Here is a 285697-nt window from a genome sequence, read left to right as displayed (position 1 = left end):
TGACCATCCTACACAAACTTATCTGTCTATTTAGTGCCATACCCATTGAACTACCAAAAAACTATTTTACTGAATTAGAGAAAACCATAACAAAGATCATTTGGAAGAATAAAGGGACAAGGATATCCAGAGAAATAATGAAAAAAAAATACCAAGGAAGGTGGCCTTGCAGTCCCAGATCTCAAACTATATTACAAAGCAGTGGTCATGAAAACAATTTGGTACTGGCTAAGAGACAGAAAGGAGGATCAGTGCAATAGACTTGGGGTAAATGATCTCAGCAAGACAGTCTATGACAAACCCAAAGACCCCAGCTTTTGGGACAAAAATCCACTATTTGATAAAAACTGCTGGGAAAATTGGAAGACAGTGTGGGAGAGATTAGGTTTGGATCAACACCTCACACCCTACACCAAGATAAACTCAGAACGGGTGAATGACTTGAATATAAAGAAGGAAACTATAAGTAAATTAGGTGAACACAGAATAGTATACATGTCAGACCTTTGGGAAGGAAAAGATCTTAAAACGAAGGAAGACTTAGAAAGTCGCAAAATGCAAAATAAATAATTTTGACTACATCAAATTAAAAAGGTTTTGTACAAACAAAACCAATGTAACTAAAATTAGAAGGAAATCAAATTGGGAAACAATCTTCATTACAAAAACTTCTGACAAAGGTCTAATTACTTAAATTTATGAAGAGCTAAACCAGTTGTACAAAAAATCAAGCCATTCCCCAATTGAAAAATGGGCAAGGGACATGAATAGGCAATTTTCAGTTAACGAAATCAAAACTATTAATAAGCACATGAAAAAGTGCTCTACATCTCTTATAATCAGAGAGATGCAAATCAAAACAATTCTGAGGTATCACCTCACACCTAGCAGATTGGTCAACATGACAGTAAAGGAAAGTAATGAATGCTGGAGGGGATGTGGCAAAGTAGGGACATTAATTCATTGCTGGTGGAGTTGTGAATTGATCCAACCATTCTGGAGGGCAATTTGAACTATGCCCAAAGGGCAATAAAAGACTGTCTGCCCTTTGATCCAGCCATAGCACTGCTGGGTTTGTATCCCAAAGAGATAACAAGGAAAAAGACTTGTACAAGAATATTCATAGCTACACTCATTGTGGTGGCCAAAAATTGGAAAATGAGGGGATGCCCTTCAATTGGGGAATGGCTGAACAAATTGTGGTATATGTTGGTGATGGAATACAAATGTACTAAAAGGAGTAATAAAGTGGAGGAATTCCATGGAGACTGGAACAACCTCCAGGAAGTTATGCAGAGTGAGAAGAGCAGAACCGGGAGAACATTGTACACAGAGACTGACACACTGTGGTACAAGAGAACATAATGGACTTCTCCATCAATGGCTTTACAGTGTTCCTGAACAATTTGCAGGGATCTACGAGAAAAAAAAACAAACTATCCTCAAGTAGAGGACAAACTGAGGGAGTAAAAACACCGAGAAAAAGCAACTGCTTGACTACAGGGGTTGAGAGGACATGATCAAGGAGAGATGCTAAATGAGCACCCTAATGCAAATACCAACAGCAAGGAAATGGGTTCAGAGCAAGAACACATGTGATACCCAGACGAATCGCGCATAGGCTAGGGAAGGGGTGGCTGAGGGGGTGGGGGGAGGGTAAGGAAAAGAAAATGATCTGTTTCCAATGAATAATGTATGAAAATGACCAAATAAAATAATGTTTTAAAAACTTAAAAAAAGTAATACTCCAAAACTTATCTTAAAAACAAAAAAGAGATTTATTAATTTAGAAAGTAATGTTGAGAATGGCCAGGAAGATAGCAAGGTAGAACAGCAAGATGGGGAGCAGTTCCTTGGGAGGACAGCATGAAAGGAAAGACTGTTCCCCCATGAGGACAGCATGGATGGAAAGGCTGTCCCTCAGATGACATCAGTTTTGGGGTTTATATACTCTTTAGATGATATGTCCTGGTGTGGATGTGACCTAGAATATTAGTCCCTCAGGCATTTGGTTGGGTGAGGTGGTCATCTGACTGTGGTCTGCCTGGAGGCATAAAGATTCATCTCTTTGTCCCCCTTAAATCTAGAGGACAAAAGAGGATAAACATCTCAGGACCCTAGGTGGGGTCATTGAGTGTTTCTAGGTTAAGAGTCACAAGGATGCAAAGGCAAGGGGGTTTCCCTGGTAATAGTTGGCCTGGGTTTCTGGGGTACAGTGCCCATGTCATCTCCCCCCTTGCCTAATATGTAAGGGAAAAAGGGACGGTGGTCTATCTTTTGTAACTTCTTTCCAGCTGAGAATGGGTGTAGAGATGTCCCTGCCTAACATTAAGAGAGAGAGGTATTGACTGTAAGCCATGTCCAAAGCATTATGCTGGAATGGTTGCCGAGGTTATGGTGGCATCTGGCATCTGGGTGACTCCCATGAGTGCTTTTACCCTAGAAGCAACTAGAGAGATGACAAGGTTACAAATACAAGGTCCACATATCCCACAGGGGAGTAGCAAAAACTGGAGTGGTTGCTAATCTCCTTAAGGCCTCAGGTCTTGGGTACAGCTCAGAGGCACTGAGACCTTGGGCTAGAGGCCTGGGGTTCTCTCCACTTTGGGGGTGCTTCATACAGACACAACAGTTAGAGGGACCCACTTTGTCTACTGCTTCCCCAAGCTGAACCAGAGAATAATATGTCCAGCTGGCTGGGTATGCATGACTGAAAACATAGAAGAAGACCCAAAATTTAAGGAAAGAAATAGTTATGGCCAGGTAGTTAAGAGCTAAAGTAAAGGGGTTAAGATAGCAGGGAAGGAAAGGCTGTGGGCACAGGGTCTTAGGGACATGTCCTCAGTGAATGCCTGGGTCCTAGGTAGCTGGGAATCTGCTTGGAGATGTGAAGGATGTCCAGCGACTGCTTCCCCTGATGGGCAGACAGGTCACAAGGGGAGAGTCAGCCCCTAAGATAGAAGTTTAGAAACCAGGACTAGGGGGATAGAAACATAGAAAATTAGTACAATAGCTATTGGCATTACAAATTTGCATATGGGTATCTTAGCCAACAGACTTCTTCAGAAATCATCTTCTGATAGGAAGATTTCCTTTAGGAAATAGGATTCCTGAGTTGTTTGCAGAGTTGGTATATGATGTTTCTGTTAAAGAATATCCTTTTGCAAAGTACACATTAACTATAACATCTATAAACACTTGAGTAATGATATTTTATAGATGAATTTCTTTTACCCATGATTCTGGAGGAAATTCAGGAAAGCTTTGAGCTATATTTCCAAGCTCAAGATCCAAACTTCAACTATGGTAAATTAAGGCTACAAATACAAGTCATCTATTAATAAACTTCACCTACTTCTCAAAGTATGTTCCTAACAATTTGATAATGTTCAATTACTAACTTAATAGGTTGTTTGGGGAAATGGAAACTTTAATTTTCCAATTTGTATTATGTGCTGATTATGGGGATGTCACGAAGGAAGAAGGCCCAGAAGGGAAAATATCTCATGTCACAAAGGACACATTGAGTGGCTTCATGTACCAAGCAAGGCTGTCACTGCCATTATTGTTTCACTTGTATCAGCAGCCTAGATGGTAAGGAAAATTCAGTCCAAAGTGATCCTTGGGCTGCCTTCTCTATAACCATCCTAGGACTTTCTCTCTCCTTAGAGCACTTGCCATTGGGTCCCAGAAGCCTTCTCTTTTCCTTAAAGGACAAGTCTCACCCATTACAGCTCAGAGAAATTCTGCTTATCAGCAGTCCAAAAACAAATTTCCATACCCTCAAACAAGCTTTTCTGACCATTTGCCCTCTCTAAGAATTCCTTAATGCCTATGAGTCTACATTATAGCAATTATTCTTACATATTTTGGCAATAATTAATTTGTCACAATTTAGTCATAAAACCTGAAAAGGAATGTTGAATTCATTAGCTCTATAGTAATGTACAAATCAAGGCTAGATCATATCCTGGCCTTAGTCCATCAGAAGGAGCTAAGACAAGACCAGTCAGGAATCTCTCTAAGGAATTTTGAGAGAAATTCCAGAATTATTTGTGATTTTCCAAAACTACATACATCAATTCTAGAAATTATCCCTAAGTTAAAGATCGAATTAAGAGAGCAGAACATCTATCTGTTTTCTTTCACCTTTTCTCTCTCTCTTTTCCTTCAAAACCCTCTGCTTAAAAAGCAGAACACAACTTTCATTCTTCCTTCACAAATCTGCATACTCAAGCTTCATGGACTTTAGAGCAAAGTCCCTCTTTCTTCTGAATTCAAACCCAACATACCTCTTCACCTTCTCTGACTTGCTTTTACCATCATAAGTCAAACAAACTTTCTATTGATTTCACTTCAATTGCTAATCGGTAACCCAAAGAATTCTGATTTAAAGGATCATTGAAATACTGTATCTTTAGCATAGTACTCATCAGTTATAAATTTCAGTTCATAGAACAAATTGGTAAACTGAGGTAACCACAGAGTATTGAACAAAATCTATAGGTTTGCAATGAGCTTTTTGTTTACATCCAAATGATATTTAAAATACATATTTCAACAGCAACTCACATAACATTTAAAAAATTCATAAAGCATTTAATATTACAGGATCTATTTTAAATTTAGAAATTTGTAACCTTTTAAGGACTGTAAACCTTAAAGTAAGCCTTTTGACAAGCAGGCTGATTATTTTCAAGATCAAGAAGTTAAATGTAATAATAAAGTTAGTCCTACTTTAATATGCTGGGATGAAAACCATTAAGAAAACCATTTGATAATTTTAAACAAAAACCCATTTTTGGTAAATTTAAACACTTTAAGGCATTTTCCCTTTAAACCTCTTATGATGGAAAGGTAGATAAGGATGGAATGCAGTCTTTTTGAGGCTATACTGCTAAAAACCTATTTTACAAAACCAATCTGTGGCTTTTCTATACAAACAAATTTCACTTTCTGACAAAATTAAACTTAGGATGTTATTTTTTTAACCCATATAAATGCATGATCACAATTTTGAAATAAAATACCAATAAATACCTCTGATAGACAGATTTAAAGCATTACTTCCTTCTGGCTAGCAGACAGGGAAAGGAGATTTATCAGGTCTTCTTATCTCTCCCTGTTTATCTCAAAACAGAAGATAATTAATAGGTTGTTCTACAATTTGAAAAAAACCTTAGTTTTAAAAATGTAAGACATTTAAAAATCCCCAAAATAGGGCTTTCTCACCAGTTTTTCTGTTCAGAATCAATCCTTCTTCCTCTCTGCAGTAGAGGAGGAAGGCAGATTTGATCAGTGAACTGAAAATCTTCCCCATTTCCTTCCCCCATCTCTACTTGGGTTTCTTGGTGGGCCCTTGCCTTAAAATCCAAGTGAAGAGTAGAGTTTAGTGAACTTGGAGCCTGGTGAGAGAATAAATCTAAAAGGTAAGGAGCTTCTGTCCATAAAATATGTCCAATTGCCACCTGGTGTTAGAATTTAGGGTAACAAAAAGCCAATTTCCTCATCATTTTTTTGGGTTGTTGTTGTTGTTCAGCTATTTAACATGAGAGAAAACAAACAAAAAATCCAACTGAATTTTCTCTCAGGATGCTTAAACTTGTTCTCTTCCCAATAGGAGAGGCCTGCAAGCATGCTTCTCCCTTTGTCTTAATTTGGTTGGCTAGTCCTTATCTGACTTGACCTCAGACTGAAAAAAAAATTGCCATGGATAGGCCATGCCTCTTGCTTTCCAAGGATGTAACGTGGCCAATGCTTTTTTTTAGAGCCAATTTTTTCCAATTTTTAAGTATACTCCCCAAAGGGGAATCTTGGGGTACTCTCTGTCTCTGTCCCATTTAGATGCAGAATGGCCAATTCCACACCGAGGATCAACAACTGTGTGTCCACAGATGTTGCCCGATCAAGAGCACTTAGTTCTAACACTGAGGTGAGCACTCAGTTGAAAACTGAGGTGGCAAGGCTTCCCACACATCTGAGAACCATCTTCCAGTATAAGGGGGAGCCGACAGATAGACCCCAAACTCCAGCGGCCAGACTGATCTGGGGCTGATGGGAGAGAGAGCACAAAAGAGTTCCCACAAAGATATCACCCCAAACCTGGGGGTTTCAGGAGTCAAAGAAAAGGCTCCTTCCTACCTGTGTCCTTGTGGATGACCCAGAGTATCTTTCACATGTTGCTCATCAAAATGTTATGGGCTGGAAGGATACCTTTGGGGTTCGGGAAGGATACCTTTTGCAAGAATGCAAGACTCCAAAACTTAGCTTAAAAACAAAAAAAGAGATTTATTAATTTAGAAAGTAATGTTGAGAATGGCTAGGAGGATAGCATGTGGGACAGCAAGATGGGGAGCAGTTCCTTGGGAGGACAGCATGAAAGGAAAGACTGTTCCTCCATGGGGACAGCATGGATGGAAAGGCTGTCCCCCAGAAGACATCAGTTCTGGAGTTTGTATACTCTTTAGATGATATGTCCTGGTGTGGATGTGACCTAGAATATTAGTCCCTCAGGCATTTGGTTGGGTGAGGTGGTCATCTGACTGTGGTCTGCCTGGAGGCATAAAGATTCATCTCTTTGTCCCCCTTAAATCTAGAGGACAAAAGAGGATAAACATCTCAGGACCCTAGGTGGGGTCATTGAGTGTTTCTAGGTTAAGAGTCACAAGGATGCAAAGGCAAGGGGGTTTCCCTGGTAATAGTTGGCCTGGGTTTCTGGGGTACAGTGCCCATGTCAGGTTCAACAATTTCAGAATATTTAAATATAAGGAGTTTGTTTGGAATTGTCTCTTATTATTTCATATGGATTGGAACTGAGATTGCACATCAAAAAGTTGTCTCAGGAGAACTCTGCACATTTCTGCAACAAGAGAATAAATGAACTTATTTAATGTTTTCTTTAGTCTTTTCTCTTGGTCATAGAGGCAATGTCACAGGGGTTAGTGAGTCTGTCCAGGCTGCATCATTATCTAGTTTTCTCCAATTCCACAACACATGTTCTGTCCAGCCATATCGCCTTAACTATGTATAATTTGAATCTGTTACCCTAAAAGCTACTATCCCCAGCAAAACTCTGTTTCTAAGCAAAAGTAAGATTCCCAGCACCCTACTCTTTTCCTGTCCCTACATCCTAATGAAGAGAGGAGATAAATTTGGTGGAATTCCTTCTCTCTGTCTCCTTTTCCTTCCTGTGGTGGCTTTGGTGGAGCAGGCTTTTTTTGAGCAGGCAGAAAACTTAGTCAGGTGGCTCTATTTTGTCAGATAATAAACTTTATAAAAATAATACTGGAAGCTTTGGACATTAATTTAAATCCTACAACTTTCAGTTCTCATGCTCACTTTTATGAATTTAGTTTTGAATATAGAGCTCCAGGTGTCTTTTAATATGCTTGCCAAGGTAGCTAAAATGCTATAGAGGAACCCGAAGCATTATTTTGCCTTCCTTCAGAAATAAAGTACCTCTTTTATCTAAAGATTTTGCTTAACCAGAAGAGAAAAATAAATAAGAAATCAAGAGTCTAGGGGACTGGACTAGAGAGAACTGATCTATTCTTCATGACTTTTCACTGCAGAATTGAAGTTGGTTTGGGAGCCAAGGTTTTCAGTGTGCTTTTAATATTCACACTGAAAATTGGACTCAAAATTTTACTTTCAAATCACAGATGAGAGCAGATCTGAACATACCCTTAGGATGTGTTACCAAGTGACTTGGCTGTCATCACCTGGAGACCTGGGATGATACACAGGCATATGGACTTTGAGACCAGAGGAATAGCATTAATGCAGTCCATCCTCTTTAAGAGGAAACACATGTCAGGGCTTGTGCCTGCCAACACTTTGCTAGCAGCCAGTTTTTAGCTCTGGCTCCTTATAGAGTCATCCAGCTGTATAAACACACTTTAATCCACAAGTTGATTATGTGAGCAGCCAACTGATCTTCTTTGCTCTTAGAAGGGACTGTGCAACCTCTGAGGCTTTACTCATTGGAATAACAATTGTCCAAGTTGGATATTTTTTCCTCTTTCCTTTTCCTTCCCTGCCACCCCTTCCCCCCATTACCTAAATGCCTTGAGGTAACATCAGCTTACTGTTGGGATGCCATCCTTTGATCCATTAACAGAAGGAAAAAAGAAAAGGCCAGTTTGGGATTGGAATACCTTGAACTGAAACAGAAAAGCAGGATCATGGTAGTGAAATGGGCACTAGATTGGAAATGAAGAAGTCTGGATTCCACTTCCAGTTCTGTCACTAGCCAGCTATGTGATCTAGGACAAATTGCTTAACCTATCTGGAGCTCAATTTCTTCATCTCTAAAATCAGAAGGATACATTAGATGACCTTCAGGTTTCTTCCAGCCCCAATATTCTATGAATAAATAATATAAGTGAGAAAGACCCACATTCCTTTATTCATCAAGTACAATATTGCATAACACTATAAATGAAAGTCTAAATCTGTTGGGAAGTGTCTTTACGTAGTCTTCATATTTTCCTTCCTAAGGAGTCAGATGCATAATTTTTTTTCTATATAGAATCTTTCCTTTAAGAATTCTAAAACTTTTGATTTTTCTGAGCTTCAGATTTCTCAATTATCATATATAGTTTTATAAGTGAAATTGATATGGGGGTACCAGTTTCCCCTAGACACTCTAAAACTCCAGAAAGAGTCCCAGGTCAGAGAGTATATAAAAGACTCATTTTTCATTGCATGCCTGCAGTGCTAAGGGAAGGTGACTTTGAGCTGAGAGCAGTATCCCCTCTGGACTCTTCCCCTCATTCTTGATGAGCATAGATAGGCACCTTCCAGCTTGCTCTTGATCCCCATATATTTTATATCCCAGATATCTGATTATTCTTTAAGCTGAACAGTTTACTTACTCCCTTTTGATTTTGAGGCATAGGACATAACCACATGACTCATTTTGGGTTCCAGAGACCCAGTTACATGCCATCATCATCCCATCTCTAGTCATGTAGGCCCTGTTGTCAAAAGGGTAAAGCCCAGAACACATCTCCTCTAGGAGGCAGCATTCCACCCATTCTGCCTCCCTCAGCCATTCCATTTGATTTAACCATTTGACTTACATTCAAATTAATAAATCTCTTTTATTTTTAAGCTAGCTATTGGAGTTGTCATTCTTAACAAGGGCAACCAACCTGTCCGGATCCTGGGTTTTATCTTAAATCTCTACCACAACAAAATAAGATGAAATAATATATATAAAATGCTTAGCATATAATAGATGCTTAATAAATCTTTGTTCCCTTTTCCCCCTCTCCCAAAGAACTTTATATACATTATCTCTATTTTGACATAAAAAATAGCTCAGTGTAATTTTTGGTATACAGCAAGGTCAGAAAGACCTGGGTTTGAATTCTGCTTCTGATACTTGCTAACTATGTGACCTTGGAAGAGTCCCTTAAATTTTCTTTCCTCAGTATGGATAATAACATATGTAGAGCTTTCTAGAAATTTATGAGGCTTAAATGAGATAATATATGCAATATTTTTGGAACCTAAGTCATTTGACCCTTTGGATTACAGCTCATCTAAAAAGTGAATGAAGACTAGATGTCTAAGTTAGGTATTTTCCTGCTCTAAATCTATGAAGCTATGATTTTATGATCTTGAGATGTCAGTCATTGCTGTTGGTTGAGTAGAATCTGCATGATCATTGCTTTTTACTGAGATTAATATTGCTACAAGAAAGTCTGACAAGACAGAAGCATCATCGGTTCAATGAAATAAGCCTGTCATAGTTCAGAACATGTTTGTCTTGCACAATTTTTCTGGTTTCAAAAACAGACTCGGGTTACATCTAAAACCATTTTTATTTTTCATTGGATTATATGTTGTTCCTTTAATATTAGAGTTGGCAGAATATTGGTGAACAAATTGTTATTTTTTCTTTTGTAAGTCATCTGAATGTGAATTTTAGCATTAAAATGATCCCAAACCAATACCTTTTCCTCCTTTCAAGTGCCGTTTTGACCTGCTCTCAGTAAACGTGGATTAATTTTAAGCTTAATAAATGACAAATCTTGATCTTCTAAGGAATATTCCTTTTTGAATATGTTCTTAACTTGTACCTAGTTTCACTATGAGAATGGATTCGGGTCATACCATTTTTTTTTCAAAAAGAATTTTTTTTAACTGGCTGAATTATTTGTTCAAAAATTGGCTAGAACATATGTACTTCATTTGATTTTTATTATATTTTTAAACTTGCCATGAATAATGTCCAAAATATTAATATTAAACCAAATTAATACCATAGCTGATCCACAAGACATTTGGATCAACTTTGTAGTCAACTGAATTTTTAACTGCCAATTCTAAAACCATAATAAGAACACAGCAGAGAACCAATAGAGAAAATGAAATGGTGTTTTGGACATGGGCATTTTTTCATGCCATCTAAATAAGGAGCCAATTTGCCAGGGCAGACAAATATAGAGATGCCTCAGTTGAATAAAAACCAGATGTGTGGATGATATATTACCTTACATTTGCATAAGTTAATGGTTTAAATAGCAGCCTGCTATAGTAGAAAGAGGGCTAGCCTAAGAGCCAGTCAAACCCAAGTTCTAAGCTCTATCTTGCCCATAGTCACACATCTAGTAAATTACAGGTGTATTATTAAGAGTGCTGTCCCTGGTGTTAGGAATGACCTGTGTTCAAATTCAACATCTGGTACTTAAGTAATTTGTGGTCATGGCCAAGTTACTTAAACTCTTTAAGCCTCAATTTCTTCACTCATAAAATGGGAATAATGATAATGGTAAAACCTTTCTTGAGATTTGTGTATTAAGGTAATATGAGGATCTGCCATACTCCACTTGTTAGGCTGCTACTTCTCTTATTCCCTGATTTACTTTTACCCTCCCTTGCTCTAGTCTGATACAGGTATATGTTTGGAAATTGTAATTTATTTCTCATTAATTAATTAAATCATCTCAAGCCTTCATCCCAGTTTTTTCAGCATTAACTACTGAATAGCTTGTAGCAAACTTTTCCATAGATTACTTTCATTTCCCTACAATTAAATAAATACGAACTTTATACACATATATGTCTAATTTATTAACAAATGAAAGCAGTGCTAAAACAAAGACATACCTAATAATTTACAATATTTTACATATGATAAACATAGCCTCAGTCACCTTGAACCTTCAATATGAAGTAGTAAGTAGATATTCTTTTTACTTGACTGGAAAATGGGTCTCACACCATTCAGTTTTGAGTAGAGTGGAATTTTGGGGGAGCTAGCACCCCAGAAATCACTCTAATGAGCAGACAGGATATTTAGATAAGATGTTGGCAGAAAAAATGCTGCTTTATTTGGAGAAAACAGTGGACAGTGGGGAAGGATGGGGGGGGGGGGGGAAGGGGAAGGAGAAGGGAGGGAAAATGGATTTTGCCCACACAAACTGCTTGCTCCAGGCAAAAACGTCCTCTCTCCTTCTATGAACAATCACAGACTTTTATAAGAATCCTGACACAAGATTCTCCTCTTTCTCTCTAATGGGTGTGTGTGTGTGTATGTGTATGTGACATTTCAAATCTTAAGCATGTGATTTTGTGATTTTCAACATTATGAACCCTAAAGATCTCGATGATCAAAAAAACAAAAACAAAAAAACAAACAATCATGCAGTAAAGATATCTTTGAAATAAATTCCCTGTTCTTTTCTTCTTCAGCTTATCTTGCCCCTCTTCCTAGAGCTGGTATGTTTCCCAGGATATAGATAAACTCTTCTCAAGGTTTTAAAAAAGTAGGTCAGGAGAACTAAAAATTTTATGGGGTTGGGGGGGTAGTTTTATTCTAAGGAATAGTAATACTAAGGGGTCTTGAAAATTGGGGCTACAAGCCAAATACTACTCTGAGAATTGCATACTGAATCTCATCCCAGAGTTTTATTCAAGATATTGATTACAGTTTCATAAGAATCTTCTTCATTTTTCTTCTGAAGATAAAAATTAAGTACAGTTTCAAGAAATAATCTTGATTAATATTTTCTTTTTTTCTCTTAGCAAACAGTCCAATATTCACTCGACTTGCCAGTTTCTCATAAACCTTCTATAGAAGTTTACTTATAAGGCTTTTAAAATAATATTTCTTATGACAGTTCTGAAAATAATTTTCATGCTATTTCTTCTCTCTATTCTATACATATTCCTTCTAGATCCTCATAGATCACATAGCATAATCATCTTCTCCCTAATTGCATAGAGAGAAGCAATTTATAGTAACTTCTCAATTATCTTTCAAACCACCAGTCCAAAGTGCTCTTTTTTTCAACATTCTATTTGGTTGTTAAAGCTATAGTAACAATTTATATTATCTCTGAGAGAGATATTAAAAATATCCATTTATTTTTTTAAAATATATTTTTGTCTTTTATTTTTTACCACCTAAATATCCTCTTGTATTTACCTCTATTTCTCCTCTCCAAGAGTGATCCTATATAACAAAAAATATTTTTAAGGGAAAAAAGAAGAGAAAAACCTTTCAGTGGAACTAATTAACATTTTAAAAGTCTGGAAATGTATGCAATATTGCACACACATGGAACAAAGGAATGTTTGTTTAGAGGTACCTTCTCATGTCTCTTATGTAGAGCCATGCTTGTTCTTTGTAATATTATACATTCACTTTTATATTGTTTTATAGTTGCGTTGCTTTGCTTTTCCTTTACATGGTTGTAGTCTTTGTTTATGGTGTTTATTTGTTTCTGCTTACTTCACTTTGCGTCAATTAATGAATCATCCATTTATTATTTGAACAATGAATATTTCATAGTATGCTCTCTGATGCACCTGCAAACAAAGTTTATGTGGGTCCTACGCGTACAGATCTTTCCATTTCTAAAAACAAAAGAAAATAAGACCAAACATTGTTTCTATCACTTGTTGCTATGAATGTAAAAGCTGTAAATGTCAAAACTGTAAGGATAAATTTAGTGTTTTGCTTTCAAATTTAAAATAAATGGTCGCCATGGGAAATTCCCAAATATGAAATACCCAAGTCATCTGGGATTTTATGGAGATTTTAATGAATATAAATGAAGGAATTAAGGGAAGGAGAGAGAGAGAGAGAGAGAGAGAGAGAGAGAGAGAGAGAGAGAGAGAGAGAGAGAGAGAGAGAGAGAGAAAGAGAGAGAGAGAAAGAGAGAGAGAGAGAGAGAGAGAGAGAGAGAGAGAGAGAGAGAGAGAGAGAGAAAGAGAGAGAGAGAGAGAGAGAGAGAGAGAGAGAGAGAGAGAGAGAGAGAGAGAGAGAGAGAGAGAGAGAATTAATTTAAATTGTCCTGGCTCAGGCTGAGCCAAACAGTAGAAAAAGGGGCCTAGACCAAAATGGCCTAGGCTTGAGCCTAAGGGAGAGTGAGTCAGTCTTTATCACTCACACCACAAGATCGTCTCCAAGCAAGCTGTCTGAGGGGGAATCCTCCAGCCTGAGTTCCAGTTCTCCACTGAACTCAATCTCCTGAACTGAGTTCAGAAATCTCACTCAATTCAACTGACCTCCTTTTAAAGAGAATTTTCTCTTATGTCACCTCCCCTAAATTTTCATGTCTACAAATGACAGTAGATGCTTTCCCTCAGGACTTCCCATTCTTAGTTCTCACCTTCTCTGGGTAGATTATATCTTCTGAGTACTTCACACTTCTTTGTTAAGCTTGCCTTTTGTAAGTTACATGACCTTTTTAGGTACTAATTTAACCTTTACAGGTACTTAGCACCTTTTTGTATTAGATCTAAAAATAGACCACCTAGCTTAAGGTTGTGAGTTGGGGACTTTCATTGTTCATTCAGGAGTTTTCAACTTTATCTTCCCCTAAGGTACTGTCTGAATAGGGTGGAGTAATTTTAAAAGTTCCCAATACATTCCTAATCAAGTATCTCCATTGTTACAATAGGGGAAGTTGCTTAACCAAATCTTCTAAAGTAGAGTCTGAGTAGTTTAAGATTCACATTGCTTAAAGACTCTATTCTACCATCTCTAGGAAGTAATGCTCTACTTTTCTTACTGTTCTTCCCATTATAAATACACTAAACTATAATGAAGATTTGTTAGTGTTACACTTCCGCAATGTTATTCATATAATGTTTTGGTCTTTCTGAACCTTTCTGGGATTACTTCCCCACTTCTAGTCACATGTTGGTAGAACATATCTTCAGGAGGGTGCTGTCTACTCCCTTCAGAGTTCTAGTGCTAACTGATGAATTGAGTCCTAGCATGGTTGCTTTCAGAAGCCCCAGCCCATGTGCCTCCCAGTTTCATTTAACCAGTTGATTTCTTCCCAGCCAAGACTCACTTCATTATATGAGCCCAGGTTTTCCTGACTTCAAGACTGGTCTTATATTTACTCTGCTGGTTTGATTCTCTAGCAATACTATCATGAGGAATGAATAACAAACATCAATCTGTAGACAATGGACCGAGAAAAGAAGCAGCAATTGAAGGCAGTTAGTGTGCATGCTTAGAGATGTGATTTGGGTATAAAGCAAGAATTCCTCCTCCAAGGAGGTAGTAAGGACTTTAGGAAGTAAGGAGTCAAATCGGCAAGCTCATTACACACATCCTATTCCTTTCCCTTCCCACTAGTTAGACTGTTGTTCTTATATCCAGCCAAGTAAAAACACTTTGTCCAGATAATCACCCTCTTTACATGACCAAAAACTCTACAGTGTCCTTTCTTGGATCTGTCTAACTAGCATTCTTTTTAGTCCCAATTGCTTTACACCCACATATTATTTTTTTCCAACACATGTTCCATAACAAGTCAAAAGAGACTAACTCAATGTGACTGTGTTATTTTGAAGGCCAGAATTCAGAGTCATGATTAGAAGCAGGCCAAACCAAAGCCTCAAGAAGCCTGAACTTGGTATTTTTGTTCTTGTTGGGATATTCATCTATTGCCAGGAAATGGCCACTGGTAATAAATCTTTTCATAAGATTTCCCCCCCCCCCAAAAGATACCAGAACTGCAACAAACCCAAGACTTGGGTGCTCTAATTTTGTCCCACATACCAATCAGAATAGCTTCTTCCATCCTAGCTACCCTCACTCCATATCTGCTTTGGCCTAATGATATAAATATTGACATCACCTGCTGGAATGGGGATCACCCACTCTTGAAGTATACTTTACCTTTCATTTATCTTAGCAGGTAATATTATAAGGTAATAGAGTTCTTGCTCTATTAATTTAGTGCCTTATTCAATTTGTTGATTTATTGATTAAAAGGTTGGGTTTTGTCTAGAGATTTTTGTTTGTTTAGGTTTTTTTAAATGGTCTTGTAATTTTTTTTTCCCTATAAATCTTCAGATTTCCTTCCCAAGTCCAGATTATTCTCTAGGGACCATTAAGCAAATTGAACTGGGCTCCATGTAATATGAATTAGCTATTTTAAGGCACCAGAATATACAAGTTAGTATTTGCCATTTGTTAATCCATAAACTAGGGGATCATTATTAGGATGAATTATTAAGAATTGCTTCCAGAGGTCAATTTGCTCATGCAGGTTTTGCTAAATAACCAAGGGCTTTAAGTAGTACTAATCAAGGTTCCTTTCATGACCAGCTCTTTCTAGAAACAGATAATAAAGTCACATTAGGCTCTCTATCTAAAGCTAGGAGGAACAAAATAGAATGATGCCAAGAGGATTAGGTTAACTTTTGGTTTATTTGCCAGTTTCTTCAAAATGTTAACAAAGAGATTTCAAATATAACAAATGACCTCCCTTTGGCTCTAAAAACAAAAAAACTGCAGAACTAGTAGAAGATCATAAAGAGACCAGAGAAGCAGAAGAATGGTGTCAAACTCAAATAGAAAGAAAACCATATATTGAAATTATCCATGTTTTTGTTGTATTTTTATTTATTTTGCTAAATATTTCCCCAATTAAAATTTAATCTAGTTCAGGTAGCACTCCAGGGCAGTCTGGAATGCTTGACACCTCTGGTGAAGAAGATAATAAATAGGGCTTGGAGTCAGGAGAATTGATTCAAATCTTTCCTCTGACACTTGTGACTTCTGTGAATCTGAACACCAATTTCTTTATCAATAAAATGGAGATGATAATAGCACTTACTTCACAGGGTGGTTGAGAGAATCAAATGAGGCACTTTGCAAACCTCCAAATGTTATGTAAATCTGAGCTAAACTATGTGCTTCAACCCCATCAAATGGGGTTCTTAGATTCTCTAGCCTCCTTAAAGATTTATTTTTTCCTTTGGGAAACTTTTCCAGGTTCCCCTCCCCGTCTCCCATTAGTGTCTTCTCCCTTCTCAAGTTATCATATATAAACTTATCTATAAGTTCCCTGAATGCAGGGGCTGTATTTTACTTTTTTTTTGTCTTTGTATCGCCAAGGCCTACCACAGTGCTTTACATACAGAAAGGGTTTATTTAATAAATGCTTATTGTATTATATCAGATTTTTTTAGGACTAAAGTAAGCTTATTGTATTATATCAGATTTTTTTAGGACTAAAGTAAACTGGATTTTACGTAAGCTCTTAAAAGACCTGAAAAATATTGTTAATTGCTGGGTGTTTTTCAGAGTGGGAATGCTTGCATGTGTCTTTTGGCATTACTATCATAGGACATTAGGGTTTGAAGATCTGGTTCTGGTCACTTCACTTTGCATCAGTTCATCATACAAATTTCTCTGAAACAATCTCTTTTATCATTTCTTATGGCAAAATTGTTTTCCATTACAATCACATATCATAATTTGTTTAGTCATTCTCACAATAATGGGCACCCCTTTAGTCATCAGTTCTTTACCACTAAAAATAGCTCAATGCTCAATTTTCATTGAAAAAATAGACAAAATTGGAGTAAGGGAAGGAAATAGGAAAAAGAGAGAGAAGGGAAAGGAAAAAGTTGTAGGGAGTTCATTAGAGAAGTTACATGATCACCTTGATAAGGCTAAAGAGAGGCAAGCCTTTGTTTGGTACTCTGATTATAGATTCCTGTGGAGACTGTGAGCATTCCCATTGATCCTGGAAATTCATTTCACCGAAGATGAGTGAGTGCATCTTGGTGATTGGGAGTGATTGCAGATGATATGATTTGATTAGGCTTTTGTGGATCAGAGTCACTGCTTTGTGCTAGGCTTGTTCATTTTTGCCATTTTCCCTTTTTCAAATGGACCCCGAGAGAACTATTCACTAATCAGAAATTAGATACACAAAGGAAAACCTGGATTATAATAGATCTTAGATTGCATTGCAAAGCAATGATCATCAAAACATTTTGGCACTTATTAAAAAATGAAAAATTTGATAAAGGGAACAGTCACTTTCAGAAGCAACTGAACACAGTACCATAGTGTTTGACAAACCCAAGGATACAAACTACTGAGATAAGGGGTCACATTTTGGAGGGGAAAAAACTGCATGGAAAATAGGAAAGCATTCTGGGGAAAATTAGGTTTAGATTGTCATTCACATAACATAGCATTATAAGACCAAATGGATATATTACCTAGGTATTAAAAGAACAAACAAACAAAATGTATCATGAACAAATTAGGAGAGAATTGAAGAAGATGCCTTTTATGACTATAGATTGGGAAGAGTTCTTGACCAAAACAAGGAAGCTTGTTTTGAACCAAAACAGTGAGTTTCCATGTTGGTGGAACAAAACAGAGATCCTCAAAGGAGAAAAAATGGACAGTTTTGATTACATTTTTGAAATTGCAAAGCTTTCTTTTTTACACAAAAGACAACAATAAATTTAGAATTAGAAGGGAAATAGTTAATGGGTAAAATAAATCTTTGCAGCAAATTTCTCTGTAAAAAATAATATATTCAAAGTATATGGGGAATTGACACATATAAGAACAAAAGCCATGTCCCAGTAAAGTCAAAGTATTATGGGCAGAAAATTCTCAACAGTCATATGAAAAAATGTTCCAGATCACTAATAAGAAATTTATATCTGAATAATTTTGAGGTTATGCTTCATACCCTTCAGATTTTCAAGGATGATAAATGAGGAAAATGACAATTGTTGGAGGGGCAGAAGAAGCATTTTATATGCCTCCTGCTATGTGCTGAACATTGAGCTAAAAAGCACTTTTACAAATACTATTTCATTTGATCCTCACATCAACCCATTGAGGTAGGGACTTTTAATATCCTAATTTATGGTTGAAGAAACGTAGGTAAACTGTGCCCAAAGTCACCCAGCTAGTAAGTGTTGGAAGTCAGATTGGAGCTCAGGTCTTTCTGATGCTATCATCTGGAGAGGCTGTGGGAGAAGTACAGGGCTAGTGGAATTGTGAACTGGTCTAGCAATTATGGAGTTGCCAAACAATGTTGGGTTCCTAGAGAATTTGGAGACCCTGTATTCTAAGTACTGAATAGAATGAGAATCCTTGACCCTTTTAAATAAGACCCCAAATGTTAAAACTAATCAGTATTTAGCCAAAGGAAGTGATTAATCTGGGATAGTGATTAGTGATCAATAGAATTATAACAAATATATTGTATAAGATATTAAATAAGATTTATATATATTAAACAGAATATATTTAATTACTTTAAAAATATATAGCTTTCTGTAAGGCAGCATTTTGTAGTAGGATGTAGCTCACAAGACCTGTGCCTTCTTAGTGGAAGGTTCACAGGTTGTACTCTCTGAACAGAAGGTTTGACCATGCATGGCACACAGAGATAGCCAAGGTAGGAAGATTCTTAGGTGAGAAAGGTGCCTAGTTGGCATAGCTCTTGCTTTCAACTGTTCTAGGATTGGTGGTTGACTATTGGGGTGGGATCTTGTATGATGCAATGTTAAAATATAAAAAAGAGAAGAAAACTCATTCAAGGGTTTTGGGTGTGAGAAAGCCCCATGATCCAGCTTTGCTGAGAGATGCCAGTTTCTCTCAAAAAATCTGTGATTGGCTTGGAGTTTACCATTCTGTTTTCTTTTCAGATTGACTGAAAAATATTCATCACAGTCCCCATTTAATATATGTATACTTGTTTTAAAATTATACAATATGGTATTATGCTACTATAATTATGCACATTATACAACTTATGCAAAAAATAGAAATTTAAAAAGAGAAAGATAATGGATGAAATAATATTTGATGCTAGAGGTAATAAGGAGACTCTAGAGTAGGGGAGAGACATAGTCAGATCTGCACTACTGGAAAATCACTTTGGCAACTGTAAGGGGGCTGGATTATAGAGGGGAGAGGCTTAAGGTATAGAGATAAAATCAGAAATTTAGGTAACAATCCAGGGAAGAGATGATGAAAAACTTTGTAAATGAGGGCAGAGATGAAAGAGATGTAAAGATAGAAGCAAGGCTTGGTAATTGATTGAAAGTGAAAAGTCAGAAGATTATAATAGAGCTGAGAAGCTGGGGACCGGAAGAATGGTGTTACCTTTTAAAGAAATTGTGAAATTCAGAAGAAAGGTGGGTTTGGGGAAAATATAATTATATCTGAGATATTAATCACAACCCATTTATGCTTACTCATTCAGTGAAATTAACTCCAACCTACCCAAAATAAAAAAGATGGAGGCAGGACTCTTACTTATTAGTCTTTACCCTTTTATGAAAGTCTTTGAGTCAAAAATAGAAGAAGACACTAATATTTGTACTTCCAGAGTTGTGAATTCCCCAGAGCTTATGGATCATTTTTCACTCATTGGCCTCCTTGGCATACTTCTCTAGGAACGTAACCCACTCACCCTAATAGATATTGAGTGCATTGTTGAGAAAGCGTGGCCCAGGCTTATACATGAACTGTGAGGTATCTATTATTTTCACATTTGGCATAATAGATAAGTGCCTGTGATAGTATTAGTTCTTTTGTCTTATTGCTAAATAAATGTTATGTCTAAGATTTAAATAATAATGCCTAGTATTCATACAAAGTTTGTAAAATGCTTCACAAATATTATTTCATTGGATAACATCCCTGGGAGGTAGGTTCTCTTATTATTCCCATTTTGTATATGAAGAAACTGAAGCTGACAGCGGTAAAATGACTTGTCCAAGGTTGCACAGTAAGTATCATAGGATCGATTTGAACTCAGATCTGATCTAGCCACTGCATCATCCAATTGCCTCTGAATGTATTATCATTATGAGTAGCTAGCTGGCTTTATATATAAATAGGAGCACATGGGTGGGGGATTGATAATTAAAGTGGTGATAAGAAGAGTAAAATGTAGTTCTCCACAACAGAGTTATCCCTGCAACTCCCAGCACTTTGAGAGAATTTGAATGTGTGTGGTAATCTCTAACCTGCCAGGGTGAGGGCAGGAGGGAGAAAGTAAGCCAGTACAGATAGTGAAGGTGTTCATATACCCCTCAAGAAAACTGTGAGCCTCTACAGTGTGATGGCCCCATTTCCCACTAATCAAGGATAGGATTGCCACCAGTCAGGCTTCAGAATTGAGATTAGAATTTGAGTTCACTTCCCAGAATATCATTCTTGCTTTTCTTTTTCAACTATAGGATGTGAATCAGAGTTAACAGGTGGAAGAAAAAAGCTAAGTGGTGTCTTTGTCCTTGAGGACAGGGTAAAATGATCTGTACCACACTTTTCTGGAAAATTTTAGACCTTTGGTCCTGTTAAATGAAGAGAGCAAGTAATGATATTCCCTTCAAGGGATTATCTCCCAAATCTCTGTCTCTCTCCCTTCCTCTATTCTTCTTTCTTTTTCTCTTTCTCTGTGTCTCTCTGACTCTCACTCTCTGGCTCTTTGTTTGTCTCTTACAAGAACCTACACACACACACAATAACAAGAAAAAATGATTCACAGGCTGGGAATTACAATAAATGTTTTGATTTTGGGAAAGATTTTATACTGAATTCACTCCTAAAGGACTTCTAAAGCAAGAGTGTTTCATGCTTATTTTACATTTGATAATAAAAACTTTCCTATCAGCACTATTATCACTATTATAAGTGATATAAGTGAATGAATTCTTTCTCCCATTCAATAAAATATATATTTTTTTCCAGTTTCAAATCCTTTTGAATTCTGGCACAAAATCCCTTTTGCAGCTTCCAAAACAGTCCCCACAGATGAGTCTTTCTCTGTCACATGCTTTTGGACTACATTTTCAGACTGAGTATTTCAGGACTGTCTTAGTGTCAGACCAAAACATATTTTACATTCTTCTCTGGCCTAGTCAGATCCTCCTTTTAAGGCAACATGAAGGGAAGAAAGAAAGAAAGAAAGAAAGAAAGAAAGAAAGAAAGAAAGAAAGAAAGAAAGAAAGAAAGAAAGAAAGAAAGAAAGAAAGAAAGAAAGAAAGAAAGAAAGAAAGAAAGAAAGAAAGAAAGAAAGAAAGAAAGAAAGAAAGAAAGAAAGAAAGAAAGAAAGAAAGAAAGAAAGAAAGAAAGATTTCCATTCATCTTGGTAACTTTATGGAAAGCCTACTAAGAATTCTTGGTTTTTCCAAGGGAGCTATTATTGCAAGTAAAAGCTCTAGGGATCTGTGACCCATCTGTTTTCAAGAAATATTTTACCATTTTTATAAAGGTCCTAACCTAGATGAAGGCAATATAAAGCCATATAATTGGGTAGTCCCCAAATTATACCACAAATCTTCCTATCCAGAAGTCTCTAACAGAAGGCATTGATATATATATAACATAACTTGTCTGTGTTGGACAAGGAAAAAAAAATAGCCAGTGATAGGATAACTAAATGACTAACCAGTGAATAAACTGGAAACTTGAGATTATCCATAATAGGGCAACCTCAATGTTGAAGATTCAGGAGTTCATGCCATATGAGGAATAGACGAGGGAATGGTGACTTTTTAGCCTAGAGGAAATTAGGGATAGAATATTATATCACTCTTCAAGTATTTCTTGTGTTAGAGAAATTAGACTTGTTCTGATGGGTCCCAGAGGGAAGATTCAGGAGCAATGGGAAGAAATGACTAAGAAGCAAAGTCAGGCTTGCTGTCAGGAAAAACTTAATAACAATGAAAGCTATCCAAAATCAGAATGGTCTTCCTTAGGAGGAAGTAGATCCCCCCTCATTAGACATCTTCAAGAAAATAATGTATGATGACATGCTTCTTTGTGAAATCTTCCTTTTATGTCCCAACTAGAATCCCATCTACAGGAAACCTTTCACAACACCCCTCCCCGCCTTTTAATTCTAGTGCCTCTCATCTATTACTTATTATCTGTTTATCTGGTCTATGTTGTTATTTAGTCATGTCCAATTGCAATCCCATGGACCATAGGTATCCATGGCTATCCATGAGGTTTTCTTGGCAAGAATAGTGGAATGATTTATATTAATCTCCAGTGGTTCCAATGGATCCTTTTTGTCAGACAAATTGAGTTTAAGTGATTTGCCCAGGGTCACACAACTAATAAGTGTCTGGATTTGAACTCGGGTTTTCCTGACTCCAGACCTAGAACTTTATTAAATAACCTAGCTGCCTCCTAGGCAAATAGAAGTTATTGGTATGGCACTGAATAAGTTAATTATAATTAAGTATATAATATATTATTATATTTTATATATAACTATAAATAAATATAATTATAATAAATTAACTTAGGATTGTCATTTTTATTATGTTAGCTCAACTTACCCATGAGTAATTAATGTTTTTCTAAATGTTTAGATTTAATTTTATTTGTATGAAAAGTATTTTGTAATTCTGTTCATATAATCCCTATGTTTGTATTGGTAGATTCCTAAGTATTTTATAGTGAGAGTGATTTTAAAAGCAATTTCTCTCTTTTTTTTAACTCTTGCTGTCAAGATTTCTTAGAAATATATAGAAATGTTGATGATTTATCTACATAAATCCACATAGAAAGGGTTTATTTTGTATCCTGCAACTTTGTTAAAGTTATTATTAATTATTTCAACTAGTTTTCAGTTGATTTTCTAGTATTCTTTAAGTAGACCATCATATCATCCTCAAAGAGTGATAGTTTAGTTTATCATATAGAAGTTAAGTGATTTGTCCAAGGTCACACTAAGAAATATCTAAGGTTGCATTTGAACTCCGTCTTCCTGACTCCAGGCACAGCCCTCTATAATTAAATCACAGCTGCCTCTATCCTGTTTATAGCTTACTTTGCATATATTGATTTGCATATTGTGTCCCACATTTTATTGTAAGCCACTTGAAGACACAGATTGTTTTTTGCCTCTTTTTGTATCCCTTGGAGCTTAGCACGGTGCCTAGCAATAGGCACTTAATAAAATTTTATTCTATTATTAGCTTCTACAACAGCACAATTCATATGTGACCTCATCTATGAGACCCCTCTCTAACCCCTCATATGTCAGTGTTCTCTCATTATTGGAAACTACTAATAGACTTTGATTTACCTTGTCTGTGTGCATATTTTCTTCTCTTAGTAGAATGTCATATCCTTGAGGGTAGGAACTATTTCAATTTTATCTTTGTGTTTCTAGCCTAGTCCCATGTACATTGTAGGTGCTTAATAAATGCTTCTTGGATTGAGGTATGAATTGGTCTTGATGTGTCTAGCTGACCACTAAGGTCTCCTCCAATTCTGAAATTCAGTGATCCTGTGGAAGAGTAATTGAAAGCAGAGGGGGCAAAGTAATGCACCAATAATGAGAGATAGTTGTGAACTGCTGGGAAAACTGCAGACACACCAGTTTAGGGAGCAAAAATCATGAGTGTAATGGTTCTTACTGAACCCTGCAGTCCTTGGGTTTAAGAGGCAGAGTGATCAGAGGCTCTTCAAATGGCAGCTGGAATCAACAAACCAGAGAGCAAACTTTTTAGGTGCTCATTGATTTTGTCAGCTGTCCCTGTAAATCCCTAGATTGCAGTCATCACCAGTAGGATCATCTTAAAAAATAAGACAGAAGAAGGAACTATCTAGGTGGACAGGTGGTTGTGATCTGGACGAGGGCTATAATTTCCCTCTTCTCTTTGTCTTCATTTCTTAGTTTCATAGTTTTCAGAGTGATTTTAGCTGCCTCTGAAACTCTGGCTCCCTTTCTGTCCTGCGCTTTCGGTGCCATGACCTATTCTCAGCACTAAATGAGCGGTGCCAATGCCACTCTCAGAGAATATGACTCTAATCCTCCCATTCTTATCAAATGAGGTAAACGAGGGTCTGAAAGGTGAAGTCTTCTGAGGTCCAGGGCCAAGATCAGAAACTAGGGCTCCTTCTGTCAAGTTCAATGGTCTTTCATAGGTCAACTAGGAAGCTACCTACATGGTCCAAGGTGAGAAGAAATTAAAGGCAAGTCTGTGACTTTTATGACTTCTATCTTAGTGAAATAATGGATAAAGTGCTGGGCTTAACATACAGAACATACAGAAAGATGTATGTTCAAAACCTGCCATAGGCACTAGCTGTAAACTCTTCAGTAAGTGACTGAGCATCCGTTTTTCTCTTCTGTTAGATAAAGGGACTGGACTAGATATTCTCCTGGATCAAAGTGACAGCTAGGTAGCACATTGAAGGTATAAATCAAAATATGATCTCAGACTCTGACTGGGCAAGTAAGTCATTTAACCTCTGTTTGCCTCAGTTTCCTCAATTGTAAAATGGGGATAACAACTGCACCTATCTTGCAGGGTTGTTGTGAGGATCAAATGAAATGTTTGTAAAGCACATAGCAAGTGCTTGTTCCTTCCATTTTCTATTCTAAGGTCCCTTTCAGTTCTAAATGTCTGATGCTGTGATTCTAGTTCTGTGATCTAGGGCAAGACACGTGATCTCTCTCAGGATCAGTTTCCTTATCTGTAAAATGAGAATAATATAACAACACTTTCCTCATGGAGTGGTTATAAGAATCAAATGAGATAACATTTGTAAAGCAGTTTGCAAACTTTAAAATGCTATATGCATGCCAAATATTATTATCATTATTTTGCCTAATATTCCCACCATTAGACATACTCCTTAGGTTTAGGCCTTGTCTAGCATAGATTCCTTAAGGGGATGAGATGTGGGACTGGTTTATTTTTATGCTAGAAATGGGATGTTTGGACTTTTATATCCTGTGGCAAGCCCTAGGGAAATGAGAGGAAAAGGGGAGAAAGATTGGTCACTGCAGATTATTTTATAATTTTTACCAAGGGTTAGACCTCTTCTTCCATTATATACCATTATAGATGAAGATATAAAGAGCCCAGTTTAAGCCATTTTGCTTAATCAGTTTTCATGGGAGAAATCTGATCATAACAGCTACGTTCACCAGGCAGGACTATGCTTGCAAAAGATGCATAGCCAAATTTAATCCTTAGATCTATGGAAAATACCTCCTCAAATAACTAGAAAAATAAATGTTACTGAAACAAAGCCAAATAAAATTTAGCATGGAACAAAGCTAGAAACTATTTTGTGAAGCTTAAAATCTTTTCTTTCCCTCAGGAAAAGAAATCTTGAACAGGAATCTTAAACATTTCTGAATTAGAGGAATGATCTCAGCTAAGTATACAGCATTCCTCAATGGTGTCTGCCTACCACAGTGGGATTATCAGAACACATAGTGTTGAACAAGAAGCTTATTCTTGCCAGGTTCTAAGGAAACAATAGCATTTTAATTGCATAAGAATAGTTATTTTAAAACACAAATCTTTCCAAAACCAAAGGGGCAGTTATTTTTTAGCAGCTCATCTGAACAGAAGTCCCAAGGCACTATATAATGCTTTTTTTTGGGCCATTTACTTCCTGCCATCCATCTTTCATTGGGGACTGGAGGAATTTAAACAGTTTTTTTTTTTCCAAAGGAAGGCTTCTAGGAATTGCCTTTGGTCTTGCTTAGTGAAATGTTACTAAGTGAGCTTTTTCAAAAGAAAAAGGACATTTCATCCAACCTTTTCCAAATCCCCGTTGGAGAATAACCAAGGAATGAGAAAGTTAATCCTTTGACAACTTTTCTTTCTTCTTTAAAAAAATAAAATAAAACCAGCACAATTTCTTATTGACTTCATTTTAGCCCTTGCCACTAAAGTAGTAGACACTATTCATATTACATACAAGGACATAATTCTCTAGTATATGTCCCTTTGATCCTGAGTCCCATTAAAGAACTGTGGAAATTTAGTGTAATAAGAACCCTCAGAATTCAACCTGCCTGTTCAACAGATAAGAAAATCAAGTCTGGGAAAGGTAAAGTGACTTCCTCACTTAATAGACTGATTAGTCACAGAGCTAGAAACAGATCTTGTGTATTTCAACTCAGAGCCCAGTCCTTTTTTATTTATGTTTTTATTTCTTGACACATTTCAGAATTATGATGGCTTCTCTGCTTCCTAAGATCATAGACGTAGGATGAGAAAATTCCACTAGATCATCTGGACCAACCCTCTCATTTCACAGTTGAGGAAACTTAGACTCCAAGAAGTTAAATGATTCCCCTGAAGAAACAAACATAGATGATAAGTAACAGAATCAGGATTTGGATGGTGGTCCTGCTGATTCCAAATCTAGAACATTCCACTGCCCCATCTTGGTTAGCACCTGTCATATGGGGCACAAAAGAAAAGCTAGAAGTGGCCAGGTCTCTGGAAGAAAATTAAAGAAGGATGATAGAGATAGGAAACAAAAACCTACTTAATCACTTCCTTGGTCAAGTAAACAAATGAAAGGGATGAGAAATGCTTGCATGTGTTTACATTACCAACTTGAAGGCTTTAATTAAATTAGTCAACTATAAAGTCTAGTTATTAATTTCCTGTTACAGTGTCCTTCCTGGAGATTTAGAACTGGAAGAGATCTTAGAGATTACCTAGTTTATCCCCCCCTTTTTTTAAATAGATGAGGTTGAGAACCCAAGAGATTAGATTGTATGAGAGTAGATATCAGAGGCAAGATTTGTACTCAAGCCCTTTGACTCTAAATCTGAAGTCTTTCCATTTGTTGAATAGTTAAAATAGTTGTTCAAATATTGTCCTACCAATGAACATTACTTTAATATGGCCTTCCAGAATGACATTCCTACATTTTTGTTGTAGTATAGCATAATATTTCCGAGATTTTAATCATAGCCCCATAGATTATTATTGGAAAGATATTAATTAGTTAGTTGATTTTGAGGAGCACATTGATGGAGAGTCAAAAGGGATAGTATTAAAAACCATAATCCTTAAGAGTTATTCCCAGCATTCTGAATGAAGTCATATACCACCCTCTCTGGAACCCAATCTGCCAGTGAGAGTGGAGGTTGGGATAATGAGCCAGAGCAACTGACCACAGGCAAATAAGCACTCTGAATCTCAATTTTGTCATCAAGTGAAACAGGGAACAGGCTAATTCTTTATTCTTTAAAGTACACACAGCTATGCTAATCTTAATGGATTATTTCTAGCATGTTCAATAGTCCATTATGGTCTTCATCCAATTTATGAAGGCTTGGTGAGTCTTTTCCCAGACATGAATGAGGGAAGGACTAGTGCTATGTGGTGAAATATTTTTAATTGACTTCAGACTTGGAAAGACTAATGTCAGAATTGGTATTGAATTTTCATGCAAAACTATTAACATACTATTCTCCTATCCCACCCCTTTTGCTATGTTCCTTCCTGGTGAAAATTGAAACAATAGCTACTAAGTGAGGAGAGAAGCAGTAGCTTTGGCCACTCCATCTGCTCAGTTGTCCTCCACGTCCTCTGAGTACATGGCACCTGGGTCTGTTGTGTTATTTTTTTAACCTTGATCTTGGGTGATTGAATATCCTGCAATGGAATAGACCAGGCTACAACTTTGTAAATTCTGAAAAGCTCTAAGAGCCATTCACGATTCCCTCAGCAAATAGCTAAGCTGGAGGGATGATTGGTTTAGTATGATGAGGTGCCAACCTTGAGAAGCAACTTGCACAGCTCAGCAGTACTTGTACATATCAGCCAAGGAGCCAGCTGATCTGAGTAAGGGAGTACCTTTCCTCAAAGAAGACTTGGTAAAGACCCCTTAAAGATAAAAAAGTACTCTTAAGAATAGAAGTTGAGGGAGGGGAAAGGCTTTAAAACCAAACAAGACATAGAAAGAATGACAAAATGTAAAATAAATAATTTTGACTACATCAAACTAAAAAGCTTTTGTACAAACAAAACCAATGTAACTAAAATCAGAAGGGAAACAACAAATTGGGAAAAAATCTTCATAGAAACCTCTGACAAAGGTTTAATTACTCATATTTATAAAGAGCTAAATCAATTGTACAAAAAATCAAGCCATTCTCCAATTGATAAATGGGCAAGGGACATGGATAGGCAGTTCTCAGATAAAGAAATCAGAACTATTAATAAGCACATGAAGAAGTGTTCTAAATCTCTTCTAATCAGAGAGATGCAAATCAAAATAACTCTGAGGTATCACCTCACACCTAGCAGATTGGCTAACATAACAGCAAAGGAAAGTAATGAATGCTGGAGGGGATGTGGCAAAGTAGGGACATTAATTCATTGCTGGTAGAGTTGTGAACTGATCCAGCCATTCTGGAGGGCAATTTGGAACTATGCCCAAAGAGCGACAAAAGAATATCTACCCTTTGATCCAGCCATAGCACTGCTGGGTCTGTACCCCAAAGAGATAATGGACAAAAAGACTTGTACAAAAATATTCATAGCTGTGCTCTTTGTGGTGGCCAAAAACTGGAAAACGAGGGGATGCCCATCAGTTGGGGAATGGCTGAACAAACTGTGGTATATGTTGGTGATGGAATACTATTGTGCTAAAAGGAATAATAAAGTGGAGGAGTTCCATGGAGACTGGAACAACCTCCAGGAAGTGATGCAGAGCGAGAGGAGCAGAACCAGGAGAACATTGTACACAGAGACTAATACACTGTGGTATAATCGAACGTAATGGACGTCTCCATTAATGGCGGTGTAATGTCCCTGAACAATTTGCAGGGATCCAGGAGAAAAAAACACCATTCATAAGCAAAGGATAAACTATGGGAGTGGAAACACCGAGGAAAAGCAACTGCCTGAACACAGCAGTTGAGGGGACATGACAGAGGAGAGACTCTAAATGAACACTCTAATGCAAATATTATCAACAAAGCAATGGGTTCAAATCAAGAAAACATGTAATGCCCAGTGGATTTACGCGTCAGCTATGGGGGGTGGGGGGGAGGAAAAGAAAATGATCTATGTCTTTAACGAATAATGCTTGGAAATGATCAAATAAAATATATTTAAAAAAAAAAGGAATAGAAGTTGAGATGTACCTCTCCATTAAACGTTCCTTACATGTATGTGTTATGTACTTCATGCTTGAGTTAACTCTCTCAAGGGGCCAAGTTTATACTGAGGAGAGAGTGTGACTCACAGACTGGAGGAATTCTTTTCTCTTTTCTTTAGTATACCTTCTTAGCAAATATCCCTCTGTGAAAGTTAATTGATGTCAATTGGTTGATTATTATTAGAAAGCTATTAAATGGTTAATTGAATTTGAGGAGTGCTTGATGAAGGTTCAAAAGTGGTAGTATCAGGACCCATAACCCTTCAGCATTATTCCCAGAATTCTGAAGGAAGTAGTCTGTCACTCTCTCTGGAACCCAATCTGCCAATGAGAGTGGAGGTTGGGACAACAAGCCAGAGAGAGTGCTACACCCTTTGAGACTCATGTTTCTTATCTTATCCCTGTACATCAAAATTTCAGGCATCCATGATTCATCATTGAAACACCATAACAGATCAGATACAATAACTTAGTGGATAAGTCAATCTATCAAAAAGATTTGTCTGCTATATTTTAGACAATGAGAATACAAAACATTAATTAAATAATTCTGTCCACAAGGAGCTTACATTCTAGAATGCCACAGGTACACACACACACACACACACACACACACACACACACATACAAAATAATGTAATTTTTTTGGAGTGGGGGTAGGGTTTAAAGCCCCCCCCCCCCATATATATACAAAATAAATATAACGTAATTTTTTTGGAGTGGGGTAGGGTTTAAAGCCCCTGAGGGTTTACAAGGATTTTATAACACCCTCACCATTACTTGCATTTATATGGCACTTTAAGACTTGAAAGTACTTTCTATATATTTTCTCATTTGATACTCACAATAACCCTGTGAAGGAAGTGCTATTATTCCCCATCTATTGTTTATCCTTCATTTGGAAGAGGACCCATGACATCATAGGGGATTTTTCTACTTTCCAGTGAATTGTATTTAAGTGAGACAGGGTTGCATAAAATCAACAGCTTTACTCTCTCTTCCAGAGTTATCAAAATCCAGTGGCAAGACAGATATCAAGAAGACTGGCAAAGGCCTAGAATGCAGTAGATGACCGTGGTGTCTTCAATGTCAAACCAAGCTCTAAGTGCTCCACAGTGCCTGCTTCAGTTGCCTTCAAGGCCATTGGAACAAATTGTTCTCATCCAACCTTTCCAACTGGGGGAAATCTTTACATATCTAGGGTAGACCTCCCTTAATTCAATGGCTGGCTTGAGGCCTGTTTCTTGGTCACCCTCAAACTAGTTTAGCCAGCCTTCCCGTAATCATTTTACGAGAATTTAGCCAGTGAACATTCTATAGCTTTTTGGAGCTCTTACAGCAGAGTGCTCCCTGCACACTCCAAATACCCCACTCCCATTTATAGATGACATAACTGAGCTTAAGTGCTATGTCTATGGTGACTAAGAAATTTCTGAGACAGATTTCAAACTTAGGGCTTCCTGATTCCAAATCCAGCACTTTATTTATTTGTTACACCACTTAGTTGCCTCATCAGGAAAGACCTCATATAGGAGTGGTGTTTGAGTTGATCTTTAAAGAACATAGGATTTTAAAAATATAACTTTTATTATTTTATTTTACTTCCCCCTCCCACTGACAAATATTTATTTTCTCTCCTTCCCATCTGTTTGTCTAATTTAAAACAACAACAACTTTGTAACAAATAGAAGTCAAAAGAAGTTCTCACAGTGGCCATGTCCATAAATGAATGTTTCATTCTGTTTCTTTAGTCCATCAATCCTCACTGAGTAAGGAAGTGGGAAGCATCCTTCATTTTCAGTTATTTGGTCATGACTGGTCTTTGCATTAATCAGAGCTGTGCAATTGGTTTTCCTTATAATGTCATCATTGTGTAAATTTATCTCTTAGAACTGCTTATTCACTTGGGATTACTTCATAAAGACGTGAAGATTGGATTTTACTCTCCCCTGGTTGTAACAATGAAGGTACTTAGCTCTTCCTTGATAGTGAAGATAAAATTATAATCCCCAGTCTATTTTAGATTTTAATCCCCAAAAGTGTTAACTGAGTATTTAAAGTAGATTTACCCATTTTAACTATAAAAAGGTGTAAACTAACTACAAAAAGGTGCAAACTAACCACAAAAAGGTGTGAACACCCATTTCATACATTAAGTGGGCAGTCCTGGAGAGGAGTGTCTGCTGTGATTGGTAGATGTAAAATTTAAGGGAGGTGACACAAGAGAAAAAGGTCTTTAAATAGAGGAAACAGAGGCACACAAAGAGGAAATCAAGATTCAGTTGCTCGGAGTTGGACTGGAATCAAAATCAGTCACTTGGGCTTGGAGTGAAGAAGAGTCACTTGGAGGAGAGACTGGAAGAGTCACTCAGAGTTGGAGTGAAGAGAGACATTTGAAGAGAGACTGGAAGACAGACATTCAGACTTGGAGTGAAGACACTTGGCTGTGGAACTGGACCCCTGGAGATCATGCAGGAGACCTCAGACTGCTTTCCTTTTAGATGAGATCACCATGGTGAGCATAAAAGCTGACTTAGTTTCCTTGCCCTTTCTGGAAGTGTGAACCTCTGGGAAAGACCCATCATCTTGAGACTCCTTTCTCCTGGCTGGGGCTTAGAATTTCTACCTGGCTCAGAGGGAAGCTGGAGAAGCTGGAGATCTCTCTCTCTCTCTCTCTTTCTCTCTCTCTCTCTCTCTGTGTGTCTCTGTCTCTGTCTCTCTTCCTTTTTCTCTCTTCCTTAATATCTTCCCTTTATTGTAAAATAAACTACCATAAATTCCATTTTACTTTAGTAATTCATTTTGGGATTTAGAAATTAAATCCCTGGTGACCACCTATTAATTATTCAGTCCAAACCAAAAAAATCTAACAGAGATCTCCCCAATTTTCATGGAAACTTATCATTCCATTATTTCTTATCAAAATAATGTTCCATTATATGCATATACCATAATTCATTCAGTCATTTCCCAATAGGCAAGAACTACTCTAGTTAATAATTTGGGGATACTACAAAAAAGCTACTATATTATGTTATATATAGATATATGCATATATATATATATATATAGAAAAACTACTATACATACTATATAAAAGATACTATATACATATGTATCCTTTTTCTCTTTCATATCTTTGGGTTACAGACCTAGAAGTAATATTATTGGGTTATAGATTTAGAAGTAGTATCAAATTATATAGATATAGTTTGTTGTTCTGTGTATAATTCCAAATTACTTTCTAGAATGTCTCAATTAATTCACAACTTTACTAACAATACAATAGTATGCCTATATTCCCATTGCCCCTTCAAACATTTGTCATTTTCCTTTTTTGTTAACTTTGCTAATCTGATGGCCACGAAAGTTGTCATGGGTTAAAGCATTTCAAATTATTTTTGCAATGTTTATAACTGCTTTAGAACATCAAGATTCTGGAATGGTGATGACTTTGCAATGTTCTGGCCCCAAAAGTTGAGCATGCCCTGAAGAGTGCCCTTACTTTCCCTTTATCTTATCTGAGTCCTATTCTGATGTCCCTTCCAAAAATATATATATTTCTTGTTCTAGGTAGAAATTTTTCCACATCACCTAATCCTAAAAGACTACTCCTCCCCTTTGTCTTAAAACATTATATAAGCCTACTGTACCTTCCTCAGTTTCTTTGGGGGACTTTGGGTTTATCCACCTCCATACATGTGTGTTTTTTAATTCTCTCAATGGAAATAAACATCTTTGCCACAGAGTTGTATGCTTGTTTGGCTTTAAATTTGACAATAGTGGAGGCAGCTTGTGATCCCAATATTTTTTAAAAATGTGTTTTTGTGTCTGTTCTATGTGTCTGTCTGGGTCTTTGTGCTATTTCTTTGTATGTTTATTTCATCCCGTGGAAACAGTCAGTGAAACTTTTTCTAAGAGATTAGTATAAATCAGGCAAGTGGGACTTGGGAGAGTATTAACTGTTGCATGTCTGTTTTATAAATCTGCAATTTTGTTTGTGCATACAACTAGGATTTTAGAAAAGAAAACTCTGTGATTTATGTATCAGAACTTTTTTTTTGTCTTTCCCTCCTGGCATTCATGAATACTGACGATGTTTGGAGGATAAGAGAGTGAGATAAGGGGTTAAAAGAGCTTATATATGAAGTACAAATCCTTAAAGTGACCTTTAAATGGTTTTCATAAAATTGGAGATATTATGTAGTGAATTTTGAGTTGATATTCCTTAAACCTTAAATTGAGAGAAATCAATTTAGTAGGAGAAATAAAGACTACCACTCAGAATTCTGGATTGTTGTTTTTACAGCTGAGAAAGCAAGGTCATTCCTCTGATTAAGCAGAGCAAACTTGGCAGAAATATTTAAGAAAAGCTGCCATACATTAAGGATTAAAATTAAAGGTAAATAAGTTATTAGGATACTTAATTGAATGTTTCCTAAAATTTGAAATGAAGTAGAAATTGCTCCTATATCAGTCAGGAAATTTTACTGAATATTTTTTGGCAATTATGTATTTAAATTCTTAAGAATTATTTTTGTTTCCTTCCCTTAAGGAGAAGTTTGTTTAAGTAAGCAAGTGGAATTTTATGTGATCCTTACTTAGGGAAATTCGTTCTGTAATTCCTGTTGATAAATTTCCAGGACTTAATTATTTTTTAAGGGATTTTTATATTTGCTAAAAAAGGCATCTTAAAAAAATTTTGGATGCTTTCATCTTGTAGTGAATAGTGGAATTGGTAATAATTCAAAAGCTAATAATTGTATTCCAGTATTATAAAAAAAAGAAATGAGTAAACTAAAGATGGGAAATCTATCAGTTTGAAATGCTATTGGAAGAAATATTATTGAAAGGAGAATATCTGATAGAAATGTTAACTTTGGGAATGTAGATTTTAAGTATATTACTGGGAACAATAATACTTAAAATTACAGTTTGATTTGAAAGTAAAATAAAGTAGAAATTATAATGAGTTAAGACTGACGTGAAAGCAATGAGTTCCTTATTATGAAAATCAAATTTGAACTTAATTTAATTATGTGATCTTAAAAGTGGGCTAATTGGGATAGATTAAAACTCAATATATGACTGATACCTTGGCAACTGTGAATTGTTAACACAGAACCTGGAATAGAATATTTATTTTATATTTGCTTTGTTATTGATTTTATGTAAAAATCTTATACTGGATAATTCTGTATGAAGTTTTTAATATGACCAGTAAAAATATATATAAGTGGAATTTTGTTAATTATATGATTTTATGAAAAGTTATTTCTTATTTCCAAATGGTACTTTGGATAAAATGAATTCCTGACATGAATTTGATAAGACTCTGTGTTGGAACTAGTGTTAAATGGTAAATTCAGACTCCTTTGGATCATTGATTACTGTAAGATTAAAATTAATATTCAATAACCTCAAGTATTATATTTTATGAAGTTTATTAATAATCACTTGAAGTAGAAGAAATAAAAAGAACAAAAGTAAAACCTGAGTAAAAAACACTTGAGTAAAATTCTCCTGCCTCTCACCTCATCCCACCTCCCCAGTCACATTTCTAGGAGAAGTGAGCAAGGGTGGAGTTACACAAAACTTACATCTTCCCTATATTAGTACATTACATAGATATGTAACTGGGGATGCTGGGAGAGGGAGTTCTTGGGAGTAAAATTCTAATTATTACACTGTTACAACTTAAAATGTCGAAGGAATGATGTAAATTGTTTGAAACTGTCCATTTGGAAATATAAAGGATAATACTGTTTTTACTGTGATTGCTTGAGTTCCTAGAGATCTTTGACCCCAAAAAACTTTGGAAGTGTTTAATTGGGCATAATTCAAAAGTAAAAATAAGACTTAGTGGAGTGATGTTTCTTGAATTATGATGTTGAAAGCTTGTAGAAGTAGGTGAGAGAAGCACTGGCTTAGAATATGAAATAAATAGGTCATTAAGGAACTTTAATAAAATTCATTTGAAAGTTAAGTAAAGTCCATTGGGGAAAATGTAATATGTAAGTTCTAAGTAAGTAGGAATATGAGAAGGTGGAAAGTTTTGATTGTGCTTTGAGCAGTGGGTTTGAGTATAAAATGTTTGAATTTTTAAAAATGCTAACATAAGTTTTGAGCTATGGTTAATTTGTAAATTCCAACCTATCTTGTGATTTGTTCAACTGAGTTTTAAGAACTGTCTTGTTTCTCCACTACAAAAAAGAAACTTCTTAAGGGTAAAAAGGGCAAAGTTTTAGCCCTTCTAAGAATTCCCAGGGAGGTGAATTGTAATAATTGCTTCCCAATTCTGTTTCACATAGTATGGGAAAATTCTATCAGTTAGGTTCATAATTGAGTGGTGAGATTCATCAAGCATTAGAAAAAAAACTACAGAAAGGGAGAAGAAATGAAAATTTGATCATTGTGTGGAAAAGCTCAAAGGAAAAAGATCTTGCAAATTTCCTTTACCTGTAAGCTTGAAGTCATTTGTTGTGAAAGGCAATGTTATCAGCCTTGAGCAAAAAGGTTTGCTTGAGTTATGGAATTTCTAAACATGAAGTTGAATACTGAGAATTGTGAACTTTAAAACTACTCCACCTTACTCAGACCATACTTTAGAAGATCTGATTTAGCTATTTCCTGATTAGTAACAATGGAGATACTTGGTTTAACAGAATCAGGTCTAGGGAACTCTACATTGCTCCACCCTACTTAGTTTAACAAAGTCAAGAATGCCTGCACCATACTCAAAGATTAAGTATCTGAGGAAATGGCCTTCAACAGACATGTGCAGAAACAGTGGACAGACCCCTGGGCTATCCTAAGTCAAGCTAAGCTCACATTGGTACAGATGAGACGCAGGAAGGTGACGTAAAACCGTCTATGTAGGGCATATCACTTCCTCTCGTTGGCCTCTTTTCCCAGAGAGGCATCTCTGGCTGGCAGCGTGCTAAGCATTCCGACATCTTGGCGTGGTGGCAGCTATTTGTCTGGGTCTTGAGCTAATTCAGGTTCAAGCATCTTGGTTGATCACTCTTGGAGTTCAGGCTGATTCCTTCCTCTTTTACTCTCCAAAACCTTACTCTGTGAGAAGGGCTTTTAAGTAAAGTCCTGTGGCTTTACTTAACTCTGTGAGAATAAGCTTAACTGTATTTCAAAATAAGATGTGGTTACTAAATCTTGCCTTTGGAGGTCAAAGCTCTCAGGACTGCAACGAATATTGTTTTGAGACTTGAATTCAAGGACAGTTGTCAAAAGGATCATTAAGTCAATAATCTACCACAAATTACTCAGGAATATGATCCTGAATCGTTGCAAGTGTAGGTCCTTATCTGGGAAAAGTTGAGAAGACAATCTCAGATGGGATCTCATCCAACTTACGTTAAAAGGAATGTTCCCACCTGATCATTCCTGAGTCTGACTGTGGGGTAGATTTGCTACTGCATGATTGATTGTCAACTATGACTTGTACCTGAACTCAAACAAAATTAAAGACATATGATGAATTCCTCCATGCCTTTAAGGCTCCTTTTTCACAAATTTCTATAATCAGAATAAGTGGTTAATGCAAGATATGAACACAACACAAACATATAAGCTGTTTTCAATATGAATGTGTATTCAATCCATCTTCTAAACAATTGAAGTAAATTAGTGTTTGGACTTGTCATCTATCTATTGTCACATATAAGATTATGTCCATCTGAATGTGTCTAACAACTGAAAATATGTTTTACTAGAGGCAACCCATTTGGTATACACTGTTCTCTGTATATAATTGGGAAGTATATCTGTACTCCACCCCAAGTTTTTGTTTCAATTTGAGTAAAATAATTATGTCTCTTGTAAGTTAATTCATTTGTGCAATCATTGAAACTGAGGGTGGAGAAATGTATTCCCTTTTTTTCATGCAAAAAAGTATTGTTGCTTATATTTTTATATATGGGATTAGATACCTATTAGCATCTGGTCCTCCTAAAGGAATTAGAATGGAAAGTTTCAAGAAAGCAAGATTTGATAATCCTGAACATTAGATGTAAATGATTCTAATGTAATTATTCTAATTTTAATTCTAAAAACCTAAAACCTCTGAGTTTTAACTGATTTGTTCTATTGTATATAAGATCAGAACCATAAGGTTTTGGATGGTTTTTACCACTTCAACTAGTTATTGAAGAAGTAAAATTTTATAAACTGTACTAATTGGTATTAATATCTGTTTTGTAAAAGATTTTAGCAGGAATATCTCAAGAATCTCTACAAATAACTTGGAACCAAAGATGCAAATCTACTAGAAAGGAAACCTATCCTGGGATGTCCAAGAGAAGATGGTTTTGAAGGTGAAATAACCACACAGAACATCTGAGATCAGAAATGAAATCTGTTGATATTGGAGATGGACTATGGTAATGCAAAAAGATTTAATGTTAGTTAATGTTGCATTATTGTTTTGCTCTGGTCTTTTGTTTTACTGAATCTATGTTTTGAATTCTTCAGTTTTCTAATGTTTTAATGGCGACTGTACAAGATACTCACAATAGATTATGACTAAAAATTATGACCCATCAAGTTTTTCCTCTTTTGGCCATCAGAGGTAAATTGCCCCTCAGCCAAAATGGCAGTTTCGTAGCCTGGGAGAGAGATAATTTTGTAGTTTTAAAAATCAAACTGTTCTTGGGAACCGAAGGAAAAACCATTTCTCAAAAAAATATCCCAATTCAGTGTTAAGTTCCTACAATTGTGAGGTTCACTCCAAATAATATATGTGAGAATGTTTTGGGAAGTAAAAAGGAATATCCAAATGAAAGGGCTTCTTGTCTTTCCTATGCTTCTCCAATTCTCCTCTCCCATCTTCGTAAACCAAGTTCCATGGAGATCCTAGAAGACATTAGAGTTCATTGTTAGATTACTATCCATCATCCCTTCAGCAATTTTTGAGCAGAACTTGGATACACAAGGGGTGATGATCTAGGTTTGTCCAGGAAGAAAGTTCAAAGTCATTTACAACAAAATCATTTAGGAGAAAAAACAAGCTCAAAATCTTTTTTTTTTTAACCCTCTCTCTGTGTTTTTTTTAGGTTGACAGCCTAATTTTTTTTGGCTGAGTTCAGGCAAGTTCATACTAGTTTTATTCTTGGCTAGAATGGTCAATGTCTCCACAGTAAAGGAGAAAGTGGATCTAGAGACATTTGGTGAACAGTTTATCCTGCCTAATATACTCTTGGATGCTAAAATTATGACCAAATGCAAAAATACAATCCAGGGCTCAGCAAAAGGTTCTCCAGAGCCCTATAGCAATCCTAATGGAGATGAGGTTTCAACTCTTGGGTTTCCCTTGATATTAACAATACACAGCATATGATCCCTGAGCCCAGAAAACTCAGGTTAAGTACAGTTTATGAAAAATCAACTCTTTTTTCAGAATAGACCCTAATGATAAATCAAACAATGCAACAGACACTGGAAACCCGAAGTTTGTCTATGTTTTCCAAGTAGAGAAACTAAATCCAGCCAACTCTCCTTATAGTGATGTGGAGTGAGAGGCCAAAGTGCTTCTAATACCCTGAATATGCAGAACTTAGTTCTGAGACTTGACTTCTGGTAAAGCTTTTTTAAGATGAAAAGAGTACAGTCGCTTTCTTAGGCAGAGCTAAATCCTATTCCAAAGTATCTTTGTGTAAATTCCAGGAAGCAGGCATGCTCTTATTTCGTGTTCTACTCTTTCATGAACACTATAATCATTATAATCAGAATGGTCTGCTAGCTATTCCTCATTCATAATATTGCACCTCCCATCTCTCTATCTGCACCTGTATATCATACCCTGTCTAGTGTGGGCTCTCCTTACTGCTGCCGTGCAGAATCTCTAATCTCCTTCAAAACATAGTTCTGGTGGGGGCCACTGGGTAGTGCAGCGGATGGAGAGTCAGGTCTAGAGACAGGAGGTCCTGGGTTCAAATCAGGTCTCAGACACTTCCTAGCTGTGTGACCCTAGGCAAGTTGTTTAATCCCCATTGCCTAGCCCTTACTGCTCTTCTACTTTGGAACCAATACACAGTATTGGTTCTAAGACAAAAAATAAGGGTTTAGAGGAAAAAAATTAGTTCTGCTGTCCTGTCCTACGTGTACCTTTCCTGAACTGTCTATTGCTTGAAGTTCCTTTGAATATAATTTGCATTTACTTATTTGTGTATTTGTTGAGTAGGTATTCTTTCTGAGGGCAGGGACCATGCTGTCCTGTGTCATGTACAAAGTACAAGTTTGATTCCGCTTGTGTACTATTGTGGTTGAATTGAACTATAGGAACTCCAGGCTGATCTATGGCCATTGTCCCTTCTCGATCAAAATATAACCTTTCAAACTGTATCTCTGATAGCAAACAGAAGCCTTTCAAAGCCAGGCTTCCTTCAGGCTATTTTTAAGAACATACCAAACCTGAACTGATTCATGGAGGAAATTTTCTATGGAGATAATGTGAAAAGGACTTGTCAAAGGCATCATATTGGAAAGAACACTATGTGTGCAGAAGACCTGGGTTCAAGTTCTAGCTGTCCCACTTTCTTGATGTATGACTCTGGGCAAGTCAGTTAATCATTAAATAAACATTTATTAAGCACATATTATTCTTGGCATGGCACCAGGCATGACTCTTCTAAACCCTCAATCCCTCACAAAGGTATAGGGCTAATCTCTTCATTATGCAGAGTGGGGTATTTTAGGTCATTTGTTAATCCCAGTCACATCTCTTTATCTTCTGGGACAGGGACCACACTTGTTTTCTTGGTAGTCCCTTTGCCTTATCACGAAGCACTCTAAGGCACAACAACCAATTGTTCATTGAAATAATGTTTTTGGTTGCTTTTTAGTAGAGGAAATTAATTCAAGCAACTTTTATTTGCCTAAGGAGAATCATTTAGTTGCAACTACCTTATATCTTCTAGTTTAATTTTTAATGAGAATGTAAATATTGATATGCTTCAGTTTCTCTAGTAGTATATCAGCTCTATTATTAAAAATGTCTCCCCTTTAGAGTATTAAGTTAAATTAATATTTTTTATTTAAAAAATTGATATAATTAATTTAGAATATTTTTCTTTGGTTACATGATTCATGTTCTTTCCCCCTACCCCCATAGCCAATGTGCAATTCCACTGGGTTTTACATGTGTCATTGATCAAGACCTATTTCCATATTATTGATATTTAGAGTCTACATCCCCAATCCTGTCCCCATTGGACCAAGTGATCAAGCAGTTATTTTTCTTCTGCATTTCTGTTCCCACAGTTCTTTCTCTGTATGTAGATAGCGTTCTTTCTCATAAGTCCCTCAGAATTGTTCTGGATCATTGCATTGCTGCTAGTAGAGAAGTCCATTACATTCAATTGTGCCACAGTGTATTAGTCTCTGTGTATAATATTCTCCTGGTTCTGCTCCTCTCACTCTGCATCAATTCCTGGAGGTCTTTCCAGTTCACGTGGAATTCCTCCAGTTTATTATTCCTTTGAGCACAATAGTATTCCATCACCAACATATACCACAGTTTGTTCAGTCATTCCCCAATTGAAGGGCATCCCCTCATTTTCCAATTTCTTGCTACCACAAAGAGCACAGTTATGAATATTCTTGTACAAGTCTTTCCCCTTATTATCTCTTTGGGGCACAAACCCAGCAGTGCTATGGCTGGATCAAAGGGCGGACAGTCTTTTATTGCCCTTTGGGCATAGTTCCAAATTGCCCTCCAGAATGGTTGGATCAATTCACAACACCACCAGCAATGCATTAATTAAAAAATTAATGTTTTTTAGATGTTCTAAACATGGATTGATTTTTAGCATCTACTGACCCATTTCTCCACTTTCCCATTATCACTGAAGACATGGAAATGGGCCACACATGATGGAGGACAATTTTAGATTTTTCTTTGTTTCATGGCATATCATTTCCATTAAAAATACATCAGTCAATGATCAACCACCTGGTACTGAGTCCTCTCTCTGTATTTCACTAGTGAGGGATAGGAAACAGAGCTAATATGGTAGATAGTTTATTATTTCCAGGCATTTCAAAAGAATTTAAATAAATGTTAATTGTTTTAATTGCTTAATTGTGATTACTACTTATTACTTTTTTTTTTACTACTTATGACATTTTATTGGCATATGACAATTTACAAGGGTCCCTATTCCATTATACATCACACTGAATGGAGTCATCTGACCATCTATATAGCCATCCTTACTGGGGAAGACTTTTCTCAAATTAATGCCCAACACTGATTTAAACTGTGACAAAAAGGAATGACTCCTAAAGCAGTCTGATATTGTAACAAATATATTTTGGATTTAATAATAAAACTCCTAGGATGTTGGAAGTTATATACACCTAAGAACTGAGTCATGGCCTTCTTGTGATTAAGCAGCTTTCTTAATCCTTCCTGGAAACATCCTTTGGTTCATTTTGTTTCCCTTCTCTGGGCAAAAGGAAGTCTGTCAATGCAGGTACCAAAGGGTTAATATTTCCTGCTACTGTAAACATTAGACAATATCTTAACAAGAGCAATTTAGCTTTGGTGTACATGTCAGTAAGTATGAAGCTAAATTGTGGACTGCAAAAAAAAATTGCACACCATGCTTTACCCTGGGCTCTGAAAAGACATGCAGTTTTATTTCATCTAGGATTCTTCCCTCTTAATTATTAGGGAAATAACTTCACAAAAATTTGTTGTACATATAAGTTAAAGCAGTGTTATCATATCTGCTTTAAAAACCTCGATGTTCTCTCTCAGGATAGCCTTTAATTACCAGTTCCTATCTAATTTCCTACTACAGAAAAGCACTCATTTTCTTCAGTGAAAGACAAAAACATACAGCAATGAATGGTGAGTTTCTCTTCTAAAGTAGCAAATGTGTTCAAATAAATTATCTACCTAGCTGAATGCTAAGCATCCAAGAATATGTGTTATTTGCTTGGTAATGGGTCAACTCAGTTGATAAGATGGTCCCCCACTATTGAATTACTCTTCCTAAGTAATGGTAATGATATGCATTTTTGCTTTGACATGTATTTGTTTTAATAAGCAATTTCAGGGTGTCAAATTAGTACATGCGAAACTGAAGTTTTCTTGTGCTTTTCTAATTGTGTTTGCCTTTTCTTTACCTACCTCAAACCCAATTAAAAAAAAATAAGCTTTTAGCAAATGCTAAAACCAGGGCTTTGCTCACCCAGCATGTGAAGACTGCTTCGGTGAAACAGGCAGAAGAAACCAACAAGAAGGTTCAACGGCTGAGATGGCGACGCAGCAAAGCACTGTGGAGTGCTTAGGGAATGTTGGAGCACAAAAGATAACACGGCCATCCAATGTAGCTGAGGAAGTCTCCAGGTGTAACGACTTTTCATGCCAATGGACCCAGGCTTCCAATGCTGAGAGAGTGGGACTGTCTCTGTGCATTGACTTTTCCACTTAAATCTCCCTCACCCACAAGTGTCTTTGTGCACACTCATCTATCATAGATGAAAACGCACAAAGACAATCGTCATCCTTGGTTACCAAGAGACTACTACTGCAACCACCAAGGTGCTAGAAACTCATAAAATGATCATAAATAAGAACTGACTAAAAATAAGGATTTCACTTAAAAATGTTTAGAGCCCCAACAGAAATAGCAAGCACTTGTACTTATGCCTGTGCATAGCTATTTTGTCTTATTTTCAAATCAGAAAGGGAGGAATTTCTTTCAATTATGATAAAGGGTTTTAATTAAATTACTTCAGATTATTTATTCCTTTTAAAGCTGAAAATACTAATGTAGAAGACAATTCACAGACTGTCTGCCTGAAGAAAAACCCCAGAAATAAAATAACACCATTTTACAAACTGGAACTAAAACAGAAACAAATGCAAGCTGGGTCAATGCTATAACAAACTTCCTGACAAAAACTTTTTATTGGTGACATTTGAAAAACAAATTTTTAAAAACACTTCTGGTGAATAGTTTGTCCTTGTTGCCTAACGTATATGTAGCTGATCTTATGTAACCTAAAACATTCCACTTTTTTAAATCGTGTAAAATACAAATATTTTCTATTATAGACTTCAGCTTTCCAAGTATCTGCATTAAAAATTTTCCATAGGGTCTTCCCCACCCTAGCCATCATCCATGTCACAAGAGCTTAAAGAGTTTTTTAATAGTACAAATTAGGTGGAGTTTTATCGATAATGCTTTTAATTAGAGACCAGTTTTGTTCCTCAAAGAGTAGTTGATTGTCCAAGACCATGAATCAATCCTCCAAGAGTATCAACAGTGAATTTTGAAGCAAAAGAGGAATGACTAAAGCTTTCCTATATCTGTACTTAATGTTTACTCTTAGTAGAAAAACCATTTCATCAAGCTATCTAATCTGATTTTTATATTCTGTATACAATTTTAAATGCTTACCTTTTCTACTTCTCAGCTGTTAGGCTGAACAAAAATGGCACTTTCCCCCTTTAGAATATTCACTGTACTGCTGAACTTGCTTATTATTAGTTCACCAAAGCAACACAACTTGTTCTGTGGTATAGGTCAAAGATTGGTCACCCTACAGTGTATGTGTTCTACTTAAGGAAGATGCTAACAACAGCTGTGTACTGTTAAAATAATTAACGGCTTCTATAAACAATTTCTGTTCAGGGATTTGTATATAGTGCTAAAGTTTACTTCGGAATAAAACACTGACAAACAGGGGGAGGGAAAAACCAGAACTTTCACATAGTTGTACTTGACCATATCTTATAGATAAAGCAGAATTATAATGCATATAACAAAAACAGTAAAAGGTTTTTTTAAGCTGATAGTTACAAATATGGTATGTAGCAACTTTCTACTTTGCTTTAGTACAATCCTCAACATAACACTCTACTATTATTGAGATATTTAAGGACTTAAACAAAAATTCTACAGACTACTTGCAAACAGTAAAATTTAGGGAAAATGCTTACATTCGATTTTGAAAACAAAAAAATCACGTAAAAAATGGTGGGTGCAAGTTCTGCTCTCAGTTGCAATCTTACTTCAGCTTTGCTATTCCTATAATAAAAAACACAGAAAATGAAGATTAGCAGAGCAGGGGGGAACTACATATAATTTATAAACCATAGCAAGCTCTGTTTATAAAATTAGATTTACTAGTTTTAGCAAATCGTCACCCTCCTAGCCCATACTGAAGGAAATCTGCTCTTCAATTCACTGACAAGTTGGAATTTTCTACCTTTTCTTCTTTGCATCTGTCCTTCTTTTCTTCATTATTTTCCATGGTCTCTTCTTCATCTTCAACAATCCCATCCCCTTGGTATTTGTCATGTGTCCATTTTGGACTGCTACCTGATTTTTTGAAGTTAAACCGTCCTCTGCCACGTTGGAAAGTGCCACGGCCTCTTCCTCTTTTGGCCCAATAATCCACACCATTATCCCTGTCGTCATGAAAAGTTCCTCTGGGCCAGCTGACTCCTGTAAAACCTGAATATTCTTTTGGTTCATGATGGGTTTTAAACTCTTCTTCTCTTTCCTTCTTACTGTCCTTTTCTTCTTGAGAACTGGCTGAGGAAGAGGATGATGAAGAGGTTGAAGATCAAGAACGGTCCTGCTCTCTGCTTTTGTTTACTGTCATCTTTGTAAGATTTGTATTCTTTGTAATCTTTAGTTTTTTCTTGCTTTCTGGATCCACTGGATTCCCTGGAGCCCTTGGAATCTCCCCGTTCTTTACTTCTTTCTTTTCTGCGATGATCAATGTCATGTCAAAGATCAGCAGAATCACACCTTAATTTTTTTATCTCCCATTTGATTTTCTTCTTTAAAAACTCTCTCTTCTCCTGATAAGTGGGTATGCTTCCTCAGGGCACTCAGAGAGATGTCAATTCTCTTGTGTATCTCTGGGCTTTTTTGCCGGGTGCTATGTTCTTCAGTGGCCTTCTGATATGAGGTGAATCTTTCATTTAGGGTCATTGCAGCTGATTTGAAGTATTGCTCTTTAACATGATGAACCAAGGACACAATGTACTGAATAAATGACTCTGAAGTGCTTTTGCTGGCCTGTGGCAACTTAATGTGGTCAAAGATGGATGGGGATTCTTGTTCCTTCTTGACAGAATGGACAAGTGTACTAGCAAGCAGCCTGTCTTTAATCAAGGAAGCAGGTCTGTTGGAATCATCAAGAGATACGGGTGCCATTTTGAGTTTGACTTCAGGGTGATGAGAATCACTGGCTATCATTTTGATCCTAAGTGTACTCTCCTCTCTGAAAGTAGACTTTTCTCTCGGCTCTTGTGTAGAGGGGGACTGTAATCAAAGAGTTCTTTGAGCTTTTCAGACTTTACCTGATCCGGTGACTGAGTTTCTTTCTTCACCATTATTCTCTCAGAACTTTTGTCGTTTTCCTTGTGCTTATCTTTTGTAGCTAGGCCTTTCCACTACATATCCAGTCTCTTTAAGTTTATAATTTTTATCTTCTCTAAATCCACCACTTTCTCTATTGCCCTTCAGCGAAACTTTAGATTTGTAAATGGCTCCTTCCTCCTCAGCATTCTGGTGAGATGCAGTAGCAAAATTTTTACCCTGATCTGCCAGGACAGACTTCCTGAACTGTCTATAATCCTCAGTCTCCTCTGTGTCATCTCCTTCTGAATCATTAAACTTTCGTTTTCCAGCCTCTTTTTCACTGAAATAATCTAAAGTTTCCTGATCCTCCCATTCTCCCTCTGCCCTCCCTTTTTCTGTTCCATTCTCCTTCTGGGCCTCTTTCTCCCTATTATTACCCCTATCAAGCAGGTATACTCTAGACTCTTCATCTGTGTACCTTTTTAAAAACTTTCCAGTCTTTGCAGTTTCCTGATCTCCACCATCAGGATAAAATGAACGAATTCTAGTTTCTTCACTTGGAACATTCTGTGGTGGGATTGTCTTTGCAGGGCATCTTCGTGAAGGTAGGTGATGGATTGGGCTATTCTGAGAGGAACTGTAGCAACTCAAACCATTTCCAAGGAAACCAGATCCAGACCTCTCGGGGCTATGTTGAATAGAATGTGAATGCTGAGAAGGAGTATTTTTTGCAGAGTGGGCTGTGCTGAGCATGGGAGCATCAGAACAAGATGAACTCTGACTAGGTGGTGTAGCAACAGGAGAAGGGCTGTGAGGTGATCTTGGACTATTATCATATGCTGAAAGATAGGGCCAAATGTCACCAGATGCCACTGATGATTTATTAAAATCATCAATGGGTTCAGAGGGGTCATGTTCAAATGTATCTTTCTGTTCATCCTGTGATTTCTTTTTCAAAGGACCGTCTTTTGGGGGAGCCCCTTCAGGTTTTTTGGTCTGCTTTTCAAGAGACCCTCGCCTTTTTGAGGAGACTGGTGACTTGCCATATGGGGATGATGAGAGAGATGAAGATGACCTTGGAGACCTGGAAGATCTGTAAGACGGGCGAGATCGGCTTCTAGATCTCTGAGAAGACACAGATCTTCGTTTTGGACTCCTGGAACGTGAACGACCACGTCTAGGGCTCCATGAGTGTCTTCTATTCCAGACAGGTCTATGGCCACCTCGATGATATCTACCACCACCTCCTTGATAATACCCTCTACCCCTTCCTCTGTACCCATAAGGCCTCCTCATTCCTCTATTATTTCTGTAATCTTGGTGATAATCTCTAGAATAAACACGATCTCTACTCCGAGATTGTGAATACGTCCTGGAACGTGACCTAGAACTGTATCTCTTCTTTCTAGAATGTGATTTGGACCTTGACCTGGAACTAGACTGTGATCTGGACTTCGATCTTGAAAAGTGTGATCTAGAGTTGGAACGACCCATTTCTTCCAGTGGATTATTCCTACTTAGGTTCTGATAAATGGCAAGTAGTCAAGTGATGTCTTTGAAACACTGTAAAACTCTTCCTGGGATAACGTTCTCAGAAATTTAAATTCTAAATCCCAATTCCTGACCGGCCAAACGCGGATTTCAGCACTTATCTCCGCAGTAGCTGCACAGCAGCCATTTCCCCCTCTCACAAACAGGAGAAGAACCATAGAGGTCCACTTTTTTTTCCCTTAAAGCAGCAAATCTGTTATGATAGAATTAAAGGAATTCAGCTTAAACTCAGTCCTACAAGTTTCCACAGTTTTTTGAAATGATTAAATGATATTTTAGTGTTTCCATCAGTTTTTTTTTTTTCATTTTATATTAGTTTTTAAAAAACAGCCTGGCAATTAGAGTAATATGGACAGAGGTATCAGCTAGTTGATACAGTGGATAGAACTCTGTCTGAAGCCAGGAGGACCTGCCCAAGTTCAAATACATCCTCAGACTCATATTAACTGTATGACCCTGAACAAGTCATTTAACCTTTGTCTGTTTCAGTTTTCTTAATTGTAAAATGGAGATGATAATAGTACATATCTCACAGGATTGTTGTGAGGATCAAATGAGATAAAATTTGTAAAGTGCTATGTAAGTACCAGTCACATAGTAGATACTTTAATCAATATTCCTTTCCTTCTATATCATAAAAATGTGATTGGGTGAGGAAGGGGGCATTTTATAGGTTGAAATTGCTCATTCTGAGCAATGACTGTAATACAGTATAGAGTCAATTTTATCTTTTCTGTAGGGACTCCACAAATTGACCTACAATAAAATATAGGTAACAGAAATTACATTAGTACATATGCTTTAACTTTATTAGCACATTCATTTTGTTCAGTGTTATTTAACTGTCAAATTGAGCTTGAGACCACACCGATGTTCCCTTTTTTTAAACTCCTTCACTTAATCAGAACCACATGGGTTAGTACTTAATTTCATATTGTCTTCTGTTGTTCTCTAATTGGTTCATCATTTCCTATTTGAAAGTCTTATCATTCAGTTTAGGCTATAAAATCTTTGAAGGTAGAGACCCAAGTTTTTAAAATTTTGCTTTCCTCGCTGTCTAGAACAGGGCTGAGCATACAGTTTTTAAATGCTCAGAAAAGGAATCCAGATCGCTTGGCAATGACAGCAACTAGCAAAAATTAAAGTGATAATTTCAGAAAACAATATGCTTAATGGACATCTTAATAAGATTTGCTTGTATAAAGAATTGGATGCTTTAATACATTAATGAATCTGGATTTACACACATGCTTTTGATGCAGTGGTATGCTGTCCTATATATACCCTACCATGTGTGATTCTTTTCATGGTCCCCCCATAAGTCCTCCAAAGATCATCTCTCTATTCAGTGCTCTGAAGGCCCTCCAGTAAGTATTTTAATATTTCATGGATCACAGTATCATGAAGATAGAGCTAGAAAAGGTAGCAGAGGCTACCTAGTCCAATCCCCTCATTTTATCAATGAGGAAATTGAGGCCCAGAAAGGCTAGAAGACATGCTCGACATCAGAGCAGAATCAGAATTTGGACCAAGGGCTTTAAAAAAATGCAAGAAAATGGATTCTTCTTTATTTCTTACTGCTTTTATGCCTAGGTTAAAGTCGCTCAATATAGTTGTCTATGCAAGGTCAAGGATGTGCCTTTGGTGCTTTAGGCACAACTGAGTCATAACCATTCCATCTGTAGCCACCTTGAATGCTTGCTCTTTCCAATTTTTGAAGCTTGAGAACACAAGGGCTGATTGAGCAAGAACTCATAGTCTGTTGAAGAAATGAATGAAAAACTGTTCAAGTGTTTCTGTGTGCTAAGTACTAGAGGTCTAAATGGAAAAGCAAGATAGTTTCTCTTCTTAGGGAGTTCACTTTCTGCTTGGAAGACAACACTTAAAGGTTTGGCTGCAAGTCAGAAGGAAAGTTCTCAAGGTCTTTAATGTGCAGTGAAAAAGAAGATGGCCATGATTTTTTAAAATGTTACTTCTATTGATAATTATATCCGTTTTTGCTGTTGAACTATTTCATGGTGCCAAGGAGTTTGGTACAAGAATTTGTTTTTCAGGTCTTCAGGAACTGAGGTTAGAGCTGCAGCACCCCCAGAGATAGCTGCCAGTTTGAGTCTCCACAGGGAAACTTATTGGGATGCTGGCATGGTTAGAGGCAGGACTACCCAAGGATCCTGGGCTTAATTGTCCATTGTTCAACAATAGATATAATTCATTGCAAGAAAGGTGGGTTACTTCCCTGAAGGTTACTCATCTCATGGCTCTGCTGTCTGGCCTGAAAGCAGGACCCGTGGTGTTGAGGATTACTATTTCCATGGTTCTTTGGTTCCCTGCTGTTCTCTTCCCTCTAGCACTCCCCCTCTTCCAATTTACCCAAAGTAGACCCTCCATACCTACTCCTTGCCTTTTTTCATTAATTCTCACAGTGTGATTTCCATGTTATTCTGGAGGTAATATTATCAAAACAGTTATGGACAGTAAGTGAAGCAGGAGATTTGGATTAAAATCCTGGCTCTTGCATTAATAAACTGTATCTTCCCCTGGCAAATCATTTAATCTCTCTGGCCCTTATTTTTCTTATCTGTTAAAAAAATGGAGTTGGAGTAGATTATGCATATGACTTTTATATTTCTACAGTCATGTGATTCTAAGGCTTTCCTTGATGCTCTGTACTTAAAGAATATTATGAATAAGAACTGATATCCTAAATAATTCTATAGAAAATTTCCTATCCAATATAATACTTTTATTGGAAATGTTTCCTGTATCTCATCTGAACATTTTTGCCAATGATTGACACTGATAATCAACATAATAGTTGCCTAGAGAATGGAAAAGCTAAGTAATTTTGAGTTGCACAAGTCCATTTATGTAAGAATTAGAATCTAAATTCAGGACTTCCTGGCTTTGAGGCTAGCTTTCTATATCACTCTACCTTCTACTTTGCTTTTAATTAATACAATTAACCCAAATGAATTAAACAAAAATTATTGTACATGTGCCACCCACTGGAGGAGTGATTGATTATGTATAAAGGTAAATACTTATTAACCCTGCCTTCAGGGAGTTTTTAAGACCAGTAAATAATGGTAGAAATGTCATGATTAAAGTTATCTTGAAAGATTGATTTTTGGATGAGAATATAAGTTCATTGATAATATCAGATTTATTGCTTAGGCCAGCATCGTAACTGATAAAGTGGTATAGGTCTCCATAGCTCTCTCAGGACCGTGGATGATCAGAGTTGCATCAGGCACTAATAAAGATTTTTAGGAGTCCATTATTCAGCCTCTCCCTTGATCATCCCAAGACATCTTTATTTGGTGCTTGAGCTAAGAGGTGGTTCATCAAACTATCCAACCCTCTTCATCTCCACAAGTGAACAGGTCATGTATGCTTATCTATTCTCCCCTTTATCTGTTAATAGAATTCTGTTAAAAAGTAAGATGTTTCTTGGGATTCCCAACAGCAAAGAAAACACAAAAAGCATGTATCTCTGACCCAGATTCCAGGAATATATAATAATTCTCCCTAACATGTAGGAATCAATATAGTATATGAAAAATAAATTCTCACAGAAGGTTTAATTCTACTAAAAAGAATCAAACAAAGTGCTATGGGAATTCAAATTCAAAAGAACACTCTCTGGTATTATGATTGGGAAGGGGATTTGAGCAGAATCTTAAAGAATAGATTGGGTTTCAACCAGCAAAAAAAAGTTGGGTTAGTGAAGCATTTAACTTTGGGTACGAAATAATATGAACAAAGCCAGGGAAGCAGAAAAACAGAACATGTTAGGAAATGGCAAATAGAATGGCTTGGCTGGAGAAAATAGTATATGATGGAGAGAAAATAATGGCTCACATTCATATGCAACTTCATGGTTTTCAAAGCATTTTCCTAACAACAACCCGGTATAATAAATTATTTGTATAATAAGTAATATAAATATGATTTCCCTCATTTTTGAAATGGGAAACTGAAGCTCAGATAAAGTCATGTGGCTAATACATGCCAGAGTAAGGATATAAATTCAAACCAAAGTCTTCTTTCTTCAAGACTAATCTTTGTTTTCATGGCATAGCTGCCAGATGGCAAAGAAGACAGCTGTAGCTGCAGAGGTATGTGAGCCACATGTGGCACTCATCAATCAGGACATCATGGGACCAGGATTGGAGTTCCAGAGCAGAAGGGTTAACTTTTCAAGAAGACCTGTTGAAAGAGAAAACAAATGTCAGGAATTTGGTTGGTTGTTTTTCGTCATCACCTTTTTACTTACTTAAATAGCAGGGTAAGAAGAGCAAAAGAAAGGCTGATCTAAGTTTTTGGGGGGCCTCATTTTACTCAACTTTAAAATGAGGGGAAAATTGGGCTAAATGATCTTTCTATATCTAAGTTTATGATTTCAAAATCCATTTTAGTTCTATTTCATTCTTTTCTCCCCTCCATGACCACCTGGTCTAATTAAAAGAGCATTTGTAGGAAAAAGGAATTTTTGGGATTCAGGCCTTCTTCTACCATTAACTACTTACTTGGTAGGCAACAGAAGGAAGTTTTTGGGTAGAGGCGATAAGGAGCTATGTAAAGATCAAGAACACTTTTTTTTTGAAAGAGGTTTTTATCTGAATTGTCTTATATTTTGCTCCTGCTCATTTCCTTATAACACTACTCAAAATCTGTGTTGGCACACTGCTGCTTTGTTAGTTTGTCCCTTAAGATGTTCACAGCCTTGCTTTCCCACCATCCTCCTACCCGAACACTCTAGCCAACTTAGTCTACTCACTGATACCCTGATCATGTAATTTCCTTCTACATCTGTCTTCATTCAAGCTGTCCCATAACATTTGGGTTGATCCTTTATTGCCTATGAAATTCTACTCATCTCTTATAACCCAGATCACACACCACTTCCTCCGAAAAACCTTTCCTGACCTCAGCAAAAAGGGATCCCTCCCTCCTCTGCACTCCTAGAACACAATGTTCTTACCTCTCCTTTTAATCATTGACATCATTATTTTTTTGTTTGAAGTGTACATCATTCCCAAACCATATTGTAAAGGCATAATTAATATCTGATCTATCTCACAGAATGAAGCATAACTCAATCCCATTGTTGAGTGGTAGATAATAAAATTTTTATTTCTACAAACGGGATGTGGAAAGGCAATTCTATTGGAATGGGAAAGCCTATACTTGCAAGACTGAAATAAAGCAGTTAATTATTTTCCTTAATCTAATACTGTATGTATAAGTATCTAATACTGTATGTATGTATAAGATAGTCTTACTGGATCTCTGATCATCAATGTGGGTAGTGAATCAAAGCAATCAACAAATATTTAGTAAATGCTTATTATATGCCACGTACTTTATGTGTGTGTGTGTGTGTGTGTGTGTGTATACTAATGTGATACATCCTTCCAGTAATGCAGATTGCAAGTAATCCAGTAATCCAAGTAAACATGCATCAGGCCACTTTCCCCCCATGTTTTCCTATAAGACTTCCACAGAAATTCTACCCAACAAGCTTATTCTTGTTTCATTGCATGGATACCAAAGGAGTATGCAGATGATCATTTATCCTTCATTCGTAAGAGTAGCTCATTTCTTGTGGTCCTAGCTTTCTTGTAGGGCATCTTTTATGTCATTGCCACCACATAATTCTCCTTTAACATATTACAGCTTGCTTACACCTACCAGGTATCTCTGTTGTTCTTTGGAAGATGCTTAACTTTAATCCATCAGAGATGGTAGTATTCCATAGCTCAAAACCATTTAGTTCCCAAGACAGATTAAGGGAGAGAGAAAACAATTCCCCTGGGCAAATGGTTTTCCAGAAAGAACATAGAAAACATTAGATTTTTTTGCAAATCTACAAGAATAATATAAATTTCCCAAACCAGCATATTCTTGTGCCCTAGAAAAAGCTTATACTTTTATATGCCCAAAGATTTCAATTTCTTAATTTACTTACAATATTAAAGATAAATAAAAAATCCCTCACTTCTAAGAGTCGTACTTAAGGTGCCTCTTTTAACTAATCTTGTCACAAATAAAGATCGAATTGATTAAGTATAGTACATAACTATATACTTATTTAATAATGAAGGTGCCTTGAGGCTTTTGATAGATTAGAGACAGCTATAGGGAGAGAAAATTTATAATGGGGTTATATGTATCAAAGATAATTACCAGGTAAAGGAGCATCATGAGTTAGGATCTCAGTCTACTGCTTTTGCAAAGCTGTAAGCCCTGGCTAGACTTTATCAGGCTATTCTAAAGGAGGTCAGTGCTCTGGCTTGTCATTTGGTTCTTTAGCAACACTGGCTCTTTAAAGTATGTGTCAATATGACTTAGAGATGTTGTTTTTGGATGCCATAGAAATTTAAAAGGGGAACAAAAGCCAGCTGTCTCTATTAATTGGAAGCAATAAATTTAATTTTGGAAGGCAGAAGTAATAGGAATCACGTGGGGCTGTTCATCTCTGCCTGTCTGATCTCCTTTAGCTATGACATAAATCAAAACCTCTTGTGGTTTCAACCTGTAATCTTAGATCACTGAATCTCTGACTTACACTTTTAGTAATCACTCCTAATAATGTGCCTAAATTTGTAGGAAAGCAGTGGGGCACCTAAAGCATCTCAAAACTGCAAAAACCGAATGATCTGTTTCCCTCAACAGTCTTAGGGGCTTATTCAAATCTTCTCCAGTTGTAATGTCATGTCACTGACCCTGCTTTTCCATCTACACCTCTCACAGCTCTACCAAATCAAGATGATTTAATGGTAGGCACAACGGAGCAGTATTGTCTTGCCTCATCAGGAGAGGGCTGGGATAGGAATCCAAACAATTCTGGCTTAAATACTGACACTATCTCAGAGCTGCAAGCTATTTAAAAAGCTTAACTATCAATATAGAAGCTTGATGTGAGGAATCTTGTTTGCCACTCTGCCTAGGGGACCAAGAACAGGGCAGCTCTTGCTCAGGCTACATGCCACTGAGGAATCTTCCATGTGCCTGTGGCGTCACTGAGAGAGAAGAGTTATTCACTAGGTGCCACATGGTCATGATCACTCCCATCCCACTATTATGCTTTCAGATAGGCAGAAAGACCTAATTGGGAAGTTTTAGACTAGAGAAAGGAAAGCAAAGTGGGGGTCATGGTAACTATCTTCAAGGATTATCCGGTAAGGCTATTATGTGGAAAGGGAATTAAATTTGTTCTGCTTAGCCGTAGAGGACAGAACCAGGAATACTGAACAGCAATTATAAGATTCCAGGTTGATTTCAGGAGAATCAAACAAAAGGGATTGGGCTGCTTCAGGAGGCAGTAGCTGTCTTCTCAGTGGAGGTCTTCAAGCAAAGTCTGGATGACTACTTAGCAATGTTGTTGAGGGAATTTTTCTCAAGACCATAGATCTAGAATCTCTGAGAGCTCTTCTGACTGAGAGTTTGATTACAGCTTGTCTATAGTTATTGTTTGGCCAATTAAGTTAAGGTCATCAAAATGTACTAATTAGTTTCCATCTAGTCCATGGCCACATCCTAACTTTAGAACTTGGCTCTGAAGGAGATCAAGTGAGGGTATAAATTCATTATTATTGCTGGAAAAGAATTCCAAGCACATGATGATGAATCAACAACATTATTAGATTCTACTACCAATTTACTGAGTGTAGCAAAAGCACATAAAGTGCTAGAGACTCCTTTTAAAAAAGTCACCATGATTATATTTGAAAAGACTTTTCAATATGTACTTGAACTCTACCATATATGTGTGTAAGTATGTATGTATGTATATTTATCTCAACATATGTATATATATATATATATATATATGAAGTTATAAATAACTATGGATATATGCGATGATTTAAAATGTTTTAAAGATAAAAATAGCAAGAGATTGTTTCCCCACCTGTCACAAACCTCATTTAAAAAACAAATATGGGTCAATGTATGCCATATAGCTTTATTCATCCTAAATGAAATTTTGGTCCAGACATGATTTCATTGGTATAGAGAATTCCTAGGATTGAAACTTCTTCCAATCATGCAGATCAATGACTTGTCTGCAAATTCTAATCCTTTAAATAAATTTAAATTCTTTTATCTAGAACTTAAAATAAAGCCTTTAAATAGTAGCCATATTGTTTTGATTGTGCCCAACTTGGAACATAATTTTAAGTATACTTATGGCCTCTTTGTTAATAAAACTCTGAAATGTTATATGTTTGGGCTAGGTGTAGCCTAGGGGGAATATATATATATATGTGTGTGTGTGTGTGTGTGTGTGTATATATATATGTACACATAATATCATTGTCTTAACAATAATCAGAATTGGACTCACACCTGGAGAATTGGAAACATTAATGTCAAACTATAGCCCAACACACCACAAGAGATTTCTTGATGCCAGTTTATGTAGGAAGATTTGAAGTCCCTTTTGTGACAAAAAACATGTTAACCAAATTAGTCATTGCTAAATGTCATTATTTTTGCCACTGAAAATATATAAACAACACTGTGTGTATGATTAGATTAGGAAAACTGAAATTTTCTCAATTTAGGAAATTTTTTTGAAGAAACTCAGATGGTAAACTTCTGAAATTTTCTCCAGAGGAACCTTGAAATTGGGCCAATGAAGCAAGTCTGGATAAGATTCCAAATGGAAAAATATATTTGGACCAAGGATTCCTTTGGAATTCTCTTTGTAGTCAAATAAAGAGATTCATCTTTCAACCTTCTTTTACGCAAAATAGAACTGTTTCATTCAACCTTGAAAGGGTGGAGGTGGAATAAAGTTTCTAGATAATTGTTTATGTTCAAGAATTTTGTTAAAAATAAAATATAAATTTTAAGTGATTTTAGTTACTATTTCATGTTCACGTTTAAGTTGAACTTTCTGAAATATTAGAACAGATCTTCACTTGGCCTTTTTGAGACAGTGCTAATTAAATTCAGAACTCATTAAGAGGTTCAAACAACTCAAGATAGGGTAGTCAATATAAAAGTTTGTGTGGTGATGTGGGAAAATGTTTCTATCTTAATCTTGATTTAAAAAAAAAAACCCAAACAACAAATAACCCACAATCTAAAAGTTGGCACAACCCACAACATACCATAAACACAACGTAAATTACTGCTATATTTATTTTGGCACAGTTAGTGCTATGAAGTTTCCATCACCAACCCCTGGTAGAATTTGGACGTCAAACACATACTTAGTCAGGGCACCATTTTTGACACACATATGATTCTTTTTGCCCAGCTGGTGGCAGCCGCTTTATGAACTCCTGAGAATTGTTGGAGGAAGCCCATCTCCACCAAGGATACTGAATAGAGTGCAAAATAAGTTGCCTTAAAAAGGTAAAAGTGCCAAATAAAAGAACTACTTAGATCAAATCAATATTATAAAATCAGAGGCCTGAAATTATATATATATTTTTATCCCTAAAAAAAAAAAACCCTTATCTTCTGCCTTCTAAGGCAGAAGAGTGGTAAGGGCTAGACAATGGGGGCTAGATGACTTGCTCCGGGTCACACAGCTAGGAAGGGATGGGCCTAGACTTCAGATGGGCTTTGGGGCAGTCAAGTGACACAGTGAATAGTGCTGGGCCTTGGAGTCAGGAAGATGAGTTCAGATCCAGCCTCGGATACTTTTTAGCTGTGTGATCCTAGGAAATTAACTTAATCCCAATTGTCCGAGTTTCCTAATTTGTAAAATAAGTTGGTAGAGTTGGATATGCCTGAAAATGACTAAGCAAAAGTGCACAGAGCTGACACTAGCAAAGGGATATTAGTGTCAATTATAGATTAAAAATAAAACAAAGATCTTATTCAACCTGAGTGCCAAATGGAAAAGCTCATCATTATCGTACCAGGTACATAGTAAAGGACTCCTTAATAGATTTATGTGCCCAATTTTAATTACTGAAAAGTCTGGTTATCAGGTGTGATAACTGTCATTGCTGTCTTTTCTTTCTAGATCAAAAAGCTATAGCCAGCCCAGTCTCCAAGCAGGTGTACTGATGGAGTGCCTGTCCTCTTCCTGCCTTTCTCAGACTTGTGACATTAGTGAGTCCCGGGGCTCCATTTCCGGGGCCAGTAGCCTAATGTGATGATTCACACAGTGATGTGACTGGAGTCTTAATTACCATTTATGGAAAATACCATTATTGTGAGCCTCGCAGGTCACGAGGCAGCAAGAGGTTCAGTGGATAGAATGCTCCCTAGTCCTAGAGTCAGGAAGACTCAAGTTCAAACAAATCAAGCCTCGGAAACTTACAAGCTGTGTGACTGGCAACAAACTTAACCTCTGTAAAATCTTAAAAGTTTCCTCAACTATAAAATAGGGATAATTTATAGCCCCTATGTACCAGGGCTGTGGTGAGAATGAAATGAAATATTTAACATTGTTATATAAATGTTACTATTATTAAACTAAAAAAGAAATCTGAATTCTTGGAATAGTTTCAGATTGCATGTAGAATACACAAGAGGCACGGCATACACATGAGCGATCTTAAAGAAGTGAGTTATAAGCTGGAAATCAAGACACATGAGGCCTGATTCAAGATTTTTTAATGAATTCATTTAACTTAAATATAAGTTATGGATCTCCAGTTGTAAAATGACTTGCTCTAACAGTCATTAAGTACTTAGATGCTTACTCTGCTCAAGGCACACACAATATTTGGTCCTGGAGACAAGGATAAGATGAGAAAGTTGCTCCCATATCTTTTATTAAAAGGTAGGAAAGGTGGGTAGAGGGAGAACAATGTCACACTGCATCGAAAAGAAAGAGGCACCATCATTCTTTTTTTTTTTAAACCCTTACCTTCTATCTTGGAATCAAGTGATAAGGGCTAGGCAATGCGGGTAAAGTGATTTGCCCAGGGTCACAGAGCTGGGAAGTGTCTGAGGTCACATTTGAACCCAGGACCTCTCATTTCTAGACCTGGCTCTCAATCCACTGAGCTATTCAGCTGTCTTCCCAATTCCCCCCCCCCCCCAACCTCTTCTTGCTATAGTTTAGAGGCTGATTTATATAAGGCCAGTCCAGGAGGATCTTATTTCTTCAGCATCGTCTGGGTCTGTCTGGTGTGTGTGTGTGTGTGTGTGTTTTTTTTTGAGGGGGGCAGGCCAGTCACTACACAGGTGTAGGTAGTAAATGCTTATTACATTTTTTAAAGGTAAAAAATGTTCTTTAAAAGTTGTTTGTAAATGGAATTCTAAACGTGCTGGGGAGAACTAAATAGACTTCTGGGGATGCTTATGGGAAGAAGGGAAGTAGTAAAATCAGAAATCTTCATCAAAGAGGTTGATTTTTGAGTTGAGCTTTCAAGGATGGGCAGAAATTCAACAGGCAGAGAAAGGGAGGTCAGGAGAACATTTCAGGCCTGGGGACCAACATAACGAAAGGGAAAGACGCTGAGAGCAGGACTGTTTAGTCAGAATACAGAAAACATGAAGGGAAGTAGTGCGAGTCTAACAAGGGAGAATGTGGAGGGTGCTCAAAGGAGGACCAGAACTTTGGATAAAGATTAGCCTAGAAATGGTATGAAGGATGGATCAGTGGGCGAAAGCCTGCTAGAAGTCTAGCGGGGGTGGGAGATAATAAAATCATAAACAATGGCTGAAATGGTAGCAGACAAAAACATGGTTATGAGACATTATATGAGTATCAACAGGTCCTGGAAACTGATTGGAAATGAGATGAGGCAGAGTAGCAAAGGCATTGCTAAGGTCCAATATAGAAGACTAAGCAGTTCCTCTGAGGGAGAGTGAAGTCAGAAAGAGAAAAAGATAAATTTTGCTTTGGGCACGGTGAGTTTGTAGCAGGTAAACTTTATTCAGTTAGATATGGGTCTGGAAGAGAGGTTAGATTGAGGGATATAGATGTGGGCATCATCTTAAAGGAGGCAATTTTGTCCTGGGAGTGCTAAGATGTCCAAGGGAGAGGGCGGGAAGGGGTGAATGATGAATAACTTGGTAGGGGAGGGGAAGATAATACCCACATTGTTACTTGGAAGAGACTTACAGAGAGCAAATGCGTGCTGGAAGGCAAGGGAGAGAGTAACCTGCTTGAGTGTGCCTCAATCTTAAACACCACAGAGAAGAGGTCAAGGATGATGAGTACTGAAGAAAAAGGCACTGAATTGGCAATTAGGTCAATTTAAAAGGTGCAGTTTCCATACCTAGACAGAATGGGAGCTAGATTGCAATGGGCAAAGGAGCATGTTGGTGGTGAGGAAGTGAAGGTATCTCAATGTCTCACAAGGAAAGGGAGGGGATGCATGGGACAGGAGCTGGACTGCAGTAGAAAAGGAGTCCTCTTGCCAAATGGTTTCAATATTCTCAATGAAGCAGAAAGCTAAGTCATCTCTGTAAGTTTGGGTATGGAAAGGTGGTTGGTGTCTCAAGTAGGAAGAAAAGGTCCTGGGTTAGAATAGTAACTTGAGAAAACAGGCAGTTAGAAGACTAGGGAGTTGGGCTGTAAAGGAGGGTCTAGCTGAGATTAAGCAATGTGTGTACATGTGTATAGACTGGATGAACTACTGTGAATTGTTAATAAATTTAAAATAATTAAAATACATCAAAGTCCATGCCCTGTCAGTGATGTACATTTAAGCAAGTGTTAGGACATTATATAGATAAATGAAAAGGAAAGCCAAAATGGGCAAAGCCAAACTGAGAAAGCCAACTGGTAAGTACAGTTGGTTAATTTAAATGTGCTTTATAATAAAAACAACTCCCTTTTCAGGCATTTCAAAGTTCTGGCAGCTAGCTCTAAACAATTCAAATGTTCCATCTTTTTTCCTGCTCAAAGGCCTTTTGAATTCCTTTTTTTTCCTCTCTGATACTACACTAATGAGTTTTGCATCCCACTGCAAATTATACTACATTTGCAAGGCTGAAATTTACTACTAAGTACACCACATTTATTATTAATACACAAACCCAGCCAAACTCCTCTTGCATGTCTGAAATAGTATACCATACTTAGTACTTGCTCTTAGAGACCATTCCAATTTTATTTGTTCATATACTGTTGAATTGCAATACTGACTCTTATAAGTGATCACTTATTAGTTGATAAAAACCAAAAACAGATGAGAACAAAAAAATCTAAATTTTAAAAACTGAAGACTTTCTTAAGCTTTATAGCAGCATTTCCACCTTTAAAAATGCTGCATGGCACTGAAGGTTAGACAAAAGAATTCTCCATTATTGCAAAAAGAAAAATCACTGGAGAAGATTTCGCAAACATTTCAAATACAGTAATTAGAAATATGAACTTGCTTTTCACTGCCAATATATTTTTGTCTGAATTCATTTTCCAGATTTTTTCCTCTAAGTTATAAGTTTTTTATAAAACACAAAGGAGGAAAGGTGAGAAACATCCTTTGATCCTTTTGTTCAATCTAGTTCCTTTCTCATGTGATTCTTCCTTTCTTGTGCCAAGCTTCTTAAAAAAGTCATCTATAATCACTGACTTGCTTTCTTAAAGAATGAACAAAAGATGTTAAGAAAGATAAACAAAATAAAAAACGAACAAAAGAACTTAAAATGTTTATTGACAAATTTATATTCATAAAAATATACAAGAACGATATGTAGTTTTCAAAGAAAGGCCTTAGGTTTACTACCCTAAAAGTTGCCAATAGTCCAAACTATCAGACTATTAACCCACACTGGGAACTTGCTCCATCATTACAGATTGCTACTTGTCTAGAATGCACTGGATAAGTATAAGAGAGTTGTCTAAAGCTCAGAAAGGTTATCAGACTTAATCATGGGTCACAAAGAGAATAAATTTCCAGAGGCAGGATTTGAATCCAAGTCTTTTTGTCTGAAAGGCCAGTATTCTATCTATTAGGCCACACAATGTTTTCTTGACCACCCTTTAAGACTAGATTAATAAATTAAGAGACTTCCAGATTACTATAATAAAAATGATCTGACAATTTGCTACAGTAAATAATAGGAAATTAATTCTATCCAGCTTAAATATAAAAGATTCTATAGAATTCCAATTCTCCACAAACTAAACTTATAAATATATATTAAAATCTATTTTTAATGATTCTCAGTTAGTATCTGACTTGATTTTACAAAAAAATTATAAAATTTCAAGTCCATATGTATTTGAATAAGGAATTTGGTGTAAAAAGATACAAAACCTATAGGTAAATGATATACTGGAAAGTATACTGGATTTAGAGAGAAAGGGTTCAACTCCTGGCTCTGCCACTTACTGAGCAAGATACATCTCTAAGCTTCAATTTCCTTATCTGTAAAATGAAGAAGTTGGCCTCTATGACTCATTCCAGCTCTAAATCTATACTCCTCTGATTTATTCATGAAGAAAAATATCAAAATAATCAGCAGTTTAATTTCTATGCCAGAAGAAGCTTTAGTCATCAGATAATTTATTCTTTCAATTTGGAAGAATGCATTTAAGATACCAAAGTAAAACAAGTTATTTAATTTTCTGTTTTTTCCTTGCTTGATACTCCTGTGTTTTGTTTTTGACAGATTTAATTAGCATTGACAAAGCAGGATCTATGGATTTTTTTGCTTTTTCCTTTTGCAGGTCATTTTCTTTTCTCTTTATTGCCTTCGCAAGTTCTTGTTCCTTTTGTTCTCTTTGCCGAGCCTTCTCCTCTAGGATTTTTTCTACAGCTTTTGTTTTCTTGAAATTAGGATCAGAAGGATCTAAATTGAATAAGTGGGAAGTATACATTGCTTGGAACCGAGTATCTGAAACATCAACCTACAAATTTGAGCAGAAAGAATAAAGTCAATCCAAACAATCCAGCAATAGCAAATGTCATGGATCAAATCGTAATAGACTGAAAGCTCTCTGCAAGGAGATTATCATCATTTTGTACTCCTCTACAATGCCTAGCAGAGTGTCAAGAATAAAGAAAACATATTCAAATAATTTATCTTTCTTTCCCTAACATATATAATCCTAAAAAATTTTTTCTTCCATTGGGGTTTGATTCTAAAGACTGGAAGTAAGCATATTAAAGGTCTGATCAATCTTGATGTCAATAAAAAGTAAAGCATTTAAAAGGTAAGAACCACTACATATGTTATATTATTGAGATCAAGGTAATAAATTCCCTAAATAGATCATTAATCTTGTCAATAGAAATTCACTCTTCCACATCCATAGATTTTTCTCTAACACCAGTAAACTATTTTGAAAATATATGTTCTAGGCTATGTGTATGCATGTGCACATATGCATGCATGTGCACACACACACACACAGGAAGTATGGATAGCTTATAGCAACATTACTTCTAAAAGAAAAATATAAATCAAAGTGTCTACTAATAATGGGCCTGTGGTACTGCCTTTTTATTTTTTTAATATGGAAGGCAATAAAAGTTAACAGCAAACATTATAGACAATTGAATTTGATGAGATATTTTAGATATGATTATTAACCTATCAAGGAAGCTCTACTACTGATGATTTTGACTACAAACCCACTCTTAAAATTTTTTCTTAGAAAAACAAGGTATTCCTAAATATAACTGTGCTATCTTACTGAAGAATGCTTTAACTTATATGTCCCCTAGTTACCTCAAAGTCATCCTCCAATAGTTCCTTCTTTTTCATGAGTTTTTTCTTCTTCTTTTTACTCAGGTTCTGTTGCTCTACAATCTTGTTGTAATTGAAGTGTTTCCTGCCATCCTCTTCATCATCCATCATAAGCAAAGTCATTTCAGCCTGTTGCAAGAAGAAATAGTTCACATAGAGGTTTCTTTCCAATGGAGTATGGGACACAGATGTCCCCTCTCTAATGAGAACTGAATCATTAAAGTTCCAGGGTAACATTTGTCATCTGTAAACTGATTACAGACCATCATAAAGAAAACCAGAAGTCTTCAAACTTCAACAATGCAAAGAGTCTTTTGAAGCTACTGTGGCATTGAGAACAGGTGAGGGAGGAAGTTTGTACTTTAAAACAAAAGAACATTTCATTATTCCCTCAACCCCCTACATCCATACACACACTCACACCTTTTAAAACAAAGAGAGTTTAGCGTAGTAAATTGTGGTAGATAAGACTGTGTGTAGTGAACCAGTAAATGTGTGTGACCTGACACAACAAAGTATTTTATTGTGGCTTTTAACCTCTCCAAATACTCCTGATTTTTCTGGAAAACAAACAAACAAAATCCTAGGAAATCAAAATTTGTTTTCTCCAATACAATAGTTATTATTTACTATTTATTACTTATTTATATTATTTAATGTGTTTACTTCTTAACTTCAATTTTGTGTTTTACTAATTAAATGTTATATCCCAAGTAATTAAATATTTCATCTTTACAAACATGTGTGATCTTCAAATTTACATAAGAGTTGGAAAATGCAGAAAAATATCTTTATTCTTTCGGTGTATTTAATGTTGGGTAATGTTGGGTAAATAAAAGAATATATTAAAATACCTTACAACATTTGAAACAAATAACAGAAAAAAAATTGAGAATATAGTGATCTTTAAATCTTCATTTTCTCTTGGTAATTTTAAGAGTCAAAACAGCTTTTCAAAAAGTTTCAGAATAGAATTCTTAGAATAGAATTCTGTATAATAATATCTTAAGATATTTTGTGTATCACTTACAGCATAATCTCTCTCTCTACTCATAAAAGGGCTGATTCTCAAATTGTTGGAGTGTCTAATGTATGGCAAAACTAACATTAAAAATTTTTATTTCCCCTAGAAATGTTTATCAGTTTGTTTTTGGCAATTAGAACTCATTTTATGTGATTGATAACTTGATACTATTAACAAGGTTACTAATTTATTTTTTACATACTGATGCCTAAGTCACAGAATCTCAGCATTTAAAAGTAAAAGTATTTTAGAGATTGTATATTCCCCCATCTTTATTTGCAAATGAGGAAAATGGGGCATTGAGAGTTTTGTGATTTGCCTAAGGCCACAAAGTGTCTAACAGAGCCCAAACTAAAGCATTAGTCTCCTCTCTTTTAGGCTAAATACACTGCCTGAATGTATATCATCTATTTAACTGAGTGTTTGACAATATTTTCTTTATTAATTATTTTTCTGGAAAGATGCCAGAATCTCAATGAGAAAGACTATAAAATTCAGTACTGATTATACTGTTAAGTTTCAAGTTTTAATTATCCTAACTAAATGAAGTACACCTTATATATATGTATAGCATAAATATACCAGATAATTGATTAAACAAAACTGTATAATAAAGACATTAGACATACACTGCTAATGGAGCTGTGAATTGGTACAAATATTCTAGAAAGCATTTTGGAATTAAGCTAAGAAAGTGACTCACATATCCACACTTTTTGACCAGAGATTCCAGAGTTGTAAGGCACATACCCCCAAGGAGTTCATGTCACCATATGTTAAAATATTTATCTCAGCACTTTTTTATAATAGCAAAATACTGTAAATAAAGTTGACACCTATCACATTGAGAGTGGAAAAAATCAAGGGCAGCTGGGTAGCTCAGTGGATTGAGAACCAGGTTCAGAGACAGGAAGTCCTGGGTTCAAATATGACCTCAGACACTTTCTAGCTATGTGACCCTGGGCAAATCACTTAATCCCCATTGCACTCCTCTGCCTTTGAACAATACACAAGGTAAGGATTTAAAAGAGAGAGAATGGAAAAATATCATACTAGGGCATTTCAAATGTTATTGTGCTATAAGAAATGATAATGAAGAAAAATGTAGAGTTATATGAACTGATGCAAAGTGAAATAAGCACAAGCAGGAAAATGATATACAGAATGAAATTAATGGAAAGAACAAAGAACCAAAATTGATTGCTGTGAAACTCTAATGACTAAGCATGATTCTGAAGAAGGGATACATACAGTAAAATATGCACCTTTCTCCTCTTCCCCCATATTTCTCTGCAGATGTGAGAGATTTGAATGTAGAACACTATTAGTTTTGCTAAATTATTCTTCCCCTACTATCTTTTTTAAAAATTATTTATTACAAGTGATACTTTACAGGTTGGATAATGGGGGAAGTATATATTGGGAAATGAAAATAATATAAAATAAAAATATATCAATTAAAAAAAAAAGCACATCATGCACCAGAAAAATTATAAACCTTTCACTTAAAACTTATTGGCCATAAAAATGTGTGTTGTTTCACTAGTCCATATTCAGTCAGTCAAGAAGCATTTTTAAATCGCTTATTATATACCAGGGATTGTGGGAAGTCAGAAATTCAAAGAGCTCACATTCTAATAATAAAGACAACAGGCAAAAAAATTAAAGATAAAAGATACATACAGAGTAAATGAGGGCAGTCTCAGGGGAAGGTAGGATAAGGATGATCATAAGGAAGGACCTTCTACAGAAGGTGGGATCTGAACTAAGTCTTAAAGGAACACAGGAAGAAGAGTAGAGTTGGGAGGACATCTCCTGGCCATGGAGGACAACTTGTGAAGAGCCACAGAGTTGGGAGATTGAGTAGTGTGTGCAGAAAAAAAAAAGATGGCTAATAACCTATGAAACTACCCAATAATTAAAAAGTGGATAAGGATATATTGCTATATGTGACTAAGAATCAAATCTTCCCTTTGTAGCAGATAAAGCTAAATATGTATTTTTATGAATGTTTATATTTAGAAGCTGTGACAAGGAAATCACTTTAAAAGACTGATATATATATTAATTTAAGGTCGCCAAGGAATTCAGCTATGTAATTCCTAAATGAAAACTCAAATCAGCCGTCAGCCTTTTATAGAGTTTAATTACAAACAGGAGGAAGAAAGGAATTAGAGATAGAGATAGAGAGAGAGAGAGAGAGCGAAAGGGGAGAGAAGGGAATAGGGCTTAAATACCCCCTCTGTTTAGGCTGGGCCAAAAGGCCCAAGCCCTTAGATAGCTGGGGCAAAGAAAAGAGATCAGTCCCTATTACTCACGTGACCAAAATGGAGAAACAGTCTCAGAGGCCCCCACCTTCAGCTTCCTTCAGAGCAAGCTTCTCAGAGCACACTCCAACCACTCAGACAAACTCCTCAACCACCACCCTGAGTCTTCAGACCCCTCTATCTTTAAGGAAACCATCCAAGTTCCCTCCCCTCAGTTCTCACATCTACCAATCACTCTCCATCAATTTCCCTGTGCCAATGGAGGCTCTAGCTTAACCCAGGACCGCCCAGAGGTCTCTGGCTTTGCACATGTCTGTTGAAGGTCATATTTTCAAATAATTAAATCTTTGATCCTTTGCTACAGCCCTTCCTAAATCCTGTTAACCTGAGTAGGGTAGAGATTGGAATAATTAAATTTTGATCTAGGCTGCAGCCCTTCCTCAATCCTGTTAGGACTGAGTAGGGTGGAGATTGATTCCAAGTATCTCCATTGTATCAATTCTAAAACCAATCATGACTCAAAGAAATTCCTGTTCTATGCTTAAGCATAGGTCAAAGTCCTTTCCATTGTTCAGCAAAAGGTTTCTGTCCTAAAGTAATCTTAAGAAGGGAGGAGGAGGAACCTCCCATGCCAATGGGGTTCACATTCCAATAGACTATCAGTAAGAAATTTTCCAAGTATGAAATTTCCCAATGGTGAAATTTCCAACATTTATAAGTCTAAGGAATTTTAAGGTTTACAAAGCACAGCTGAAATATGCAGACACACGAAATGTTTTATTGAAACATCTTGACTAACCATTGGGTGTATAATAACTCTGAACGCTTACATTTTGTCTTTCCACCTCGGCTTCTTCTGGAGCCTTTTCATCCTTGGAGATTTTTTTGGATTTTTTCTTTGTACCTGAAACAATAAGACATTTTTGAATTTATTTTAAACCAAACCAAAATCATTTTTTAAAAAGTATTAAATTTATTTTATCCTCTGTTCCTCCCAATTACACGTAAAAACAGTTTCCATCATTTTTTTTATACCTTTACCTTCCACCTTAGAATCAATAATATGTATTGGTTCCAAGGCAGAAGAATGGTAAGGGCTAGGCAATGGGGGTTAAGTGACTTGCCCAGGGTCACATAGGTGGGAAGTGTCTGAGGCCAGATTTGAAACTAGGACCTCCTGTCTCTAAGGTCTGGTTTTCAATTCATTGAGCTACTCAGTTGCCCCCTCCAACATTTTTCAAAGAATATTGAATTTTGAATTGACTCTTCCTTCCCTTCCCCCAAACCTGTGGATGATAAGCAATCTTATATGGATTTTACATGTGTAATAATATAAACATTTTCCCATATTAATTATTTTTGGAAGGAAATTCAAATAGAAAAACATTTTTTTATGAAAAGTTTGCTTTAGTCTGGAATCAGACTCAGCTCGTTTTCTCTGAAAGTAGATGACTTTTTTTTTTTAAATCATGAATCCTTTGGGATAGTTTTGGATCATTTTATTGAAGAGAACAGCTATTATTCATAGTTGTTCATTGTAAAATATTTCTGCACTATACAATATTCTCCTGGTTCTACTTACTTCACTCTGCTTGAGTTCATATAAGTCTTTCCAGGCTTTTCTGAGCTCCTTCTGCCTGTCGTTTCTTACAGGACAATAGTATTCCATTATAATAATATACTATAACTTAATCAGCCATTCTCCAAGACATCCTCTTACTTTTCAAATCTTTGTCCCCCTAAAAAACCTGTTTGAAATATTTTTTTATATATAGGACCTTCCCCCTTTTGCTTTTTTATCCCTTTGGGATATAAACCTAGTAACAGCATTGCTGGGTCTAAGCTCTTTGAGCACAGGTACAAATTGCTCTCCTGAATTATTTTATTTAATTTAAATTTTTTTTAATTTAGAAAAATTTTCCATGGTTACATGATTCATGATTTTTCCTAGCCCTCTTCCTGGAGCTGACAAGCAATGCCACTGGGTTATACATGTATCATTGTCCAAAATCTATTTCCATGTTATTTATATTTGTAGTAGAGTGATCTTATAATGCCAAAACCCCAATCATATGCCCATCAAACTACATGATTATTCATATGTTTTTCTTCTGTGTTTCTGCTCCAAGAGTTCTTTCTCTGGATGTGGATAGTGTTCTTTCTCATAAGTCCCTTGGAATTGTCCTGGTTCATTGCATTGCTGCTAGTAGAAAAGTCTATTACATTTCATAGTACTATAATATATCAGTCTCTATGTACAGTGTTCTCCTGGTTCTGCTCCTTTAGCTCTGCATCAATTCCTGGAGGTCTTTCTAATTCACATGGAATTCCCCTCAGCACAATAGTATTTCATCACCATCAGATGCCACAATTCATTCAGCCATTCCCCAATTGATGGACAACCCTTCATTTTTCAAATTTTTTTTTTTTGCCACCACAAAGACTACCGCTATAAATATTTTTGTACAAATCTTTTCCCTTATTATCTCTTTTGGGTATAAACCCAGCAGTGGTATGGCTGGGTCAAAGGGCAGGCAGTCTTTTAAAGCCCCTTGTGTATAATTCCAAATTGCCTTCCAGAATGGTTGGACCAATTCACAATTCCACCAGCAGTGTATTAGTGTTCCAATTCTGCCACATCCCCTCCAACATTTATCACTTTCTTTTGTTGTCATATTGGCCAGTCAGCTAGGTGTAAGGTGGTATACTTCTGAGTTGTTTTGATTTGCATTTCTTTAATCAGGAGGGATTTAGAACACTTTTTCATGTGCTTACTGATAATTTTGATTTCTTCATGTGAAAACTGCCTATTCATGTCCCTTGATCATTTGTTGATTGGGGAATGGCTTGTTTTTTTGTAAATTTGACTTAGTTTCTTATATATTTGGGAAATTCAAACTTTGCCAGAGTTTTTTTATAAAAATATTTTCCCAGTTTTTTGCTTTCCTTTTAATTTTGATTGCATTGGTTTTGTTTGTACAAAAACTTTTTTTGATACACTTAATATATATTTATGTTAATTTAAGTTTTTGTACAAACAAAACCAATGCTCTCCTGAATTGCTGAATCAGTTCACAATGTCCTCAACTGTGCATCTGTGTCTCAGCTTTCCCATATCCCCTCCAAGTTTTGTCATTTTCCATTTCTGAATATAAGAGACAATCTGATAGGTATGGAGAGGTATCTCAGAGTTATTTTAATTACAATCTCTAAATAATAGTAATTTAGAACATTTTTGCATGACTATAAAGAGCTTTAATTATTTTTTCTGAGAACTGCCTATTCATATCCTTTGACCATTTATCAATTGGTAATGACGTGTATTCTTATATATTCAGCTCATTTCTCTTTGTGTATTGAGTCTTGAAAAATATTTTTGTACCATTATGATTACTGTTTATTATTCTCCATTCTATTTAACACTATTTGGGTTTTGACCTCCACCTTCCCCAATTTGCCCTCTCTTCTATCACCCCACCTCACCTTCTCTTATTCACTTAATCTCCTACTTTCCTGTGGGGTAAGATAGTCTCCTATACTCAATTGATTGTGTATATTCTTCCCTCACTGAGCCAATTGTGATGAGAGTAAGGCTCATTTGCTCCTCTCCATCTCCCCCAACTTCCTATCCACTGGAATGCTTTTTCATTCATCTTTTATATGCAATAATTTATCCCATTCTATTTTCCCTTTCCCCTTCCCCCAAATGCATTCATCTTTTTCACGCCTTAATTTTATTTTTATGTCATCTTGTCATCTTATACCTTTGCCCCATCTATGTATATTCCTTCTAACAGCCCTAATAATGACAAATTTCTCAGAAGCTACAAGAATCATCTCCTCATGCTGGGATGTAGATGGTTTCATCTTATTAAACATCTTTTCTCTTTCTAGTTTACCTTTTTATGCTTCTCCTGAGTCTTGTATTTGAGTCATATTTTCCATTTAGCTCTGGTTTTTTGATCAGGACTGTTTGAAAGTCCTCTATTTCACTGAATACCCATTATTTCCTCTTAAGATTTATGCTCAATTTTGCTGGGTAAATTGATTCTTGGTTGAAATCCTTTACCTTTACCTTCTGTCATATTAGATTCCATGCCCTCCAAACTTTTATTGTAGAAGCTGCTAATAAATCTTGTGTTACCCTGATAAAATATTTAAATTGAAATTTAATATAATATTAAATTAAATTATTTTAATTTGAATTGTTCTCTTTGGCTCCTTGACCCAGGAGTTCTGGAATTTGGCTATAATATTCTTAAAGTTTTCCTTTTGAGATCTCTTTCAGGAGATGATCAGTGGATTCTTTGAATTTCTATTTTCCCCTCTTATTCTAGAATAGCAAAGAAGTTTTCCTTGATAATTTTTTCAAAGATGTTATCTAGGCTCCTTTTTTTCTCCTCTTTAAAAAAAATTTTCTTTATTTTAATAATGAATTTCCACACAAGTTTTCTGAAGTTATATAATCCAAATTGTTTCCCTCTCCTCTTCCCACTCCACTCTCAGAGTTGGCAAGCAATTCAATCTGGGCCATACATGTAGTATCATGCAAAACAGGTTTTTATATTATTCATTTTTAAGTGAATAATCTTGTAAAGGCCAAACCCTAAAACATATAGGCAAATAAACAAGTGATAAATCATATGTTTAAATTCTTTTTTTTTTTTTTTGATTATGGCTTTCAGGTAGTCCAACAATTATTAGATTATCTCTCCTGGATTTATTTTCCAGTTCAGTTGTTTTTTGAATGAGATAACTCAAATTTTCTTCTATTTTTTTCATTCTTTATTGATGTCTCATGGAATCATTAGCTTCCACTTGCCCAATTCTAACTTTTAAGATATGGTTTTCTTGAGTGAGCTTTCATACCTCCTTTTCCATTTGGCCAATTCTATTTTGTAAAGAATTCTTTTCCTCAGTGAGTGGCTGTACCTCTTTTCCCAATGGGCCAATTAGGTCTTTCAAAAAAGTTCTACTCCAGTGCATTTTTATATATCTTTTTCCTTTTGGCCAATTCTGCTTTTTAAATGTCCTTCTCTTCTTTGGATTTTTGTGCCTCTTTTACTAGTTGGCCTATTCTATTTTTTAAGATATTAAGTTCTTTAGTATTTTTTTGTGACTTCTTTACCAAACTATTGACTCTTTTTGCATGATTCACTATCATTTCTTTTCCCAATTGTTTTTCTACTTCTCTTATTTGATTTTTAAATTCTTTAAAGCTCCTCCATTAATTCTTTTTGGGATAAGAGCAATTAATATTTTTCTTGGAGGTTTTGAATGCAGCAGTATTGACTCTTGTCTTCTTTGAGTTTGAGTCTACCCTGTCAACAAGATAATTTTCTATGTTGTTTCCTTTTTTGTTATTTGCTTATTTTCCTGCCTTTTTCTTTCCTTCTAGTTTAAAAAACTGTTGGTTAAAAAAACTGTTAGCTGGGCATTTTTAACTATGGTGAAAAGAACAATATTCCAAGCTTGTGGCTGTAAGTGCTTGTGTATGTTGATGGTCCCTCTTGTGACAGAAGGGACATCTTTTTTTTAGTGCCAGCCTCTGTCACACCCTCACCCTATAACTGTGTCCCAGGGCTGTGACCTAGTTCTGTATATGGGCAGTGAGACAAAGAGACCAGCATCCAGAGCCAGCAAAGAGATTCCTGTAATCTCTTTTGTGGCTGAGTTTCAGAAACCTTTTCTGTTAATCTAGCTCCACCCAACACCTGTTGCTAAAAGTAGGCCCTGCCCTGGTATGCTGTGCTCCACTTCCAGCCTACTGTACTAGATTACTCCTGCCAGCCTTCTAAGTTGTTTTAAGCTGAAAAATTATTTTACCTTGTCTTTTCATGGGTTATGTTATTTCAGAATTCATTTTGAGATATTATATCACAACTTTTTGGAGGGTAATTTGATAGAAATCAGATGGGTTCCTGGTTCCTGTACCTTCTTCACCAACCTGGATATTTAAAGTTTTTTTAATAAGAATATCAAAGCTTTGCTGTCAGGAAAATAAAAATGAATTTCAAAGGCATTTTACCACTTTTGCTCAAAGTCTTCACTTTTTATTTCTTGCTGCAATGTCTTTTGAAGCTAGTATGCCCATTTATGTATTGAATTTTCATGAAATTACTGGAAAAGAACCAAATTTTATTTAAGTCAGACACTGAGTATTTTCAGTAAATAACTGTTTTCTAGATAATCACTATTGGTTGTATTTGATTCAAAATGGTATTCCTAGGATCTTTCCAGCTGAAGCTAGTAATATTAATGGGGATTCCAAAAGGCATCTAGCAGAAAGTAGGATTTTGGCTTTTTTAGGAAGTTCATATATATATATATATTTATAGTGCATACCATTCAGAGAAATATAAACCATACTCTAATAATAAGTAATAATAACATATTACCAAACATTTCTAAGGTTCAAAATATGGAATATAGGAACTTAAATTAATATTTAATAATAATATCCAAAATAGGAACTTAATATTTGCTGATTGATACCTCTCCAATAAGTGACTACAGTTGAAACTTCATTTTATCAAGCTCTGATGTCCAACCTCTTAACATTGCTGCCTATTTTTTCAAGTCAACAATTTCTTTTGAAGTCAGTGACAATGCTAAATGTGCAGGAGATAATTTTGTGGCAAAAATGAAAATCAGGCTATATGTGATTAATAATAATAATAATAATAATAAAAAGATAAAGATCTTCATATACAGTGGTGGGAAATGATTTCAAAGAGCCCTTAATGAGCTTTTCCTTAATGACCTACAACTTGCTGAAATGTCATAAAAATAAAGCCTATAGAATGGGCAAGGGGGAAAAGATTTCTAGGGCTAAAGATTACATTCAATTTTAATATAATCAATATTGGGGGTTTAAGAATGGGGACCAAATAAAGAATTAATATATGCTATGATAGTCAGTGTCAGAAAACACAACACAAATTCCAAAATCTAACAGCTTTCCCCCCTCTTTTGGAAATTATTCAGACTTAGGTTAGGCAGGAGTATGAAAGGAAATTAATCTAAATTCCTTACTCTGAAACTCTCTCTATTCTTTAATGATTCCATTGCCATGTAATAAACTACATCTACTAAGACTGCTGAAAAGAAATATATCTGGACTGATTCCATGAGGTTGAAAATATGAAGAAAATATAAAGTTGAAAATGTAAAGTCAATTACATTATTATTTAATAAATTAGATATAGGAATGAGTAATTTTTACCGAAATAGGTATTGCTTCTTTGGAAAAAATTAAAAACAATAAAGGAGGCATAGATTTATTAATATTGGGTATCTCCTCCTCACCGAGTAGATTTTCTTCAGAATCTTGTGTGCAAACTGGATTTTTATGATCGAAATACCTGTAGTCAGTCCTGCCTTTGACTTTCATCATGAAAACCAGAGAATTTTTCCCATAGGAAAAAAATGAATTAAATTAGAAACTTCATTTGAAAAAGGGGAGACAAATAGTAATGATGACTTTTACAAAGAGTTTTTAAGTTTGCAAAGCACTTTACACATATATGGGTAAGAGTTCCTCTCTAGCTTTTATCTAGTATTTCATTTTTTCTATTCCAAGATTTCTGTCACAAGACCTTCTCTGAAATATTTAAAAAAAAAAGGAAAAATTTTACCAAATATCCTATGATCATACATTTTTTTAGCTCCTACAATTCCCCTTTGTTATTTTTTATTCTGAATATTTAGAGTACAGAAATGCAAATGGTCTTCAATGTAGTACATACATGACCAATAAAAGTCAGAAACATTATATTTGCTACTGTGAAAGAGATGACAATCTAATGTCCTTATAGATCTATTTGGAATACTACCTGGTATTCATCTATGGCAATGTCTATCCCTTTACATTTCCTATCCCTCTGTTTCCTATCTCTTCACTGTATACTCTGGAATCTATTTTTTATTTTTAGACTAATTATGAGACCTGTGCCCTCTCCCCCTGAAATTTGTATTTATTTATAATTGTACATTCTGTTTTCCCCATGGGGATGAGATTTCCTTGAGCTTCCCCCCCGACCCCCCCGCTTTGTCTCCCTAGTGCTTGGCCTATAACAAATGCCTCATAAATTCTTTTTGAATTACAACTAATACATGATGTAGTTCATTCTCAACTAGTTGAAATGGAAAACCCAACTGTCTCAATCCAATTTAGGTATATAAAATGGTCAAGACAATTAAGCACATTAAAATTAGGCTGAAAACTTAGTTCCCTTTGTGAAAAAATATTATACCAAAGCCACTGGAGTTTCTGAAACCACATAAAACATATTTTTAAAAAATTCCATAAGGTATGAATTTTATAGGAAATCACAAAGCTCATCATTGAAGAAAAACTGTAACAAATCTAGAGTATTAACATTAAATTCTAACTTAGTGAGGGTTAAATACCAAATGTGGTATCAATGACTTTAATTTTCCAATGCTTTGGAGGTTATAGGTCTATCTACATGACTTTAAGAAACAGCTTTGGGCAAAGGTATAGTATATTCAAATGGTATATGATTCTTTGTCCCACATAATGAAGGGCCTTGAAATAGATACCCATCTAAGTGACACTGAGGAATTAAAAGCTCATTAGTAAAAAATAAAAGTATTTTTGAAATACTTCATTTTCTAATTGTACTTCTATACACATATACTATACATATAGTGATATAGTTCACCTAACTTCCAAATACTTTCAAGAAAAATGTTATCAATTAACTAACTGCCCTACATAAGTTTGACTTTCTTCAACTCCTGACCATGGAAGATTTTAAGCAATGAAGTGGTCAAAGAGAAAAGAACAAAAAGGAGAAATAATAGAAGAAAATGCCAAAATAATCTACAAGCTGTACTACTGGTTTTAGTAACTGAGAATTGGCTCAACATCTTTTATTCTGTAAGTATTAAAAAAGCAAAATGTATCTTTGCAAGAAACTATTTACAATAAACACTAAAAATTAATGTACTAGTATAGCCCACCTGGGTCACTTTATTTCAACATCACAAATATAATTCTGTGCTACAAAATGGTGAAATAGATCCAAATTCCAACTCTTCATAACTTTGCCTACTAGGGTGCCCTAAAAGCAGTGGGTATACAACAATTTTTTTAAACTCAGTTCCTTTCTAAGCATAACTGACCTGGTTCAATAACTAGAAAAAATTGCTCTAATTTTCCATTTATTCTTCCTTATGTCTTATGGATAATCATAAATAAAAATTTATATTTTCTTTCTGGGGATTCCATAGACATACAAGATTACTGAGGGTCATCTTCAACTAAATCTATATGACTATCAGCAATCTTTATCATGCTCCATGTTGTAGACCTTTCAGGTAATCATTGAAAAATATAGTATGGGGGGCAGATGGGTAGCTCAGTGGATTGAGAGACAGGAGGTCCTAGGTTCAAATTGGGCCTCAGACATTCCCTAGCTGTGTGACCCTAAGCAAGTCACTTGACCCCCATTGCCTAGCCCACTCAGTTGATTCTAAGATGGAAGGTAAGGGTTTTTAAAAATTTTGTATGAAGGGAGATATAAATTTATCTGCTATTTCATTGATTTGAATCCTGAGAGGAAAAATTTGGAGTTATGAAAAAAGAGGCAGAGGGGATTTTAGAATTTTGGAACTATATAGTTTTAAGAATAATGTTTGAAAGAAAAGGCCTTAATATAATACTTTATTAAAGATATTTAAATGTAGCATAAAGTGGATCTTGACAAGGTAGAAAATATTTTTAGGAAATTCCCTCTTGGAAAAAAAAAAAGTCCAAGTGTAAAGATCTATTTTCAGGAAGCATTTTAGAACAATAATAATGATGATAATTAAAAAGTCATTTTAAAAGCTATGATAATTTTATATTCATTTTCCCAGGAAACTTTTGCCAATTCATCTCTAAAATCTTGTTCACAATTTAGAGACATTAGTTCTAAGAATCCTGATATATAAGATGGTATAAGATCATTAAATTTATCCCACTAACTTTATCCTAAACTTTACAACCTAACCAGGATGCCAATGAAGAAAATCTTTGGAATTAGAACAAGGAAACTACAACCTTTTATATATCTCCAATGCAAACCTGGTTCCCTGAAATTGGCTCAAATCCATCAACTTCTGGAAATAACTGTTCAGGTATGATAAAAAACAGAGTATGCTAAGTTTCCATTTTCCTTTCCAGTTCACAGGAATCTTACATATTATACTGCCTTTCTTTATACATCTTAATCTTGTTTTGATCAATATGATGTCAGTACTTAAAGATATAACCACCAGGAAATAATTTAAAGTAATTTAGATTTCCTTGTTAAGAGTCACTCTGTCCCACCAGTCACCAGAGTCAAAAAGTAGAGAAAATTCATAAAATGAGTCTCTTTCCTTTGCCAGTTTGGCTCTGTCCCAGAATCATGGCTTTTTGGGAATGTCTGTGATAAGTATGCAATTTTATGGATGGACAAGAGAAGTAGGGGAGAATGGAAAGGAAATGTACAAAGGATGAGATTTATGTAGTTCTCCAAAATGATTTATTGAAGTGTTTTTCTGTTCATTTCAAGTAACTAAAGCATGTATTTCAGTAAAGTGTAAGAATTGAGGACTATTAAGTGGCATATAAACAGGTTAGTAGTTTATAAATTCGTGGATTCAGAAGAGAGTGTGACTGAATCACATTATAGACTTGGAGATAGGAGGACATGGTTATCACTTTCAATACTTTAGAACAGCTCTGTTACCACCAGAATGTCACAAACTTGTAGTCTTAGTTTCTTCATCTGAAGGTAATGAGAGGCTAATGAGATCCATAGTACCTACATCATGAGATTTTCAGGCTAAACCAAGATAATACTTTGGCATTATATAAAGATCAGTTATTGTTATAATTACTATACTTTATGTCCTGTGAACCTTAAAGACATTATCACATGTTTAAGCTGCCCTCTCACCTTACAATGTCCTTCTGTCATGACAGACTCTGTATTCCACCTGTGAGTTCCTTTTGGGGCCTTTATTCTGGGGAATGGGCATAGAGAGCAATGCTTCATTCCACTCTCTCTTCTGACTTTAAGGACTCTGCCACCATATCTCACCCAAGTATCTGTTATCCCACCCTACCCTCCAAATTCTCTTAATATGTTGTCTTCCTCCATTAGGAAGTGAGCACCTTAAGGGCAAGAACTGCCTTTCTTCTTTTTGTATCCCCCAGAATGTAGCAGATTCCCTGGCATATACTAAGCACTTAATAAATGTTTGTTACCCACCTAGTGTTGGCAGGGAACCTCAATCATCAAATCTTACTCCTTCATTTCACATAAAAGGTTAACAAACCTAGAGAGGCTGAATGACTTTCTCAATCACTTATGGTAACAAAGTAGTAGGGATAAAATGAATATTTAGGTCTCCTGCTTTTCACTATTCTAGACATATGGGGAAAAACTATTGGGGACTATTACACAAGACTGAGCCATCTCTACAAATACAGTTCATTTTAATAACTATCGTTTTTAAAACATATTCTAAAACATTTCCAATTCTTTAGTTATCTGTCAGGCTACATAAACAACACATCTAAGAATTGCAGAAGAATTACAGTGGCCAACGAGTTCAATCCATCCCTAAAAGAATAACCTTACACAAACACACTTGGCAAGCAGTTATCAGTCTGCTAAAAGACTGACAAGAAGAGAATCCTTTATACCTCCTGAGATAGTTAATTTTACTTTTGGATAAATCAAATTATTAGAAAGTTCTTCCTGATATTTAATCTATATTTGCTCCCTTACAACTTACCTAGTGCTCCAAAATCCATGATCTAGACCAAGGACAAGTCTAATCCTTCCATATAAAAGTCATTCAATACTAGAAGACAGCTTTTATAATTCTTGCAAGTCTTTTCAAGGATAAACATCCCCATTTTCTCCAAGTGATTCTTATATAATATAGACTCAAGTTCTTTCACCACTATGGCTGTCTTTTTCTGAAGAGATTCCCTAGTTTATCAATGTCCTCCCCTAAAATATGGTGCCCAGAATTCAATGATAGCACTCCAGATGTGCTCTGAAGCATTTTGGAGTACATCAAATAACCAAGATAAAAACTAAGTTGACCATCTGCCCTGCAGCTGAACTTTTTCATGTGTTATTTTATTTAATTGAAATGCGAGCTTCTAGAAAACAGGGATTGTCTAACTTTATATTTGTTTCTCCAGGGCTTAGCAGAGTGCCTGGCACATAATAAGTCTTTAATAAATGTTTTTTCATTCACTAGTTCTACCACAAATTTCTGATAGGTAATTATTCAACAAGTATCATTAAGGGCTATGTGTCAAGCACTTCACTAAGTTCTGGGGATACAAATAAAAGAAAAAATACAGTCCTTGCCCTTAAAGAGCTCACATTCTAATGGAAAAGACAATATGCCAAAAATATATAAAAGATATATACAGTATGATTTGAGCACTCTTGAGGGAAGCTGGAAAGCAAAGGTGAGCAGTAAGACTATTCTAGGCATAAGTGACAAGAAATTGAGTGCTGTTATGTGTCGGGAATAGCAAGAAGGCTAGGGTCACTGGATAACATAATTCACAGAGAAGAGGAGAGTCTAACACTGAAAAGGTAGGAAGGGGCCAGGTTGTTAAGGACTTAAAAACCAAACAACTGAGTGCTCACTATAGCAAGGCAATCTTCCTACCTAAAATGATTCTCTAACCCTGTTTCAAAGAACTCTTCCAAACCCCCTTCCCTCAAGATTCCCCCATTGCCCTTATTCTGTCAGCCTCATATTTTACTGGGGGGGAGGGGGGGGGAAGGAACCTTTTTTGCCTCTCTTCACCAACTCAAAATTCCTTTTCAACATCTCCTTATAGCATGGTTTTTGGCACATAGTAAATGTTTAATAAGTATTTGTTTCCAATTAAAACAACTCTGAGGTATCACTATTCACCTATCAGATTGGCCAATATAACAGAAAAGGAAAATGATAAATGTTGGAAGGGATTTGGGAAAACAGAATACTAATGTACTACTGGTGCAGTTGAGATCTGTTCCAACCATTTGGAAAGCAATTGGGAACTATGCCCAAAGGGCTTTAAAACTATGCATATACTTTGATACAGCAATACGATTATTAGGTATCTATCCAAGAGATAAAAATAAAAGTGGGGCTTGTTTGGGAATGGCTGAACAAGTTGTAGTAAGTGTGATAGAATACTATTGTACTATAAGAAATGATACAATGTAATATCCAAGCCATTTCTAGTTCAGAGAGAGATGTCTACCTGACAGTCTATCCTTGTTCTCATACATCTCTTCCCATGATTTGAGGTGATATAAGAATCTTAGAACAAAGAAAATATTACAACATATTAAAATACATTTTGGTTGACATTGAAAAAGAGACTCCTCATCCCATATCCTAATATTTTCTTTCTTCCTTTTTTAAAATTTAATTTTCCCCTATTATGTATAAAAAGAATTTCCAATTTTCTTCAAAGAATTGAATTAAGTTTTGCAGATGACATGATGGTCTACTTAAAGAATCCTAGAGATTCAACCAAAAAGCTAATCAAAATAATCAACAACTTTAACAAAGTTGCAGGATACAAAATAAACCCACATAAGTCATCAGCATTTCTATATAATTCCAACACAGCTCAGCAGCAAGAACTAGAAAGAGAAATCCCATTCAAAATTACCTTAGACAAAATAAAATACTTAGGAATCTATCTCCCGAGACAAACACAGGATCTATATGAACACAACTACAAAACACTTTCCACACAACTAAAACTAGACTTGAACAATTGGAAGAACATTAACTGCTCATGGGTAGGACGAGCCAATATAATAAAAATGACCATCCTACCCAAACTCATCTATCTATTTAGTGCCATACCCATGGAACTTCCAAAAATTTTTTTTACTGATTTAGAAAAAACCACAACAAAGCTCATTTGGAAGAACAAAAGATCAAGGATATCCAGGGAAATAATGAAAAAAAAAAAAGGAAGGGGGCCTTGAAGTCCCACATCTCAGACTATATTATAAAGCAGCTGTCATCAAAACAATTTGGTACTGGCTAAGAGACAGAAAGGAGGATCAGTGGAATAGACTGGGGGCAAGCAACCTCAGCAAGACAGTATATGACAAACCCAAAGATCCCAGCTTTTGGGACAAAAATCCACTATTTCATAAAAACTGCTGGGAAAATTGGAGGACAGTGTGGGAAAGATTAGGTTTAGATCAACACCTCACAGCCTACACCAAGATAAATTCAAAATGGGTGAATGACTTGAACATAAAGAAGGAAACTATAAGAAAATCAGGCGAACACAGAATAGTATACATGTCAGACCTTTGGGAAGGGAAAGACTTCAAAAACAAGCAAGTATTAGAAAGAGTTACAAAATGCAAAATAAATAATCTGGATTACATCAAATTAAAAAGTTTTTGTACAAACAAAACCAATGTAATCAAAATCAGAAGGGTAGCAACAAATTGGGAAACAATCTTCATAAAAACCTCTGACAAAGGTTTAATTACTCAAATTTATAAAGAACTAAATCAACTGTACAAAAAATCAAGCCATTCTCTAATTGACAAATGGGCAAAGGACATGAACAGGCAGTTCACAGCCAAAGAAATCAAAACTATTAATAAGCACATGAAAAAGTGCTCTACATCTCTTATAATCAGAGAGATGCAAATCAAAACAACTCTGAGGTATCACCTCATACCTAGCAGATTGGCTAACATGACAGCTATGGAAAGTAATGAATGCTGGAGGGGATGTGGTAAAGTGGGGACACTAATTCATTGCTGGTGGAGTTGTGAATTGATCCAACCATTCTGGAGGGCAATTTGGAACTATGCCCAAAGGGTGGTAAAAGACTGTCTGCCCTTTGATCCAGCTATAGCACTGCTGGGTTTGTACCCCAATGAGATAATAAGGAAAAAGACTTGTACAAGAATATTCATAGCTGCACTCTTTGTGGTGGCCAAAAATTGGAAAACGAGGGGATGCCCATCAATTGGGGGATGGCTGAACAAATTGTGGTATATGTTGGTGATGGAATACTATTGTGCTAAAAGGAATAATAAAGTGGAGGAATTCCATGGAGACTGGAACAACCTCCAGGAAGTGATGCAGAGCGAAAGGAGCAGAACCAAAAAAACACTGTACACAGAGACTGATACGTTGTGGTACAATCGAAGGTGATGGACTTCTCCATTAGTGTCAATGCAATGTCCCTGAACAATCTGCAGGGATCTAAAAAATACTATCCACAAGCAGAGGATAAACTGTGGGAGTAAAAACACCGATGAAAAGCAACTGCTTGACTACAGGGTTGGAGGGGATAAGACTGAGGAGACTCTAAATGAACACTATAATGAAAATTCCAACAACAGGGAAATGGGTTCGAGTCAAGAACACATGTGATAACAAGTGGAATCGTGTGTCGGCTATGGGAGAGGGAAAGGTGGTGGGAGGGGGGGAGGGGAGTAAAAGAAAATGATTTTTGTTTCCAGTGAATAATGTATGGAAATGACCAAATAAAATAATGTTTAAAATTTAAAAAAAAAAAAAAGAATTGAATTAAGTCTTGAATTCTCTCCCTCCTTCCCTCTCTCCCACTCTTTACTCCTAAGCAATCTGATATAGATTTTATGTAGCAATCATGTAAAACATTTCTCCATATTAATCTTTTTGTGGAGAGAAACACAAACAAAAAAATTAAGAAAAAGTAAAAAAGTTCTTTGGTCTGGATTCAGATTCTATTGGTTCTTTTTCTGGAAGAATATGGCATTCTTACCCCCCCCCCCCATCCCCCAAGTCCTTTGGGATAGTTTTAGATCATTGTATTGTTGAGAATAGCTACATTATTCACAGTTGTTCACTGTACGATATTCCTGCCACTGTGTATAATATTCTACCAGTTCTGCTTATTTTACTCTGCTATAGTTTGTATAAGTCTTTCCAGGTTTTTCTGCGTTCCTCCCACCTGTCATTTCTTATAGGACAATAGTATTCCATTATAATTCTATATTATAACTTATTCAGCCTTTCTCCAATTTATAGGTATCTCTTCACTTTCCAATTCGTTAACACCACAAAAAGAGCTGCTTTAAATATTTTTGTACATATAGGTCCTTTACCTTTTTGTTTTTTATCTCTTCTGGACAAAAATCTCATAATGATAGTTATTGGTGGGTCAAAGGATATGTACTGGAGACTTCTGGGCTAAGGTGGCCGCAGAGTAGAAGCAAAAGACTTCCTCTCCTCACCACCTACTGATAGAAAGTGCCTCAAAAGGACAAAAACCAAAATCAGACAAATGAAGGGGCACTTCCATAGAGCATAGCCTTGAAGGTAGGCAGGGATTGGGCATTTCCACACTATAAGGGGGTAAAATTACTCCTATCAAAGCACCAGCTGATCATCTCTCCTCTACTCCACCTATGGCATCAGAATCAGAGTGAGCGTGGGACAATCGCTGGCTGAGGACCCTACAGATTTATCCCAGAAAAAAGTGAGACCTGGGACCCCAGGAGGCTGAAGAATGCAGAGATTGGGCACAGAGATAGAGCAGAGAGGGGCTATACACAGCAGAAGCAGGGGAGACTGAAAAATAGCCTCAGGGCAAAAACTGCTCTGTGGCTCTATACAAAGACCTGCCTACCTTCTTCACTCACACTTCTGAATAGGAAGGGAAGAAAAAACTAACAGCAATGGCTGCTAACACCCAAGGACTATAATCTACAACTATAAAAAAATAAAAACAATAAAAAACCTTGACCCTCAATAATCTATTATGAAAAACTCCACACTACAGAGGAGACAGCAGAGAATGATAAACAAGCAAACACATCCAAACCTTCCAAAAAAAAAAAAAGGAAATTAGTCATAAGTTCTTGAGGAGATCAGATTTGAGATGATGAACCAAGTGAGAAAGATAGAAGAAGCCTCAAGAAGATGTGGGAAATAATTCAAAAAGAAAATAATAGTTTAAAAGACAATATCTCCCATTTGGAAAAAGAAGTCCAGAAATCAAATGGAATGATAAGCAAACTGGAGACTAGAATTCACCTGCTGGAAGCCATGAAAAGCAGGATAGACCAAATCAAAAAGGAAAATCATAGCTGAAAACTATTCTTTAAAGATTAAAATTGGGCAGGCAGAAGCTAATGATCTCACAAGATAGCAAGAATTAATAAAGCAAAGTCAAAAGAATGACAAAAAAGAAGGAAACATGAAATATCTCATTGAGAAGATGATTTACTTGGAAAACAGGTCCAGGAGAGACAATTTGAGAGTCATAGGCCTACTTGAAAACCTGGAAATCAACAGAAACCTTGACATCATACTATAAGAAATTATCCAAGAAAACTGCCCTGATATTCTTGAACAAAAGAGCAAAAAAGACATTGAAAGAGTCCATAGATCACCCTCTACATTAAATCCTCAAAAGCCAACCCCCAGAATGTAATTGACAAATTCAAGAGCTTCCAAGCTAAAGAGAAAATATTGTAAGAAGCCAGAAAGAGACAATTTAGGTTTTGGGGCAGATTGTCCCCCATTCCTTTAAATCCCTCAGTCCTTAACCTTTCCTTCTTAAGTTCTCTAATATACTTCTCTAAGCTCAGTTCAAGACCAGTTTTTTCATGAAGCTTTTCTAAATTCTGACTGGATAGTATCTCCTCCCCCAATTATTTATGCATATTTTTGAATATACCTATGGTAGTATTTAAACTCTGACACAAGGTAAAATAATGAAATTTAATAAAAAATGCAAAAATCTTAAGACTTTCTTACAGGTAGGTGAAAACTAATATGCAATGTGTCCTCTGCTGCAATCAACTGTTTTATCCCACATGGTACTGAGGTCAAATTATTATTTATTTATTATTTATTATATTGCAGAAAAAGACAAAAAGCCTATGTGTAGCATTCATTATTAGCCCAAAGGTTTTCAACAGTGTTAAAAATCAAAGTTCCTCAGCCATTAAAGCACACATCTGCGATTCTTAGAAACTTTTTAACCTTTCACAACTCATAGTAAGGAGCAAGTTCATTTTATAATACTCCATCTCCATTAAGAAATTTTTGTAATTCCAAAACAATTCTGCCTCTCAGTATATCAATACATTTATCATACCCAAAATAAGAACAATCTGGCACACTGAAAACTTGGGTACAAACATACACTAGATACAATGTGTACTTCCAGATGTCCTGGAAGCTAAAAAAAAAAAATCTTTAAAATATCATTTTGGGTCTGAAGAATACTAATTTGTTTCCTTCAGTTTTCTCAATTATAAAATGGGGATAATAATAGCACCCACCAACCAGGGCAGATGATCTAATGGGAAAATTATTGCAAAGTACTTAGCACACTCTCTTACATATAGTAAATGTTTAATAACCGTTCATTCTTTTTACCTTCCCCTGGACTTCTTCCTCTGAATAGTTTTGCTATACTAAGAATGAAAAAGTGAGTTTTCTCAAAAACCCAAAACAACTCCCAAACCAATAAAATCCCCGCTACTTAGGCACCATTCCTGACTTTCTGAACTTGTCTCATTATGACAAAGAAATTTTTTCACCCTGGAGCCTAAAGCCCTGCTATAGCCTCTTTCTCTGATTGGCTATTTCATTCCTGAATCTCCATTTAAAAAGGATGCTGAAGCCATCCATCCCTTCATTCCTCTCCATGCTGTGAATCTTAAAACTGCTCAGACTCTACTTTAGAAGCTTTGATTAAGCTATTTCCCATCTGTAACAATGGAGGTACTTGGTCAGGAATGTATTGAGAATTTTTAAAATTACTCCACCCTGCTCAAACAGTGCCTTAGGGGAAGATAAAGTTGAAAAACTCCTGATTGAACAATGAAAAAGTCCCTAACTCATACTTATAGTGAAGCTAAAACCTTAAGCTAGGTCTATTTTTATATATAATACAAAGAGGTTCTAAGTACCTATAAAGGTTAAATTAGTCACTAAAAGGTCAAGCAACTTACAAAAGGCAAGCTTAAAAAGAGGTGTGAAATACTCAGATTTTTTTTTCCTAACCAGAGAAGGTGAGAACAAAAGAAGATGAGAACTAAGAATGGGCAGTCCTGGGAAAAAGCATCTATTGTGATTGGTAGACGTGAAAATTTGGGGGAGGTGACATAAGAGAAAAATCTCTTTAAAAGGAAGTGAAAGAACAAGTTCAGGGCAATTGAATTCAGTTACAATTTGAATTCAATTTGGAGGCTAATTTCTGTTCGGAGTGGAAGAACCCAGCTTGAAGACGATCTTGTGGTGAGTGATAAAGTCTAACTTGCTCTCCCTTAGGCACAGGCCTAGGCCATTTGGCCGAGGCCCTTTCTACTATTTTCTCTTTCTCTCTATCTCCTTCCCTTAATTCCTTCATTTATATTAAGTAAAATCTCCAAAAAAACCCAGCTGACTTGGGTATTTTAATATTTGGGAATTTTCCCATGGCGACCACTTATTTTTGATTTAAATCAAGACACTAAAAGTTATCTTTACAGTTTGGCCAAAACCTTTACAGTTTTGGGAAATCACAGTCTTAGAAACCATGTTTTCATGGTTACAGTGCTGTATTACTGACTCTGGATTTTTTTTTTTTTAAACAAGGCACTAGGTAAGGATGTTTGCCTGCTATAGTAATGAGATTATAGAATTGAATTTTGAGAAGAGTAAGGTTGAAAGGATTGGAAATTATCTCCAAAGTGCTGGGCTTAAGATTTGACTTTAAGGAACTCTGGAGAGTGTTCTGGAATTCAGTGGGCTGAGGAGGAAGGAGTTTGAAGGAACAACTGCCACTTCCTATCCTAAGCTAGGAGAGGAGCTGCATCTGGGACTTTCCTACCTCAAGCCTTCTGTGGATGAAGGGAAACCTTCAAACCATTTTTCTGAGGTTCTCTTCAACTGAAGAACAATTTGAAGATCTAGTTATCCCTGTTGTGTTTACAAACTTGCCTGGAGGTTTTACTTTAAGATCCTATCTGTTGGACTCTAAGGGTCTACCGCAGGGTCAGATCCAGATTGGGTGGACACAGCCATCTTGGGTCCACTCTTAGCAGATTTTGGAGACAATTTTTGGGAGAAATAACTGAACCAGAGTCTGAGGATTATAGCCAGGTAGCTTAGTAAGTTGTCGGGGAACATCTAGTTAGAAACAGGGAAGTGGTAGTATAGCTTGGAAGAACAGAAACCAGTCTCAGCATTCTTTTTGTTTAATCCTTACATCCTAACCTTGATTTCTAATAAATAGAGATACTGTTTTCCCTATAACATAGTCTCCAAGGCTTTTGTGCGTAATGGCCCAGTGAGGGAAAGTCAACCTGCCCTGCCTTCCCTTCACAAAAGGGAAGCTGAGATACCCATAGACAACCACTGGGTATCTAGACAGTTCCCTACTGTGGATAACATCATCTAACTACATTATTCCTTTAATTATGAACCTTATTTCTTCATTGTTCCACCCACTTTTTGTGTGTCATTTTCTTTCATTAGGATGAAAGCTTCTTTTTAGGTATTGTTTTCCTCCATTAGAATGTAAGCTCCTGGAGGGCAGGCACTACATAGTTCTTTAAAAAAAAAAAAACCATTTTATTTTTTAACTCAATTACATGCAAAAACAATGTTTTAATATTCATTTTTTGGAGTGTTTAGTTTCAAATTAGTTCACTCATTCTTACCCTTTCTTCATCTCCTTCTTTCCCCTGTCCCAACACCCTAGACAGTTAACAATTTGATATAGATTTTACATATGAAACACATAAAATAGTTTTTCATATTAGTAATTTTGTGGAAAAGATCTCAAACTAAAAATTGAAATATTGTGTTTTGGAAGTTCAATGTGGGAAGATGAAGAACCAGGGTGTGATGTTTCCTCCCCCTTCTAATACCCACCACAAACAACCAAAAATAACTCCACAGAATCAATGCTAAAAGCAGCAAAATTGGGAGTGAACCTGAAGAGACAAGGAAAAATAGGTAGGAAGGTATCTGACTTCCCTGGCTTCAGTGCAAACACCACAAGCCCTAGAAGTAGGAATAGAAGAAACAGTAAGGAGGGTAGCCCTTTAATCTCACCTTGTTTGCTGAGCCCAGGCATTTCTATCCACTGGAATAGGCAGGTAGAGAGTCCTGGGAATAGCTGTGTCCTAATGTGGTCTTGGTTCAGGAGCCCTTCACTAGCCTGTAGCTAGGGGCTTAAAGAATAGATATCCCAGAGTTCAGGGGCATCAGACACTAAGAACAGAACCTCAAGCCTTGCTGCTGACAGGTGAGAGACTTAGGAGAACTGAGGTACAGGGATGGGACACCTGCTCTATCTTGGGCCATGGCAAGGGAAGAGGAAGAGTGAACATGTACTGGTGAATGCATTTGCTGAGAGGTTGGAGATCCATCCACTGTGACTTCTCCTAGGAGAGTGGGGTCTTTGTTTGCCACAACGGGGGCATGTCTGTTTTGAGATACTGTGGCAAAACTCCTCACTAGCTTTGGTTGGAACATCTGAGATCAATGATGGAGTGGGGCTTGAGTGATGCCCGAAGAGATTACAATAGACCCACAGACTATAAAAAACTGGAATAACTAAATAGGAACCAGGTTAAAACAAATACAAAAATATCCTGAAACCTGAGGTAACAAACCACAACAACAGGAACCCTGGGACTTTAGGAAAAAAGCCAATAATTAAGTCTATTGACCTGGCTGAAAAAATTATTAAAAAAAAAAATAAAAGAGCAACCAAAGGAGAAAGAACCTAACTACTGACAGCTACTATAAAGACAGAGAAGACCTTGGTTCAAACTCAAGGGATACTAAAGTTAAGTCACCCACTTCAAAACTGCAAAGAAATATAATAAGTAGCTACAAGTTCAAAAAGAGCTTTTGGAAGAATTTTTAAAAAGACCTTAAAAGCCAAATGAGAGCAAGGTTGAGGAAAAACCAGAAAAAATAAAAAAGCACTGCAAAAAAACAAACAAAAAACCCCAGAAACTTAGAGAAAAAAATAACTAATTAAGAACAAGCACTGGTCAGGGGGAAGCTAATGATTTCCTAAGACAATTAGAAATAATTAAATAAAATCAAAAGAAAGAAAAAATAAGAGAATACAAAACATCTTATTACAAAAACAACTGACCTCGAAAACAGATCAAGGAGAGACAATATAAGACAATAAGGCTCCTGGAAAGTTATAATTGTCAAGAAAAATTGCTCAGAAATTCTAGGGTAATTCATGGGTAAAATAAGAAATTGAAATAACCCACTGGATCACTACCTCCTCAAAGAGATCCAGAGATGGAAATGAACATCATTGTTAAATTTCATAATTACCAGGTTAAAGAAAAAATAATATAAGCATTGAGACAAAAAAAATAATTTAAATACTGTGGAGGTACATTCGGGATAAAATAAGACTCAGCAGTCATAACATAAAAAGAACTTAGGCCACTAAACACAGCATTTCATAGAGCAAAAGAACTGGGCTTGTTACCATGAATAACATGTCCAGCAAAACTGAACTTAATTATATTTTCTTCTATTTTTTCATTCCTTTGGTTTTGTTTTATTGCTTCTTGATGTCTCATTAAGTCATTAGCTTCTAGTTGCACAATTCTAATTTTTAAAGAATGACTTTCTTCCATGACCTTTTTATCCTCTTGATCTATTCTATATTTTACAGAATTTTTTTCTTCATTGGAGTTCTGTGCTGCTCTTTCCAGCTGACCAATCTTGCTTTTTAAGCTATTATTTTCTTTTTTGCAAATCTTTCATTTCCTCCCATTTTCCCTTGGCCTGTATTATTTGATTTTTGAATTCCTTTTTAAATTCTTCAAGAGGTTGAGACCAATTTATGTTTTTCTTTTAAGTTTTGCATGTGGTTGCTTTGATTTCACTATCCTCTGTTGGTTCTATGCTTCGTTCCCATAGAAATCTTTGAGGGTTATTTTTATTATTATTATTTTTTTGCTGTTTGCTCATTTTCCCAGACTTTTTTGCTTATAGACTGGGAGTTCTGAAACCTGTTGATTCTGTCTCCTCTGCTGCTGGTTTCAGGTCTCAACCCTTGGAGCTATTTTGCCTTTGGGGTAGGTCCTCACCACAGTAGTGCTGGTTATGGATTTCTGGGCCTCACTGTGGGCTGGTGCCAGTGTCTAGGACTTTAAGGGATGGGTCTGGGGTCTTCTGTTGCTGGTACTGTAAGCAGTGTCTCAGGATCTCATATTTGGCCTATACCCTAGCTAGGAACCTGATCCAGTAGGTGAGGTGCAGTGGAGTGGTGTGGTGTGGTCGTGGTGGTGGTCTGCTAGCATTCTTTTGTGTGTAGTTTTGCTTCTGGTTCCCCCTTATTCTGTGAAAAATAGATACTTTCCCTACCTCTCAAGTCATGCCCAATGTCTTTCTGAGGTGCTTTTAAAAGTTTGGTTTGGAAGAATTATCAGTGATTTCAGCTTTTGCTGCTACCAAGCCATCTTTGAGTATAATGATAAAAGGTACAAAAAATGGACATTTAAAAATTTTCAACTCTTCCTGAGGAAAAACCCAGGACTAAGTAGAAAATCTGATCAATAAGAAATATATAAAGGTAAGATAAAAGGCTAATAGTAAGTGACCTCAGAGGTCAATGTGTTTGATTCCTGTGTGGGAAAATCTATCCAGGATTCCTGGGAATGGCATTGTTACCTAGATATTTCGAAGGGAGGTGAAACCTGAGGCCAAGGTAAAAGTAATGGAATGAGTTAACATGGTAGTGGAATATATCTAAAGGCTGTAGTATGGAATGTTCATATGAAGAAGGAATGAGTAGAGGAACTATTAAGGAAAAGGGAGGAGGAGTTGAAGGAGTGGTAGTACTAGAACCCTATTTTCATCAGATTGGAGAAAAATGAGGAAAATATGCATAATTAGAAAGCTAAATATCTTCATAAAGTATAGAGGAATGAAAGGGAAAGAGACAAAGGAGGGACTGGAATAGTAAAAGGGAGGGAACCAAACAAAGGAAAGCCCTTTAAGGGGCTGAGGAGCTAAGAGAAAAAAAAAAGAGTAGATTAAGAGAAAGGAGGGGAAGGGTAAGAAGAGGGAGATAAATGGAGAAGAGACTACATATCAAGAAATAGAGGGGTAAGTTGAGGTGAAAAGGGAGGTATGCTTAGGATTAAGTGAAGGGAGAATTTTTTAGAACCCAATTAAAGAAAAAGAAGGGCAACATGGGGGAGAAGGAAGAGGCTTTTGGAAAGGCAGAATAGGAAGTAATAGAAAGGGAGAAAAAACAAGAGAGATGCTTAGAAAAGCAGGCCAATTTTCAACAAGGAAAACTAAAGGAGATAAGGTAAGAGTTCTAAAAAGTTGTGAAAATTAAAGATAAGAAATTGAAAATCTGAGGAGGGATACAGCAAAAAGAGGACAAACAGTGAAGAAAAACAGAATGGAAGGAAATACACAACTAGTAATTACGACATTGAATGGAAATGGGATGTATTCACTCATAAAATGAAAATGAATAGCAGAACAGATCAAAAAACCATATTGTGGAAGATATGGATCAAAATCTGATGATACGTTGTTTACAAGAAACATACTTAAAAATGAGAGACACTTTTTTGAGTAAAAATAAAAAGTCGGAGTAGAATATAATATGTTTTAGCTGATACAAAGAAAGCAGAAGTAGCAATTATGACCTTTGACAAACTTAAAGCTAAAATAGATAAAAAGAGATAAAACAGGGAAACTATATTATAGTAAAAAATACCATATACAACAAAGCATTAATAATTTTAAATTTATATGCACCAAATGTTATAACATCTAAATTTTTAAAGGAAAAATTGAATGAGTTACAGATGGAGATAACAAAACAGTAAGCATGGGGTACTTACATTTCCCCATTTCAGAATCACATAAATCTAACAAAAAAATAAGAAAGAATTCAAGTAGATGAGTAGGCTCTCACATAAGTTAAATATGACAGATATTCAGAGAGAATGGAATAGAAACAGAAAAGAATATACCTTCTCAGTGGTGACACCTTAAAAATATGACCAAATATTGGGACATAAATATTATGATTAAATATCATTAAAACACATAAAAAAGCAGAAATATAATTTTCCCACAATGACAGAATAAAAACTGTATATAACAAAGGTTCATTGAAATAAAAATTAAAAACTACTTGGATACTAACTTAATATTAAGAACTGAGTGTGTTAAAAAACAAAATCTTGAAATAATAAAAAATTTCACTGAAGAGAATGATAATAATGAGACAATACCAGAAACCTATGGGATACAACAAAGCAGTAATAAGAAGAAAATTTCTACACCTAAATGCTTATGTTAATAAAAGAGAAAGATCAAAGTTTTGGGAATGCAATTTTAAAAAATTATAAAAAAGATCAAATAAAAATCCTCAACCAAACACCAAATGAGAACTCCTAAAAGTTATAGATATCAATAAATTAGATTATAAGATAACTACTGTCTTAATAAGTAAATCTAGGAGTTGGTTTTATTAAAAAACTAACAAAATTGATAAACCATTGGTTACTTAAGAAAAAGAAAACCAAGATTAAAAAAATAAGATGAAAAGGGTAAATATACCACCCATGAAGATGAAATTAAAGCAATTATTAGGAGTTATTTTGTTTAATTATGTAAGATCAAATTGAAGAATGAAATATAAATAGAAAGATATCTAAAAAAACCAAAACCTGTAGACTAGTGCTGGTGAACCTTTTAGAGATTGTGTGCCCAAATTGCATCTTCAAGCTGCCTATAAGCACCCTCCATTACCCCAGACTGTGGATGGGAGGGAGGAAATGCTCACAATGGGCTACTGGGCAGAGGGATGGGATATGTGAAAATTGTTCCTACATGCAGTGGAGAGGGGTAACAGAGCAGTTCCATCCAGCATGCTGGAGTATGATCCTTCCCAATAAGATAAAAAGTGTAGCAAGAATGCCCATTAACACCACTGTTATTTATTATTGTACTAGAAACACTAGCAGTAGCAATTAGAGAAGAAAAAGAAATTGAAGGGCTTAAAATAGGCAACGAGGAGACTAAATTATCACTCTTCTATCACTATCACTAAGAATTTAAAATGATATGATGGTATACTTAAAGAATCCAAAAAATCAACTAAAAAGCTAGTGGAAATAATTAACATTTAGCAAAGCTGTAGGATACAAAATAAACCCATGTAAACTATCAAAATTTCTATATATTGAAGTCTGGGGTTGAAGCCAAGATGGGGGAATAAAGCAGAGAAGTTCAAGGTCACCATGAGAATCTCCTCCAACCAATATTAAAATAACACCACAAAACAAATACAGGAGTGAATGAACCAATAAGGAGATAAGAAAGACCTAAAAGGTAGGTAGAGAACATCTGTGGCATTGGGGTAAGAGGGGAGCACATTCAGCAAGACTAAATAAAACAAGGAGTGAAGAGCAAGTCAAGAACAAGCCACACACGCACACACCACATTTGCTGTGCCAGGTTTGGACTCTATGTCCAAGCTAACATTCAGATACTGAGAGACCTTTCCCATTAGACTGCTGACTCACAATGGACTTTGTAAGAATTTGAATTTAATGTTAGATTCAGTTCATTGTTTCAACCTGCAAGATCTTTCTCAGTCCTGACTGTAGTCTAGGATCATAGAATCAGACATTTAGTCTGGAAGGGACCTTGGAGATTATCTAATTCAATTCCTTTATTTTACAATTAAGGAAAGTAAGGCCATAGGTCATGGACATTCCCAGACACCAAATTACACACTCTATGTGACCACAGTGCTTCTTTGTAAATAATTAAATTAACCTTGTGAATAGTAGCCTTTACTTAGGAAGGATATTGATTAATCTACAGCATATGTAATAATAATATACATTTAAGTAGCAATGTAATTTTTGTGCAGTATTTTCCAAACAACTCCTCGAAGTAGAAAGGGCAAATATTCCCTTTCTAAAGGTGTGGAAATGGAAGCTCAGTGAGTTTTAAGTGACTTGCCCACAGTAAAATGTGTTACAGTGGAGACTTGAGATCCAACATTTGGATTCCATTTTTGGAATCCTTTCCATCATGCTTGCCATGCTAGTTCTGATATGTGTGCAAAGTAACAAACTACAGTATACCAATAAGGTTAATTTATATCTCAAAAATGATAGAAATCTCTTTGAGATAATTAAGGTGCTACTAGAAATATACTACTCTTCTTTTTTGTCTTCTTTTTAAAACCCTTACCTTTCATCTTAGAATCAATATTGTATATTGGTTCTAAGGCAGAAGAGTCGTAAGGGCTAGGCAATGGGGGTTAAGTGATTTGCCTAGGGTCACACAGCTAGGAAATGTCTGAGGTCAAATGTGAACCCAGGACCTTCTATCTCTGATCCTGGCTCTCAATTCATCAAGCCACCTATCTTCCCCCTCTACTACTCTTCTTAAAACTAACTGTTCCCATTTTCCCCCCCATTTTGACCAAATTCTTAATTCAGTGGAAAAATATAAACACCGACTTACCTATTTTTCCAACTTCTTCAGCAAAATAAGGATCATTCAAGTCAACATCAGATGGAAGCTCATCTTCACTGGTCTCTTCTTCAGTAACAGATTGAAGCTGAACATGAACACAGTGCATGAGATGTCATAATGACAAGCACAGTAGCAAAAATGCATAGAAAAATAGTGATCCTGCTTGTTACTATTGACACAAAGCAAAGGAACTCAATTTTCCACTGTTTTCTTATTTAAAATAAACCATGAATTTAAGTTTTAACATTAACTAGACAGATTTTAAAAAGTGAAATTCTTTTAGATGAAAATATGTAAAAGCAGTATATGTATTAAAAAAGTAAAATGGGGAGGCCAGAAAAGTGAATAACATCTTTGGCTAACTTAAAGTGGATGTAGTTTCCAAGAAAACCAGCCATGGGAAGACATGAACAAGTCACACTGGATGATTGTTAGAGATAACATGCAAATTTAGAAGACCATAAACGCATTTGAATTTGCTGTACTTTCCTGTGATAATAAGAGACAATTCATAAAATGCTTTTAAGTACATTTTGTACTAGATGCTAATGACTGAAGAACATAAATGAAAAACAGCCCCTACCCTCAAGTAGCTTATCATCTTCTGAAAGACATAGGTATGTAGAATGGCATGCAAATGATTAAGAGTAATCAATTATTTTTACATTATTGATATCCTTATGTTTGTGCTTCTGGTGATACTAGGCTGACTTGGAATGGCTTTTTATGCATTTATTCATCATTCCTTGTCAGAAATGAGAAACTCTGTGTGATTCAGACAGGCACTTGCTGAGATGTGACTGTTTTCCATCAAGTACATGATTGGTATGCTCTTAAAAAATGTACTGATTGATGCTGAATACGATATATTTGTTTCTGGGAGAGTTAGATTTGCAATTTACCTCTAAATATATTCTGATTTAAAATTTGGCTTTGTTAGGAAAATTTTCTTGAGTGATTTCCTGAAATATATTCTGCTGATGCTATTTCTTCCTATTTTTCTGGGAGATCAATAATTTTTAGATTCCTGTATTAAACTTTTGACTTTTAGGAATTTAAATTGAATCTACTTGTGTTTAATTTTTTTCATTTTCTCACCCCTGGAGTTTTTGTCTTCTCTATAGTTCTCTTTCAGGAAACCACCATATTATTAAACATTTATAGCTAAAGTTCCCAAAACATGTTTAATCAGAAGTTCATCTTTGTTCTTTATTGATTTTACTCCATCTTTATTTAGTGCATCTTTATTTCTATAATTTTATTAATAACTTTGAAGATTTTATAGATCTAGTCTTGATGGGAAGAGAGTATTAAACTATTACATCATTCTTTCCCTCCAATGATTACTTTTCCTTAACTCTATTAAATTTCCAACAAAGGAATAGATTGGTTTGGAAATAGTACTAGGTGGCTCAGTGGATAGAGCCAGGCTTCAAAACAAAAGGTTAGGGCAAGTTACTTAACTCCAGCTTGTAAACCTCAAAATTTCTTAGACTTATAAATGTTGGAAATTGAAATTTCCAACATTTATAAGTCTAAGAAATTTTGAGGTTTACAATATAAGTCTAAGAAATTTTGAGGTTTACAAGCTGCCTAGCCTATATAGCTCTTACACCTAGAAACTAATAGTTTTGAATCTAAAATGGAGTGTAAAGGTTTAAAAAGCAATACTATTAGGATTCCTGTCACTGTATGCTTTTCAACAAAGTCAGGTTGGCAATAATGTTAAATTCACAAAGAACATTTTGATAACTTCAAGGACACAGCTAGGCTTCTTATCTTATGTGAATGGTGAGGGGACGAAAATTTTGTTAGGGCTTTCATAATTCTTTTGTATAATTGAAACCTAAACTACATGCTCAAAGACTGTAATGCTTTAGTCCCTCTCTTAATAAGAAGGGGTGGATGAGAAGGGGAGAGGAAATCTTGTGGCAGGATTACTATATAAATTCTGTCCTTACATCCAGGCCTTGTATTTTGTTATTAGAGCAACTTGCCATGCATTTGCCATTTAGGGCACTTGTCACACCAGCAGACTATCACTAGAAAAAATTTCCATCTTTTCTAGACTGAGAATAAATATGCCTTCTCTCTCTAATCCAATTTGTTGATGATGGCAGATTTTTGAGCCATGTTTAATCTCATCCCACTCACACTGAAGTCATAAATGGGGTATACTGTTTTACAATAATGGTTTACAAAGATTTAGAACATAGCTCTGTTTTTTTCCATACAAAATGAGATTTTAAAGCAAGATTGGTTTCTTCTTTCCCCATCCACATACACTTGAATTTCTAAATCAAAATGGATATTATAATTCAAAGTAATTGCTTTTTGGGGAAAAATACTTATCTAAAGGTATGACTAGCATTAAAATTATCTTTGCAATTATTCTTTTATAATGGTCCATAGTGTCAATATGTTAATAACTAGCAAAGTTAGGCTTATTACTTTTAGTCAGAGAATATTCCACTCTCCACCCCCTGCTTTGTTATTTTTGCCCCTATCCTTTTATGGTTGTGCCAGTGGCTTGGGCCAATAATAGAAGACTCTCTGGACAAGCAACTGTGCAAACTAAGGAGATGAGTTGTAGGGTCAGAATGAAGCTGGGCACCGAGGAGGAGACATTTTATGCTGAATGCTGCTATTGCCATTCTGCCACTGCTGCTGCTATGATGAGGTATAACTAGTTGAACACAGCAAGTAAAACATTGAAAGTTGAACTATTCTATGTTGAAGGCTGCTTTTATTTGGTAAACTACACATTTAAAGTAATGTTTACTTTGTTGACTCTAAACACCAGTATACCTAGAGTGAGTACTGTATTACTGGCTAGCTTTATTTTGTCTATTTTTACTTGTGAAAAAGGCATTTAGGCATTATGCTTAAATCATAAAGTGCTTTATAATTTTGCAAAGCATTCAGTGTTCAAAATCTTTTGCATTAAAAGAAATGTTTTTAAACATGGAATCAAGTTATATTATATATACTACCTTCTGTTTTTTTTTCAACTTTTTTTTTTCTTTCTTCTTCTCTAAAAATTGTTCCCAAGGAGTTAATTTATCTTTTCCTTCCAATTTGTTTTTGACCATCTCTTCAGCACTTTCTTTAAGACCTGTAGAAAAAATACAAAGAGTAAAATAATTTATATTTGTGTTACCATCTCGCTGTAAAAAACCTTCAAATTTTTGACAGTCTGTCACATGGAAGGTGCGGAAAGGAAACAAGAACAAGTTCTCAATTTTCTGCCACTGTGTTGGAATAAGCAACAGTGGGAATATCCATAGAGGAGAAATTGACAAGACTACCAGTTGGTGGGGGAAGGGGCAACTGGGAGTGGCAGTGATTCTGAAATTAAGAAAACTAGCACAGATATAGCATAGGCAGGAACTGGAGAAACCTTCCACCTGTCTGTGAGGCCTGGCCTCAGCTCCATAGCTGAGAAAGACTCCAACCTTATTTAAGGACCTCCCTCTTCCCTTTTCCCTGATACCCCTCCAATCCAAACTGGTTATTAAAATTTCTCTTATTAGAATATTGCAGTCAGATAAGTGGGCTATCTTTTCTGGGGCATAGAGGGAGTTGAACCTCAGTTCAGTCATCAAACTACAAATGTTCCTTATCGGACCCCGCTGGGTGACCAAAGTTGGGGCAAAGGCTTGTCCCTCAGTAGGGTCCGTGTTTAGCCTGCTCTGGGGCAACTTCGGCAGCAATCCAGCGAGAAGACATCCCTGTAGGCTATCATAAGTGGCACCCCATTTGGTCAAAAACAGCCTCTCGGCAGGGGGCATCTCTCTCCTTTGCCTCACCGACAGCCATATTTCCTCTCTCCCCAAACCTTCCTTATCCCCTATTTTTTTCAATCCCCCCCCCCCCATCTTTCCCTATAAATATTACAAAAGGGAATTAAGTTTAAGTGAAAAGGGTCAAATGGGCAGAATTTTGACAATATTTTGCCTTACAGGTTTTTCCTCCAAGGTATCCTATCCATCTCAGACAAATCAGAACAAGTGAGAAGTATATTAGTTAAAGTTATTCACTACTATGATGCAGAACCAGTATTCTCTATGGACGTCGAGGTCTAGTTGCTCCTATTTGCAGATATTTGTGTTGACTGCATCAAAATAAAATATCATAGAGCCTCCTCAAAGATATATATATATAATCATTCAAAGGAATCTGGCTTGTCTATTCACACAGCAAGGACCAAATGGATGAAAATATCTATTATTCAGATTTTAATATGGATTTGGATATTAAATCCTATATAGCTTGTCTAACAACAGGTATATCTGGGGAAGATGGAAGATGGAAGAGGAGGACAACGTGCTAGGCCCAGGGTTGAAAAATGGAAAGGTGGGCTGGATTGGTTTTGGGAAAATGCAAAGCTCTTTTGTGGGCCCGAAGCTTCCTATGAGCAGAACTTCACCTTTCCAATGCCAACATTTTACTGATATTGCTGTGTGGCAGTGACCTGTGGAATTTTGTTAGCTTTGACTTTATTAAGGAATCTGTAATTTCATTTTTCATTAGCATCTTATTTTCAAGGAATATGAGGTGAGACGGGAGTGCCAAAAACACAATGAGAGTAGCTTGAAGAAGTAGTATTGTAAGATTCAATAGATAACAAAAAAAAAAGTATGACACAGGCATAGTAATAATCAAACAAAAACAAAGTGAACCAAATCAGTGGTTGACAAACATAACAAGTTTTGTACTAAAATAATAAATGGTAATTCTGTTTTCTATATACTATCAGCTATTGAAATGTGGAAAAGGACAGGAAAGGAAGAAAATAAGTATTTATGTAGCATCTATTTATATGCCAGGCATTTGCATTTTACAAATACTACAAAATTATTTGATCTTTACAACAACAAATGTACTATATGTCCCACCCAAAGTGCTAAAAGGCCTTTGCTTTCTTCTTGCATCATGAGGATACCAGTGGATGCTTCTATATTCCATATACTCTGTGCTTAGCCCATCTTACCTGCCTATCATACATCTTTTTGATGAAGTCTTTTACTTCAGTTTTTCTTTCAAACTCCGCATTATATACTGCACCCTACTCATACCCATCATGTACCTCTCCAATTGTATTTGGGATATGAATTTTTAATTCTTCAGAAATTATTTCATTTCAGGTCTACACTATCATAAAGCAACACAAGTGGATTATTGACATTAAAAAATAAAAAGACAGAACTCTGTTCTTAAGGGAAGCTTGGGGTTATTAAAGAAGTTTCAATTATCTAAGGAAATGTTCTCTCTCTCTTAAAAGGTGAGCCCAACTAATTATTGGTCCAATTAGAGTTATCAAATATAGATGATAAGGCAAAAAGTAGAAATGATTATGGATCTTTTCAGTAGCTGATGACATGTTCTGCATGGTTCAGGGAGAAAAGTGATAGCCTTGGAATTAGAAAACCTGAGTCCAAACCTTGCCTTTTTTTATTGCAAGTATGACCCTAGGTAAGATGCTTCACCTTCCTTAGGCCTCAGTTCTTCACCTATAAAATGAGAGTGTTAGAATAGATGACATCTAAGGTCCTTTCTAGGTTAACTCTATGATCCTACAACCCTAAACACAATACTATCTACAAACAGAAATCCCTGTACAACCTGGACTCTGCTGAAATTTCTCCATCAAAGGAAGCATCTTGGGTGACCATACATTTCCCTATTCTATGCCTCTCCTGGTCTTTATGATCAGAATCACTGAATAGGTTTATTTTTGTTATTTTGGCTTTTAAGGAATCTTGAATGATTTTGATGTATGGATAATGTTACAATTAAAAAAAATATGAGACTGGTTTCTGGTTAAGAATGTCAATTTATTGATTAGGCTAGCATTTAACCAATAAATTGGTGGTCTCTGATCCTCTTGATAATCAAAGACCAAGAAGTTCCTTCATTTAGATCTATAAATAAAACTTGGGAGTTCATTATTCAGCCTTTATTATCCATCCAGACTCACCCCTCCTTACTCCCTTGGAGATAGTAGCCACATTTTAAGCTGGAACAGCCTTATTTGTTAATCAGATTTTATTAGGGCAAACATTCCTTGGAGATCCTAAGAACAAATGAATGTGTTCAAAGGCCAAAGAACTGACTGGTGCTTCTAACTTAAAACTTAGACACAGGAATAATTCAGTATATATTAAAAAATAAATATTCTCAGCAAGAAACTATTTATTGAAAATGAGCTTTACTGAATCAAATGCTCAGCAAACAATAAAGATAGTGAGATTTCATATCCTCTACAACTTACAATTAATTGTGAAATGGCTAAGAAGTGGTTGGCCATTGTTGAATATCACTTCTAGCAGTGTTCATTCACTATACAAAGCCAGTCAGTTGTCAAGTCTTGTTAATTCTACATCCACAATATTTCTTGCATGTGACCTCTTCTTTCTAAACATGTGGTTGCCACACTTTCCCTGGGGTTATTGCAAAAAAAAAAAAATGTTCTACACGCTTGTAGTTTTTTCCCTCTTATTTATGAAATAGATATATTCTGAAATGGTCAGGGATTTGTAGTAGCTCTTTCTTGCCTGTAGCTCCAGCCTACTTTCCAAAGCTATTTCATATCATTCCTATTCATGCACTTTATAGTTGAGCCCAAATGGTCTATTTGATATTCTACCTACCCAACATTCCATCTTCTATCTCTATGATTTTGCACAGGCTAGAAGTGCACTCACTCTCAGATCCTTCAAATTTCTTAAAAGGCCATTTCCTACAAAAAGCCTATCTCAATCATCTAGTGTTTAGATACATTAGTTCCTCACCATCCACCTCCTCCTCCTCAACTATTTAGATATAATATAAAAACCTTATCTCCAGGCTCTGCTTCTGAATCTTCATATTTTTCCACTTTGTCCTCTCAAAGATGCCTCCCTATTTCTACATCCTTTATCTATCTATCTATCTATCTATCTATCTATCTATCTATCTATCTATCTATCTATCTATCTATCTATCTGGAAAAAGGTAAAGACTCAAAACACATAAAACATGAAATAGAAATGAAATTTTCCATTAAAAGTTCATATTAAACTCAACTAAATAAGATAATCCAAAGTATATTTCCAGATGAATTGGAAAATAACAGATGAAAAATTAAAAGATCACTTAACAATGTTATAGTGGCAGCAACAATTTTTAAAAAATGTTATCTTCTGCCTTAGAATCAATACTATATATTGGTTCCAAGGCAGAGTGCTAAGGGCAATGCAATGGAGAATAAGTGACTTGCCCAGGGTCACATAGCTAGGAAGGGTCTGAAGTCAGATCTGAACCTAAGACCTCCTGTGTTTAGGCCTCGTTTTCAATCCACTGAGCTACCCAACTGCCATGGCACAGTGATGTCTAAAGATGGCAGAGTGGGCCTAAAGTGAAGAAAACATCTTCTGGAGCTCAAATCTAGCCTTAGATACTTACTACCTTAAGCAATTCCCTGTTTGCCTCAGTTCTATCTTTAAAATGAACTGGAGAAGAAAAAGGCAAATCACTCCAGCATCCTTGCCAAGAAAACCTCAAATGGGGTTATGAAGAGCTGGACATGGCTGTAACAACAACAAAGTGAACAAAACATTGTGGTTGGTCATTGTCCTGATTAGAATTCCTTAGTCTTTCAAAGCTGTGTTTACAATATCATTATTAATGTAAAAGTTCTCTTCTGAACTCCATTTTTAGCATTAACATTCTTCATATGATTCAACAATAATGTGAATCATCCAATGCCACAACCTTTGAGGGATCAAAGTGGTTTCCTGGTTAACTACAATTCAATTAGCCATGCATTCTGATCAATCAAGATTTTATTATTTATTTTTACATTAGTGGGCATATTTAACTTGAAGTGTATATTGCATAATAAATTCCCTTCTTTCACTCAGTGAAATAAAAAACATTTGAAAACTACTGAGAATTCTACTATGCTCTTGGATCTCTTACTCTCTGAAGAGTTTCAAATGAACACAATGGTGATTTAAATGAGCTTATCCTTGGGTCAACTTCCATTCCTATCATTTCTCTGGGGAAATAAATGTGTCCAAGCAATTAAAATTCAACCTTCAACTATAGTACTTATTAGGATGTACAATTCTTATGTGAAGAAGTGACATTTATTGTTCTTACTACATAATACATTATAGCCTGTCTTACTGGTGTAAAAGGTCTGTTCTGAATTATTTTGTACTGATAGAAAAGTATTTTTTACTGGCTTCATGCATCATGTTTTTTCTTTCCAACTAGAGAGGGTTTCTGAACTTTTCTGTGTCATAGTTGCCTTGGGTAGTCTAGTGAAGTTATGGGGTTCGTGGATTGATATTTTTGAATGGATAGGAATTAAAAGGAAAGCAATTAGAACTAAAATAGTTATCAAAATATTTAAAATCAAATTCATGGAATTTATGTAGAAATCTCTGAAGTGCATTAAGCTCATTGGGGAGCAGGAATTCATACTTCTATTACATAGTACTTACCATAGTATTAGGTATGTAAAAAAAAAAGTCACTTGATTATCTACCATAAAAAACTTAACTGTATCAAATTCTCTTTAATCTCTTGTGTCTATTACATATCTGATGCAAAATGGATCCAAAATTGAGAACCAAAATATACCTTATGCTAAGGGATTATAAAATAATTATTTTATTAACTTCAATAAGTTGACGACAAAGATAATGTCTCCTTAAAATATAGAATATTTGCTCGCCTCAAATTCATAAAATAAAATAAAAAAAATCATAAAATAAAAGCCATGTGAAATAGTCAAATGAAAAATGAATTAGAAATTAGGCAATTACATAGCACTATGGTTACTTTAAAATGCTATGTTCTCATTGCCACCATGAAATCATTTAAGGAACACAACTCTTTATATTCAAAGTACTTAAAAAGTCTCTTGGCATATATTCAGGAACATTTTTTATAAGCTCATCTGAATTTAAGAACTATTTTGACTGTTTGAAAAAGAATTATCATCACTTTTCAGTTATACAAATATTAGATTTTTAGAAGTTAAAAATTATTTTTACTTCTCAGGACCACTTGACTTCACAAAAGTAACATCAATACTCTGAACTGAAAATCTTTAACCTAATTTTCCCCATATTATTTTCCAATTTTTCCAGCAATTTTTGTCAAATAGTGAGTTCTCATTCTAAAAGCTAGGATCTTTGGGTTTATCGAACACTAGGTTGCTGAGGTCATTTACCCCAAGTCTATTCCATTGGGCGTCCCCTTCTGTCTCTTAGCCAGTACCATGTTTTTTTGGTGATCACTGCTTTGTAGTACAGTTTAAGATCTGGTACTGCTAGGCCTCCATCCTTCACGTATTTTTTCATTACTTCTCTTGATAGTCTTGATCTTTTCTTCTTCCCGATGAATTTTTTAATAATTTTTTCTAATTCTATAAAAAAGTTCTTTGGTGTTTGATACATATGGTACTGAATAAGTAAATTACTTTAGGTAGGACTCCAATTTTTATTACATTAGCTTGTCCTACTCATGAGAGATTAATGTTTTCCCAATTGTTTAGACCTAGTTTTATTTGTGTGAAAAGTGTTTTGTAGTTGTGTTTATATAATTCCTGAGTTTGTCTTGGCAGATAAATTCCCAAATATTTTATATTGTCTAGAGCAGGGGTCTCCAAACTTTTTACATAGGGGGCCAGTTCACTGTCCCTCAGACTGTTAGAGCGCTGAACTATAAAAAAAAAACTATGAACAAATCTGTATACTGCTGTCTGGGATAGCAGAGGCTGCAGAGCTGGCGGTGATGGGCCTGTCACGCCTTGCACAGGCCCTCACTGCCACCACTATACTGGGCAGCAGTATACATAGTGTGGAATCCCCTCCACCAGATCGCCGTTCACCATGCTGACGTTTTCCATTGTGCAGCCACATAAACCTTTGCATGGCACCTCAGTCTCCTTCAGTTACTCTCAGAACAAGGCGCCACACAAAGAATTATGTCACCAGAAGTAGTACTGTATGTGAGCAACCCCACGCTTTGCAGCGCCACCACTCTCACTGACCACCAATGAAAGAGGTGCCCCTTCCGGAAGTGAGGTGGTGGCTGGATAAATGACCTCAGGGGGCCACATGTGGCCCATGGGTTGTAGTTTGGAGACCCCTGGACTGGAGTGATTTTAAATGACAGTTTCTCTTTCAAACTCTTGCTGCTGAGTTTTGTTGGAAATATATAGAAACGCTGATGATTTATGTGAGTTTATTTTGTATTCTGCAACTTTGCTAAAGTTATTTATTATTTCCACTAGCTAGTTGGTTTTCTAGGATTCTCTAAGTCTACTATCATGTCAAACAAACAGCAGTTGCAATGTTAGAGAGAAGATATTGATAAGAATGAAAGCTGGTGGAAGGAGGGGCAACTTGGAGTGATGGTTGGTTTCATGGCTCTCTTTCCTGACCCTTGGACTGGAAGGAGCCTCTCTCCCTGTCTTTGGATAGAAATATCTCTATTCCTGGACTTTTCCCAACTGTGTGCTCTACCTGGATTCCAGTGATCATGTCATCAAACAAAAGGATTTAAGGGGAACAGTTTGAACTATAAGGCCGGTCTTTAGGGGTATCAGCTCAAAGAGACAGGCCTGACTTGAAGGTCAGAACCATTTCTTCCTCTTGCTGTCTACTGCTAAAGACTTGAACTTAAGAAAACTAGCATAGATATAGCACAGACAGGAATAAAAGAAACCCTCCACCAGCCTATGAGGCCTGACCTCAGCTCAAAAGCTGAGAGAGTCTCAAACCCAATCTAGGGAAATCCCAATTCCCTCTTCCCTGATACCTCCCCAATCCAAACTTGTTATTAAATTCACCTTAAGTTAAATAACCACAGTCAGATAAGAGAACTCTCATTTTAGGGGAACATAGAGCTGAACCTAAGGATAGCCATTCCACCATAGATAGTCCTTATTGGACCCCTACTGGGCAACCTTTGTCTGAGGGGAGACTTTTCCCTCAGGAGGGTCCCTGCTTACCTGCTCTGGGGTATCCTCAACATCAATCAATAGAGAAGATGTCCTCTCAGGCTATTATAGGTGGCCCATAACACAAAGTTGACACTTTGTAGTTAGTAAAGCTTAAAACCACTTAGACTTTTTGGAAAACGCCCTACAAAATGATTCTGACCTACTCCATAGCTTCTTTATCTGTTCTCTTGGGCTATGACTAACTATTATGATTAGTTTGCTTCATATTATTTTTATTTGCATTATTGTCATTATAGTATATATAATGGTTCTGATTCTCTTCACTCTGTATCTGTTCACGTTCATTTCCCCATTTTTTGGAATTTCTTGTTTTGTGATTCCTCAATATACAACATCCCATCATACCATATACTAGTTTGTTTATAACCACCTCAATAATTGATGGACATTTGTTATGCTTTGTGGGGTTAAAGAGGTGGAAGTAAACCCAGAGACCATCTACTTCAAATCTCTTCTTTAAAATATGAAGAAACTGATGCTCAGAGAGTTTAAGAGGCTTTCCTGTGGTCACAGGGGTGATACCTGGGAGTTAGAATTCAAACCTAGATAATCTAACTACAAATTCGATCCTCTTTCCTCTGGACCACATCCTTTCCTACATAATTCCAGGTGGTTTCCTGAGTAGATGGATTAACAGTTCCATACTTTTGGGGTTATCTTTGTTAATTTACTAGGATTAAGGTGAAGTTATAGACTTTTAAAAATGAATGTTCATTATTAATGATGTGGAGTATATGATTCAATTGGGTCACTAATATTTATTTATTTTTCTTTTGAAAACTGGTATCCTTTTGACTATTTGTGATTTTTCTCTTGATAAAATTATTCATAATAAAAGGTATGAGGCTTCTGTGTAGTTTGCTAAAAACATGTTCTGCTGTTTTTAAAGACCATTTGGGAATCAAAGATTCCCCTCTAACCTGCACTTTCAGGGCTATATTTTTCTAATTTACCACAAAATTGTTTTATACTGTCTTTTTTCTCCCTATCTTTAATTTGAATTCATTTCAGTTTTGTTCCAATTCTATCCTCACTGTGGTTTCTTTCAACATCCCTTAAAATTATTTCTTCACTTTTCAGGTCTTCTGCTATATAGTGAAATCAAGCTGCTTCTCTGAAGTTAACTTCTTGAGAAAAGTCGGTTTCTAACTTCAAACATGAAACAACATTAGGGGCTCATTAGTGAACTATTCTATTATATATTTTCCTGAATTTTTTATTGATTTTCTTTTTTGCCTTTCATGAAGTCTGCTCATCACAACTGTCAGATTAAACTGTCTTAGAATTCATAAGATTTAAAATTGTGGCAGTATTTTGAAGGCAAGCCTAGTCTGACATAGAAAACCAAGGAAGAATGTGAACATGATGTTCAATATCTCAAATGAGATCTATTCATGTGTATCTATTAATATTATTGTAAAGAAAATTGCTTGAGTACTATCTTTTATTTATAAAATAGCTATATGTTTGTCCTAATTTTAGAAACACATTCGCATATATGCTCACACATGGAATATGGCAAGCCTTTCATACTAACCCAAATTATAGGGTAGGCAATTCCCAATTTAAGACAAGTTGTGTGCCAAAAGTTCGTTTATAAGAATGTTATTTGGAACACTAAGAACACATTTTCTCCAAAGAAACACTGTTATAAAAAGTTGTTAGGGTTCTAGCTGGCCTATTTTAACTTAAAATACAGTTGCACTATAATGTGAAAATTTCTAAGAGGGAACAAATGTCCCATGGGTACTACCTATGTATCTCTGGAGGCTTATTAGAGTCTCCTAGGAAAACTTTATAAGTTTCCTGCTCCTTACCACTTTGGGAGCAAGGTGGAAGTGAGAATGAAAAGGATCATATGAAAGTAAGTTGGGAGACTGCTTATATTACATTTCTTAGTCAATTTTCAGGAAGTTAAACTTTTCCAAGGAAAGAAAAAGTTCTGCTTCTTTAAGTACATAAAACAAGACTAAAAGGATAGCAGATTTCAACAGACTAGTTTCACTTCAAAAATACTGGAAAAGGATTCATTTTAAAGGAAGAAAAGGGAACAGAGGTGATCCCCCTGTTCTTTTCTGTCTTCCAAGACAAAACACAATGGGTTACACCAGAACAGTTCAACCCTGCTCACTTTCTTGATGGGGCTGGACATTTTGTCAAGAAAGAGTGCTTCATTCCTTTTGGCTTAGGTGCACCTTGACTCTTTTTGACCCCATTTGAAGTTTTCTTGGCAAAGATATGGCCTGTCATTTCCTTCTCTGGCTCATTTAACAGATAAGAAACCAAGGCATACAGGGTTAAATGACTTGCCCAGGGTCACACAGCTAGGAAGTGTCTATAGTCAAATTTTAATCCAGGAGGACAAGTCTCCCTGATTCCAAGCCTGGCACTCTGTCCATTGTACCACCTAGCTGTCCATCTTCAACGTCAGTAAAAGGGCGCCGGGCCTGTATTGGAGAAGCCCTAGCTAAGATGGAGCTCTTCTTGATCATTGGAGGCTTACTCTAGAAGTTTATGTTTAAGCCTGCTCCAGGGATACAGCCAGCAGACCTTGACCTCACACCTGAAGTTGGTTTCACCTTGACTCCAATGCCTCACCAGGTGTGCGCTATCCCCAGGGTGGAAGACCCTAGCTTTTAATGTGGGAGAGTAGCTCTTTGGCTCTACTTAGACCTCAGCTTTTGACTCCTCACACACATTTCCTGTCTGGTGAAGATCGAGCTTGTCTGCGGGGAACACAGCTATAAAGATTACTGAAGATTATTAAGCATTGCTAACACGTTACATGCTTGGCCAAATAGAGAATCTGTTTTCTGACCTTGAAAGATGTGTTTTATTATGCAAATGTATATTTAGCTTGTATAGTAAACAGCTGTTTTAGATCTATGTTTGGCAGAGAAGAGCTCACCTATATTTTGTCTTATTCTAATATTATCCTTAACACCTATTTGAGGACCCAGGCCACCCCGTGTATGACAGGATTAGCGTTTCTTTCATGTGTCTTCTTTATTTGAAACATCTTTCCCTTCTTAGAATTGATGTGAAGTATCGGTTCCAGGCAGAAGAGCAGTCAGGGCTAAGCAATGGGGTTAAGTGACTTGCCCAGGGTCACTCAGCTTGGAAGTATCTGAGGTCAGAATGACCTCTTGTCTCTGGTCCTGGTACTCTAGCTGCCTCTGAATCCTTCTTTTCTCCCATCAACAGCATGAGAAAGTACCTGATTGTCCTCATCTTCCCTGATGCAGCTTCCTTCTCTACCCTTCTCTCCCCTCCCAGCAAGGTGGGGTAAGCCTAGGCCAGTGCTGCCCCAGGACCCACTTGGTTCTCTGGTCATCTAGAGGCATCAAAGTCCCAGTTCCATAGAGTCTGGGCCTCTCAGATTGGTAGGTGAATTCGATCCCATTAGTAATCATACACAAATAATTTACTAAGCAGATGTATTTCAGCTGGAGATGAGGGGGCGGGCAATGTCTAGAAAACTTAAATGTTGCTGGTCCCCATTGCTGGCTTGGGCCAAAGTATATTTTCATTTGTTCATCCTCAGTGCCTTGTTTCATCCATCCTGAAATCAAACTGAAATTGAGGGAACAGCATCTTTGGGGAGAAGATAGACCCCAAAACAACCCTGCAAGGGAGGTCCTTACTACATTCATTGTATTAATATTAATTAAGCAATATTGTTCATTAATAATAATTAAATTCCCAGCCCTTAGAGCAGTGCATGTCACACAGAAAGCACTGAATAAATGTTTTTGGACTGGATTGGATAAGGTCACCACTGAGAGGATTAGTCCAAGAAAGGACTTGCCCTGGTGGGTCTGGGACGAAGGGAGTAGAAAACTGGCCATCTGGTAGCTTCCTGCCTTAATTAGCTATCCTTACTAATCAGGAGTTGAGTTTAATGGTTTCTAGCAGATTGAAGGAAGGAATATGTGTTGTCAGAGCCCTCTAGATTTCAGCGCTCTGGCAAAAGCCCGTCTCTCCCTTAGTTACAGCTCTTCAAAATTCATCTGTTATCAATCACTAGCAATATCCAAATTCTGCTTTTGAAATACATTTTTAAATAGACCTTTCCTGCTGTCTTAGAATCAATACTGTGTATTGGTTCCAAAGTGGTATGGGTTGGGCAATGGGGGGGGGTTCAGTGAATTGTCTTAAAACCCAGGTCTCCTGATTCTTTGACTAGTACTCTTATGACATGCTGTCTTTTTATCTTTAATCACTTATTTAAAGTGAAGTCTTAGAGACATGGATAGGCAGTTCTCAGATAAAGAAATCAAAACTATTAACAAGCACATGAAGAAGTGTTCTAAATCTCTTGTAATCAGAGAGATGCAAATAAAAACAACTCTGAGGTATCACCTCACACCTAGCAGATTGGCTAACATAACAGCAAAGGAAAGTAATGAATGCTGGAGGGGATGTGGCAAAGTAGGGACATTAATTCATTGCTGGTGGAGTTGTGAACTGATCCAACCATTCTGGAGGGCAATTTGGAACTATGCCCAAAGGGCGACAAAAGAATATCTACCCTTTGACCCAGCCATAGCATTGCTGGGTCTGTACCCCAAAGAGATAATGGACCAAAAGACTTGTACAAGAATATTCATAGCTGCACTCTTTGTGGTGGCCAAAAACTGGAAAACGAGGGGATGCCCATCAATTGGGGGATGGCTGAACAAACTGTGGTATATGTTGGTGATGGAATACTATTGTGCTAAAAGGAATAATAAAGTGGAGGAATTCCATGGAGACTGGAACAACCTCCAGGAAGTGATGCAGAGCGAGAGGAGCAGAACCAGGAGAACATTGTACACAGAGACTCTAATACACTGTGGTATAATCGAACGTAATGGACTTCTCCATAAATGGTGGTGTAATGTCCCTGAACAATTTGCAGGGATCCAGGAGAAAAAAACACTATTCATAAGCAAAGGATAAACTATGGGAGTGGAAACACCGAGGAAAAGCAACTGCCTGAATACAGAGGTTGAGGGGACATGACAGAGGAGAGACTCTAAATGAACACTCTAATGCAAATACTATCAACAAAGCAATGGGTTCAAATCAAGAAAACATCTAATGCCCAGTGGACTTACATGTCGGCTATGGGGGGTGGGGGGGAGGAAAAGAAAATGATCTATGTCTTTAACGAATAATGCTTGGAAATGATCAAATAAAATATATTAAAAAAAAATAAAGTGAAGTCTTTTGCGTGACAGTGTTTGCTTCTTTCCTTACTAAGCGTTTATTAGAGCCTGCTGGTGAATAAAAATCTATTTGTATTCTCACAATTATGTTTGAAATTTTCAAAATAAAGACAGGAGATTGACCATAAAAACAAAACAAAAAAAAAGACTAAAAGGAATTTAAGAAGTTATTGAAACTATTCCCCAGCTCTAGTAATATCTATTCTCTTGAAAATTCCTCAAAAGAAAAATCAATTTTCAAATCTTAGAATTAGAATTCCAATGTCTTATAAACTTTAAATTAAAAAGTTCCTGGAATCACAGAATTTAGGGTTAAAAGTGTTTTTTGTAGTTTTAGTAGCATTTCAAATCAGCTCTCCAGAAACCAAGTTCAGTCATCTTTCCAGTACACCATTCTACTTCTCTTTGATTTTCTCTAAGTATTAAACAATTATATCATCTTCCAAAAAAAGGTTAATTTTGTTTAATATTTGCTGATATTTATGCCTCAGTTTGTCTTTTCTTATTGCTATAACTAGTTTTTCTCACCCTTTATTGAATAGTAATGCTGATAATGGGCATTCCTGATGATTTTGGAAAGACCTCCAGTTTATTATACTATTAAGAAAGAATGCTGGTCCTGGGCTTTAGAAAACTGGTTCTTATACTTTAGAAAACTGGTTCTTATATTGAGGAAAGCTCCAATTATTCCTGTTTTCTAATGTTTTTAATAGGAAAGGGTGTTTGCCATAGCTTGTCAAAACCTTTTTCTGCATTTATTGAAATTATCCTATAATTTTTGTTGATTTTGCTAGTAAGGTCAATTTTATGAAGTTTTCCTAATATTGAACTAGCCATTAAGTTTTGGTATAAATTCAGTCTGGTTATAGTATAAATGTACAGTGCCTGTAATGTTGCTGTGGTCTCACTGATAATATTTTAATTAAAAATTTTATGGCAAATTTACTAAGGATATTGGTGTATAGTTATCTTTCTGTTCTAACTCTTCCTGGTTTGGGGTTTTAGGTATCAAGGTCATATTTGTTTCATATTATAATATAGATATATCATAGTATAAATATTTTAAAGCCCTTACCATCTATCTTAGAATTAATATTAAGTATCGGTTCCAAGGGCTAGACATTGGGGATTAAGTGATAGAGTCCCATAGCTAGAAAGTGTCTGAGACCAGATTTAAACCCAGAATCTCCCATATTCAGGTTGGGCTCTCTATCCACTGAGCTACTTAGTTGCCCCCCTTAGCATTGATCCTAGGACAGAAGGCAAGGGTTTAAAAGAAAGAGAAAGAGAGAGAAAACTTGGAAAAGGTGGGAAAGAATAAAAAGGTTGCCATGTAGTAGTGAGAGACCTGGACAAATTAGATAATATTAATTTATAGTGGAACTCAACAGAATAGTTCATGGCATTTGAATAGTGCTGAAGTAATAGTACAAAAGCTAGATGGTAGGGTAAACTGGTATTGGGTCTGCAAAGTTGGAAGAGGTAATACTAGAAGAGATTCAAGGCTAGAAGACAGTGTGTACAGTTGAGTTGGTCAACCAAACAGTTAAAATTACAGGAAGAAAGTGAAACCATAGTAGGAGTGATAAACTAGGAGGGCACAGAAAGAAAAAATGGTCATAGTAAGGAAGAAGAGATTTAGGAGGAATGAGGCAGAGTTGAAGAAAGGAGGATATGAAGTTGTCAAAGAGTAAAATTTTAGAGTTGAAGATCATAGTTTCAGCAATATTTAAGAAGCTAAGATGGGCGGGGCAGCTGGGTATCTCAGTGGATTGAGAGCCAGGCCTAGAGACATGGGGTCCTAGGTTCAAATCTGACCTCAGACACTTTCCAGCTGTGTAACCCTGGGCAATGCAGTTGACCCCCATTGCCTAGCCCTTATCGCTCTTCTGCCATGGAGCCAATACACAGTAAGGTAAGGGTTTAAAAAAAAAAAAGAAGCTAAGATGGAATGGGAAAAGTGGGTAGATGGAGCTGAAGTTAATACTTGAGGGAACATCAACAAGTTTGCTGTAGTCCCCATGTAGGGCAGAAGGCATTGTACTGCAGTTTAAGAAGCCTGGTTCTAAAGCTCCTTGGAAAAAAAAAAAAGAAAGAATCCTTTTGTTCCTCCAAAATCTAACTAATCCACTGTGTTATGAAGCCTTTCCCAATGCCTCTAGTTTCTAATGTTTTCCTTACCATCTCCACCAATTACCTTTTATTTACTTTATTTAAGCTTATGATGTATATTTCTTCTCTCAAAAGAATGTAACTTCCTTCAGGTCAGGGAATTTGATATTTTGTTGGTATCCCCAACACTTTGATAATTATCTGGCAAAGAGGAGGGTTTTAAATTCTTCTCAAAGGAAGGAAATGGGCTGGTAAGTAAAGATGGAAAAGAGTGAAGAGAGGTTTCTGGATGATGGTGGCATTTGAATGGGTTTGAAGTCATAATAAAGAGGAATATACCTTTTTCTTCTCTTGAGTATATGTGCTAAACTTGGGTTCAGTACACTTGGGGAAATAAATCAATCTCACTAGGCCCCACTTTTATCATCTTGAAAATGAAAGGGCTGAGTGAAAGAGTTCTAAAGTCCTTTCCAATTCCAAATGACTAGAACTAGTAAGGGGCCATGAGCTCTTACCCTTTTATCTGGGTATGACAAATCACATCATCATCATTTAAAAGCCAAAATTAACATTTAAAGAGACAATGATGATCTTGGTATACTCTATTCAGTACTAAAATGATACTTGTCAGGTTAATGCTCTACTATGTGAAATATGTGGACAGAATGGTAGTTCAAATAGCTAATGCATGGAGATGAAATGAGGCAACCACAAACAGGATGAACAGAAAGATATGCTTTAAAGACAAAATGAAACATAACTTCAAAGAATTCAACATAGTTGTGGGCTGCTGGAAAACAAGAGTTGTGCCAAAAACCAGCTGAGAATGCAACAAAGATAGGAAAGTCACTTCTTGAGGAAAGATGCAAAGTCTGAAATTCAAAGTAAAAAACATAAAGAACACCAGGCTCTAGAAATAGTGCCTGCAAATAAATAAATACAAACCACACAGGAGACACTATACATGTACAGAGTGAATGGAATGAGATGAACAGGGTCATTTTTAATAAGAATTTCTATTACAATAATTTACAATAAAGTGAAACCCTTCTATGCCCTCTGATATGGTTAACTTGGCTTTTGTAGGAAAAACAATAGAATTATTTAAGCTGAAATTCCATACAATCTGGGATTTTATCAGTTGCTATAATCCTTTGCTTTTTATAAAATGAGCTTTCACTTTTCTAATTCAAGCCGATAATTTTTAATCTAGTTTTAAATTCATGGAAAGTGTTTTGTGGTTTGTTCACACAACTACTGTGTTTGTCTTGGCAAATAGATTCCTAAATATTTATATTGTCTAGGGCGATTTTAAATGGAATTTATCTTTCTAACTCTTACTGCTGAGTTGTGTTGGAAATATATAGAGAGGGCCTATAATTTAAAAAAAAAAATACAAACTCAATAATTACTGAAGACACATAAAAATGCACATTCCCAATTATAAGAATCACCCCCCCCCCCATTTTTTGCTATAAGTATGCACACTTCCAGAGTTTTTCAGGTGAACCCAGATGTTTTTCATTGTGATTATCTATCCTACAGATGTCATTTTTGCAGCCTGATTTCCCAATGAAGCCTGAAGCCATTACAGTCAGTGGATTATCAGTATTTTGATTCACAGCCTTCAATCATGAATCAAGAGAAAGAATAATATAAGAGATCTTAAAACTATCTGAGCATAGTCAGTAAAATAAGGGGGTTGAACTAAAATGGACCTTTAAAATCTCTTCCAAATATATGACATTCTGAGACAATGATACATTAGGCCTTTTTTTCAACCTTTAATCCTTCTACTTTTTTTAAATGCAGAATTTCCATATTAGTCCCTATGCAAAAGTTCACATGAATTAAGTGAAAAATATATGTACAAATTCATTTGATTCTCACTGTCTTAAAACCTTTACCTACCTCATTCATAAATAAAGTCAAGATTATATTATTTTTGAGCAACAGGCCCTTTAGACATATGCTACTGTTATGCATAAGAGAATTATGTAAGATTTTTAGACTGTTTTTATTAAAACCACCTGCTGGTATCTGTCCAAAGTTCCTATAATGTTATTTTCTACAGAATTTTAAAAAATGTCAGATATACAACCAAGCACAAAAGGTAACCAATTTCACATCAACAATACAAAATGCATAAGTCATCTGTTCAAAAATCAAAACTAGTTTCTTTGGGAATTATAGATTTGTATTTACAAGTCTATTTGTAATATTTTGTTAATATAAGACTTAAAAATGGACTAAATCCTCATCTGGTCACAGAGAACAATTTCCAAGTCATTCCTTGCCAGATTTCAACCTAGGTTACTCTTATATAAGCATCTTCTTTCCTACTCATGGGCCAATGACTCTTCTACAAAAAAATCATACAACTCTGCCAAATGGGTTTACTACTACTTTGATACCTACTCTCAATTGCGGCATTCTCGCTTTCTTTTCTTTAAAAACAAAACAAAAACCAAACCAAACCCTTATTTTTTGTCTTAGAATCAATATTAATTATTGATTCTAAAGCAAAAGAGAAGTAAGAGCTAGGCAATGGGGATTAAGTGACGTGCCTAGGTCACACAGCTAGAGAGTATTTGGGGCCAGAGTTGAGTCCAGGACTCCAGTCTCCAGACCTGGTTCTCCATCCATTCAGCCACCAAGAAGCTCCTTAGAAGCATTTTTTCAATTTCAATTATTCTTTTTTGACAAATTCTATCACACTCCTCAGAGTAGTTATTCCAAACATTCTCCTCAATTTCATACTAACCCTCCTCATTTTTCCTTCTCTCATGAGAGGGCCTAATCTCCTTCTTTCCTGAAAAAGACAGAAGGTAGTGGCAGCAGCAATAACTATCTTTATTCTCCTATTCACTTCATCTTTTGTTCTTTCCTCCTTTGCTCTAGGGCTGGAGAAAAAGGCTGGCCTTTTCCTTGTTAAGGCTGATCCCTCTACTTGTACTCCTGATCCCTTCACTCATTGTTTCCATCTCTCCTCCATCCTCCTCTCCTCTTTAAAATCTTTTCCTCCCCTGGCTCCTTTCAATCACCTACAGACATACTCTATCCAGTTAAAAAACAAACACTTCATGTAATCTTCTCCTGCCATACTAGATAGGGAGCTGGATTTGTTCAACCAGGAGGAAATCGATTCAAATTTTTCCTCATGAAATTAGAGGTTGTGCAACTCGAAGCAAGTAATTTCCCCTCTCTGGGCCTCAGTTTCCTCACCTGTAAAATGAGTTCCTTATGACTATAAGTCCATGATCTTAGAAAGGTATCTATATTCATATTGCTTCCTTTATCTCTTCTACTATTTATTGCTTGGTCTCTGTCAACCTGGCTTCAGATAACATTCTTTTCTAGAATTACTGATATCTTAAACCTGCTGAAACAAATGGCATTTTCTCAGTTTTTCACTTGACCTCTGCAGCTTTTGACAATAAATAAATAATCCTACCTCCTTAAAAACCCTCCTTTCCTTGGCTCCTGCAGCACTAGTCTTTCTGATTTTCTCCTACTTGAACAATTCTTGCTTGCCATTGAATAATTTCCTATCTGGAATACATTCCCTTAATCCATTTTTGCCTTGTAAAATTCCTACATGCCTTCAAAGGAAGGTAATGGTGCCATCTCCTACATGAACAATCTCCAGATTCTCAAAATTATTAGTGCTTTTTTTTCCCTGCTGAAAGTACTTTGTATTATTTTGTAGGTGCTTTTATTTATTTTCTTATAAATCTATTGAATCTTGTCCTTCCCCACCACCCTTTGAAGGACATGGCCTTTTTTTTTTCTGCGTATACATATCAGGCTCTAAATATATATTTGTTAACTTAAGTAAAATTCTCTTTTTAATCAAAGAATTAATTAGATGTGAATTTTAGATTTACTCCACCCTGTTTAGTCTAACAAAACAGGAATGTCTACTCCCCTACTTAAGGATTAAGTATTGAGAAGGATGGCCTATGACAAACATGTGCTAGCAAATGACAAATCAGAAACAACTGACAGACTCCTAGGCTGTCCTAAGTCAAGCTTAAGCTACCATTAGTACATGTGAGACACAGGAAAGTGATGTAAAAATGGTCTATATATTTGGCATCACTTCCTCTCTCCACTCTCTTTGTGTGGAGAGGTGGCTGGCGGCAGCATGCTGAGTGTCTTGGCATCTTGGTGTCGTCGCGGCTGTTGTCCAGGTTTGGTGGTGAGTGTCCTTGATACACTACTGGGGGAAGCTTAGTAATCTATTTCAGGTGAGGTGTCTTCCCTGAGCTCTCTCAGAGTTTAGGCTGATTCCTTTCTCCTTTACTTTCCAAAACACTATCCTCTTAGGAAGCCTCTAATCTTCTGAAAAGACCTCATGGCAGAGGTCTTTGAACCTCCCCTTGGCACAGGCTAGGCCGGAGAAATTCTATGCCCTTTCTCTCTTTATTCTTCTTAATTCCTTCACTCTGTATTAATTAAACCACCATAAAAATTTCCAAATTGACTTGGGTATTTTATTGTGATTTTCCCTGGTGACCAATTAAATTCAGATTAAGTCACAACCCTGAAATTTCCCCTTACACATATTAAAATTTCTATTTCTAAGGTACTTATATTACAACATGGGAAATAAGAGAATAAAATGTATAAATAAAATAAATATAAAGAGAAAAACTGCAAAGTAGTTGATTAGATCAGGAAAGACTTCTCACAAAAGATGTGTGTGCATGAGTTTAAATTTTGAAGGAAGAAAAGTATTCAGTGAAACAGAAATGAGGAGGAAATGCTTTTCTGGCATGAGAGATGGTCAATGCAATGGTCCAGAGATGTCTTTATGGGAGGGAAAATAATGTACACTGAAGCTGGAATAATACGTTTTATAGCATGGTTGTGATAGCTTTGAAAGCTAAATATTAAGAGCAATTCTGTTATAATTGTCAAATTGCGAAATAGATGTATGGATCAAATAATTTGGTTTCCTCCTTTTTGTATAAGCAATAAAGCAAATGTTATCCAAACTAAAAATTTAACAAAATACGTTTTCTTCATATTACTGAATCTTGGTAATTAAAATGACTATACACTAAATTGCTGGAAAAACAGCCACACAACCAGTGTGTGGAATAAGGACTGGAGACCAGGTATCAGGAATTAGGTTAATAAGAATTTTAATTTAGAAGAAAAGTATTCTTTAGGTTACTGATATTCATAGACACTGGGGTTACAATCTCTAGGATATTGTTGAGGGCAAGCTGACAGAAGATTTTGGAAGAAAAAAATGTTTTCTATAGTAAACCTATCATGGCAACAAAAACGAATAAAGCTTTAGTTCAGCAAAGTATTCAGGAATAAGATCTCAAATATTTTAAATATGAAAAAACTATCTTCATTTGAGAGAATCTCTAAGTCCAGTAATCATCAACAGTGGTCTCCTCCATTTTCCAAATATTAATGTCCTCTGTCTCAGAAGTCCAAAATATGGCTAATATATTGCTAAACTATCTTGCTAGATTGACTCCATAAACAACCAATGAGTAAATTATTCTTAGGATGCCATTAAATCACCTGGAAAGCCATTCTTTAGAACAGATTAAGTATAAAATTATGGCTACACTTTCTATGTTCTTCTAATATATCATTAAAATACTAGAGAGGGTGTTTATTTTCATAGGCAAAAAATTTCATTTTTCATTCCTATATTTAACAGTTTGAAAAGATTTAAGAAATTCCTAGGACTTATTTCCTAATACCTATCAATTCCCTAAATGGCCTGAAACAAAATAAATTCTAAAAAACACATTTAATGTGATGTTACTCAAGATGAAAAATGAAAAATTCATTCTGTAACTATTTTTATCTATTAACTATTCAACATTTTGTTTACAGCACCTAAGGGATGTAAGTTTCAAGCTAAAATAACTGTGAGGTACTTAGACAAAAAAATGCCACTAAGAAGATTAATGATGGTGATCACTCACATGTATAAAAAATAATGTATACATGATTCTTCTCTGAAACACCATGTAAAACATCAAAAGAAATAGTCAAGGCTGCCCAAGGAAATTACTGTTTTAAACAAAGATGAGGATTTTTTTTTGTGTGTAGTTAGCCAAACCAAAAGTATGCTTATTATCTTTAAACACCAAAACCCCCCAAAGTTGAAAACAAAATGGTCTTTCAAATTGCTTTATCTGAAATGATTATGATTTTTATGGAAACAAAAACCATGAAATTAAGTTTTTTGTGATTCAGTGTTTAAAACCTAATCTAAACTATATGCTCTTTAAACTTATTTTAAATTTGGATTTTCAACTTAAAAAGTGCTATGAGATAGGAAATATAATACTTCAAACAGGTCATTATTAGAAATAACTTGGGGGCAGCTAGGTGGCTCAGTGGATTGAGAGTCAGGCCTAGAGATGGGAGGTCCTAGGTTAAAATCTGGCCTCAGACACTTCCCAGTTGGGTGTACCTGGGCAAGTCACTTAACCCCCATTGCCTAGCCCTTACCATTCTTCTGCCTTGGAGTCAGTATTGACACTAAGATAGAAGGTAAGGGTTTAAAAAAAAAAGAAATATCTTCATCAAAAATTGTTTTCCTCTAAAATATGGTTGAGAAAATGGTTACTTTGGCATTCAGGAAAAATACAAAAATAATAAAAGTTGGAATAATGAATAGTGTGGGGACATGTAAAAATTAAAATTCTTGAGGATTGAAGTTGATTGAATTCTCCAAAGACACACAAACATTTGACTGGCATAATTTCTAGTGAAATTATGGATCTTAAAAGAATAACTCACATTCTTCTTCCTAGAAGATACCGAAGATTTCAAGTATTTTAAGGCATTTGTGGATTTTTTCCCCTCATAAAGGTAATACAAGAAGTGGAGCAAAGCAAAAATTTAAATTAGAGAAGCACTGGAAACAAGAACCTTTTGTTCTTGTCCTGGCTGGTCTATAAAATGGCTATGTGATCAAGTTCTTAAGTATTGCTAACTGTAAAATAAAAAGGTTTCACTAGCTAGACTCTAGAATTATTAACATCTTGGAGGGATTTAGAGAAGGTTCAAGGAATAAAGAGGTGATATTTTCACTGTATTTCACCTTCTTTAAGTTTCCCTAGGTATCATGGTTTAAAGACACTGATAAAGCAGAAAGTGTTTAGAAGAGTGCCTTGAGTCTATATATTTTGAGGTTTATGTGAAGGAATTGTATGTTTATGTTAGAAAATACTCAAGGGAATTATACATTAACTGTTTTCAATTATTTGAAGAACTGTTATACAGAAGGCCTTCTTTACTATTTTATTTGGCTCCAGAGAACAGAACCACAAGGAATAAGCTGAAGTTGCAAAAGGGCCAATTTAGGCCTAATGTCAAGAAGTTTCCTAACAGAACAGTTCTAGAGTGGAATGGGCTGACTTGTCCCTGGATGAGGTGGGTGCCTCCTCCTGAGGGTCTTCGTGAAGAGTTTGGAAACTCCATGTCAAGTATGTTATAATGTGGATCCCTTTTGTTTAAATGTTGTTTAAAGGCTGAATTGGATGGCTGCTGAAATCCTTTCCAAATCTCACATTCTTTCATGTTAAAAATAAACAATATTTACGGGAAAGAAAATATGGACTACATTACCAGTTAATCTCATTCATACTTCAGTGACAAGTTTATTATGAAATAAAATTAAATTGTCTTTTTTTCTTTAAAAGTTTTCTAAGTCTTGACTATCCTATCTCTGAATTGTCCTTTGCCTTCATTTTCTTTTCTATTTTCCTTTATCCTGGTTTTGAGATGGACCAAATTTCAAATCAGCAATTCTTCTCATCTAGCATCACTATCTATAATCTCTTTCCCTTTAGAGACATTTAAGTACTAAGCAACCCTCAACAGATATGTCTCTGTTTTAGAAGACTTTTTTGATACCTTCTATTATCTATAAAAAAAAAAATCTAAAATTTATCTTAGCATTCAGGGCTATAATATGGTCCCAAGTACCCTTCCAAGTTTTATTTCCCAGTATTTTATTGATATCTACAATGTGGCCACGCTGTACTACTTGTCATTATTGAACTTTTCCAATGTTGTACCTTTGCTCATACCAAATTCTTTGACTGTATATGAAAATCCTACACTACCTATAAAGCCCTGCTGAAAAAGTGTTAACTTTTCAAGAAGCTTTCTCTTATTTCTATAATGGCACAATGCTTTGTCATAGTACCTGATAGACCAGGCATTTTTGATTATCAAAGATGATTACACTATGCCTTATATTTTATTTGTGTATCATTTCCTCTATTGGCCTCTCAAATATTTGAGGGTTAGGACCATATTTTTAATGCCCCGAGCACCTTGCAGGATGCTCTGTACATACTATATGTTCAAGATCGGTTGAACTGAGGGCTTATAGATCTCTATTTGATGATCTTTATTATTTTATAATAAAATTTAACAAGCACTCATTAAGCATCTACTATGCTTGCACTGAGTGAGGCACTGAAGAAACAAGTACAAAAATGTCTAAAGAACACCTAACATCTGAGGAGCTTAATATTTTACCAGTTACAGTGGACTTGTTTTATAGGTGCACATTTTAAAATAGCATATTTTTCAAAAATCTTATAATTCTGTTTATTAATAACTAAGAGCCGACTTCATACTTCTGAATTAGTTTGAATCAATGAAACTGTGCAGTGATTTTTCATATGAAATTTCAAATATAATTCACTATTTGTTTATACAAAATGATATGCTAGTTCAGGAGTTACTTTTTCATGAGTTTCTATTGTAATTTTAGTTATCTGTCCTTCCTAATAATACTTTGAATTTATAGATAAATTTCGATCACATGCAATTTATAATCTGATTTTAAAGCTTGAAAACTGTTAAAAACTGTTGTTTTTTTTTTTAAATAACAGAAAGCCATGTCTCAGTATTAAACTTTATTTAGGATACTTGATGCATTCTTATACTGACACTCTGTGGGTAACTGAAGTATAGCATCATTAACTGTCACCTAAAGGCAGAAAAAATTCTAAGTTGGGTTAAATAATTTTTGTTGCAGAGGTGACGACTTACTTTAGTCAAGTGAACTTCCTCACCAACCCAGGAGTTTTTATATGACAAGTCTAGTAAACTGAAATCTATCTCCTTTTAATGTCCATTTATTTGTTTTAAAACAATCCACAAATTTCTTTCCTCTTTTAACATGACAATACTCAAATATTTTAAAAGTATCATGTCTTTCTTTACTCTTCTTTTTTTCAGACTTCAGTTGAGCCTTATAAAACATAGTGCTATATTTCATTTTCTTAGCCTTGCATTTATTTCTCAAAAGTTTGGAACATTAATTTCTTCTAATATCCTAAGACTTTAATAATATACAGAATAACAATTTTGGTACAATAGCATAATTGATATTTTCTAACTAATATGTACATGCTAAAATAAATACTACTCTACTTATTTCTAGACTAGAAACTAAGCATGTTTTGTTTTTATTGTAAAAATATTATGGTTATATGATACAATCTAAAAATACACAATTATCTTTCTATTAACTAAGCAGTCTTGAGGAATTGAGCACTTATTTTAAAAAGTATAAATTTACTATAATAGGACTACTAGTGAAAAAAATTATGCTTACTAATTTGCCTGTGCTTAGAAAACTGTGTAACATAAATCAAGAATATACTAATGGGTTTAATTTCTACCTCACTCCGTTTATATAGCTTAAACAGTCTTCTTTGTACTTAGAATATACATTTTACATAATTATAGTTTTATAGCTGGCAGGTCTCCTAGGTTTTCCAATTCAATCATTTCATTTTATAGATGAGGAAATCTGGGTGACAGCACTTTCTGTGTAACCATGATGAGTCAATTCACCCACATGAATTTCAAAGCCAGCTCCTCTAATTCCAAATCTACTGTTTTTTCTGATCATCCATTTTGTTATTGTTCAGTAATTTTTCACTCATGTCGGACTCTTCATGATTCCATTTGTGTGTGTGTGTGTGTGTGTGTGTGTGTGTTTTAAATAAAGATACTGGAATAGTTGGCAATTTCTTTCTCAAGCTAATTTTATAGATAAGGAAATGCAAACAAACAGAGTTAAGTGACTTGCCTATAGTTCATAGCTAATAAGTATCTGACACTAGATTTGAACTAACAAAGATAAGTCTTCCTAAGTAGAGGCTTTGCCTTCTATCCACTGAATTGCACCCCGTAGAGGCTCAAGATATGGTATCACTTAGGACAGGGCAAAAGGTCAGTCTAAAATAGTAAAATAGTTTCAAATAAAGAATTTTTAAAATAAAGTCCTATTACTTTTAAGAATACAGCAACTAGAAAAATCATTAACAGATAGAAATGACTTCTAATATATCATCAAATAAAAAGAGTCCAAAAAGAACCAAAAGAGATATCAGTTGTATACTAGGTCAAGAGAAACAAAGATTCACAGATTTGAGCTAGAAGGTATCTTGTCACTTTATTTAACCTCATTTTCACAGGAGGCTAGTGAATACACTGCAATTGGAGTCAGTGAGATCTGAATTGAAATCTGGAATCTGACACTGACTAGTTGTGTGCCACAACTGGGGAATACAATTATCTGAGCCAGACTGACATTCATAATGTAAAGTTGTAAATTATAAAACATCAGGCTCCAGGTCTGTCTTTGTTCAGCTAAAGACCCAGTTCTTATGCACCAACCCGTATTATATAGAATCCAATTACAGACGTTCCCCTCTCCCCTCCTCTGAAAAGGGGAGTAGTTTTCTGAACATCTCTTTTCAGAGCTGGTAAAGAGATTTTTTTAAAAAAAGAAAGTATATTCTATGAAGTAATGATAAATTACATATATGGCAAAAGCCAACGCCATCCCTGTAGCTTCAAAGCCAACTGAAACATATTATATGGACACTTTCCAGGATGCTGGATGCATGTGCACGGCACCTCTAGGCAAGGATATTCTTACCAAGGCATTACAGAGGATTTTCTTTGTGATTTTTACTCACAATATGATTATTGGGCACTCATTCTCATACAGAATTATTCAATTAATTAATATTTGGAGTTATTCCTTATCATTAATTATATTATAATTTATTATAATATTGGTCATCTCAGAGGATTATCTGCATAAATTATTGTCAGAGTTTTCTTTATCTCTCCCTTTTTCTCTTTAAGAGGCAAGGGAGCAAAAAGATTTCTGAGTAAGAGCCCCCCTACTGACAGATTGTCATTTGATGACAGTTAGGAGGGTGTGGCTGACAGATGGTAGGTGAGTTGTAGACAGTTTGAAAGGGGCTTTTGTCTCTGGGTCCCCTGGGGAGAGGAGTAGCAGTTTCTGGCTCTCTCTGAGACTGGCAATTTTTTGTCTCATAGTTGTGGATAGAGAAAACGGATTTAACGCCTTAACAGCCGTACTGATTATTGATCAGCTCAGGTAGGTAGTTAGAGAGTGGGTAAATTCTTAGATAGTCAGAGTAGGAGAGTAGGTCAGGCTTGGCCTGGCAGAAGACACTGCCCTCGAAGGCAGATAGATTTAGGGTTTTTTAGAAATTTTAGTCAGGATTGGGATCTTAGGCATAGGTATAAGAGTTCTTTCACTTCCCGCCTTTCGTTTCCCTATCTGAACATTTATAAAAATGAACTAAGTGTTCTGTGTTTTACCAAATTGCTCTCCTGACTTTTGTTCAAACTCCTACCCCAAAATTTAACTCTTCAGCCTGGTGAATCAGGTAGGAGTTTGATTAATCTATTAATCTTCTGTTCATTATCAATAATAAAAATCAACAACTAGAGGTTTAACCATGGTGCTAGATATCAAGGTATGGGTGGTAAAGGAGGTGATACCAATTTATCTCAGACAACTCCCACTACTTGAGACCTTCAATGAGATTTTACATCTCATAGTTTTGGATCGTCTCTGGTTAATACTGCTTATGGGAGTATTTGTGTTGTTTGCATTGTTTTCAGGGTACCAAATGCATCAAGTATTTAGTTTAATCTTTACTTAGAAAAGGAAACAACTAAAAGAGAAATTAATGAAGACGAGTTGTGTATCTCGAGGACTGCATCTCTCAGTTGACTAAAATTATTGCCCACTAAAATGAAACTATCTCTAAAGTTGCTCAACTTGAAGACAGTATCTCTCAAATGGCTAAAACTATTGGTTAAAAAAAACGAAACCATCACTTGCATAATCCAACCTGCCTCTCCTATTGTATCTAATTCTTCCACCAAGGCAGCTGAAACTAAATGGCAAAAGAAATAAGATACAATCCCTAAGCTACTCCCTTTAAGAGAAGTACCAATTTTTAATCCAAATCAAAAGAAAAATGTGTTAGTAACTATCAGGCACCACAGACCATTTACCCCTCAGGATATGGAGGGATTTAAGTGCAGCATTCTTTCTTTTGAGGAGGAGCCCATAGCTGTGATAAAAAAGCTAGAAACTATATGTTGTCAATTTGATCCAACCTAGATTGATTCTGAATATCTTCTGGATGAGTTACTAACAAAAAAGGAAAGGATAAAGTTATCAGGCTTACCAATGAGGAGTGGGGCACAGTTCACTGGCCTGAGAATGACCCTCATTAGGACTTTAATGATGAAAGGGACTATGCAAGATTGTGCCAAGCTAGGGAGGCAGTTCTTAATACAATGAGATTGTGTTCAGACAGACGTGGTACCTGGACAAAATTTGAAAAGCTAAAGCAGGAGATAGGAGGAAATCTTTCACAGTTTATGGACAAACTTCCAGAACTGGGAGGAAGATATATAGACACAGATTTGACAAGAGAAAGAGATATTAGACAAGTGAGAAGGCAATTTGTAAAAAATTGTTGCAAAGCAGTCAAGGACTATTTCAAAACCAGTTGTCCTAACTGGATAACTATGGGCCTTGATGAATTAAGGAGAGTGGCAGTTTATGTTTATAATGGGCATGAAAATGAAAGATGCTTATGATAGTGATTTAGTGGATGCATTAAAAAAGTAGATAAAAGCACTTAAGGGAAAAAACTGAAAGTCTTGAAAAAGGAGATGCAAAATTTGGGTTAGCTATGGCTCTGATGCAAGAATATACAAACCAGAGACCAACTTGTTACTTATGTGGAAAAAGGGAGAGATTAAGAAAACTCTCCCCTGAGATCCATTGGGGAGACCAGTCTCCCTAATGGATCTTTCAAACAAAACTATCTTACACTCTATATTAGAAACAGGAAGAAGTGAAGAGAGAAAGAAAGAATGCAAAGCAATTCTTGTATCATGAAAGTCTCAAATAACATACAATTACAAATATTTACAGTTACAGAATCAGAAAATTCTTACTATACAAAAAAAAACCCTATTTTTATATTGTACAGAAATAACAACCTAAAGATATTAGTCCAAATAAACCTTATAGTTACTATGCACCAAAAATACAAGAACCCTATCTACACATCATATACATGTAATAACTTTATATACACATTATATACATCTACAAGAACCTTATATACATCTAATATCCCCCCTGAGGTTGAGTTATACATGCAAAACATTAATAAAACAATGAAAATATCCTATTTAAAACACTTTAAGTTAATCTTTTATAAAACCTAGGTACTATATAAATGCTAGTCATTTTTATTCTGATTATAGTTGATGATCTAGAGAGATTAAGCACCCAGTCTCATAGTTTCTTTCACTATTAAATTTGAGATTTCATCAGTGAATCCAACTCCACATATGGGAAGATGTCTTACTAACATAAAGTTGGCCTCTGCCTTAATAAAGAAACCCTAGGGAATTGTATGAGGCATAGAGAAATAAAATGAATTGTAAAGGGTCACAAAGATAATATGTGTCAGAGGAGGAAACTGAATTCATGTCTTCCTTAAAAAACCAGGTTTAGCATACTATCCACAAATACCATGATTTTTTTTTAATGCCACATTAGAAATTAATACTATTATTTCAAATATGTACATATAAACACATATATTGTTTATCTCTAAATCTAAAATCTACTCAGGTTTGTGAAATTTAGCATTAAAAAAAAGGAAATTTTTATTTAGCTATCTATTATTTCCCTGGCTATGCTTTCCAGCACTGGTTGTATTTTCTCTGGTTTGGTGGGGGAGTTAGAATACTTCTTACTCCCTAATGCCACTTCTAGGCCCACCATCACTCAGAAACTTTTCCTTCTTTGAGGTTCATTCAATCTATATTACCCAATCAAGAATCTGGTAGATTTTGCTCCAGGACGCTCTTGATTCCATTTCAGTGAGTTCAGTGTCTGGTTCATGGTCTATCTTCTGTAACTCCAGCTCCCAAATTAGGTGTCATCTGTGACTTGTTAACTCTTGAACTCTCACATCCAGACAATGGTAAAGTCCTGTTTTTTCTACCCTTACAACATCTCGTGTCAATCTTCTTTACTGACACTGTCACTTTCCTGGTAGAAGCCCTCATCACTTCATGCCTGGTCTATAATAATAGCTTATTGTTTTGTTTTGATTGCTTCAAGTCTTTCCCCACTGCAATCTATCCTCCATTCAGTTGCCTAACGATTTTTCTCAAGTTCAAATCTGATCATATTACCTATAAACTAGAGGGAGTCTCTATTACCTCCAGAATCAAATAAAATATAAAATCCTCTGTGTGGCTTTTAAAGACTTCACAACTCAGCCCCTTTCTACCTTTCCAGTCTTCTTACATGTTATTCAACCACAAGTACTCTTAGCTCCAGTGACACTGACTGCTTTCTTGCATGTGACATTATATGTCTTGACTTTTGAGCTTTTTTTATTGGTGGGCCTCCTTACCCAGAACTCTCTCCTTTCTCATCTACACTGTTCCTTCAAATTTCAGCTAAGTTTTCACCTTCTGCAAAAAGCTTTTCCTAGTCATGCTTTACTGTAGAGCTTTCCCTCAGTTGTACATAGTTGTTTATATGCTGTCTCCCTCATAACACTGTGAGGTCCTTGAGATAGGGGCTATTTTTTTGTGTTTCTTTGTATACCTAGGATTAAGCACAAATGCCAAGCATATAGCTGGGGCTAAATAAATGCTGGCTGGCTTTGCTTACCTGGAACCCATTTAATTTCCATTTCCATGTCATTGTCTTTGCATTTCTTTTCTTTTTCTTGAACAAGCTGCAGAAGTTGCCTATATTTGGTAATTTGCTCATCATCATCCTTTTGACTCTTTTTAGATTTGACATCTTCTGCCACATTGATTCCATTATCACCTATAAAGAAACAATTTCATTTAATACATTGATTAAAAATAACAACGATAATCCCTTAACTGGAGCCATGAGTTAAAATTAATGTTGATCATTAACCCAGCTCCTTAAAGAGACATGTAACTATTGTTTTCTCTGTATGCAAAGTACAGAATTTTTCAACCAGAATTTGCTACCAGAAATTCTCAATAAGAGGAACTAATCAATTTACTTTAGCAGCTATGATTAAATTGAAGACTATTTATATTTTTTCATGCCATAGATTTCATAATTTCTAACTTTTCATTAAATAATATTATAGCTGTGTAAATACAAGCTGTGAAATAATATAGCTGTTTATAATCTATAACCAAAATAATTCATACATACCTCTTTATTCCCAAATCTACAAACTGTGTGCCATTATTTTTAAAATAAAGTTTTAAAACTGTTTTTGGAAAAGTGACTAAGCCTGATATTATGAATTATGAATTAAAATTAGGACTATGCTCTATTGAAAGTATCCCTAAATTAGTTTTACTTGTAATAAGACCATGGAATTAGTCTTAAATTTGTGGTACATTTTTCACCAGTAAAATAAAGGGGTTAGCCTAAATCATACTCCCTTTGTGTAACTGAAATTTTTGACATTCTGGTGAAGCCCATGTGGACCCTTTTTCAGATTAAAAAAATAATAACATAATATTATAAGAGAAATCAATTATATGAACTACAATCATCAAAATATTTTTGGAACAAACCACAGATTCAGATCCACAGAATTAGATGATTTCTAAGGTTCAAAATTATATAATTCTTTGTGATGTTTATAAATATTAGATTACATTAAGTTTTTGGTTAGAAAGTGGGGAGAATTCTTAATCATATACCAATAGTTATGCAAACACACATATTTTTTGGAAGTCAGAGTCGTTAAAAGTTTCTTCAAATTTGCTAAGGAATGGGGGGAAAAACAGAAGCATGAAAAAGTCAGAAAAGAATATTACTGATCTACTACTGTTTATTACAAAAGGCAAGCTAGACCTTAGAAATTGTTATAACAACATAATCCATCAAAATTCACTTTTCAATGATTAAATATCAGAGTAACATTCTGTCAATCAGTCATTTAGAATTTATTACATGACTTCTATTTATCAGGCACTGTGCTAAGCACTGGAAATACCAAAAAAGTCAAAAGACAACCCCTGCTCTCAAAGAGCTCAGTGTCTACAGAGAGGAAACAACATATAAACAGCTATGTACAGACAGGGTATTATAGGGTAAATTGGGGGTTAGTCTAAGAGGGAAGTCTCTAGCATCAGGGAAAGATTCTTGCAGGTGGGCTTTAACTGGGCCTTGAAGGAAGCCATGGAAGCGAGGAGGAAGAGAAGTCTGGGCATGGAGTACATCAAGGAAAAATGCCCTGAGCAAGGAGATGGAGTATCCTGAGAAAAAGCAAAGAGGCTAGTGTCACTGTATCAGAAAGTATATGAGAGTGGGGTATAAGATGTAAGAAAATAGAAGATGAAAGTAATAAGATGTTTGAAATATTTGATATAATTAACTTGTATCTCCTTCTGGCCCGGGGCCTTTTTCTTTGGTAAGTAATTAATATTTTGCTAAATGTTGTTCTGAGATTAGGCTAAGATTTCTAATTCATCTTTTATTAGTTTGATATTTTAAATTTTTACAGATGCTAATCAACTCTTCAATTCTCAGTTTTGCTGGCAAAAAGTAGTACATAGTCCTTTATGATAATTTATTTTCTTATTTTGCGAATTCACATGGATCAGCTTATATTTTGCCAATCTGATTTTGGAAACTTATTTTTCAGTTTTTCAAGAAACCAATCTTGTAAGACCTATTTTCACATTTCTCAGGTTTTCAAATTTTCTTGTTTTCCTTATTTATATTCATTTCAGGGCTGCTAATTTGTGCATGCTCATTGCTCTTCCCTTTTTCTATTCTGTTAATAAAGGTTTTAGAAATGTAAACTTCTTAGTTTTAATTGAACTTTTACTCATGAATTTGGTATGGTATCTCATTGTTATCATTCTTTTCAATATAATTAAGGATTGTTTCTATAATTTATTCATTGATCTACTCATTAATGAGGATGAGACCTTGTCCTGGATCAAGGAAATTCCTACTCAATATGCTATTTAATTCAGATGTCCAACTTCTACTATATGTAGCTTTGCAAATATGCATCCCTCTCAACATGGGTAGCAGAGTGAATAGAGCCTGAATTTCATCTGGAGAGAGACTTGAGTTTTAATTCTGTCTCAAATTACAATTGTGTGTCATTCTTATCAGCTTCAGTTTATTTATCTAAAAAAAATTGAGTAATAATCGGAACAATCTCACAGGATTGTTATAAGGATCAAATGAGAGTTTTACACATATATATATTATATATATATTACATATATATATTATATATATATATAATGTTTAAAGTGCTTTATCAATGTTATTCTTATTAGTAGTAGTATGTTTTTTGTGATGTTCAGAAAAAAGATGGGTAGCCATTGGGGAGAGTAAAGATGCAGGCAGATCAATTCTCAGCCTCAAAGTTTCATTGTAGAAGGAAGCTAAAATGGTATCTTCTTACTTTGGTAAATGAGAATTAGGGACCAAGGCAGAGAGCTAAAAGAAGTTACTCTTAATTGTGGAGATACTGGCTGGGAAGAAATCTGATAGTGAATTTTTCTATCTAGTAGTCAGCAAATGGGCTCTCTGTTCTATAATGAAAATATAGTGCACAGATAAGTATCTCAGTTAATTTGCATAAATTGGCAAGATTTCCTCTTCCCAAACCCATAAAATAATGTGCTGCCAGATCCCAAAAAAATATTACAAAAAAAAATGAGGGCAACAACCATTAGAAAAAAGATAGTACATATAAAAGTTGTGTTCCTAAACTCCCACTGTGATTCCTCAGGTCGAAAACATAAATTAAAGACTTGGATTTTTTTGACCTGAGTATCCCCAGTAAGAGGAAATTCAGAAGCAGTTTAAAGGAGACCCATCATCCTATGATCTCAGACCAAAATATTCCTAAAAAATATCTGATGTTATGAAGTATTATGTTGCATAACCCTAATGGTAGCAAATTTTTCTTCTTAAAATCTTAAAAATGTAACATTTTTATAAAATGGGTAAAAGAAAATGCTTATAAATATTTTTATAGATTAAAAAAAAAGAATAAAAAATGGTCCAGGACATTCTTTCCATCCTATCATACTTTTACATTTCCATTCAAACAGCTGAAATTCATTTTTTTTCTGTTTGTGCTTAGTGCCACAATAATAACATTGGATGGAATCCTGTCATGTATTCCATAACTTGATGGATAAAACATCAGGAACACATTAACAAAATGGCAACGTATTTCTTTCCATTAAAAGCTCATTTCTGAAAACATAATTAGAAGCAAGATCCTTCCAGGCTGAAATTTTAGTGGCAAATCTCTTATGGCCTACTTTAAATTGATTTTTTCCAGTAATAAAACTTTACTTTCTGAACCTCTAAAGTATGGGGTAACTCATATAAAGGTATGTTTTCCTCTAGTACAAGGTTTAGTACATGTGAAGAGTACTTCATTTTTACAATCAAGTAAGTTAAAAATTCTACTAATAGTATCATTAAAAGCACCAACTTTAACTTCTAGATGCTCAAAGACATTAAGCAAGTTTCTAATTAACCTGATATTTAAGATAAAGTAAGTTAATGAAAATTTCAAATATTGCATATTTGTATGACATAATCTCTGACTGATATGAGTACTTTTTTTACTAGTATAGACTGAAATCGCTCCCTACTTTTTTATTCTATGCAATTCTCATATATAGTATTTTGTAAATACTTCAAAGGATCTGATATTCTGAGACCCTTCCTCTATGGTTCTTTTAATTTTTTTATGAGTACTTGCAAAATACCAAAGTTGTTCATCTGTCGTCTCTGTATCTAAATTTTGGAAAATCTCACTTAACTTTTCAGGTGATATATGCACATGATGATGTATTTTATACCATTCTTTTTAAAAAACTAACAATTCCTTTGGAAATTGAGGGGATATCCATCAACTGGGGAATGGCTGAACAAATTGTGGCATATAATAGTGATGGTATATTATTATGTTTTAAGAAATGATGAATACTATGATTTCAGAAAAAGCTAGAAAAGCCTACATAAACTGATATGGAATGAAATAAGCAGAACCAGGAAAACATTGTACAAAGTAACAGCAATATTATGGAATGATCAATTGTGAAAGATTTAGTTAGATACTTTCAATAATATAATCTTGGATAATTCTGAGGGACTTATAACAATGAATGCTATCTGCCTCTAGGAAAAAAAAAAACTGTTGCGAGTCAGAATGCAGATCAAAGCAAAGATCTTTCACATTAGGTTATTTATGTTTTTATTTGGGGGTTTTAATTTTATGTGAGGATTTCCTTACAAAAATGAACAACATAGAAGTATGTTTTGCATGATAATATGTGCATAACTCAGATAAAACTGCTTATCAACTCTGGGAAGACAGGGAAGAAGAAGACAATTTAGATCGTATAATTTCAGAAAATATATGCAGAAAATTGGTAATATATCTTTACAAAAAAACCCCAAACATTAACTGTTCTTGAAAATATGTTGTATCAAAGAATTGGAAGCTGAAGGGAAGTCCATAAATTGTGGGGAATGGCTGAACAAATTCTGGTATGATTGTGATGGACTACTATTGTGCTATGAGAAATGACAAGTAGAATGATCTCAGAAAAACCTAAAACAATACAAAATGAAGTGAGCAGAACCCGCAGAATACTCTACACTGTTACAGCAATAATGTATAATGATCAACTGTGAATGACTTGGCCATTCTCCTGCAATACAATGATCTAAGACAATTCTAAAGGACTAATCATGAAAAATACTCTCCACCCAGAGAAAGATCTGATGGAGTCCTAAAACAGATCAAAGCATACTTTTTCCTAACTTTCTCTTTTCTTTTATTTTCAGTGTTTTTTCTTTTACAATATGGTTAATGTGAAAATGTTTTGTATGATTGCATATATATAATATATATCAAACTGCTTAAATTTTCAAGGAGGAAGGAGAGAATGGAATGAATTTAGAACTCAAAAATATATTTTTAAATTTTAAAAATTATTTTTACTTGTCATTGGAAAAAATATAAAAATTTTACATTAAGAAAATACATCAAATTTTTAAACTCACCACATATTTCTAATGTTTTTTATGTTTTGCAATCCTGACTCTAAAGAAACTATGGCACTTGGTGGTTTGTATCATGTATTATCAGCAGGACAATACTGATATTTAAAAACAGGAAAAATCTCAGCTACATTACCACAAATAGTGACCAAACAAATAAGTTACCTGTCTAAGTACCCGTTGTAATTAAAGCCATATGAATCCTTTTCTGTATAAGGCTTATGTTAATTGCAGTTCATAAGAGTCCTTACCCCTTAGAAATTATTATGCATATTTTTAACATTTACTTATGCCCATGTGTGCTTTCCCTAGGAGAGAATATAAGCAATTTGAAGGTGAAATTTTATTTTTGTCTTTGCATCTCCAGTCACTAGCAGTGTTCAGCATGTAGTAAAGCTCTTATTAGCTACATGATGAATGAATGAATGAATGTATTCTATTTACTCACCTCATTCCCAAATAAAGACTTAATATTGGTTAGACTAATTTCTTTAAAAAGATTGTAGGTCTCACTTAGGCTCTTCTATTATTAGGTCAGATAGAGCTGATATACTACCATCCATAAATAGTATCACCTGGAGAGTAACACCACTAAAAGGGAGTTCTTTTTATTTTCAAACTGTACAGAATATCCTCCATGGCAGTGATAAATAGCTTTAGTAAGCATATGTTTTCGTGGTTCATTTGCTATATTAGATAATCAGTGGATCATTGCACAATTTTTTCCCCCAAACATGACATACATTAAAAAAAATTATTTAAACAAATTTGCATTAGATAACTTGTTTAAATTAGTCTGTTAAGGCTGTCTTTGCTCTATTCCAAGTTAAGTATTTTTTTTAGGGGGGAAATTAACAAACCAACATAGAGTGATCTTGTAACAATATCTAAGCTGAACAGCTATGAAAATGTGGTATTTTGCGGAAACCAGTAAATTACTTATTCTTTTCATGTCTAAGTATCTTTGTTGTATGTGTAGATTATGCTCAGAGTTTTATAGAAATGGGAAAGTGGGATTGTGACACTAGTTGTTTCCTCTTGAAACTTTTTTCCTGGCAAAACTGCCATGTGTGGGTGACAATACTCAAAAATTGAATGATTCTGCACAGAGCTGATCTGGCATCTTGCCACAGAAATGTCAGTAGAGCTGTTCCAATTCAGATTTATTTGTTGCCCTCTTTCCAATTTCAATTATAAATCACTCTCTGTATGATTTAGTCCAGTTAAGGTGCACTTCAAGGTTCCTGCAGGCTTCTTTTTCCCTCAGTTGCTTTTTACTATTTTGTGATGCAATACTGCTTGTAACTGTCTTTTGACTAGATGATGGTTTCTAAATGGGGTTCTATTCTAAACTAAGTGTTGCCTTTGGCTTTTGTGTCTCTCCTCTTGGCAAAGAGACTGAATGTTTGTTAGCTGAGGTAGTTTCCCTTTCAGTGTCACTGGAGCTTTTGTGGACAGTTAAAATTCTCTAGGAATTAGAGATAGACTCACTGTCTTCTCATTTTTCAGAATTAACAACCTGCTTAAATATAAAGGAATTAAGAGCTGCTGCATGCTTAGAATAATACTAAAAGATTTATCTTCTAATTTGGTATTAATTTGCTATTTCATGTTCTATTTTGGTATAGATTTTGAATTTTGCTTTAATCAGTAATCTGATCCACTGAACAAAGAATGCAATTTCTGAAATGACTTCTAAGTTAGTTGGAAACAAGTCATTTTCTGTTAAGATAGTTAATATAGTTTTTTTTTTGAGTGATGATGGGTAGTGGTGGTGGTGGTAGTATTTTTTGGTTCTTCAACACTGTCAGAATGTCCCGATTCTATCCAAAGAAGTGAGTAGTCAGCCTTTTGTCTTTTAAAAATTTCTCAATCCTGAACCAATTTTTCCAGTTTTTTTTGCCATCCTTTCCTGTGCTCACTTTCCAACTAAAGCCACCAAGTATCAAGTTATGCTAACATTCTGGAATATCTTACAAAGTTCTTTGAGGAATATCTCTATTTTCTTATTCTGTGCAACAGATATTGATTCCAATGCTACATTTGTCTTCATGGCAGTTTGTGTACTTATAACTAAGATGGTCAAATAGTTCACAAAATGTCTTGTACTTCTTATAGGTTTATTATGAAACCAACTCTTCCAACTCCTCTATTCACCTTTCTCGAAGCAATCTGTTAACCTATTCATCCATTTCAATTGAAACATTTTCATGTCTTCTGGTTTCCTTTATATCAGATAAACCCACTGGTCCACTTAAATTCCTATTATCTGATAATATAGGCATCTTTGATGTCTATTAGTGATGTATAAACTCTGGTGGGTTCTACTAAAGCGAAAAGGTTCTGAGTTTGGACTAAGTGATAGACTGTCTGCTGTCAGGATGCAAAGGCTAATCTCTAGAAGGAAGACCATAAAGTGATAACTTTTTTGATGCACAATAGCCTATACAGCATAAAAAGATAAAAAGTCTCTTAAATCTGATGTGACAGTCTTTTGCTTCTGCAGTAATGGTGATAGAACGAAAATAAAGGGAAGAGGGTATTAGACATATATCATTCTTTTTTTTAAAACCCTTACCTTGGAATCAATACCATGTATTGGTTCCAAGGTAGAAGAGTAGTAAGGGCTAGGCAATGGGGGTTAAATGAAATGCTCAGGGTCATGTATCTAGGAAGTGTCTGAGGCCAGATATGAACCCAGGACCTCCTGTCTCTGGGCCTGGCTCTCAATCCACTGAACCACCTAGCTGCCCCCAGGAATATAACATTCTTAAACACTATACATATATTAAACTGTTGTTATTTTGTACAATATTTGTCCAATGTTCAACACGGGGATTTATTATTAGGATAATGGAATCACATATAAAGCAAAAGTATACATAAAACTGTGTCTTTTGTGTTTCTATTTTTCAGGTCATTCTCTAGAGGTGAACATTCATATGTTCATTCATAAATATCCTTCAAATATTAATTGTATAGCTGTATGTAACGTTCTCTTGGATCTACTCATTTCACGTTCCATTCACATTCCATTACTTCATTCAGATCCTTCCATGTTTTAAAAAAAGTTAGCTTACTCATTGTTTAAAAAAGTGTAGTAGTATTCCATCACAATCAGGTACCACAATTTGTATAGCCACTCCCCAACTGAAGATATCCCCTCAATTTCTAGTTCTTTGCCAGTACAAAGAGAGCTGCTATAAATATCTTGGGACATAGAGATTCTTTTCCTTTTACCCCCATCTCCTTAGAAAACAGATCCAGCAATGGTATTATAGAATTTTATAAGTATCTATGCAGTTTTATTACATTATGGTCATAATTACAAATTGCTTTCCAAAATAGTGGAATAGTTTGCAGTTCCACCAACATTGTATTGCTGTCCCTATTTTTCCCTACCTCCACATTTCTTTTCTTTCTCTTTCTTTAAAAAAAATTCCTTATCTTCTGTCTTAGAATCAATAGTATATATTGGTTATAAGGCAAAAGAGCAGTAAGAGTGAGGCAATAAAGGTTAAGTGACTTGCCACAGAGTTAGGAAGTATCTGAGACCAGATTTGAACCCAGGACCTTTTGTCTCTAGGTCTGGCTCTCAAACCACTGAGCCACCTAGCTGCTTCTATCATTTATTTTCAATGTTGCCACCTGTCTTTCATGTTTTAAGAATTTTAATGCTACAAACTGTTATTCTGCTGTAATTATATAATCTTATTTGGCTCTTACCATTTTTGCTGTCAGATAAAATAATGAATAGAGGATTAGATTAGAAGGTATGCTAGGAAGATCAGTAGCTCAGACAGGAAAATATAGCTTGAAATTAGAGTAAAGTTGTATGACAGGGGGCAAGGCACTTAACCCTAACTGCCTTGCCCATATCACTCAACTGCCTTGGAACCAATATGAAGTATTGATTCTAAGATGGAAAGTAAAGGTTTAAAAAAAACAAATCATGGAAGTTAGAGAGAAGTGATCAAAACTGTTGACAAAGACTTATCAAGTATAGAAAGAAAAGCGGAAAAATGTCTACCAAGGAACTGATAGCATTTAACACAAAATAGGGCTAGATTAATTAGTATAGATAAATCATTCCATAAATGATATATAGTTTTATGCTCTTTTCAAAACAAAATTTTTACCATGTTTTTTATGTTGTTTTTTTTTGCATAGTGTATCAAAAGTGAAAACTGGGAAAATAAATCGTTATATTTTATAGAAGAAAAGTTGTGGAAGAAAGTTTAGTTTCAATATAAGGTGTAAATAAATGATGGTTCTTTCCTTTGTCAACAGCAATATTATAAGTAGTGATAGAACTAATATATTAAGGCTTTTATTATAGAAGGTATCTGATGAACAATACTTGAAAAATTTTACATAAGAATGAGCTACATCAGACCATAGAGTTTGAAAGAAAACTAGATTGAGCCTTAAATTGAAAAATCAAGATGACTGAATAAAACGTTTACAACTATATGTATGTCAAACACTGTACAGTACAAATAGTATTATACATTTTTCATTCATCTAGTAAATACAAAAACAAACAAATAAACACTGAAATGTTTCTTCAAATTTTTGGTAACTTCTCTAACCTCAGCAAACACCAGATTTCAGTGGAATGTGAAGTTGTAGGCTGCATGATGAAGTTTTTTGGCAGACGAAGTGAGGTGGTAGTGAAAAGGAAGAATAAAAATTATTCCAAAGAAATTAGTTTGTTGTCCCCCTTTAATCTAGGGATATGTTATATCTAAAAAGCCACTCTTACATTCTTTGCAATAGAGTAGTGATTCTCAGAGTATGGTTAGGGGACCTCCAAGGGTAAAATTATTTTCTCAATAATACTACAGAATTTAAATTTCAAATATGGTAAGTATTAATTGATCATATAAACAAAAGGTTTTTGGGGGGCCTCAATTTTTAAGACTAGACAAAAAGTTTGAAAACTTCTGCACAGAAAAAAGTCAAAACTGCTGAGAGCTAAAAAACTAGAAAGCAAACAAATTAAAAATTCTCAGATGAAGATAAACTAGAGATCCTAAAAATAAAAGGAGAAATTAATAAAATAGAAAATCAAAGAACTGTTGATTTAATAAATAAGACTAGAAGCTGGTACTTTGAAAAAACAAATAAAATAGACAAAGTACTAGTCAGTCTAATTAAAAAAAGGAAAGAAAAAAACCAAATTGACAGTATCCAAGACAAAAACGGAGACCTCACTTCTAATGAAGAGGAAGTTGAGGCGATCATTAAACACTACTATGCTCAATTATATGGCAACAAATATGGCAATCTAAGTGAAATGGATGAATTCTTACCAAAATATAAATTGCCTAGACTAATAGAGGAAGAAATAAATTACCTAAACAACCCCATATCAGAAAATGAAATTGAACAAGCCATCAAAGAACTCCCTGAGAAAAAAATCCCCAGGTCCAGACGGATTCACAAATGAATTCTATCAAACATTCAAAGAACAACTAATCCCAATACTACACAAACTATTTGACAGAATAAGCCAAGAAGGAGTTCTACCAAATTCATTCTACGACACAAACATGGTACTAATCCTAAAGCCAGGCAGGTCAAAAACAGAGAAAGAAAACTTTAGACCAATCTCCCTAATGAATATAGATGCAAAAATCTTAAATAGGATACTAGCAAAGACTCCAGCAAGTCATCACAAGGGTCATCCACTATGACCAGGCAGGATTCATACCAGGAATGGAAGGATGGTTCAATATTAGGAAAACCATCCACATAATTGACCATATTAACAAGCAAACTGACAAAAATCACATGATTATCTCAATAGATGCAGAAAAAGCCTTTGATAAAATACAACACCCATTCCTATTGAAAACACTAGGAAGTATAGGAATAGAAGTGCCTTTCATAAAAATAATAAACAGTATATATCTAAAACCATCAGCAAACATCACCTGCAATGGGGATAAACTAGAAGCCTTCCCAATAAGATCAGGAGTGAAACAAAGATGCCCATTATTACCTCTATTATTTAACATTGTACTAGAAATACCAGGAGTAACAATTAGAGAAGAAAAAGAAATTGAAGCTATTAAAATTGGCAATGAGGAGACCAAGCTATCACTCTTTGCGGATGATATGATGGTATACTTAAGGAATCCTAGAGAATCAACCAAAAAAGCTAGTCGAAATAATCAACAACTTTAGCAAAGTTTCAGGATACAAAATAAACCCACATAAGTCATCAGCATTTCTATATATCTCCAATCCATCTCAGCAGCAAGAATTAGAAAGAGAAATTCCATTTAAAATCACCCTAGGCAACATAAAATACTTAGGGATCTATCTGCTGAAACAAACACAGGAACTATATGAACAAAACTACAAAACACTCTCCACACAATTAAAACTAAATCTAAACAATTGGAAAAACATTGATTACTCATGGGTGGGACAAGCTAACATAATAAAAATGACAATCCTACCCAAATTAAGTTACTAATTTAGTGCCATACCCATTGAACTACCAAAAAACTTTATGGAATTAGAAAAAAACATAACAAAGTTCATTTGGAAGAACAAAAGATCAAGGATATCCAGAGAAATCATGAAAAAAATGCAAAGGAAGGAGGACTTGCAGTCCCAGATCTCAAACTATACTATAAAGCAGTGGTTATCAAATCAATTTGGTACTGGCTAAGAGACAGAAATGAGGATCAGTGGAACAGACTTGGGATAAATGACTTCAGCAGGACAGTCTATGATAAACCCAAAGATCCCAGTTTTGGGGACCAAAACCCACTTTTTGATAAAAATTGCTGGGAAAATTGGAAGACAGTATGGGAGACATTAGGTTTGGATCAGCATCTCACACCCTACACCAAGATAAACTTAGAATGGGTGAATGACCTGAATATAAAGAAGGAAACTATAAGCAAATTAGGCGAACACAGAATAGTATACTTGTCAGATCTTTGGGAAAGGAAAGACTTTAAAACGAAGCAAGAGCTAGAAAAAAAAATCACAAAATGTAAAATCAATACTTTTGATTACATCAAATTAAAAAGTTTTTGTACAAATAAAACTAATGCATCTAAAATTAGAAGGGAAGCAACAAATTGGGAAACAATCTTCATTACAAAAACATCTGACAAAGGTCTAATTACTCAAATTTATAAAGAACTAAACCAGTTATACAAAAAATCAAGCCATTCTCCAATTGAAAATTGGGCAAGGGACATGAATAGGCAATTTTTAGTTAAAGAAATCAAAACTATTAATAAGCACACGAAAAAGTGCTCTAAATCTCTTATAATCAGAGAAATGCAAATCAAAACAACTCTGAGGTATCATCTCACACCTAGCAGATTGGCTAACATGATAGCAAAGGAAAGTAATGAATGCTGGAGGGGATGTGGCAAAGTTGGGACATCAATGCATTGCTGGTGGAGTTGTGAATTGATCCAACCATTCTGGAGGGCAATTTGGAACTATGCCCAAAGGGCGATAAAAGACGGTCTGTCCTTTGATCCAGCCATCGCACTGCTGGGTTTGTACCAGTAGCAGTTAAAATTAGTTTCTATATTTTTATGAGGTTTATTAAAGATTAAGAATTAAAGAAAATACAAAATAAGAAAGCACGTGTCTAGGCCCAGAGAGCCCATTCACAACCACTCACATCTTGCCTGCTAGGTAGAGAGCCACGTGTGCTCAGAAGCGGAAGTAGGAAGAGAGAGACAGTAGGCTTTACAGCCAGTTTAAATAAAATTTTTGATCTCGCCCAGGTGAGGACTTCCGGTAAGATTAGAGAGCATCTTGGGAACTAGAGCAAGGACTTCTGGGGATTGAAGTCCAGGGTTTAAATCTTCATTTTTACATTACAACCAGTTTAAAAAAATTTTTTGATCTTGCCCAGGTGAGGACTTCCGGTGAGATTAGAAAGCATCTTGGGAACTAGAAGGAGGACTTCTGGGGATTGAAGTCCAGGGTTTAAATCTCCATTTTTACATACCCCAAAGAGATAATAAGGAAAAAGACATGTACAAAAATATTCATAGCTGTGCTCTTTGTAGTGGCAAAAAATTGGAAAATGAGGGGATGCCCTTCAATTGGGGAATGGGCTAAACAAATTGTGGTATATGTTGGTGATGGAATACTATTGTGCTCAAAGGAATGATAAAGTGGAGGAATTCCATGGGGACTGGAACAACCTCCAGGAAGTGATGCAGAGTGAAAGGAGCAGAACCAGGAAAACATTGTACACAGAAACTGATACATTGTGGTACAATCAAATGTAATGGGCTTCTCCATTAGTGGTAATGTAATGACCCTGAACAACTTGGAGGAACCTATGAGAAAAACTACTATCCACATCCAGAGGAAACACAGTGGGAGTAAAAACACCGAAGAAAAACAACTGCTTGAATACAAGGGTCGAAGGCATATTGTTGGGGATCTAGACTCTAAATGAACATCCTAATGTAAACAACAACATGGAAATGGATTCTGATCAAGGACACATGTAATACCCAATGAAACTGCGTGTTGGTTGCAGGAAGAGTGGATGGAGGGGAAGGAGGGAAATGATGCGATTATTGTAATCAAGGACTAATGTTCTAAATTGACTAAATTCAAACGGGGGGGAAGTACAGAGGAGTTAAAAAAAAACAACTGCCGAGAGCTATCATATATATAAAGAAGTTTTTAGAAGAATCAAAAATCAATAGGTACCTTTTTGTTCTTCTTCTGGTTCCTCTTCATCATCACTGGAGGATGCTAAATAGGCTTGAAAATCCATGTCAAGAAGTTCATCTTTTTTAAAATTTCTGTTCAATGTTTTAATTCTTTCGTGATCAGTCTCATCCCAGGTGATTTCTACCTTTAAAAAAAATATATACCAAATGGATGGAAATCTGGAAAATATGGGAAAAGTATAAGCCTGAATTTTGTAGTACATGCACAAGTATCTCAGTGTCTAAGCTCATATAAGGCATGATAAAACCCAATTTCGGAATGTTCCTTCCCAAATTACATGACACTTGTGGCAAAGAAAAGTGTTACTAATCCTTCCAATCCACATTAAACTTTTTTATTTCCCCTTAGTTTTGAGAATCTTCTTTTTGCCATTTTGCTAAGGGATATATATATAGAGATGACAGTACAAAGGAAATGTGAAATAAAGAAGAAAAATTCAAGAGCAAACAACTGGATTTAAGAATAATAAAATGCATTAATTTGAAAATTGCTTTCCCTCTCATGTGATTTAGCCATATTCAAATAATACTTGGGGCTCTTTTACATCATAAATCTCATGTGGCTCCTAGAAAAAATATATTCGATTACCACCGTATAACAGCTGTATATTTTGAATTGATTCTATTTTCCAAAATGCTATGGATGTGTCATGGAAAAAAAACAATTTATCTTGAAGTGTTTATAATTAACACATTTTCTTAACTAAAAATTAGAGAGTTTAAAGAACATTTGGTTCTGGTACCGTTGATGTTCCCATTGCTGCAGATGTGAAATATTTGGGTTTATATGTTGTTAAATCCACTTCTAAGGCTGAGTCTTTTGGCTCCTCATCAAATGTAATATCATCTGGAATAAACCTAAAGTACAAAAAAAATGCATTAAAAATATTTTAGCAATAAATAAAAAATTTAGATTCTTTAAATTAGCTACAGTTTAGACATTTATTCTACATGTAATTTAAAGGCAACATTTTCAAAAGTGTAACAAACCATTGAATGTATGTTGGTTGACTGTCATCTTTTGTACTTGAAGAGGACTAGAACACTACCACTATTTTGGGCTCAATATACAGTGTATCCAACTGTAGCTGATTTTCTGCTTGTGTCTCCCATGTCTCATAACTGATACTAAAGTTCTTCAGAGAAACCTTGAGAGTGTCCTTGTATCACTTCTTCTGACCTCTATATGTGTGCTTACACATATATGTATGTATACAACAGCTAGATAGTATAATGGATAGAGTACTGGACCTGGAGGCAGGAAAACCTGAGTTCAAATCTACGCTCCAACACCTTCTAGTTGTGACTGAGCAGCTCGCTGAACTTGTTTGCCTCAGTTTCCTCATCTGTAAAATAGGAACAATAACACTTCCCTCCCAGAGTTGTTGTGAGGATCAAATGAGATAATCATTTTAATGTGTTTAGCCCAGTGCTTGGTATATATTATATAATTAGAATCTGTTACCCTAAAAACTATGATTTACAGCACCTCATCTGCCTTCTCACATTAAGTGCCGAAGTAGGGAGGTTATAAATTTTGTGTAGCCCCTCCTCTTGCTCTCTTGATCTGATCATTTTGTGGTGGTGGCGTGAGGTGAGTGCCAGAACTTAGCCATGTGGTTTTAATGTTGTTAGATAATTAAGGTTTTTACTTCTATTTCCCTTTTATTACTTCTACTTCAAGTGATTATTAATAAACTTTATGAAATATAATTCTTAAAGTGTTAGATATTAATTTAAATCCTATAATAGTAAGCATAATATGTTAGCTATTATTATTATTACACAAAGATATGTCTTGATAATTCAAAAGATACATAATCTCATTGAGATAGGTATTCCCTTCAATATATAGTTGTAATTTTGAGGGTCTCACACTCCTTAAATGGAGAAATGAGGGTGGAAGGCAGTGAGGAAAGGGTTGATAAAAATGGCTTCCCTCACTACTCCCTCCTGGAGTCCCTGAATTACTTGATGGATACAAAATGGAGATCTCCCCTCTGAGAAGACTTGCCCCTTTATGGCTATGTTGGCCCTCAAGGGTGGCAGGGAAATCTTCTCTCCAAGGAGAGGTATATGGGATCTCAGTCCGGATATGTGCTGCTTTGGAGGTGCTCACAAGCCTCCCCCTCGTGTCTTCTTGAAAACTGGCAACAAGATGGGAGTCTGCCAATGAGCTTACTCTCTAGATGTAAATAAATGAGATTGAAATCACTATCTGATTGCTTATTTGATTTAATTGTTGATTGGGACAAAAGGTAGAGGTTAGAGGGGTTGTGGGTCACCCTAAATCTCTTTCTAAATAAAACTGATTATTGAAGTACAAGGCTTTCTTGTGGGCAGGGGAGAGGTAGAAAAAAATGGAAGAGAGCACTCACTGTTCACCGATTTGAGTCCAGTATCTCAATAGTTCATGGAATGGAAGTCTTTGAAGAAATTAGGTTTCTTGATAGGAACCAGCGGCTGTGTTAAGATTTCTGTCAGTGTCAGAAATCCCTAAAGGTGTCTTGAATGGCCCCAAGAAACAGCTCCTCCTGCCACTCCCTTCTGTGTCTCAGCCTCTAAGACCCTCTCCTCAGGAGAATTTCCCAGAAGTCCTTGTCTAGTTTCTGTCATTCCTGCCTCATGCAACTGTAGAGCTCTCAACATTTTCATTTCCCCCAACAATTCTTTTGTCCTACTCCACATCATTACAATATCCCACTTTTGTTTTTCATGAGTCTTTTGCTAAAAACTCATGCTGCGTATGCACTCTCTTTTCCTATTCTTATCCTATTTCTATCCAACCCAAATAATAAATTCCTATCTTACTATTTTACTCTATCCAGCATTCTATCTACTGATGCAAAGATTAGACTAGGGATGTAGAGAAGAGTTATAATAAGTAGGGAATAGATTAGGAGTTAAGTTTAGTCATAGGATAGATAATTATACTTAGAAATAACACAAGCTGCATTGGCAAATAGTAAACTTTTAATTGGTTATGGTAAAGTTGATGCTGAAATTGTGTTTAATGGAAATATATATATATACACATACATATATAGATAAATAGTGTGCAAATAATTATAAATAAAATAGGAAAAATGTTTGTATTAGTTTAACTTAGCAAGAGTAAGTAGTATTAGCATTAAGATTCTAATTTTTTTGGTAATGGTTTTGTTCAAACAATTATTGTACTGAATTTATTGTGAAACCAGAAAACTACCCTTACCCAAAACTTTCCTGCATAAAATTCCTTAGATAAGATTAGCATTGAATAGATAGAATAATTGAGGGAAGTTTATACATTTTTGGGGGGTAGTTAGAAAGTAGATTTAGTAGCTTGGTAAGTATAATAAATATGTGACCTTGGGAAGGTCACAACAAAAAAAGGGGACAATTGTGGAAAGGAAATCTGAATCAAGCTTTGGGCATTTTCTGCCACTGAGGTGGAGCAAACAGCAGTTGGAATGTTAGGGTCAAGATTGATGGAAAGTGATGACAATTGGTGGGGAAGTGGGGACTTGGAGAGTGACAGTTTCTCTTGAATAGTTTCACTCTTTCCTGGCCCTCAGACTGGAAGGAGTGCTCTGTTCTTGTCTCTGGATAGAAGTACCTCTATTCCTGGATATTTTCCAACTGTGTGCTCTACCTGGATTCCTGTAATTGTGTCATTGAACAAAAGGATTTAAGGGGAGCAGTTTGAACTGTAAGGCTGGTCTTTAGGGCCTTAGTCCAAAAAGGCAGGCCAAACCAGCTCTAAAGGTCAGAACCTTTTCTTCTTCTTGCTGTCTACTACTAAAGACTTTGAACTTAAGAAAGCTAGCATAGATTAGCATAGCCGGGAATAAAAGAAACCCTCCACCAGCTTGTAAGGCCTTGCCATAGCTCAAAAGCAGAGAGAGACTCAAACCCAACCTGTGAAAAGTATAGAACAATCCCTATTCCCTCTACACTGATACCTTTCCAGTTTGAACTTGTTATTAATGAAATAGTTATCAAAATATTGGAGAAAAAAATGGATCCATCTTCACTTTCATCGTTAAATTCTTTGAAAAGAAAAAAGTTCCAAGACACTTCTCTTCCCTCATCCCACCTTAAGAAACTCTAAACTGGACAAATAAGAAAGATTTTTTAGAGGTGTCCTTTGAAGAAAAGGCAAATTTGTATGAATTTTTCTTGTAGGAATGGTATTTGTTTCAAAAGCAACAGTTTCTATTTACATTTGTATAAATAAGATATGGAGATGAGGAAGTTGTATATTATAGGATTAGAGGCCAGTCAGCAAAAAGGAGTAGAGATAGTAGATTATTATGTGTAAAGAATAGAAGGAATGAACAAATGAAAAAGTATTTCATTTTATTATTTGCCAAATACTATGCTAAGCATTGGGATACAAAAGTCTGGTAGTCCCTGTGCTCAAGAAGCTTTATTCTAATGGGTAGACATAGTCATGGAAGTGGGGACCAGAAGAGGTAATTTGTTTGAGAAGTTACAAGGCAGGCTGGTGGTTGCTTTCCTTTGTACTCAAAGAAAACCAAAATAACATCATTGGTGATGTCTTTTGATATGTAATAAATTGGATTTAAGTGAAAGAGAATCATACAAAGTTGTCAGTCTCACTTTCTCTTCCAGTCATCCAAGCCCAATAACAAGATAAAAGTCAAGATGATTGGTCATGGCTGAGGATATAGTGAATGACCCTGACATCTTCCGTGCCTTCCCAAGTTCTAACAGCTTTACATTGCCTGCTTCCTTTGCCTTCATGGCCTTTAGAACAAATTGTTCTCACCCATCTCTTCCCCAGGGTTGATGCCTTCATAATCCCTTAGTGTGGCTCCTGTGCATGTTACATCTTTCTGGAGCCACGTGTGAGAATTGGGAGAGAAGTGGATACCAAAGGAGAATAAGCAATCCTGAAAAAGGATCAGCAAGGCCTCACACCGGAGGTTCTAGTCTTCCCTGAAGACTTGAAAGCAAGTAGAGACATAAGGAATTAGAATGACATACCTTTCCAAGTAGCAATGGCAATATAGAATTGATTATGTTTTCACAACTGGAAAGAGATGGGTGGAGTAGAGTGTATGGCAGCTGGTGAGATGGTTGAGAAATAAAGCATGGCTAGAGCTGGCCTAATATAATGGGCCATATGAGACATTCATTAATTAGGCCTTCAGAGTTCTTAAGATAAGAGTTCTAGGAATGAAAGGATTTTATTTTTGAAGGCATAATCTGCCACAAGATCAGGTGAAGTTAAGATAAAAAATGTTCCTTATCCTCGTAAAAAGAGTTTGTAATAAACATTTTCATGAATCTTTTTTGACTTGCATTGGTGGATTTTCTTCTACTAGTTTTATCATTAAATAATCATGGGATGACTACTCTGATGGGCATCTCACCCAGCAGTTTTTAATAAGTTTTTCTGTCTATTGGTTCTTGAAATGAATATTCTGTTCATAATCATCCACTACCATCTTTTTGTGACAAATTTTCTAAATGAGTTAGTTTATATTCTAAACTATCCCCCCCCCCCCGCTGTCATTTCTTTTCTGATAGGCTCTCTAAAGAAGGTATTTTTTACTTTTATTTTAAAATCCTTATCTTTTGTCTTAGAAGAGGTTTGAGTATTAGTTCCAAGACAGAATAGCAGTAAGGATTAACCTATTGGGGTTCCTTAGGGTCACACAGCTAGGAAGTGTGTGAGTCCAGATTTGAACCCAGGATCTTCCCAGCTCCAGGACTGGCTCTCTTATCTACTGAGCTCTCCCTGCTTTTTTACTTTTTAAAAATTTTTCTTAAATATGAAAACTGATTCACCTCTTAAATAGGTGTTAGAGCCCCCTTTGCATGTTATTTCTTATTATTTGGGATCAAATTGCTTAAATTTATTAGGTTAGAGTTGTTTTAAGTATACATTTTATTTTTCCATTTGTGTGTGTGTGTGGGTTTGTTTTAATTTTGATCTTTAAACTGGTGTTTTCTTGCTCACAAAATAGATGAATTAAAAATTACCTCTATAGCAAGAATAAGTAGTTTTTGTTTGGTTATAAATCTCTTTTAAAAATATTAGTCTTTGATAACCACATATAGGCAAGTATGTTAGAATATATGGTTTAGGAGTAAGGAATGAACAAGGTCAAAGACTATAGTCTACACAGAAGCCTCATGCCTATAAATCATGAATAATTTATTCCAGACAAGAATCTGACGATCTCTTTCATGCTTACTAATTTTGTTTTGAATTCACTGGGTTATCCAAGTATATGCTGGTTTAATTTGGAGGATCTTACCAAGTTTTAACAGATCCTCATTATGCTCTTTAAACACAAACTATCATGAATACTGCAATAAGAGATGTCCACAATGAAATGTCTCTTGCCATCTACATACACACAGTAAAATAACCCTCTCTACTCCTTTATTAGCTTTTCCAAGGAGATCTTGTAAACTGTTCCATCCACTTTGCTCTAACTTGCCCCTGTCTTCTGACTTTGTTTATAGTGAAAATGTCAAGACTGGTGCCAATTCAGTTTCTTTAGAAACATGTCTACTCAGTGGTTTCTGATTTTGAAATACCAATAGCTAAGATAAAGTTTATCAATGGTTCCAAAATTATGTGATTTTCAGCATCCTCTACCTCCTTTTCCACCAATCTGCCACATTCTGCCAAATGGTCACTACAGACCCAGAAGGGGTTACATAGGACAAAAGGCCATTTAAAATTTTTTGTTTAATGGGTTTCTGTGGCTAACAAAGTCATCACCAAATAACCAAACTATTGTTAAGTCTTTCCTAGGTAGTCTTTCATAAGACACTATCAATTTTTAGTAGAGTTTTACCCCAGTATAATAGAATCTGTGCTATATTGACATAGCTTTTGAAAATCTGGTATCCCCTCTATAGCACAATGAGGGCCTGGAGCAGAACTTGATGAATATGTATGTGTGTATTTAAAAATAAGGTTCCTAGCTGTGGGACCTTGTGAAAGTCACAACCCCTATTGCCTAGCTCTTACCATTCTTCTGCCTTGGAACCAATACACAGCAATGATTTTAAGTCTTAAGGCAAGAGTTATTTAAAAAAAAAAGGTTTCAAATAACCTTATTACCCAAATTACTCAAGTTAGTGAAGCACTGAAAATTGGCAAGCACAGTTTCATTAATAATGAACCTTGTAGTATGTATCAAAAAAATAAATTCAAGATTACTAGTACAATCCTGGAAAACTTAAAATCTTGCAGTGCATTAATTTCTTGCATAATAAAGGATTTAAAAAAATCTTCCTTTCCTATCTTAAAGTTTGTTGCAGGAATCAGATGATCTCATAGATGTGATGGCATTTTAAAAACAATATGATGGTCTATACAAGGGGTCCCCAAACTATGGCCAACAGGCCAAATGTGGCCCCCTGAGGCCACTTATCAGGCCCCCACTGCACTTCTGGAAGGGGCACCTCTTTCACTGGTGGTCAGTGAGAGGTGCACTTGTATGTGGCATTGCTCATGCACAGTACTACTTCCGGTGACATAATCCTTTATGAGGTGCCTTGTTCTGAGAGTAACTGACGGAGAACAAGGCACAGCGCAAAGGATTATGTGGCCACACAATGGAAGATGTGTGAATTTTAAAACTAATCCACCCTACTCAAGACTGTACTTTAGAAGATCTGATTTAGTTATTTCCTGATTAGTAACAATGGAGATACTTGGTTTAACAGAATTAAGTCTTGGGAACTCTACATTTTTCCACCCTACATAGTTTAGCAAGGCTAGGAATGCCTGTACCATACTCATTTAATTATCTGAGAAAATGGCCTTCAACAGACATGTGCAGAAACAGCGGACAGACCCCTGGGCTGTCCTAAGTCAAGTTAAGCTATCATTAGAACAGATGAGATGCAGGAAAGTGACGTAAAACTGTCTATATAAGGCATGTCACTTGCTCTCTTTGCCCTCTTTTTCCGGAGAGGCGTGTTTAGCTCGCAGCGTGCTAAGCATTCTGACATCTTGGTGTGGTGGCAGCTATTTGTCTGCCTTTTGGCAGTGAATTTGCCCTTGAGCTAATTCAGGTTCAGGCATCTTGGCTGAGCCCTCTTGGAGTTCAGGCTGATTTCCTTCCTCTTTTATACTCCAAACCCTTACTTTCTAGATCCCCTAATCTTCCCACCTGGTACAAGCCAGGTGGGAGAAAATCCTACACCCTTTCCTTCTCCCTTCTTAATTTCTTTCCACTATATTAATTAAATCACCATAAAATTTCAGACTGACTTGGGTATTTTTATTTTATTATTTGGGATATCCATGGCAACCAATAATTAATATAACTTAGGCCACAATGCTAAAATTATCCTTTACAGATGTCAGCATGGAGAGCGGCAATCTGGGGGAGGGGATTCTGCACTGTGTATGCTGCTGCCCAGTAAAGTGGTGGCTGTGAAGGGCCTGTGCAAGGTGTGACAGGCTCATCACAGCCAGCGCTGTAGCCTCTGCGATTCCAGACAGAAGTATACAGATTTATTTATAGGGTTTTTTTTTTTAATAGTCTGGCCCTTTGATGGTCTGAGGGACAGTGAACTGGCCCCCTGTGTAAAATGTTTGGAGACCCCCCTGGTCTATACATAAACAAGGTATTATTGTGAAAATAACATTCATACATTTCTTGAGCATTAATGTTGAAGCATGCTATTTGTTTCTTGATAGAAGGGTGGTGAACTCAAGATAGAGAATAAAACATACATTTTTTGACACAGCTAATGGAAGAATTTGTTTAGCTTGAATATATGTATCTACAGCAATTGCTCTTTTTCTTTCAATAGGGTAGGTAGGTGGAAAGTTGAAGAGGAAATATGGTAATCCTCAATTTCCTCAAAAAAAAAGAAAAGAAAAAAAAGCAAGAGGTCATCCTGAGGTATCTTTTTTTTAATGCAGAGAAGACAACAGAAAGAAATCCAAAAAGAAGCACAAACAGGACATGTTTCAAATCAATATGTTGAACTAATGATATACTTTAAAAATTAACCTATAATAGAGATTATGTGTAATATTCTGCTTTGTATATTGATATGCCTGTTTTATTTAGTGTTTGCTAAATTCAGAATAAATATTAATTTAGAAATAACATTTGAAACCAATGCATAAAAATTTGGGAAAAACCAAGTGTTTTCTTATGGATTAGAGTACAACTACTAGAAATAATTTCATTCTACATATTTATCCACTTCAATGACTTTGAAAATGTTATGCCTTGTAAAGGAAAAAAGGGGCAGTTACAAAAGGAAATCATCCTATGTTTTGACTATATTTAAATCTTATGTTTTTCTTTTTTAGGTACAGTAATACTATGATGCTTCCAAAAAAGCATATTGTTTATTATCCATTAAAAAAAATTTTCCTTAGAATAGTTTATTAGTATTTAAGCTTTAAAATTATGGTAGAAAAGAAATTTTCTTACCAGATGGGCTGTTATATGGATTCAATATGAGTAAATGAGGATACTTGGTAAAATATATTTAAGATGTCCAATATGAATGATCCCAACGGTTATTAAGATATATTTGCATTTTGGGGCAAATGGCACTGAACTCTCCACCAGAACTGTTTAAATCCTTTATGGTACTCTTTCAATAAACAAATAAAATAATTCTGAAAAGACCAAGCTAACTATCATTAATTCATGCCATTTGAAATGAATGAAACCTTAAATTTTTGAAAGCCATTAAAGGAACCCCATAACCCCCCACCTTTTGAAATTAAGTAGAAAGGGAAGGAAATACATTTATTTGTTCAATGAGAAAATGCCTTTCCAGTCAATACCCAAGCATGTTAAAAGTGTCCAAGTTAAGAAAAGCCATCGCTTTTTCCCCACTAAATCTTTGAAACATAATAAAAAGTCAAGTGTCTTAGAAACAGTACATCTTACTCTTTCTTGAAATATTACATTTTGAGTACAAAGCTTTCAAACAAAACTAGTGGAAGACATAAAATAGTGGAAGTCATAAACTGTGGCAGATAATAGAGTGGTTGCCTTAAATTGTGACCGCAGAAAATATGGGTGCAAGACAGTGTCTTGTTTTTAAATCAAATATAAGGTGGTCGCCAGGGAAAAATTCCCAATTATTAAATATACCCAAGTCAGTTGGGTTTTATAGAGATTTTAATCAATACAAATGAGGAATTAAAGAAAGGGAGAGAGAGAGAAAAAGGAAATAATGAGAAAAAGATAGGCCGGCCCAGGCCCAAGCCCTAAGAGAAAGATCAGTCAGTCTTTTATCCACTCACCACAAGATTTGTCCAAGCAAGGATTCTAGTGTTCAGAGAGACACCAGTTCAGGTTAGGCCAGCTGCCATCTTCCAGAGAGAGTTCCTCTTGAGACTGTCAGAGTCTCCTCAGAGGGAGTTCCAGCGAGAGTCCCTTGCTCTCAGTTTCTCATCTCCTTTTAAAGGGAATTTTCTCCCATGTCACCTCCCCTAAGTTCTCACATTTACCAATCACAGTAGACGTTTTCCAAAGGACAGATCATTCTTAATTCATACCTAAGAAGGCTTGAACTTTTGATTAAGTTCACATCTGAAAAACCTCTGAGTAAGTTTCTCACCTCTTTGCTCCTTGTAAATTCAGAAGTTGCTTGACCGTTATAGGTACTTAGCACTCTTTTGTATTAGATCTAAAAATAGGCACAGCTTAAAAACTTTTGCCTTACTATAAGTATGGGTTTAAGTATTTTTCATTGTTCAGCAAGGAGTTTCTTCCCCTAAAGCAGGCTTAAGTAGGGGTGGAGTAGAGGTCTCACATTCCTGATCTAAGTTCCTTCATTGTTTAAAATGGGGAATGGTCTTAACCAAATCTTATGAAGTAGGGTCTGAGAATTTTTAAGGTTCACACTGTAAAGAGTTGATTTCTATCAACAGTGTTATAGTAGACTGGTTTACTGGGAAACAAAAGGAATAGTCTAAAGATAAAATGGTACAGTAGTTCTGCTTCCTGTTTCCTTAAGAGTTGAGATTCAAAATTATCTGAAGTTTTTCAGTTCTGAGTAAGTGAAGCCTAGTAATTTGTGAAAATACTGCCAGACCTCAAAGACAGTGCCAATACACCATTCACTCACCAGAGCAGCCACTTCAATCCCTCTTTTTTCCCAATTAGAAAAAAAGTAATTGAGTTACCACACCTAGCCACCAAGCTAAATGACAGTTATCATCTCAACAAGAAAAATAACAATGTGACAAAATATGAATAAACATGACTGAAAAAGTATGGAATGAACATAATGGAGTTTCAATTATTGTGAAGTATGACAAGATAAATATGAAAAGTGTGAGATTTGTATGAACTAATGCAAGCAAAATAAATAAAATCAAGAAAATGATACATACTAAAAGAATGCAAATTAAAAAACCCTGAATCAATGAAAAACCAATGAAGGTCCTGGAAAATAGAGACAAACAAAATTTCTCTCCCCCACCATGGGAGAGAAGTAGAGAATTATTGTTCTAAGTTTGTGTACAATGTCAGATACTGTCACTGCATTAGATTAGTTATCTTTATCAGAAAGGCAGATTTGATGAGGAAGAAAAGAAGGCCTATAGTATACAGTAAAAAAGCATCAATAAAATGCCTATGAATGTGTGTGTATGTACACACACACACACACACACACACACACACACACACACACACACACACGAAGACATAAATATTAAGAGTCAGCAGGATGAGGCATCTAAGTGGTTCAGTGAATTGAAAGCCAGGCCTGGAGATGGGAGGCCCTAGGCTCAAATCTGTCTTCAGGCACTTCCTAGCTGTGTGACCCTGGGAAAGTTACATAACCCCCTCTCCCTAGCTCTTACTGTTTTTCTGTCTTGGAATCTAAGTATAGATTCCAAGACAGAAGGTAAGGGTTAAAAAAAAATGCCAGTAGGAATATGTGACTCATCTATATCATCATCAAATTTTGCACTATCAGTTTTCTTTTTTATGGGTGACATTCCTTCGTGATTAAAAATCTAGCTTTGGAGGATATGATATACCAGTGAAAGCAAATTTAATATAAAGATCTTCATCTTAGTCCAAAATAGAAACATTGCATTCTAAGGTGCAAAACAAACTAATGATGCATTACTGGAGTTACCTCAGATCTACAAAGGAACAGCTACTTTCAAATTCTAGTCCATCGCAGTCTTCGTAAATTTTACTGGCTGTTTCTGGAGAATCACAGTCTACTACTGCATAAAAATATTTTAGTCTCTTGAATTGATAATCTCTTAACTTTTCTCTAGAGGTCCTATAGAAGGAAAAAAAACCATTAAGTACATTTGTGCATGCATGCACACATACATATACACATACACACACATGCACACACACACGAGTAGAAATCTTTGCTTTTAAAACATACAGATTCTCCAAGAAAAATATATAAATTAGCCATCTCTTTAAACCATGTTTTTCATGTTCTGGTTTTTATCTATCCCAAATTCTTCTGTATAATCAACTTATTGTTCTTAAGTCACAAACTTTCCAAGGAATATTGTGAATGAAATTTGGCAACTAGTAAGTCAACTTGAGAACATTATCTAGAAATTTAATTATACTTTGGGAATGGTATTTTTGTCACCACATAAAGCTTTCTAGAGTGAAGTCCCTGGAAGAAATCATAGTATTAACAAAATATGTCTAGATCGTATTAGACATAATTAAAAAAGCTATTGATTTGGCAAAATATTTGCACTAAATTCATATTTTCCATCATTTCTAAAATGTGTTACTATTATGAGTTTTAATTTAATTTTCATTAATGATTATGAATGTTTTACTTTTAATGATATCAAATATTTTTGAGATTTCTTTCAGATCCTTACTGTTAAGCTTTACTAACTAGTACTAATGGCTCCACCTAGTGTTCAAAGCAAATTACTATTGTACTGGATCATTACTGTATACTACAGATTGCAACCATTTACTATTTAAAATCCTAAACTGGAAAGTGGTTTTGGTTAATGTTAGAAAGCAGAGTTTTAATAAAATTATGCAAAACATCAAAATCTCTCTGTGTTCAAGACCAATAAAGATGAATTTGAAATACAGACTTTGTGGAAGGAGATGAATTATGGCTTTTAATCACAGTAATATGAACTAGATGAACCAAATGCCATTTAAGCATTATCCTTTGTGATCTGGTTCATCATGACTAATTTAGTTAACCAATCCCCACCCTCCCTTTTTAACAGAGATAAGCTTTAGCTTAGAACTATAAAAATGATTAGAAATTTTAAATTATGGAATCTGGGTTATTATTTTTTTAATTGAATTTTAGTACCAGTCTTTTTCAGTAGCATTCTCAGGAATACTTTGTAATTCTTTAGGACCTTGAACACATTCTTCCTTCATTCTCTCCTTCCCAAATTCTGAAGGATAGATCTGAAAGAAATGCAGAGAACAAGTTATAAAATAATTTGTTTGAAGGACACAAGCTACTTAATTATGTTAGAATATATGACCACACAATTCTGTTTACTCTGGAACCCTTTATATTTAATCCTTAGGAGTGCATTAAGATGTATAGTTGGGTGCAGCTAAGAGGCTCAGTGGATTGAGAGCCAAGCTTAGAGACGGAAGGTCTTGTGTTCAAACCTGACCTCACCATACTTCTTAATCATGTGATCCTGGGCAAGTCACTTAACTCCCATTACCTAGCCCTTACCACTCTTCTCTGTCAGGGAACCAATACAGTGAATTGATTCTAAGACAGAAGGTACAATTATTAAAAAATTATATAATCTAAGATATATAAATGCCACAAACCAAATGATCTGGGGGCAAACATCTAATTTGTGATGTCGTGCTCATGATACTTATCTCTATCATTGTAAACTCAGAGCTGCAGGGGTTAAAACTTTCATTTTACAGGTAAAGAAACTGAGAATGAGAGAAATTAAGTGATTTGTCTAAGGTCACATAGGCAAATTAAATGGCAGAGCCTATGATTCCAAACCTGGCATTTTTTAGCATTTTCACCATGCTATTTCTAAGAATACCATTAGCTTTTGTAAAAAAAACAACAACAACAACAACACACACAAAAAACTGCTGAAATCAAAATGTCAACTCTTAGTATCAAAAAACTTATTACAATAACCCATATATTACATATGCACAAATACTATCTATATTCTGATATTTCAATTTGGTTTCATAAAGTTGATAACCAAAAGAAGTGTGCTTAATTTAATTTTTTTTAATTTCTAAATTCCCTCCCTCTACCTCTGACTCAGTGAGGAGGCAAGAAATATTATACCCACTATACATATGAAGTCATGCAAGATATATTTTAGCATTAGCTATGTTCCAAAAAGGCAAGGAAAAAAGGGAAAAAATATGCCCCAATTTGTACTGAGTCTATTAGTTCTCTATCTAGAGGTGGCTAGTATTATATGTCATGAGTCCCATAGTATTATATGTCATGAGTAATGGATCATTGCAGTGATGATGTTACTTAAGTCTTTCACAGTTGATTATCTTTACAATATGCTGATACTGCGTAGATTGTTCTCTTGACTTATTCCTTTCACTTTGTAGCACCTCACATCAGTCTTCCCAGATTTAGCCATTTCTCAATTGATGGACATCTCCCTTGAAGTTTCTAATTCTTTGCCATCACAAAAATATCTGCTATAAGTTTTTTAGTGTATACAAATTCAAATCATATTGCCTTTTCTTTATCCTCCTTAGGGTATAGACCTATTAGTGGTATTGTTAGATCACAAGATATGCAGAGTTTTATAAACCCTTTTGGCCAAGTTCTAAATTGTTCTTCAGAATGTATGGATTCATTCACAGTCCCACCAACGGTGTATCGATGCACTCATTTTTCCACATCTCTGATATATAATTTTTAATTTCTGTGATGGGTGGGAGGTGGTACTTTTAGAGTTTTAATAGGCAGTTATTTAATTATTAATGTGTTAGAGCCATAGGTTTGCCAATATGGGTATATAATATGAGATATTGGTCTATACTTTGTTTCTGCCAAATAATCATTTTTCACAATAGTTTCTGTTAAATAGTGAGTACTTGTTCCAGAAGTTGGATCTTCAACTTTTTGATGATTCTAACTTCGTACTATAGTTCGAGAATTAGTACCACTAGAATCTCTTCCTTCACATTATTTTTTCACTAATACTCTTGATAATTCTTAATCTTGTATCCCGTCAGATGAATTCTGTTATTTTTTTTTATAGCTTTATAAAGTACATCTTTGGCAGTTTAGTATGGCACTAAATAAATTAATTTAGGTAACTGTCATTTTTATTATAGTGGCTTGCCCTACTCATAAGCAATTAGTATGTTCCCAATTATTTAGATGTTTTTTTATATGAAAAGTGTTTTGGTGGCAGCTGGGTGCTTCAGTGGATTGAAGGTCAGGTCTAGAGACAGGAGGTCCAAGGTTTTAATATGGTCTCAGACACTTCCTAGCTGTGTGACCCTAGGCAAGTCATTCAACCCCCATTGCCTAGCCTTTACCACTTTTCTGCCTTGGAACTAATAATACACTGTATTGATTCCAAGACAGAAGGTAAGGATTTTAAAAAAAAAGGGAAAAAAGTGTTTTGTAATTGTGTTTACTTTTAAAAAACATAATACTGGAATTATTCTCTAAGTGTTTAGAATTCTCTTGAAAATCCACCTGATCCTTGTTTTTCACCTCCCCTTTATGGCTTATTCAATTTATTTTTCTTTTTTTCCCTTCAATTTATTATTCTAAGACAGGGTCATTTAAGTATTCTATTTCCTCTTCTGTTGATTTGGGCAATTTATATTTTTATAAATAATTATCCATTTTACTTAAGAGTGTCAGTTTTATTGGTATATAGCTAGACAAATTAGCTCATAAAATTGTTTTAATTTCATTTTCTGGGATTGTACATTTATCTTTTTCATTTTTGATAACAGTAATTTGATTTTCTTCTTTATTTTTAAAAATTAAATCATACAATGGCCTACTTCTTTTAATTTTCCTCTTAAAAGTAGCTCCTAATCTTATCTATTAGTTTGTAATTTTTTTACTTTAAATTTTAATAACCTCTTTTTGCCAGATTTCTATTTTGGTGTTTTAATGAGGATCATCAATTTGTTGTTTTTCTAGTTTTTTTTTTAGTTGTATGCCCAATTTACTGATCTGCTAATTTTTTCTTTTATTGATATGTGTTTAGAAATATAAAATTTCCCATAAGTACTGCTTGGGTTACATCTGATAAATTCTGGTATATTGTCTCATTGTCATTATTGTTAATAAATTTATTGAGATTTCTGTGATTTGTTCCTTGAACCATTCATTCTTTATGATTATTTAGTTTCTAATTAATTTTAAATCTATGCTTACAAGGCTCTTTATTGAATGTTATTTTTATTGCAATTTGGTCACATACCATATCTTCTAGCCAAACTGGCCTACTTACTTAAGACACAATTCCTCAGACACAATATTCCACTTCCCATTCCTAAGCTTTTATACCTAGAATTCAATCCTTCCTTGCTTAAAATTCCCAGCTCCCTTCAACATTCTGTTCAAATAGCAATTCTATGAATTTTTTCCCGGGCACTTTAGCTACAAGAGGGCTGCCCCTGTTGACTTAATTTGCTTTGTATTTAATTCATGTATATGTGAGGTTTCCCTTGAAAGAATGCAAGTTCCTTGAGGTCAGAGACTTATTTTTGTAGGTCTTGTCCAATGTCTTGCTGTGAACTTTAGATTACTCTACCTTACTTAGTCTAACAAAATCAGGAATGTCTACACCCATACTTAAGGATTAAGTATTTAGGAGGATGGCCTATGACAGACAGGTGCTAGCAAATGACAAATCAGAAACAACTGACAGATCCCTGGGCTGTCCTAAGTCAAGCCTAAGATATCACTGGTACATGTGAGATGCAGGAAAATGATGTAAAACTGTCAATATATTTCGTGTCACTTCCTCTCTCGGGCCTCTTTGATGGCGGAGAGGTGGCTGGTGGCAGCTTGCTGAGCGAGTTGGCAACTTGGCATGGTGGCTGCTATCGTCCGGGTTTAGCAGTGAGTTTTCCTTGATACCATTCTGGAGGAAGCCTAGTAACCTAGTTCGGTTAGGCTCTTCTCTGAGATCTCTCGAAGTTTAGGCTAATTTTTCTCTCCTTTACCTTCCAAACACTATCCTCTTAGAGAAAGCCTCTAATCTTCAAGGACCTCATGGCTCACCTGGCAGAGGCCGGGCAGGAGAAATCCTATGCCTCTTTCCCTCTTTCTTCTCCTTGATTTCTTCCCTATATGTTGATTAAACCACCATATATTCCAAAATGACTTGGGTATTTTATTTGGGATGTCCCCTGGCGACCAAAAATCAAATTTAAATTAGGTCACAACCCTTAATTATCCTTACATTGCACAATGTGGGTGCTTAAGAAATTAACTGGCCCATTCATTCTAGTAAAGAATTCAGAATTATAAACAAGCATTTAGTAATGTGTTCATATCTTTTAACCTGGAGGTCCTCCTACTAGGAAGATATATGGAGATTATTGATAGTAAGAAAAATCTGTATGAACTGATCCATCCATTTTGGAAAGCAATCTGGAATTATGTTCAAAGAGTTATAAAATTGGGTAATTTGATCCAGAAACACCAGTATTAGGTTTGTTTTCTAAGGTAATCAGGGAAAAAGGAAAAAACCCAAATTTTCCAAAATATTTATAGCAGTTCTCTTGGTGGCAATGAAAAACTGGAAATTGAGGGATGGTTAACAAAGCTGTGGCATATGATTTGATGGAATACTACTGAACCATAAGAAATGACAAGCAGGTTAATTAAAAAAGTGGAAAGACCTGTACGAAATTATGAAGAGTGAAAGGAGCTTAACCAAGAGAACATTATATATAGCAATGAAGAATAGCATTTATATTTGAAGAATAATAGTAAGCCAGAGAAAGAACAGATAAACAGAAATGAGCAAGACAGAGTTTTATATAAATATCTTTTTTGTCAAATGATCCCTTCTCTAGTGTGGAGAGGTGAGGTGAGAGAAAAAGAACTTTACTGTAACAAACAAATTTATAAATTAGAAAAAAGAAAAAGAAAAATATGTACGAACAAAAATTTTTGGTGAAATAACCAGCCATAAAAATCAAGGACACATATTTAAATACAAGGTAGGCTAGTTGAGCAGCAAGAATAAGAAGAAAAAAAAAAGACAAGACAGCCCTCGTGAATGTACTGGTACTATTGAGAGGTCAAGGAAACAAGAAGAAAGATGGCAGCACAGTGAGTAGAGAGTTGTATATTAATGAGATCATAGATTCATGTCTTCCCCAGAAAACTTTTAAAGTAATTAGGAATTTTTCAGTTATCCTTTTTAAAAATCGATACTGTCTTTCCTCCCCTTTTTCTTATTTTTATTTTTTTTTTAATTACAGACGGTTTTCTGGGAGGAACTAAGGGAAAGTATTAAGGGGAAAGTTTAGGCGATTAAAAACTAAAGATATCAATAAAAATTCATTTGGAAAAATTGATCCAAAACAAAAGTTGTGAAAAGACATCTTCCTCTCCCCCACAGTAGGGGGTGATTGAACACTACTATGTGATATTTTTGGTGTGTTTTTCAGCTTGGTTGGATTTTTTTCTCCCTTTAAGTTCTTTGTTTTGAGAGATGGTTCTCTGGGAAGAGAAGGAGACAGGATCCTGGGTCATAAGCACAACAATGTATGTTTAAAAAATGGAGTGGATGTCAATCAATTTTAGCATAGTCTTTGTTCAAGTTAGAGGCTTCAATAAAAAATGTTTTTCATGTCTTCTTCTAGTTTCATGATTGATGTTTCATCTTTATTAAGAATAATAGATGACTTAAAAAAAGAGAAGCGATATTGAAATTTCAGGACAATCAATTTCAAAGTGAAATCAGGCTCTTACCTTCACAGAAAATATCACACCACCTTTAGGTTTAAATGAATTGAAAAGAGCCAGCAAGTCTTTTGCCTTCAATCTATCCCAGTCCATGTTGCAAACTGCTAATCGATGTGTAATCTGCATAAATTAAGAGAAAAATAAATGTCATAATTTATAGTATTCTCATATGCATATCTAGAAAACAAAATTCCTGAACATATTTATTTTTATAGTTGCTTTAATATAAAAATAAAAAAAAGAAACTTTAAGTGAGTTAAGAATCAGCATATATGTACAGAATAGTATTTATATTAAATTTCTCAGTTCCCAAAGAGGAATGATTATGAGCCATTTTAGTCAACTCTAAAGGAAGTAAAATATACCCAGTTTTTAAAATTCTTCTAGTTGTTTATTCATTTCAGTCTTAAACTTAACAAAAACTCCTTAGGTTACTAAGGTAAAATGTTGATGGGTTTAGAAAGGTAAACTAATGGCTAAAGCAAGTAAATTATTAGCTAATCAAAGATTTATAATATAATTATTTTCCACCAGCAAAAATTTTATTTAAGCTCATAACAATAACTGGTTCTATTAAAAAAACTTACCTCATCTGCCCGAGGGGCATCTTTATCTAATTCTCTCCATGCATGCTCAAAACTAGGTTCCTTTGGAAAAAATTCGGTCATATCATCTTCTTCATCTTCTGAACTAGTTTCAATATTTCCTTTTCCTCTAGCTAAATCAGGGCCACTGTCACTTTCGTCATCCTCATCTTCGTATTCTGAGGTTTCCTCATCATCTCCTTCACTTCTATCTTCTGATTTTTCATCATCTCCTATTTTACTATCATCTTCAGTATCTTCCTCTAATTCATCTTCATCAAATTCATTGGTATCTAAGTAAGCATCACTGTTGTCTGCAATTATTAAAAGGGAAAAACTTCAAGCAAGTATAAACACCAAATCAACTGCAGTAAAAACATATTGAAACACAACTAAAAATGTACTAATCTAGGAAAAAAGAGGAAAAGTACAAATCGTATCTTAAAATTACCCAACACAATCCTTCAAAAGGAGTAAAAAGATAGATTGATGGATAGAGTAGTGGAACCAAAATTATGGAAACACACCGAGAGTTTTCTCCCCACCCCAAATCAAATTTCTTCCCAACAGATCTAGAAAACGGGCCACACTGAATGCTAATTCGTAAGTCCAAGAAAAATCACATTTTTGTTCAGCCTAAGTCAGCAAGGAGAAGCAAAGAGGTCTGCATACATTGAAGACAGGGGTACACTACAGTACAGGGAAAAAAAAAGCTGTGCATCAGAGAAGGAAGTGGTTGTAAATCTGGAATGGAAGGTCCATAAACCCCTGGAAAATTTCTCCTTTCCTGGTTTTTCTCTTATTTGTGTTAACACTCATTCTCAGTCTCCTTTCCTATATAGTATCATACTCCAAGGCTCTATCCTAGCCCGTTTTATTTGTTCTCTCTATGCTTTTCCCTCGATGATCTCAGTTTCCATGGGTCTCTATCCAGGTGAATTTCAAATGTCATATCCAGCTCCAATCTTTCAGCTACATTCAATTATCAACTAACAGCTGAAAATAGCCAAAACAGGAAACTCATAAGGGAACTCAGTGATATTTTAGAAGGATTTTCTAATGCTAGGGTTCAGGGCCAGGCTTTTTGACACCATTGTTAGAGAGCTCTTCATGGAATACTTTACTACAACAAATCTTCCCCTAGATTCACATTCATTTGAAGCTCTTCTTTTGATAGCTTCATCATTTATCTAGCTCTTTCCATATAGGTTTCTTAAAGCACCTTGATCCTGTCACTCTGGGTCTCCAACTATTTTTCAAAACCAGCCCTTACAATTTATGCACAATGTTGGGGTGTACCTAACAAAACTTCCTTTGAAACTCAAGTTCCCTTTATCTCTCAGTGGTTATATCTTCTTTTCATTAACTTTTACAAAGGTTTCTTTCTCTTCTATTGCAACAGCAGGACTCTCTTCACAAGATTAATTAGTAATCAGTCACTGGAATATTGGACAAACAGTCTTCATAACTTCCTTTAAGCACCAAGTTTGGAAACAAGATTTCATATCCCTGTACCTAAGTTACTTCTTGTCTGTTTTATACCTCTTTCTCCCCTCATGTCTATTTAACATTAGTATTCTCCTAAAGAATTGATAGAAATGAAAGAAAAATGTCTACTAGATGCTATTCATGAATGGGTAAGTATTGCAACAATTTCAAATTTTCTTTGAAAAATTTATTTAACATAATTTATTTCCAGGTATCATGGCCCCTTGTTCTCATCCCCACACCATAAAAGGTAATACACCTGAATAGATAGTGACATTCACGTTTCTAGTTTTCAGTTCATTCTCTGGAGGTAGACAGTCACAAGTTATTCTTTAAATATTAATCTTAAGTATATCTTGTGTATAATGTTCTCTTGGTTCTACTTATTTCACTCTTCATTACTTCATGTAGATCTTTCCAAGTTAAAAAAAATTAATCTGTTCATCATTTTTTATGGCAGTAATATGACATCAAAATCATCTATCACAATTTGTCCAGTCATTCCCCAAATGATGGACATCTCTTCAGTTTCCAGTTCTTTACTACCACAAAGAAAGCTACTATAAATATGATGGAACATATATATTCTTCTCTTTTTTACCTGATTTTCTTGGGAAATAGATCTAGCAATGATACTGTTGGGTCTAAGAGTATACTTAGTTTTATAGTTCTCTGAGTATGATTTTAAAATTGCTCTCCAAGATGGTTGGATCAGTTTGCAGTTCCACTAAGAGTATATCAGTGTCTCCATTTTTCTGCATCCCCTCCAACATTTGTCATTTTTCCTTTTTATCATTTTAACACCAATCTGATAGGTAAGATGATATCTCAGAATTGTTTTGATTTGCATTTCTTTGATTTAGTGTGATTTAGAGCATTTTTTTCATATAGCTATATACATGGCTTTGATTTCGTCATCCAAAAACTGTTTGTTCAAATATTTTGCCCACTTATCAATTAGAAAATGGCTCTTATTCTTATAAATTTGTTGAAATTTCTCTATTTAGATATGAGATCTCTATCCAAGAAATTATTTCTGCTTTCTTTCTAATCTTGGCTTTATTGGTTTTATTTGTACAGAAACTTTTTAGTTTAATAGAATCAAAGTTGTCCATTTTACACCTCACTGTGCTTTCTATCTCTTGTTTACTCACAAATTCTCCACCTACACATAAATCTTGTAGGTCCAATTTTTCTTAAATTAGGGAAGTGATTTGTTTAACTTAAAATAAAAGAAAGTTTTTGATTGAGCCTGAATTTTACATTTCTATTATGACTAGATTATTATAAGGTACTAAAATATCCTGTTTATATTATTAATAGTAATCTACTTTTTTCTGTGAAAAACATAATTTACATGTTATTACACATGATTTTTCTATGTAGTTTATCCATATGTCTGCAAAATACAGATATTTATTCATAATTGTTTCACAAATTTATTCAATGCTACTTGCATTGTTTTGACAATTTATGTTTCACATAGCAAATAGAAGCCAGAGAAAATGAACTATAGGGGCTTAATAACCATGATTAAGTAATATGATGCACAGAATAAGTCTTCAGAACTTCTACCTTAGATATTACTATAATATCCAAATTTATTAGCAGAGAGGATTTCAAAAATAAATTCTAATAGTACGACACATTTACATTCATTACTTTAAAGTTCATTAAGTTCTATATATAAACATATAACATATAAAAACATAAATACATATAAAACATAAAAACATATAACATAAACATATATATATATAAACATAAAACATAAAATATAACAGAACTATAATTCTGCAGGAATTAGAAGTATCATCCTCACTTTACAGAAGAGGAAGTTCTGTTTGCTATGTGAAACATTAATAGTCAAGCTAATGTCCCCATCTTTAGCTTTAGCCACTAGCCCAGGACATAGGCCTGCTGTAGAAAAACTAGGGCAAGGAATTGCAGACCAGAGGGGACCAGTAATTCGGTCATTCCAAAACTGCAGAGCCTCTCAGAAGGATAACGATTAAGTCTAGAAGCTGTCTACTGAAACTCAACCACCCAAAAGTCAACAGACCCAAATTTTGGTCAAGAATTTACAGAACTTGACCAAGAGGGCAATGCACAGATCCCACTGTGGACCACATCGCTTTGAGAGCAGAGCTGTGAAATCAACAGAAGGAGGTAAAAAGAAAGAAGTTCAGATCAGATATCTCCTTCTGAAGAGTGCAAAAGCCCAGAATTAACATAAAGTTCAACATCAAGAAGTAGACTGGAAGAATGAGCAAATGAAATAAATAACCTGCATCCAAAGAGCTATTAGAGTGACAGGGAAATACAAGATACAAACACAGAAGAAGAAAATGGCATGGAAAAATCTGTAAGCAAAAAAGAAAAATGCAATTTGGACAGAAGCCCAACAAAAATTATTAAAAACCAAATGAGAGCTTTGGAAGAAAGATATGAAAAAAGGGACAGCTAGGTGGATCAGTGAATAGAAAGCCAGTCCTGGAGATAGGAGATCCTGGGTTCAAATCTTTCTAGTTGTGTGGTCCTGGGAAAATTACTTATCTTCAATTGCCTAGCCCTTAATGCTCTTATTCCTGGGAAGTGATACTTGGTATTGATTCAAAGACAGAAGGTAAGGGGAAAGGAAAATTTACAACTTAATAAAAGAGAATGACAAGCCTTACTATGGAAAATTACATCTGGAACATTAGAACCGACCAAATGGTTGGTATCAAAAAATAATAAAATAAAATCAAAAGATTGAAAATACAAAAAATGTGAAATGTACCACTGGAAAAACTGGCCTGGGAAACAGAACAAAGAGGGAAAAAAATCTAAGAATCACGGACCTACCTTAAATTTACAAGCAAAAAAAAATATAGATATATTTTAGGAAATCACAAAAGAAAGCTCAGATATCTTAGAACTGAAGGACAAAATATAAATTGAAAGATTCCACTGGTCATTTTCTGAAACTCTAAAATGAAAATTTCCAGGAATTTTAGGGACAAAACCAAGGAAAAAACATTACAATACAAAGCCACAATTAGATCACACAAGATTTACCAGTCACAACTGTAAAGAAGATGTGGAGAGCTTAGAACATGATACTGTAGAAGATGGATCTAGGATTATCATCAAGAATAACCTACTCAAGAAAATGGAGAATAATCCTAGAGAGGAGGAAAATGGATTTTTAATGAAAGATATGACTTTTAAGCATTCCTAATGAAAAGCCTAGAGCTGAGTAGAAAACTTTAAGTACAAACATAGGAAAAAGTTAAAAGTTGAGAAAGGGGCTGAAAAATGAACAAACAAAAAAGAACCTGATTATAACAAGTTACTATAGGGTCAGGGAATATCAAGACACAAACCAGAAGAAGACAAGAATGTCAAAACGGCTACAAAGCCTCAAAGAAAAATGTGAACTGGAAATAAAGAAGATTGCTTGAAAGAGTTCAAAAAAGATTTTAAAAGTCAAATAAAAGTATAGGGAAAATGGGAAAAGAAATGAGAGTAATATAAGAAAATTATGAAAAGTGTCAATGATTTGGCAAAAGAACAAAAATCTACTAAAGAGACCATCTTAAAAAAAAAAAAAGCAGAATTCGACAAATAGAAAAAGAAAAAATCTCACCAAAGAAAATAATTTCCCTTAAAAACTGGACAAGTACAAGCTAATGATTATATAAGAGGTCAAGAAACAATAAGACCAAAAGAAAGAAACAATGGAAGAAAAAGTGAAATGTTTCATTGGAAAAACAACTGACTTGGAAAACATATTGAGAAGAGATATTTTAAGAATTATTGTACTGCCCAAAAACCCTGATCAAAAAAAGTCTAAATATCATATTTCAAGAAATTATCAAGGAAAACTGTTCTGATGTTCCAGAACCAGAGGGCAAAATAGAAATTAAAAGAATCCACTGATCACCTCCTAAAAGAGATCCCTAAATGGAATATTATACCCAAATTCCCACACTCTGAGGTAAAGAAGAGGAAATATTTTCAAAGTATCCAGAAAGAAAAAATTCAAATATTATTATGTTATAGTCAAGAGAACACAAGAAATTCTACACTAAAAGATTGGAGGACTTGAAATATGAAATTCTGGAAAGCAAAAGAGGTATGATTACAACCAAGAACAACATATCGAGCAAAATTTAGTATAATCCTTCAGGTAATATGAAATAGAGGAGATTGAAACATTCCTGACACAAAAACCAGAGTTGAATAGACAATGTGGCTTTCAAATATGAAACTCAAGAGAAACATAAAAAGAGAAACATTAAAGAGAAATCACAAGGAAATCAATAAGATTAAAATGCCTACATCCTATAAGGGAAGATGATAATTGCAACTCTTAAGAATTTTATCATTATTAGGGGAATAGGAAGCAGTTAACATAGAAAGAGGGAATGAGTGTGAGATTACTATAATGGAATGACTTAAAAAAATAAAATTTTAAGAGGTAAAAAAGAGGGATGTACTGGAAGAATGGAAAAAGAGGAAAAATGAGAAAAGATTATCTCACAAAAGAAAGGGCAAAGGAAGAGCTTTCACATTGGAGGGGAAGATAGGGAATGGTGGTGGTGACAGGCTATGCTTGAATCTTATTCTCATTAGAATTGGATCAAAAAGGGAATAGCATACATACTGGGTTAGGTATAGAAATCTTTCTTACCTTACAGGGGAGTAGAAGGGAAGTGGGCTGGGTAGAAGGGAGGGCAGGTTAAAAGAGGCAAAACAGACTTGGATAGACAGAGACAATAAGGGAAAAAATAGCTAAAGCTATTGAACTGTGTATGTCCTTTGACCCAGCCATACTGTTTTTAATCTATAACCAAAAGATATCACAGAAAGTAGATGACCCTTAGGTACCAAAAGATTATTTAGCAACTATTTTTTTGTAGTAGCAAAGAAATGAAAACTGAACAGATATCCATTAATTGGGGAATTGCTGAACAAGTTATGATGTATGCATGTGAATGATAATATTGTGCTTCTAAGAAATGATGAAGGGGACTATTTCAGGAAAAAAAAAAAAACTTAGGGGGGCAGCTGGGTAGCTCAGTGGATTGAGAGCCAGGCCTAGAGATGGGAAGTCCTAGGTTCAAATCTAGCCTCAGACACTTCCTAGCTGTGCTGACCCTGGGCAAGTCTCTTAACTCCCATTGCCTAGCCCTTACCACTCTTCTGCCTTGGAACCAATACACAGTATTGATTCCAAGATGGAAGGTAAGGGTTTTAAAAAAAAAAAGAAACAAAGAAAAACAACTTAGGAAGACTTGTATAAATTGATGAAAAGTGAAGGGAGGAGAACCAGAACAATTTATGCAATGACAACAATATTATAATCAATCAACTTTGATAGGCAGTAACTCATCAACCCAATGACCAACCAGAATTCCAAAGGTCTTATGATGAAACATGCTACCCATCTCCAGATAGAGTTGATGGACTCAAACTGCAGAACAAATCACATTTTCCTCTGTCTTTTTTTTTTTTGTGGACATGGCTAATATAAAAATTTGTTTTGCATGATTATATGTATTTATAATGGATTTTTTATTCATTCTCAGTTTGGGGAGGTAAGGGAAATAATTTGTAAGTGAAAATGAAGTAAAATAATATTGAATTTAATTTTTAAAAATCAGTAAAACAAAATTGAAAAAAACAAACAAAAAAACAGCCTTCCATTCTTTCCCCTCTGTATTTACCCCTAATTCAGCCAAACTGAATTAAGGTCAAGAATGTCTTCATCCTTAAAAATTTTGGTATATACATTATATATGTATAATTTTTTTTTGGTAATGACCATAAATATGTCAAAGTCAATGATTAGCCAAAAGATTCTAACTTTCAACATGATTTGTATTTTTCAAAATTTTCACATTAACTTAAACTAAGTTAATAAACTGTTTTTTTCTAGTTATACTACTAAAATAGGAAGATGTTTACCATACTATCAAACACTTTAAAAAAATCTTTGAAATATTAGCTTAAAAAAATTAAATATACAAAAGCATACTATAGCCAGTAAAATTTGAGACTTATTTTTGAACTAACCTGAATCATATTTCTCTTCCTCTTTAGGAGACTTCATCTTGGAAGAACTTACAATTTCATTAGTATCCAATGCTGTTATCTTTAGTTTTCCTCTGGATGATGGATCTGTACTAAATAGGAAGGCATCTTTTTGATTCTTTATGTCTTTATTTGTAGATTCTTTTTCAACTTTTTGCAAATTATTTTTTGTATTGATTTTCTTAGTTCTATTGGAACATTGTGTTTTCCAAGTATTTTCATAATCATCTGGCTCTTTAACATTTCCAAAACCTTTCTTTTGCTCAACAGTTTTGCCTTTTTCCTTACCATCGACCAATAATTCTTTTGAATTTCCTTTTTTAGCTTTCTGAGTCCTTTTCTTTGTTTTTTTTGTGTGTGATGCTTCACCATCTTTATCTGAGAGATCAGTGTCTGAATCTGATAAGTCATAGTAACGTTTTAAATCCTCTGTACTGCTATGATTTATGGGACGTCCTCTTTTATCCACAGAATATTTCAACTTGAACTTTTTTTCATGAAACATTGCTTGAAATCTTTTATCAATCTTAATTTTTCGGTCCTTTTCGGGCATTTCCCAAAATCTAGGGTCCACTGTAACTCTTCGAAACCTCTCATCATTCATAATTTCTTCTTTTGAAGCCATTTTAAAGTTTCTTTGTTGACTCCAAATCTAAATAACCTAAAAATAGAAAAATATGATTGTGAGGTTTTAAGCTTAGTAAACAAAAATCATTTTCAAGAAAACTTCATTGAATCTTTTATATTTCATATAAAATAAAATTAAGGCATAACAAAACTACGCTAGAACAATGATTTTCTACAAAGATATAGGTTACATCTACATCCATAAATGCATCCTGAGTTCAATTTTGAAAAACTAGTATTTTTAAGAAGGCTTTTCAGGGGGCAGCTGGGTATCTCAGTGGACTGAGAGCCAGGCCTAGAGGTTCAAATATGACCTCAGACACTTCCCAGCTATCCCTGGGCAAGTCACTTGACTCCCCACTGCCTAGTCCTTACCACTCTTCTGCCTTGGAACCAATACACAGAACTGACTCCAGTAAGGCTTTAAAAAAAAAAAAGGCTTTTCAAAAACCACCCTAGAGGTCAGACCAGGTTTCTCACTTTTTTGGCTTAGAAAATTGTAACCTGAAATAGACACCCTGAATGTAAGGAAACTTCCAAAGGGATGGAAATGCCATTCCTTTCCAAGGAAATCTTAAACAATAAAGTTGTCGCTTTAAAAAGTTAGGTTTTAACGCAACCTCCAATACACCAAATATCAATACAAATACAAGGATTTCCATTCCACCTTCAAATTTCAAAACTGAAATGTATCTAACAACCAGCTTTCTTTTTCTAACCTCAGGCTCCTGGTTTCACCGATTTACTGGTGATATGTGTGGAAAATTGCTGGGCACTATTCCCAAAAGGGCGAGAGAGGGTGTGTGGCTTCCTACTCAGTAGTCTTCCAATTCAGTGAGGAGAAATGAGGGAAATAAAAAGCTCACTGGTGTGAGATTTAGGAAACTTAAAATTGTATCACAACTTGTGAGACGCCTTATATTACATCTCACTTAAAGGGGAGACAATTAAATCTCTGAAAAGTTAAATATTTACATAGCATTTCCTATGAGTCAGGTACTATGCTAAGCGCTTTACAATCATTAACTCATTTGATCCTCACAACAACTCTGAAGGATCGGTGTTGTTGCAATTCCCATTTTACAGACGAGGAAACGGAGGCAAATGGGTTAATTGCCTGGACCAGGATCACACAAGCAAAGACATGTCTGAGATCGGATTTGAACTCGTCTTCTTGACTCGAGGCCCAGAAGCCAAATCCACTCCGCCAACTTCTTGTCAATAGTTATACAGCTTTTAAAGTAGCAGAGCTAGAACACGAGGCGTTCACTGTACCTCACGCAGTGTGAGAAAGAAAGTCCAAGGAACTGAAAGGGACCAGCCGCAATGACGATGTCTACTATTTCCGGAAAGAAGAGGAAGATCGAAGAAGGGGACAACTATCACTTTCCGACCAGATCAGGTGAATACCATCCACCACGGGAAGCAACTTTCTTTGAATCACTTACAACTCCGTCACCCAGATTCAGCAGCCCAAGCCCACAACTCACCTCTCAAAAATCTCTTCACAGTCTCACGTGTAGAAACTCAGTTCCAGAACCCTTAGCGCCAAGCTCTGGATCTACGGTAAGTGAAGTGGGTCAGACCTGCAGCTCCGCCAATTGAAATTCATGGCCGCTACTAGCATGGAGGCGCATACGTATCGACGCGAGGGCGCTGGCGTATCGGCGCATAGGCGCATGCGTATTCGCGCTTTGCGACGGTGGGCGAGGAGGTCGCGCGGAGGTTGAGAGTTGTGGGCCAACATGCTGCGGGCTGTCAGGCACTGGTGGTGGCTGCATCTCCCCGCGTCGGCGTCTCCTCAAGTTGGGTTGGGCTGTGGGTGCGTCCGTGGCCGGCAAAGTGGATCCCGGGGAACCTCCTCTTACCCTTCCCTGTTTGGCGGTGCCGTTCCGGGGGTCTTGAATGTTTTCGACCGGGTGTTGAAGAGGAAACAGAAGAACTGGGCGGCCCAGCAGCCCGAGCCCCTGAAGTACGACTATCTGAAGGAAGAGGTGAGTGTCGTCTCGGGAGGGCAGATCGCAACTAGGTACAATGAAGCCGACCCGATTCAGGAAATGGGCTGCCTTCGTGGGTGAAAGCCTTGAACAGCCCCGGGAAAAGGTTGGGGGTGGTGGTGGTAATCTAGTGGCTAGAGTTCTGCGACTCAGTCAGATGGACATGTGAGTTGTTAGTTCTACAGCCAGTCAACAGGCATTTTAGTGTTGTTGACAAAACAAGCCAAAAAAGGGGGAAAAAAGTAGATTACAGCATTTATTCTACAGGAACTCAACCGACATTTATTAATGTTTGATATGTCCTAGGTACTACTGTGTTAAGCCCTGGGAATAGAAAGCCAAAAACAGCCCTTGAAGAGCTTATTTACATTTTTATGTAACAAAATTCAAATCCGGCCTTAATCACTATTACTACAATTATCTAGCATTTATATTCCTCTTTAAGACTTTGTGAAAAAATTTACATGTGTTAACTCACAAGAACACCAAGAAATAGTTTCTATTAATATACAAGTTTTACAGATGAGGAAACTGAGACTGGGAAAGACTGTTAGGAAGTGTCTATGGAGAAATGTGTATTCAAGTCTTCCTAACTTCAAGTCTCAACACTATTCTCTTTAAATCTCTTTAAACCTCATACCTAAAAAAGATAATATAGGAACCACCTACTCTCTCTTCCAGGGTTGTTTTGAGAACAGAAAGAGATATTTGTAGAATGTAACAAACTTTAGCTGTTACCAGCCATTAATTTACTCCTCCAGACCTGCTTTATTGGATCAAATATATGAAATTACCTTTTTAAAATTTTATTTTCAGTTCTAATCTCTCCTTTTTCTCAACTCCCTCCCCTACCTATTTTTTTTTAAGCCCTTACCTTCTGTCTTGCAATTAATACTGTGTATTGGTTCCAAGGCAGAAGATTGGTAAGGGCTAGGTAGTGGGGGTAAAGTGACTTGCCCAGGGTCACACAATTGAGAAGTGTCTGAGGCCAGATTTGAACCTAGGACTTCCCATCTCTAGGCCAGGCTCTCAATCCACTGAGCTACCCAGCAGCCCCCTCCCTCACCTATTGAGAAGGCAACAAAACCCTTTTCAAATATGAAGTAGGCAAAATTTTTAAATAACTGTATACATTAGAAATCAAAACAGTGTCTTATAAATTGTTCTCCTCTAAAAGTAAACAAACCTCTACCATAAAAATAAAGGGAATCCAGCAACAGGGAAAGATTTGGAATGCCAAAAAACCCCTAGTAGGATGTAAAAATATGAACAAAATGTTTAAGTAATTTAAAACAAGCTTATAGTCTTTTCCACTTAAATCTCTTTCATGCACAAGTATTTATAGTAAAATAGAACATGCTGACTTTAAATGTATCTGATACTTAATGGAATGTACAACAGTTGTCAGCTTAAATTATCATGAGAGTTAAAGGTGGAAGAGACCTTTGAGGTCATTCAGCTTTCCCTTTTTGTAGATGAGGAAAATGAAACCTGGTGGAGTGAAATGACTTGCCCAAAGATACAGGCAATTAACAGCTAAGGACAGCTAAGTAGTGCAAAGTCGATAAGAGTGCAGAACCTGGAGACAGGAAGACCTGAATTCAAATTCTCCCTCAGTAACAGTGAGTAATCCTGTTTTCCTTAGTTTCCTCATCTATAAAATGTGCTAGAGAAAGAAATAGCAAACTTACCCCAGTATCTTTCCCAATAAAACCCCAAAAGAATGATTGAAACTAAACAGCAATAAAAGCAGCAGAACTGTGATTTCAATGAAGATCTTCCTTTGTGTTTTAGATTAGAGCTTTGATTACTAGCAAACATAAGATTTTGGGTTTCCCAAATTCTGTCACCTTTGTTTGTACTAGGCTAGTACCCAGTTATCAACAAACATGATTATATGCCTTCTCTATTCTGAGCACTGTTCTGAATCCTGGGGGATGCAGAGATAAAGGTCCCTACCCTCTTGGAGTTTACATTCTATTTAGGAAGACAGCATAAGTACATATAAGCATATGCAAAATAAAAGTGATTTAATGTGCAGCCACTACAAGCTGTCATAAAAACAGAAGTTTTAGGGAAAAAGAGAAACTAGTCTCTCTTCTCTCCCCTTCAGCCCTAGAAATTTTATAGATAACTGATTTAATTTCAGGTGTATAAAGATGGAGACCTCTATACTATCTCTCTGATCTTACTGACTTCCTTAGGTTCTGCTATATATGACTCCAAAATCTCTATTGTAAGGGTTAAATTAAGGAGTTTGACAAAGTGAGGAGAGCAGTTTAACAGAAACTTTGTTTAATTTAAGAAAGAAGTACAGAAAGATAGCGATTATTAAACTTATACCCTATAAATATACCTTAAATTTCCTATCTAACTGTCTTCTGAGGACAATGTCTTCTGCCTTGCACACCGGGCCTATCTTAACCTACTCTATAAATTATTCACTAATTACCTAACACTGTAAAATAATAGATAGCCACCACTCCTTCAAGCAGTTTTCTATAGCAGCCCAACTGTCAGTAGCCAACTGCTAGTATCCCCCTGCCTCCGGAGACAGATCTGCTCTCTTGAGATCTCAGAGGCGAAAGACTCTCAACTGTCATTGGCTGCTTCCTTTCTCCTTACTGACCCCCTGTCTCTCCTAACTTCCTGTCAGAGGGCCTGCTATTTCCTCCCCTCAGTCCTGGTCTCCCTGGTAACGGAATCTTCAGCTCTGGTTCACTGACTCCTGTCAGTTCTGATCTACTTAGAAATACTGCTCTCTAGCCTCTTAAGGAGACCAAGGGAGAGGTTAAGAAAATCCCTTTAACAGTATCTAGCCCTGGCCTTTCTTCTGAGCTTCAGACCCACTTTGCAATTGCATGTAGGAACCCTCCCCCCCCCCCCCCCACACACACACTCTCCCTTGGTTCTATAAGTATCTCAAACTTAATATTCCCATAACAGAACTCATTATTTTCCCTTATCTACTTCGCTTTTTCTTTATCTTTTCACTTTGATTCCTCCTACTGGTCCCCACCTCCCTTAATTTGATCAATTCCCAAATAGTGGCTAGTTTGCTTCCTAAAAAAGCATTTATGTAATGCTTTGAGATCTGCAAAGTACTTAAGTTATCTCATTTATTCCTCTCTATAACCTTCTAAGGTAGATACTATCATTATCTCTTTTTTGCAGATGAGGAAACTGAGACTGAAAGAGTTTAAATGACTTGCTCAGTGTCACAGCTAGTAAGTATCTGAGGCAGGATTTGAACTCAGATTTTCTTGACTCTCAAATTCAGCACACTCTTCTCTACACTTCTACATTTGAAGTCTTTTGTCTTCTCATATTATAGCTACCCCAGTCAAGGTTTTCAGGGCTCTTCTTGCCTGCACTATTTAAGAAGCCTCCCATTTGAACTCCCTGCCTCTGGCCTCTTCCTTTTTCATCTTTCCTGCATATAGCTGCCAGATTAATATTCTTGAAGCACAGGCCTTACATGACTTCTCTCCTTCAAAGCTCAGTGGGTCCATTTTTCTTCCAAGATAGAATACACATTCCTTTGCTTGACATTGGAAGCCCTTATGAACATTTGGAGTTCATTGCTCTGCCCTTTAATCAGAGGTGCTGAGGGTAGTGAGGAGATATAGCACTGGAATTTGATAGAATTTTATAGGATGATATTTCCTTGATAATTACTCCCCTTCATACACATTATTTCCAACCAAACTGGCTGCCTTCTTACCTAAAGTAAGAAAGGAAAGAAATGAGCATTAATTAAGTGTCTTCTATGTACTGTTCTGTGTTTTACAGATAACTAATTTGGTTATCACCTCAACCCTATGTGTGGTGGGTGCTATCATTATCATTATTGAATTCAGGTCTTTCTGACTCCCAAGTCTAACGTACTGTCCACTGTGGTCATCTACATGCTACCATTTCATTCCTCTGCACTTTTTTCACAATCTATCCATAGTGCCTGAAATGCTCTTCTGCCTCACCTGTCTGTCATAATCCCCAGCTCTATTCAAAGTTTCTTTTAAGTGCCACCTCCCATAGAAAATCTTTCCTGATTCCTCCCCATTCATATTCATTCCTTCCCCCCACCCCCAATACCTAGGTTCTGGAATACACTCCTTCCTTACCTCTACCTTATAGACTCCTTCTTTTTCTTTAAGGTACATCTCAGGCATGTTCTTTATGAAACCTTTCCTTATCACTCCTAATTTATCACTTCAAAACAACCATCTATTTAATTCCTTTGTATATATTTATTCATTTTATAGTTATGCTGAATATATATACATATGTACACATAAATATGTAATGTATGATGATCACCTGTGAATGAATTAACTGTTATTTTATCCGCTATGCAAGGATCAAGGATTACTCCAAGGGACTCATGAAGAAAAAGGCTATCTGCTGTCATAAAAGGAGCTGATGGCTTCTGAATGCAGACTGAAGCATGCCATTCTTCACTTTATTTCCCCTGTGAATTTTTTCTTTGGTGTAAGCCATATATTCTTTTACAACATGATGAACATGGAAATATGTATTGTATGATGACACATGTACAACATAAATCATTATCTGCTTTCTTGGGGAGGGGGAAGAATTTGGAAGGGGGAATGAAAGGGAAAACATTGATCACAAAATGTTAGAAAATGATTATTAAAAATTGTTAAACATATTAAAAAATAAAAATATGAAGCAAAAAATATATAAATATGCACACTTACATATGTATTTACTGTCTCCTTTGTAATAAAAGTTCCTTGCAAGTAGAGATCATTTCATTCATTGTACTTGTGTTCCCCAACTCCCTGCTGGCACAAAGTAGGTACTTTATATTTGTTTATTTTGTAATGCTTTTTGTATTTACTTATCTTTATACATGTTGTTTCTCTGTAGTAGACTGTAAGCTCCTAAAAGACAAAGACTTTATTTTTTATCTTCTATCCCTAGTATCACCTAATGGTGGGCATGGCACGTAATAGGCACTTAAACTCTTGAATTGAATTTTTATCAGGGAAGTTTGATCAACTTGTGATTGCTTTTTATTTCAGGTTGGTGGTCGTGTTGCTGACCGTGTATATGATATAGCCAGGTAAGGTAATGGTCAACTTAAAAAAGTATCTTCAGCTCTGAGCCAGAGATTTTACTTTTGATGGCTCTGTTTCCTTTTGTGAGTTCTTTCTCTACCGAAGAAGACCACATCTTATCCACACCTAATTTTGTGTACTTTTTCCTATGTCATATATAATTCCTCCCAACATACTTGCATAATTAGTATTGTGTAGATACTAGTGGTATATGCTATCTCTCCATCATTTATCATTTGTATTACATGACAATCATAGGATTTTAAAGTATCTTTACTGTAATTTATTACTAAAAGAGGGTACAGGTGGTAAAAGTGCTTCAGTTGTAAGGCAATCTACAACCTCCAGAGGCAGCCTAGTCGACTTTTAATATCTCAAATTATTATTATTATCATCATCATCATCATTATTTTAAAAATTAATTTAGAATATTTTTCCATGGTTACATGATTATGCATGTTCTTTTTTACCCCTCTTCCCTCCCCTCTCCTGGAGCTGACAAGCAATTCCATAGGATTATACATGTATCATTGTTCAAAACCTATTTCCATATTATTCATATTTGTAGTAGAGTGATCTTTTAAAGCCAAAACCCCAGTCATATACCCATTGAACCACATGATCAATCAAATTTTTCTTCTGCATTTATGCTCCTATAGTTCTCTTTCACTGTGGATAGAGTTCTGTCTCACAAGTCCCTCAGAATTGTACTGGATGATTGATTGCATTGCTACTAGTAGTTACATTTGATTGTGCCAGAGTGTTTCATTTTCTGTGTACAATGTTCTGGTTCTGCTCATTTCACTCTGTATCAATTCCTGGAGGTCTTTCCAATTTATATAGAAATCCTCCAGTTCATCATTCTTACAGCACAGTAGTATTCCATCACCATCAGATACCACAATTTGTTCAGCCATTCCCCAATCAGTGGACATCCCCTCATTTTCCAATTTGTTGTCACCTCAAAGAGCATGGAATAACTCAAATTATGAAGTATGAACTTATTTCCAGTGTAAACTTTAGCTCTTTGCCACTTCTACCTATTGCTTCTAGGTCTGCCCCCAGAACCACAAAGAACAAGTCTAATTTTTTTTTTCCCCCAAATTCCAGTCCTTCAAAATCTTGAAAGCATCTATTATGTTCTCTGCCAAGTTTTCTCTTTCTCTGGCCTAAACATTCTGAATTCCTTTAACCAATGTTCACATGATGTGTCTTCCATCCTGAAAAAAGCCCTCGGTTGATCCATCCAATCCCACTATCTTATATCTCTCTTCAGCCCTTTGTAGCTAAACTTGAAAAGACCATCTGTGATAGATGCCTTCACTTTCTTCTCTCGCTTTGTTCTTAACACCTTAAAATCTGGTTTTCAATCATATCATTCCATTAAATAGCTCTTTCTAACATTACCATTTATCTCTTATTTGACAAATCTAGTGACCTTTTCTTAACCCTTGCTCTTGGCCTCTCTGCAGTCTTTGACAACGATTTTCTATTTTTTAAATACTGTAGTATTTTTCTGTAGTTTTTGGGACATTATTCTCACCTGATTTTTCTCCTATCTATCTGACTACTTACCCTGTTTCCTTTACTGGATCCTCCTTCAGATCACACTTTTTAATATAGGTGTTCCTCAGGGTTTTGTCCTGGTTCTTTTCTTCTCCCTCTCACTATTTCTCTTGATTATCTCATTAGCTCCCATGGATTTATGGGCTCTGCTGATGATCCTCAAATCTACCTTTCTTGCCCCAAACCCTTCTTCTGACCTCTAGTCTTGAATATCCTTTTAGGTAGCTCAAATTATATGCTCAGTAGGCATCTTAAAACAGAACTCATCTTTTCCCCCTAAAACCTTTACCTCCAACTTCACCATCACAGTAGAGAGTAACACTGTCTTTCTAGTCTCTCAGGTTTCCTTGCTATCTCTAATCCCCAATCCAAGCTGATGCTAAGACTTGTTGATTTCACCTTTGAAACATTATTCAAATATTCCCCTTTTTTTTCTCTGACACTGCAGCCACACTAGTGCAGGTCCTCATCACCTCATGCCTTGATTATTGCAATAACTTACTGGTGGGTCAACCTGACACAAGTATCTCTTCACTTCATTGAGTTACTAATGTGATTTTCCTAAAATATAGAATGCATCATATACCCACCCTTACTCAGTTAACCCCAATGGCTTCCTTAAGTCATTAGGAGCAAATAAAAATTGCTCTCTCATTCAAAGCATTTCATAACCTGGCCTTTCCTTCTCTAGTTTTATATCTTACTCCCTGATATGGTACTTTTTTATCTAGAGACACTGAATCTTGGTTATTCTTAATAGTCCTTTATGGAAATAATTGTGAGGGAGGTCTGGGTTCAACTGCTTCTTATTCTGCTGTCTTTACTGGCTTCTCATTTCACACTTTCTTTACAGGCTTGTTCTGTGTGCTTTGATATTCTCTGCCTGGATTAATTCCCCAATAATTAATTAGTAGCTTTCCATCTCCATTTTCCTCTCCTAACCCAGTGATATCCAACCCCTAGATACTGAAGTACAAATCTTCTTCTTCAACTTTATCTACTCCCTTATTCCCATGTATCTTCAGTCTTACTCTCCCAGTATCCACTCTAATTCTGCCTGCCTCCTTCCATTATGCTCTGGAAAACCATTCCATAATTTACAAATTTATCTCATCTGAGACCTCTTTCTCTTTTTCTCCTTCTACTGTCATTTATAGTTACTTGGTTTCTTCCTGATGCTGTTTATGCCATTATTGAACTTTCTAGTAATGGATTTAGTTTCATACCTTTCAGTCACTGGGAGGGTGAACAGGTGGATAGAAAGAGAAACACTAACTCAAGCACTAAACTCATTGAAGAAGAAGGGAGAATGTCCAGGCGATTAGTAGATAATGGACACCATGATCTCAAAAGTGAGTGATAAATTTGGATAGTGTAGACTCCAAAGGAGCAGTTGTTGAGTCTTGTCAGTAGAGGTAAGCCTGGCATTGGCAGTGGGGAGCAAAGAATATTCTACCACCTCTACAGAACTCAAAGCAAGCAAACTTTTCTAGTTTCACTCTTGGCATTCTGCTTCATCTAATTTCAATCTCTTGTCTCTTTAGATAAACAGCAAAACCTAACTTTTCCATTTATACTTTTCTCTCTGATCAGAGGAGGAGAATTTACCTAACTAATAAGTGGAGATGAAAAGCAGTAGCTGAAATTAAAGTTCTTGTCAGTTTGTCTTCATTTACAAAATTAGGAACTAGCAGCTGAAACCTTGCCAACTGATTGCTTCTGCTGCTGTTACTTTAAAAAGCTCCTATAGAATTGTTTTTGGTCTGTTTGTTGAATCATCCTCACTTTTCATTTCGTTAGCTTTTGAACTGTCCCACCCTTTTTATGTCTTAAAATGGATCCTTCTGGTACTATGACTCACCTTGCACTTATAGGGTAATTTTTCAATAAATTTCACCTAAAAATATAAGCAATTTTTACTTAATTGTCCCTCTCTCCAAATATGTAAGTAGGTTCTTTTTTAACCCTTTACTTTTTGTCTTAGAATCAATATTGGGTATTGGTTCCAAGGCAAAAGAGTGGTAATAGCTAAGGCAGTGGGGTTAAGTGACTTGCTCAGGGTTATACAGCTAGGAAGTGTCTTGAGATCAAATTTGAACCCAGGACCTCCCATCTCTGGGCCTGGGCCTTAATCCACTCAGCCACCTACCTGCTCCCATAATAATTTCTTATGTTTTGAGTTTTAGTCTCTTAAATCTTAGAAGTTATATTCAGATTAACTTAGAGGTTATAAAGCCCTGCAGCTCCTGAGTTTTAAAAAAATCTTCAACTATATTCTTGAAATGTAGCAACAGGACCATAACTTTTTTAAAATTTATTTTTTATTGTATACTTCATCACCATCACAAAACACTTAACTAACATGCATAAGAAAAATTGTGTACAAAACCAGAAACTTCACATCGTTTACAGTTTGTTTTAAAATAATGTAATTTATATTTGTATGCTAATATGAACACCCTTTGCTTTTGAGTTCCCTTGGGATTTGTTGATACTTTTTTCTCTTGATTTTGTGGCTGTTTTTTAAAAAAACATAATAATGGTATGTTTTATTCTCTTTTAATCTCTATACATATTTCCCTTATTTTCTTTATATTTCTAATATTTCTTATTCCTAATATAATCCATTATATTCAAATATCATAATATGTTGAGCCATTTATCCCAATCATTGGATTTGTTATTCTCATGATTTTGTCATAATAAAGCTTCCATGAATATTTTCATACATACACAACTTTTTACTCTCAATAATGCCTGTAGTATCAAACTTGTTCAATAAAATCTTAGGTTGAAATTCTTATAAGCATACTTCAGCCATTTTTATTAAACTTGAAAAGGCTCCTACTCTTTTTACGAATCTAAGTGCTCTTATATGGAAAAGGCAAACTCATATCATTTACTATTTAGTTTGACTTTCTCATTACATAACTAAACATGTTCTGTCCTTTTCATTTTTAGCACTAAACTGCCCAAAAAGGACAGTATCTTGCACATAATATATACTTTTAAAGCCAAATATTAGTATTTTCTTAGTGTAATGGTATCCTTAGGAGCCACATATTTATTTTAATAAAGATTAAAATTAATACACAATAACTAAATATCATATTTTATAACATTTTATTGATAACTAAAGCAAAAGAACTGCCTGAATTCAGCCTGGTCACAGGTCAAAAAAGAGCATGGGAGGAGCATACATCCCCTTAAATACCAATAATATGATCTTGCCAATGTGGAGACACAGGAGAGAGTATAGGGAATTTTGGGAAATACTAAGGACTTCTGGGAAATGAAGTCAAAGGTTCAAAATCTCCATTTATACATTACCACCCCCACTCCCCCGTGATCCTTTTGGGGAAACCAGTTTCCCCAAAAAGATCATGGAAACATAACTTAAAAATTGCAATAATTTGTGGACAAAAGGAAAAGAGAACAAAACTAATGATTACTAGATTGACAAAAAGCCAATTTGGAGTCAGTCCCCTTTGGCATAAGAGTATACATTCAAAACAAAGGCATTTCAACTCCCCACAGTTCAATTCACATCCCAAAGGTCACTCAAGATCTTCTGGTGCAGCATGTGGTTTCTGCAGGCATCTATCTTCATGGTGCATTCTGGATTCTGGGAGGTAGCAAGTTTCTTATCCTAAAATTGTTCAAATTTAAATAAAAGTTCACAGCAATAACTTGGCCCCCCTGAAGTGAATAATGACAAACATAGGGATCACTCAGGAATGCATGGTTGAGTTATGAGATATATGAATCAATTTGCAAAAGAAAATTAAAAACACGAAAAAAATCCAAATAAAAGAGAAAAATAACTTGTGGATGAAATACAAAATGTAAAAGTCTTTTTTTTTTTTAAATGTAAGGGAAAAGCAAATCTTTAATAAGTTCTTGAATCAGGGCCTAATTAAAATGATTTAAGCAATTATGCATTTACTCAATCAGTAGTTAGGACTACAGAAAGTTTGCCACACCATGAAAGACAGAAAAGGGTCTAGATTTCAGCAGCAAATGGGAGCTAGGATGGCAGTGAAAAGAAGGTGCTTGATAGAATGTGGCTTAAGGAAGTCCTGCATTTAACACATGTTAAATAGCCACAACTTCGAACCCCAAACAAGTTCAAGTCCTCTTGGCTCAGAATTACATAAATCCCACTGGGATCTGGCCTTGCTTATCTTGTGCTCCATAGGCACTATGCAGGTGCTTTGTGCTTCTGTATCACTATACAGTGACTCTTTTGTATATTCTCTTCTTCTGGAATCAGAAACAATCATTAAGCAAAGTTCCATAATTTTTAAACAATCAATGGCATCATTTTTATAGTCTAAAGCTTTTTAGGTATGCATTAATATTAGAACAAATGTATTTTAAACTTATATTACTGCAAAATCAAAAAAGTTAAAAGAAAAATCTCAATACTGTTGACATGTGCTTCAAATACAAAAAGGAGAGAAAAAATAAAACTCAGATGCTATATTGTATATGCAAGGAAAAACAATAAAGAGTTTTTAAAAATAAAAAAAATATATAGCTTACAATCAGTGACGCACTGTGTCAGCCGGGGAGAGATAGAATACAAAGGTTTCTCATCAAAAAGTGAGATCCATTTCCTTTAACTTGGCCATGAACCACTGTGTGAGTACAAATGATTTTCAGAATAAAACAGTAATGCAGTAGATAATGCACATTCAAAGTACCAAAGTCCCCCAAATTCACAATAGCCCAGTTAATTTCAATAGCAAACAAAGCCACTATCATATTTCACATAAGAGCTGTATGACATAAAACCTATAAACTGATGGATATTTGTCACAATTTTTATAGATGTAGCAAATTTTTCAGCCTAGGCAAAGATATTTTTAAACAAAGTGAAACTTTTATTTGGGTCTAGAACATTACCAAGAAATCTAGATTGTTCTGGTAGAAGTAAACTAAACTGAAGAGTTAAATTATTATGCATGCATAGAAGCTCTTTTTGATTTACTGCTTTATTTGAAATCTTGGTAGGAACATCTCTTTGTTTCTCTACTTTTAATACAACATTCTTTATAATATATATACATAGAAAATAATCATCCATTCAGAAACCACTACTTATCTAAAATTATTTCTGAAGACCTGTTAAAATTATAATTTAAATTCTTAGCTTGTTAAATTCTCCAAAGGTTGCATACAATTTAACCAATTTTGTTGAAATCCATCCATTATCATCTATATGACAATTAACAAAAGCAAAACAAAACAAAACCAGAACAGCCTTTTTAAGGCAGCATGTGGCACTTTTTGTTCTTCAGAAGAGATAAAGGTACAAATTAAAGATCAATATAGACAAAACATAGTATCTTAAAATGATTCGGTATTACAGAAAGATAATTGATTAGATTAATACAGATAAACTTAAAAAATTAAACTTTAAAGCAGTCAATAAATACAATAATATAAATAAGTGAAAAGGTGCAGGCAGGCAGTGCAATCAAAAATCCTTTTCGCCAATCTCAATAGAATAGACTTGTTATTATAGGAGAAGAATAAATTCAAAATAGTTAGCAATAAACTTCCAGATCTCTTAAAGTTTCCCTCCCCTCCTCAAGTATTTATCATCCATTTGCATTTCTTTTGTCAGAGCTCTGAACTTGATCATAGTGAGGGAGAATTCTGTACTGAATATGGTATGGAGGGATCTCAAATTGGAGGTATTGTAGAGGTTGGGCAGGCCCAAATACCAAAAGTGTGTAGGAAGATGAATCTCCCCATTGAATCTCAGGATTATTCAAGCTACACACAAGTATCCTTGTTACCAGGAATAATAGTGAGAAAAGACACTCCAAAACTTTGAACTGCTGGAGAGAGGTGAGCCATGCTTTGTAACACGTTTACTTCTTAAATAAAAGTTAAACAAAAGGAGACCATGACTGAAGGCAAATAGACATTTTTTTAAGGTTTTTTAAGAGCTATTCTGTGCTCTCTTCCCTAAAGGCAAAACTGAGGGACCACAATAGCGTATTTGCATATGAAGGAATGGCATTTTGGGTCAAAAGAGAGAAGGAAAAAATCAGCTTATTTCCCAAAACTGACTAAATACATGGATTTGGACTCCCCTCCCTGTGGAAAACCTTGAATAACAACCTTCTAAACTAGGAATCCACGATCAGCTTTAAAAAAAGTCTGCTTGAAAATTAGATGGTGTGCGGTTCTTTTCTCCCTACTGAAAAATGGCAATGGCAGGCTAGAAACACACACGGAGAGTGTGGAAAGGGATTAGGGTGGAAAGATATTTTGTAAGTCACCCTCTGTGGGAAACAAACAAACAAATGGCCCCGAATGACAGCTGGGTCTGTTCATGGGTGGGTACAGCTCAGGCTGAATCAGGAGTAGGCAGAGGGAAGTGACCTTGATGGCAGGAAAACAGGTGGGCTGGCAGGGGCGCAATCCTGAAAAAATATATCTATTCTATAAAAATTTGAGAATTCCATCCTTTTGTGGTCTCCAAAAATGTAATGATCAAAATTAATATACAATAATTAAATATTATATTTTATAAAGTTTTATTAATAATAACTTAGGCAAAGGAACTGCCTGAATTCAGCCCAGTCGAAGTTCAAAAAGAGCATGGGATGAACATACACCAACCTAAATACCAATAACGTGATCTTGCCAACATGGAGAGACAGGAGGGATTATAGGGAAATACTAAGGACTTCTGGGGAAATGAATTCAAAGGTTCAAAATCTCCATTTATACACTTTGGAGACTGTAATAATTGACTTGTTAAATTTAGCAATTTAATAATTAAATCCCCATCTGTAAACATGAGGACAAACCATCTTGCATGGAATTTCTACTGAGTAACAAATAATGGTTTATTGCTCATCTTAAAGATGGAAATGACTGGTTACTAAAAAGTAACAAAAATAATAAACTTATAAACTGCTTTACATACTGTGGTATTATAAAAAATGCCATTTTTTTCTTTTTCTTTTTTTTAAAGAGATTTTCCCCTTGCTTTGGATGTTGGCTGTGGAAGAGGTTATATAGCACATCATTTAAATAAGGTATACTTACGTGATAATTTTTCTTTCAGGAATGATAAAATTTTTTACATTTTAAAGTAAAATTTTCATCATCCAAGGCCATATAAAAGAATAAAAATGTGTATGACATTTAGACTTATATGTCAAAATATATGTAGCATAAAAATGCTAGTCTATTTTCCATTTTCCCCTCACTGACTCTTAATGTATTTTTAATTTATTTTACGTTCTTTTTCCAAAAGCTAATAATGATTATTGTTCACTTTCTTTATTGTCATAAGTACAAATGTGTTTCTACAATCATTTTTCTTGAATGGTTACATTTGTAATGTGATGTGTTTGGATTATATTTATTTATATTTATTTTTTAAAATACCTTATAGTTTTCTTTCATTTTCATCAATTTCATACTTTATCATAATTCCCAATAAGAAACAGTCAAATTGAAAAAAGTGCTTAATAAATGGTATTTGATTGATTAATTAATCACCTAATTATAACCTAGGACAGTGATGACAAACCTTTTAGAGAAAGAATGTGACCCCACCACCACCCCCCAGGTGCTGAGCATACCCTTCCCACCCCTTACTGCACCTAAGAGAGAAAACACTCCCATTGGGTTGCTAGGCAGAGGGACAGGTGATGTGAAAAAATGTGGTCAGACATGTAGAAGGCGAAGGTTGCAGTTCTACCTCGAGGTCTTCTAGTAATGAATTGGTGGGTAGGGAGGGCAACTGCATGCCCATAGAGAACTTTGTATGCTGTCTTTTGCACTTGTGCCATAGATGTGCCATCCCTGGCCTAGGATATTTATTGATCGGAGATATTCTTTATTTTTATATTTGTTCTATCTTTTGTTAGACACTGAAGAATAGACATGAATTATAAATTGAATTGAATCATCACTCAATCTATAATTATTGACCTATGCACACATACTCAATAAGGTACTGTGCTGAGCATTCTGGATTCTTCAGTGGATCTCAGACCTTATTTCGTTTAACAGATGTTACTTTTTGCATATGTGTTAGATGCTAGAGGTTCACACAGTAAATAAAATGTGTGTGCATATGTGTATGTATGTCTGTGTAACAGTTAAATTAGTTTCTCTACTAAAAGTATTATATTTTATGAGGTTTATTAAAGATTATTAGATTTCAAGATAAAAAAATGCAAAATAAGAAAAGCACATGCCTAGGGCACATTAGCCCATTTACAATTCACTTACATCTTGTTGCTATCTCTGAGTAGAGGAAGAGCGCTCTTGAGAGACAGAGAGCCCTTTAAATAATAATTTGTGATCTTGCCCAGGTGGAAATCTCCGGCGAGATTATAGGGAATTCTGGGAAGTACCAAGGACTTCTGGGGATTGAAGTCTGAGGTTCAAATCTCCATTTTTACATTCCCCTCTTTGATCATTATTAGGAAACATGTTTCCCCCAAAGGATCATGAAAACGTAATCAACTTAAAGATTACAATAATTTGAGGATAAGAGTAAAAAAGAACAAAACCAATCATTGCTAGACTCGTTGACAAAAAAACAGTTAGGGGGAAGTCCCCTTTGGCATGAAAGTATACATACAAATAAATGTTCAATTAACCACACTCAACGTTCATTCTTGATCTTCTCACGCAGCTTGTGGTCTGGAGGCATCTTCATGGTGTCTTCTCCAAACAGTTCAGTTTCTGGATTTGGGGAGGTAGCATGTTTCTTAACCTAAAGTTCTTCTCAAAAGGAATTTAAACTTTGCAATTTAAAATAATAATTTTTTTCAGTGTAGTTATAGGGGAAAAGAAACAGAATATAACAGTAGTTAAAACCCAGTACATTAAAATGATTCAGTGTAACAGAATAGTATTGAACGCATTAATATATGAACTTAAAACCAACAAATAGCACGTGCCTAGGGCACATTAACCCATTCACAATTCACTTACATCTTGTTGCTATCTCTGAGTAGAGGAAGAGTGCTCTTGAGAGACAGAGAGCCCTTTAAATAATAATATGTGATCTCACCTAGGTGGGAATCACTGGTGAGATTATAGGGGATTCTGGGAAGTACCAAGGACTTCTGGGGATTGAAGTCTGAGGTTCAAATCTGCATTTTTACATCTGTCTACTTTTCTCTCTAAGCCTGGTTCAGATCACCTGTGCATAGATCTGATTTCGGTTATGGATTATTCATAACAATGTTCTTCATCTTGTTAGTTAAGATTTTCTGTATACTTTTTAAAAAACTCTTATCTTCTGTCTTAGAATCAATACTATGTATTAGTTCCAAACCATAAGAGCAGTAAGGGATAGGCAATAGGGATTAAGGGACTTGCCCAGGGTCACATAGCTAGGAAGTGTCTGAGGCAAGATTTGAACCCAGGACTTTCCAGACTGGATATTTTAAAATTTTTATCTCACTTATCTAAATGAATTTACCTTAGTTTTTACTTGCTTTATGTAGAAAATTCTACTTCCTAGAGTTTTATTGTCAAAATAATCATCACTATTTCTAGTTTTATTCTCTTTAACAATTTCAATGACAAAAATATTTTTATTATACTTTAACCACATTTATGTTACTTTTTTTGGTAGGAAGTTGTTGGAAAATTTTTCCAAGCAGATATTGCCGAAAATGCATTGGTATGTAGTTCATCATACTATATTGATATCAGTTTCATAATGATGATTAAGTTAGCAATTGGCATTCTGTGAAAATGATTTCAATTTCTTTTTATTATAGAAAAATGCTTTAGAAACAGAAATACCTACTGTTAGTGTTTTAGCTGATGAAGAATTTCTTCCCTTCAAAGAAAATACATTTGATCTGGTTGTTAGCAGTTTAAGGTTGGTATTTCTTTTTATTAATTCTTTCTCTAAGGGTTTAATTTTAAGAGATGAACAAATAGTTCACTGTATCAATTCATTTTAGCATTTGAACTATTAATAAAGTTCCTGATTTTACAATTTTTGGGGCTATAAGAGAGCCTCTGCTTTTTAAACTGTGTTAGTGGTGGTAGTACTGAGAATTAATTTTTTTTACCTTAGCTAATTTAAGAACACAGAGTATACTAAGTCACTAGTCTTTTTAAGTATAGAACAATGATTTTAATTTTGGATATGGAAAGGACCTTTGAGATACTCATTAGACAAATGAGCCTTCTGATTCCACGTTCATCACTAATTCCCTGGTACCATATTGTTTCCCATTTAGTAAAGCTAGAAGATGGAATTCCTTCCTGCATACTGATGTTGTATAGAATAGAACTGTATAGTTAGAAGGAACTCTAGAAATCATCTTCTCCAGCTCTCTCATATTAAAAATGAAGAAATGAAATCTTGCTGTTTAGTCATTCAGTTGTGTCTAACTTTTTGTTACTCTATGGATTACAGATTACCAGGCCTCTCTATTCTCTAGTATCTTTTGAAGTCCATCCAAGTTCATATTTATAGTTTCTATGATTATCTATTATATACTCTGCTGCCTTCTTTTCCATTTGCCTTCAATTTTTTCCTAACACCAGGATCTTTTGCAATGAGTCCTGTCTTCTCATGTAGCTAAAGTATTTAAGCTTCAGTTTCAGTATTTGACCTTCTAGTAAATAATCTGATTTAATTAAATGAAGTCTTCAGAGTTGAAATTGCTTGCCTAAGGAAACCTTAGCTGGTCACTAGCAGTAATGGGACTAGAATAGGTTTCTTTTCCCAAAAAAATGGTGAACATTATTAAGAAATTGAAAATTTGCAGGTTATCCAGTTAGGCCCCTTACTTATATCACTCTTGTTGTAGGGTACTATACTTCAAAATTCAAAACATTTACTTCAAACATTTTTTTTTATTAAACTGTAAGAAATATGTTTTTATATTTCAGTTTGCATTGGGTGAATGATCTTCCTAGAGCATTTAAACAGGTGAGAAAAATACTGATATATTTCATTGTTTATTATATAAGCATATAGTCTATTATAACTTAATAACACTGTTATGGACCCCTCATTAAATATGCTACAGTCACTCCAAGTTTTAAAAAGTCAATATAGCCACACAAACTAAAATAATTTAGTTAGATAGTTTGAAATTTGCTTGTACATCAATCCTTTGGAGTGTTTTCTAAAAATTAAATCAGTAGGTATTGAGCTAACTTATATGCATGTCATTTTAGTAGATGGTCTGAGAGATACAGAGAAGTATTAGAAATAGTTGTTAAGATTAAAAACTTAAAGCATAAATATGCAATAAATTATGACAGAGGTACAAGAAAATTATAGATTAGTTAAATGATTACTTGCCAAACTAGTAGTAGAGGTCTGTATTCTCCCGTTTTTTGATTAACACATTCCTGTTAGTAAAATATATATATGTAAACACACACACATCTCCAATGCATATATGTACATATATATATATATATATTTGCTTATCTACAAATGACAAATATGAAATGTTTTATTGCCCATTATAATTATACAATCAACTCCACAACTACCAATGAGTTTTTATTAAACCCTAAGTGCTATTGTATAAGGATTAAATGGGGAGGACATGGTTACATAGAAAATATTCTTTCTTTTCTTTTTAAACCTTTACCTTCCATTTTAGAATCAATACTGTGTATTGGTTCCAAGGCAGAAGAGTGGTAAGGGTAGGCAATGGTAGTTAAGTGATTTGCCCTGATAGGCCTAAGAGGGCAGATTAAGGAACAATGAATAGAAGTCACAAAGCAAATTTAAACAATGCATGAGAAAAATTTCTAAATGGGGCTGTCCCACAATGGAATGAACTTTTTTGGGAGATAATAAGTCCCCCCTTTTTGGAGGACTTAAGACAAAAATTGAATAATCACATGTTCAGTATATTTTAGTGGGGATTCTTCTTGGTCATATATTTGAACTATCAGAGATTTCTGACTCCAAAATTCTTTGATTCTGTTAATTATATACATTATGAACTTTAAAAAGTAGAAATCAAAAAAGGATAAGACAAAAATGAAATGTTTTATCCTATAATCTATAGTGAACCAGTGGCATCTACTGAGCAGAAGGCTCACATGATCTGACTTGCAGTTGAAGAAAATCACTTTATAGGCTTTGAAAGATGGATTAAAGATGGGAGAAATTTGAGTATGAAAGGTTATTTAAGAGGCTATTGTAGTAGTCTAAGAGGTAATGAGGTTTTATGGGTGATGTTTATTTGAATAGACAGAAGAGGATATGCAACGGATATTTTGTAGAAAGAAATGAAAATGGTTAATGATTACTAGGATGGTGGTGCTACCCAGTATTAACAAGGAAGTGGAAAGATGTCGGTTTGGGTCGAAAGCTAATTTAAACAGATCTGTAGAGCATAACTAATTTTTACCCACTTCTACATTGTAAATTGTACTGTTCCACTAAAAGTGAAAAATGGGTTATTATTCACTGGCCATTAGAGAGCACAGATCTTACCCTGTGAGGAGTTTCCTGTTACAGTCACAAGGTAGGTGATGGTGGTACTGTTTCCAGTGATGCCTGATTCCAGCCTCTGTGGGTGACTAGTTAACAATTAGATTATAACATTTCTAAGAGTTCAACAGTAGATTTAAAACTGAGGTGTTAAGAACTTTTGGGTTTTGCTATCATATTCCTAGGACTTTATCTTTTAAAGTTCCTTTAAGAAAATGATCAGTAGATTTTGTCTTTATTTTGTCCCTAGGTTGTTTTTTTATTTTTTTTTTCAACTCTTACCTTCTGTCCTAGACTGGATACTAAATAATGATTCCAACCTAAAAGAGCAGTAAAGGATAGGCAGAGGTGTTTAAGTGATTTGCCTAAGGTCACACATGTAGTAAGTGTATGAGGCCAGATTTGAACTTTATGTCTTCAGGCATGGCTCTAGTTTCTTGTCCCTTGGTTCTAAAAGCCTTGGACATTTTTCTCTTTAAGATTTCTTGATAAATAATATATAGACGTTTTTAAAAAGTCATTGTTTTTAGGGAATCAATAGAATTTATTAAAACAGCTACTAGATTTTAGTCATTCTGCGTGGTGTAAAGGTAGAAAAACAAAGATAAAATGGTTCTTCCCCTCAAAAAGTTTCCATTCACTTTGGCAAGAAAGCTTGCTGCATACATAAAAGTATACACAGAATCAATATTTTCTGGGAGAAAGCATTGGTAGCTGTAAAGAAGTGTAAGATTAAAAATTAATATCCAAATACTCCAAGCATTATTTTTATAAGATTTAATAATAATAACTTGAAGCAAAGGAAAGACTAGCTTCAGTAAAGAGAAAGCTTCTCAGACTGGACACCCAGGAGAAAGTGCAGAGCCGCCAGGCCAAGGCCCAAGGGCGGTGTTTCCAACAAACTTATTTTCTAAACATAAAGACACAAAGTCAGGACATAAAGGAAAGGGATGCTGGGTTATGTAGTTCAGGGGTATACAATTTCTGTTTTCACAGAAGGTAGCACTTAAGCTGAGCTTTGAAGGAAGTTGGGACCTCTAAAAAATGGAGGTGAAGAGGTTTGGCTCCCAGTGCCAAGCAGAGGAGAAGGGATATTCCTGAGTAAAGAACTGCAAGAAGGTAGGTATGGCTGAATCCTGAAGGGAATCAAAGCTGGAAAAGGAGGTTAAAACTAGATCATGAAAGACAACAACAAATAGTGAAGCTTTTATTTGAACATAGGGGTAATAGGGAGCAACTGGAGTTTATTTTAAGTAGGAGAATTAAAACATTTAAAATATAGAAAAAGCATTTCAGCAACCACAAAGGGTAAATTGGAATAGGAAATAAGAGTAAGCCACTTAATTCTATCTCACTCTGTAATAATAGAGCTGGGATTTGAAACCAGGTCTTCTGACTCCATAGTTCTTTCTCCTATGTGATGGTAATTGACTGGAAAGAGAAAAATGGCAGTTAACAGAAATAGAGAAGCCAAGACAGGGAAATGGCTTTGGGGAATGAGGATGAGGTTTTTTTTTTTTTTCCAGGAGCTCAGTTTTTAAAGTGACTTGATATTGCCCTCTTGTGGAAGCCATATAGAATTAGAATTATACAGCCACACCACCTTCTGAACTCTTGCATTTGAACAAGACACAGTAGGAAACCATGGATATTATAACGGAAGCCTATTTACAGCAGATGAAAGCTCCTCAAATCCTAGTCTATTCTCATATACTATGATTTTTATCACTGAGCCAAGGAGCGACATTCTTTTTTTTTAGTTTTTAAAACATTATTTTATTTGGTCATTTTCATACATTGTTCATTGGAAACAGATCATTTTCTTTTCCTTCCCCCCAACCCCCCGCCACCCTTTCCTTAGACGCATGATTCTTCTGGGTATCACATGTGTCCTCCTTGCTCTGAACCCATTTCCTTGTTGTTGGTATTTTCATTAGGGTGCTCATTTAGCGTCTCTCCTCTATCATGTCCCCTCAACTTCTGTAGTCAAGCAGTTGCTTTTCCTCGGTGTTTTTACTCCCTCAGTTTGTCCTCTGCTTGAGGATTTTTTTTTCTTGTAGATTGCTGCAGGTTGTTCAGGGACATTGTAAAGCCACTGGAGAAATCCATTACGTTCTCTTGTACCACAATGTGTCAGTCTCTGTGTACAATGTTCTCCTGGTTCTGCTCCTCTCACTTTGCATCACTTCCTGGAGGTTGTTCCAGTCTCCATGGAATTCCAAGGAGTGACATTCTTTTGGAAAATGGATACAAGGGTTTGGGAAGGGCAGTAGGGGACTAGAACCTCTTGTCCCTTTAGAGTTTGGGCAGAGTATCTACTTATGCCAAGATATAAAAGATACAGAAAAATTCCAGAAGGAGGTTGAGGTTGGCAGACTTCTTCAGCAATTTGTTGAAGGTCTAACTTCTCAATTGTCTCACGTAAAAAAGTCATGGGAATGATGAACCAGAGCACTGACTTCCTGTTATATAACATGTGGCCAGGATGTTGAAGATTAGGTAGGACAGAAAGAACAAATACCCTGAGTTGAATCCTAATATCTCCAGACTGCAAATGCAGATCCAAAAGTGGATCTCTCCTGAATCCAAAGTCCTAATTAGGTAACTCGAATCCAAAGAACCAGCCTCTTTTTCCAACAACTTCATCTCCCTTTTGTTGTTGAAAGTTGACCTTGGAGCTGAGAGCTAAATAGATCAGGTAGACCAATGGCAGAATGGCAGGGAGCTCTACCTGGATGGCATAGAAAAGTGTAATAGCCAATAGGACAAAGATGATGAGAGTGGACAGGTTTCTCAAAGTCACATATTTGAATCCAGAACTTACGTAGAGAGAAGCTGGACTGGACACCAAAGAAGAAGAGGGCTAAGTATTTTTGAGCATAGATGAGTAGTAAAGGCAGGCAGTTGCAGATACAGCCCACTATGTAGAGGATGAAACCATTTTGGAGCTACTGGATGTCATCCATCCAACATTGTTCTTTTGTCAGTGCTCTTGGAGAAATTGTTGAGAGTATTGATGAGGTACTCCCATGTAAGAATTTAAAATTAGGTTTTGTGCTAAATATGAGAATTCTAAAGTAATATTGTGGTCACTGATTTTAAAATATTACAGCTTAAGTCAAAATGACTTTTAGTAGCTTTATTTAAAAAGAGGTGGAAAGAGTGAAAGTGGAAAAATGTAGATAAAGAGATAGAAAGTACTGCCTCGCTACAAATACCCTGAGTTGAATCTCTAGACTGCAAATGCAGATTCAAAGGTGGGTCTCTCCTGAATCCAAAGTCCTAATTAGGAAACTCAAATCCAAAGAACCAGGAGAGGCTGAAGAATCCGCTGAGAGCCTTTAGTGCACATGCGGCTAAGACTGCCTAGAATATTACCAGAATTCCCATCGAAGGGAATGTCCCACTGAAGCACCAATGAACAGAGAGGGTCTCCTCACTGAAGAACCAAGGAAGGAATCACTCCACTCACACCGCAGGATCCAAGGAGTCTCCTCCTCCAGTTTGCCTCACCAACCAGAGTCCAAAACTGAATCCTCCAGCTGGCCTTTTTAAAGCAGTTTTCCTGAGGTCACTTCCTGTTGCTCCCCCACTTTATGGGAACCAATAGCAGTCTTTTAATTTGCTTATCACTGCCCAAGGGGGTGGGGCATTGGCCTTTGAAGTTGTCACTCACTCTAGCAAGTGACTTGTGAACTCTCATACTTAGTGATTGGTAAGGTACTAGGTAAGGGTACTTAAGTTTTTGATTGATTAACCTAAAGATTGATTAAATTAAAAGTTGCTGCTTGAGAGACAAAGAGGGTTTGATTCACTCTTCACACCCACTAGGTTGAGACTGAGCTGAAGGGGGCCCTGGGGCCAGTATACTGTTCAGGGGCCATGAGGGTGAACAACATGCTAAATCTCTACTGGTCCTGTAGCATTCTCCTGCTTGATCATAGTCAGCTCCATAGTTGGAGATCTCCCTGGCTCAGTGTTTTTTTCTTTTTTTTGTTGTTTTGTTTTTTAAACCCTTACCTTCCATCTTGGAATGCTCCAAGGCAGAAGAGTGGTAAGGACTAGGCCATGGGGGTCAAGTGACTTGCCCAGGGTCACACAGCTGGGAAGTGTCTGAGGCCAGATTTGAACCTAGGACCTCCTGTCTCTAGGCCTGGCTCTCAATCCACAGAGTTACCCAGCTACCCACATACACACCCCCCGCTCAGTGTTTGAGGGGATAGTTGATGAAAACACCTAGTGGGCAGTTAAAGCTATGGACCTAGATCTTGGAAGAAAGATGTCGGCTAACAAAATGGATTCAGGAGCCATGTATAGCATTATGTAGTAGGAGTGCACTAGATTTGGAGTTAGAAAATTTCACCTTTTCAGTCTCTCACTTATTAGGTCTTTGGCAGTGGACAGGTTGCTTATATTAACCTTTCAGGGTTCTGTAGGAAGTTCACTGTTTTGTAAAGCACTGTATAATGTAAAATTACTGTTATGTTCTGAATATGACTAAAGTGTCAAAATATGCAGGAATTAAAAAAGCAGATCATAATTTGGGAGTAACCTCATTTACTGGCAGAAAGAGGCAGACAAAAAGGCAGTTGTCAGGAACCAGTGGAGTATATATTTGCTGTGCTCTCTGTAAAATTGAGATTTGAATTCTGGACTCCATTCCCCAGGAGTCCTTGCTAGCTCCCAGAATGCCCTCTAATCTCACTGAATTCTCAAATGGGCCTAGAGCAAAATGATTATTTAGAGGGTCTCCACCCATGGCGGGCTCTCTTTACTTTCTGTCTCCGCTGGCAAACAGACGCATCTCATGATGTGAGTGAAAGTTGGGTGGGCCTCATGGCCCACCTAGCATGTCCTTTTCTTACTTGTATATTCTTAAATTCTCAACCTTTAATAAACCTCTAAAATATACTCCTTGCCGAGAGAAACTAATTTCTACCTGCCTCAGTCTCCCCCTGATTTTTAACTGTTACATCTAAATATTGCTTTTTAGTATTTTAAAATGTTAAACTTAAGTTGTTTTTTGTGACTAGGAAGTTGATTTAATGAACCTTGTCTTAAAGTTGGATCTCCCTCTCTTATCAAGATCAAAGTATTGCCAAATACTTTACTATTCCAGAACATAACTATTAAGGGCTGAAAATTTTGTGTAAGAGTATGGATATACAATATCACTTCTGATATAAATATGCTAGAAATATTAGTTGGAAATTAGTTTTAAAGGCAGGCAAATAATCAGTGAGTATTTTTCAATGAAAAGATAGGGACTTTCTCACTTATGTTGTAGATTATGTGGTGTTTAAATGTACAAATCACTACTGTTGGCCATATGATGGTTGACTGAATGAATTGCATGGCAACAGTTTATGTAGAAGTTTTTTAAATTAGATATCAGATCATTTGAGGAAGTTTCTAGTATTCCATATAGGAGTGGTAATTATGAGATATTAAATTGTCAACATACATTAATAAATTTACTTTATTTGCCCTCTAAATTTATCCAGAGAGGTAAAGAAGACCAATGTTGAGATTAGAATTTATTCTGAACAGTTTTTTTTGTTTGTCTTACAGATTCATCATGTTTTAAAACCAGATGGAGTATTTATTGGCGCAATGTTTGGAGGAGATACACTCTTTGAACTCCGATGTTCTTTACAATTAGCAGAACTGGAAAGAGAAGGAGGATTTTCTCCACACATTTCTCCTTTCACTGCAGTTAGTGATCTGGGCCATTTGCTGGGAAGAGCTGGTTTTAACACACTGACTGTGGTAACTATTAAGAAAGAAAATCTAATAACCTATTAGTTGTACAATTCAGAAACAGTTAAAATTCTTTTTGGTCTTGAGGGATATCAGAATTACTGATGTCAAAATCCAAGTAATGTAGTTTTCAGTAAAAAACTCTTCTTATCACTTAATTGTGTTCTAAGGATTTAATTTACAATCTATACCTAGGTAATTCACTTTTAAAAACAATGTAAATGTAATTGCACCTCTGTCAGAAAAGATGATGAGTTCCAGAAATAGGGGGAAAAGTGCCTTTAGGCAGAGACACTGAGAGAGTGTGTAAAATGTTTTGGAAGTTAAAGGCTAAACCAGTTTGGTTAGAGAATTGATTATGTGGAGAAGAGTTAGAGATAAGACTGTAAATGTACAGTTATACCAGATTGTGGAAGGTGTTAAATGCCAAGTAAAATTTGAACTTTATCAGTAAAGACCTGCTGAAATTTTTGTGTACAGACAGTAATGTGACTAGATATGAATAATAATTAATAGTAATAGAATAATAATTAATAGTAAAATTTTGCAGGGTCTACTTTATACCAGGCACTTTGCTAAGCACTGGTGATATGAAAAGAGGCAAAAGATAGTCCCATCCTCAAGGCGCTTACAATCTAATGATAGCTACAACAAAGAAACAAATATGTACAAATATGCTATATGCAGATATTAAAATATACTGTGTATAAGCTATATAAATAGTATATGTTATTTTCCTGTTTGTGGTAATAATTAGCAGGGAAGATACTAGAACTGAGAGGGAGTCAAAAAGGTTTGCTGTGGAAGATGGGATTTTAGTTAGGGCTTAAAGGAAGTTAGGGAAATTAGTAGGTAGAGTTGAATGATAATATTCCCATTGTACAGAACATCCAGGGAAAATGCCCAGAGCCAAGAAATGAAGGGTCTTGTTCATGGAATAGCCAGGAGGCCAGTGTCACAGGATCAAAATGTGTGTGGAGCAGTAAAATATAAGAAGAGCAGAAGGGAGACCTAGACCATAAGAGCCTTTCAAGACTAAACAGAGAATTTTGCATTTGATCCTGGTATTGATTGGAGGCCACTGGAATTTAGTAAAGAGGAGTGACATGGTCAGAACGATTTTATAGAAAAATCACTTTTATGGCTGAAGAATGAATTGGAGTAGGGAGAGACTTTAGCTATGTTGACCCACCAGTAGGCTGTTGCCTGAGGTGATGAGGGCCTGCCATGGAGTGGTGGCAAAGTTAAAGAAGAGAAGGGAACATATTTGGGAGATGTCACAGAGGTAAAATTGACAGGTCTTGCCAAAAGATTGGAAATGGGTGAGAGATAATGAAGAGTTGAAGATGACACCTAGGTTATTAAAGAATCTAAGGGCATTGGGAGTATGATATTGTCCTTTACAAAAATAGGGAAGGTGCTTATGGGAGGGTTTAAAAGGAAAAATAATTTGATTTTGGACATGTTTAAAGTGTCTACTAGACAATTTGATATGTCTGAAAGGTAGTTGGAAATGTGAGACTGAAAGTTAGAAAAAAGGAAGATTCTCTATGTTGTAGTAATCTTTATTTTCAATATATAGAATAGTGCTTTGCATATAAATAGTACTTAATGTTTTCAGAAATCAATTTCCGACATTTGTATGATAAATTTGAAAGGTGAATTGAAATGTGTAGACTTGTTAGGTGGTCATAGTAATGAGACAGAAGAAATTTTAATTCAGATGCCATTATAGTTTAGGGCTCTTTGTTATTTATATCTTTTTTAGGCTGGAGTATTGGAGGAACCTACTATTATAGTACAATACAAGAATCAACATTTATCATGAATCTCCAAGAGTCAGGGGTTCCCAACTAGCTGGTTTTAATTAGCTTGATCTCTAAACTTAATTCAGTGACTCCCAAAATTTTTTCCCCCCTTTCTTCCACTTTTTTCTCTCATTCCTTCCCTCTTCTTTCTTCTTCTACTCCCCTGAACTGAGTTGTACAAATGTTGTCACTTGATACACATTTCCATATTATTCACTTTTGCTATCGAGCGATTTTTTAAAAGCCCAAACCCCAAATCACATGCCCATATATACATGTGATAAGTGATGTCATATGTTTTGCTTTTTGCTTTTCTACTCACATAGTTCTTTCTCTCAATGTAGATAGCATTCTTTTACTTAAGTCCTTCAGGAATGTCCTGGCTTGTTGCATTGCTACTAGTAGCAAGGTCCATTACCTTTGTTAAAAGAAATTTTCTTAACAGCTTTCTCTGTCCCTTTAAGAGGCAGAGGAGAAGAGAGATTTGTCAGTCAGTTACAGCTGACAGTTGGGAGGAGCAGCAGTTTCTGGCTCTCTCTGTGAGACTGGCAGTTTTTTCTAACTGACAGTTGGAAATAGAGAAAAAATGGATTTAAGGCCTTAACAGCCTTAATGGTTATTGATTAGCTTAGGTAGGTAGATAGTGGGTAAATTCTTAGATAGACAGTATAGAAAAGTTAGGCTGGATCCTGGCTCTGGCAGAAGACACTGCCCTCAAAGGCAGAGAGATTTAGGGTTTTTTGGAAATTTTTAGTTAGAATTGGGATCTTAGGTATAGTTATAAGATATTAGGAGATTACTCTCTTTCCTCCTTTCTATTTCCTATTTGAACTTTCCTAAAAAGAAACTAAGTGTTTTGTGTTTATCAAATTGCCCTCCTGACCTCTATTTAAGCTCCTACTGAAAAATTTTAACCCTTCACACACTGAATTTTTCCACTGTTTTACTTTCTGTGTACAATGTTCTTCTGGTTCTGCTCATTTTTATCTGCATCACTTCACTGTGGTTCTCCAAATTCATATGAAAAGCCTCCTGATCATCAATCCTTACAGCAAAATAGTATTCTGTCATCATCATATACCACAATTTGTTCAGCCATTCCCCAATCCAGGAATACCCTCTCATTTTCCAATTTTTTGCCACCACAAAGAGTGTAGTTATGAATATTTTTGTACAAGTATTTTTCCTTATTATCTCTTTGGGGTACAAACCTGGCAGTGGTATTACTGGCTTAAAGGCTATGCATTCGTTTAAAGTCCTTTGGGCATAATTCCAAATTGCCTTCCAGAATGGCTGGATTAATTCACAACTCCACCAGTGATAAAAGTGGGTAATGAAATCTACCCAGCTCTTATTGATACAAGGGCAACTAAATCTGTTTTAAAAACATCTCCTGACTGGCTCGCTAAAAACTCTAATATTTATAGGGAAAATGTGTTGGGGATTGTAACAGGGAATGGAGGAGTTGAAGAGAGAGAGAGAGAGGGAATATGGGTGCCAATGAGGTAAAAGGAGAGAGATGCCCCCTGCCAAGAGGCTATTTTTGAAAAATAGGATTCCCGAGAAATGGGCCATTTATGATAGCCTGAGGGGATGTCTTCTCTATGGATTGATGTTGAAGATACCTCAGAGCAGGTAAGCATGAACCCTGCTGAGGGATAAGCCTCCTCCCAGACCAAAGTCACCCAGCAGGGATCCAATAAGGACTGTTTCTAGTTGAAGGGCTGTCCTGAGGTTCAGCTCCCTCTTATGTCCCTTGAAATGATAGTTCTCTTATCTGACTGCGGTTATTTAAATAAAGATAAATTTTAATAACATGTTTGGATTGGGGAGGTATCAGGGAAGAGGGATGTCCCTAGATGAGGTTTGAGTCTCTCTCAACTTTTTGAGCTGAGGCCAGGCCTCACAGGCTGGTGGAGGGTTTCTTTTATTCCTGTCTATGCTAATCTGTGCTAGTTTTCTTAAGTTCAAAGTCTTAGCAGTAGATAGCAAGAGGAAGAAAAGTTCTGACTTTCAGAACTGGTTGGGCTTGTCTCTTCGGTCTGATGCCCCTAAAGACCGGCCTTACAGTTCAAAGTGCTTCACTTAAGTCCTTTTGTCCAATGACATGATCACAGGAATCCAGGTAGAGCACACAGTTGGGAAATTCAGGAATAGAGGCACTTCTATCCAGAGACAGGGAGAGAGGCACCTTCCAGTTCCAGGGCCAGGAAGCATGAGAGTCATGAGACCAACTGCCTCTACCCCCACCAATTGTCATTCTTGTCAATATCTTCTCTCTAACATTCCAACTGCTGTTTGTTCCACCTGATTGGCAGAAAGTCCAAATCTTGCTTTAGCTTTCCTTTCCATACCAGCAATGCATTAGTGTTCCAATTTTGCCACATCTTCTCCAATATATAGATGCATGTAAGATAACTTAAGAAGGAGAGAGTAGGAAGGACTAGAATATCAGAAAATCATTGAAAGAAAATAAGAGGTAGCAATGAGGATTTAGAGGGGAACATAAAGGCTAGTGAGGAGAATAGCTCAGAGCAGTGATGATGAACTTTTTAGAGATGGGAGTGCTTGACTCTGTCCCCACCCCACTGCCCAGACAGAGTGTCCACCCTCCACCACATGCTGGGCCTGCCTTCCCCTTACCCCACACAGGGGAGGGAGAAAGCTCTCCCATTGGGCTGCTGGGCAGAGAGGCGGGGGATATGAAAAAATTTCATCAGGCACAATGGAGGGGTGAGAGGAGCAGCTTTGCTTGAGTCAGTATGCCTTTCTAGTAAGGAATTCTGGGGGTGGGAAATGGGGAGGGAGGGTATGCCCACAGAGATCTCTGTGTGTGTGCCATCTTTGGCACTTGTGCTATAGGTTCCATCACTGGCTCAGAGGAATAAAGCCTAAGTGTGTATATGACCACTTTCTTCATGTATTTGAAAAGCAGTTCTATGGCATAGAAATTTGACTTAGACCTAGAGAATATTACTAGGACTAGTGAAAAGAAAGCATAAAAGTCTCAGATTTTGGCCAAGTTTGAGGAAGGAAAAACTATTTAACATAGATATTGCCATATGAAATGGTTAAAAAAAATTTTTTTTTACCCTTCTGGGTTATTAGTATCAATTCTTTTTTTTTCTTTTTTAATCCCTTACCTTCCATCTTGGAGTCAATACTGTGTATTGGCTCCAAGGCAGAAGAGTGGTAAGGGCTAGGCAATGGGAGTCAAGTGACTTGCCCAGAGTCACACAGCTGGGAAGTGTCTGAGGCCAGATTTGAACCTAGGACCTCCTGTCTCTAGGCCTGGTTCTCAATCCACTGAGCTACCCAGCTGCCCCCGTTAGTATCAATTCTATGGAAGAAGAATGGTAGTCAGACTTGCCCAGGGGTCACAAAGCTCTTAGGTGAAATTTGAATCTAGGTCCTCTTAACTCCAGGCCTGGCATTCCAGCCCTTGTATTATCTAGCTCCCTGGATTTCTTTTTTTTTTTTTAACATTATTTTATTTGGTCATTTCCAAACATTATTCATTGGAAACAAAGATCATTTTCTTCCCCCCCCACCCCCCCATAGCCGAGGCATTCCACTGGGTATCACATGTGCTCTTGATTTGAACCCATTTCCATGTTGTTGGTATTTGCACTAGACTGTTCATTTAGAGTCTCTCCTCAGTCATATCCCCTCAACCCCTGTAGTCAAGCAGTTGCTTTTCATCGGTATTTTTACTTCCACAGTTTATCCTCTGCTTGTGGATAGTGTTTTTTAGATCCCTGCAGATTGTTCAGGGACATTGCATTGACCCTAATGGAGAAGTCCATTACCTTCGATTGTACCACAGTGTATCAGTCTCTGTGTACAATGTTTTCCTAGTTCTGCTCCTTTCGCTCTGCATCACTTCCTGGAGGTTGTTCCAGTCTCCATGGAACTCCTCCACTTTATTATTCCTTTGAGCACAATAGTATTCCATCACCAACATATACCACAATTTGTTCAGCCATTCCCCAATTGAAGGGCATCCCCTCATTTTCCAATTTTTGGCCACCACAAAGAGTGCAGCTATGAATATTCTTGTACAAGTCTTTTTCCTTATTGTCTCTTTAGGGTACAAACCCAGCAGTACTGTGGCTGGATCAAAGGGCAGACAGTCTTTTATCGCCCTTTGGGCATAGTTCCAAATTGCCCTCCAGAATGGTTGGATCAATTCACAACCCCATCAGCAATGAATTAGTGTCCCTACTTTGCCACATCCCCTCCAGCATTCATTACTTTCCATAGCTGTCATGTTAGCCAATCTGCTAGGTATGAGGTGATACCTCAGAGTTGTTTCATCTCTCTGATTATAAGAGTTTAGAACACTTTTTCATGTGCTTATTAATCGTTTTGATTTCTTTGGCTGAGAACTGCCTATCCATGTCCCTTGCCCATTTATCAATTGGAGAATGTCTTGATTTTTTTGTACAATTGATGTAGCTCTTTGTAAATTTGAGTAATTAGACCTTCGTCAGAGGTTTTTATGAAGATCGTTTCCCAATTTGTTGCTTCCCTTCTGATTTTAATTACATTGGTTTTGTTTGTACAAAAAATTTTTAGTTTTATGTATTCCAAATTATTTTGCATTTTGTGACTGCTGGATTTCTTTTTGAAAGTTCATTTCCTATTGTAACATTTTGGTGGATGTTGGATGAACATCTATTACAAATGTTGTAGAGGGCTTTTCTGTAATAGGCCGGCAATCTTATATGATAGCTTCTAAGTTCCCTCTTAAGTTGGGGAAAGTCTCTTAGAGGTCAAAATGATATTTTTCTGCTTTTTTACTAGGATACTGATGAAATTCAAGTTAATTTTCCAGGAATGTTTGAGGTGATGGAAGATTTACAAGGTAAGGGCAGTCTTTTTAAAAGAATCTTTGATTTGTTATGTTTTGTTTTATATAGCCTCAAAATATTTGAACTACGATTGAAGCATGAAAAATCCTAGCAATTCAAGGATTAATAATAATGCGATACTTATTTATAATTTGCAAAGCACTTTTCAATGTATTATCTCATTTGAAACTTGCCACAACCATTGAGATAGAGAGTGTTGTTCCTATTTTCATTTGAAACAGAGGCTGAGAAGAGGGTAAGTGACCTATTCTCTTATCTGAGGTCTCACTGCAACTTAAAATGGGTAAAAGTAAAGCTTAAACCTAGTCCTTCTTTCTCTAAGCATTGGAATTTTCTTTTAACTCTACCTTGTTGCCTCTTATGTTTCCCTCTTTGTACAAAAATGTTAATTTCACTCATGTAGCTCTTTTTCTGAATATAGAACTTTATTACTTTGAAGGTAGAAGATTTTTAAACCCAGGAAAATATTGGTGCATGGAGAGGCCTTACAGTGTTTTTAGCTTTCATGTCTGGGGCACATGTGCACAAGGTGGCATGTAGACTATTTTTTAACTGCCACCGCCATAGCTTTCCCATTATAATATAAGCTTGTGATTAGGGATTGTTTCATTCTTTGTATTTGTAACTAACACATATTATGGCTGTTTCGTACCCTCTGACTTAAGAATTAGCAATCACCCTTCAATCCTAATTTAGTGTAAAAAAAAGTTTTAAGAGATGTAAAATATAGGTTTGAATTGGGTGTTTCTTATAGCCTATAGTCCCCAGACAAGTCACTTTCTCTTTCTAGGACTTATTTGAATGTGTTGGTTTAGATGATTGCTAAAAGTTCTTTCCAGTTCTGAAAACTATGATACTGATGATCTTTCAACTGGTAATTTATAGCACAGTTAAAAATATGAAAAACTTGAAAATATAGTTAATGTTCTCAAAATCAGTACCCATGTCTTTCATCTACCCCTATAACTACCATCCTCCCTACTTCATCCATACCCTGAAGGAAGACACTAGACATAACACTTAAAAAATTTACAAGAGATTTCATTGTGACTTAACTTCAATTAACTATTTCATTTGAAGAGATCATGGTTTTTGACTATCTTTTGCTTACCGTTTGCTTTCATTTTATACAACTTTAGATGTTCTTTTCATTTTTACTTACTGCAATATAGTGCCTTACAACTTATTTAGCATAGTAAATGTATAAATACCTAATAGTATCATATACAGCAGTGTTGGTGAAGGTGTGGCATGTGTGCCCCAGTGTGCCTGAGGACAGTTTTCACATGCCCTGCCTCTCTGTTCAGCAGCCAAATGTGAGTACTTTCTCCCTCTGTTGTCTGGGGTAATGCAGGGGGCTCACAGGCAGCTTAAAGGAGGCAGTTTGGCCATGTGATCTCTAAAAGGTTCACCAACACTGAGAGGATAAAATACTTTATTCTATCCACTTGCAGGTAGGAATACCTAGATTCAAATTCTACCTGTGACATTTACTAGCTTTGTGACCTTGGGAAAGTTTTTAACTTCTTAGGAAATTCTCTAATATTTACCCATTAAGTTTTATATACTGAGGAAACCAGTGTAAACAAGTGAAATCACAGGTTTTGCTTTGGAGATTTCACATTATTCCTCTGGAGTATCATGGCTTCTATTGAAGATAAATTATAGTAGTGATATTCTTAGACAATATAGTGGGCATATATTTTTACATAGTTCTTCAAATTGATTTTAGAAATCTTTTGCATTGTTTTTGTTTGTTCCATAGTGATTTTGGTGTGTTTTATGTGAACTGCCATTATTATTTCACAGAAAAAAAACCAGACTAATTTTTACAAAACAAGTACTCATCAGCTAATGAATGAATGGGAGTTTGGAGGCTTTCACAGTGGTTTTAAGGTAAGTTCACTTATCTCCTAGACAATACATCTAAGTATTGTTCATGTGAAACTGTTAATAAATGAAGAAATAGTTAAGTATTATTGAACTTGCCTTAAAAGAACTGTGAAAGTCTTAAACATTCACCTGATGACTATTTTTCTTCATTATAAAATACAGAGTAAGTCAAAAGTTATTGTGCTCCATCAAGCTATTTTTAACAGATACACAGGAACTGTGTATACATACAATAAGAGCTTATATTTATAGTAAGATAAATGTTTTATGATTTCAGTAAATTCTAGTATCTTGGTTGAACTAAAAGGTCTTGAAGGCCCTTTTCTGTTCTAAGATGCAGTGAGCTTGTAAGCAATCTAACATTTTGTGATCTTAAAGCATTTATAAAAATTAATTTAGTTTCATCATGGAAAAATATTTGTTAAAAAAATTGAGTTTGCTTACATCTTACATGTTTTGATTGCCATGTTAGAAAGTCAAACACAAAATAGATTACCATCAATAATAAAAACTTTTAAATAGGAATACAGTCATCCTTTGCTATATCTCAGTTCACTTATCACAGTTTTACTGTATCCTAGATTTAAAAAATATATATATAACTGTATCATGGAGTTACACATATCACAGCACACTATTGACTGATGGAATGAAAGGCGAGGTGACCAACTATAGCACTGTGTTCTGTATCCTGGGTGCTGATTGACTTAGTGACTGTTGTTATAAGGAAAATTTAAATTATGTAGGAAAGTGTGTAAGTTTGCAGAGACGAGCAGGAAAATTCTGTAACTTTGAAGGAAGGGTTAGATTGGTACTGAGGCTGTTAGCTGTGCTCTCTGGAGAATATCTTGAGGTGGTGGCTGCATTTCCTTAGTGGCGGATCCTTTCTTGACCTGCTTGCTATCCTGGTTGCTGTATTTCATCAAGGCAGTTCCTGGTGATCCTGAACCCTCTGTCTGTAAGATTAAGTCTGTGGTCCATCTGGATCCAGGACCTCTCCTGGGCCCTGTCCTGCCTAACTGCCAAAACCCACTACCTCTATTACCATCAAAAGGGGAGCTTGGGGATTAGTGTAGTTTATTTATATTAGGGTCTGGGGTCTTTAGACAGATAGGTAAGATCAGTTTAGCTCAAAATCTGTGAAGAAATTTCTGTGAAGAGATATTTAGATCGGGAGGAGGGGGGTTAGGTATTTGATATTAGTTTAGGATTATCCCAAATCCCCTTTTTACCTTCCCTAGTTTAATAAATCCAACATCTGTCCCTGTTATATAGTGGTCTCTGTTTGTTACCTTAGGACAGGTCCTGTCTGGACTGGACTTGTTAGCCTGTTGGCCCACACTTGGCCTTCCTAAAACAGTTATCCTTCTGATACTGGCCTATAATTAAACATATAATCCCATCCCCAAACCACCCTTCCCCCTCCCCCCCCCCCAATTACACTGTAGGTATAATAAGATTGTGGAAAAGGTTTAGGAGAGTGGGAAATGCTTATAAAACCTTGAAATATAAATTAATAATAAAATAAAATAAATAAAACACTATTACTTTTTTACCTATTGCAAGGGTCTCTGGAACATAACTCCCACAATAGATGAGGGATCACTGTAATATTTTTAATTCACAATCACTAGATATTAATGAGAAAAAATTCATTGTGAATGCCTTCTTATTTTGAACATAAAGGTTTTTTTTTCTATAGAGTACTTGGGGATAGTAGCTTTTTTGTTCTGTATAGGTATGTGCATCTTAATTTTAGAGAGAGCAGATTTCAGATATTCAGCAAAAGGATAAGTGAGATCTCATAGCCTACAATTCTATAGAGAGATCAGTACGTGAAGTGTAAGCTCTCAAAAATGAATTCTGCAGATGTAAAGAGAAACCATTCTAGTAAAGAAGAAATGAGGGAATCTAAAAAGATAAATGTAGATGAGTAGGAAACTTACCAAACAACTTAAATTTCAAAAAGAAAATAAAGAAAATGCAAGGAAGGATAATAAGAAATGGATATGAAATTGTGTTGGGAAAGATAAAACTTGTTATGAGTGGAAGCTGGTAAAGGAGCATTCTCAGGACAACAAAATGAGGTTGTTTTTGTTTTTTTTTTTTTAATTTTGTCTGTCTTGAGGAAATGATTAAGAAAAGTATAGGAACTGCTGATCATAGTAGATGGGACAGTGATAAGTGAGAGAGTTGATAGAGCTTCTCAACTATTATTTGGTTCTATTTTCTCCAATTAAAAAATGACCTTTAAATTGGAAAAAGGACACAAAGTAGCTAATTGGGGAATTAAAAATCCTAGGTAAATAAGTAGATGATAAAGGAGCGTTTACTGTTGTTATTTAAGTTAGCAGGCCTAAATGATCTACAACTGAAAGAATGTGATTGCTGAGTCACTGTGAGTGATTTTCCCATAAAGAGCAAAAGAGGTGCCAGAAGAGTTGGAAAAAACAAATATGTCCAAATTCTTTTTTTTTTTTAAAGAAAAGAACAGAGCTTATACATTAGAGGCTAATGAACTTGAGTTCAATTCCTGACAAAATAATAGAGCATGTTAAAAGATGGATTAGTAAACATATTGAAAAAGAAACTTTGATGACAATATCAAGACCAAGATTTGCAAGATTTTTATTTATTTGTTTTCTTTTTTGACAGGATATTAGACTGGCAATATTGTTTACCTAGATATTTGTGTTTGAAAAATTCTGTCATGCTATTTTAACCTTGATTTACCACTGCAGGATCACCATAGTCTGGGAATACTGTGCCTGTGCTCTGTTTTGTACCCATGATATAGTTTGAACTAGGTTCATTTCTTGTGCTTCAGAACAATTTTATAATGAGTGGCAAAAACAAAACTTAAATCAGTACTTTATAACTTAGAGATAGTGTGATCTTGTGGATAAAGAACTATCCTCAAAGCCAAGAAGACCTGAGTTCAGGTTCTACTTCTGGTGCCTCTGACAATGTGACCTTGGCTGTGTGTGTTCTCAGGACTCTAGATAGCTTGACTATAATTACAAGAAAGCTGCCAATTACATTGCTAAAGGGAGTTTCCTCACTTTTTTGCTATTGAATTATTTTAGTTATTCCTCATTAAGGTTCTTTATACTAATGAAATCACATGCCCAATCCCTTTGTAACTTAGAATTATTATTATAGTTTATTGAGAGATTTATGCTTAAAATTGAACATAAAGCAGTTTGGGATTTTGGTTAGTCATTTTATATTTCACCTTAGATTTGTGCTGTTCAACTAACTCCTGGAACATGCCTTTTGGCGAAACAGCAGACTTAAGTTGCTCAGAACTTTTCCTCTGTCATGGATTCAGCTCCATCCTATGGGATCCAGATCCTTTGACCTCTTAAATTGATGAAGTTGCCACCAAATCTTGACATAGCTGTCTTGGAATACATGTTTGTTTACATAAAACCAGGAAAGAACCACAAAAAGAGAAAAGGCAGCTAGGGCCTCATTTTTAAGTTTGCCCATTTGAATCACCCAGCACTAGTGGCCACATGGATGAGGTTGTCATGATCCTGAAGTGAAGAAAGACTGACCTTTCCTACCCTTTACTAGAAATCTTAAAAGTTATTGATGCCATCTAGAAAGTAGAAGGAAAAGAAGAACCAAAAATGTCTCTTCTTGTGGGGCTGTTCATGGCCTATTACATCATACCAGAGTATCAAATCTCCTTAGTACATGATCCCCACAGGGCCAGAAGCTGGACCCACATCATCCACATGTACCAGAACCAAGAAGAACAGTTCTGATTGTGCTATCTTGAATGGCCCCTATTGCACTGTTTTTGTAGATGAGAAGAGATGGTAGAGAGACAGAAGCTAGATGATTTCACACTTACATGTTTTTGAAACTAATTAATAGTCATTAATAAGTCTGTGTTGATTTAAGGGAGGTCTCTAATGGAAAGTCCTTAGAACCTTACTGTTTAAAATTTGTTTCAGTGATTTAGATGTAAAGCATAGATATCATTCTTAACAATTATGTAGATGACATGAAGCACAAGGCACAAAAATGTTAAGATCCAAAAGGCTAAAAAGGGAAAGTGGTTCGGTTTGTAGATAAAGCCCTGAATTTGGAGTCATAGAATCTGGGCTGGAATTCTGGCTCTGCCATTTAATACCTGTGTGACCTTGGGGAAAGTACTGAGCCTCCTTTGAGATTTAGTTTTCCGATCTATAAAATAAAGAAGTTAAACATAATTATCTCTACAGTTCTTTGTAGATCTAAAAAATTTATCATCTAAAAGGGGTTCAGTTGAATAAAATAGCATTTTCACAGATAAGTAGAAACTCATTTTAGATTCATTGCTTTATGGGTATCAAAAAATAAAATTTATAAGTACAAGTTTTGATTAGACAGTAATTTGGATGGAAAATATAGAGTATGTATGAGCCAATTGTGTGATCCAAAAGCCAAAATACTCAGTAATGTGATTTAAACTATATAAAAAAAAAGTCCTGGGTTTGCATCTTACCTTTCATACTTAATAATTTTAGGACCACAAGCAAACCATTTTAACATCTCTGAGCTCTAGTTTTCTCAGTGGTAAAATAGAGGTAATACCTTTTACTTCCTTTATGGAGTTATTAAGAGGATCAAATGAGGTAATGTATCTAAAGTTCTTTGCAGATTTTAAAATTCTAGTTGTTATTATTAACATGGGAGGGAATATTGCCATCCCTTCTTTTCACATAGTTTTGAAATATACTGTTATACTTGAATGACTGGTTTTGTTAAATTGCTTTTTCTCTTCTTGTTCCTGTTTTATTCTGTGTAGTTCTTGGCGTGGGACAGGGAAAAGAATGAAAGTAATATAAAAGCAAAAGATACCAATAAAAATTAGTTTTTAAAGGGAGGAGCAAAATGCAGCATGATAGAGGACCTCTGTTCAAAAACCGTCACTGATGTTTACTACCTTTGTGTTCTTTGGAAAGTCACTTAATTTCCCTGGGTCTCATTTTCTTCATCTGAAAATGAGGGGCTTGGATTAGGCAGTCTCTGAAGTTAGTTTTACATCTATGGTAGTTGCATATTCTAACTGGTACAGATCACATTTGGATTTTTTTCTTCTGTCTGGAGATCATATTTAAGTGCAATTATATTAAGCTGAAATTCTAGACAACAGCGACTTGGATAGAAGTGCCACATGAAGACCTTTGTTTATTATACCTTTATTACATGACAACCACCTTTTCAAGTCATGCATTTCCTATGATGTCTTTAATTCCATGCTCTGCCTTACACATCATCTAACCACTTATTAGGCTCTTTTGTCATCATTAGGTTATGCCCCATACCTCCCATGTATGTGGATATGTCCCTTACCACTCTCCCTCTGAAAGCTCATCAGTATCCATACATGCAAATTATGTATTCCCCTGTATTTGACTCTCCTTTATCTTCTGAGCTTCAGTTCTGCTTTACCAACTTCATCTTGTACTTCTTGGACCCTCAGTCATCTCAAAGTTCATATATCCAAAACAAAATTCATATTTTCCCTAAACCTAATCTTCCTTCTCATTTTCCTATTTTGTAGATGACACTCCTAATCCTTTTTTATTACCTTAGTTACTCTCTCTTTCCAGATTTATCCTTTATTTGCTGTTGCACTTTCCTCTAACCAAACTATCCAATTTGCTTCTCTGCACAGAAAATATCCCCTCTTCTTTCTGTGCCTGTTCTCCATTCCTGCAATGCATGACCTCCTCACCCTAGGTGTTTAAAACTCTTTTGTCTAAGAATTGACACTGTTAGTTCCAAGGCAGAAGAGTGGTAAGGGCTAGAAAATTGGTGTTAAATGACTTGCCCAGGGTTGCCTAGCCAGGAAGTGTCTGAGGCCAGATTTGGACTCAGTACCTCCTGTTTCCAGGCCTGACTATGTTTATCACTGAACCATTTAGCTGCCCCAGTTCTTAGGTCTTTTAAGGTACTGGTCGGGTGTTGCCTCTTAATTTGGTAATTACCGTCAACCCACTTTCCACCATTGCTTTGCAGTCATACATTTAACAGTGTATAAATTGTGTCCATCCAATAGTATATAAATTCCACAAGGACAAAGGACAGTTTTCTTTTTCTTTTTGTATCTTCACCACATAGCAGAGTTGGGTACATGTCAAATTGAGTAGAAATAAAGTAAATGAGACCCAGAAGCTCTTGGAAAAGAAAACAGCTTTCCAGTTGTAGAGATTAATGCTAGATACCTCATATGACTGACTTAAGTTAGGCAACTAACTACAAATGAAAGATGTTTGTAGGATTTGGCTCCTAAATTTTGCTTTCATTGCTTGGCTTATGAGGAAGAAAAGCTTCAGATATCTTTGCCTCTGAATCTCTTTAAAAAAAAAGAGAAAAATGAACCTGATCTGCATATTGCTCCAATAATAAAGTTATTAAAGGATTAAATTATGAAATTCAGAATATTAAGATATTTACTATGTTCTCTAAAGCCTATTATATATTTCTTTTAGGTATGGGAGAGAGTAATTGCTCTTGGAATAGAAAACCTTTGCTTCACAGAGAAACAATGTTGGCAGCTGCAGCAATATATCAAGGTAAGAGAATAGTTTAGTGTTCCACGTAGTCTAGCTTTTCACCAAAGGTACTCTTTGCCGTCTGACAAATGTAGATTTCCTTTGACTTGCACAATCAGTGTCCCTTTCCTTCACAATATTTCCAGATCCCTTGACCTCTTTCTCATTGACCTCCATGGCACAAATAGTTAGCAGTTCATTATGTTCTCTCCAAATAACATCTCCTTAATTACTACTTAATTAATGTCTTTATATCAGTCATTTGCAAAACCCTAGGAATCTTTTGGCACCACTTTTTATTTTGTGTTTTACTGCAAGAAATAAACTTTCTTGGGACTGCTAGGTGGCTCCATGGATAGAGAGCCAGGCCTGAAGATGGGAAACTCCAGGTTCAAAATCTGGCCTCAGACACTTCTTAGCTATGTGACCTTGGGCATGTGACTTAAACCCCGATTGCCTAGCCCTTACCATTCTTCTGCCTTGGAACCAATACTTAATATTGATTCTAAAAATCACCTAAGGTGAGGATCTTTTGTTGTTATTGTTTTTAAACCCTTACTTTCAGTCTTAAAATCATTACTAAGTGTTGATTCCAAGGCAGAAGAATGGTAAGGGCTAGGCAATTGGGGTTAAGAGACTTGTCCAGGGTCTCAAGGTAAGAAGTATCTGAGGTCACATTTGAACTTTGGACCTCCAGTTTTCCAGGCCTGGTTCTCTGCCCCAATGTAATAGGGTTAAAAAAAAAAAAGAAATACTGCTGTATTGAACTGCTTTTCCTTCCTTTTTAATGAATTTCATCAATTTTCTTTTTTAGAAATGTATGGAAATGAGGATGGCTCAGTACCTGCAACTTTTCAGATCTATTACATGATAGGATGGAAATACCATGATTCACAGGTACCATTAAAGTAAACAGTTCTTCACATGTTTTAAGTTATCATATGTTTTATTATTTCACTGTTTTTAGGAAAGGAGATAGGAATTTTGTTCAGGAAAGCAAAGAGGGATATAACTAGGCCTAGCTTTGTGTGTAGCTTGATAATGATGACAGAAGAAAGATTACCAGATTTAGGAAGGACCTAGTGTTGTTCCATTCATGGCTCTGGTTATTTATGAGTTGTATGACCCTGACCACAGCACTTCAAAAACTAAAAACCCCAAATACCTTAGTTTCCTCATCTGTAAAGTGGGAATGATGATACATAATAGTCTTTGATTTTCTCCTTCATTAAGTTATGAGGAAAGGATTTTGTAAACTCTAAAAGTGCTATGACAATGAGAACTCTTAACCTAGATCTTCTAGAAGTTCTAACTTTTTTCTTTGTTTTCTTTTTAGGCAAGACCTGCTGAGAGAGGTTCAGCAACAGTATCATTTGGTGATTTGGCAAAAATAAATAATCTTATGTCTCATGGGAAGAAATAGCTTTTGATCACAATAAAAAATTCAGTGTTGATATAATTATTAATTTTTTTGTCATCAAAAATTGCTATATTATATATTGAAGTAAGAAACAATAGATTGCTTACAAATAAAGTGATCATAACCCTTGTTTAAACTATATCATGTCAATGTTTAGTAACTGTCCACTTTCACATGCTTTCTGTTTTCAATTTGATGCTGTTCTCTAGTGATTTGAGTAATTTTGCAGAATTGGCCAGAAAACATTTCTGAGGTGTCTTCAAGTATGTTAATTTATTTTAATGTCCAAATTGGTGGAATAGATTGCTGCTGCTGACATTTTCCACATTTTATTTTTGCCTCTCTTTGTCATTTTTGTGGGAAGATTGACCATGGAAGTGGAGGTAGGAAGGAGGAGGAGGGGAAGAGGGGGGACAGAAGGTAGGCAGGCTGCTCAGGAGCATTGGCTAATTAACTGCAAAAATGCAGATTTTTTACAATGACTACTTTTAAAGTATTAACTATTGTGTCATGCTACTTCCTTTGTCAGGGAGAGGAGCCTGGAAAACTGGAGCCTTAGTGTAATTCTGTTCTGCAAAACAGTGACTTTGGTATATTGGTCTAGTGGAACACCCTTTAATTTTTAACCCCTATGACTTTTTCATAGGGAAAAAATGAATTGTTTCATGGTTTAAAAAAAAAAAGACAAAGGATCCATACTTATCTAGTCAGACACATTGTTTTTCTGCCACTTGAGAAATTAGAATTATCAGATTAACTTCTCCATTTCCTCTACTGTTTTAATCACTCTGCTAGTAATGTCCTTGCTATAAGTGTCTCCCTACTCCAAAGGGTCAAATGAGTTGAGGCTAATGAGCAAGCTAGGGAGGACAAAGGGTATTTTGTGTTGCTTTTTGTTTTTAGCTGTTGTGTTAGGAAAAGGATTAAAGAAGGGATAATATGGAAGGGAAAACTAAAGCAAATTTTGGACTTTCTACCACTGAGTTGGAACAAACAACAGTGGGAATATTAGAGAGAGAAGATATTGACAAGACTGACAGTTGGAGGGGAAAGGGGCAACTGGGAGTGGTTGTTGGTCTTGTGACTACCTCTTTCTTCCTGGCCCTGGAATTGAAAGCAGCCTCTCTCCTGGTCTCTGGATAGAAGTGCCTCTATTTTCCTGATTTTCCCAACTGTGTGCTCTACCTGGATCCCTGTGATCATGTCATCGACAAAAGGGCTCAAGGAAAGCAGTTAATACAACTGTAAGGCTGGTCTTTAGGGTGTCAGCCTGAAGAGACAGGCCCAACCAGTTCTGAATGTCAGAACTTTTCTTGTTGCTTGCTGTCTACTGCTAAGACTTTAAACTTAAGAAAACTAGCACAGATTAGCATAGACAGGAATAAAAGAAACCCTCCACCAGTCTGTGAGGCCTGGCCTCGGCTTGAAAGCTAAAAGAGACTCAAACCTCATTTAGGGACATCCCTCTTCCCTGATACCTCCCCAATCCAAACATGTTATTAAAATTTATCTTTATTTAAATAACCGCAGTCAGATAAGAGGAATAACATTTCAGGGGACATAGAGGGAGCTGAACCTCAGGACAGCCATTCAACTAGAAATGGGCCTTTTTGGACCCCTGCTGGGTGACCTTGATCTGGGGGAGGCTTGTCCCTCAGGAGGGTTCATGCTTACCTGCTCTGGGGCATCTTCAGCATCAATCCATAGAGAAGACATCCCCTCAGGCTATCATTAGTGGCCCATTTTTCCGGAACCCCATTTTTTTAAAATAACCTCTTGGCAGGGGGCATCTCTCTCCTTTTACCTTACCATCAACCATATTCCCTCTGTCCCTTCAAGTCCTCCATTTACCTGCTACAAAACCTTTGTATCCCCTGTTCTTCAAAATCCAACCCCATTTTCTATGTATATTACAGTTTTTGGCAGAGCCAGCTAGGTTTTTCCAACCTATTTTGCCAAGAATTTGGGGAAAAAGTCAGTTGGAAGTGTCAAAGAATTTCAGAGAAATTGGGCCTACATACATTTCAAAAGCCTGTGTGAATGTGGAAAGCAGCCATTTTGAGAGCAGTGTTGAGTGCAACTAATCTGCCTAGCAATACCACAGCCAAAAGAAACCACTCCTGAAGGGAGGAGGCAACCTCTAAAGGTCCAGATTTAAAAAACATTTTTTTCCGTTGCAAAAGGCTTTTCAAGATACAAGGCGGCAAAGAAACTATTACTTGCCGTGGGTTATCTAGCCTGGATTGGATATTTCTCTTATATGTTTTACAACTTATTTTTTGTCAAGATTCCAGATTATATTTATTTTCTGCTTAGCATCTATGAAAGTTTGCAATGACTGAATATAAGTATATATTGCTTGATTTCATTCATTCCCACATATGCTGGAGCATTATTCTTCTTAATCCAATTATACTATGCCCTAAAAAAAGGTGTGCATCTAATTTATGCAAAAAAAAAGTAAGACAATGAAATGGCTGTGATGATGTTAGCCATGAGGGAGGAGATAATGCAACTAAAGGAAATGATGAAGCAACTGACTGAAGAGAAACAATGTGGCAAAGGTATTAACATACAACAAAACATACCTAAAAACAATGTAGTTAAGCAAGAAAATACAGATGGGGCTGAAGGTGAAATGCCAATATTGCCACTAAGAGATCAAACAAGTCTACAACTAGAGAGTGGCATAATTCATATTAAAACAAATAAACCATTTACAACAGCTGACCTTGAAAGTCTAAAAAAATGAATGCTTTCCTGGTTTTCAGATCCTGTGAGATGTTTAAAAGAATTTTAAAAAGCAATTAGGCTTTATGATCCAGATTTCCAGGACACTGAAATTCTTCTCTCAGAATTATTTTCAACAATGGAAAAACAACAATTCATTGATGAAACTAGAAACAATCCAAATTTAACATCATGGCCAGAGGAAGGAATAGACTTAGGGTTATCTAATAATGCAAATCTGTTATCTAAGAAAAGGCCAGAGAAGATGTATTAGAAACAATGAAAAGTTTTTCAAAAAGACCAGATACTTGTGGACAATTTTAGACATTGAGATAGGAAAGTGGAACATCCATCAAAGTTCCTCGATAGAGAAATTGAAGTAGTGTAATGGTGGAAATTTTAGCTTCTGGGAGAGGTTATAATATTGAACAATGGCCGCCAAGGAATTTACTTATGAAATTCCTAAAATGAAACACTCAAGTCAGAATGGAGTTTTTGGAGGTTTAATCACACTGGGAGTAGGGAAAGGAGAGGGAGAGAAGGAGAGAAGAGAAAAGGGAAAGGGGCTACTCAACCTCTGACCAAGGCAGAGTGAGTTCTAGGCCCAAAGGGCCAAGGTGGAAAGAATCAGTCCTTAACTCATGTGAGAGATCTGAAGGAAAAGCTGTCTGCGGGCGTCCTCTCCCTCCAAGCTCCTAACACCAACTCCCTCTCGCTCCCTCCACAGGAAGTGCGCAAAATCCAGAGGCTGTTCCTTACCTCACTTCCTGTGTCTCACAAAAGTATGGGGACACATCTAATGGTACTTAGTTACAATGGAGGTAGAGGTACTACAGAGATAGAGAGATATGGAGCCACAGGGGATACTGTTACAGGGGAATGCTCTGGACTGCCTATTGATCCCTAAAGGCTAATATACCAATGCTTTCCTACCCTCTTCCTCCCCCTTTGCCCCTCCCTTAACCACCCTCTTCTGGAAGCCTTTTGGCTTCCTCCTTCCCCCCTAAGTGGACCATAAAATACTCTAGTTTCCTTTCTCAGGTAAGGGGTTTATTATGATAACAGGATGGGAAACTGAGGTAAGAGAGATGAGGGTTTCTCTAAACTATAAGGAGAATTTAGGAGGGTTATGGAAATAATCAGTCTTGTCACAAACTGTGACAGTGAGACAGTTAGAGAGATGGATGGAGGACAACTGTTTAAAATCTTTCTTTTTCACAAAGCCACCAAGAAAAGTCTCTCCTTCAGCTTGGCTTTCCTCCAACTCTTGGTCAGTCAAATCTCAGAGAGAGCAGAGGTTTCTCCCTTGGTCAGAGAGTCCCAAAACCAAGTCAGTCCCACAAGGGTCCTCAGACAGCCTCAACTGCCAACTCCTGGGAACAGTCTATTTGGAATCTTCTTCTTGATTGACTGGCAGGTCCTCAGCCTTGGTTCTTGCATCTTGGTTCACAAGTCCTCTCTCCATGCCTCTACCACAATGTTTAATCTATTTTTTTTTTCACAAAACCAACTCCTTTTTTAAAAAAATTAATTCAATGATTTTCTTAGATTCAGTTTTATTAATCTCACCTTTAATTTTTAGTATTTGGTATTTAGTTGAAGACTTTTAATTAGTTCTTTTTCTTATTATATATCCAATTAATTCATGGTTTTTTCTCTATTTTATTGATATAAGCCTTTAGAGATATAAAATTTCCCTCTACTTATTGCTTTTGCTGTATCCCATAGTTTTTGATATGATGCCTCATCATAATTTCCTTTAATAAAATTATTTCTTTCTATGACATTTTTTAGTTCACTCATATTTTAAATGAAATTATTTTGTCTCCCATTAATGTTTATTCTGGATTTCTATGGTTTTTTTTAAAACTATGATTTGAAAAGTATGCATTTAATATTTCTTTTCTACATTTAAGTATAAAGTTTTTTTTTGTCTTAACATATTGACCATATGGTCAATTTTTGTAAAGGTACCAGTATCACTGAGAAAAGGATATGTTCTTTTCTATTTCCATTCATTTTTCTCCAGACATCTATCATATTTACTTCATCTAAGATTTTATCTCCTTGAATTCTTTCTTATTTGTTTTTTTTTTTTGTTAGACTTATCTAGTTCTGAGAGTGGAATGTTAAAATCCCCCATCATTATAGTTTAGTTATCTATTTCTACTTGTAACCCCTTTACCTTTTCCTTTAAAAATTTGGATTTTGTAACAATTGGGGCATATAGGTTTAGTATTGGTAATACTTCATTATCTGTTGTACCTTTTAACATAATGTAGTTTTCCTCTATATTTATTTTCATTAGATCTATTTTAGCTTAACTTTGTCTGAGATCAGTCTTGCTACCCTTTTTTTGTCATCTGAAGTATATTCTATTTTACTCCATTCCTTTATTTTTACTCTGTGTTTCTTGTTGGGAACATATTATTGGGTTTTGGGTTTTGATTCATTCTTATATCTGCTTCTATCTTATGAGTGAATTAATTCATTCTCTTTAAAAGTTATAATTATTTATCTTTTTACCTCCATTATGGTATTCCTTCTCTACCTCACTTTTATGTCCTATTCCTCCTAAGAAATCTTATTTTCTTCTAACCACCACATCCTTATTTCCTACCTCTGCTAATAGTTCTTCTCTTATTTCCCGCCCCCTCCCCCCCAACTCACTTAGTTCAAATCAATCTACCCTTCTAAGGTTCTCTTGTTCTCTTATCTTCTTATTCTCCCAATTCTTAAACTACTCACCCTTTTACAGTTTCTCCTTATCCTTCTTCTTACCTTATTATTTAATATATCTTCTATCAATCCCTCCCTTTTCTCCTTGCCTTTTTTTAATATTCCCTCCATTATCTCTTTGGCCTCCTTTTTCTTAATCTTTACACCTGAGTCCTTTTTTATCTTTGTGTCTCATTATCCTATTGTCTTCTAAGAAAACTTTTAAGCTTTTTTTTTAAGTAATGGAATATGGTATGTCTTATGTGAGGAATAAGGAAGCCAGTGTCATTGGGTTTCAGAGCAGTAAGGGAAAGGTGAGTAAGGGGCACGATAGAATGGTTGGGGCAGGGGCAAAGCAGATTATGATAGAATTTCAAAGTCAAATTGTGATATCTGTCACCTCTCCTTTAACACTTCTTAGGAGAAAAATACTATGATTGTTTTATAGCCCTTGGGTTTAACTTATGAAACAACAATTTGTCTTTTCCCATGTATGTATAAAATTAAAAACAAATCTAATAAGATATTATGTAACTTTAATTCTGATTTATTGTTTGACTATTACAAAAGCCCTTTAAATGGTTTCCTGGCCCAGATTGTTCTCTATTCCAAGTTATCCTTTACTCAAACAAAGTTTCCCCAATTAATAACAGTACTTGCCTCCCAGGGTTGTTCTGACCATCAAGTGAGATAATATTTGCAAAGTACTTAGCACAATGCCTAGATCCTTCTAGGTATTCAATAAATACTTATACCCTTCCCTTTCCTGTTCCCCATCTTTTTATTTCCATTGTCTAGCAGAGTCTCAGTCATTCAATTTCTTTACAATTAAGTCCCCCCCCAGCTTAGATTTTTGTATATGCTTTGTTCTCTTCAGCTGTTTTTCTTTTTTTTTTCCATTTAGAGTCATTTTTAACCTCTTCTATAGGACAATCTAGAACTCTGATGTCAAGATCATGTGTGGTAGTTCCCCTAACCTTGTTGGAAGATACACTTTGTTATAGTGAATTTTTGCAAATCTCCATTTTTCTTCTATTTGTAATTCTTTCATATTAATCCATGAATATCTCTTGGCCTATTTTACTTTGTTGGCTATCTTGTCAAACTGTTCTTTCAACTGGGTTTTCCCTTCACTTCTTCTCTGTGCTTTATGAAATGTTACTACTCAAAATCATCCATCATTGTCCTCCATCCTAATAAAAAAAAAGATAAACTAATACTTTACACTCTGTGTTTAGGCACCAGTTTGCTAGAAACAATTTTAATTTTAAAATAATTTTGTTAGATTATTTAAGATTTAAGATTAATATTAGATTATTTAAGATTTCTCTAAGTTGGTGGGCAGTTAGCTACCCAAGTGGCCTGAGTGCCAGACCTAGAGATAGGAGGTCCTGGGATCAAATTTGACCTCTAATACTTCCTAGTTGTGTGACCCTGGGCCTGTGACCTTAACGACCATTGAGTATCCCTTACCACTCTTCTGCCTTGGAACCAAAAAACAGTCTTGATTCTAAGACAAAAGGTAAGAGATTTAAAAAAAAATTAATCTTATTCCAAGTCATTTCACATTTAGAGAGATATCCAGATTGCCAAGTTATCTTATGTATTCTAATTGTCTCTGTTCAAAGAAAATTTTAGGCAACATTTATAGGATTATAAGAAGGAAAATCAAGATATGTAACTTTTCAGTTTTTGGTTAATGGCCCTAACAGTTGTTCAATTATATCTCTCTTCCCTTCCTCCTACACCTCTCATCTTCAGGAATCAATGTGGTTCTTCCCACAGAAACATTACAAAAAATCCTGTTTGAGTGACTTATTGAATGGAAAAGGATACTTTACATATAGACAACCTTATTTTCATCCTTTCTGGGAATAACATTTGTCCCTTAATACGTCCTGCCCTATGTGATTGAGGTATAGAATTACAAAGTGGGCCTTTACATACATCAAAGATACTTTTTGTTAAATTTCTAGATTTCACTTAATGAAAGGCCCATTTTCATTTGTACTGACCTTGAACACCACTGCTATTTGGAAGGAACAGTACTAAAAAGTTTGGTGGAAACACATGTAATGAAATAAAACCTAGAAGTGAAAGTTAAATGGGGAAAAATCTTTGCAAGAAGTTTTTCTGATAAAAATCCCATTTTCAAGATCTATAAGGAATTATTGTTCAATATACAAATGACCAAATGAAATGAACTATTTAGTGAGTTAAATTATTTAATTTTTAAAGGATGTAATCCGTGCAATCATGAGGTATCTGCATGGTGAAAAGAAGGGAGGGAGAACCTGGTTTGATGATACAGACAGGTGCTCAGGTATTTTGAGAAAGGAGACCTGTCAGGGTATCCCCCCTAGAGATAGGGAGCAAAATGGCAACTCTTTGCCTTAGGCTAGAGCACTTTGGTGGGTAAGCTATTTCAGCCTCTGGGTCAAGATAGAGAACACCCTGGGAGAAGGGGATAGTTGGTTGGCTAGGGAGGACCTAGCCTCTCCCACAGTGTCCCTTTCTGCACAGAAAATCTGCTGGAGAGTGAGAACAGTAACAGTTGATCCAGGAGTTTGGCTTACCTTGGATCTGAGAAAGCTCTCCCTCCCTGATACAAAGCCTCCACTTACCAATCTCCTTTCTTCTTGCTTATATTGAGCTGACTGCTTGTTATATAACAACGAATATTTATTTCAGGATAGGACCACAAGAGTGAGGTTAGGGAAGAGGGTCAAACAGGGGTTCCCTAGGCTAAAAACACAGACTGATGGCAGGTCCTTTCAGCTCTGGGCTAACCTCCAGGACTGGCCTGGAAGCCCTCTCTGTCTTCTTGATTTTCCTATGCTAGCCAACCCACGCTATACTAAAGAAGCAGCAAATGTCTTTAGGTGCAGCTGGACAGATGAAGAAAGTTCTGACTTTGGGACTGACCCAGCCTGCCCTTCAGGGTAAAATCCTCTCAGGCATCTGAATGTCTGATTGGTCCACACAGGTCTTGAATTCACAGAGAAACAAGATCAATAAATTGTCACTGTGGGCATCTGATATGACAGGGAAATCCTGAGGAAATGGGGGTTTTCCAGTCCTGAAGTGGGGATGGGATCTGTTTCCCTTCAGGGTTCAGAAACTGAACTTCCTTCAGAGTTCATTGGTCTTCCAGAAGTCCCTGCTCCAGAACATTCTAATTGTTCCTGTCTGTCATCCTGCTTCTCCTGTATTCCATCTCCTCTCTGTGTAGAATTCTCCTTCAGTTGTGCAGTTGATAGAGCAGTAAATCAGGAAGACATGTTGCTGGGTTCAAATCTGGCCTCAGACATTTACTAGCTTTGTGACCTTGGGCAATTCATTCAGCTCTGTTGGCCTCAGTTTTGTTATTTGTAAAATGAGCTAGATGTATTTTAAGGGGAGGTTAATTTGTATCCAAGGGGTTCAGTCTTTCCATATAGAGAAGGGGAAAGAGTGGAGATCCCCCCTTCTCAAAGTGGGGTTCAGGGGAGATAGTAGATGTAAAGGGTTGGCTCAGAGAGAGGAGACAGGGTTTGAAGATTTAACCCTTTCTGCCTTCCCTCCTTAGCTAAGTCTGTTCTCCCAGATTTGCTCTTGTCCCTCTTATCCCCTCTCCACTACTCAAGACCAAGGGTCTCCCCTTGATCTGTTCACTCACACTTGATTCATAGCTTGGGGAAAAGATAACTATTTAATGTCAATTTAACTCAATCAGGCTAATACAAAGGAAAAACTATCAAGGAAAGAATGGGAGAGGAAAGTGGGGAAAGGGGGTCCCTGTCTCTATCTAAAACTCTTTTCCTCCCTCCTCGAGTTTGGGGGGAACTCAGACTTTGGCAGCCTGAGTACCCTGAGAGAAAGTCAGGTTGACTCACGCTAGGTTTGGCCCCTTGGCCACAGTTCAGACTCAGGGCAACAGGAGCTAAAGTAAAATCAAATGTTGGTGGGAAAAATTTCCAGTCACCAGCAGGAAAAGTGGGTAACCCTCAGGAGAAAGTCTTCCACCTTGTCTCTTCGGCTTCTCAAGACTGAGAGACCAGCTCTTCTACCAGTCAGTCTTCTTCAAATTTTAATCCCTTGGGACCCCTCTTATGTCGAGGTGATCAGTTTCACATACTCTTCAGTCTGGCACTTTTTCTTATGTGCCAGTCTCTGTCACATGGAGAAGGAAGTGGCAAAATATTCCAGAATCTTTGCAAAGAAAACCTCAAGTTGAATTATGAAGAGTTGGACCACATACCACCTGTAGAATCAGTTCTCTCTTTCTGGGATTTTGCTTGGCTTCCATAGGTTTATTATAATTGTAGAGGGCTGTGGATAGGCTAGATACTGCTACCCTCCAGGACTAGGAATAATTGTACTTCCTTTGGGAATCCTTGCTGTCTCTAGAGCAAACAATGGAAAGCACTTGTGGAATTACTACAATTGAGTAAATAGTAATATAAAATATACTTCTCTGAATATTCTAGAAAATACACTTTGTTGAACTTCATCGATGTTACTTTGTATATATTTTTTTTATCAGTCACTTAACTTTTTATCTCCCTCTCTCAGTTGACTTGTCTCATTTAATTTTTATCTTCTCAAAAAATTATGAAGAGGTTAGCTTTGGACTTCTACCTCTGAGAACCAACATGGCAGAGTAAAGAGTACTCAGAGCCCTTAGAAGTCACCTGCAAACAGTCACATATCAAACAATAATTCAAGAGGAAAGGTGGAACAACAGAATCAGCAGTTGAAGCAGTGTTCTGCTTGAGACAACATAGAGGGACATTCTGAAGGGCCCATCTCACTGGAGTAGGAGCAGAGAATATGGTCTAATACATCTGGGTGGAACTTGGGCCCACTTCAATGTGAGCAGTTGTTGAAGGACTATTGCTGGATTCAGTCCAACCTCATCCAGGGAGAGTGGAAACCAAGGGCATATATATATATATAGTATAGGCAGCAGTTAGAGGAGCAGAGCCTGGCAAGGTCTAATCAAGGAGAGGGAATAGACTATAGTGTCTTGGGACAATATTCCCACCAGGCCAGAAGCAGTACTGAACTTCAACATATGTGTAATTCACCCAATTGAGCAAAAGACAAAAAAATTTAGCCTTTAATTAAGGGAGAAATTTCTTTCTGGCTTTAATATTCTATGTATATTTTTAAACCTTCCTTCATTACTCTTATGCTAAAAATGAGTTGTGCACTTGTATCTGATCCTTCTGACCACATTTGGGGTTTTCTTGTCAAAGATGGAGGAATGAAGTACCACTTCCATCTGTAGTTCATTTTACATATGAGGAAACTGAGCCAAACATACTTAAGTGACTTTCCCAGGGTCACTCAGCTAATACCTGTCTTCAGCTGGATTTGAACTTGGGAAGATGAATTTTCTTGACTTGAAACCCAGCACTCTACTCATTGTGCCACTTACCTGCCCAAACAATAATGTGGAGGTGAGTTCATTCTTCCACACTATCTGCCAGTGTGATTATTCTTTTCTCCCAGAATCTCTGAATTTCAGGATATGCAAAAGTACTGATGTTTTGGGGATTTTTTAGAGAACCAGATCACACATAGACTTCTCAAGTGGGTTTGAATCATCTATGGAGGGAGGCTGGAAGGTGGAAAGTAATGGGTTGGGACTTGAGGCTAGAGAGAATAAGACATAAAGAAGAAACACAAAGACAAGACATTAGTGTGGTGTCATCAGGTCAGCCTGTCAGCTTCTCCTCAGATGGTCAGAGAGTGAGGCTGAGATGAACTGATTTTATTAGGGATTATAGGAATGGGGGTTGCAGGATGTCAATCAAAAACAGTCAGCACATCAGAAGTTTTAACATAGTAATGACAAGCAAAAAGAGTGGATGATAACACAATAGATCAGCAGGTATCCTGTACAGAACCCTTCTTCCCTAGACACTGGCACCAGTTTATGCAAATGCAAATGTAAGTCTTTGATATTGCAATGCACCTTTAGAACTAGTCTGCTAGCTTTCAAACTACAGATAAAAGTAGAAGCTTCATTTCTAAATTCCACAAAATTTAAGACCTACCAATTTAAGGATTCAGAAATCAATCATGTGAAATATTAGAAATATATCAATAAGTCTGGTCCATGAACACACTTTGCTCATAAGACTCAGTTTTTGAATACATCTTTAATATCTTCATGATTCATTTATAACTGAAACCCTACAGATTTTCCCAACAGGAATGCGCCTAGGCTAGGACAATGAATGTAGAGCTGAGATTTGTATACAGTAAGTAGAATGTATTAGGATAACCTCATCAGTCAGTCCATAGCACAGAGAAATAATCCATTAATGGTAGGTAGTCAAGGCGTGACCAGAGAAAGGCAGTCAAATACTATCACACCTGCTGCATGTCACGGGGTAAGGCATATAAAAATTCAAAGACTAGAAAGCCACAGCAGCCTGCATTGAACAATTCTCAGGCTTCTTTGTTCTTTGCCAGTTAGATCCTCTGGATAAGCACAAATTTCCTTATTTAAAATGCAAATACCAAATGAAGGGGTGATGTTTAAAACATTAGTCATTCATACCTAAGTGTAAACAATTATTTCTTCCTAAGGGAAATAGAATAGGAAAAAACAGGCATAACAAGCTCCTGAGAATTCTGAAACTGTGAAACAGATCATCTGGTGCTAGAGAATCCATGTGATATAGTGAAGTTGGAGAAGGGTTCTAGTTGTCTTACAAGTTGGAGATCTGGGGTCTAGTTCCTGCTTTGACTTTAATTTGCTAATTGATTTTAGGCCACGCTTTTTATCTCTTTGTATCTCATTTTTTTCCCATTCACAAAATGGATCCTGATCCTTAAGATGTCTGACATGCAATAGTTAAATAAATAAAGGATGCTTGGTTTCTAATCCAGCCATTAACACTGTGAACACTTGTTCATAGGCAAAAGTGTACCATTATCCTCTATAAAATAGGAGAGAATTACTAACCAAGAGAACATCTGATTTTGACCTTGGTCGCTGGTATGGGCTTTTATCTTTTCTGAGATGAGAATTGTAGGCAACTCAAAATTTACTTAAGAATCATTCAGTACTATCCTTGGAGGAAGGTGGCACTGAGGAATATATTTTTAGATTATTCTCCCAACCTGTGCCTCTTTAAGATCCCAGAAAAGTGCCAGGAATCTTTCTGAAATAGATTTTTCTGACTCTAGACGCCATCCTCATTCTTGGCTAAAATATTTCCTTTAATTCTATGCCAGGGAAATCAAAGAATGGATCCTTGTTCAACTATGGCTTAGATAGAACTGAATCTAACATGAACTTATTAATCACCTACTATGTGCCAAGCACTATGCTGGGCACTAAGTATATAAAGACAGAAAATATACCATCTCTATCTTTAGGAAAGTTATATTTTTATTTATTATACATATGAACAAAGAATAGTGTGAAAGGGAATTTTTATTCCCTTTGTCTATTTTAAGTCAATCAATAAAGAACTTAAAGTACCTCTACTTAACACTGAGTAAGTCATTAACAGAAAAAGTTCTGAACCCCAAAGACCACAAGCACTGGGCAGTGCCAGGCAAATTGAAAGGCTGTGATTGGTTCCTGTGAAGAAGGAGAGAGACAGGAAGCGATGTGGAAAGGGGGTATAAAAGAGACCCAATAGAAGATTCATATATTCCTGATCTTTTGGGAGAGAACTTTCTTGTGGATTGATTCCTGGGCTTTTGGAGAGAGACCTTTCTCGTGGGTTCATTCTAGGTTGGAGATTGCTGTGCTGGAGAGGCTTGCTGGGTGAGTGACTAGAGCTGGAGGAAGAGGCTTGCATTGGTGGTACTCTTGCTGCAGACACCACCAAGCCTTCTGGCTGCTGAGACTACTTTGACTTGTTGAGAGCTTGACTTAAGGGAACCCTGGCCAAATGGTGAGCTGGACTTTTTCTAACAGCAGTTATAGGGTATCTAGCTAGGAAATACTTTCTACTTCTTTCCTATATCTCTCTCTTTTACTATGTTTATATTAAACTAAATTGTTAAAAGTTACTAACAGCTATTTTGGCTTGAGTTAATTATTTTATAAATAGTGACCACAATCTCATTTTTTTTTAAACCCTTACTTTCCCTCTTGGAGTTGAACCTAGGACCTCCTGTCTCTAGGCCTGGCTCTCACTCCATTGAACTACCCAGTTGCCCCTCACAATCTCATTTTTTAACTCTTATATTTAGTCAAATCAATTTTCCCCCTTACATTTATTGGAAACCAATTTTAATTATTACAATAGATTTGGAGTCAAAGGATCTATTTTCAAATTTCATTCCATTTATTTATTATCTGGGGAAATTTCCAGGTAAACGTGGTGGCAGCTAGATGCAGAACTCTTCTTCTCACCACCTACAGATACAGACTGCTCCCAAAAGCCAAAAAAAACCCCCCAAAAAACAAAAAACCAAACTCATGAACAAAGGGACTCTACAGAGAGATGAGGGCTAGATAGATAGATTATATAAATTTGACAATTCCAAGTTATGAATACAGATGATAGCGGGTGTATTGAGAGAAGTCAAGGCACAGTTCTGACTTACATCCAGGGGTATATTGAAACCAATTGAATGGGCACAAAAACTTGTTAAATTTTCAATGGGAACATTTACATCTCAGAAATTGTCAAATGCTATGCATTCTGGTCTAGCTTTAGTGTTTTGTTGATTGTCTAGACTTTAGATAGTGATGTAAATAATGTTAACAATACTGATTGAACTTGAGTATGTTATTGTGACATTGTTTTTTTAACCGGACAACCCACTTATCAATCATTTACCATTTACCTAGTGTAGTTATACTAGAGTATGGAACATAGATGATTAACCTTCAAGGTCCACTGAGTTGGATTTATCAGAGAGTTCTGAGAAGAATCAGGAGAGAACAAAGTTGAATAACCAGAAAGTAAGAGTGGTCAACAGTGTTACAGAGAGAACTGGTTCCCTTTTGTCACTTGTAACTTAGGAAAGGATGTTTTCCCCTGACTTGTGGTTTCTTAATCCAAAGTTGTAATTTTTGCAAGAGGTGGAAAAATGTGTAGAAGATGAAAGGATAGAGACAAGAATCATGGCCAGTTTTTTCCCCCTAGAAGTTTCATCATGAAGAGAAAAGAAATAGTAAATAAGGGAGGCAGACTCTATAACTGAAAGGATAAGCTCCCAGAAGAGATGGGAGGAGATGAAGGGTACAAAAAGAAGGGATGGCCTTGATGGGAAAGGAAACTTTTCCTTTCTAGAGTAAAATAGGAAATATAAAAGGAGGAAATTAGGGGAAGCTTCTGAAGGAATTTCAGTTGGAGAATTGGGATGAAGAAAACCCGGAAAGAAATGGACTAATTTTTTTGGGCGGGGTGGAATGGAAGGCATGGAGAAAGATCATGAAGTATATAGAGGGAAACCTAGGAAGTGCAGCAATTAGATTTCTGGGCCTGGAGATAAGAAGACCTGAGTTCAAATGTGGTCTCAGATGTTTACTAGCTGTAAATTACTTTACTGGGTAAATTACTTTTCCTTGTTTCCCTCAGTTTTTCACAGAAAACAAATTCAGTATCTTTGCCAAGAAAACCCAAATGTGACTGTGAAGAGTTTCATGATTGAAGTGATTGAACAAGAACAAAGCATTAAGTGATGTCCTGGGATGAAAAAACGGTTTAAAAGACTTCAGAGAAGCCAGGAAACAAATATTTATTAAGCATTTACTGTGTTCCAGGTCCCTTGTAAAGTCAGAGGATGAGAAGAGGCAATAAGGACATACAAAGAAAGGCAAAAAACATTTTTTTACCCTCAAGGGGCTCATATTCTAGTGGAGGACATTACATGCCAAAATATTTGTATAGGGAAGATGAAGGCAGTGGAAATACAAGGTAATCTCATAGGGAAAGCAGTATGAATAAAGAAGGGAAGGAGTGGAAGGGACTTGGGAACAGCTACCTTCAGAAAGTAAGGTGGAATCTAAGAGGTTAAACTATGAAGGGAGAATATTCCAGGTATTGGGGACTGAGTGGACAAAGGCTTGGAGAGGGAAGATCATGAGAAGTACAGCCAGGAGTCTTGTGAGGCTGGGGATAATGTACAGGGAGGAGAATAAAGTGTTACAAAGAAGAGAAAGTTTGGAACAAAAGCTATGAGGACTGTCATACAATCAATCAGGCAGACCTAAAAAGGGTAATGTAGTGAGGGCTTTGTTGAGTTCGGAAATGTTAAATTTGTGGTGGACACAGTCAGCAGGATTTTGTGTGACTTCCTTCAGGAGCATAAAACGAGGAGAGAAGGAAGATGGGGAGAATAATACATGGTTGTGGTTTGGAAAGGATAAGAAGGTATAGCAAAAGAGCAGAGGAGTTTGCGATTAAGGGCAGTATGAGGATGAACTTCTTCAATGAGGCTTTATGAGGGAGGAAAGTGTGACTAGTGAGGGTAATACTATCCTGGTAAATAAATCTGGCAAAAAAAGTAGAACAACTCCTGGAGGACAGATTGATAAATTGTGAGCCAGAGAGAGAGATGATACTTGAGGTCAGACCTTGGCTGCCTGTCACCTGGATTCATACAATCTAATCTCCATCTCACTATCCCTACTTCTTTTTCCTTTTCTTCCCCCAATGAGTTCTAAAATCTAGCCATGAAGCCACTACTTACTGCTGCTACTTGTCCTGAGTCAGTCTGAGTGACTCCATTTTCAACCTTGTTTATACTTTGAGTTTGTACATAGTCAGCCTGCAGGAGACGGCAACCCTGCTCATGTGTCATGCATGTTTACTAATCTTATCTCCCCAAGATACTCAACCATCCAACATGATGTGCTGGCATCAAAGAAGGTGCTATGCTCTATGAGCAAAGCAGAATTTCAGTAGCTCAGAAGAAATGTGAACATGTACAAATTTAGAGACATCTCCGTCCCTAATGTTCATATTGGTTATCTGTGGCCAACCTGCAGTAGAGCCTTGGAAGCTCATTTTGGTCTCATCAACTCCAGTCGGACATATTGCACATACACTCTGACACAGTGAGTTAATCCCTTCCCCTCATAATGATATGAACCAATCAAAATACTTTTGTCCTCATATGGAAGCTGTTTATTCCTATCTATAATAAAGCAACACTGTAGTTTGAATCAGGGTCTACTGCGGTCCCACTATTTACCTCAGTGTGCTCAGAACCTCTTTAGTCTTATTTCCTGAGTTTACCATAATGACCATGGTGAGGTCCAAGTCAAGATTTCTTTTAATACCAAACACAATGCCTCTTAAACCTCACAAAAGGGCACTATAGTAGAGTTAGGATCTGACTGACACAAATGAAAAATAGCAATGTGTCCTGGACTAGTCACTCCCTCTCTATGGACATTGTTGAGTCCCCAGTTAAAATATAAGCTCATTAAGAGAAGAGACATTTCCATTTTGGTCTTTGAGTCCCCAAAGTGTCCAGCATATAATGGCACTTAATAAGTGCTTCCAGCTCTCAGATTTTCTGATTTTGCATCTAGATCAAATATTCCTTTCACATTTCCCCACATACCTATGTCTATTTTCTGGCTTCTTCCTCTCTTTATGTTCTTTGTATCCCCAGCACATAGTATAAACACACAGGCACACATACATATTCTACTAATAGTAAGGATGCTAGGGGAACTTAAGACCCAGAATAAATTGATAAAGGATAGGAAGAGAGTGCCAACATGTTGTTTGCTGCTCCCTACCCAGTTCCCACTTTGGAGTCAGTGAGTCTGTTTTTATGCTTGTTTTAAGTGAACTGCCCAATGTCACAGAGCTCTTATGGTTTGAGTCTGAGGCTGGATTTGACCTGTGAAGATGTGATTGACTCTCCCTTGTCTATTTTTAAATTAATCAACAAAAATTGAAAACACTCCTACTTAACACTAAGTACAGGATGTTCGCAAACCACTTACTAAAAGTGGGTGACAACTCAGAAACATCTGACCACCTCCTGGGAAGTGCTAAGCAAATTTAAAGACTGCAATTGGTCTCTGTAAAGTGAAGGAAGGGACAGTCAATGATGTAAAAAAAAGGACTACAAAAGGTGATGAACTTCCTGTCCAAGGGGTCTTAGTGCTGAATTTTTGGGTTGGAGGATCTTGGACTAGGACTGCATCTTAGAGTTATTCTTGGATCTTGGATTCTGGATCTTGGACTGCTTCTGGTAAGACTGCTCCTGGATCTTCTCCTCTTGGAGCTACAACCAGGGTGAGTGAGATGCTGACCCTCCTTTCCTGGCTTCTGGAGTGATTAGTTCTGAAGAGTCCTCCCCTTCTTGGAGGAGGCTGTGTGGATTGAGCCCTTGTTTAAATCACCACCAAGTCCTCTGACTGAAGGGTTAACAAGCCCTGCCTGGGTTGAGCCAGGGACCAGAGCAACATTTAGGGTGATAGGCTAGACTTTTTACTCTACCTCCTTTTACATTTCTCTACTTTCACTCTTTCCACCTCTTTGTAAATAAAGCTACTGAAAGTCAATTTGACTTGAGCTATAATATTTTTTAAATTGGCGACCACAGTATTATATTAAAATTCTCATATATTTAGTCCAACCATAAAACTCAGTTCCTTACAGACCTTTGGAAGACTCCCAATTCCTGGGGTAGCACTCTATCCACTCTGCCACCTAATTGCCCTTAAAGATTCCACATTTACTCTCAAGTGTGAAATGCTTACGGTCCTCTTTTCAAATTCCCCTCCTCATGATAGAATTTCCTATGGTTAGGGAACTGGCTTCCTGAAGGTAAATAAAGGACCTTCACTATCTCATTTTCCCTTTATCCCCATCTCTTTGAAGAAAAACCACACAGATTTCCTTTAGTGTGGTTTGAGTCCTTTTGTGCTCTGAGCTAGCACTGGAACAAAAGAAATTTTGGTCAGAGCAGGTACATATTCCTTATAGCCTGTGTACTCCCTACCCCATAACTGCCCTTTTTCACAAAGCTTAACACAGGGGGTTTCTTTTTTTTTTTTGTAAGTAAATTTAATTTTAAAAATTTATTTTATCAATATTATTATTTTTTAAAATTAAAAAAATTACATTTTATTTCTTCATATTTTTCATTTCCAAATTTTCTCCAGCACTCTCCTACTGACTGAGAAAGCAAGAAATATAATACTCATTATTCACATGAAGCCTTAAAAACGTATTTCTATGTTAGTAGCAGTAGTGGTAGTCTCTTGGTGACCGAGAATGACAATTGTCTTTGTGCATTATCATCTACTGATGTACCCTCATGTGGCTTTGAAGTCCAAAGGCTGAGGCGCAGAGTTTGTGGCACATGGGGCATGGGACGCCAGTTGTTACGGGAGGTGCGGTTGTGGCCTGGACAGAGAACAAGAAAAATATAGAACCAGAAAAATCTAAATTCTTCAATCTACACTCAGGTCATTATCTTTTTGGAAATGTATAGTTTTTTTTTAATCATGAGTTCTTTGGAATTGTAGTGGACCAGCCCCTATATACAATTCTATCAGAATTATCAAGAATTGTATTGATCTGAGCAGCTAAAAGTCTTTCAGGAGATTATTATTACAATACTGATTGTATTTCTTATAATGTTCTAGTTCTGCTCAAAGTATTCTCTTCATTATTTCTTAGAGCATGATAGTATTTCAACACTACCATATATAACACAACTTGTGTAGTCAGTCCTTTATGGGTTACTTTTAACCCTCTGGCTTCTCATTATTCTTTTTTTCCCAATTCCACTTTCCCCTGCTTTTCCTAGACAATTGGATTTACTGATCCCATGTTCTCACACTCACTTCAGGGTCTCTCTGTTCTCTGCCCCAGATTTGAATGTATCCTTCCTTTCTCTCTTCACTTAGGCTTCTCACAAAGTTATTTATAGGGATACCAATCTATTGAGAATGTAAGAAATCAGAATTTCAGCTGCTACTGCTATTGGTTCCTTACATCCAAGCTAACTAATTCCCATGCCAGACTTAACTAGTTCTGGTGCCATTGTTGACCCAGTATGTAGGGCTAGATGCCTTGGAATTGCCATCCTCTTTGATTTCTCCTGTTGCTTTGCCTCTCCCAGTCCAAAGGGAGTTGGCAAGTCTTTTTCATCAACATGTGATCTAATGTAATTCAAACAAAAGAAGTATTCATTGAGGGCCTCGCATATACAAGGCACTATGTTGGTGCTGGGGGTTCCAAAGATAATGAAAAAAAGAGAAAACCTGCCTTAAAGGAACTTACATTCTGCTAGAGATAATAATCTATATAACAAGGGGCTCAAAACTGGAGAAGAAAATGATGACTTCTGCTCTATGGCTACTTGAGGTGGAATTGGCCGCATCTTGGGAGAGAATAGTTCTGGCTTTGGGTTTGAACATCTTCAGGAGAGCATATTCAGCTCCAGACTCTCTTAAAGTAAAGGGTAAAAGACCTTACAGAAGAAATAAACAGGTAGAGAAGCCTCTGCTGTGACATGTCCCTGACTTCCTGTTTGCTTCTCTAGAAACTTAGGAGAATTTCCCCTTATCTCTCTTAAAATGTGAGGGAATTTTCTTCCTGAGAAATGGGAAATACTCTCAGTTGAATTGAGGCATCCTATTGGGAGTGCCTTTTCATTCTGTGTGTTGTTTGGCTTATTCCAATTTGTATTTGCTATTGGCTTGGATAAAACTGTTTTATGTGCTATTTAACATATATGATAGCCTTTTTGTAATTAGCATTTGGTGGGGTGGAGAGTCAAGTCTTTAGAAGTAGCTTTGTGTATTTCTTCCCCATTATGGGATAGCAAGAGTGGCTTGAATCTAAAACTCATTTTCCCTGTAATAGAAATATTTAGGGGATTAGTATTCCTTCTCTGAGGAGATCAAAGCATGGCAACCTTTTGATTTTTACCTACTTTTTCCCTCTAGACAAGAATAAGAGTCTTTTAGAGAGGTGTGGGTAAGAATCAGAAATATCTATTCCCACCTTTCTGCAAACTCCATTTATTTTTTTTTAATTGTATTTATTTGGGGGGAAACTAGGTGGCTCAGTGGATTGAAAGTCAGGCCTACGGACTGGAGTTCTTAGATTCAAATCTGTCCTCAGACATTTCCTAAGGCATGAGATCCTAGGCTAGTGATGGTGAATCTATGGCATGGGTGCCAAAGATGGCACATAGAGTGCTCTCTGTGGGCATGAAGCCACCATCCCCTTGGCCCCCTAAAGTTTGTTACTAGAAAGGCAAAGGGACTCAGATGGAGTTCTCCCTTCACCCTCTCCACCATGCTTGAGGATATTTTTTCACATCACATCCCACATTCACATTTTTCACATCACACACATCAATCACACAGCCCTCTGCCAAGCAGCCCAATGAGAATACCCAGGGAGCAAGGTGGGCAGCTCACAGGTGGCAAAGCTGGAGGGAAGTGGAGTGCTGGAGTCACCCCCCTGCCCCTCTTTATACTCGCTGAAGAAATTCATCACTTTCCCCACCTCTCTGACCAGCAGCCCAGTGGGAGCATTTCTTTCCTCCCCTGTGTGGGGTAAGGGAGGGACAGAGCATGTTCCACACATAGTGGGGGGGGGGCAGGGCACAGTGGTCTAGTGAAGGGGCAGGGTTGGACCTAGCACTCTATCTCTAAAAGGTTCACCATCACTGCCCTAGGCAAATCACTTAACTCCTATTGCCTACTGTGATATTGAAATCACTTTAAAAGACTGATATATATTAATTTAAGCTCACCAAGGAATTCAGCTATGTAATTCCTAAATGAAACACTCAAGTCAGCTGCCAATTTTTTTATGGTGTTTTAATTACAAACAGAAGGAAGAAAGTATTAGGGGAGAGAGAGAGGGAGAGAGAGAGAGAGAGACAGAGAGAGAGAGAGAGAGAGAGACAGAGACAGAGACAGAGACAGAGACAGAGAGACAGAGACAGAGACAGAGAGACAGAGACAGAGAGACAGAGAGACAGAGACAGACAGAGACAGACAGAGAGACAGAGACAGACAGAGAGAGAGAGAGACAGAGAGAGAGAGAGAGAAAAGGAAAGGAGAAAGAAGGAAAGAGGTTTTAAATACCCACTCTGCTCAGGCTGAGCCAAAGTGGGCTTTAAGGCCCTGGATAGCCAAGGCAAGGAAAGAGATCAGTCCCTACAACTCACGTGACCAATCTGGAGAAAAACAGTCCATTTCTAAAGAATGGTCTGAATAGGGCGGAGTAGTTTTGAAATTCACCAACCCCCCTGAGGCCCAAGGAAGACTAGTCTCTCCATTGGGTCTTGTAAACATACCAGCTATGAAATTACAATAGTTAGAAATAAGGGGAAAATAGGAGAGATAGAGAGAGAGAGAGACAACAAAACCAATGTTTTGCTGGGTGCATTGACAAAAGCCAATTAGGGGCCAGTGCCCTTTGGCAGAAGAGTGTACATTCAAAATAAATTCAATCAACCTTCAGTTCAATCAACCACGCCCCAAGGTTCATTCTTGATATTGATGTAATGTAGGTTTTCTGGCATTTTTCTGCAACAATTCATTCTCTGGATTTAGGAGTTAGCAAGCTTCTTCCTTGAAGATCTTTCTCAAAAAAAACAAAAAAACAAAAAAACAACTTTTCAAAATCTTGGATTTTTATTAAAATACAATCCCCCCCTGAAGTGGGTGTTAAAAAAATCCAGTTCAGCTCAGGATGCATTGTTGAGTTATGGGGGTGTATGAGTCAGTTATTAAAAGAATTCAAAAACAATAAAAACAAAACAAAGAAAAAACAAAACAAAAATATATAAAGGGAAAAATTATGGAAGAAGGTTAAATTTTTGGGAGAAATGGAAGAAAAAAATTCAAAATCAGAATCAAAATACCAAAATTTATGTATAAAATGTTGAGTAAACAAGAATAACTTTATAATGGGCTCTTTTAAAGGTCCAATTTAAAGTAATTTCTATCCCACGTGTCTTTAGGACAGAATGCAGTAATATTTTACTTACCCAGTTGCAGCCAAGACTACAGGAAGTTGCCATATTATAAGAAGGAAAGGAACTAGTATTCTATTTTGATAGGGAAGCTTCATTCTGAGGTCTGACTTTTTTCATTCTCAGGGATATAGGGAGCCAGCATGATAGTCAAATTTTTGGTACTTGTATGAGTACTTCATAAAGAGTGTAGATACAAGGAAGTCCTACAACTTAATGTATGTCAAGCGTTGCAACCTCAAGTTCACATTAGTATTTCCTATGTGCTCTTTTGGCACTATTCATGTTAAGTCTGTGCTCCTTGCTTTTATCCCATTTCCTGGAATCAGACACAAACATTAATCATAATTTCATAACATTTTATCAATAAATGGCAGGTTCCCACATTCTAAAGCTGGTTGGTTATGTTTTAATAATATAGCAAGTATGTATATTTAAACTTTTTTACTGCAGAGAGAGAAAAAATTAATTGTACGTACCTTTTGTACAAGAAATGAGGAAAGGGGGAAAATCAAATATTCAAAAGAAAAGCAATAATTAAAAAAATAAGGGAAAGAGAAGAAAAAAAATCAAGAATTCAACGTGTTTTTGAAAAACAGCATCCATTTTGTCAATGGATTATTATGTTCAATGCATATGATAGGATACAGTCAATCAGTCTCAACAGAAGATGCTCTCTTTACATGTGAGCAATGAATCCAAGAGTCCTTCTCTCCAACCTTTATAGATGTTGGAGTAGTTAATAATATTTGGAATGGTCCTTCCCAGGAAGGCTGAGTTGCTCCAGTACACTGGAAATTCTTAATATATACCTTGTCTCCTGGGTTCAGGTCATGAAGTGAAAAGTCTAGTGGTCCAGCTTGTACTGAAGTTCCGGATTCATGGAGTTCATGCAGTTTATGCTGTAATTCCTGTATATAGGAAGCAATAGTAGTATCTCCCCCTAATAGTGATGTATATGACGGGGAGAAAGGCTTAGCCTGTATAGGCAGATGTCCAAAAAGCATCTCAAATGGTGAGATATGTAAGTCTCCTCTAGGCGTGCTTCTAAGATAAAATAGGGCCAGAGGGAGAATTTCAGGCCATTTTAAATGGGTCTCAGTGCATAATTTTCCAATCATAGTTTTAAGTTCTTTATTCATCCTTTCAACTTGGCCTGAACTCTGGGGATGATATGGAACATGGAATTTGGGAGTTATCTCCAAGCAAGAATATATTTGGTTTAAGACAGAATCAGTAAAATGACTTTCTCTATCTGAATCAATACGTGCTGGCAGGCCAAAACGAGGAATAATTTCTTTTAAAAGCACCTTAGCAACAAAAGCCACTGTGGCTTGAGTCACAGGAAATGCTTCCGGCTATCTGTTCAGTTGATCTACTATAATTAGACAAAATTTATAATGTCCAGCCTTTGGCATTGTTATTAAATCTATCTGTAGGTGCTCAAAAGTTGTGTAAGCCAGAGGACACCCACCAAAAGCTTTGCCACGAAAGGCATGTTTGTTATATGCCTGGCAAGTAGAGTAGGCTGAACACACTTTAGAGGCTATGGTAGTTATACCGGGGGATATCCATACTCTCTTAACAGAGTTCACGATGTCCTGGGTACCAAAGTGATCATTTTTATGAACAGATTGGCAAATTTGGTGATAGAAACTTCTATGGAGCAGCAATTTCCCTTCAGATGACACATATACTCCATTAATTTGTTTTGCTTTAAATTTTTGTTTCCATTTTTCCACTTCCTTTTCAATATAGGAAAGTGATAAATTTAAATTATCAGTGGTTGTTAATGTTACAATTAATCCAGGCCCTTCTATGGCTGCTAGGTTTGCAGCAGTATCTTCTCAGTCATTTCCCCTAGAGACAGAGTCAGAGCCACCTGTATGGGCAGAGCAATGAACTACAGCAAGGGCCTCAGGAAGTTTGAGAACAGAAAGAACTTCCTTAATAATTTCTGCATTAGCTATGGATTTTCCAGCTGAGGTTAAAAATCCTCTCTGGAGCCATAGCATCCTGACTGAGTGACAAATGCCAAAAGCATATAAGGAATTCGTATAAATTGCTGCCTTTTTACCCTTGGCAATTATACAGGCATGTTTCAGAGCTATGAGTTCTGCCCCTTGAGCGCTAATGTTAGAGGACAGTGGAACTGACCACTCATGGCAAATTTTGTGACTACAGCAGCTCCAGTGTAGCGCATGCCATCTCTCATAAAAGAAGAACCATCAGTAAATAAGACCAGATCTGAGTTTTTTAAGGGAGTGTCCAGGAGATCATCTCGAGGCTTTTCTACCATGGACACTAGTGTTTCACAACTATGTAATGGTTCTCCTGAAGTTGGTAAATCTGGAAGCAAGATGTCAGGGTTAAGAGTTGAACAGCTCTTCAAGGTAATGTTTTCATTGTTTAACAAGGTTTTTTCATACCTTGAAATTCGCTGATCAGAAATCAGCAGAACAGAAATGCCTGTGTTCTATGTCTTAGCAACAATGCTTCTACCTCATTTGGGCACATAATTGTTAATGGGTATCCCAATACTAGATTAACAGTTTTTGTCACTAGTAAAGCTGTAGCAGCTACTCCTCTAAGACATGGTGGTGCTCCTGATGCTACTGGATCCAGTTGGGCACAATAATAAGAAATTGGGAGCTGAGAAGGTCCCAAAGTCTGAGTTAAAACACCTGAAGCTACCCCTCTTCGCTCATGTACATACAAAGTAAATGACTTGTTGTAATCCGGGATGCCTAGAGTGGGGGCATATAGGATAGCCTTTTTTAGATCTGATAGAGCTGACAGGTGTTCTGGTTCTAATTTGAGGGGTTCAGGGACCAAATCTCTTGTTAGTGCTATAAGGGGTTTAGTAATTTCCCCATAGCAAGGAATCCATTGTCTACAAAACTCTGTTGCTCCCAAAATTGCTCTCAACTGTTTCTTAGTGGTAGGAGCACTTAAATTTTGAATATTCTCAATTCATTTGGGAGAAATAAAGCGGGTACCCACAGTCAGGATGAACCCCAAATATTCTACTTTAGGGAGGCACCACTGAACCTTATCCTTTGATATCTTATGCCCTCTTTTGTGCAATTCCAAAAGAAGGTGTTTGCTATCTTTCTGACATGTTTCTGCATCTGTTGAAGCCAATAGTAGATCATCTACATACTTGATTAATTTGCTGTTTTTAAATTTTATATTATCTGTATCTTGACTCAAAATTTGCTCAAATAAGCTCAGGCTATCTACAAAACCTTGTGGCAAACAACTCCAGGAGTATTACAGTCCTGCCAGGTGAAAGCAAAGATATGCCTGGAGTTCTCATGTAAGGGCATGGAAAAGAAGGCTGAGCACAAGTCTACTACTGTAAAGTATGTAGCTGTGCTAGGAATAGAAGAAATAATAGTATTGATATTGGAAACTATGGAGTGTCTCTTTATAACGTGATTGTTCACAGCCCTCAAATCCTGCACGAATCTATAGAGGTGTGTCAGAGACCATATTTGGGGACAACTTGACCTGAAACAAGATTAAGGATCTTTGGGAAACTGAACAAACAAGTTACCTCCCGAAAACAGGCGTCGCCAAGACCAACAGCCACAAACCATAACAATAACCATTCTTCATGTTCCCTCCTGGTACAAACCATCTTTAATCACCACCACCCCCCTTCACCTCAAGCATATATATTCTGCCTTGCACCTGCAATAAACGGAGCCTTGACACTACCAGATTGACTCTGTCTCTCTATTGTGTGCTTGGTCTCCCCCTCTCTCCCCCTATGGTCTCTTTTTAGGTGGCTGCTTCCCTGACCCCACAGTTGCAATTCCGGGAGGCCCGGATAGATGGCGCTCAACGTGTTGGGGTTTGAATAAGACAGCTTACCGGACGACTGAGAAACAGATTCCACGGACAAAGTAATGGTAGAGGCTGAACGGACAGCCTTGAGATAAGGGTAAGTCGTCCCATCCCCCATAGGCATAAAAAATTGAGAGTGATTACCCCAGAGTGACTGTGTGTGACTGTGTGTATGATTGCAGAGAGGAGAGGAAAACTCAGTCCACGATTCGCATACGAGTAACAGGGCGATCTCCTGATGGGGGCTTATACCATCCGCCTAAGCTCAAGCGACGTGGTCCATCCCGTTTCCGGGGTGAGTGAAAGGCCTTGGCCGGACCGACTCTGACTGAGCCCTCAAATCGCTCGTGAGTGTTGACCCATTAGTATCCGGTTCCATACCCTCGAGAGAGGATTGGCGAGAAAATGGGAAAGCGCATGTAATAATTGTGTGAATGAGATGGGGAAGACACTCTCAAAAGAAACTCTATTTGTTAAAGAGTTAAAAAATAGTCTCAGGGAGAGAGGTATTAGGGTAAAAAAGAAAAATTTATTTAAGTTCTTCTGCTTCATAGAGGAACATTGCCCCTGGCTCATTCTACATGGCCCGGGAATTCACCCCCTTACTTGGAACAAAGTGGGCAAAGAATTGAATAGCCTAATAAAATCAGGCCAAGAGATCTCCGATGAATATTTTTCTTACTACGGACTAATCCGTGATATTCTTAAAGAAGCCGACACTAATAAACAGGTCTCCCACCTCCTTAGCTTAGCTGAAGAGGCTATCTTAGACCATAAAACAAAAATTGAGAAGGAGGAAATACCACCAGAAAAAGACAAATGCCCTCCTTCCCTCTTAGATGAACCAATTGAAAATTCCTCCCTTAGGGAACCCCTTGTCCCTTCCGAACCCCACCTTTATCCTGTTCTATATACAAACCCTGAATCAGAGGATATACTTAAACCCAATTATCAGACAGAGCTAGAAGAAGAGGCCGCCCACTATCAGGACAGCAATCGCCTGGAAAACAGGCCCCCCCTGCAGTATAAAAACAAGTCTCCCCCGCACAATCTCTGTGGCAGCCTCACTCCTCCTATTTTTTCCATACTTCCTGGCTCCGAGAATCTTAAAGAGGCCGCAAAACAACTCAGCCAGCAAGTTACTGAACTTAAAAATTTCCTAGGACTTCAAAAGGAGGTGCATACATTAACTAACCAATTACATGATCTGCAAATAGATATTTTTTGGCCTCTGATCCCTAAGTCCAAGCCAACTCGATTAAAAGATAAGACCGCTCTTGCCTTCCTGGTTGTTACTAGGCAACAACAAGCTGCTCAGATTCCCTCCCGCCCTCAGACCTGCTCCTTTAATCCCCCCAATTGCAACCCCCTTATTATTAAATTCACCAACAAGGGCAAAACGGATCCCCGTTGGACGGAAGGACTCACCTGGGGACTGCGCCTTTATAAAGTGGGCCCCGATGATGTCCTTCTCTTCACACTCCGACTGCGCGTGACCCCTATTACCACCCCTATGGGTCCTAATTTTGTTCTCACCAACCAACACCACCCTTCATATCAGTACCATCAGCCCCCCCCCCCACCCCTCTCCCCCACCTGATTCCCCTCCTTTACATTCTCACTTACCCCTATTCCCAAAGTACCTCCTGGTACTACTGATAGACTCCTCAACCTCATTGATAGCTCCTATTTGGTTTTGAATGCTACCGCCCCGAACCTTACAATCAGCTGTTGGCTATGTCTCCACTCGCAGCCCCCATACTATGAAGGAATCGCCTTTACCGATCACTCACCGATTACTCACAACACCTCTGCCCCTTCCCCTCACTGCGCCCGGTTCCCCCACCACTTCACCCTTGCCGAAGTCTCCGGAAAAGGCCTTTGTATAGGTCACCCCCCTTCCTCTCACTCCCATCTTTGTAATGTTACCCTTCCCATCTCCCACTCCCCTTATTATCTAGAAGCCCCCAATAACACCTTTTGGGCCTGCAACACCGGCCTCACCCCCTGCATTTCCCTTCAGGTCTTTAATACCTCCTCCGAATTCTGTGTGCTTATACAATTATGGCCCAGAATTACCTATCACACAGACACCGCTTTAGATAAAATTTTGTCTCCGTTCCCTCGGATTGTATGGGAACCCCTCTCTACTATTGCCATTATTCTAGGCATTGGTACTGGCACCACCACTCTCCTACAGACCCAACACCTTACAACTTTACATTCTGCTATGACATATGACCTCGATATCCTAGAAAAGTCTGTCTCTGCTTTAGCAAAATCCCTATCCTCCCTCTCAGAAGTTGTACTGCAGAACAGACGTGGCCTCAACCTGCTTTTTTTAAAAGAAGGGGGATTATGTGTAGCCATTAAAGAAGAATGTTGTTTTTATGCTGACCACATGGGCATGGTCAGAGAATCAATGGCAAAATTAAGAGAATGCCTAGCCCTTAGAAAAAAGGAGGCCGAGGCCCAAGAAGGATGGTACAACAATCTTTTAAGAAAATCCCCTTGGCTCTCTACCCTAATTCCCACAATAATAGTTCCCTTTATTATCATCCTTCTAATACTCACCTTTGGCCCTTGGGCTTTCCAACGCCTGACTGGATTTATCAAAGGATTTATTAAATCAAACATTGACTCAGCCCTTATTAAGTTCCCTACGGTCCAATATCATCGTATCGAAATAACAGATACTGACCAACCACACACCCCTACCAATCATCTCCAATTTACTAGCAGGGCGGTAACCCAATGACGGGAATAGCACAGGTCCTTGACCCTTGATGGTCAAGCAACTCCCCCTGTGTAGCCTAAGACAGGGGCCGTCGCTGCGGTCCTGACTTAAAACCTTCCCTCTATAAAAAAGAAAGGGGGAATTGTCAGAGACCATATTTGGGGACAACTTGACCTGAAACAAGATTAAGGATCTTTGGGAAACTGAACAAACAAGTTACCTCCCGAAAACAGGCGTCGCCAAGACCAACAGCCACAAACCATAACAATAACCATTCTTCATGTTCCCTCCTGGTACAAACCATCTTTAATCACCACCACCCCCCTTCACCTCAAGCATATATATTCTGCCTTGCACCTGCAATAAACGGAGCCTTGACACTACCAGATTGACTCTGTCTCTCTATTGTGTGCTTGGTCTCCCCCTCTCTCCCCCTATGGTCTCTTTTTAGGTGGCTGCTTCCCTGACCCCACAGTTGCAATTCCGGATAGAGGTGTTTGCCATCTGGCTCTCTTTTTGTTTTTTTAAGGGGCAGGATGGGCGTATTGTATTCAGATTTACAAGGGATTATTATTCCCTGTGCAATTAATGAGTTAATTACTGGGGTAATTCCCTCAAATTGCCTCTTTTGAGATGGGATATGGAGGAATGGAAGGAGGTGGGCTAGATTTAGTTTTTATCTGCACAGGAAAAGCCAACTTAAGTAAGCCTACATTGGAAGAAGATGTGGCCCAAAGAGACTCCGGTATATCCTTAGGTATTTTAAAAGTGGGAGGCTCTATTGCCTCCTGGCTCTCTGAGAGAATTACAGGGAGTAAATTTAAAGATTCCTCTGGTACTTCCAGTGATAAGGAACCATCTGGGGAGCAGGTTATTGTGGTTCTGAGTTTGCATAGAAGGTCCCTCCCCAGCAAATTTAAAGGGGAGTCAGGCATCAAAAGGAAGGAATGTTGTACCTCTAGGGGTCCTATAGACACCATTCTAGGGGGAAGTCTTTTAACACTTTGGGGTATTCCTGATACTCCCATTACATTCTCTGAGCCAAGAGAATAACATTGTAAATCAGGTGTTCTCTTTAATACAGACCAGGAAACTCTAGTGTCTAATAGACGATCATAATAGGTGTTACCCACATTTAAAGTAACATGGGGTTCATTAGTATGGGGGTAGTGGATAGGGACAATGGGTAGTAGGACATCAGGGTCCAGAAAAATCAAAGGTTGTATCCTCTGATTCCTGTGCCCCAGACCCACCTCCCCATACACCTTCATTGTGTTTCTGAAGTTCCTTAGGCATCCCCCTGAAAAGTGCCCCCCTGAAAGGCACCCCCCTGAGGGGCATTAGCACCTTGAGTATTTTTTGGACGAGCACCACTTTTTATATATTGTTGTGGAGTTATTTCATTTGAGTTATCATTTTCTCAAATATTTATTCCTATAGTCATCATTTCTAAAGTTGTGGTTTTCATTGTCATAATTATATTTATTTCTATAATTATCACTTCTGTAGTTGTTATTAAACTGAGTATTTCTTCCTATAATCTTGAGAAAAGCTCTACACTGTACCATATTGTGGCCCTTCTTCCCACAGAAGTGGCAGGTAATGGATTGATAATTAGATTTCTGGAGAGGGGCAAGTGTCATTGTTTCATTATCATGCCCACCTTCTAATTTAGCTATCTTCTCTTTTACACATCTCATTTCTTTCTTCATTTCCTCCATGGCATCATTATTTTCTTCCTCCTTTTCTTTGTTTCCCTTTAAAACATATATAGCTGTTTTTCGCAATTCTTCAAGCTCCATCTCTGACCATTTTGGACAATGTGTTCTAGAAATAATTCTTAATTGCTTTGCAAGAGTTATTGACAAAGATCCTTCTAACTTGTCTTGAGCTATTCTCTTTAGTTAGGTCCCAATCCAGGTATCTGTCCCCCAACTCGATTATTCTATCTATTAATCTGGAGGGTGTTTCTTCCTCCTTTTGCTTAATTTTTTCAAGTTCCATTCACTTATCTGTACTGTCTGCACATTCCCTCATTGCTGTAAGGATGGCCTCTCTACAACGGTATAGTTGTAGATAATCGTCAGGGTTGTTATAGTCCCATTTGGGATCCTGAGATGGTCAATGTGCTGCATTACGCCCCCGGGTTTTGTTGCCATGAGCAGTTATTTTATTTTTCTCATGTTCAGTTAAAAAGCCTGTAGCAAGTTCTCAACGTCCTTGTAAGACAAATTATACTGAAAAAAAAATGTCTCCCATCTTTTTTGTTACTAGAAAGGGATCTTGTTCATATGTGGGGATATTTCATGTAAATTCATTTATTTTGGGGGGAGTAAATGGTATCCTGTGTCTTAAAGTCATCACATCCCCATTCTGTCCTATTTCAGTTACTTCTCTTAGAGAGAACAGGCCTCTTAGTTGAATTTTGTACCTGTGGGTCAGTTTGACTAGGACAAGTTTCTCTAGGAGGACGAGATCTCCTTTGGGCTGGAATTTGGTTTTCTGTAGGAGAGGGACATGAGAAACTGGGATTGCAGGGGAAGGGTTTTGGGGATTAAATTCAGTCAAAATTTTTACTACACAAGAGAAGCAGTCTGTTAACTGAGCTATAGGGAAGGTGTTTTCCATCTCTATTTCAGAGAAGGAAATTTTCTCATTCAAAGGTTCTGAAACAGATCTTTTTCTGGTAGGATGGATGTTTGTCAATTGATCCTGTAAGAAACATTTTAAGTTTTCCAGTTGGGTTTGCATGTTATCCTCAATTTTTTGGGTGTTTTTCTGAATTTCAGCTTCAAATGATCTTTTTATGTTAGTATCTCTAAACACAGTGTTGAGGAGTATAAAAAGATATTACTTATTAATATAAAATATTGGAGGTATCCTGTATTTTTCAATGTCCCCAATTCTTCAACCACCATATAAATGTCAAAGAATGTACTATTCATTTATATATATATATATATATATATTTATAATTATTCTTCTAGTGGTCTTCTATTCACAAAACACATGGGGAGCAGGACAAAACCAAAACTTCCCACACGTTTTTTTTTCCACTCCTAATCTAGACAATTGTTCCCTAAGGGAAAGGATATTTAGAAACAGATTTCCCAGCCAGAACCTTAGGGCCCTGTTGCTAAGATTTAAAACATCTGTGTTCTATCTAATTTAAGGAGAGAAGCCTGAAAGCAGGAAAATGGGCTTTGTCCTCTGGTGGTCTAGCTGTTTTTGTTGCGAGAGATCGAAGCAAGGGCTCCGTTTTCTATCAGAGTCACACAGCTAGGAAGTATCTGAGGTCATATTTGAACCTAGGACCTTCTGTCTCTAGGCCTGACTCTCAATCCATGGAGCCATCCAGCTGCCCCTTAAGATTAAATGGAAGGAAAAAAAAGGAAAAAAACCCTGCTGATTCCAATTTAACTTAAGGAGAAAAGAGAAGAGAGAAGAAGTTTTTTATACTTACCTGTTCTAGCAGCTGTGTCTTTAAGCCGAGTTAGCTGTTAAAAAGGAACTGACTGAGTGGGGAGAAAGTAGAGTAAAAAGGCAAGAAAATTCAGGAAGTTTATTGAGGGAACTCGTTAGACTTTTGTGGTCAGCCACACTGTGATATTGAAATCACTTTAAAAGACTGATATATACTAATTTAAGGTCGCCAAGGAATTCAGCTATGTAATTCCTAAATGAAATACTCAAGTCAGCTGTCAATTTTTTTATGGTGTTTTAATTACAAACAGGAGGAAGAAAGTATAAGAGGGAGGGAGAGAGAGGGAGAGAGAGAGAGAGAGAGAGAGAGAGAGAGAGAGAGAGAGAGAGAGAGAGAGAGAGAGAGAGAGAGAGAGAGAGAGAGAGAGAGAAGGAAAGGAGAGAGAAGGACAGAGGTTTTAAATACCCACTCTGCTCAGACTGAGCCAAAGCAGGCTTTAAGGCCCTGGATAGCCAAGGCAAGGAAAGAGATCAGTTCCTATCTGGAGAAAAACAGTCCACAGGCTCCTCCAACTCCAAGCATCAACCTCCAACTGCCTCTAAGCCCTCATCACAGGAAGTCACAAGAACTCCAGAGGCTGTTCTCTACCTCACTTCCTGCCTCTCACATGTGCCAGTGGTAGCTCTAGCTTGACCTACGACCACCCAGAGGTCTGTCCTTTTTGCACAAGTCTGTTGAAGGCCATATTCTCAAATAATTAAATCTTGAGTTTTGCTGCAGCCCTTCCTAATCTTGTTACCCTAAGTAGGGTGGAGATTGTAGTTTCCAAGACCTGATTCTGTTATTCCAAGTATCTCTATTGTTATTGATCAGGAAATAGCTAAATATGACCTTCTAAAGAATGGTCTGAATAGGGTGGAGTAGTTTTGAAATTCACACTACCCTTTACTAATCTTTTGCCTTGGAACCAATTCATAGTCTTGATTCTAAGACAGAAGGTAAGGGTTTAAGAAAATTATATCCTTGTTTGTTTGTTACATTAAGGTTCCTAGGTATCTCTCTTTAACATTCCCCTCCCCACACTAGAGAAGGCAGCATTTGAAAAAAATATACATATTCATGATTCTTTCTATTTATCAGCCTTTTCTCTGGAGATGGACATACACAAGTTATTCTTCAAACAATATTTCTTTTGCTGTATGTAATGTGCATTCTACATTCAAACAACCACACCGAAATATACATATGACCCATATGGTCAAAACACAGGAATATACATATGACCTATATGGCCAACACACATAATCACATATCCATTACCAATAATAGGTAACATTTATATCTTAGATCATAGAATTTCAGAGCTTGGAATGAAACTTCAACTTCATCTAGTCCAACGTCTTTATTTTACGAGGGACAAAATCAATTTTTCCCATATTGTTTTCCAATTTTCCCAGTAGTTTTTGTCCTTTTCCCAAAAGCTGGAATCTTTGAGTTTATCAATGTATAATTGAAAAACTGTTACTCAAAAAAAAAGAACTACATATCCTGAGAGACCACTGACTTCCTGTCATTATCTACTTCCTGTAGACAGAGAATAAAGGGAGTGGGTGTTGAGACTCCTGCTCTCTTTTTGGCATGATGCAGAATCAGCAGTGATGGTCGTGATTTTGAAAATGGCTAACCAGCCATGGGCACATGGTTTTTATTTTGTATACTCTTTATTCCTTGATTTCTAATGATCTTTAATAAACCTTCATAACATATAATATTTTTATTATTAGAGATTAAAATTTTAATTTTTACATCAAACACTAGCTTGCTGAGGTCATTTACCCTTAATATATTCTATTGATCCACTCTTCTATTACTTAGCCAGTACCAGGTTGTTTGATGATTACTGCTTTATAGTGAAATAACCACATTTGTTTACTTCACAGGTTGGTAAAATCAAAAGTCTGTTGTCTTTGTTTCTTTCAGGCTCTAAAGGTAAGATGACTAATCTTCAGGCCTGGAGCTCCCAAAAATGCAATCTGACTTATGTATAAATGTTGAAAACAGGTTTAATGAAGTAAATGAATAAGGACTGGATGAAGGTGGAGGGCCAAGGAGATCCCCAGGCTAATAAAACCATGCTTAACCCACCTCTAAGAGACTTTCACAAGTCTCACTTCTTTTGCTTCCAATCTATCTCACAACCTTCCTGACTGCTATATTTCCCCCAAATCCCTATCCTAGCTTTCTTAGTCTTTAGCCTCTCCAAAACAGTTTTTGCTAAAGGTAGCAGATCACATTGACTGGATCAGGATTGGTGACCAAAGTGGCCTGATCCCCAAAGATGCAGGCTAGGCCTGTGGAGGTCGAATAACAGTTCAGTTTGGTCAAGCTAGGTTTTTGTCTTCGAGTATCACAGATAGAATTCAATCAGATCAGGAAATGGCTGGTGGTGATATCTCAGCAAAAACAGGAATCAAACAGAGGAGTACACAGGGAAATCACAGGCATGATGTGAGGAGACCAAAGTGCCTAGAACTGCCAAATGGTTTCTGCTCCTATGCCTACTGTGATATCTTTTTGCCCTGGTCTTCCATTCCCTTACTGTCCCTGGGTACTGCTGTTGCCCCACAGCCTTTGTGCTAGTGCTTCTTTTTGCCATCTTGGCTCCACCACTCTGAACTTTGGTCTTCCTAGCTGATGCTAATAATTATGATGATATTTGCAATTTTTTTTACATATTTGACTTTATTATCTTCAATTTACTATTTATTTGTCATGTGTGTATCTAGTTATTTTTATGAACTCCTTAAAGGTAAGGACTGTTTTTCTCTTCTTTCTTATAACTTCTGAGCTCATATTCCCTGACACATAGTAAAAGCTTAACAAATGCTTTTTGACTTGACTTTCACAATGACACTTTGAGCTAGGTGTGATTTATTATTCCCATTTTATACAAGAGGAAACTGAGACTCTCCTCAGAGATAAGAACTATGTCTCTGAAATAGGATTCCAATTAAGGACTTTTGACCCCCAAGTCCAGTGATTTATATACCTACCTGCTCATACTATGGAGTTGTCTCTCTGGTTTTCAAAATACTTTTATTTTATTATCTCATTTCATCAGTAGAAAGAAAGAAATGAAGAAAGTGTGAAGAATGAATCAAACTCTCTTTGTCTATCAATCAGCAACTTTTAAATTAATCAATAAAAAACTCAAGTACCCCTACTTAATACCTTACTTGACACTAAATAAGAGAGTTCACAAGTCATTTACAAGAGTAAGCTTAGATTTCCAAAGGTCGCTGTACCCCCCTTCCCTCCACTCCAGGCAGTGCTAGGCAAATTGAAAGACTGGGATTAGTTCCCGTAAAATGGGGGAGCAACAGGAATTGACAGAGAAAACTGCTTTAAAAAGGCCACTTCTAGGATTCAGTCACTTTCTCTGCATTGGTGAGTCAGACTGGAAGAGGAGACTTTTTCCTTGGATCCTGTAGTGGTGAGTGGAGTGATTCATTCCATGGTTCTTCAGTGAGGAGACCCTCTCTGCTCATTGACACTTTGGCAGGACACTCCCTTCAGTGGGAATTCTGGTGATATTCTTGGTGGTCTTAACCTTGTGTGCACTGAAGTTTCTCAGCGAATTCTTCAGCCTCTCTCCAGATTTGGCCTTCCTAATTAGGACTCTGGATTCTGGTGAGATTAGTTTTTGGAGCTGCATTTGCAGTCTGGAGACATTAGGATTAAACTCAGGGTATTTGTAGCTAGGTAGTACTTTCTGTCTATCTACATTTTTCAACTTTCACTCTTTCCACATCTTTGTAAATAAAGTAATTTTGACTTAATTTTTTAAAAAATATTTTTAAATCAGCAACCACAATATTACTTTAGAATTCTCATATTTAACCTAAAACTTAATTTTTAAATTCTTACAAAAGAGAGAGAGAGAAAAAACAGGGAAAGAAAATAGATGGAAAAAAGCATAAATAAATATAGATCAGTCCTTGCTCTTAAGGACTTTATATTTGAATAAGGGAAGACAACATATAAAGGAAGATGGAATGATGTTTTGGAAGTGAGACAAGCTATCAAAGTAGAAAAACTCACCTAGAAATGTTCCTTCCATGTTTTCTGGTTTTAGCGGTACATAAATCTGAGATTGCTATGTGACAAATTGTATAGAACAAAGGATCTAAAGTCAAGATGTGAGTTCAAATCTAGGATCATTTATCTCCTAGTTGTATGAACCTGAACAAATGTCTTCAACTCTACTTGTCTCAGTTTCCTCACCTGAAAATGGGGTTAATAATAGTACTTCCTTTCTTATGGTGTTTTTTGAGATCAAGTGAGATGATATTTACAAAGTGTTTGGTATAGTAGCTGGCACAAAATAGGCACTTAAGTAATAAATGTTTCCTTCCTTCTCACACTTCACTTGTCCAAATCTATTGCTGAAACCTGTGTAATTCTCCCCTATCCTGATTCCATCTCAGCTGGAATAGGACAGAGAGGTAAGGATTTTGAAGTTCTGTCAATCAATACACATTTGTTAAGTGCCAACTCTGAACGAGCCACTGTACTAAGCTCTGGGGATACAAATATGAAAAAAAGACAGTTCTTGTTCTCAATGAATTCACCGTCTTTTGGAAGACCATAGAGTAGAGGAAGATGAAAATAGTGTGAAGGGCACAAAGGTAAGGTACCTGGTAGAGAGGAATCAATAGGGATAGAGAGGTCCAAGCTAGTACAACTGTGTGTAGAATTAATTAATAGGTGGCCTGGGTGCCTGCCTTAAATGAACGTTTGGATCTAATAAGAAATGACCCAGGGGGATAGGGTGCTGAGGGGGTGAGAGTATCAAGTTTAATTTGATTTTGCTTTTTAATGAAGTTACATGTGGCATGAGGGAGGGGTTCAACTAAACAAAGCTAAGTAAGAAATGAAGAGATGACTGGATTGAGAACTATCCTTAAATGGGGGTTAGCAGGGGAGCTCTTCTCTAAGTACTGAATTAAAAACTATCTTCTCCCCACTTTCCTGCCAAACACAATCATTTCCTAACCCTACTACCAAGTAAGGCATGAATAAATGGATTACTTTATGTAGAACTTTTCCTTCAAGGGCAGTAAGATTAAGAATGTCTAACTCAGCAGAGGGCAGGCTAAAGAATACATTGGGTTACATAGAAAACCCTTTCTAAATGCTGAGATGGGAGCTGTTGAAGAATTGCTCTTTTGGATTCTTATCATCTTCCCAGGGACTTAGAGACCTTCCCTAAGTAGTTGATGCTTTCAGAAAATCTGTATAACATGAAAGGACTCTCCTTTCCCTGCAGAGAATCAACAAGGATGGATGGGATTAATGTTATTGAAGTGACGGAGGATATCTCTTTGTCAGGACATTTGTGTAGTCAAGAGAGCCTGAACATTGCCACCAACTTCCAATTCCAAGATTCAGACATCCTCTTGGTCACTTTCCCAAAATCAGGTAAAGATGTAGCTGGCAGAACTCTTCACTGCAAAATAAAGGAATAGTTTTTGGCTTTGGTCAACCTTGACATCTTACTTTCAGTTCCCTTGTTTCTCCTCCTTGGTGCCCCTCCCATCCCAAATGACTCGATCATATGCCTACTCAATACCCTTTTCTTGTTTTCTAGACCTCTGAAATTTCCATCTTGCATTTGCTTGGAGAATATCCTCACTATGTTTTCTGGGTCTAAATAAATATATGATGACCATATGAGTCCTGAGAGCTAAAGATCGGCTTCAGTTAGCATGGTTGTTTTTTGGTGAGTTAGAGTTGAGTTGGGTTCCAGAACATCTTCCTATAGATTAGTCCACTCCATATGCCAAATGGGAGCTTTGGGTGGGGTTACCATAGGCCAAGATTCCTAGTTATCACTCATCCCCAGATATCTGTGACTGCTCTGAATGCAATGTTTTTTTGGTCTCCCAACTTCATTCTCTCCTTTCTTTTGGGTATCCCTAGTTTTAGTGCCTTCTTTTTGGAAATGACACGGAGATGATGTCACCAGAGTTTGACAGGGAAATGTAGGTGTGGAGGGTGGTGAGAATAGAAAGAAAAGAGTCCTTGTGCATGCATGTGGGAAAGACGTTTAGTAGAAGAGTTGTGAAGGGAAGATCCCCAGTTTTCTGAGATGATGGGAAGACATCATGTAAACAAAATATAGATAGGATGAAGGGGGACTGGGAGAGGCTTCTTGTAGAAGTTGATATTTTAGTTTGGATCTGATGGAAATCAGGGAAACCAAGATGTGGAGATGATGACTGAGAGCTTTCTAGGCACATGGGAGAGAATTAGTGAAAACAAAGCTTACAGTGTGGATATGGAATATCTTTTTTTTTTAAATGGCTTATTTATTTATTTGTTTGTTACAGTAAAATTCTCAGATACTACCTACGCTCCCTAGCCTCTCTGCATTAACAGAAACCATCATTTAATAAATAGATATTTGTATATTTAGAACCATATCTTGGTTAGTTCAATCAGTTCTTTCTCTGGAGGTGGATCTGCACATCATTATTCAAACAATATTTCTGTTACTGTACTTAATATTCTCCTTGTTTTGCTCATTTCACCCTTTATAATTTCATGTAGGTTTTCCCATTTTTCTAAAGTTAATTTGTTAATCATTTCTTACAGTGCAGTAATATTCCATCACTATCATATGGCACAACATGTTTAGTCATAACCCATTTGATGGGTGTGTCCTCTCAATTTCCAGTTCATTGCCACCACAAAGAGAGTTGCTTTAAGTATTTAAGAACAGTTACATTTTTTTTCTTTTCCTCAAATCATCTTAGGAAATAAACATAATAGTGGTATTATTGGGTCAAAAGGTCTACAGAGTTCTAGAACTCTGGGTACAATTCCAGATTGTCCTCTAAAATGTTTGAATCACTTCACATTTCAATCAATAGTTCATTAATGATCCCATATTTCCACATCCCCTGCAAATTTGTCATTTTGCCCTTTTTTTGTGTGAAACTGTTAATTGTGAGATATCTTAGAGGTATTTTGATGTACATTTCTCTAATTCATAATGATCTAGAACATTAAAATCTATCTTTCATTTTTTCATAAAAACTGACTATTCATATTTTCTGATCATTTATAAATTGGGGAATATCTAATATTTTCATATATTTGACAAAGTTCTCTATAAATTGCTCCCACTCTAATCCAACATTCTGCTGTTTCTGTGAATTAATTTCATTCACATTCCAAGTTATAATTATTAGTTGTGTTTCCCCCTGCATTCTATTATTCCTTCCCTGCCTCTCTTTTTATCTCATTTTTCCTTTTCTTTTTCTACTTCTGATCATTGCCTCTTTAATCCTCACCCCTTCTAAAAGTCTCTCCCTTATTTTCTTCCCTGACCTACTTAATTTTAAGTCAACCTACCATTCTAAGATTCCCTATCATAACAACTCCCCTTATCCTCCCAGGTCTTAAACTACTCGCCCTTTTAAAGGTCCTCTCATATTCCTCTTCTTACCCTTTTATTTCTTAATTTATTCTTTATTGTTTTCTCCCTTATCTTATTACTTTCCTCTAACATTCCCTTTCTTAAATCCTTGTTGTCTTTTTTCTTAATCTAAATACCCTTGTAAGAATTCCTTTTTATCTTTATCACTCACCCTCCTACATTATTATAAGTTAAGAAAAATTTAAAGCTTTTTTGAATATGGAATATCTTATGTGAGGAATAAGGAGACCTATGTCATTGAGTTGCAAGTCAGTGAAGGAAAGAGGAGTAAGGAGCACTGAACCTGGAAGGGAGGGGTAGGGAGAGAATAGATTATGATGGGCTTTCAAAGTCAAACTCTGATGTCTCTGTTACCTCTCCTCTAACATTTGCTAAATACTTTGATTGTTGTATAGACTCTGGGTTTATCTCATAAAGAACTAAGTTATCTTTTACTAAAGATGTATAAAATTTTTTAAAAATGAATGAGATATGATATAAGCTGAGCTTCTTCTCATGACTAAACTATTACAACTGCCTTTTAAATGGTTCCCATACCCCAAGTCTTTATCTATTTCAAATTATTCTCTACTCTATCGTCAAATTTATTTTTTTAGTGTGTAGGTCTAACCATATCCCTCATAGCACCAACCCCACTCAGTAAACTCACCAGTGGCTCTTTTGAGCTCTATTGGTTTGGAGATATCCAATGCTATTTGGCATTTAACACTCTTTACAACCTACTCCTTCCTTCTACTTTAAGCACCATGTACATTTCTCCCTTCTACATGCTCTATAATTCAGACAAATTGGTCTACATGCTCTTCTTCACACACAAAGCACTATCTCTGATCTTTGTGCCTTTGCTTTTGTGGTCCTGGATTATGGGAATGCTCTCCTTACTTCCACATCATGGAATTCCTGGTTTCCATGATGAGTGAGGGTAGGATTGGACTTCTCTGTTCAAATTCTACTTTCTTTCTGTAGCTCTGCTTCATTTGAATTCCCCTTAGAGTCCCTCCTCACTATGATCATCATTTTGAGCTTAATTTTATGTTGCCTTCTTGTATTAGGATGTAAATTCCTTGAGTTCAAGGACTGTTTGTCTTTTCCTTTTTTTTTGTATTGGCATGGCTTAGCATATGTATATGTCTTGTATATACCCATATATGTACAAGCTTGTCCAACTAATTAGAATGTAATATCTATTAAGGCAAAGAGTATCTTCCCTACCACTTTAGTATCCATTTTAGAACTTTCTGATATTTTGGCGAATTTGGAGGCTAGGCCATGAGCCCTGTTACAAGATATTTCGTAGTGCTCTGAGCTCTGAAAATCATCAACAATCCCAGAGGGAGATTGGATCAGCAGTGGGAGGTGATTTTCAGAGCTCATACCCAGTAGGCCATCATACTACCTAGAAGAACTAAAACTTGCAAAAACTTAGAAATTTACTTTTAGTTAGTAGCAAGGAAAAGCTGAAGTTTAAGACAGTACCTTCTCTAACCTGAGAACAGAGCCCATCTTTAAGATAAAAGTAATAATTAAGAAAAATGCTAGGAAAATGAGCAAACATAAAATAAAAAACCCATCTAAATAAGGAAAATTATTATGGAGAAAAAGAGGAAGGCACAAACTCAGAAGAGCTCTATTAGATAAAGATATCTACATGCAAAATGTCAAAGAAAAATATAAATTTGCCTCCGGCTCTGGAAGAGCTCAAAAAGGAATTAAAAAATCAAATAAAAGAGGCAGGACAAAAATGAGGAAGAAAAATGAAATCAATGAGAAGCAGAATTGACCAAAAGAAAAGAGGTACAAAAATCCAATGAAAAAAAATCATTGTTTAAAGAGTAGAACTGACCAAATGAAAAAGGAAGTTCAAAAGCTCACAGAAGGAGATAGCTCCTTAAGTATTAAAATTGGGCAACTAGAGACCAATGATTTTGTGAGACATGAAGAAAAAATAAAACAAATTAAAAAGAAGGAATAAATAGAAGTCATGCAATATCTCATTGAAAAAGAACATGACATCAAAAATTGATCCAGAGGAGACAATTTTAAGAATTATTTAATTACCTGAAAGCCATGATAAAAAAGTCTAGGTGTCATATTACAAGAAATAATAAAAGAAAGTTTCCTTCATATTCTTGAGCAAGAAATTGAAATAGTTAACTGGTTACTTCATGAAATAAATCTCCAAATGACAACTTCCAGGAATATTATAGCTAAATTCAATAGTTATCAGGCCAAGGAGGAAATACCTCAAACAGCCAGAATGAAACAATTCAAATACCACAGAGCTTTAATCAGGATTACATAGTACTTAGCAGGTTCCATACTAAAGGATCAGAAACCTTGGAATATAATCTTCCAGAAGAACTATGTTTATAACCCAGAATTAGCTATCCAACAAAATTGAGTATCTTCTTTCAGGGGGAAGTATTAAAAGGTAAATAAGAAAGAGAATATTTAAGGGATTCAGGTCAAACTGTTTATATTCCTGCATGGAAAGATGATATTTAAAACTCTTAAAACTTTTATCAGCATTAGAATAATTAACAGATATATGAATACATGGGGTAGAGAGGAAGCTGATTGGTATAAAATGATATACAAAAAAATCAATGGGTGATAAAAATGTTTGCAATGAGAGAAAAGGGAAGGGAGAGGTAGAATGGAGTAAATTATCTAAAAAGGCACAATTTTTTTTTTTACAGTGGAGAGGAGGATGAAAGTGGTGGCAGGAAATGCTTAAACCTTTACTATCATTATAGGTGGCTCAGAGAAGGCATAAAAACCATACTGATTTGGGTATAGAATCTTACCTTACCTTCTGGAGAAACTGACTCAAGAAAAAGATGATGGCTTAAAAGTAGGAAGGGCAAAGAAAGGGGTGATGATTAAAATCAAAATACTTATAAGGGGGAACAAAGTGAAAGGAAAGTGAAAGAGCAAGATTCAAAGAGGAAAATAAGATGGTGCAGAATACAGCTGGTAATCATAATTGGGAAAAAGAATGGAATAACCCCCCACCCCCATGGAAGCAGATAGTAAAGTGGATTAAAAATCAGAATTCTTTCATATGTTGTTGACAAGAAACATTATAGGCAGGGACACACACACACATATGCACAGAGTAAAGTTAAGGGACTAGAACAAAACTTATTGTGCTGCATCTGAAATTAAAAAAAAAAGGATGAATAGCAAGCATGATCTCAGACAAAACTGAAGTTAAAATAGATTGAATCAAAAGAGATAAGTAAGGAAATTACATCTTACTAAAAGGTACTATGAAGTAAAATAAAAACTAAACATATAGCACCAAATGATATATGCTCTGAATTTTAAAAGGAGAAATTAAATGAGTTTCAGGAGGAAATAGACAGTAAAACTATATTAATAGGGGACCTCAAATTCCCCCTCTCAGATCTAAATAAATCAAACCAAAAAATAAACAAGAATGAAGTGAAGGAAGTGAATAAAATTTTAGAAAGATTGGAACTGATAAATCTCTGGAGAAAACTGAGTGAGAATAGAAAGGGATATGCCTTCTTTTCAGCAGTCCATGGTACCTATACAAAAACTGAGTATGTATTAGTGCTTAAAAACTTCACAACCAAATGGAGGAAAGCAGAAATAATAAATGCATGCTTTGCAGATCACAACACATTAAGTATTATAAATCAAAAAGGGTCCATGGGAAGGAAATAAAAATTAATAGGAAACTAAGTAATCTCATTAAAAAAAAGGGGAGGATCAAAAGATAAAAATATGAAGACAAGCAATAATTTAATTAAGGAGAATGAAAATGAGGAGGTAATATATCAAAATTTACTGTGTAATGCCAATGCTGTAGTTAGGAGAAAATTCATGTCTCTAACTGCTCTCATCAATAAAACAGAGAAAAAGCAGACCAATGAATAGGACACACAACTAAAAAAACTAGAAAAATAACAAATTAAAACTCCTCAATTAAAAACTAAATTGGAAATCCTAAAAATTAAAGAAGAAAATAACAAAATTGAAAGTAAGAAAACCACTGATTGAATATGTAAGATTAGGAATTGTTTTTATGAAAAAATAGAGTCTGGTTAATTTGATGTAAAAAAGGAAAGAAGAAAATCAAATTTTCACTATCAAAAATGAAAAAGGTGAATCCACCATCAATGAAGAGGAAATTAAAACAATCATCAGGAGCTATTTTATCCAATAATATGCCAAAAATCTGACAATTTAGTAAAGTAGATAAATATTTACAAAAATAGAAATGACTTAGTTTAACAAAAGAGAAAGTAGAATAATAATTATATTTCAGAAAAAGAAATTGAATAAGTCATCAATGGACTCCTTATGAAAAAATCCTGATTCATATGGCTTCACAAATAAAATTTTCTAAACATTTAAAAAACAATTAAACTCAATAATATGGAAATTATTTGGGAAAATATTCAAAGAAAGAATTCTTCCAAATTTTTTTTATGACACAAATATGGTGTTAATGCCAAAGGTAGGATGAGCAAACACAGAGAAACAAAATTATAGGCCAATTTCATTAATGAATACAGAGGCAAATTTTTAAATAAAGTATTAGCTATAAAGTATTAGGATCATTCACTATGACCAGGTGGGATTTATACCAAGTATGCAGGGCTGATTTAATATTAGGAAAACTATTTTCATAATTGATCATATCAATAATGAAGCTAACAGAAATTACATGATTATCCAATACCCATTCCTATTGAATACATTAGAAAGCATAGGAATATATGGGCCTTTGCTTAAAATGATAAGTAATATCTACCTAAAACCATCAGCAAGTATCAACTGCAGTCAAGATAGAAGCCTTCCCAATAAGATCAGGGGTGAAGTCCATTATCATGACTATTATTTTATATTGCTCTAGAAGTGCTAACTTTAGTAATAAAAGAAGAAAAAGAAATTGAAGGAATTAAAGCAGGCAATGAGGAAACTAAAGAATCACTCTTTGCAGATGGCAGTATGGTGGTATATTTAGAGAATCCTAGAGAATCAAATAAAAAACTAGTAGTATTAATAAACTTAGCAAAGTTGCAGTATTCAAAATATGCCCACTGAAATGAGCAGCATTTTTATATATTACCAACAAAGTTCATCAGCAAGAGATAGAAAAAGAAATTCCAATTAAAATAACTATACAATATAAAATTCCTGGTAATCTACTTGACAAGACAAATACAGGAATTATATTAACACAATTACAAAACATTTTTCATACAAATAAAGTCAGATACAAGCAATTAGAAAAACATAATTGCTTGTTAGTCGCTCAAGATAATATAACAAGATAACAATTCTATATAAATTAATTTCCTTATTCAATGCCATATCAAACTACCAAAATATTTTATAGAACTAGAAAAAATAATAACTAAATTCATCTGAAAGAATAAGAAGTCAAGAAGATTAAGGGAAATGATAAAAAAGTGAAAGAAAAAAATTGCAGTATCAGATCTCAAGCTGTACTATGAAGCAGAAATAATCTAAACAATTGGGTACTAAGAAATAGAATGATGGATCAATGGAATAGATTAGATACACAATATATTGAGTAAATTACCTTAGCAGCTTAGTATTTGATAAACCCAAAGACTCCGGTTTGGGAGATAAAAACTCAGTGTTTGACAAAGACTTTAGGGAAAAACTGGAAAAGACGATGACAGAAACTTAGTATGGATCAATATTTCACACCGCGTACCAAGATAAGGTCAAAATATATGTGCGATTTGGATATAAAGAGTGATACTATCAGTAAATTAAAGGAACACAGAATAGTTTACCTGTCAGATCTAATGAAAAGGGGAAAATTTATGACAGAACAAGAGTGAGAGCATTATAAGATGTAAAATGAATAATTTTGATTATATTAAACTAAAAATCTTTTGTCCAAACAAAATCAGTGTAAAGCAGATTAGGAGGGAAGCAACAAATGGGAAAATTTTTTATATCAAATTTTTCTGATAAAGGTCTAATTTCTCAGATTTATTAAAAAACTGTCAAATTTATAAGAATACAAATAATTCTTCAACTGACAAATGATCAATGGATATGAAAAAGCATTTTTCAAATGAAGAAATCAAAACTATCAATATTCATATAAAATGTTCTAAATCACTTTTGAATAGAGAAATGTAAATTAAAACAACTCTGAAGTACCACTTCACACCAGTCAGATTGGCTAATATGACAGTAAAGAAAATTGATAAATGTTGGAAGGGGAGGTAGTAAAATTGAGACATACGTTGTTGGTGGAGTTGTGAAGTGATTCAACCATTCTGGAGGACAATTTAGAACTATGCCCAAAGATATCTAAAATTGTGTATTTTCTTTGATCCTGTAATGCATCTACTATATCTGTATACCTATATACCAAAGACATGAAAAACAGAGAAAAACCCACTTATATAAAAATATTTGCAGCAGCTCTTTTATTGATGGCAAAGAATTGGAAATGAAGGGAATATCCATCAACAGAGGAGTGACTGAACAAATTATGGTATATGTTGGTGATGGAAAAATGTTGTGTTAAAAGAAAGGATGAGCAGGCTTATTTCTGAAAATGTTGGAAAGGTCTACATGAATTGATGCAAAGGGAAATAAGTAGAACCAGATGAACACTGTACATAGTTATAGCAATATTGTATGATGATCAACTGTGAATGACTTAGCTGCTGTCAACAATACAAAGATCTAGGACCATTCGGAAGGACAAAGAATGCCATTCACCTCCAGAAAAAGAATTGTTGGAATCAGATGCAGTTCAAATCATGCTATTTTCCACATTATTTTATTTATGGTTTTATTTGGGGGTTTTGCTTTTATGTGAGTATTCTCTTACAACAATGGCCAATATAGAAGTGTTGTTTGCATGATAATACATATATAACCCAGATGAAATTGCTTGCCATTTACAAGATGGGGAAGAGAAGGGAGAGGAGATTATTTGGATTTTATAATTTCACAAGGAGTATGTTGAAAATTGTGATTACATGTAATTTGGAAAACAAAATATTTTAGTTAAAAAATAAAAGAAATGTGTATTGACTAGGGAGGGTGAAGCCAGAGTAGAGATAGTCTTCCCTAATTGATTTCTCTGGATTTTGGCGAGGTTCTCACTCCTCTCTATGCCTCTCGCCAAAGATTGTTTTTATTGGCATAGTATGGAATAAATTGAAGATCAGAATGAAAGGAGACCCAGTTCTTTCATCTTCCTAGAAAAACCCAAGTGTGACCCCTTCCATAGTCATAAAGTTTTAGATCAGTAGGCCCTATGTCTTTTTTTAAAAAGCATTTTTTTCTATGACTTTAAGTCCACCACTCTTTCAACTACTTCAGAGCTTCAGAACCATTTTACCAGGCAAACACAGTAGGTTTTTAAGGATAAGCTCCTTTAGAGTTTGGTGGTAAAATGGATAGAACACTCAGTTTGAAATCAGGAAGATGTGAGTTTAAATGTAGTTCTCAACTGTATGTCTCTGGGCAAGTAACAATCAAATTTTCTTCAACTATATAATGGATATAATAACAATAACAATACTTACCTCCCAGTTCAAGTGAGATAAGATTTTTTTTAAAGTGCTAAGCATAATGCCTGAAACATAATAGGTATTTAATAAATGGTATGCCCGTCCCTTATCACTGCTCCATCTTTGTATCTCAAGTAGTTAGTACACAGTCTCCAGTTTCTTAATGCCCTTACAATTAGGTCTCTCCTAGCACTGATATTTGTATGAGCTTGGCTCAATTCAATTGCTTTTCTCCTTTAATGTCATTTGTGCCTCTGCTCTGATATCAAGGTTTATATGTGGTAGTTCCACTATTCCTGATGGAGGATACATTTTGTTCTAGCAAATTTTTACTGTTTTGTAGTTCTCCTTCCATTGTTATCCTTGAATGCCCATAGAATGATTTTGCTTGCTTGGATATTTTCTCTCACTTTTCTTTCAACTTGTTATACTGTATTGTTTCTCTTTGCTTTGTGTGATATTATTGCTCATAATCATCCATCCATCATCACTCTTTATGTTGTTAAAAATAAATTAATAGTTTAGTCTATGTTTAGGGACAAGAATCCCAGAAACTATTTTAATTTAAGATTAATCTTATATTATTTTATTTATGATTAATCTAATCCTGGGGGCAGCTAGGTGACTAACTGGATTGAGAAACAAGCATAGAGACAGGAAATCCTGAATGCTTATCTGGCCTCAGACAATTCCTAGCTATGTCACCCTAGGAAAATTATTGAACCTTCATTGCCTAACCCTTTCTACTCTTCTGCCTTGGAACTAATATACAGTATTGATTAAAAAAGAAAGAAGATAAGGCATTTAAAAATGTTTAATCTAATTCCAAGTCATTTTGGATTCAGACAAAGAGATATCCAAATTACTAAATTAACTCATGTCCTCTAACTGTCTCTGCTCCAAGAAAAATTTAGGTAACATTAATAGGATGCTAAGAAAGAAAATCAAAATACTTAACTATCTAGTTTTATTTCAACTTTCCTAATAGTTTCTCAACTATGTCTCTATATCCTTCCTCTTAGACCACTCATCTCCAGGAATCTATGTTGTTCTTCCCACAGATATTTTATTGAGAATACTATATGAGTGACTTATTGAATAGAAAAGGACCCTCTAAATGGGAAGGACTCTAATTTTATCCTTTCCTGGAATGATGGAGAAATCTGCCCCTTTATGGGTCCTATCCTTTCAAATGGAGCTAGGGAATTGCCAAATGGGCATTTATCTACACCAAAGATTTTCTTTCTTAAATTTCTGTCCTTTACTTAATGAAAGATTTCCCCATTCTCTTTTGTTCTGACTTGAAACACCAGTGCTACTTGGGATGCAGAGCCCAGAATGGGACAGTAGGTATAGGACCATAGGAAGTGGATGTATTGAAATCCAGCTTTATTATCATTAGAATTCTGCTTGGAACAAAATATGGAGGTGGTGGTCACTAATTGCTGAGGAATGAGAAAAGGAAGAAGTTGTCATTCATAGCCTCTTCTCACCCCTTCCCTTGGCTAGAGTGGGAGCTCAGGTTTTGAAAAACACTTTTTTACTTTCTCTTCAAGGTACAATCTGGACACAGTACATTTTAAACCTTATCTTTAACAAGGAAAAGTTCCAGAACCAAAACAGCATACCTACCATTTCTTTGAACCCTTGGCTTGAGCATATAAACTTCTCAGAAAGTTTGGCTAAAGGGGAGGTATCCAGGTCACACTTCATTACCACTCACCTACCTGCCAAATTTTTGGTCTCTAACCTGAAGAATTCCAAGGTTCGAGTAAGTGAAATTGGGCCCAGGGGTTTTCTTTGTCTTTTTTCTCCACATCTCCAAATAGGTAAGAAGGAGGGTGAGAATGGATACAGATAAAATAGTAAAAAGAAAAACCAAAGACAGAAAGAAGACCACTGAAGCAATTTTTTTTTGGCAGAGAAGAGAACAGAAGCAAAGACAAAAGGAAGCAGGGAGAATCAGGACAGCTTTGAAAGCTATTGTTGAATTAATGTAAATTTAACAAAAAACAGTCCTTTGAATATATGACTTCATGTACAATCCACTTTTTCTGTGCTCTTTTCTATAGAAATATCTATTTATTATTTAGTAAAATTTACATATATAGTATGTAAAACATTCAAATATATGTAATATACTTATAACCTTTATATAGATTATAGATAAAAATATGTATGTTATCAATATTGATATCTACATGTACATAATTTTTTTAAGAATGTGGTTGGTCCTAGAGGAGTTAGGAATCAATTGCAGGATACCAGGGGCCTGAGTTAGATTCTGGGGCTAAGTTCTTGGGTCTTGCTATATGTATCTGAGGAATGGGAGCTTCAAGTCAGGGTGGATGTTACCAAGAGTGTTCCCTGGCATTTATCAGGATGGTCAACAGACTTGAGTATGGTAGAATAGATGGATTACTGGACTTGGAATCAGGAAGACCTAGGTTCAGATTCCATCACTGACACTTGCTGTATCACCTTGGACAAGTCATTAAACTTTTATGTTCTTCTGTTTCTCTATCTGTAAAATGAGAAGTTGGTACTTCTAGGGAAGCCACTGAAGCAGTAGGGAACAGAATAGGGCCAGGTCAGTGGGGAATTCTTGGTACAGCCACTGTTGTAAGAAGTCGGGGGTCCCAGAGAATGTCCAGTAGTTTCCTATTTTGTGAAGAAGTATTCTTGGGCAGATAGGTAGCACAATGGATAGAGTGTCAGACCTGGAGTTGGGAAGATCTGGGTTCAGATATGACTCCAGACACTTCCTAACTGTGTGAACCTGGGCAAGTCACTTAACCTTGATTGCCTAGTCTTTGCAGCTTTTCTGCCTTAGAACTGATACCAAGAAAGAATATGACAAAAAAAAAAAAAAGAGTGAGGCTCAATTGTTTCTGCATGCCAAAGTAGTTAAAGTGCTATGAGCATCCACTAAAGTTCAGTGCCCTGGGACAAAGCACCAATTGACAGTCCCAGTTATGCCTCTATCACTTCCTTCTCTAGAATTCAATTTCTACAAAATAAAAGAAGTTGGACTATTTGATTCCTAAGATTTCTTCCAGCCTTTTCTTATTATTTGATCTTATAAACAGATAACCTTTAAGGTTCATTTAGTTTAAATAATCTTATATTCAGTGATTCTTTATGAGATTGGGAAATGTAGGTGGGAATAAAGGGGGACTCTTTAAGGAACTTGGTTAGGTAACAATTTCTAGAAATTGACTCAGAAACTCAGGATTGTTTTAATCCTTTTTTTCATTTTGCTTATCCTTAGGTGGTGTATGTGGCACGGAACCCAAAGGATGTCCTTGTCTCCTACTATCATTTTCATAATTTTGTGAAGTTTTTGCCTGATATCGGCTCCTTTGACAACTTCTTTGACCAGTTCCTTGAAGGCAAAGGTTTATATCATGGTCAGGTTGTAAGCTCCCTTTTGAGAGAAATCCCATTTCTTATGTCTCATTAATCTCTTTAATTTTAATATTGAGTTTCAAATTCTGTCTCTCCTTCTACGTCCTCTCTCTACCATTGAGGAGGTGAGGAATATTATTGATTATACACATGAAGGTAGCTAAAAGATATTCCCAGTATCTAGTTACTCTCACTAATCAGAACTATCCAAAAGTGGAATAGATTTATACTGGTGTGGGGACTTTGCCTTCCCAGTGTAAGCAAATTCTCCATCACTGGAAGATTTCCATCAAAATCTAGAGTTAGAACTGATTTCATATTCTATTCTAGGAGCCTCTAGATTGATCCTACATATGAGATTCTGTGATTTCATAAGCAGGAAGGTTGACCTCATGTTGGGGAAGAATAATACAGATTCTATATAAGGGGCAGAGTTTTTTTTTTTTAATTTTAGTATATCCTCTGGTTAAGGGTGTCCTTTTTCTTCCCAAAGCCCCAGTCATATTGATGGGATAGGAGCAGGGAATGGCCAAGACAACCACAAGCTTTTTTTGTCTCTGTCCTTCCTCATCTGTCTTGTTTGAAGTAGGGGGAGATAAGAGACATGTCTAAGTTTGTGGTGTGAAACTGAAATGGAAATAGGGGCAACTAAACCAAGCATAAAGATAATTCTGGGCTTAATGTTGACTTTGTTATAAAATGGGAAAATATGTTTATTATAAATCTATTTTATTAAGTATTTCACCTTTTAAAATTTTGGTTCAAGATGTAGTTAGGAATATTGTGGTCCATATGGGATACCATTAGTGGGCAAGCCAAATAAGAGAAAACTCTGGCTTGTAATTGATTGTGAGAAGAGCCACAAATAAAATCACCAAAGGAGACAAGGAAATTGACTGCATCCACCATTTCTTCTGAAGATCATAGAACAGTGAATTTACTGCTAGAAAGGATCCAAGAAATTATCTAAATGGCACATCTACAAGAAGGATGGAGTTGAAGTTTGGAAGACTTGGGTCTCAGATATTTAGTGGTTCTGTAGCCTTGGTCAACTCATTTACCCTTTATTTGCCTCAGTTTCCTCAAGTGTAAAACAAGGCTAATAATAGCAATTACTTTGCACAGTTGTTTTCAGGATCCAGTGAAATAATGTTGGAAAGCACTTGGCATAACTTCATACATAGGAAGCATTTTAGAAATGCTTATTCCCCTCCCTCCTCTTTTTTTGAGGGAAGAGAAAATGAAGATCCAGAAGTTAAGTGAATTCCCCCAGGTCACATAGGTGATAAGTAGCAGGCCATGAATTCTGCCCTAGGACAGACTCATTTCAGAGTCAGGATTCTTTTTCACATCAATCCCTCTGACTCAGTCTCAACAATCCTGCCAGTATCAAATTGCTAGGAAGTTTTCTAAGCACTCAGGCCAATGATGCTAATTTCATAAAGATCAAATAGAATGTTTGTCCTCTGCATCTGAGACAGATACCCTCCTGCCCTCTGGGTCTCAGTAAAGGTGGGGAGCTCCCATGGTCAGAGTAAGGGTACTTCTGAGAATGGCTTGGAGCATACAATCAACCCTCTCTCTGCCTTTTCTCCCCCCAGTGGTGTATGGTTCCTGGTTTAACCATATAAAGGGCTGGCTAGGTGTCCAGCATGAACTGAATTTCTTTGTGATCACTTATGAAGAGCTATCCCAGGTAAACCAAAATCTCTCCACCATATTTCCCTTGGCCATCAGTGCTGGATCCCATAGTCCCTTCACCTCCTTCTCTCAGAGGTCAACTCCTTTTTGGCCTCAGCAATTCTGGTGATCCCTCTATTAGAAATGAGAGTTGGCCATGATCTCTGACTTTGGCCATCAGCTTTTCCCAATTGAGAGCCTTTCATTCACCGGCTCCTCTGGGATCTTCTGAGATGCTTAGCACTCCCTGGGACAGAAGCACTTGGTGCTAGGATGCTAGAGGAGAAAGTGAATAGCATCATGTACCCACAAACACACAAATGTTAATAAATGCAGAACCACAAACACATGGATGTACACACTTTCCCACAGATACACATATATACACACACCTATAGGACAAATAATCATAGTCTCTCCAACACACATACCACATACTCAAATCCATACATAAACACATACATCTCTGCCACGGTCAGGATCCAGCCCCACTTGAAACTCCAGGGTTCCTGGCTGGTGGTGAACGATCAGTCAAAATAAATAAAACAAAATAAATAACAAATGGAAGACAGCTTAATCATTACGGCCACGGGACTGCCTTGCATCTCTGAGCTGCTCCACATTCCCAGGCTTGGGATTTATTTTTATATCCATATTCCTGGCATGCAGGTATACAGAATCAAAGAGAGATAATTGGAAAAGTGATACATTAACTTTTAACAAATCACTTGATTAACATTCTATATTTTTGAATTGTGATTACAGACAGAATACAAGATAAATGATTGCATCACAGGTGGCTTACTAGGGAATTTGAGTTACTGATTTGTGTAATTGAGTCACTGAGGCATACTGAAGTTTAGTGTACCTGTACTGTACCTGTACCTATTGGATGGGCCTCTATGATTGATTTGTGTACTGGCTTCATGAGAAAGTTTTGGGCTTGGCCTGTACTTGTGGTTTTGCTGGGAATTATGTACCTAAGTAAAAGTTAACCCATGATGGTCTTTTGGGGACTGGGTTTGAGGGTTTGATCTTTTGGTGATGTTTTAGAGAATTAGGGTACAGGTGTTTTGCTCTTGCATTATTTCTTTTGAGACTAGGGGGAATAATAATCATGTCAATTTATAGGGAAGGGGCATTGATGAAAGAGGTCATGTAAGGGGGATAGAGTGGGCAGCCACATCTCGCCAAGGGCCACTCTGTGGTCGCCCCGGCTACCACACGTGACTCTGTCAAGGCATTGTGGACTGATGGCCCCGAGCACATCTCCATGAATACACATGATCACAAATAAACATTAATAATGTACTCCTCTATATCCACACAATCACAAAGGAATATAATCTACTTCATATCCCCATAGCACAAAAAACACACAAAGACACACACACACACATATATATACATACTCCTCACATGTAATCACATATACTCTCTCAAATAGACATATATTCACATATGCATCAATCACACACTTCATATCCTTATAAACACACAAACATTTTGACAAATACTTGAATACATACATTTCCACAGACATATATTCAAAAACAGAAAATCACACACGGACATATCGGCATAATTCCAAATGCATACACATTGTCAGAGACATGTATACAAAGAAGACCCAAACATATAATCACACAAACTCCCAATAAAAGCACAGATATACTCACATAGGTATCTTATTCATTTATACATATGTACACTGAGACATACATATACATGGTCACATATGTACTCAGAAATACATGGATGTCCATGGACACAACAATGGGTATAGGAAGTACCTGTTCCCTAGCTCTGCACCCTAGTTGCCAATCCTGGCCCCATTATCCCCTAGTCTGGTTTCTCTACATTCCTATATTAAGGGCAGCAGGGATCCTGGAGATGTAGGGGGTGGGGGAGGAGAAGGGCGGAAGGAAGGGAGGCTGAGTTTCCTTTGATGTCTGAGCTTCTTCCCTGCTTTCCATTTCCAAGAAGCCTCACCAGTCTATCCAGAGCCTGGCCAACTTTCTGGGCAAGAAGCTAGAACCAGAGGATGTGGAGACTATCCTGCATTACTGCAGTTTTTCCTTCATGAGTCAAAACAACCCAGTCAAAATCAATCCAATCTTTCAGCCCTTCTTTGACCACAGCAAGGGACAGTTTTTCCGGAAAGGTAAGGAGGGGTGCACCTGGGGAAGGGCATCTGTCTAGGGAGTTCTTTCCTCCCGGTTCATCTGGGAGGAGACGTGTCTTCACTTCTCCAGTTTTACTCAGTGTCCTTTTTTTTCCCCTTTAGGCATAATAGAAAACTGGAAGGAATACTTGTCACCAGAGCAGAATATCAGGTTCAATAAAGTCTACCAGGCAGAGATGGGAGAACTCACCTTTAAATTCCCCTGGTCTCTGGATTGACCCAGGAAAACAAAAACCAGATCTTTCTCTCATCTTCAGGCTGATCATTGTAGTGATGCTTCACCTTTCCTCCCCCCACCCAATGACCCTTTATTCCCTATATCCAGTATCTGGACAGCCCTGATTCACCCCCTATTTTTAATCCTTTTGGCAGCCCAGGGCGCCTCTACCTTTCTGGAGTCCCCACAGAAGCCCAGCACCCCATCTATACAGAAACCACCAACATCCATTTTGTTCCCAGCAGCAAAAAATCTACATCAACAACTCTTTTCCATCTCCATTTCTCTCCCCGCTCCCACAGTCACCACTCCCAATGCAGGCCCTCATTAACTCTTATCTGAACGACTGCAATAATCTTTAAACTGGTCTCCCTGACCCCAATGTCTTCTCCATCCAATCCATCTATTACTCATCTGCCAAAGTGGTTTTTCTGAAAATCAAGTCCAATATCATTCCTCCCTACTCAATAAATTCGAAGTCCTCCCTTTTCCCACAAAGGATGTAGGGATAAACTCCTTTGTTTAGCTTTTAAGTTCTTTTCCCCCCAGACTTTTGACATTTTCTAGTATTCTGACACTTCAATGAGATCTGAAATACAGCTTTCCTGGCCTATTGCTTCTCCCCATAGACAACTCTGCGACTTTACACTGAATTTCCCTTTTGCCTGCAATGCCCTCCCTTCTCAGCCAGCCTCTAAGCTTCCCAGATTCCCTTCAAGACTCCAATAAAATCAATCTTCTGCTGAACCTCTCTTCCTCGGCCCCATGTTGCATCTTTCCTAGGAGATGACTTCCCATTCCTCCTTTCTAAGGGTTATGTCCACATAGGTATTTAATGCCCTCCCCCTGCCAGTCCCTTCATCACTGTTCCCATTAGAATGGTTGCTCCTTTTAGGGCAGGGACCATGTTCTGGCCTTCCTTTGTAGCCCTGGTGCTCAGCACCATCCCTGGTGCATAGCAAGTGCTCAGTGAATGCTTTCATATGACTGACAGGTGATATTTCCCTATTCTCAAATTACCTTGAATCAACTCATTAATTTGAATGTTTAATTGTCCAGGAATGGTAGTTCTTTCAGAAAAGGGACTGTTTGTCATTTGTATGGACTCAGCTTCATTTTGACAAATGACTCAAAAAGGCCATCTTCTCTTTGTTTGTCTCAATTCAGTTTCCACCCAAACTTGGAAATCTCCAAATATGATCCTGTCTGTTTCTCCACAAATGTGCACAATAGGTTCTTTAAATCGTATATAAATACTCAAGGTAACACATGCATAGTAACACATAGAAGGTGCAGGACAGATTTTATTGGATCCTTCTGAAAATGCAGAAAATGCAGTGGTCTCACAGGAGCCCCTAAGTGCACAGAGAAAACACCAACATTTCTCCCTGCAGTTAATCAACTCTTGAAAAGGGAAAAGAACTTGTAAATAAATGTCTGTTGGGCAACTTTTGTTCTTCTAATGAACTCTCTCTCCAACAGTGACAAAGTTCTACGTTATAAGTATCAGATCTTAAAAATAAAATTCCTGCTTTCTATCTTTTTAAAGGTCAAGAGTTACACAAAAGAAATTAAGTAATTTGCCCAGGATCACACACCTAAGTAGAATCTCTGACTTGATTTGAACTCAAGTCCTCCCACCTCCAGTCTTCATTCTCTATATATTGTGCCACTTGGCTGCCTTCCACTCAGTTCTATAATGCCACTCTGTGGTTGAGATTGCCACAAGAAGGCAAGGAACCACTGAGACAAGCAATGCCCTTCTCTTTGGGCTTCAGCTACTGAAATAATTTACAGTAATTTAAAGTTGTTTTTTTTTAAGTGCACAAAAGGAAACACTTGTACTATCCCATGCCAACAGTTTAGCAATTAGACACAGGGGACAGTGATAACAAAGGCAAAAGCATCCTCAGTTTTGCATCAGGCCTCCACCTGGCCCTCAAAGTATCTTTATCTCAGAATTTAAGTGCTTTTCCTTTCTAGTTGCTGGGGCCATGTGGGTGATCCTGTTCTTTTACCAGAAGCATTCTGCTCAATAACTCTCCTAATAATAATAGCTAGCTTTTATACAGAGCCTTAAAGTCTACAAAGGGTTTTATGAATATTATGTAGTCTAATCCTCCCACATTCCTGGAAACCAGATGCTATTATCATACTCATTTTGCAGGTCAGAAAACTGAGACTGGCAGAAGTGAAGTGATTTACTTAGAGTTAAATACCACACATCTAAGGTTGTATTTCAACTGTATCTCCAATACCATCTAACTCCATCCAGTTTTCTTTCTTTCTCTCTTTCTGCCTTTCTTTTCCTCCCTTTCTCCCTTTCTCTGCCTCTGTCTCTGTCTCCCTGACTGTCTTTCTCTCTCCAGATTCTTTAAATTGAGATTACATTCAAGCTGATCCCCTTGGCTATCATTACTCAAGACATATTTCTTCTCTGATAAAACACTACATCTTGGCATCATACTTCCCAGGAAATGAAGAACCTACCTTGTTTATTCAGATGATGAGCATAGTCTAGGCCACTCCTGAGCTCCCTCTCATTTCCAGGAGAGGAATGACTAGTAGACATTGCAGATGAGATGAGGGCTTATCGCTTACCTGGGCTGAGGTCTCTACTAATCATTGTTAACCTTGGGCAAATTCTCTGCTCTTATGATATCCCCTTTCCTATATGAGTCCTCCAAAGATCACCTACCCCTGAATGTTGTCATGAGAAACATCTGTCACATGTACAAGAACGTCATGCAAACACTAAATGTCAATCACAGAAAAGAAATATGTATTTGCAGCCAAGGGCATAGTGGATAAAGCATCAGGCCCCAGGTCAGAAAGACTTGAGTTCAAATTTGACTTTAGAAGCTTATTAGCTGTGTGAACCTGCAAAATCACTTGACTTTATTGGCCTTTGTTTCCTCATTTGTAAAATGAGCTGGAGAAAGAAATAACAAACCACTCCATATCTTTTTCTTTTTTGTTAAAAAAATTGCTAATATGGCCACAAATATTGGGATAAGACTTAAAAAATTACATTAAAAATAATCGACATGGCAACTGCTTTGAACGTGATACCAGCTTTCAAAGCTGATTAGCACTCATGTTTCCTCCTTGTTAGATTTAAAATGGTTGAAGGCCTTAAACTGTAATAGTTAAAAGAGTGATGTTGTAAACTGTAGTGAGTTAAAATGGTGGAAGATATAAATTGTGATAGATATAAGAGAGGGTGAGTAAATTTGACTGCAGAAAATATGTTTCACTACAGTGTCTTGGTTTTAAAATCAAATATAAGGTGGTTGCCAGGGAAATATTCCCAATTATTCAAATACCCAAGTCAACTGGGTTTTATAGAGATTTTAATTAATACAAATGTGGAATTAAAAAAAAGAGAGAAAGAGAGAAAAAGGAAATAAATATGAAGGGCCTTAAGCCAACATGGCCTAGACCTGAGTCTTAAGAAAGAGAGATCAGTCAGTCAGTCTTTTAACACTCACCACAAGGTCTGTCTAAGCAAGGATTCTAGTGACACCAGGCCAGCTCCATCTCAGCTGACTTCACCAAAGAGAGTTACAGCCAGAGTCCTCCTTAAAGAGCCTTCCAGCCAGAGGCTGTTCCAAAGGGCCTCTCTCCAGAGCCTCCAGAGGGACAGAGTCCCCTCAGAGGAGCTCCACTGAGACTTCCTTAGAAATTGTCCTCCAAGAGCTTCACTTCTCCAGAGCCTCTCTCAAGAGATTCTTCCCAAGTGATTCTCATCAGAGATCCTCCAAAAGGATTGCCTCTCAAGAGATTCTGCTTTTTCTTATAGGGGTTTTTCTCCTATGTCACCTCCCCTAAGTCCTTACATCTACCAATCACTGTAGACGTTTTCCAAAGAACTGCCCATCTGAATTCCTGCTAAGTCGACTAATCCCCTCAGTAAATCTGAACCAGAGAAAACACAACTGAGTCGACTAATCTCATTAAGAGAAAACTTGCCTGACCCTTTTAGATACCTAGCATCCCATTGTATCAATTCTAAAAAACAGGCATGGCTCAAAGAACTCCTTGCCTCATCATAAGCATGGGCCCAAGTACTTTCATTGTTTAGCAAGGAGTTTTCTGCCCTAAAGCATTCTTAAGTACGGGTGGAGTAGAGGTCCTCACATTTCTGATCCTGGTGAGTTCTCACATCAAAATGGGGAATGTTTTCCAGTAGGGAATTTGTTCCAATGGAGGATTCCTCAATATGGAAATTTTTTAACATTCACAAGTCTGAGAGATTTCAAGATTTACATCCTCTATCCCTCATTGCAAAAAGACCAGCTTCTCATTACCACTCCTTTATTTACTGGGAGAGTTCAGCATCTCTTAGACCAAGGTTCTGTGGTCTTTCCAATGAATCTTCAGCCTTGCAGCCATAATTTTAGAGCAGCTGCAAGCAAAGCTGGTTCTATAATTTGGCTATCAGCCATCATGAAGAAAGGGATAGACTTGTTTTGACCATTTGGAATAGACTGGGCATTATAATAAGCAGAGAAAGGTCTGTATTTTGATAGGCAGGAGCATATGACTCAGAACCACATGAGAGTCCGGGTCAAGATTCCAAGGGGGTTCCAACTGAAAACAGACTTCTTGCTGGAGCTTTTGGAGGTACCTGTGATTTCCACCTGTCTACAAGAAATCTTGGCCTCTGTGAGATACCAGTTTGAGGAGAGAGATTTGCTTGTACAGGTTGCTGGCAGCTAGATTGAAGACCAAGGAAAGAACCATCAAATCTCTTCTGGACCTAATTTGGACTTTACCTCTGGGATCTTGACTCATATCTGGACTCTTTTTGTGAGGTTCTGTTTGGGAGGGAACTTAACTCATTTAGCTTAGATAAGGTAGCCAATAGGATGGTATTAAGGGGAATTAGTTTTGGGGATAAGATTAAGAAATTTCCCTTCTCCTTTGTTACCCTCATTCCTACCTCATTCTCATTAATAAAATCAAAATCTGCGTGAGATGGGTAGGCTCTCTGTATATGGAGCTAAGGAACAAGGATTTTGGCTGAGGCCAGCTCTCGAGTCTCTGCAGCTTCTGCTGTTTATTGCCGCCTCTCTGTGCTATCTCCCTGCTGGCTCCCACAGTCTGCACTCCTCAGCATGCTGGGGTCTCAGGTGTAGCTGCTCTCAGGGATAGGTCCTCGGTGGTCTCAGTCACCTGTCAAGGACCCAGAGGTACCCCTCACTCACTCCAGTGGTGCCCCTAGCTCACTCACTGATTCTAGCACTGACTCTGCCTCTGTAGCTGGGGTGGGGGAGGGAGGATCAGCTTGCATTTTGGTGGAAGATTTTTCACCCCATTATGGTGTAGAAGTGCCCAAATCCCATGTATCTTCAGTGCTGAATCTTACTGTAGAGTCCCTTCTTTCATAGGAATTTGGTTTTTTTTTTTTACTTTTTGGGGTAGTCTGTATCGATAGATGGTGAGGAGAGGAAGAGTCCTGCGTTTAGACTCCCTCCATGTTTACCTGGAAGTTCCTACAACATCCTTTTATATGGTTTCCTTGCCCAAGATCTTTCTGAACTTCAAATTATCCTCTACTCAAACAAAGTTTCCCCAACTAATAATAGTACTTACCTCCCAGGATTGTTTTGAACATCAAGTGAGAAAATATTTGCAAAGTATTTAGTACTTTGGCTAGAACCTACTAAGTACTCAATAAATGCTTATATCCTTCCCTTTCCCATTTCCCACCTTTTTATCTCCAATATCTAGCAGAGTCTCAGTCATTCAATTCCTTCACAATTGTCTCCCCAACATAGATTTTTATATATTCTTTGTTCACTTCAGCTGTTTTTCTGCTTTTTTTTTCCATTTAGAGTCATTTCTACCTCTTTTATAGCACAATCTGGAACTCTGATGTCAAGGTTCATGTGTGGTAGTTCTCCTAACCTTGTCAGAGGATTCAGTTTGTTATAGTGAATTTTTGCAAATCTTCTCCATTTTTCTTCTGTTTGTAGTTCTTTCATATTAATCCATGAATCTCTCTTGGCCCATTTTACTTTGATGGCTATCTTGTCAAACTGTTCTTTCAACTGGGTTTTCCCTTCACTATTTCTCTGTGCTTTATGAAATGTTACTACACAAAATAATCTATCATTGTCCTTCACTCTAATAAAAAAGTAAACTAATACTTTACACTCTCTGTTTAGGCACCGGTTTGCTAGAAACAATTTTAATTTTAAAATAAATTTATTAGATTGTTTAAGATTTAAGATTAATATTAGATTATTTAAGATTTCTCTAAGCTAGAGGGCGGAGTCAAGATGGCAACCTAGAAGGAGCAGAAGTTCAGACCTCTGAAAACCCTTCCTTACCAATCACAAACTGAATGCTCCCAGAGGACTGAAAATCAAACTTAACAACAAGACAGAGCCAAGGAACCCTCCTGATGGACCTAATTCAAAAGGTAAACCCTCCAAAAAGCTGGAATCCAAGAGCACTCGAGTATAAGGGGAACACAGAAGGAAGGTCCCAGGACCCATCCCCCCTCTCAACCAGAGCGCTGAGATTCCAGCAGCAGAGGAAAATTCTGGGAGGACAAAGGTTCTGGTCTGGAGGGCATACCTTGCGATCAGGGCTGGCCAAATTCAGAGCGTCCAACACAGATGGTGGGGAAGGAGCTAGAGAGGGAGCATAGACCTGGCAGCCAGGCCAGAGCTTTGGAGATCCTCCATATTTGCTCCAGCCATCCAGGAAGTTTAGGACGCAGAGCAAACCCAGCCCAACTAAGCTGAACTTAATCCCATCAAAAGTCTCCAGAACTCAAGGAAGCCCTGGCTCCCCACCCATCCTCATTGACTGCTGGACTTTAAGCCAATCAAAAGCCTCCAGAGGACAGGGAAGCTCAAACCCCCAACAAGCCTCCCCCAGAGACTACACCAAGAGATCTTCTGTTAATGCTCCAAGAAGGGAGACTGATAAAAGCCACCCCAAAAAACAAAAAAAAAAATGAGAGGAACAAGAGGACAGACAAATATGGGGAGTAAAGAAGGGGTGAATTTGAGCAAACAACAGAAAAAGAAGAAAGAAACTACAATAGACAGCTTCTACTCAGCAAATGGAACAGAGGGGGGAGAGATCAGCAAACGATAAATCAGAAACCCCAGCAAAGTGGAAGAACTCAAAACACAACTAAGAGAGGCTGAAGACAATTGGGAAAGGAACTTAAAAATAAAGATAAGTTATCTGGAAACAGAGGCACTTGAACTAAAAAGAGAAAATAGTGTCTTAAAAGCCAAAATCAACCAGCTGAAAAATGAGGCAAAGGAGATGAAAGATGAGGCAAAGGAGATGAAAGACGAGGTAAAGAGGATGAAAGACAATCTTCAAGGAAAATCAGACCAGAATAAAAAGGATGACCAAAAAGGCAGAGATGAAATCCAATCTTTAAGAACCAGAATACAACAACTGGAATTAAGTGACCTCACAAGGCAGCAGGACACTATAAAACAAAACAAAAAGAAAGAAAAAATTGAGGAAAATGTGAAGCATCTCATTCACAAAACAGACGATTTAGAAAATCGTTCAAGAAGAGACAATTTAAGAATCATTGGACAGCCAGAAGACCATGACAAAAGAAAAAGCCTGGACATAATACTAGAGGAAATTATCCAGGAAAACTGTCCCGTGATCCTAGAACAAGAGGGAAAAGTGGAGATTGAAAGAATCCACAGATCACCCCCTGTATTTAACCCTCAACTGACAACACCAAGAAATGTTATAGCCAAATTCAAAAACTATCAGATCAAAGAAAAGATATTACAAGCTGCCAAGAAGAAGCCATTCAGATACCATGGAAACACGGTGAGGTTAACACAGGATCTGGCTGCATCTACACTGAAGGACCGAAAGGCATGGAATATGATATTCTGGAAAGCAAGGGAACTAGGTTTACAACCAAGAATAAAATACCCATTAAAACTGACTATATTCTTACAGGGGAAAGTATGGTCATTCAACACAACAGAAAAATTCCAAGCATTCATAAATGAAAGACCAGACCTGAACAGAAAATCTGATGTCCAAGCACAGAACTCAAGAGAATCATCAAAAGGTAATTAAAAAGGAGGGAAAAACAAAACAAAACAAAACAAAGCAACAACAAAGAAATTTTTTTTAAACCCTTACCTTCCATCTTGGAGTCAATACTGTGTATTGGCTCCAAGGCAGAAGAGTGGTAAGGGCTAGGCAATGGGGGTTAAGTGACTTGCCCAGGATCACACAGCTGGGAAGTGTCTGAGGTCAGATTTGAACCTAGGACCTCCCGTCTCTAGGCCTAGCTCTCAACACACTGAGCTACCCAGCTGCCCCCAACAAAGAAATTTTTAAGAGACTCAATAAGTTAAAATGATATGTATCCCTATAAGAAAAGAGGTCATTGGTAACTTTTAAAAACTGTTGCTATCACCTGGGCAGCTAGAAAAATTACACTTAGAGGGAACAGTGACAAACTGTATAGGATGAAAGGACAAGACATAAATAGGTATATAGATATATGCATGCATAAATACGTATACATGTGTGCGTGTGTATATATATATATATATATATAACCAGAGCTAAAAAAAAAGAGGTTAATACTAAATGAAATGGGAAAACAAACAAATGGGGGTAAATTTATATGTCACGAAGAAGCTCATGGTGGGAGGGGGGAGAACATCGATACACTGGAAGGGTAAAGAGGTTGGAGATAGGAAATACTCAACTCTTACATACTTTGAAACTGACCCAAAGAGGGAAGAACAATCCAATCCATTGGGGAAGAGAATAGATTTGCACTGTTTAGAGGAGTAGAAGGGTAAAAAATGGACTGGTGGGGAGGGAAGCAGTACAAGGGAGGGAGAGGGTGGGGGAAATTTTTAAAAGAATACAGGGGAAAATAAGGGAGGGAAAAAAGGGAGGGGGTAGAAAGGGAAGTAAAATAAGGGGGGGGGAGACTTAGGGGACTGACTATAAACAAACATTGGTATAGAAGAAAATAGTGAAAGAAGAAAAGGCAGGACCAGGAGTAGAAATCAAAATGCTGGGAAATACACAGCTAGTAATCATAACCCTGAATGTGAATGGAATGAAGTCACCCATGAATAGCAGAGAGGATTAAAATCCAAAACCATACCATATGCTGTCTGCAAGAACACACATGAGGAAGGTAGATACGCATAGGGTGAAAGTAAGAGGATGGAGCCAAATCTATTGGGCATCAACTGATAAAAAGAAGGCAGGAGTGGCAATCATGATATCGGACAAAGCCAAAGTAAAAATAAATCTAGTTAAAAGAGATAGGGAAAGTAATCACATCCTGATAAAAGGCAGTATAGACAACAAGGAAATATCTGTACTCAATATGTATGCACCAAATGGCAGAGCATCCAAATTTCTAAAGGAGAAACTAGAGGAGCTCAAGGATGAAATAGATAGAAAAACTATACTAGTGGAAGATCTGAACCTTCCCCTATCTGAACTAGATAAATCAAATCAAAAAATAAATAAGAAAGAGGTGAGAGAAGCAAATGAAATCTTAGAAAAATTAGAGTTAGTAGACATATGGAGAAATATAAATAGGGACAAAAAGATATACACCTTCTTTTCAGCAGCACATGGTACATTCACAGAAACTGACCATGTATTAGCACACAAAATCATTGCAAACAAGAGCAAAAGGGCAGAAATAATAAATGCAATCTTCTCAGACCACAATACAATAAAAATAATAATTAGTAAGGGTACATGGAGAGTGTGAGATTTAAAATGGTTGAGGTCTTAAACTGTAGTGATTAAAATAGTGGAAGATATAAATTGTGATAGATATAAGAGAGGGTGAGTAAATTTGACTGCAGAAATATGTTTCACTACAGTGTCTTGGTTTTTGAATCAAATATAAGGTGGTCGCCAGGGAAATATTCCCAATTATTCAAATACCCAAGTCAATTGGGTTTTATAGAGATTTTAATTAATAATATAATGAGGAATTAGAGAAAGAGAGAAAGAGTAGGAAAGGAATAATTATGAAGGGCCTCAAGCCAATATGGCCTAGACCTGAGTCTTAAGAGAGAGAATCAGTCAGTCAGTCTTTTAACACCCACCACAAGGTCTGCCTAAACAAGGATTCTAGTGACACCAGGCCAGCTCCATCTCAGCTGATTTCACCAGAGAGAGATCCAGTGACACCTACTTAGAGATTGTCCTCCAAGAGCTTCCCTTCTCCAGAGCCTCTCTCAAGAGATTCTTCCCAAGTGGTCCTCATCAGAGATCCTCCAAAAGGAATTCTCCAAAAGGATATCTCCAAAAGGATCTATCAAGAGATTCTGCTTTTTCTTATATAGGGGGTTTTCTCCCATGTCACCTCCCCTAAGTCCCTACATCTACCAATCACTGTAGACGCTTTCCAAAGGACTGCCCATCTAAATTCCTGCGAAGTCGACCAATCTCCTCAGTAAGTCTGAATGAGAGAAAACACAGCTGAGTCAACTAATCTCATCAAGAGAAAACTTGCCCGACCCTTTTAGGTACCTAGCATCCCATTGTATCAATTCTAAAAACAGGCCTGGCTCAAAGAACTCATTTCCCCCACCATAAGCATGGATCCAAGTACTTTCTTTGTTTAGCAAGGAGTTTTCTGCCCTAAAGCATTCTTAAGTACGGGTGGAATAGAGGTCCTCCCATTTCTGATCCTGGTGAGTTCTCACATCAAAATGGGGAATGTTTCTCAGTAGGGAATTTGAGGATTCCTCAATGTGGAGTAAAATTTTTAACATTCATAAGTCTGTGAAATTTTAAGGTTCACAAGAGATAAATCAAAAATTAATTGGAAATTAAACAATATGATTCTCCAAAACTGGCTAGTTAAAGAACAAATCGTAGAAACAATTAATAACTTCATTGAAGAAAATGACAATGGTGAGACATCCTTTCAAAACCTATGGGATGCAGCCAAAGCAGTACTCAGGGGGAAATTTATATCCTTGAGTTCATATATAAACAAATTAAGAAGGGTAGATGTCAATGAATTGGGCATGCAAATTAAAAACCTAGAAAGTGAACAAATTAAAAATCCTCAGATGAAGACTAAATTAGAAATCCTAAAAATCAAAGGAGAAATTAATAAAATTGAAAGTCAAAGAACTATTGATTTACTAAATAAGACTAGAAGCTGATACTTTGAAAAAACAAATAAAATAGGCAAAGTACTAGTCAGTCTAATTAAAAAAAGGAAAGAAAAAAACCAAATTGACAGTATCCAAGATGAAAAGGAAGACCTCACCTCTAATGAAGAGGAAATCAAGGCAATCATTAAAAACTACTATGCCAAATTATATGGCAATAAATATGGCAATCTAAGTGATATGGATGAATACTTACAAAAATATAAATTGCCTAGACTAACAGGGGAAGAAATAAATTACCTAAACAACTCCATATCAGAAAGAGAAATTGAACAAGCCATCAAAGAACCCCCTAAGAAAAAATCTCCAGGTCCAGATAGATTCACAAATGAGTTCTATCAAAATTCAAAGAACAGCTAACCCCAATACTATACAAACTATTTGACAGAATAAGCCAAGAAGGGGTTGTACCCCAAAGAGATAATAAGGAAAAAGACTTGTACAAGAATATTCATAGCAGCACTCTTTGTGGTGGCCAAAAATTGGAAAATGAGGGGATGCCCTTCAGTTGGAGAATGGCTGAACAAATTGTGGTATATGTTGGTGATGGAATACTATTGTGCTAAAAGGAATAATAAAGTGGAGGAATTCCATGGAGACTGAAACAACCTAGAAGGTATCTTATAGACCTAGAAGGTATCTTAAGCCATCTATTAACTTAGGACCTCTCATCCCCAGGCCGACCACTTTACACACTGAGACACCTGGCTGCCTCTTCTTTGTGTTTTTGAAAGGTCTTCTACTGATTTATATGAGTATAGAAGGTCACAGACTTAGACTTGGAAGAGACCTTAATGAATCTAGTTATCTTCATTATAAAGATAAGCAACTTATCCACAGTTAAATAATAAAATAAATGGAATGAAATTTTAAAAGAGATCCTTTGACTCCAAATCTATTGTAATAATTAAAATTGGTTTCCAATAAATGTAACGGGGAAAATTTGTTTGACTAAATATAAGAATTAAAAAATGAGATTGTGGTCACTGTTTATAAAATAATTAACCCTTAAGCCAAAATAGCTATTAGTAACTTTTAATAATTTAGTTTAATATAAATATAGTAAAAGAGAGAGATGTAGGAAAGAAGTAGAAAGTATTTCCTAGCTAGATACTCTATAATTGCTGTTAGAAAAAGTCCAGCTCATCACCTGGCCAGGGCTCCTTTAAGTCAAGCTCTCACAAGTCAAAGTAGTCTCAGCAGCCAGAAGGCTTGGTGGTGTCTGCAGCAAGAGTACCACCAATGCAAGCCTCTTCCTCCAGCTCTAGTCACTCACCCAGCAAGCCTCTCCAGCACAGCAATCTCCAACCTAGAATGAACCCACGAGAAAGGTCTCTCTCCAAAAGCCCAGGAATCAATCCACAAGAAAGTTCTCTCCCAAAAGATCAGGAATGTATGAATCTTCTATTGGGTCTCTTCTTTTATACCCCCTTTCCACATCGCTTCCTGTCTCTCTCCCTCTTCACAGGAACCAATCACAGCCTTTCAATTTGCCCGGCACTGCCCAATGCTTGTGGCCTTTGGGGTTGAGAACTTTTTCTGTTAGTGACTTACTCAGTGTTAAGTAGAAGTACTTTAAGTTCTTTATTGATTAACTTACAATAGACAAAAGGAATAAAAATTCCCTTTCACACTATTCTTTGTTCATATATATAATAAATGAAGACATAACTTTTCTAAAGACAGAGACTCAATAAAATCAATTCATCTCAGCCTCACTCTCTCTGACCATCTGAGGAGAAGCTGACAGGCTGACCTGATGACACCACACTAATGTCTTGTCTTTGTGTTTCTTCTTTATGTCTTATTCTTATTCTTTCTAGCCTCAAGTCCCAACCCATTACTTTCCACCTTCCAGCCTCCCTCCATAGATGATTCAAACCCACTTGAGAAGTCTATTTATGATCTTGTTCTCTTAAAAATCCCCAAAACATCAGTACTTTTGCATATCCCAAAATTCAGAGATTCTGGGAGAAAAGAGTAATCACACTGGCAGATAGTGTGGAAGAATGAACTCACCTCCACATTATTGTTTGGGCAGGTAGGTGGCACAATGAGTAGAGTGCTGGGTTTCAAGTCAAGAAAATTCATCTTCCCAAGTTCTTGAATCTTGAATCAGAAATTTATTTACACTATTTATAAATAGCAAGGAAACAATAAAGAAGAGAAATGTGAGGGAGATAGAGAAGTTATCTATCCTATCTCAAGCAAGAAGGCTGGTGGTAAGTAACTATGTAGCCTCCTCCAAGATGGAAGCTAGTCTCTTAGAAAACTAGAAAAGTAGTCAGCCTTTCACTCGCCCAACAAGGTAGTAGTCCAGGAGTCAGATTCTAAGTTGAAGTCAAGCTCCAAGCCCACCATCCAAATCTCAGTAACCAATGAAGCTCCCTCAAAAAAACTCTCCCTAGTTAGAAGACTATCTCCAAAAGACAATCTCTTCAGACTATCTTCTCAAAGACCATCTGCTCTGAGGGAGGTCAACCTTGCTTTTATGGTGACTTCTTGTCTCCACCCCTCTTCACAGGGGCCAATCAGAGTTTCTAAATTCTCTAGCACTGCCCAGGGAGCAGTGTCTGTGGCATCAACTTCTCACCTTCTGGAGGTCAATTTCTCATCAAAAAGGTTCACATTTTCCTGATTGAACAGTTTCTGAGAGTGTGAACTCTTGTTTGAACTCTCAAAAGAATTCACAAGTGGGGCAGCTGGGTAGCTCAGTGGAATGAGAGCCAGGCCTGGAGACGGGAGGTCCTAGGTTCAAATCTGGCCTCAGACACTTCCCAGTTGTGTGACCCTGGGCAAGTCACTTGACTCCCATTGCCTAGCCCTTGCCACTCTTCTGCCTTGGAACCAATACATAGTATTGATTCCAAGACAGAAGGTAAGGGTTTAAAAAAAAGAATATCCCTGTATTCTATATGGAGTTGTGAATTGATCCAACCATTCTGGAGGGCAATTTGGAACTATGCCCAAAGGGCAATAAAAGACTGTCTGCCCTTTGATCCAGCCATAGCACTGCTGGGTTTGTACCCCAAAGAGATAATAAGGAAAGACTTGTACAAGAATATTCATAGCTGCACTCTTTGTGGTAGCCCAAAATTGGAAAATGAGGGGATGCCCTTCAATTGGAGAATGGCTGAACAAATTGTGGTATATGTTGGTGATGGAATACTATTGTGCTAAAAGGAATAATAAAGTGGAGGAATTCCATGGAGACTGGAACAATCTCCAAGAAGTGATGCAGAGTGAGAGGAGCAGAACCAGGAGAACATTGTACACAGAGACTGATACATTGTGGTACAAGAGAATGTAATGGACTTCTCCAGTAATGGTTTTACAATGTCCCTGAACAACCTGCAGTGATCTACGAGGAAAAAAAAAAACTATCCTCAAGCAGAGGACAAACTGAGGGAGTAAAAACACCCAGGAAAATCAACTGCTTGACTACAGAGGTTGAGGGGACATGATCAAGGAGAGACGCTAAATGAGCGCCCTAATGCAAATACCAACAACAAGGAAATGGGCTCAGGGCAAGGACACATGTGATACCCAGACAAATGGCCCGTGGGCTAGGGAAGGGGTGGGGGGCTTTGGGGGGAGGAAAAGAAAATGATCTCTGTTTCCAATGAACAATGTATGAAAATGACCAAATAAAATAATGTTTAAAAAAAAAAAAGATTCACAAGTTTCTGACTGAGTTAAAAAAAGGGTGGAGCTCTCGAAGTATCTTGCTGGCTTCTCACTTAGCACTAAGTAGGGTGTTCAATCTTTTGTTGATTAAATTTAAAAGGGAGACAAAGAAGAGTTAATCCTGTCTTCAGTCTAATGGGGCACTAAGTAGGGGTACTAAAGCTAATGTTAACCAAAATGTCAACTCCAACTAGGCAAAGAGAATAAGGGATTCCGTTTTCACAAGTGTAAACTCAAAATAGACAAAGAGAACAAAGAATTCCCTTTCGCATATGTCTGTGACTTCATGTGTTCAAAAGTGGTCCTTTGCTGTTCATCGTAACTCCAGACTTCTTGCTATCTGAGGTTAGTTCTCCCTTACCGAGAAGAACCATTGTTACTTTTGGTCGGCTTTCACAATCAATCACAATTTGTTGCTTTTAATGTTGATTTTATGGTGTCTGGGGTTTATTTGTAGAGGGCTTTCAGAGAATGAGAATGCTTCCCATCCTATTTTGCCATTTTCCCACAACTAAAGGGGTTCCTAAGCAAATACAAATTAAAGGTTCCTTAATTAAATTTCCTTCTTACACACTCCTAGACCCTCATCATTTCATATCTGGCCTATTACAATAACTGCTGGTGGGTCTGCCTGCCTCAAATCTGTCCCCACCCCAATTCATTTTCCATTCATACACTAAAGTTTTATTCCTAAAGCACAGATCCCATCAAGACACCTCTCTACTCAAATTCTATTAGCTTCCTATCACCTGCAGGGTCAAAGATAAATCTTCTGTTTGTTATTCAAAGCCTTTCAAAACCCAGTGCCCTCCTACCTTTCAAATATTCTTAGGCTATATTCCCTATTGTACACTTTTCCATTGAATAATCTTGGCCTCTGATCTATTGCACAAACAAGACACTCTATCTCTTGACACTGGACATTCTCTCCCACCATCCCTCATGTCTATAATGCTCTCCCTCCTCCTCTGACTAGTGACCAAATTTACTTCCATTAATAGTGGTCTAAAATCCCATCTCCTAAATAAAAGTCTTCACATGTAAAACCCAGAGGAATTGAGCATTGGCTATGGGAGGGGGGTGGAAGGAGAGGGAAAGAACATGAACCATGTAGTCATGGAAACTATTTCTTAATCAATTAAATAAAATTAAAAAATTTTTAATTAAAAAAATTTAAACTAAATAAAAGTTCCCAAATTCCCCTTGATTCTGTTCAAATCTCCTTGATGATAATTTTCTATTCATTCTGTATATAGCTTCTTTTGCATGTATTTCTTTGCATGTTATTGCTTCCATTGGATTGTGATCTGCTTGAGGGCAGGTACTGTATTCTGTCTCCTTCCCCTGAAGCATAACCAATGATAAGTGCTTAACAAATGTTTATTGATTGCCTGAGATGAGTGTGGAGGCCAGGACAAACAGGAATTAGAGTGTTCCACATCTACATAATGATCCTTGAAAATGAAGAGATTCATGAGCAACCAAGGAGACCACTAAATTCAGATTGTAGAGTGTTTAGAGGGCAGTAAGATATTAGAAACCAGGATTCCAAGATATGTCCAGCTGTCTCTCTGAGGGTGAGGGCTTACTCCATCAAAGTGTGACAATACAGTCAAGTAATGGAGATGAGAAGCACTATGTGCTCAATCCCACATACGTAGATGTCACATAGCATTCTGCCATCACACAGGGCTCATTTGTTGTATAGGATTGAGATTACATACTTCTTTGGTACACAATCAATTTTCTACATGTATGTTTCCATGGAACTTAACAACAGACATGTAGCCTAAGGAGATAGTCAATGAAACATTGTTGCTATAGATGAATGACATAAACAGGGTGATCTAGAGGTTAGTTCTCCCAAACCTAGGAGAATCATTGTTACTTTTGGTCACCTTTCACAATCAATCACAATTACTTAGGAGATGTATAACAAAACATTACATAGCTAGGTACTTGGATAGAAGGTAATATGAGAAAGACTAGATTTGGGGTTTTCCTCAATTTACAAGTTTTATTTTTCTTGTGTTACTTTAAAGCCCCTGGCAATTTTGCCATGGTTTGTGTGCAGTGGAGCATGTCTTGATGGTGATTGATGTTCTTGGCTTGCCTGGCTTGTAATGAGAGTGAATGTAATTCTGTGGAGAGGGAACAATGACAAACTGTATAGGACAACCTCCAGGAAGTGATGCAGAGTGAGAGGAGCAGAACCAGGAGAACATTGTACACAGAGACTGATACATTGTGGTACAATCGAAGGTGATGGACTTCTCCATTAGTGGCAATGCAATGTCCCTGAACAATCTGCAGGGATTTAAAAAATACTATCCACAAACAGAGGACAAACTGAGGGAGTAAAAACACCAAGGAAAAGCAACTGCTTAACTACAGAGGTTGAGGAGGGGACATGATCGAGGAGAGACGCTAAATGAGCACCCTAATGCAAATACCAACAACAAGAAAATGGGTTCAGAGCAAGGACACATGTGATACCCAGAGGAATCATGCATCAGCTAAGGAAGAGGTGGTGGGGGGGGGGGTGGGGAAGGAAAAGAAAATGCTCTCTGTTTCCAATGAATAATTTATGAAAATGACCAAATAAAATAATGTTTTGAAAACTAAAATAATAATAATAATAATATAAAAAAAGATTTCTCTAAGCTGGTGGGCAGTTAGCTACCCAAGTAACTGAGTGCCAGACCTAGAGATAGGAGGTCCTAAGTTCAAATTTGGCCTCTAATGCTTCCTAGCTGTGTGTCCCTGGGTCTGTGACCTTAACCACCATTGAGTATCCCTTACCACTCTTATGCCTTGGAACCAAAAAACAGTCTTGATTCTAAGAAAAATAGTAAGAGATTTTAAAATAAGATTAATCTTATTCCAAGTCATTTTACATTTAGAGAGATATCCAAATTGCCAAGTTATCTCATGAATTCCAATTGTCTGTTCCCTCTGAGTGTAATTCTTCTAGCTGCTCAGGTGATAGAAACAGTTTTTAAGAGTTATCAATGACCTATTTTCTTATAGAGATACATATCATTTTAACTTATTGAGTCTCTTAAAATTTTGTTGTTGTAGTTTTGTTTGTTTTTTCCCCCCTATTTTTAAATTACCTTTTGATGATTCTCTTGAGTTCTGTGCTTGGACATCAAATTCTCTGTTCAGGTCTGGTGTTTTATTTATGAATGCTTGGAATTCTTCTGTTGTGTTGAATGACCATACTTTCCCCTGTAAGAATATAGTCAGTTTTAATGGGTATTTTATTCTTGATTGTAGACCTAGTTCCTTTGCTTTCCAGAATATCGTATTCCATGCCTTTTGGTCCTGCAGTGTAGATGCAGCCAGATCCTGTGTTAACCTCACCATGTTTCCATGGTATCTGAATGGCTTCTTCTTGGCAGCTTGTAATATCTTTTCTTTGATCTGATAGTTTTTGAATTTGGCTATAACATTTCTTGGTGTTGTCAGTTGGGGATTAAATACAGGGGGTGATCTGTGGATTCTTTCAATCTCTACTTTCCCCTCTTGTTCTAGGATCTCGGGACAATTTTCCTGGATAATTTCCTCTAGTATTATGTCCAGGCTTTTTCTTTTGTCATGGTCTTCTGGCTGTCCAATGATTCTTAAATTGTCTCTTCTTGAATGATTTTCTAAATCGTCTGTTTTGTGAA

At 36.3% G+C, this 285697-nt stretch overlaps 2 protein-coding genes and 1 pseudogene across 6 annotated transcripts; 1 reads left to right on the top strand and 2 right to left on the bottom strand.

The window, feature by feature from the left end:
* Positions 1 to 43111: 43111 nt before the first annotated feature.
* LOC100031594 (bcl-2-associated transcription factor 1-like) lies at positions 43112 to 47525 on the bottom strand (annotated as a pseudogene).
* Positions 47526 to 60653: 13128 nt separating this feature from the next.
* On the bottom strand, positions 60654 to 170426 carry ESF1 (ESF1 nucleolar pre-rRNA processing protein homolog). 2 transcript variants are annotated; one of them, XM_007476666.2, is made up of 14 exons: positions 170273 to 170426; positions 168138 to 168816; positions 160590 to 160900; positions 160009 to 160122; positions 154390 to 154490; positions 153202 to 153354; positions 141837 to 141951; positions 141071 to 141218; positions 126974 to 127135; positions 96561 to 96682; positions 93556 to 93652; positions 66834 to 66907; positions 62695 to 62841; positions 60654 to 61870 (listed from the first exon to the last, which is right to left on the bottom strand). In XM_007476666.2, exons 2-14 carry the CDS (start codon positions 168778 to 168780, stop codon positions 61577 to 61579), a joined length of 2481 nt encoding a protein of 826 aa, XP_007476728.2. In that variant the 5' UTR covers positions 168781 to 168816; positions 170273 to 170426; the 3' UTR covers positions 60654 to 61576. The 2 variants fall into 2 exon arrangements, with proteins under 2 accessions (XP_007476728.2, XP_007476729.2); XM_007476667.3 differs by lacking the exon at positions 170273 to 170426 and adding an exon at positions 170058 to 170190.
* Positions 170106 to 212352, top strand: NDUFAF5 (NADH:ubiquinone oxidoreductase complex assembly factor 5). Of its 4 annotated transcripts, XM_056813869.1 has the most exons (12): positions 170675 to 170776; positions 173954 to 174006; positions 175828 to 175868; positions 184427 to 184490; positions 187058 to 187105; positions 187206 to 187309; positions 188335 to 188374; positions 195476 to 195673; positions 202279 to 202339; positions 210731 to 210814; positions 211608 to 211690; positions 212130 to 212352. In XM_056813869.1, exons 2-12 carry the CDS (start codon positions 173983 to 173985, stop codon positions 212214 to 212216), a joined length of 834 nt encoding a protein of 277 aa, XP_056669847.1. In that variant the 5' UTR covers positions 170675 to 170776; positions 173954 to 173982; the 3' UTR covers positions 212217 to 212352. The 4 variants fall into 4 exon arrangements, with proteins under 4 accessions (XP_016283175.1, XP_001382119.1, XP_056669847.1 ...); XM_016427689.2 differs by lacking the exons at positions 170675 to 170776; positions 173954 to 174006 and adding an exon at positions 170106 to 170348; XM_001382082.3 differs by lacking the exon at positions 173954 to 174006 and having other exon boundaries at positions 170454 to 170776.
* The last annotated feature ends 73345 nt before the right edge of the window (positions 212353 to 285697 follow it).

Source organism: Monodelphis domestica, chromosome 1 (genome assembly GCF_027887165.1).
Source record: "Monodelphis domestica isolate mMonDom1 chromosome 1, mMonDom1.pri, whole genome shotgun sequence".
Taxonomy (NCBI): Eukaryota; Metazoa; Chordata; class Mammalia; order Didelphimorphia; family Didelphidae; genus Monodelphis; species Monodelphis domestica.
The sequence above is the reverse complement of the archived record's forward strand: the minus strand, read 5'-3'. Positions and strand labels throughout refer to the sequence as shown.

What these genes read in the sequence shown, in the direction of transcription:
- ESF1 (XM_007476666.2), bottom strand. Translation starts at nt 168,780, where the DNA reads ATGGCTTCAAAAGAAGAAATTATGAATGATGAGAGGTTTCGAAGAGTT. An exon ending in AATGCTACTGAAAAAGACTG is followed by an intron (nt 153,355 to 154,389) that starts GTACTAAAATTC and finishes TTCCTTCTATAG; the next exon opens with GACCTCTAGAGAAAAGTTAA. An exon ending in GGAAATTAAATGGGTTCCAG is followed by an intron (nt 96,683 to 126,973) that starts GTAAGCAAAGCC and finishes TTTTTTCTACAG; the next exon opens with GTCTTAAAGAAAGTGCTGAA.
- NDUFAF5 (XM_001382082.3), top strand. Translation starts at nt 170,528, where the DNA reads ATGCTGCGGGCTGTCAGGCACTGGTGGTGGCTGCATCTCCCCGCGTCG. An exon ending in TAGCACATCATTTAAATAAG is followed by an intron (nt 184,491 to 187,057) that starts GTATACTTACGT and finishes TTTTTTTGGTAG; the next exon opens with GAAGTTGTTGGAAAATTTTT. An exon ending in CTGGTTGTTAGCAGTTTAAG is followed by an intron (nt 187,310 to 188,334) that starts GTTGGTATTTCT and finishes TTTATATTTCAG; the next exon opens with TTTGCATTGGGTGAATGATC.